A 225,305-nucleotide genomic window follows, 5' to 3' on the forward strand; every position below is an offset into this window, starting at 1 on the left:
GATTGACCCTACGTAATGCACGACGTTGCGCTTCGGTGTAATCGGTTGTGAAGCGCAGAGCGCGTGGTTGATGTGGCATGCCCTCCCTCATGGTGTGCGTACTACGTTATTGTACGTCCGAGTGGAATGGAATATTCCAGTCATTGTCTCAGCGGTTTGCGGGTCGACCGCTCTCTACACAGTGAATACATACTACTATACTGTGTACCACTCCAGTCTATCATCGGTGATGGTGCCAGCGTGTAGGTGGATTTCAAGGCATTTGATGGTTACAAGCCTGTATTTATGTAGAGATGTCCGTTTATTTCATGTAATGATTTGATGTCGATTTTGGGGTGTGCTTTGGAACCTGTCTGAAGAGGAGAATATGGACAATTACCTTGGTTACACTACTGAAACAATGTACAGATACCAGCATTCACGTAGTATTAGACGGAAAACGCCCTACAATGACAGTGACATTGACGAAGACGACTGTATATGCCTGGTAAGTATTTCGCTGCCGCAGGGATGATATATATTCTCTGTGCTGTGAGGGTAACTATCTATTTTATAATGTACGACATGTAACTGTGAAGCTGTGCTGGCATCTTCTCTATGGCTATGTGTTGTATTACGTTCATGCTTTGCGTGTCTGTTCACCAACTCGCAACGTCATTTTGGACGCAGGCGACATCGGATGCATGTAATATATAAAACGTGTACTGCAGTATATCACGTTCGTAAAGCTGGTAGAATGTGTAAATACACGTCATGTCACTGCCGAGACATCATGGCGGTACTCGGTCAACGAAGATAAGGAAAAAAAAAAAAGAAGAAGAGTAAGAAGAAAATACAACACAATTAAATTTCCATTGTACACGCAGATCCGTTTCAGATTTCTGTTCCATGTCCAGCAACACTACCACAATGACATGGTATGGTAATGGAGTCATGAAAGAATGGCCTGGCCCCGGGGAGGGGGGGGGGGGGTGAGAGGGGGTATTCCCCGAACACAATAATTGAAATAATTCACCTTCGGTGGAATACATGCTATTGTATCGAAAATCAATGAAAAGTGTAAGAAAAATAGAATATGTAAAACGCCTATATGAGCTTATATGGCTAATGTGGTATCTCTCGCCTCTAGGCCTCCTGTTCCGTGTACGTGTACGTGTATGTGTGTGTGTACGTGCACACTGTGTACACGTCTGTGCTGTGGAGATGGAAAGGGCGCAGCGCGCGCTTACTGTATATACGCCATGGCAAAATTAACGGAAGTGAATGGAGTGGTGACTGATAGCATGACAATACAGTGTACTGGTATACTCGCACGAAGATAACGAGGAATGTAACTGACAAATACGAGAAAAAGACCTAAATTTGTTCGTAATTTTTTATTCTACTAATCAAAGTATTTGACAACCTATCCGGGGTAATTGGGAGCAGTTCGTGCACCCGCTGCGTATGGTCAAGTGGTTGTGAAAATTGTTACTGGTATAGTAAATGCATTATATCTTTTTTCAGTAACCATGGTGTCGGGGCCAGTAACAGCGTATTGTTATTGTAGGCTATAAATAAACGTACTGTGTGGTAATCGTAGCATGAATCTGTGCATATACAACTGATAGTGATGCCTTTTAAAGTCACATCCATGTTTGCAAAACGGCACAGGCTGAAATTTCATGACAAATGTCGCGTAATAGCGATAACGTTTTATAGTCTGTACGTTATGTTTATATGGTCACTTTTTGCCCTTTCAGGTAATCTTATCTATCTTTTGCTTGATTTTAAAGGGATGGTACAGTATTGGTGGAGATGAGAATTGGACTTCTAACTTTTTTTATACCAAGAAAACACTTATGAAATACTACATAGCTAACAATTTTAAGAGGAATTCAAAGTTTATTTGATGAAAATCGGGTTTGGAAGTGCTGAAACATCCAAAAACAAAGTAAAACAGAGCGATCGTAATAAAGTGTGGGTCCCACACTTATTAAAATCGCTCTATTTTGGATATCTCAGCTACATATTTCAAAACCAATTTTCATCAAATAAACGTTGAATTCCTCATGGAATTACATGGTCTTTCATATTTCATAAGAGGTTTCTCATTATCTCACCAAAAAATGTTAGAAACCTGAAATTAGGTCTCAAACAAAACTATGTGCAATTCCTTTAATCAATCCATGAGACGGGTGACAACGGCTGATACCTGTATTTACATATATGCATGAAAGTACATCGTAATATTTGTATAATGAAGTTATTCCTAGTTCTTCCACTTGCGATTATTTTCCACCCGTGGTCCTGAAAACATTTTTTTTTTCTCTCCCACCAATGGACAGAATGATTGTTTTTTCTTCAGTCACATGAAATCATGTGATGTAAATATTAAAGTAGAAATACACTCCAGAATTTTATCAATTTTCAATAAAGAAGAGAAAAGAAATTTATGCAGAACAGTGCATAAATGATCAAAATCGGAAAAGAAATCATAAAGTTATGACATTCGGAAAGTTCAACATTTTTTGGGAAGCACTTCTTTATCAGTTGTTATGAATATTCAAATCAGAGAGTCGATGATGTCATGCTCTCACAATGTCTTATTTCATTTTACATACAGAAGTGACATAAATCTCATATTTTCAGCTGTATGAAAATAAAACTTGCCTTAAATCCACCCAAGATAAAGAGAGACAAATGTTAACTCTGATATATTTTGGTATTGGAATATGCTCTCTTACTTGTATGAGCTAAAAAATAATCATTTTTCCGAATTTCATATAATTTATGACGTACAAATGTACATGTTGTACATGAAAAATTGTGACGGCATGAAATCATCAACTCGGTCATTTGAATATAATTCCTGAGTGGTTGTTTGAATAATTTCATGTAACACACTTTTTAGATCCGCTTCTGTATTACAGGGGCGGATCTTGTAAATACATATGTATGTACGTGTATACTTCCCCGACTCACTCTACAATTTTTCAAAGTAGGACATGGCAGATTCTTTGGGATTATTTGATAACATGTGAATGCATATTTCTTCCGACACAGTATTTGCTACCCATGTTTTTTTTTTCCAGAATCCTAGTAACAAGGCCACAACAAGAATCCTCTCCATCCGTGCATCTACATTGTACAGGGAAATATAGCATGGACTACTGCAACAACATGAAGGATATTTTTCTTTCCTTTTGGTATAAAAAAAGAAAAAGAATGCTGTTGATCAGCCCCTTCCCGTCTTATCAATACTAACAATGGCGAGATGTCGCCTTAATTTCAGTTACGCATATGATTTATCTTCTTCAACATGAGCTTTTCCTTACTAGTTTTTCTTTCATAATGATAACTGATGTTCATTTGATGGCAGCATTTGATGGCAGTATTAAAAAACAATCATTATTATCATGCCCTCATTATGATTGTGGTTTATTTCAATATTCTCCCCCTGCCCCCCCCCCCCCCCCCCACTCAAACGATGCTCCTGACAATCGTGATAGGTACTTATCGAACACTTGAGTACGTGTACACGGGAACGCTCGCGTTTATAGGCAGTTCAAGCGTTGCGAACATTATATTTCAGACAAAATGTGCAACTTCAAAAGGTCATTAAGAGAACAGAATATTTTCATTCTGCACTCACACAATGAAATCACACACATGTGAGCCTAATCCATAAACAGTGGGATTTTCAGTTCATTTTAGCACATCATAATGGCAGTTATACTGCATAAAACGTCTGCCGTTACGGACATTACTTTTTTGACATAGTATGTAAATGACTTTTTGCACGCCTGTTACATTCATTTAAAATTCTGTGACATTTTAAGCGCAAAGTTAGCCCATTTGCTAGTTAAATTGAATGGGAAAGTAAGGTTTCATTAGAGTAAAGTTAAATTTAGTGACACAGATGACACATGTACCTTCTAGAGCCATATTTATGGCGTTGCGGACATTATATTTTTAAGCGGTACGGACATTACAGATTTGTCCACTTTAATCAAGGGGTAGAGATGGTATGCTTGCATTAATATTTTCTATCCGTTTCACTTGGATGATAATACACATTTGAAAATGTTGCCATAGCCCTTTCATGAGATCTTTGATTTAATTGAGGACTATTTTTTTCAGTATGGACACCTACTTATTTAATTGGTTGATTTTGTTGCACTGTATTTCCTTAAGAATGCACGATATGTCGGTAAAGCGAAAGGTCAAAGTCTGTCATTACTTACTGAGAGAAAGATTGAGAGATATTTGACGATGATGTCGCAAATCCGGTGACATCTACACCTGACAAAGGTCGCTCATAATTTCGTACCGACTTTTCCCTTTTTTCATTAGGGCATGAGGCATTGAAACAAGATGCCTTTGATGCATTTGATATCTTTTCTGTGTTCGTTAGTTAGAATCACATTTTTAAGAACAGAAATGCAAAGCAGATGTAACAGAGACAAATTAATAATAATCTTGTGGTGAATGTCTGTTAGTTTGGAATTCCGAGATCCGTGATCTTCACAATCAAAACCGTTTGGTAATGGTATAGATGGTATTAAAACTGTTATTTATGTGTGTTGAGCTACCCTGACTAATAGAAATACATGTACTTGTGATAGTACTCTTTAGACAGCTTTGATGATTCAGACAGAGATGAGGTGTTACGGTGCTACTCTTCATCGGTATTAGCAGTAACAGGGAGGTGTTCTCTCACTTCCCTGGTAGTAATAACATTATCTAAGATGCTCCGTCAACCAGCCATCTTGCATACAAAAAAAGGGGGAACCCCACACCCTCGGACAGTGCAGAGATATAACACCGCGCTGGTAGAGGACAACTTGCCATATTTTGGGTACTAGTAATACCAAAGTAATTAATAGCCGGTCAAACAGAAGTTTTAATTGCTGGACATGATCATCCCAGGTGCCACTGCATACCAAAATTTCATCAATGAATATGACACAGTGGTCAAGTCAGACAATCGGTTGTCTTGATGATGTTGCCAGTGCATATTTCATACCAAAGGACATGACCTTGCACTGAAACAGGTACTACACTGTAGTTAGTATGTTATTCCCCTCGCTTTCTGAAAGAGGTAAGCCAGGAGCTCTTTTATTATGCTGGATATTCTCATCAATATCGTTATCGTTGTCCTATACTATGGTTGTATCAGTCTCCTTATGCAGCTATGGCGGGACTGGAACTTAAAAAGAAATAAGAAATCATAACTTTGAACAGATTGTCTGATTTTCTCAAACGTCTTTAATAACTTGTTAATATCCAGACATTCACTCAAATGACTAAATCGGGGTATATAGATGGGTATAATGAATCGAAAAAATTGACAAACAAACAAAATAGTATTTGCCATGAGCACATAATTATCATTCTCACTCACATGCCATGTGCTCTTTTTATGCCTCGAAGGGTGCCGGAGGCATTATTATTATTATTTTTTTATTGTTGTCATGATCAACAGTTTCTGGACATGAATTGTAAATGATGGATCTTGCAAGAAGGAGAAGTACTTTGCTTTATACGGACGCCCATAACATAATACCCATAGACCATAGTTACAAATGTACGTATAATTATCATTCCTTCCTTCCTTCTAACAGCAACTTTTTCCTCAACCAAAGAAGAGAATGTATACAGCTGTCCCAAATGTATTGGGGCAATTCCATGGGAATGTGGACATGGCACTAAAATTTCAAGTTTATTATATTGCAAAAGAATTACTCATTATGTATTACCCATATATTGAAGTTGAAGAAACTCAAAGAATTATATCAATCGGTCAAATATTTCCCGAGAAACAGCTACAAATGTTCAAGACAATTTTTAGTCATCCAAATTGCTAAAATGCATGCTTAACTTGATATACATTTTTTAAAGAAAAATTCTGCTAACACTTCAGTTAATTCATTTTAAAGAAGCAAATTGGTTCTACTTCAGTCTCCCATGAGAAAATTTCTATACCACCTTCAAAAATTTTTTATCACCACCTTAAAGTTCAGCCCTTGAGCCATGTAACGCGAGTTACCGAAACAAGAAATATTTTTCATTCTGAAGGAAGCAGTGGAGGTAATTTGTTGGGAATCATAATTTTCTAAATTCATTACACCCTGATACTGTACACAGGATGTTGACTTGAATAAACACTGTCATCACATTAAAAAATGTCAATGAAAAGTGTAACGCGAGTTACCGGTATGTAACGCGAGTTACCGACTGTAAACACAAGTTTCCACCAACGTAAGCAAATTATAACACTTAATTGAGCTATATTATGGTGAAAACAATAAAATCCAGTGTTATACACACTATGCTGGACTGAAACAAAGGAGAGTAGCCTAATAAACTGTGATTGTATAATACTAGCATCAAGGCCACTGATCACATGCCACATTGAGGAGTCTAGCCAGGCTTTCACTGCATGTGTACATGTACTTCTTGCATGTACATCCAGCAGTGAACGAGGTTAACGTAAAATTTATCTTCTGAAATTCCTGCATTAGTATTACAGATTTTTTTTATTACAGAATGCTATGAAGCAGCAAGTGTTGGTTCTAATCCTTATTCGGTGGTCTAGTGAAAATGACGCCTGTCCGGAGATCAGGAGGTTGTGGGTTCGAATCCGGCCTGCTCAAGTATGTGTGCCCATGCTTTTTTATCATGGCTACTAATAAAACACTGATCAATTCAGTTTTTATTATGTTGATGTAGGGCAATTTGTCAATTAGTTGCAATAATAACATCTCAACGAAAGAATTTCATGAATTTGAATAATTACGCAGTATCCGCTGCATGATATAAGGATTAGAACCAACACTTCCTGTCGGGCGGAAGTTCGGTGGTCTAGTTCCGAGATGATGCCCGTTCGGAGATGAGAATACTGCTCGAGTACATGCACGCCCATGACTTTTTTTTTTATCATGGCTACTACTAAAACACTGATCAATTGAGTGCTTAATAAATTTAAGTTGATGTAGGGTAATAAGCCAGTTCGTAATTACACTGTAGCTCATGTACACATTGGTACAAATGACCTTTCTTTTCTCTCAGTTGGTTCGGCACTTCACTCTTTTTCAAAGCGGCAATAATGCATAAAACTTGCCCGACATAACAATTTATGGAATTCATGTTCAAAAAAAGAATGAACTTGCATTTGGATCAGGGGATCAGAATACTCTCATCAGTTTACAATTAGCAAGCATCCATTTCATTGTTTTGTATTGAATGCAGTAACAGCTTATTTCCTTTTATATTGCGAAATACCATTCTTGCTGTCAGGTGGATGTGCTGGCAAGCATCATTTAGATAAGGATCACATGAATAATCATCGCATCACAGATGCTTATATCAGTGAATTTACAAACCAAAATGCCTGTTGGTACAAATGAACTTTTTCTGCTCATGCGCAAAGTGGAATTACGAATTGGTCTATTTGTCAAATAGACCCCGTTTACAGTGCGAGGCTCGGCCGCGGCTCGGCCGCGGCCCAGCCCAGCCCCGCTTCAGTGTAAAAGCTTCAGTGCAAAAGGCCAAATGCGAGGCCAAAATTGGCCTCGCATTTGGCCTCGCTCTGGAGGTGGTCTCGGCCGCGGCCGAGCCGCGGCCGAGCCCGGCCTTTTCTCAGTGTAAACGTAAAGTGGGCCAAATGCGCGGCCGATTTTAGTCTGGCTTCCAAACCCTCTGCCTGTACTATTTTGCTGTTCAGGATATTAACCCCCTCAATGTCGAAAACTAGTATAGTTTAAGGTGGTTTTGCCCTGCAAAGGATTTTTTTTTTCTTCGGCAAAGGCATTTGCCCGAACGGTGACTTCGTCGCCACGGAATTCATTTGGCAAAGGGTCTGAAAACCAGACAATACCAAATTGCATTTGTTTACAAGCAGAGCGCCACTACGACAACATATTGAAAGGTTTGAATCAAAAGCGCGGCCGAGCCCGGCAGTGTAAACGGACAAAATTGCGGGGCCCGGCCTCGCAATTGGGGCTGGTCTCGGCCGCGGCTCGGCCCAGCCCCGCACTGTAAACGGGGTCTCAGTTGCAAAGAAATTAGAGTTTTCAAAAAGACAGGATTTTAATTTTTGAAAGATTGTAGGCTTATTTGTTAACTTGTCGATAGGGTTTGATACTTTTATGTTTTGTTTTTAAAAAATTTCAACATCTTTCATTTTTACACTCTGAAAATTATGTACTTATACACCTAAATCATCTGGGTATATATTGAAACATATTCAGGGTCTCTATGAGGAGTGAAGCTCTCTTTAGTCTTAAACACATTCTTCTCTATCAATTGGGTTGATTAGTAAAATATTTGTTTAACATTTATTCATTTTACTATGTACTAAGCATCTCTCAAAATATTCAACACAAGATTCAGTGCCATCAGAACAGTTGTATGTCATCAATTTGTGTCACCCTGTATTAGTGGACATAATGTAACGCGAGTTACCGTAACGCGAGTTACCGATATAAAGGCTCCCTACATTTTACCAGGTCATTGTTACTCAACTTTGATAGTGTTAATTCATGAGTCCTAACCCACTATCAATTCAAGGTAGGAAAACTTTTATCAGGATTGTCTAGTATGAGGAGACTTTCCAAAAAGAGGCCTTTATAGAATTGACCATGTCCTTTTTGTGTAACGCGAGTTACCAAAATTAAATGATTCAAGAATCCCAACATGTTTGTCCTTTATTTTTCTTTTTGGATTCATTTAGTTGGTGTATGTCTACTTAACCAATGATGAAAAAAGTAACTTGTGGATCCTTCCAATTACAAAGATATTGGCACATTATCCCATAAAATGAATGTACCCATTATTTGTAACGCGAGTTACCGTGGAATTGCCCATTGTCATTTTAGGTGTCAAATGACATTTGTATTGACTTTTGCCCCCATATCCGTCTACAGATCAACCTCTAGCAATACACATATAAGTGAAAGGGTATCCACCCTCGTGAGATGTAATTCTCCCTATCTTCATCGTGACAACTCACAGTCTACATAACTGTATCAACCATTCCATTCTTTATCTCCCCTTCTGATCTTATCAAGAGGAGGTATACGTTAGAGATAATTTCGTTAATTATGTTTAGAAATGTATTTATTATTGATTATTATCAATGATATATGATTTCGATAAACCGGATTTTATGTTGTTGGTATGGTTACACCTCGAGGTCGGAGTCAATATTGTTCTCGGACAATAGCTGTATACATCTCCTCTGTACAGACAGTCAAGAACCATACTTCCTTTCATGCACCATAACCTTTGGCTTTTTGATGCTATCATGAAAGCACAGAAAGATATCATTGTTGCCCTGCGAATAAAGCCCCCATAACAACACTGTCCCTAACAAAAGATTGGCGATCAGCAACATACCCACGCAAGAAAGTAATCAGGTCACGTTTATTTCACACGTGACCATCCATCCACTCGTGTGGTGGAAAGTTCACAGAAATTCTCCATGAGAAGTGTGCGTAATTTGAAACAGGGTGATCAAAAGGATTTCTACTGCAATATTATGCGTGAAAGGCTCACTGCGTGCTGAAACTGGTTTCAAAGTAGACAAGATGGACAGATTAGTTGTTGTGACATTATATTTTTGCTCAAGAGACAATGAAGGATTAGGATTTCTCTGTGCCCTATAGCCCTTCATACCCCTTTCCTACCGTAATTTGGCTAAAGGCCCCCTCACACCTTAGGGAATTGCCTGAAATATGACTTGCTATGGCTGGCGAAAGGCATTTTTTGAAAAATCGTTTTCATTGGTAATTGATAGTAAATCATATTTACCCTTCGTGTTTGGGTTCGTACACCTTCTGAACTAACAGTTGCGATTATTCAAATTTGCACGGGATTTTTGAACATGTTTAAAATTTCCCGACGAATTGAAAAACCGTCTGTCATCTGCTTGAATTTGCATCTCTTATTTAGTCTGCGGTAATCGTTCGTTTATCATTCGTGTGCTATTGTCACGCATAGTCCCTCATCGCGCTTTTGCCAAGGTGGACCTCTCGAAAGAACCCTAAACGAAGCAACACGATGACTAAATATGACTTTCGCATAGAAACGAAGATACTATGACAAACGTATTTTCGCTTGCCATCTTCTATGCGAAGGGAAACCAAGATTGACTTTTACTAAATTTGAATAGCGATGCATACACGAAGGCAAGTCTAAGAGATACTATGACAAACTATGGATTGCGAAGTGATACGAATAAGAGCAAATGACCTGACGAAAAAATTGGCGAATGCTGAGCTGCTCTCTGTGACCAGCCACTCACCACGCTACTCATATATAAAATATAAACATTCTACCCGAAAGTTTCAAAGTTTCTTCAGAAAAATGGAAGATGCAGCCCGCCTCAGAGTCCAGTATTTACTGGCAATGGCTCAGAATGAAGTTATACATCAGCAGCTGAACCTACACCAGTTCATCAGAGGCCGCTTCAGATGGAGACGAGGCTTCAGACGACGTCGTATCTGGAGAAGGACGTGGCTGAACCCTGCCAGAAGAAGGGCTTTTGGAATCTACGACCAGCTGTTTGTTGAGCTCCGAAGAGAGGACCCTTTGACTTTCGAGAAAGACATGAAGAGAAACACTTATAATACTACTATAACACTATAATATAATATTATTATAAGAAATTATTGTAATAAATACATCACAAGTTTTCAATAATTGTTAACCGAATTGTAATATTACCTTGTGCTGGTGCCTGGTTGTGGAGTAGCATCTCCATCGTCATCATCACCGCTGGCATTACTGGCAGCATCCTCTTGATGTTGGCGCAGAGGTGGCGTTGGAGACCGTGCGGGCGTAGGAGACCGTGACTGTGGACTGGCAGACTGTGATTGTGCCTCTGCGGGACTGTCAGGAGGAGGCGGCACTTCAGACTGTGGTTGTGAGCATTCCGAGGTTGTGGATTTCTTCCCGGTTGATGCAGTCTTTCGTGCGTTCCCTCTGCCTTTGCCTCTTCCTTTCATGTTGCGTGGATGATTTCTCTGGCCGCACTGAAATCTGGACGGACCTGGTCGCTTTTATACTCCCCGAGGAGCGCGCACACACATACGAGAACGCCTGATCTATTCTTTCGTCTTCGTTTCCAATCGCACGCCATATCAAACCATTGCTCATTGTTCGTTCGTCTTATCGGGTCATATCAACCCTTCGCTCGCCTTCGGCCGCAATTTACTCAAAGAAGTGAACCGAAAAAATCGTTATCCTTCGCATGTCATATATCCTTCGCTTACCATTCGTCAATCATATTTGACTTTAGTTTATAATCGGATGATTTGAAGGCAATTTTATTTGAAATCGTTGAATTCGAGCGTATTTCGTGCGTTTTTCCCATTTGTCCCCCTTCGTCTCCCTACATTCGCTCATGTATGAGGGGGCTTTAAAGCTGGTATCTCACTGAGCGGCGAACGTTTGCGAACGTAGCGAATTTGAGATTCGCTTCTGCCATTAGCGACAGTTAGCGATGTTTAGCGACAATTAGCATCACTGGAGAGAATGTTTGCGACAGTTTTGCAAATGTTAGCGACAGTTTTGCAAATATTAGCAACTGTTTGCAAATCCCTTGCGACAATTTGCGAATGTTTTGGGACCTGGAAAAGTACCAGGCGATTTTGTATAGTCAGACCCATAAAACGAACGTACAACCTTCCACTGCATTCAGATCTCTTGTGATCACCGTTCAAGATGGATTTCCAGAATATGAAAGTGAATTTTTGCCAAGAAGAGGCTCAACGTGCTGCTAGCCTTGAAGGGCTGCTTTTTCTGGCTGCTGCTATACAGCTATCGTGCAGCTTTAACTCTTTTATGTGCCATGTTCGCACGCTCGACTGTCGACGGCGTGCCAACTTCGCATATTCTGCTCAAACGCACAAAGCCGCCCAAACCGATCGATAAATAGCCAAATGTCACAGTAACATGAAAATGTTCTTTTGATTCCATTCCTGTCACATGTCATGTAGCTTGCATTTTATGTGGTGATTGGCTATCAAATGGTATTCCCAACTCGATTTGCTACTAACTTCTAAGTTTTGGGCACTGTTTTGTGTGCAAATATCATGCCTCTACAGTAATGTATAGCTACTGGTAATTTAAAAGAAAAACGGTCATAGATCTGTCATACAATTTACATCAGAGGAAAGCGTGGCATTTTCTCTAAAAATTTGATGATTACATGACCAGGGTAACGAAAATCAATTGCACGTACATGTACATGGATTTGAAAAGCTGAATGTTTCCCCAGAGTATGACTACATTGCTATCTCAGAATAACGTGGCACACAGGGCGTTTACACCACGGCACATAAAGAGTTAAGAGAAAGAAGATGAAAAACAAGAAAGGAAGAAGAAAAGAAAGACTGGTTGTTGCAGAGGACAGACTTTGGTCAATATGAAAAGCTTTTGCAGCAATTACATGATGGAGATGTCAAGAGCTTCAAGAACTTTCTTAGAGTGGAACCTTGCCTGTTGCAGGAACTTTTATATAGGAACCATTATGGTTACTGTCTTGTTCGCTAGCAGTGGCGAATCAACTAAAGCGACACCGTATAACGACCGTTTGCGAATTCTTACGAGTGTTTTGCGAATGTTTACAACTGTTAGCGAAAATACAAATTCGCAAAGAAATTTTGAACATGTTCAAAATTTCTTTGCGACAAGAAAAACTGCTTGCGACAATAAAAACCGTTTGCGAACTTTCTTGCAACCGTTAATGAACCTTTTGCAACCCTATACGAACCCTGGCGAAATCCCAAATTCGCTACGTTCGCAAACGTTCGCCGCTCAGTGAGAAACCAGCCTAATAGGGATAAGCAATCAGACTATAAAGATTTTCTTCCGTCTTTCCGTCCAAAATGTCAGAGCTAGCTCATCCTGTTTGTATGGATTAATAAAGAACTCTGACAACATTGAAATGCACACAAATGTGTGAACTTGCAAATGTATGTACGTATCAAGTTCAAGTGTTTTGAAACCGTATTTTCATGTTTAGTATATAGGTTTTCCCGGCCAATTTCGCACTTTTTTCAGTCCAATTCCTAATTGCTGCATTCAATTTAGCACAATTTAGCCTAGACGGCATGTTCGGTATTTCAATTTTATAATCTTTTCATTCAAATTCATTTTGGAGCATTCAAAAAACCTTTTACATCATTCGAATCAGCACTTTTTCGGTTCAAATTCGTAAGACAAGCACCATTTCGCAAATCGTTCATTCAAGTTAGCACGATGTAGTCACGTGATCACGTAAACGCTGCGCTCGTTCATTCGAATTCATTCTTGGGCATCCAATTTCGCATTTACTGCAGTCAATTTAGCAGACACGTTTATGCTTTTATTCTGATATCACCTTCGCAACAGTACTTTCAAAATAAGTGTATGTGTTTATAATGTTCGATAGCATTATTTCATTCACAGATACATTGATCTTAAGTTTGTTTTGTCAATAATTGGGAGAAGGCGGTTTCAATTTACATGATTATTTCTTTCATCTGCATGTTTCATTATTTTCATTTGGTGGGTGCTAGATTGCGTTAATAATCATTAGGAATAAATAAAAGTTCTTGGATCAGCTCTAGCCATCAATTTGTCAAAGTTCTTACCCTCAAATGCTTCTATGATTCTTTCCCTGTTTTCTTGAGTGATACGCCTGTATCTAACTCGTGCTGCCATGACGGGACATAAGAAAGTGAAGTGAATCTATGGTACTGGTGCAAGCATGGCAATTATAGTTCTGATAACATGTATGGAAGAAGAGGGGCGTTACAGAACAACAAATTTGAGTTATTTAGGGTCAAAGATACCTTTACTATATACTTAACAGTGTGTGGATGAAACAAAAATTTACATTTAAATACGCATAAATCACGGTTCTCACCTTTTCAAAATAGAAATAACATTACGCCAATTTGAATGAACATGTTTGGAATTTGACTGCCCATACGCGAAATTGAATGACTGAAATACCATTTTCCGCCAGTGCTGGCGAATTTGAATGACTGACGAGCACGTGCCAATTTGAATGCCCGTTTTACGAATTCGAAAGGCACATGCGCGAATTTCATTGACCGAAATGCTAAATTGAACGAACAAGTTGCAATTTTGAATGACAGAATATGCAGTGACGAGGATTTTCGCTAAATTGAATGAACCTTTTATCAAATGGACTGACAAAAGTGCGAAATTGGCCGGCAAAACCTATATTACAATATCATTATGTACATCTATCAATCAGCCTCTATTGCGGTGCCAACGCCCGTACTCTCACTCATGGTACAAAGGAGCATTAGTATCTACGCAATATACCGCCTCAAAATTCGCTCTAATTTTGCGAGACTTTGGTTTTGAACAAAATATTATTGTGATGCATTACCTATGAAATAATTTTGAAGTACCTTCTAATGTGATTTTTATACAAACTATGCACATTGCAAAGAGTCATCCCCAGACTCGGAAAAAAAGGCACGGGACGGTAAAAAGTCGTATGAAACGTCATAATAACACACACACACACACACACACACGCACACACACACCCACACACACACAAATGCACTTACATACAACTTCGGTAAGAGAATGGCACCACCGGTTAACTTTACAAGTCGTCTATAAATGCAAATAAGAATGACAAACTCGAGCATTGGTGTGTACCGTCATGTCGTATGCTTGCCTCGGTGAAATTGCATTTTAGCAGACACAGAAAATTCTAATATTCATGACAGGAAGAACTCCCAATGTTTCAGCACGCACAGTGCTGATGGGTGTATTGTGGTAAAGTGAATAACGCCATGAGTTTTCAAACAGGGTACCCTGATTTTGATACTTGATCGATACTATACATTTTATTTTTTTTCCACCGACTTTCATCTTTCCCAAGATTTAGAAATGAGTATTCGATAATAAACTGTACTGGAGAAAGTAATTCTGGCGAGTGCATTACAACATTTATATACGTGCTGTTAAAATGTTTATGTGTGCGCAAATGGTGTATAATGTACGTCAGGGGTGGTAAAGATGTTGTTTAATTATGACTTCGTATTTCATTCACGTTAGAATGACAGACAACTGTGTATACAAAAAAACTAGGTCCACCATTTAATTTAAAACGAATGTCAGGTTAAAACACGTACATGGGATACAACAAGTATTGAAGTTTACATTACCGCAACACAAAATACATATATACTACATCACACACAAACTGTCAATCAATCAAATATCAATAATATTACTGCGTTACAATAACAGCTGTGATTATCTTTCACAATATCAATACAAAATTTATTACAATAAGTATCCTTTAAAAACCATTAGTATGTCAGCTGAAAAGTAGTGTCACGGAAAATAAAATTTCACGGATGAAATAACCGTTTAGACTTTGTTTTTTAGCAAATTGGGCAAGGTCAGGTAGTCTAATCATTTCTTATCATTGTTTGAAATCGCTAACGATTTATTTGCAACCAACTGTCAAGTCGAAAGTGCATTATTCACAAATGACACATAAAAGCAAGGAGATGACCAGGAAAGTTCTTTGTCTTTGAGTGAGATGACATGTCACCGCCATCTTGAATCTCATTTTTTTTCTCATGACTTACTGATGAGCATGCTCCAAGGCCGGAGCCTTGTCTAACGCACAGATACAGGATTTTTATTGCAGACATTCCCTTTGAAATTAAGCGGTAACAGATGTATATAAAATCTGCATAAGTCTTCCTGTAATCTATTGTAAATTATCGTGTATGAATTTATTCTGATGGTATACTTTTTATGCCTCCGTCCCATTAGGCATTATGTCTTCGAGTTGTCCGTCCGTCCGTCCGTACGTCCGTCCCCATTCGTTTACGAAATAACTTGTGTAAAATTTTACTGGATCAAGCAAATTTCACCAAACTTTGTCCGAGGATGACGTACGATCGGGCAATTACTTGAGTAGTTTTTAAAGTGAAATCGGCCAGAGGTCAAAGGTCAAAGATCAAGGTCAAATCCTAAAATTTATCTGTTTACGCAATAACTCAAGACTGGATGAAGACTGGATGACGTATGATGGGGCAATTTAGTATGTGGTTTTTGAGTGAAATTGGCAAGAGGTCAAGGGTCAAAAGGTCAAGGTCAAATGCAAAAAATTTTACTATTTCCCCCCATATCTATGCAATGCTTGAAGGTATTTTCTTGAAACTTAGTGTAGATATGTACTACTGAATAAAGATTCTCCAGAGAGAGTTTCAGATCATGAGGTTAAAGGTCAAAAGATGAGAGGTTTCACTTTTTGCCATATCTCGCAAATGGTTCAAGGTATCTTCATGGAACTTGGTACAAATGCATGAACTGACTGGCAGGGATTATCTAGGGAATTTAGGGGTCATGGGTGAAAGGTCATGGGTGAAAGGTCAAGTTCAACCCCTCAAAATTTCACAATTTCCCTCATACATATGCAATGTCTGCAGGATTTTTCTTCAAACTTAATAAATACATGTATAACCGAATGGAGATTCTCTAGGAAATTTCCTGCTAGAAGATAAAAGGTCAAATGTTAAGGGTCAAAGGCCAGGCTAACATGCAAAAAAAAAATCTATTTTATACTGGAATTACACTTTTTCTTCATACCTTGAAAATTACTCAATGCATAAACATATAAAAGGGTCAAAAGTCAAGTAAAAATCCTTAAATCCCCAAATACATGTACCTGCACTCTCAAACAATTTTAGCAAACCTAGTTCAAGAAAAATGAACATTCAACACATTTGCGACAAACCTGTCATTTCAGTATTTTGCCAGTTATGTGAAACTGTCATCACACATCGTGAAGACATTGTACTATACACTTATTGAGAGAACCATGCATTATGCGGGAGGCATACCAGTCTCCATAGCGACATTTTCTAGGTGACCATAGATTTTATTAGCAATCCATGTAGATGTACGAATAAATCTGAAGGTTGACAGAAAATGATGTGCGAGATATGTCTAAAACCTCTCAATAAAGTTACTTTAACCTGTTCATCTAACCAATCATAAATAAACATGAGTGATGCATGACATTTGCTTTAAAAGTTTTCGTCTGCCGCAAAGATTGTCACCTCATTTTTTTTAATCTGATAGTGTACTTCAGCCCTTTTCAGTTTTACAGCAGATTTTTTTTTTTCATTCTTGTAAACCCCGTTTTCTTTTTTCCCTTGACAATTTCACCCGTGAAGTTTTCCCCCTGACTTTTTTTCCCGTGACATTTTTTACCCGTGACTTCTTGTTTTGTTTTTTTTTTTAATCCGTGAAATTTCTATTCGTGACATTTCCCCTGTAACATTTTGCTAATACGGACATTTTTATCCTTGACATTTTAACCCCTAACAGTTTTGCCCTTGACGTTTTTACCTGTTGCAAATTTACCCGTGACAATTTTAACGCTGTCATTTTCCCTGTTACCAATTATATTTATGCATTAACAGTATGGCTGGACGCTACGTGATTTTTAAAGGTACTGGGAGCAATGATTTAAAAAATGTTCGAGTCATCATATTTGATGCATATGAGTAGGTAAGTTGTATCACAAAACATCCTACTTATATATTTCGCAATAAAGCCTGAAATATAAGGAGATATCAGTCTTTTTCACGGCTGTAGATCGCTCTTCGTCCGGCGTCCGTCGTCTGTCGTGCGTCGTCTGTCGTGCGTCGTGCGTCGTCTGACGTGCGTCGTCCGGCGTCCGTTGTCTGTCGTCCGTTGTCCGTCGTGCGTCTTGCATAAACTTTTTAAACATTTTCATCTTCTTCTTGAGAACCCTATGATCGATTTTCACCAAACTTGGCAGGTATCATCTCTAGGGGGATAGGATTTCAATTTGTTCAAATGGGCACCATGCCCCACCTAAGAGGCCCAAACCCCCCAAATTAAGGAATCTTATAAAATCTTTTTCTGTAGAACTGGAAGTGATAGAGCTATTGTAAGTTAATAAGGTTTTGTAAGTTGGTGCAATGATGACTGTAGTTTGAAGCTTGTTCATGGCGGAATCAGGGGTACCCCCCTTGGGACCCTGGGGAGGAGGGGAGGGGGGAGGGATGGGGAGAATCGTAATGGGGCCTAAATTATACATTTTCATTTTCTTCTTGAAAACCCCATGATGAATTTTCACCAAACTTGGCAGGTAGCTGCTTCCCTAGGGGGATAGAATCTCAATTCCATGAAAATGGGCGCCATGCCGCACCTGGGGGGGGGGGGGGGGGGCAGGGGGGCCCAACCCACCCCCAGTTAGGAATCTTTAAAGATTAATAATAATCTTTAAAGATTAATAAAATAAATAAAATCTTTAAAGATTCCTAACTGGGGGTGGGTTGGGCCCCCCTGCCCCCCCCCCCACCCCCAGTTAGGAATCTTTAAAGATTTTATTTATTTTATTATTTTTAGTTATTGCCTCTAGAATAACTTACAAATAAGAAGTGATTGAGCTTTTAGTCTTTTTTTCCCCCAAACTGCATAGTCCAACATTCTATCAAGTACAGTGTACTTGCCAGGTATTTTTACCAGTGTGATGGACACCATGCCCCAGCTCTCAAGGCTGCCCCCCCCCCCCCCCCCGCCCCAATTTTCCAATGTTCTCAGGTAAGACTGCAAGAATGCATGGAAGGTGAACTTGCGATACTCAGGTGAGCGCGAGACCCCCCGGGTCTCTTGTTTCTAGAATGACTTTTGTTCACATTTTGTATGTTTAACAATACCTTTTGATGACACTGATGGTTATTTTTACATTGGTTATTTCTATTCCTAACTCACATGTACGAACAATTTTGAAGTAGAGAAGCCGGGTTTTGGTTTCATGCAAATGGTAAATGATGCCTTTAAAGAGTTGTGATTTCTTGTAATGTGCTTCATCGTCTGCATTTTATTTTTACATAATATAGAGGCAAGATAAAGTCTGCATTTTCACGAGTGGGTAAAGTAAGACCCCTTGTTTCTGAGATTGCTCTTCGCGTTTCCAAAGGCTCTTACACTCTTGCATTGAACTCACCCATTGTCTTTTACTCTGTTTTTTTTTTTTTTTTTTTTTTTTGTTAACTCTGCAGACGAACATGACTTCGAGGAGGGCTCAGAAACTCTTTTGCGTGACGTCGGTGCTACTAATCTTCACATTAGTCGTGTACATACCTATGATGGCCTCACGGGTACACACCACTCATGGCTGGTCGCATAAATCATGTGGAACTAAGGTGGAGTGTGAGAGGTAAGAACGCCCAATGTCCATTGTCCTGCGAAGTATAGCGCGAATCCATAGCGACCTCGGATCGCCACTGAATCGCACAAGTTCGCCGCGAGTCAGCCCGATTTCACTGCGATATCATGGCAACTTTCCCTGGGAAATGCCTTGGCCCAATTTCCACGCATGCGTCATGGGAGAGGAATACATTGGTCACTCTTGCTTGTTTATATATCATCATCTGCTTTAGGAATGTTTGCTTTTGTATTGGTTTGTTTGATTGTTTGTTTGTTTGTTTGTTTGTTTGCAAGTCAACAATTTGCATGGAGACAACCTTGCTTCTTCACCTGCCGTCTGCTGAGCATTTCATGAAGCGTTTCGGTTGGATATTTTTTTTTTCTGACAAACTGTAACAACCTACTGAAATCCTTGTATCTGATTGGCTGAGAGCAATGAAGAGACATAGGAGACACTGGGTCCGGCCATGGCTCATCACAATGAGAGCTCTTCGGCAATTACGAGAACTTCATGCCGGAGTTAGCCGAGGAAGCTATCCCTGGTTATACAGTATTTCAAGAAATCACGGCCAAGGTCGGGCCTCCTATCACCAAGCAGCCCACTCACCATTCAACCGGGTGTGCGCGTGCATGAACCTCCTTTCCACACGGCATGGGTGCAATCGGCCATGCAATTTTTTAGATTTTCATCAGAAAACACGGATTCAAACTTGATGTCGTGTGGATAAAAATTTACAGGCTTTGCCAATACAAGATTATTGCACAAAATCTCTTAAAATTCTTCGTTTCAAATTCATCTACACTTTTAAACGTAATTGTGACATAGCTACATGACGATAATGCAAAGCGTCAGCTAAAACGTATCGAAATCTGGGAGAAATTCCAGCCGAGGATAAGTGAGCTACCGATCAATCAATACTAATTCGCAATATATAAAGGGCTGCCATAGAGACTACAAGAGTAACTTCAATCGATTTTTTTTACACAATAATGACGTCATCATATCGAAAAACTTTAAACATGAATTCGATCGACAATTTTATAAACTACAACATACTCAAATTTGGAAACGACTTGGTCAAGGATAAGCGAGATTCAGATATGCTCGAATGAATGTGGAATCTGATTGAGTCATCATTAAATTCGAAAATTAAATTTTTATTTTCATGCAGGAATTTGATACATTTTGATACATTTTGCCCGTGAGCTGACATCTAGGACTCTTAAGTTTTCAGTATTATGTAACAAAATGTGGAGGTCATTGTCCATCGTAACGAGTTACAACGGATTTGAAATTTGCATTTCCCCCACATTTGCACTGTATATTGCGATTGACGCACATACGGGATTTCATCTTTTACAGGCGTCAATTCAAGTCGGATAAATTTTTGAAATTTGGTGAACATACGCTCCCAAATATTCCAAACTGACTCCGTGTAAAATGGTATCTTGCTGAAGATAGGCAACAGTTTTGGTATGTATACACTATTCAGATTGCACAAAATCTCCGTAAATCGAAGCCTAACTTTCGATTCCAACGAATTTTAGACGTAATTCAGACATTCAATGAAATAATGAAATAGTTATTACAAAAGCCGAAATTGTGAGCTACAACACATCGAAATCTGGGAGAATGTATTTATAAGCTAATGCTCAATAAAGTCGTGTCAATTTCGCCAAAAAAAAAAAAAAGGAGTGCCATAGAGATAACATGCAAAATGGTCAAATTTTACAAGGGTATCTTCAGTGGAGTTTTTCACGATGGTGACGTCATCAAATGTTATAATTAGGTAGATAGATAGATAGATAGATAGAATTGATTATCTACAGAATACTAAAATTTTGATACAAATTGGTCAAGGATTAGTGAAATATGCTCGAAAAATTTTGAAATTTAAATCTGATGACGTCGTAATGAAACTTCATATTTTTCATTTCATGTAGGATTTTGCAAACTTTCCATCATTTTGCAAGATTTATAGACCCATTAGCTGACATCTACCATTCACCAGCTTTCAGAATATGTGAAAAAAAAATGTGAGGGTTATCGTCCGTCCTAATGAGCTACAACGGATTTAAAATATGCATATTTTCCGAACATTTGCACTGTATATCGCCATCGACACACGCACGGAATTTCAAATTCGACGGGCCCGTATGACGTCATATCAAGTCTGATAGACTTAATATTTGGTGAAACTGATATTCTCAATGAAATTAGAAATGGATTCCATGCAAAAAAAAAAAATGATAATATGATTTGATTTGATTTATTTTGCATTCGTCACAAAGTATATACAAAATAACAAACAATTTTCCAATACTAATCACATTATATCCAATACACAAAATGAATGAATGTAATCATATTATAATGTACCAATTAATTGTATAGGTGAGTAATACAAAACAAGTGGAAAACCATTATTCAACCATTATTCAATCGAATTAATACATACAAAATACAGGAGACTGTCTTCGTAAGCCGAAGCTTGAGTTTATGGCCGGCTCTGGCAAAACATATGGCTTGTACTTCTTTACAAATCATTTAAAGGACAAGTTTACCTTCATCTAGACATGTGGTTTTTGTGAATGCAGCAATATTAGTGAAACACATCAATCAGAAGTCAAAAGTTATGAATTTTTGAAGTTGCTGCTCAGTCACGGCTGGAAGAGAAGACTACTATATAGCTTGTGATTTCACATGTGTACAAAATATAAAGAAAGTGTAAAGAAAATTCAACATATTTCCACTTTTCTCGCACAAAAAAGAACACTTGACTTCTCTCTTTCATAAAGCAGGGGGAATAATTTACTTCAGTAGCAAGTTGAAAAAATGTGCACTTTATTCAAAAAATAAAGTTTTGTGAAATTCTCTTTTTATTTCCTTATATCGTTGTACGCATGTGACATCATACACTGTGGTAGTCTTCTCATCCAGCAGTGACTGCGCAGGTACTTCAAAAATTCATAACTTTTGAACGGATTTTGCGATTTTCCCCAAACTTTCACTTATGATTTCTACTAATATTGTTGCCTTCCCTCTATCCACATGTATATGAAGGTGGAATTGTCCTTTAATACATTAAATTGTGTAACCGAGTAGGGTTGCTACAAAATGCATCAGTGCAAAGGTGTCTCTTTGTTATTCAATGACAGTTAACTAAGTTAACTGTCATAAGTTAACTAAGTTAACTGTCATTGAATAACAAAGAGACTCGGTAATCACCCTTCATTATACAACGATAATAAATGTCGTTTCATATTTGCCTTGACTGAGAATTGACCAGAAAATATTTTAATATAATTAGGAAGACTACTGCACAAGTCAGGCCCATAATGTCGTATAGATTTGTGTGCTACTTAGAATTCTTGATCTGTAAGATGAAAATATCTGGCATTGCGAGTTGGATATGAATGAATACTGTTATCAAAAGCAAAAAAAAAAAAAAAAAAATCAAAAGATGAAGGAAGTTGTTTATTAATGTATTTAAACATAAGAACTGTGACTTGAAGAGCATTAATATCAGTCACGTTTAGTATTTTCAACTTATAAAGCAATGGATCCGTATTAGCAAAATAAGATGATCCTTTACAAATAAGGACTGCATTTTTGTACTGATAAGATTAACTTTAGTTTTACCACAATTAGCCCAAACAATATTACGATAAAAATATATGGTAATACCACGGTATTATATAATAAAAATATAGTGCTTTAAACTTCAGTTTAGAGATAATTCCGACACCTCTGGATATTGAACTTAAGATATAACGTATGTGAGCATTCCAGCTTAAATTTTGATCAATAATTACTCCAAGAAATTTGGAATGTTGTTTCTGTTCTGTTTACACTCCGGACGCGCAAATGCACACAAAGTGACTTCCGCGCGGACGTTCGCGTTCAAAAATTTTAGGTGCTCAAATGGTCTGAAACGTATGAGAAATGATTTCTAGCTCGATTGGAGCATTTTGAAATTTTCATTCACGCGTACGTGCGCGTCATGGCAAATTTTTACATTGAATATATAAATCATCGCAATATGAAATATGCATCTGCTAATTTTCATTGAAAAATAAGAGCTTTCCAAGAGCACTTTGAGATAGTCCATACACAAAATTAGTATAAAAAGTTCACAAGGATATAAACAAATAATTCTCAGGAAAACAAAGGTGCTCCATGAGCTTTTATGAATCACCTGAATATTGAGGGATAATTTGAATTGCTAAGTTGGTATCCGTGAGCAGCGAAAACGTACGGAAAGATCCGCGTAACGCTCAGCGAAATAGCAATGTTTAGGGGAAATAAGATAATCCCCTCAAAAGATATAGTACGTATTTGTACCTAAAATTTAATCCCATGTGCTGCGCTCTAAATGGGGAAACTGTAAAACAGTTCATGATGCCACATTGGTAGAACAACGAGGAGAAAATGTGAGGGAAACTTGAACGCAAATAGGTGCAGAAACATGTAGGACTTAGGTCTACCCTTACATCAGACAGCGAAGAAAAAACCTATAGCAGTGTGTTAGCTTTCACCCCCATGATCCCAATTACGAGTATAGGAAAGTATGCATGGCCAGTATAAGTCAGTTACGACCGGCAGCAACCAATTGGGAGCTTCAAGCTCCTTGCAGCAACACACTCTGGAAGGATGTTTGCTCGTATTTTATGGTACGAAAATTACCCCGAACATTATTAACATGAACCGATTCGTAAGGCTTAGTCGACAAATAAATGAGGTTAGGAGGGTTCATGGAAGAGATCCCTACAGACATCATCACGCAGCTATAATAATTTAACATTGTAACATCATGCTGATTATACTCACTCGCAAGTACACACATGCGTTCACGGATAATTCCAATCAAAGTTAAAAGTTTTCAAGTATCAGTCGCTCGGTTTCTGAAGTCTAATATTTATCCACAATTTTCCGTGAAACAATGCATTCCTTGGTAGATGCTGCATATAATATTGAAATGAAAATGCTGTATAATAGTGTATGTACAAACTGTATACTGTGTATCAGGATCAAGTGCATATATTGTTTCATTTTACAAATGGTTCAGGACTTAGAAACAGCTAATTTTTAGTTCATTTTCTCATGTAATATGAAACAGAATTTGTTGACAGTGATACCATGGCTAACCGGCAAATTTGCATTTCATAAAGTCACATCGCATTTGTTTTTTATGTAGCTTAGACAATTCAATCCAGCAACCTCTTTTGACTGACGATGATGTGAACAAGGCTTGACATTAGCAATGACCCGACGGCCCGGGGCCGCCAGAAGTAAATGTCGGGCCAAAAAAAAAAAAAAAAAAAAAAAAAGTGTGTGCACTTTGTTTTCACGTGTTTTCTCATCCAGAATAGGGAGAATCACTGGTGGCTCAGTGCTTGATTTAAACAGCACGTACAGTATTTCAGCTAACTATAATAGCGTGACCAGCACTGACGAGGGTTGCAAGATCGCCTCCAGTCTTCAAGGCCAAACTCATTCTAATTTACGGCCAAATCTCATTTAAATATCCAGTATTAATCTAGATGTTTACCCGTGTGCTTTATATATGATAATTTCTTGAAGTTTGTCACGTTATGAGATATTTGAAGCCCCTTTTCGTGCGCGTCAATTTTCACATAATCGTTATGGTTCAAATTATTGTAATATTTATTTGATTATTCAATTTTTATTTTTTCTTTCTTCTTAGACAAGGGACGTTTGAAGCGCTTCATCATACCTGCTAATTTTACATTGTCATGGTTTATTTCATTATTTCAACGCTGAGGAAGAGAGGTTTGCGATAGCACCGTATGAACATGTGGCCAGTCTGTAACGTGAAAGAGCCAGTTTCTGTGCCACATTAAAATAGGCACGAACTTGATGAGACTTTACTGGAGAAGGGGAATGAGTGTATATGTCATATTATAAAGGCACATATTTTGCATACTTCTGATGTATGTTTTCATCATGGTGACAGTAATTTTAGTTTTGTAAAATCCATCCACTCTCTGAAAAGTAGCATGACACCTTCCATTTCCTTATTGTCGTACTTGTGAGGGTAAACTTCAAACAGCTATGTCATCATATCTCCCGTTTTCATGTGGATGAATATTTGATGATTGTTTCCATTTTCCATTTCTTCTGTGCTTCCAGGAAGCGAGAAATGGCAAAGAGAGAGACAGTACGGAAGAAACTGATGCAGCAATATGATGTAAAGAAGTTTGCTGTTAAAGAAAACTCTTCGTCTGATGAGTAAGTTATTTTTTGTGTTTTTTTTTTTTTTTTTGTTTTGACAATGATTCCATTGAAGAAAAAAAAAGTAGAATGTACCAGTATAGAATCCATAATTTGTCACCGTAATTTGTCATTGGCTCACCTGAGCCGAAGGCTCAAGTGAGCATTCTACGTCGTGCGTCGTGTGTAAACTTTTTACATTTTCACCAAACTTGGTAGGTAGCATCCCTACGGGGATAGGATCTCAATTTGTTAAAATGTTCACCCTGCCCCTCCAGGGGCCCAGCCCCCCCCCCCCCCCGAAAAAATTGTATCTTTAAAATTTTCTTCTCTAGAACCAGAAGTGATAGAGCTAAGTTAATACTATAAGTTAGTACATTAATGACAGTATTTAGTTTCGAGTTTGTTCATAGAGAAATCAGGGGTGCCCCTTGAGACTCAGGGGAGGGGGTGGCAGGGGTCCTAATGGGGGCCTAAATTGTACATTTTCATCTTCTTCAAAACCCCATAAGTGATAGAGCTAAGTTAATACAATGAACCAGTACACTTTAGACTGTTGCTTCAAGTTCGTTCATGGCGGAATTAGAGGTGCCCCCTTGGGACCCAAGTTGGGGGGGGGGGGATGGGTCCAAATGGGGTCTTAAATAATTTATTGTACATGTTCATATTCTTCTTGAAAACCCTTTGATGAATTTTCACCAAACTTGGCTAGGGGGTTGAAATCTCAATTCCTTCAACTGGGCACCATGCTCCAATTGACGGGTCCATAGGGGCCCAACCCCCCCCCCCCCCCGAAATTAACGAATATTTATAAATTTTCTTCTCTAGAACCAGAAGTGATAAAGCGTAGTTAATACCATGAGTTAGTACATTGAGGACTGTAGTTCCTCCCTTCCCCCCCCCCCCCCCCCTCTTCGCCGAAGTCGTTGGGGGGGGGGGGGGGGATCCAAATGCGGGCCGATATTGTACATTTTCGTCTTCTTGAAAACAGCATAATGGATTTTCGCCAAACTTGGCAAGTAGCTTTCCTTGGGAGATAGGATTTCAATGTGTTCGAATGGGCACTATACTCCCCTTGGGGGCCCCAGGGGGCCCAAACCTCCTAAATTAAGGAATTTTCAATAATCTTCTTCTCTAGAATCAGAAGTGATAGAGCTTTAAGTCTTTTGTTTTTTTTTTCTAATAATCCAACTACAGTACAGTGTAGGCCTACTTGGCAGGTATTTTTACCAGTGTGATGGAATACGCAAATGGACACCATGTCCCAGTTCTTAAAGCTGCCCTCGCCCCTAGTTTCCAATGTTTTCAGGTAAGAGTCTGCAAGGATGCTTGGAAGGTGAACTTGCAGTACTCTTGTTTACTCTATCAACCGCTTTTCAGAACAGCAGAAACAAAAATAATTCATACGCAATTTAAATTCAGTTAATTTAGATCTCATTCCACTACTGTGCATTATGATCTGTTTTTGACAGAGTTCATCTTTTTACTAAGAAGCTGTGGCACTTTAAAAGAGCGGAAGCGGAAAAGGTCTTCCTTTACCAGAAAGTCCTGTCGGCAGATTGGACTATGAACAAGAAAAATCTCCGAAGAATGAGGTGGGTGGCAAAATTAAGTATTTGGAACTGTCATTTTCCGTCGTGTCACTTGCTCGTCATGTACAACAGAGCAAATATTTGTGAAAGAGCAAATAGTAGACCTAATGCCACATTTTTATGTGGAAATAGTTACAGAATAGAATTATAGCAGTAGAAACAGACGCACCACCTTCAGAGGTTGCACAGGATTGGTCATGATAGCAGTATCGACATCTTGCAGGATGTATTTGTGATTACGAGGCTGTTTCAGTGAGGAACAGAGAGAACTAAATGCCCCAATGGTGTGCATTTTAAAGATCGTCTAGTACTGATCCAGAAGTATTATATCGAATTTGTATCGAATTTATGAGTATAAGTATGAGGCAATGGTAGCCTGATGGCGCACTTGAGGATAACAATTGGGCCCGAATTCACGAAGGTGCTACAAATGAAACCATGGACAAAAACCATGGAGCGCCAAATGTAGCATGGAATATTGCGTTACGAAATTGGTCATTTCGTCGATAATGACCGTTTCGTTAACGAAATTATCATTTCGTGGACGAAATGTTCATTTAGTTACAGAATGTTGTCATTTCGTTACAAAATAATCATTTCATCGACGATATTACTGATTTCGTAACGAAATATTGCATGCGACACTTGGCGCTCCATGGTTTTTGTCCATGGTTTAACCCTATCACAAGGGGCCGGGCTTTTTTGGCTATGCTCAGACCGGTGGGGGTGGGGGGGGGGGGTGGATTCCGCCCCCCCCCCCCCCCCCCCGAGATCTCGGCCATCGGTGGTGCAATCGCGATGAAATTTTGCATGCGTGAGACCCACGTCATAATCTACAAGATTGTGTCATAAGATTTTTTGAAACAATCCATTTCTAATTTTAATTAATTAATTATGCAAATTAAGCTCAAGATCATATTTTAGCCGAATTAAAAGCATTGAGAGTCAAATTTTTGATCTGTATATCTGTTTTAGCATAATCAACAATATTGTACATCACAAAAAGTTCCAAAATTCATTTCAATCTTTATGTATTTTATTGTTTTCAGAATTTCTTATGTATTTCGTTGTTTTTAACTTTTGTTTTTTTCTTTGTTTTTTCATTGGAAATTGTCACTGACCACTTTTCTACCATAATTAGCACAAAATTGATAAATGAAAGTGATTAATTGTAAAAATAATCAGGTTTTTATGACTTTCATGACAGAGCACTGTTTTCCATAGGAAATGTACACAAAATCACAAAATTGTGCCAGTTTTGGGGCGACATTCCGTTACAAAAATGGGCGTGGCGTCGCAAAAGTATGCGCGGACGTTACAAATTTGGTCTCAAAAGTTGCGCGAGACTTGAACAAATAAAGTCAAGAAACCTCGCGACGAGGCCTTCTCGCGTTACAGAATTATAGCGCGAAACGTGGGGGGGGGGGGGGCGGATTCCGCCCCCCGGCCCTTTTAGGGTTAAACGATGGTTTCATTTGTACCACCTTCGTGAATTCGGGCCTTTATGTCCTAATGCAGTGTATCAAAGCTATAAAGCACTAATTTTTAGTATTGATTTTCCTTTCTCAGATATGAATTACATAATCATTCTAAGATTGATGTGGCTGATCTCGTGGTCTCCAAGGAGAACAGTGACGTAAATGCGACCCTGGACTACTATATTTTTTCCAAAGCTTTGAAGAAAGATGACAGCTACTATCATTTTCACATGTACGAAAATCTCTTCGAGAAACTGCCTCCGGTGAGTAGGCCCTGTCGGGTTACCCAAGACTTCTAGCGGGTACTTTACTGTTGTGTTTTTCTTGCCCAGAAAAGGGAAGAACAACTTGCAGCTCACTAACTGCATAAATTTCAGTTATCAGATTGCTGCTAGTCTTCAAGGCCAAACTCTATTTTACCGCCAATTTCGTCCAAACGAATTTCACTACCAAATTTTATGTATTTAAACATTGAAGTAGGTAATTATGTACCCTATGTTAACTTTAATCATTTCATGATAATATTGTGTCATGGAAAAAAAAATCTTGATGCCAGAGTTTCTTATTGGATATGTTAAGCTTTAACTTGATAGCCATATACGTGGCATTTGAAGCCCTTTAAGAGACCCGCCAATATTTAGCACAATTATTATGTGCTATTCTTTACTAAATTAGTTCAGCTTCTTGTGATATGTTTTCTTTTAGTTTCTAGTCACAGTACGTCGAACTTGAAGCCCATTGTTGTACCTGCAATTTTCCACGAAATGATCATGATTCACAATTGTTTCAAAAGTTGTATTAAATTATTCTCTTTGTAATACTTTTCTATAACACCACTGATTTCAGTAATGGTGATAGCAGTGATGGTAATGATAATGATGACAGAAATCCTATACATATATGCATGCTATCGGTGCAAATAATCGATTAACTGTTGATGACAGCAACAAGAAAACATAGTGTTGAAAACATGGTAACATGCCAATAACATTCTTTGAAAGTTGATACCAGATACAGGGCAAAGTTATGTTTTTGTGTGTGTTTTTTTCTCTCAAAACACTTGATGGTCACGATTATGTTCAGAGATGACGTCATTGATGCTAACTTGATTTTCCCCTCCAGAACTAGTAATGTACATGAGCTAGTTCTTGTATTATTTATACATGTATATATATCATATATCATATATATATATATATATATATATATATATATATATATATATATATATTAATAGAATTACTCTCAGTTTTTCATGCTCTGTTAAAGTAACATGAATGACTTATATGATTATCTTATTTGTTTTTACCCTAACATGTACAGACATCTCCATTTAGGAATAAACTCTACAGGAGATGTAGTGTTGTCGGAAATAGTGGCATTCTTTTGAACAGTGACTGCGGCGAGGATATAGACAAATCCGATTTTGTCTTCAGGTGTGTACGATGATCAACACTCATTTATTATGAATCTCCGTTTGTAAAAATAATAACACGTTTTTCATCCCATAGTGATAGACGCACAAAACAGTGCAAAGAGTTGACACAATTCTGAGAAGTCACTTTGATTTCAGTACAACAGCATGGGATGAATATGACGAGGACGACCGTATTCAGTTGAATGACATTACCCAGAAACTCGCAATTGCTCGTTTGGAGAAACTGCTGCACTAAAGCCCTCTTGTATTGAATACCATAGTTGCATGCTTGGTTTCGAGATGTGACGGATACGTCTTCAAACAGTAACTCAAAAAGATCGTTTTGTGTGAAAGTTGCAAATTGATTAATAATTGAGGTAGATAGCAGGTAAATAAAAAGTTATGACCGGTGTAGAATGGAGTACATTGTTCAAAGGCTCGTTCGACAGAAGCACTTTGATAGGATTGACTTGATATCGTCAATCAAGGTTCCAAGCAACAAAAGATTGCTTTACGTTTTACGAATGAAAATGAAAAAGGATATTCAAATATCGGAGCAAATTCATGTTGTAGTGAGAAATATATGTCATACACACATCTTTGTTGTCATGATATCATGGTTTTCTGTTCGGTTTGCGCCTTATATTTCACATATTCTTTGTTTACTTTGTTGCCTTGTTTGGATCCCAATTAACTTTCACAACTGGGTGAATTCTTGAATATTCTGTACATTGCTGAAATTGATGACAAGAAAAATAAACTGTAGGTTGCTTGAAAAACTGAAACGGAAGATGCAAGAGCGGTCAAAGTTGTTCAGTCTGCAGTTACTGCATGATTGTGAGTTACCAACGTATCCTTTGAAGTGTTCATGAATGCAGCCAGCAGTACTGATGCCACGCAGCTAATTCATTCATTCCATTTATTCACAGGTGTAATATAGCGCCGCTGAAACCGTTTGGGAGAGACGCCGGTGTGAAGAGCAACTTAACAACAATGAATCCGAGTATATTCTATAAAAGGTATGTTCCTATTGAAGTAGTGTGAGAAGTTATATAAACAGCGCTAGGCGTCTATTACGCTACGTTAAATCCCTAATTATCTCAAGAACGATGTATATTGAATACCTGAAGTGTAGTCCGATTTAGGATAACAATAATTTGTGCTTTAAAGGGTGTGTACAGTTCTGGTCGAGGTGAGGATTTAGCTTTTAACGTTTTGTGAGATATTCAGAAACCACTCTATGAGATGTCAAAGAGCATGCAGTTCTAAGGGGTATCAAAAGTTTATTCGATGAAAATCGGTTTTGAAATGGCTGAGATATCCAAAAACAAGGTGAAACAAAGAGATCCTAATAAAGTTGTGGCATGTCGCCTTTTATTATTAGCACTTTTTTGGATATCTCAGCCATTTGAAAACCAATTTTCATCAAATAAACGTTGAATCCTTCTTAAAATTACATGCTCTTTCATATTTCATAAGAGGCTTTTCACTATCTCACTTAGGAATGTTCAAAACATGAATCCCCACCTCAACCAGTACTGTACAGTCCCTTTAAATATATAAAGTGCTATAGATGGTATAATGCTGTCTACGGGTTTCACATTCTTTTTTTTTTTACATAAAAATGAAAAAATACGCTATGTATACTAGTACACAGAAATTACACAACTTCAAGCAGTCCGGGTGCCATATCAGATCCTGACGTTGGTAGCAATCATGTCTTTCCCTCTATTCTTACAGCGTCTGATGAGCTCAAGAAGGGTAATTCCAGTGGCTCTGCAATCATCCTAATTAAAGTATGTTAGGCGTTACCGTCAATGTGATCATTGACCTTTTATCTGTCCTGTAAGGGCTAAATCTTTCCACCCAGCTCGGCTCAGAATTTGTTCATTTGTAATTTTATCTAAGATACGTAAGGATTTTTCTTATGAGCCACCTCTCAGCAGCTTGAAGATGATCTTGCATGGTCCTGCTGATTGTCCAGCTTCCAGCTCCAGAAAGTAACACTGAATGGTACTTCAGGAAACGCAGTGTTGTTGCCAATTTGATACTGTGTGATGCGTTGACCTTTTCTATTTCACCGTAATCTGCTTTGTTATTGTAATCACACGACCTATACTTCTACTTATTACGCTTAAAATTAAACTGCAAACAGTTGGAATTTGAGACAGGACACGTAACTGCCAGGTCCATGAATATATTGCTGAATTCTCATGCAGAATGTAAGGGTGCCTGCAGAAAGGATTTTTTTTTTTTTTTCAATTAATGATTCTTCCGTTGAGTCGTTTTGTATTGCAACTGTTCGACAAATTGCCCTATACATCGGCGCAAATAAACATCGATTATTTAATATTTGAGTTATAGCCATGGTAAAAATCCATGGGCAATATACTAGTACTCTGGTGGGATTCGAACCCTCGACCGTCTGATTGCTAGACGGGGCTCATATTCACTAGACTATATGGTCCGAATTCACGAAAGTGGTACAAATGAAACCATGGTTTAAACCATGGACAAAAGCCATGGAGCGCCAAGTGTCGCATGGAATATTTCGTTACGAAATCAGTCATTTCGTCGATGAAATGATTATTTTGTAACGAAATTACAACATTTTGTAACTAAATGAACATTTCGTCCACGAAATAATGATTTCGTTAACGAAATGGTCATTTTGTCTACGAAATAACCAATTTCGTAACGAAATATTCCGTGCGACACTTGGCGCTCCATGATTTTTGTCCATAGTTTAACCCTAATCAGGCTGGGGGGGGGGGGGCGGGAATCCGCCCCCCCCCCCCCTCGACGTTTCGCGCAATATCTTCGCAACGCGATAAGCTCCCGCCGCGATGTTTCATGACTGTTTTCTTTCAAGTATCGCGCAACTTTTGAGACCTAAATTGTTGCGCCCGCGCGTACCGTTTTGACGCGACGCCCGTTCGAAAAAAATTTGTCAACCCCAAAATTGCTCCAAAACGTGATTTTGTGTACAAATCCAATGCAAATTGTGTTTTTTCAATTAATTCACATAAAAATTCATATCTTCACTTAGAATGGCCGAAATTAATTTATTTTAGCATAATAATGCTTCGAAAAATGTCTGTGACAAATTTTGGCCAAAAAACAAACAAAAACAAAAGGTCAAAAAACAAAGAAATACATAAGAAATTCAAAAAACAATAAAATACATAAGAAATTGATTTCGATACAGATTTTTTTTTTATCCTATGTCTCAGAAGAATGATACAAGAAACATTTTAAAAAAGAAATTAGCTTAATTGGAGCATTAATAAGTGATTTAGAGCCCAAAACTGATTTTATGCATAAATTACAATAATTAATTAATATAAAATATAAGAAAAATTTTTCGGAGAAAGCAACCATACATTTTGATAGAATACGTCGCGGGCGTCGCGTGTGCCGATTTTCGGCGCAATCGCGCGTTCCATAGGCGAGATCTGAAGGGGGGGGGGGGGGCGGAATCCGCCCCCCCCAGATATAGCATAGCCAAAAAAGCCCAGCCTGATTAGGGTTAAACCATGGTTTCATTTGTACCACCTTCGTGAATTCGGGCCAAAATGTACAGAGCTTTCTCCCGATAGCTGGTGATGGCAATAAGGAATATACGGTCTGAAATCACCAGAGACCCCGAGCTGTCACCTCTTTGTATGTTACCAATGGTCTCAGTCTCTAGCTGTCTGTCTGCTCTTTTAATGAAAGCTTAACATATTTAGACTTGCTTTGAACTTACAATGCAATTCCACATCGTATTCAAGTTGACTTCTATGAACATAGAAAATAAAACAGAATGAAGGAAGGTTCATCAATATCACACGACATACCAGAGAACTGGTATGAAGTTTGTTAATTTCTATGTTTGAAGCGGTCAGTAATAACTCACAGTCAAATGGGAGGAGATAATTATGTCATTATATTACATGTTCCATCAAACTTAAAGGTCCAGTTTACCTTTGGGAGCAGTGATTTACAACAAATTTCAAGATATCACATTTGATGCATATGTGTAGGTTTTTTGTATCACAAAACATCCCACCATATAAAATTTTCCCAATAAAGCCCAAAATATAAGGAGATATCAGTATTTTTCGTAATAAACCATAACTGTAGACGGTTTAATCTGGAGTAATTTTCATTATAACAATTGTTCACATTTTGTGTATTTAACAATACTCAACATTGATAATATGGATTCAAATTTTTACAGTGGTTGTTTCTATCCCTAACTCACATTTTAGAACTATTATAAAGCGCTAATGCTGGGTTTTTGTTTCATCTGCAAAATGGTCAGTAAATGTTATGCCTTTAATTTTTTCCTACATTTCCTTGTTTGACATGAATTTGTATAGATGTATCTTTTGAAAATTCATGTCTTTTACTAACTCAGCAACGATAAATTTCTTGTGAAAAACATATTCAGGTGCTAACTCATCAAACAAGAACATGATTTTGGTAATAATATTTCTGTGGCAATTTCAGAAGAAGAATCAATGGGAGATTTGTGAGGTGGTGAGATAAATGTTATGAGGATGAACAGGGCATTGATGAAGTAAACGTCATGTTATTTTCTTACCTTTCTCATCAGATTCAGTGAACTGAAAAGTGACGAAGATATTCACCAATTCCTGAGGAACGTCTCAGAGTTTTCCGGTTACTTGTGGCTACCATGCTTCAGCGCAAGCCACATGAACGAAATATGCATCAAAGCCTACAACAACTTCAATATTTCGAGGCCCAAGATCGTGCTTGCGAATCCTGATCACTTCGTAAAAATTTGGAAGTTTTGGATGGCAAGAAATCACACCAAACTGATTTCATCAGGTAACGTAAAATTCCGCCTCGCAAAATTCTTTAAAGTCTCGCACATCTTATGACATCATTTTCGCGAAAATTTGGCACACCATTACAACGCTGCACGACCTTTTACACGTGCTCGTCAGACCGAAAATGACCAAAAATGTTGATTTTGTGTACAAAGTCAATGCAAGTGGAGTTTTCTCACCTTATTGAAAAAGACATGATTATTTTCACTTCCATGGTGTGAAATCAATTCATTATAGCATAATTATACTTTAAAGGTTCTGTGATAAATTTTGCAGAAAAAATAACAAAAAACTAAAGGTAAAAAAAAAAAACCGGAGAAACACATTAGAAATCCATAAAATAATAAATACATAAGGCATTAATTTTGATACCAGATCTCTTTTTCAAGCACATTGTCAGGAAATCACAAAGAATATTTACACCAAAAATCAGGATTCTAGGAGGTTTATTTTCTGATTTAGAGCAAAATGTTTGATTTCACGTATATATATTCGCATTATTAATTGGTATAAAGATGTTAAAGATGAAAATTTCAATTTCTTGGGGTTTTTTTTAGTTTGGTAGATTACGCCACAGAAAACGTATGTACCAATTTTTGTGGCGATTGCGCAATCGACGGCTGAAATCTGGGGGGGGGGGGGGGGGGAGAGAAGGGGGATGATTCAAACCCCCCCCCCCCCCCCCCACACACCAGAACTGATTTAGTGGTCTATGTTAATCAGTGTCTATCTGTGTCTCGTCACGTTTGCCATTTACCAGGAAGTACTTTGAAAGCAATGGAAATATGGAATAGATGCATGTTTGTAGCTATTCCTCGAATCGTTTAACCTTAAAAAAGAGTGGGCTTATTGGAGGTTTTGAGGACTGGGGGGGGGGGGGGGGCGCATGATGGCCCATCCCCAAGATCTCGGCCATGGAATGTCCGATTGTCGCCAAATTCGGCATGCACCTCTTTTATAACGTACCCTACAAGAATGCATAGTTAATTTTTCAAAAATTACCATAATTTTCTAATTAAGGCTTATTTATTATGGAAATATGCTGATGTTGTGATTTTTTTTGTTTATTTTGTGACAATATGGTTGTCTAATGATCCCATGATTTTGAAATGTGTGAAAGGAAGCTGTTAACCCTAAAGGGGCCGGGCTTTTTTGGCTATGCTCAGACCGGGAGGGGGGGGGGATGGATTCCGCCTCCCCCCCCCCCCCCCCCGAGATCTCGGCCATCGGTGGTGCGATCGCGATGAAATTTTGCATGTGTGAGACCCGCGTCATAATCTACAAGACTGTGTCATAAGATTTTTTAAACAATCAATTTCTAATTTTAATTAATTAATTATTCAAATTAAGCTCAAGATCATATTTTAGCCTAATTAAAAGCATTGAGAGTCTAATTTTTGATCTGTAAATCTGTTTTAGCATAATCAACAATTGTACATCACAAAAACTTCCAAAACTCATTTCAATTCTTATGTATTTTATTGTTTTCAGAATTTCTTATGTATTTCTCTGTTTTTCAACTTTTGTTTTTTCTTTGTTTTTTCATTGGAAATTGTCACTGACCACTTTTCTACCATAATTAGCACAAAATTAATCAATGGAAGTGATTAATTGTAAAAATAATCAGGTTTTTATGACTTTCATGACAGATCACTGTTTTCCATAGGAAATGTACACAAAATCACAAAATTGTGCCCGTTTTGGGGCGACATTCCGTTACAAATATGGGCGTGGCTTCGCAAAAGTATGCGCGGACGTTGCAAATTTGGTCTCAAAAGTTGCGCAAGACTTGAACGAAGAAAGTCAAGAAGCCTCGCGATGAGGCCTTCTCGCGTTACAGAATTATAGCGCGAAACGGCGAGGGGGGGGGGGGCGGATTCCGCCCCCCCCCCCCGGCCCTTTTAGGGTTAAACATGACGTATTGTATTTGTAAGAGAACTGATTGTCTTAGGCGAAAAATTAGGTAATTGATTAAACAAAATCAAAATTATATTTCCATTTCCAGATTTTCTATGCTGTTCTTTGTATCATTTTCTTATGTTAATTATTGTCTTTATTTCTTGTGTTTTCTGTTGTTTCATGTTTTCTATATTCAGAACAATTAATTTCAACTTCAGATCAAATTTTAATAGCTGAAAAACAGAATGTGCAAAAACAAAAAACAAAACAGAAGTAACACATTAGAATCTTGCAAAATCCCATTCATTTTACATATTATAAACACATAGAAATACACCATTTATGACTTTTTATTTATAATGTTACGTAACACCATAACCATAATAAAATAGGTATCAAAAGATGCGTGAGACTCTGTTGAAAAAAGTCATGAAGTGTCAGGGTGAGATCTTCTAAATTCTGGAAGTTATCACAAAATTTCTGGAGGCGATTTGGGCATACTGTCCCCAGTCTTTTTAGGGTTAAACCTATATATTGACTAGGTACCAGTAGATGATAGAGCCGGGTGGGGGCGGGGGGGGGGGGGGGTGCTCCCAAGTCCTCCTCCAGATCTTGGCCGTCGACCGCCAATTATACGGTGGATGATAGGTCTTGATTCATTTACTTACATGATTGTTGCCCCTTCTCATCCATAGTGTTACCCTCTCTCATTCTGTGTCTAAGTAGCTACAAATGTATATCAGTTTATCACTAGTACTTTGGTGTTCTCTGTTTCCTTTTGCCTGTGCATATAGTATGTGCACAACTTATCCCCTGTCTCTTTCGTGTCTTTATTCTTAGGTTTCTACATTACCCATGTGGCAATGCAGCTTTGCCAGGAGGTACACCTGTACGGCTTCTGGCCGTTTCCTGTTAGCGTAAGTCGGGATAAACTGAAGGAGCTACCCTGCCACTATTTTAACGATGAACCCTTCACCAAGTCACATAACATGGACGACGAGTTTCGGCTTTTGTTCCAGATGCACGAACACGGGCTACTTCGCATGCACGCCGGACAGTGTACCGCGTCAGATGAACAGTTACATGAAAAAGAAGACACTAGTCAGAACGCAAACCACTTTGACCATGTTCCGCAGACGGGTGGTCGTGGGGTGGAGGAAGGAAGCAGATGATAAGCGGCTATAGTGACTTATGTGTGTAACTATTATGCAATGAGCTACAAGACCAGAACAAATCTTATGACTGACCGGATTATCTTTGAGTTGCTGTCGATAATCGACAGGAAATGTTGAGAAGTCTGTGAAGAAAGGGAGATAATATGTATATTTGATATGTATATATCCGTGCCATCCTGCTAGTTTCATTATTGTATGCCAAGAACGTGTCCTCGAGGATACTTTCAACTGAGCCGTGTTTAATACGCTGCCGCCGCAGCATCACATTTGTGTACACGATACTGGTGACGCTCTCGGCGGATTTCAATCAAATTTAGTATGTAAAAATGTAACTTTTGGTGACAATGTCCTCACTTGTTCCTTCTCTATAGACAAAATTATTTTTGAGAGAATATTTGTGTACGCTCTACCAGCCACACCTGCTGCCTGTAGTGTTCCACATTTTAGGGTCAAAAGTCATATTTTTGTTAGTATCTTGTTTGCGGCCCATGGCTGCGTTTCTCGACGAATTTTGTTCAAATTTGATATGGAAGTGTATTACTTAAAAATTTAGAAATTTGTAACTGTTGGTAGTTGCACCTTCGGTTGTATACACAAAATGGTTGATTTTGAGTGTTTCCTCGTCTGCATTCTCCTGGCCACATTTCGCATCAGATTTTGTTCAAGTTCCGTACAGAGGTGTATCACCGTCAAATCTTGACCTATAATTGGTTTGGTTATGCTCCTGTCAATGTTCTGCCTTTTATTGGGTCAAAGACCACCACCATATTGTATTTATTCTGTCCGCTCTACCATCCATATATGTATATATATATATATATATATATATATATATATATATTTTTTTTTTTTTTTTTTTTTTTTTTTTATGAAGGTGAAGGTGATTTGGTAGTAACCACCTCCAGAGGAATAGAATCTAAATTTCTTCGATGGGCACCATGCCCCCTTCCTTCGGGGCCTCCCAGGATGCCTAAACCCGCCAAAATTAAGGATTCTCTAAAAATTTTCTTCTGTAGAACCAGAAGTGATAGAGCTAAGTTAATGCTATGAGAAAGTACAATGATGATTGTAGTTGCAAGGTCCTGTGAGGGGTGCCAATTGGGGCTGAAATTGTACATTTTCATCTTCTTCTTTAAAACGCATGGTCAAATTTTCACCAAACTTGGCAGGCATTATCATCGCTTCCCACCTGATGGTCCCATGGAGCACCAATGTCCACATGGGGGGGGGGGGGGGGTGGGGGGATTGGGGATGGGCTGAGAGTTCAAGGTGGGGCCTAATTTTCGTGAAAAGGCGTGGTCATATTTTCAACAAACATGACGGGTGTTATTGCTAGATCTGGGGGTTAGGCAGGGACCGATTAGGGGCCAGTTTTTACTTCTTCTTTTTTTTTTTGGAATTGTATAGTCAAATTTTGTAAACACAGTGTACTTGGCAGTTTTTTCGACAGTGTCATACAATATGCACATAGCCGCCATGCCCAATGAATGCCTTAAAGCTGCCCCCCCCCCCCCCCCCGCGGCGAATTTTTTTTTCCCAAACAGGTTTACCTATTACAGTAATATTCTGCCTAATGATAGGTTCAAAGGTATACGGTATCATGAATATGCATGAGCTGGGCTAAGCGGTATGGTATACAGCAAAGAGTATAGCGAAGCTTCTATATTCTTTGGTATACAGCGCTCAGCGTTGTGAATGAATACGTAGCGCATGTAGCGCAGCCCAACCAACATCGGCGGACGAGCGAGCATGCATGCTTTGAGTGTATTGTAGTGTATTTGAGTGTACACACACGTACACGCTACTCTCCTGTACAGCTAGCTGTGTGACGACTAGCGAAATACACGTTGATTCTGTCAGAGTAGATCCATGCTGCAGTCTTTCTCGCGATCTTATATGCTGCATAGAAAGCAGATAGGCCTAGGCTATACACAACGCATCAGACAAGTCGATTGTGAAGCGGTGGAAGGTACAAATGCCGATTTTTACGACTGAACTTCCTATCGACAAAAAGGGCAAGCAAAAGATATCGGAAGTTAGACTCTTCAGCCATGAATGTATGCATGAATGGTGGTAAAGTGGCACCAATTCCAAGGCTATAGCCTTAACATTTTCACACGAACTGCCAGCATGGATCTATTCTGACATAATCAACGTGTATTTTGTTTGTAGTCGTCACACAGCTAACTGTACAGCGTGTACGTGTGTGTACGTGTACACTCAAATACACTACAATACACTGAAAGCATGCATGCTCGCTCGTCCGCCGATGTTGGCTATAGCCTTAACATTTTCACACGAACTGCCAGCATGGATCTACTCTGACAGAACCAACGTGTATTTCGTTTGTAGTCGTCATGTACAGCCATCTGTAAAGTAGAGTAGCGTGTACGTGGGTGTACACTCAAATACACTACAATACACTCAAAGCATGCATGCTCGCTCGTCCTCCGATGTTGGCTGGGCTGCATGCGCTACGTATTCATTCACAACGCTGAGCGCTGTATACCAAAGAGTATAGAAGCTACGCTAAGAGGGCTTACTCCACCGAACTATCTATTAGTTCGGTGGCTTACTCTCGCGATTTCGCGTAGTACGCTCATGGGCGAAAAACTGACGCCATTAGCTGAATGACCGATAGAGGGCGTATTTAACGTGATCATAACCCAGATTTTATAGTAGTGATGTTTGTCTGCCTTTCATTTTCCCCCTTTTTAGGGGGCATACAGGGGAAGAGATGTAATTAGGACTTCGTTTTGTCATACAGAAGTATCATCTTGTCTAACAATGAAATGCAATTGAAGAAATGTCATTTATTTTCCAATATGCAGTCCCACAAAGTTTGAGCTAAAGTAGACCGAGAGAGAAAGAGGTAGACGGCGTTTGTCAGCTCAAATCTTTGAAGGACTACAGATTGAAAAGTAATGACATTAATATCGACAGAAATATACTTCTGCTGATATTTTGAGACCTGAAACACAATTCTACCGCTATGTTTTTTCTTAAAATGAAGAAAATGAAAGGAAGGTGGGGTTTTCTCCATAGGCTCACGTGTTAAGAAGATCGCGGTTTTGTTACTAAAATGGCCGCCGTTGGGCTCCATGAGGGGCGCGCGGGGCTACATGGCGTACTACACCCGTTTGCGTGCGAAATCGCAAGAGTATACCCTCTTAGCGTAGCTTCTATACTCTTCGCTGTATGCCATACCGTTGTAGCCCAGCTCATGAATATTCATGATACCGTATACCTTTGAACCAATCTGGAGGCAGAAAATTAGATTGTACTGTAATAGGTAAACCTGTTTGGGAAAAAAAAATCCCCCCCCCCCCGGCCTCCAGGTTTTGCAATAGGGAGTTTTCGATTGGGTGAACGAGAAGGTTGTGACGCCGAGCGCAAGCGTACGTCAAGGCGTCACGTCTGTACGTTGACCCGCTGCTAAAACACATTTCGATTTCGGGCGTCACGTCTCGTGGCGTGTGCAGGAGGCAACCCGTGCCTTGGGTGCATATACTCTATGCGTAATTTGTGACTTGTTTCTGTACTTGTAATATTTATTTTGTCTTTGACTAGATGATGAATAAGTATCCTGGGATGAATTATGTGGATTTTAAAACATGACGCATGGTAAGACTACAAGGTAAATGTACACTGCACTAGGTCAAGCACCGAGATGTGATTGCGTACAGCATTACGTGTAAATGCATGTGTGGGACTACATTATGCAGTTGAAAAGTGCTTAACAGTGAAAGCGGGCAAATAAAGTAGGTACCAGAGGCTGCAGTTTGTATTTCAGCGCTGCTGCTGTGACGTATGAAGATCATAAGCTTTCATGTAATTAGAATATCAATATTCTCTCGAAAGAAAAAGGAAAACAGGTGAACTAAGCACGGATTTCCCGAGAGTCATCGTGCTCTTTCGCACGATTTTCGTCTATCGCGAGAGGAGTGTGACGTCATAGATAAGGTGGGTTGAGCGCGGCGCGAGTGAAAAGGGTGGACGGTATAACCGGGGTTAACGCGTTCGAAATGTGGGTGATGAGCCGAGGGTCGACACCCGCGCATGCGCAGTACGTGAAAATTGCGTCGACCCACGGTGACGCCTGGCTCAACGTGCAAATCGAAAAGTGCCTAATGTTCTCAGATAGTGACTGCAAGAATGCGGGGAAGGGGAACTAGCGATACTTTGGTATAGCGCAAGACTCTCTGGGTCTCTTGTTGTCAACACTCATATGGACCTGCATCATCATTGTTTCGGGTAATACGTGCTCCCAGCTTTCCTCGTTTTATAGTGTCAAAGGTCATATTTTTAGTGGCACGCCATACAGGTGGCATTTCGTGACGGATATAGCTGAATTTTTGTCTCCGGTTTATGGTGGTTCAAATCAGCTAGGCTCCCTACTGGCAACACTTTTTGACTGTTTTGCTTTTTTTCCCTTTCGTATGCAGGTCCATCATGGAATACTCTTAACACGTATTGTGAAACGACTCGGGGGAGTGGGGGGGGGGGAATACACCTATATTGAGTGGTAAGCAGATTTTGACCCTATAACAGCAACACAGTTCCGTCTACATTATTATGTTGACGTAACTGTGTTGCTATTATAATTTTCATAACTGAAGAAAAGAGAAGAACGATGACAATTTGCTGAAATTGGTTACACTAGGTTTTTCATTTCAAATATAGCCTCGTAGACGTTCACCTGTAAGTCTCAACGCCGATATAACCTTTATCGTCGCCGTCACAAATGACTGTCCAGTTATTGAGAACAAGTGAACATGTATGAGTACCATAAATTTCACGAACTGTGCCAAAGGTTTGGGGCAACTGGATTTATCAAGCCTATGTAGGTGTATCGTGAAAATCCATGTTTTTGGTATCAATGATATCTTTGATTCTGACAGTGACAGCTTTAATCGTCAATCGTTACCCTAAGTAAGAAGCACTTGAAAGAAGCTGGTACTTCATATTCATGTTTTACATTCTAACGTAGTCTGCTCTTCAATTGTTACTGGCAAGCCCTGCCTGTAACTTACTTCCAGAGTTAGCGATTTTGATAAAATAGCTATCTACAAATTGCAGTGTAGTGTGCACATTTTTTTTTTTCAGGTAAAGGACATAGTTCTTATTCTGTATTGTTAAAATTAACTGTTTAACATTTGCTGAATGTAGGTGCTTTGCTCGTGACTATTTATTGCTTGATGAAGTATTGATGAAGTAATGTTGACGTTTCTTAATATAAACCAATATGTATTTTCTTGTATGATGATTTGTAGTAATTCCTTTACTGCCAGGAAGTGGTTTCTACATGACGAATGTCTCTCATTCTGATGGGAACTTTAAGGTAAGGAGCCACCAAAGATCATCGTGCGTTATATTTACATAGTTTTCAACTCCTTTTGGCAAGTATACACTTGTGGAAAAAGTTACCATTTCCTTCTCTACTCTCTAATAACATTTGGACAATATATATGAATTAAAATGTATATTATTCTGGTGCTATGCTTAACGTTACAATTTTAATACGCCCGAAATTATTGTGACATGTAGTCTGGAAGAATTCTATTACTTTTATGATTCAGAGCTGACACCTCAACACAACATATATTTAAGTATACATGATATAGATTTGAGGGATTTTTAGTATGAAAGGGTATAATGTCTTGTCTATAAACGCCACAATATAATGATCTAGAAAGACAAACTCAGTACTTTTATCATTTGTGTTTACTACGTAGATCAAACGACCAGGTAAACGAAAAATTCTTCATAGTGCACCTTGCAGTGACACCATGATGAATTACTTATCTTGAATTCATTTTAGAATTATAACCACTATTATTGTTAATTTTTTTTTGCAATTTTCGTGCTAAGTTGTGCCTACATGATGTAAGTACCATTTTCCCGATACACAAGAAGTCGTTCTGTTTTGATGTGGATAGAGTTGAAGAATTGTTCATTAAACAAATAGTAACGGTAAAAGTTCATTTATGCTTTTACAGAAGATAAATAAAAAAAACAAACAAGGGAAATAAAAGGAAAAAATAGGTATCGATTCGCACCACTCCTACTTTGAGCCGCATGCATTGTATTTCCCAATCTAAGAGTGTAAATGTAAGACCTAAAACATACAAAGAGAAAATCACGTAAACCTGCAAAGATACTCATTCCATCACGTTGGACTTAAGTGTGCAGGGGATCGTGCTGAAGGACATTGTGGATAGTATCTGGAATAGACCTGAATTGTCAAATAGTTAGTTGATGCAATGCCGGTGCTAATTCTTTCTTCTTTGAAGTCTCGATGTATGTTTGTAATAACGATGATAAAAAAGCTATATATACGAAAGGCATGAAACTCGTAACGGGTGCCTTTTGCAATAGTTATACATGTCGATACATGTCGAATTTTGATGTATGTTGTCCCTAATGTTTCATCAGCAAAGCAGGCTTATGACACAGTTTTTGATATCATTACAAGAGTTCTATACATGGAGCATGTTGAGTTAGTTCTATACATGGAGCATGTTGAGTTAATTGTTGAGCAACTCATGACTTTCCGCAAGAAAATGAGTATAGTTGCCGTTCGTAAATGAATTGTGATGCCGTAATACGAATAAGATTAGACAGATAGCAGTAGTTTAATGCTGTTGATTAAAGCCGGGGAAAGCGATGTTAATACAGAAGCAGACTTGGAGTGGCACCAAATTGACACATGACCTAGAGCACCAGGCTAGTAATAAGATGTTCTTTTCAACTCAACACTCAAGGCATCTTCGCCTTGCCTTATACTGTCCCTTATGTGTGTGTTTCGCCTTGACAAGCATCTCAAGTTGTGCGTTGGCAATTACTCTTATCACTATTTTATGTAGACACAAACTAGTTTTCTTCCAGACAACCAGATTGTTTGCTTATTTGTTTGTTATAATTATTCAGTAAGTTTCTTGCCCAACATTGAAGTTACATTGATGAAATCAAGACTATGGATACCAAATAGAGAATGTTGTATATGACGGATGGGATTTCGGGTGTTCTGGAAATTTCCGAAGCCGATTTCATGTTGTAAGATATATTTTCAAAAAAGTACCGTTTTCTTAACCCTAAAAGGGCCGCCCCCCTCGACGTTTTGCGCTATAATTCTGTAACGCGAGAAGGTCTCGTCGCGAGGCTTCTAATTGACTTTGTGTGTTCAAGTCTCGCGCAACTTTTGAGACCAAATTTGCAACGTCCGCGTACACTTTTGCGAAGCCACGCCCATTTTTGTAACGGTAATGTCGCCCCAAAACGGGCACAATTTTGTGATTTTGTGTACATTTCCTATGGAAAACAGTGCTCTGTCATGAAAGTCATAAAAACCTGATTATTTTTACAATTAATCACTTTCATCGATTAATTTTATGCTAATTAATGGTAGAAAAATGCATGGTCAGTGACAATTTCGATTAAAAAACAAAGAAAAAAACAAAAGTTGAAAAACAAAGAAATACATTAGAAATTCTGAAAACGATACAGAATTTGAATGAGTTTTGGAAGTTTTTGAAATGTAGAATTGTTGAATATGCTTAAAACAGATTTACAGATCAAAAATTAGTCTCTCAATACTTTAAATTAGGCTAAAATATGATCTTGAGCTTAATTTGCATAATTGATTAATTGTTTCAAGAAATCTTATGACACAATCTGATGGCCGAGATCTCGGGGGGCGGAATGCCCCCCCCCCCCCCCCCCCCCGGTGTTAGCATAGCCAAAAAAACCCGGCCCTTTTAGGGTTAAGACGGATATGTAAACCATCCGTCATGCATTTTCTTCTATTTAAAAAAAAAAAAAAAATGTATGAATAATTTACAGATAAAAGCAAGTCAATCATTGACATTTTAATAGAATAATTGATGATATCATTGTTGATACATATATGCATATGAACATGTATATATTTATCTATCAATTAACTAATTAATTTATTTAATTATATTTTTGGCCACTGGAATGAAATGAAATATTTAAGACTTAATTAAACAGTTTCTTTTAGTATTTTACAGTCTACGTGTAAACAAAAGGGTAGTTGAGTGCTTACACAATGTTTTTACATTACACAAGTGATATAAAATTGAAAATGTGTTTTACGTAATAATTTCTATCGCTCGAGTCTATAAAAGCCATTGCATGTACGAAATTCTGTCCATTTTCCCGATTCAACACTGTGCTTAATGAGGCTCTTTTTCCGAGCTCTATGAACCGTTTGCAATGAAAATCGGTAGGAGAGACGCTCCCTGAGCTGTGCCTGGTTCAGCGTAACCTGTAATACGTACGTGATAGTGGTTTTGCACTGTGGTGGGACAGCTGCAAACAAAATGATATCGAGGATGTCCTCGGGACATCTAAGAGTATAGTCTTCATGTAAGATCCTGAAACGTCAACATGAGGCATGGAAAGTGCGGTCACGTAATGCTCCAGGGCATCCAATTCCTAAGGCTAAACTTTAAAAACGAGACTCGATGGTCGCCAACAGTTGAATCTGTGCAAAAGAAGCCAGAAAATGGTGACGATTCAACTTCGTCGCTTGTGGATGATACATCATGGGATCAACTTTTTCCGCTTTGAGTGCCACTACCTACAAGAGTACTGAGACAATCCGACTGCAGGACGACAACATTAGACCACACAAGGCCGCTGCTGTAAGGGAATTCCTTGAGGCAGAGCTCGTGGAGCAGTTACAATGGCAATCCTGCTGTGCAGGATTTAGCAAACGTTTTTGAGGGAAGAATGGGATGCTATGCTTATTGTCGCTGTCAACATGCTAGTGGACATCATGCCATGAGTCTGCACTCTTGGTACTTGCCAGGAGTGGACATACCCGCTATAAATGACTATCAGTGTAACATCAATGACTCTACTTTGATGCAAACTGAGCGATGAATCTCCCAAAATCCAATAAATTGACGAAGATTAAAGATAAATTGTGATGACCCTGAATTTACTGTCAATAATATCGTTGCCTTTGTCGTGTTGTGCTTAAAACACCAACATATTTGGGTTTAAAATAACTGCAAATCACTGTGAAATGTGAGTAAGGACAAAGTGATAACTTAAAGTGTTTACATGAACCATAAACGTAATTTGGACATTTCTCCAAGAGTGTAGTTATTCAGTGTGAGAGGGGTTGAGGCTTTTACTTGTATCATACCGAGGAGGCCACACAGAGTGCGACGAAATGATTGCCAGACAGGACCTCGCAGGTTTGAACTCGCCAGACTCTAGTAATTTTCTAGTAACTGTTGTCAGTGGGGCGTTATTTGTGAAATTGGTATATGCATATTATGTATATATATATATATATATATATATATATATATATATATATTATATATATCTATAACAACAGTAGGTCAATATAAAAAAAACTCCGTTAGAGACGTAATTTTGACGAATTTTCGCCCATAGGGCTTTGTCAAGTCAATACATTTGACATTTTATTTTGAAGCATATATAAATCAAAACTAGAGAAGCACTCTGAGAGCGCAGACCTCCGCCAAGCATGTAAATCATTTTCACCACTGATCTTGTTCTTCCATGGATTTCCACCCATACGTACTTATAGCATTGGGTGATTTCAAGTTCGGTGTTAGTGCTAGTGCTAGCCCCCAAATTACAGCGTTAAATCGACTGCCAACACACACCGACGGTCAGATTAACGAGGCGATACTGATCAAAATTATCAATCACCAGCACGAGGTGTTGGAATCACAGCACCGCGAGCTCCGCAGGAATTGCGCGACGAAAAAAGTGATGGCGCGTGATTACAGTCAAATATTAAAAGATGTAGCCAAAACTGCGTACTTTAAGACATGTAGTGAGGAAGACAGAATAAAATGCCACAAATTTCATCCATTCCCCAAAATACAACTATCTTTATTTTGCTCCTAGGCGCAGATTTATATAGCCATGTCTGGAGTGTTCGTGTACGTTACGTGGGCAACCACTGCATTAGCATAGACTTTGCACGTAAAACGTGCATCTATTATGAAAGTGAATATGGGTCTCGCACGGCAACGCGAACACCAGCACCGAACTTGAAATCAAGAAAATGATAATCCCTAGGGGGCTATTGTTAGTCAATGGAGAAAAAGCACGTAAATCGTTAACACAATCGGCGGAACTCGGTTCAGCAGACGACATTCAACACCGCCCAGCACCAGCAACCGGAAATATATACGTCATAATTTTTGAGGTCAACTCCCAACACCGACGTGATTTCAAGTTCGGTTTTATCGCCGGTGCTAGAGCTGAGATAGCACTAGCACTAGCACTAGCACCGAACTTGAAATCACCCATTGTGTGCTGAAAGTTGTCTGATTTCCCCAAACCTTTGTTGCGTCATTACCGTCATAAACTCTCAGCTGCACGGCGCGCCTCACCCCAGCAGAAACTAGAGCACGCACTTTAGTGCGCGCAGACAAACCTCAAATACGCGCAGCCTGAACTCCCAAATTCATCTAATAGTTAGATAGTTGGTGAGATAAGACGTGTCTCTCGGTCGTTCGTATGTTTCTTTCTCTAGAATCATCAATTGTTGTTTTTGTTATATATTTGTCACATTGGTGGATCGCTCGTTCAGCGCTGGACCTGTTTGTGATATTCCTTTGTGCCTCATCATCACCGTTTTGGATTTATTCAAGGATTTTCAGCGTTCGTGTATGGTGTTTCCTCTCGTAAGTTACTCTTGAACTTCATCTCCATCTTCATCAGTAACATAGCAACCAAAACAATCTTGCATAGCGTGGACCGCCTTTGCGCAGCAGGCAGCAAGTAATAACAAATCTGCGTATCATCTAGTATAGTCTGGTTGGATAAGACACCTGTCTCCTAGCAACTCGACTCATATCTCTCTTCCTCTTCTCAGTGCGCAAAGAGCACACTGTCTCCTAGCAACGTGCGCTGCATTATCTCTTCTTCTTCCTGATCTGCGCGCACCACTCAACAAGAGAGAGTCTACGCACCTGTCACCAGGGGAATCCTAGCTCTACCATCCTCCAAAGCCTTCCCTACGCACAACTACGTAACAATAGTTTCAATTGTGACGTCATGGCAAATGGAAACCGGTTTGACCTACTGGATGACGAGGTCTCCATGAGGAGGAAGAATCCACCATCCATGGCTCTTGATGATGCCGTCTCGTACGCCGTGGCTGCTGCTACTGGTATCAAGACGGATTATTCGATGAACGCGGGCAAAGCTCGTCATGATGAGACAGGGAAGTCGGCCAGCTCTCGTCAGCATGACATTGAGGAGGATAAGATATCGATAATCGTAACCAAAGTCCTGGCTGCTATCCAACCAATCATCGTGCAGTCAGTCTCTGCGGCAGTAGCTGCCGCAATGAAGTCCATGATGGACGAGCTCAAGAAGCCGCTAGAGAGTCTACGGCAACTCGAGGTGGAAACCGGTCAGGAAGCAAGAGCCTTAGCAGAGGTTGACCGCCTCGAACAGTATGGCAGGAGGGACAACATCCGGATCTTTGGGCTGGAGGAGATGCGAGGGGAGGATACAACTAGCAAAGTTGTGGAGCTGGCAGCCGATATGGGAGTATCCATATCAGCAAACGACATCAGTGTCAGCCACCGTCTTCCCGTCTCGGGAAGGAAACCGGATGTGCAGAAATCTTCGACGAGGCCTATCATCGTCAAATTCGTCCGTCGGTCTACGAAGCAGGCTCTGATGAAGAAGAAGAAGGAGCTGCGGAAGAAAGAGACCAGGAAGAACGTCTACGTTGAGGAGGACCTCACACCCCTTCGAAACAGGATCGTGCGCGCCCTTCGGGAGGACAAGTCCATCAAAACCGTCTGGACCATCGATGGGAGAATTTTCGCCATCAAGAATGCGAACGGAAAAGAGGAGAAGGTATCCATCGACTCCGCGAAAGACCTGCGGAAAGTGGGCTGGACAGTGGAGAAGATCAAGGACATCACTCGCCACTAGGAATGCGATGGCAACAAAGAAGAAGTGGACTTCTTATCGATAAGTAGCTTAACTGATTCATCATTTCCATCTGATATTCAAATACTAGGTCTAAATGTGTGTGGCTTGCATTCTAAACTTGAATTGGGTATATTGTCAGAAATTATCCGGGATGTTGATATTGCCTGCTTATGCGAAACAAAAACAGATACTGTAGATGAAGAACTTATTCCAACAGGTTTTAAAGTCTTTTGTAAGGAAAATAATGACGGTTCATTTCGTTATGGTGGAGTTCACGGTCTGTGTATTATAGCGAAGTCGAATCTTAATATACAAGTTCTAGGTGATATAATCTCTAAATATGTCCTGTGGACCAAAGTGGAAATTAAACCTGATTGTAATTTTGTTCTTGGTGCTGTTTATATACCACATGAACATTCCAAATATTATGAACCTGACATATTTGAAGATATAGCCCGTGGAATCATAAATATTAAGAGTAAATTAGATTTACCACTGTGTTTAGTTGGGGACTTTAATGCTCGTACTGGAAATCTAGCAGATTATGTCGAAGATGGTGTACATGTGGACAACGCGGAATATTTTCCTCACTTAGAAATAAGTGATTTTATCTCTTCGCTTTCGGTAAGACGTAATAATGATAATTGTGTTAATGTTAATGGAAAGAATCTTATTGATCTATGCAAAGCATTCGATCTGTCTATTTTAAATGGCCGTGTAGGCAGCGATATTCCAGGCAACTTTACTTTTGCAAACTTAAGTACCATTGATTATTGTCTGTTTTCAAGGGATTCTTTTCAGCTTGTTAAAGATTTTGCGGTAGATCCATTTGATGACACAATTTCTGACAAACACCACGCAATACGTGTTATGTTACGTAATCATGTTGAATGTTTGGAAGAGAATAATGATACTGACTGTTTAGAAGATGATAAAGGAATTCCGCTTGAAGACGAAAATTTGTATTCAACTACAAAAACTATAAAGATTATATGGGACAGATCCTTAGCTAATGAGTTTAGAGAAGGTTTGGATGAAAGACTTATAGATTCTATTTCAGACAAGATCGACGCAGTGCAAGATGAGCCTAGTCAAGACACCTTAGATGCGTTGTACGAATCAATTCAAAAAGTTTATGTTGAGGCTGCGTCCAAGGCAAACATGGTGAAAACGTTTGATTCTAAAAAAAGACGCTTTCAACCCTCTAGAACGCGTAATGATAAGCCTTGGTTCAATGACACCTGTAAAGAACTTCGAGCTAAATACCTAAAATTAAAGAAAAAATGTAAATCTCTTAACAGCACTAGTATTTGTGAGCTAGAAAGAGTAAAACGACTGTACAAGAAGACCACGAAGAATGCTCGTGATGTGTATTTTAGGGAGACCCATGAATCTCTGCGTGCTTTAAAGACAAATGACCCAAAGGAATATTGGAAAATACTAAACCCGAAAACGAAAAAGAAAATAAATAATTGCACTATCAGTATTGACGCATTTCAGGCGCACTTTGAAAATTTGAATGATAATGGTCCACCAAATCAGAACAGTATAAGTTTTAGTAGCCTGATTAATCGCAATGTTAATGTTTCAAGTTCGTCAAACGCAGAAATTTTTAACAACCCAATGTCTGGGGAAGAAGTAGTAAAGCATATCAAGCTACTGAAAAATAACAAAAGCTCTGGAAGTGATTTAATAGTGAACGAGTGTTTGAAAAATAGCAGTGGTTCATTGATAGGTGTGTTAACTAAATTGTTTAATGTCATTCTTGATACAGGGATCATACCAACAGAATGGTCAATAGGTCTTATTCGTCCAATCTATAAAAAGAAAGGTTCCATTGATGATCCAGATAATTATCGAGGTATTTCATTATTAAGTTGTGTTGAAAAACTATTTTCTTCCATTATAAATGAAAGACTCAATCAATATCTAAATTCCTTAGATCTTATTGGTGAAGAACAGGCAGGATTTCGAGAGAATTATTCCACAATTGACCATGTATTTGTGCTGCATTCTGTCATAGATTTGTACCTTTCCCAAAAGAAAAGATTATACTGCGCCTTCGTAGATTACAAAAAGGCATTTGATTCAATAGACAGAACATCTTTGTGGTATAAGCTTATACAAAACAACGTCAAGGGGAAAGTGTTCAGAGTAATATATAATATGTACTCCCATCTTAAATCTTGCGTAATAAATAATAATGAGAGGTCTGATTTTTTCAATTGCAATATGGGTGTCAGACAAGGTGAGAATTTATCTCCTCTTCTCTTTGCTATATATTTGAACGATTTTGAGTTGTACATGAGAGAGAGATTCAGTGGTGTTCATTTGTTACCAAAAAATATGAAGGAGCTCATGTTCGACAATGGCATAGACGTTCTTTTAAAACTTTATTCGCTTCTGTATGCAGACGATACGCTGATACTAGCAACAAGCGAAAATGAATTACAGTTGGCTTTAAATGCTCTCAGTGAATACTGTAAGTTATGGTCTCTCCAAGTCAATATCAGTAAAACGAAAGTGGTTATTTTCTCGAGAGGAAAGGTCATGAGATTTAAACCATTTATGTTTAACACAGAAATATTAGAAGTTGTTGATGAGTATACATATTTGGGAGTAGTGTTCAGCTACAGAAATAATTTCAAAAATGCCCAAGATAAACAAATCAGTCAAGCAAAGAGAGCCATGTATAACTTGTTGATAAAATCTAGAAAATTAAGGCTGCCTTTAGATATTCAATTAGACCTTTTTGATAAACTTGTTTTGCCAATTCTTATCTACGGAAGCGAGGTATGGGGTTACGAAAATCTAAAGCAAATTGAAGCCTTCCATACAAATTATTGTAAACAGGTGTTAAGATTAAGAAAAACTACAATGAACTGCATGGCCCTTGGTGAGCTTGGGAGATTTGAAATGTCGCGAACAATAAAGGAAAGAATGGTTAATTTTTGGTTCCGAACTTTAAATGGTAAAGAAGTTAAAATATCGACGATTATGTGCAATATCCTAAAGCTTTTACACCAACATGACGTTTATTCCTCTCCATGGTTACTACACATCCAGAAAATATTAAACGACTTAGGACTGTCGAATGTGTGGCAAGACTATGGACACTTGTCTATTAAGTGGCTGAGGCCAGCAATTAAACTCAGGCTTTGTGATTTGTATACTCAAAACTGGATGAATAAAGTTAACACTAGCACGCAGTGCATCAACTATAGGATTTTTAAGAGCTCCTTATCACTGGATTCTTATTTAACTAAATTGCCATGTTTTTATAGAACTTCACTTGCAAAATTTAGGTGTCTTAACCACCGTTTACCTGTAGTTTCTGGAAGATATAACGGAATTGAAAGACAAAACAGACTGTGTAGCTTTTGTAACCTGGGTCGGATAGGGGATGAATTTCATTATCTATTTGAATGCCCAAAGATGGAGTCATGCAGAAAAAAGTTTGTCAAACCGTATTATAGGATTCGCCCAAATACATTGAAGATGAATCAGTTATTCAATACAGAATGTAATAAGGAACTGCTAAATCTAGCTAAATTTTCGATAGAGATAATGAAGATCCATTTAACATAAAACTTTAGTATTGTTCCCTTTTTGATATCTTAATTCTGTTATTTCATTATTATGTATATATACTGTACAGTTGTGTTTCGTCGGTTTTTTTTTCCTTGTTTGTATATATATTTAATTATTTGGATTGTTTTGTTTTGTTTTTCACTCTTTTTTAAATCAATCTCATATTGTAACAATGTCTTGAATTCGATCCAGATAGCAATTATAAATGATAATGCTAATACCCGGTGTTGCCTAGCAGAAATTTTAATCAATATAATCTAAGATATTTTTTTTTTTTTAAACCCATCTGCATACTTTGATATATTAATTAACCACATACATACTCAGTCAAGATTTTCATTCATGCATACATGCATCTATTCTATTGTTGTTTTTACTGCTGATTGTAAATAATGTAAATAGTTTATCAAACGCATTTCGTTCAAGATTTTCGCCAATTATATCAAATGTATATTATCTACTGTGCTTTGCTGTTGATTTGTAAATAATGTAAATAGTAGTTATAAATTGTATTTTTCTTCGTTTTTGTGTTATTACTCTGTGCTATGATTTGATTTTCCCCAATACTCTATATTTGAGTGACATGGGAAAATAAAAAAACATTGTCATTGTCAAAACATTGTCATTGTCAAACATTGTCATTGTCATTGTCATTGTCATTGTCATTGACCCTACCTGCCAAAATAATAATAATAATAATAATGATAGTAATAATAATAATGATAATAATAATAATAATAATAATAATAATGATACATAGTGAGACTCTTATAAAGCGCACATTTCTACCTAAAAAAGATACTCAAGGCGCTATAGAACAGATCACATAATTATTCTGTCGCGTTACAACAGTATCACAGAAACTAAGACAATAAACCAACAAACAATAGGCCTATATAAGTACACATACTATACATACAGGTATACAATATTGTTAATTTAAATTGAAAATATATGTCTTGAGATTCTTTTTGAAACCATCAATGGAAGATGCTTCTCTAAGAGATGTTGGGAGGCCATTCATAGTAGAGCAGTTAAGCCCTCAAAATCACGTGAATTGTGCAAAATTTGACTAAAGCATGAAACTTTCACCAGTGTTAGTACATACCATAAGATTTATTTTAAGATCGGGAGGTAAGTCTGATTTGACCTCTGATGACCTCCAGAGGTCAATGTACTTTAGATAATAATAATAATAATAGTGGCTACTTGTATAGCGCACAGGTCCACTTTTCAGTGCTCATGGCGCTTCAACAATGAAAAAATATCATATATTTACATGCATATACATATTCAAACATTTCAACAAAGAAAAAAAATGGTAAACAAAAGCAAATATATACCAAATAAAGAATACAACATATATCAATTAAAAATACAATATTAATCCAATATTAATGACATACAGCAATTACAGTCCTCAGTATGAAAGGAACAGATAAGTTTTAAGTTTGGATTTGAATGACTCTGTAGATGACAGTTCCCTTAACTGAAGAGGTAACTGATTCCACAATTTTGGTCCCATAACGGAAAAAGCACGATCACCATACCCATGTTTTACTCTGGGTGTTTGGAGTAAGAATGCATCTGATGATGAACGTAGCCTTCGCGTCGGATTGTATTTTTGAACAGAATTACTTATGTATATTGGGGAAAAAGAATGAACTGAATGATGTACTAATAACAGAATCTTGAAAATAATCCTTTTTTCTACAGGTAACCAATGTAAGGAACGGAGAACTGGTGACATGGAATCAAACTTATTAGTAAAAGTTAACAATCGGGCAGCAGAATTTTGCAACCGTTGAAGTTTTGTGACATCTTTTTTTGAAAGATTACACAACAATGAATTCGAAAAATCCAACCGAGAAGAAATCAAAGCATGAATAAGTATCTCAGCTGCAGATTTAGACAAATATTTCCTTATGAAACTTAAATTACGCAACTGATATCGAACATTCCGCTGAATATGAGTTACATGACTTCGAAATGACATTTCCTGATCAAATATGACACCTAAATTACGGGCTGTTTTCGACGGAGTAATGCAAGTGCTACCGATGTTGACATGACATGACTGATAATCAACTTTGCTTAACATATGCTTTGATCCCAATAACAGAAACTCAGATTTATCATCATTTAGTTTAAGGCCCTTGGATGTAAGCCAAATTTTCAGGTCTTGCAAACATGCTTCGAGTTTTACAATGGCGGATGACAATGAAGACACAGTGGGTTTAAAAGACAAATAAAGTTGTATATCATCCGCATAACAATGATAACTAATACAATGCTTGCGACATACTTCACTAATTGGTTGCATATACAGAGAAAAAAGCAGCGGGCCTCCAACAGAACCTTGAGGTACACCAAACTTTGTCATAGTTTTACAAGAGGTAGAATCACCAATTCTGACATAATGAGATCGATCACATAAGTAGGATATAAACCAATCAAGAACAGTTCCTTTGATGCCCAAATATCTCAATCGTTGAATCAGAATAGCATGGTCGACTGTGTCAAAAGCTGAGCTCATATCAAGCATGATAAGAGCAGTGATGTTACCACTATCTAATTCTCTGAACACAATATCTGATAAGTTGACTAACAGTGTTTCTACACTATGACCAGGCTTGTACGCAGATTGAAATGAATCAAGCAATTCATTATCTTGCAGATACATTGTCAGTTGTGAGAAAACAACCTTTTCGAGCAATTTACTTAAATAAGGTAAATTTGAAATTGGACGGTAATTTTTTAAACACTCCTGATCTAAGCCTGCTTTTTTCAAAGTTGGATGAATAACTGCTTTTTTACACACCTGTGGAACTACACCTAATCTCAGGCTAGCATTTATGATTCTTGTGATAACGGGTGCTAAAACTCTGCCACACTTCTTAACCAAATCTGTTGGGATTGGATCAAGTTCACATGATTTGTAAGGTGAGTTCTTAATAAGCTTTTCTATCTCATTAACAGTGACAGACTGAAACTCACTCAATTCTGACTTGACTTCACATACAATGTCATTTGGCTGTTCACAACGAGTTGGGAAACTCCGTTGGATTGCCACAATTTTATCAATGAAATATTGATTAAAACAATTGGCTAACTCAACCTGATCACCATGAGTGAGGTGTTCTAGCAGAGGAGATCGCTGTTTTCGGTAAAGTAAAGCATTAGCAACTTTGTACAACTTCTTTGTATCTTTCCCACAATCCGTAACCTTTTTTGAATGATATTGTAACTTAGCATCTTTAATCAAGGCATTTACATATCAGAAAATCGATGTTTTTAGACATTTGCGAATGATATATGTGGTTATGTTGCACTAAACATGCATTTATACACAGAGAAATCATTTCCAGATTCAACAGAGCACTGACAGGTTTTTACCTTTGACCTCTGATGACCTCCAGAGGTCAATGAACTTTAAATATCAAAATATCGATGTTTTTAGACATTTGTGAATGATATAGTTATGTGGCTATGATTCACTAAACATGCATCTATACTTCAGGGAAACCGTTTTCTGATTTCACAGAGCATTGACAGGTTTTAACCTTTGACCTCTGATGACCTTTGGAGGTCAATGACCTCAAAATATGATATTGATCTGTGATGTCATTGGTTAATGGTAACCATTGTTAAGATGTACAAAACAAGCATATCTGTCTTACAATGAAATTGTCTTCATATTCTAAAGAGCAGACAGGTTTCTACCTTTGACCTCTGATGACCTTGAGAGGTCAATGACCTCAGAATATCAGAATATTGAAGTATGACATCATTGGTGAAAGGTCAAACATGGTAAAGATGTACAAAACAAGCATATCTGTGTGCAAAGACATCGTCTTCATATTCCAAGGCACACAGACGAGTTTCTGCCTTTGACCTCTCATGATCTCGAGAGGTCAATGACCTCAAAGTATCAGAATAGTTTAGCATCAGTGGCGTAACTACGGGGGGGCATGGGGGGGCACGTGCCCCCCCAATCCGCTGGTAAAAAAAAAAAAAGAAAAAAAGAAAAAAAAGAAGAAACAAAGAAAAAAAAAACCCTACCAAAATGGTAATTCAAGGGTTAGTAAACTGCTTTTGAAATCGATATGAAAGGATGATCAAGAAAAAAGATATTTTTCTAAGATTTCTTTTAATCATATAATTAAAGAGGTATTATAGTGAAACATTGTTCAAAAAGCCCGGAGACGACAAAAGATTGTGATTCAGTGTGATTCCTGGTTGGCATTTTGAATACAAGCAGGATGTGCGCAGTGTACTCAGAACATCGGAATGGCAAAAAGAGTCGCTGCAATGTTGCGCAATGTGATGTTTGATAGGTTGTACACATTTGCTACCAAAGCTTGATCATTGATTTTGCAGTGTTGCTTTACATACTAGTCTATATTAAAATGCCTTGCATTGCCAATAATAAGACTTGACCTTGACTATTTCCTAACTTTTCCATCTATATGAAACACACACACTCCCAAACACAAACAAATTAAGGGATGCTCTATATAAAGTGCAGATTTTGGACATCCTTCTCCCGCTTGGTCACTTCGACGCCCCCTCGCTGGTCATACCTCCCCCAATCATAAACATAAACCGACACCCTAGCTTGACTACAAGTGGCGGATCCAGGGGGCGCACCGGGCGCCCCCTCCCTCCAAAGCGAAAAAATATATATGTAGCTACAAACGACAGTTTTTGGACTGTAAAATGTCAAAATTTTCAAGCTCGCTCGCTTCGCTCGCTCGCATTTAATCGTTATGCAATTCTCCTGATGCTGTTTGCGCCCGGTGCGTCCCCTCCCCTTAATTTCCAAAGCGAAAAAATATAGCTATAACCACAAACGGCAGTTTGGGGACTGTAAAATGTCAAAATTTTCAAGCTCGCTCGCTCGCATTTAATCGTTATGCAATTCTCCTGATGTTGCTGTAAGTAATTGCCAGCAGTTGCGCCCGGTGCGCCCCCTCCCCTTAATTTCCAAAGCGAAAAAAATATAGCTACAAACGGCAGTTTTGGGACTGTAAAATGTCAAAATTTTCAAGCTCGCTCGCTTCGCTCGCTCGCATTTAATCGTTATGCAATTCTCCTGATGTTGCTGTTAGTAATTGCCAGCAGTTGTGCCCGGTGCGCCCAGGCCCTCTCCTTAATTTCCAAAGCGAAAAAATATAGCTACAAACGGCAGTTTGTGGACTGTAAAATGTCAAAATTTTCAAGCTCGCTCGCTTCGCTCGATCGCATTTAATCGTTATGCAATTCTCCTGATGTTGCTGTCAGTAATTGCCAGCAGTTGCGCCCGGTGCGCCCCCTCCCCTTAATTTCCAAAGCGAAAAAATATAGCTACAAACGGCAGTTTGTGGACTGTAAAATGTCAAAATTTTCAAGCTCGCTCGCTTCGCTCGATCGCATTTAATCGTTATGCAATTCTCCTGATGTTGCTGTCAGTAATTGCCAGCAGTTGCGCCCGATGCGCCCCCTCCCCTTAATTTCCAAAGCGAAAAAATATACCTAAAACCGGCAGTTTTGGGAACATAAAATGTCAAAATTTCCAAGCTCGCTCGCTTCGCTCGCTCGCATTTAACCGTTATATGCCATTCTCCTGATATTACTGCCAGTATATTGCCAGCAGTTGCACCCGGTGAGTCCCCCCCCCCCCCCCTGAATTTCCAAAGCGAAAAAATATAGCTACAAACGGCAGTTTGGGGACTGTAAAATGTCAAAATTTTCAAGCTCGCTCGCTTCGCTCGCTCGCATTTAATCGTTATGCCATTCTCGTGATATTACTGCCAGCAGTTGCGCCCGGTGCAACCCCCTTAATTTCCAAAGCAAATATATATATATATATACATACATATATATAGCTACAAACGGCAGTTTGGGGACTGTAAAATGTCAAAATTTTCAAGCTCGCTCGCTCCGCTCGCTCGCATTTAATTGTTACGTTATGCAATTCTGATGTTGCTGCCATGAGGTGCCCCCCCAATGTCTTGACCCACGGTACGCCACTGTTTAGCATCATCAATGGTAAACATGATGATGTTCTAGAGAGCATTCGTAGGCCCTGCTTATTAACGAGCCATTACCGTTCATCTATGAAAATCACACAAGGTCAAATACCTCGAATGAAATGTGAGGATGTTAATATTGATATTGCGATAGTTAATAGTTAATAATTGTTTATAATGTAGGGCTTACAAACCATGAATTTCTGTTGCCAAAAAAAGTGGCTACTCATTCCGCAGAACTTTTCAGGTAATTATCTAAGTCGGGTATGTGCACAGAGCAAGGGGTGTCGATCTGTTTTCACGTGGGGAAGGGAACTTGGAAAATATGTAAAAGCATAAGTTCATGGTGCAAAGGAATGAAGCGGAGGGGGAGGGGGAGGATGTGGGTGGGGGATTGGATTTTTGCAGGTTTAGACCTGAAATCAATGATTCAGTGTAGCTCTTGTTTAATGTGTGCGTCATCACTTATACGGAAGTTGATGGGGTGTGGGCGCATCTCACCTACCCTCCTCCCAAAGACGATTTTTTTTTTTTTTTTTTTTTTTTTTTTTTTTTAAGAATCTGATGCATACGTTTTGGGGAATATTTGGAAAATTATGGATCACCAAGGTGTACCAAGTCTATATGGATGGGAACCCAGCAAGCGCAGCGTTGGCGAGGGTAGGGTATTCCACTCCCATTCGAGAGAGCTCTTGTATTTTGAGAAATGAGATTCAACGACCTGGCACACAGGCACGTTTGAAGGAATACCTCGAAATTTGTATCAAAAAGGTGTAGTAAGTCAGCCATCTATGGAGGGAGACCAATCGACAGAAGGATGTGGGTGGAGGTATCCCCCTCCCACATTATGGAGCTTTTGCATTCTTTTTGTTTGCAATTCAATGATCTCGTGCCACTCTTGGTTGAACTACCATTTTGAAAAAAAAAAAGTCCATACCCAAATGTGCAGCCATAATCAATGCATGGAGGAGAGGTTGATACAGCGAGAGGAGGGTATGAAAGGGGCTGTACCCCAATCCTTCCCATGCGAGGGAGCCTTTGCAGTAAGAATAGAAATGTAAAAAAAAAAAATCTAGTATACACATTTATGATGGAATATTTGGGAAATTATCAGTAAAAGGAGTGTACCAAATCTAAGGGTAGAAACCGAGGAGGGATTGTTAATTGAAAGATACACTACCCCCTCCAACAAGAGGGATTTTCTTTAATATGTCGGAACTGAAGTTAAAGATCTAGTACATACTTTGTGATGATATAGAACAAAAATGGGACAAAAGCACTGAGCGTATATGGAAGGGGACATAACGAAAGATAGTGTGGGGGAGGGGGTATGCAAAGGAGATTCTGCCTTTTAATCTGGTGCATACTATAGCTGAAATGTTCAGTGACAATTCATTTTCTGTCAAAAAAAGTGAAGAAAAAAATCTCCATCTCAGGAAATACTTGGAGGCAAAGTTCTATGTCCCCACCATTCCCCCTCCCATATTTTCTCGGGAGGCGGGGCAAATGCCTCTTGCCCTCCAAAATGAACAATCGTGCATATATAGGAAAGCCTTTTCATCTTTGGAATTCAAATAAGAATATCTCTTAAAAACATTTTTCATAGAATAAGGGAAATTATCATTCCCCAAAGTATGTTATATCTGTGGAAGGAACCAAGCAGGGGGAAGGAGTTTATTGAAAGGAGATATCCCCTCTCACAGAAGGGAGATTTTGCATTTCAGAATTAAATTTTAACAATCCGATGCACACTTAACGTGAAAAAACTTGGGCAGTTTTCTGTCTAAAAAGCAAAAAGCAAAAAACAACAACAAAAACTAACAACAACAAAACATAGTCCACATCTCAGAATTTAATGGGGTGGGGGTCAACTATCCCTGCCACCACCCCACCCCTCCTTCAAACTTATGCCCCGGTATGTGCATGTGTTTTATTCCACTTGTTGAAAAGAAGAGAGAGTCTTAAGAAACAATATTGTTCAGTGGTCGCTATCCCAGTCAAGTAAATTGTTTATCAATAAGGTGATTTCCTTCACCTGTATACCTTAAGATGATGTAGGCCTGGTATTTGCCTTGCACGTTATTACATCTATTTCTTTTTTAGTATTCTCGTTTATATTTTGATGTGAAAGTTGTTTACTTTGCCACGATTTTATTTGTACATAGAAAAAAATAATCCAAGACTGAAAATGAAACTGATACAATATTTAATGATTGACATGATGCACATATTGTGTATTTCTATAGCAATAAAAGTGAGCAATTCAAAAGGCGTGTACTCAATTCACATGAACATTAGCGATGATCCTCTGACCTCTGGAGGATATTGAAAGATATGCATCAAAATGTAAGAATATTGATGTCTAGTCTCATTGGTTTGTAATGGCCAGCTGCTTATGAAATAATTATATAAAAAAAAATGCATTTTGTGTGTGTGTGTGTGTGTGTGTGTGTGTGTGTGTGTGTCCAAAATTGTATGCAGAGTATTCCACACACAGTTCAATTTTGACTTCCATCTAGGACGATGAGCGGTTACTTTTTTCTCAACTACACTGTATAATATCAAAATCTATTGAAAAAACACGGTGGCGGCTGGGTCTAACACATTATCATTCCTTTTCGTTGGAGATCCATGCGGGATGGTCAAAACAAACATAAAAAACAGATATCTCAGACCTAATTGTTATAACAAAGCATCATATCCTCATATACCCAACCCAACCCTCTATGCTCAGACAATGTAAACCACCCCATGGACTTACTTGGAGCTTTAGAATATCCTTTGTCAACAGAGAGAGACATCCAAACCTTTGCAGTGCCGACTAAGATCTGCCATGGAACTGATTGGTATTGGCTCTGCATCATTGACAGCAGATCTCGTTTCCTATTCTCCTTCTTCTTCTTCTTCTTCTTCTTCTTCTTCTTTTTCTTCTTCATTATACTGTGTAATCTTGTAATCTGCCATGGAGCCTTTTCTTAATTGGTTAAAGAAGGTATCCAAAGAGCTATATGAAGCAAAAAACAACAAACAAATGCAAAAACAAAAAGAGAGACATATGTATCTTTAATAACAGAGCTGAATATTGAGTATCTCTCTCCTGAAGTGTTTCAAAGAGATACAAGAGACAGTGGCCGAGAGTAGCCGCCACCTTTTTTGGGAGTAGGCCTACTTTGTGTTCTTGCAAATGATGCCTGACATTTTTGGTCATTGGTCCTTTTTGAAGAATGCAGCAATAGAGCCACAACTTCCTGCGGAGTGGATATTGTGGGGTTCTTGATGCAGAACATCATCGCTGAATTTGCCTGTGCTGTACTTTCTTACAGGGATTGCCATTGTAGTTTTGTTTTGTTTTGCTTTGTTTTGTTTTTCAAGTGTGGCTGTAACACTGCTTGTTTTGCATATGATGGTCATTGCAGCTAAAGAGTGCATATCTTCTCTGGATCATTCCAAACTTCATGATGCTTCACCTGGGTGAATGGATCCCAGATGATGCATGCATATTCCAGGACAGTCCTGAGGGGCATGGAGTAGCAAAACACCTGAACTTTATGATACTCGTATCTTCGTCTGGAGAGAGTCTTTGGTTGAAGTATAACCTTTTTAAGCTGCTGTGGCGATTTGATTCCAGCTGATCCTCCTATTGGAACTCCAAAATATTTTGCACAATCCGCTTTCTCCCTGGTTTGCCATGAATGCTTATCTATTCCCTGGGTAGGTCTCGGATGACAATAGCTAGTTGCAATACACAGGATTGCTTCATGTGGAATGCATGTTGGGCCTCACAGTATGTCGAGGTTTTCAAGATGGTCCATGATGTCGCAGCTGTGGACTGTATACTCCAGGACCATGAGTCATTCATCGCAGTCATACTGTAACAACCCACCAGCTTTACACTGGCCAATACAAGCCCACCAGCTGGAAACTATGCAAATATTGCCCATGAGCTTGACACTTAGGCAAACCAGTCCCATAATGAGTCCGACAAATGGGGGAAAAGATCTATGAGACTTACACTGAATAGATTAAACACTCTGCATATCAGTCTCGTGGGCCTTGTTTTCCTCGTGTGTCGAGATAATGGCCATATTTGCCTATATTTGCTAGTCTACATAACTAACCCAAACATAACAGTTATATCTGAGGTCACTGCCATCACTCAAGAAACTTAGCTTTATTTCTGAAGTAATTGACCTCTCACATTTCAGAGACCTGCTACTATAAACCAATGCTCTGTGGAATATGCATACATACTTTGATCAAAACGTCAATGCGTGATTTGTACATGATTAAGCATTTACGATTACACCAATGAAGCCAAACATCAATACAGGTAAGCCTACACATGTGACCTCAGTGACCTCTCATTGTCCTGAGAGGTCAAAGTTAGATATAATGCACAGGCTAATGACCAATGTTCCATGGAATGACAAGATTCTTCTATTATAGCATAAATGATTGTACATCGGGTATTACAAAGTTGACCATTGACTATACATAGAATATCAATATTCTGATATTTTGAGGTCATTGACCTGTCACCTTCCTCAGAGGTCAAAGGTAGAGACACGTGAGTAATTTCTCTTGCTCTGTGGAATAGGAAAACAATTCAATTGTAATACAAATGAATATAACATCTAAATCATGTTTGTCATCAACCGTCATTGGCCCCATCATAGGTCATCAGAGGTCATCAGAGGTCAAAGGTAGAAATCTGACTCGAAAGGCTCAGTGGAACATTGAGGCAATTCCTCTTACAAAAATTAGTTTTTAGTACATAATTATCGTGTTTCAGTTATGAGTGACGCATTAAAATATCAATTTTCTGACATTTTGAGGTCATTGACCTCTGGAGGTCATCAGAGGTCAAAGATAGAAACCTGTCAGGGCTCTGTGGAATATAAAGACAATTTCACTGTGACAAAAATTAAGTTTTAGTACATCATAACTGTCTTTTATCATTAACCAATGATGCAAAATATCAATTTTCTGACATTTTGAGGTCATTCACCTCTGGAGGTCATCAGAGGTCAAAGGTAGAAACCTGTCAGGGCTCTGTGGAACATAAAGACAATTTCACTGTGACAAAAATTAAGTTTTAGTACATCATTACTGTGTTTGTCATTAACCAATGACGCAAAATATCAATTTTCTTATATTTTGAGGTCATTGACCTCTAGAGGTCATCAGAGGTCAATTCAGACTTACCTCCCGATCTTAAAATTAATCTTATAGCATGTACTAACAATAGTGAAAGTTTCATGCTTTAGTCAAATTTTGCACAATTCATCGGCTTATCTGCTCTACTAATAGTTTTGGGCCCGTATTTGAAAACGCCCGATCCCCCCTATTATGCTTGCTTCGAGGTACCTGTAATTTTAGCGAGTTTGATGAACGGAGATTACGTGGTGGTTGGTGAAGATGAAGAGTATTTTGAAAGTAGACAGGGGCAAATTTGTGCAATGTACGGTAAACAAGAAGAAGAATCTTGAAGTTAATACGTTTTTCTACAGGAAGCCAGTGTAGGGACCGAAGTATTGGGGTAGTATGCACAGTTTTCTTCTTGAAAGTAAGTAGGCACAATTCTGAAGACGCTGCAGTTTACTGAGTTCTTTTTGTGGAAGGCTGCAAAACAGAGAATTGCAGAAATCTAGACGAGACGAAATAAGAGCATGCATCAGTTTTTCTGCTGCTGATCTAGTTAAATATCTCCGAATTGAGCCCAGGTTACGCAAATGAAATCTTACAGATTGGGATACATATGAAATGTGGTCTTTGAATGTCAGATTTGCATCATAAACAACACCAAGATTACGAACTTTGTTCGAAGGCTTGATATTACTATTGCCATACATAACATAACATGTATCAGAATTCACTTTAGACAACACTTTGATCTGTTTGGATCCTATCAGAACAAATTCTGACTTACTGTCATTAAATTTGAGACCATTTCTTTCCATCCATGCCTAAACATCATCAATACATAATTCCAATCGTTTTACAGCTTCATAGAGTGCAGTCCTAGTTGGTGAAAAAGATACAAATATTTGTATATCATCTGCAGAACAGTGATACTGAATGTCGTGTCTTTCAAAAATGTGTCTAATCCTTGAAAGATATAGTGAGAATAGAAGTGGTCCACCTACAGACCCTTGCGGGACACCGCAAGTAAGTGCAGCCTGATCAGAGTTACTGTCATTGATCTTAACATATTGTGAACGGCTGGTAAGGTAAGATTGAAACCACTCTAATGCATAACAAGTCCTGTGACACCAACAGATCTGAGAGTCTGGGTGAGAATGGAATGGTCAACAGTATCAAAAGCTGCCGACACATCAAGTAAAACAACTGCAGTGATATTCCCAGCAGCCATCTGTCTCAAACATTGATCAGTTAGGTCAGTAAGTAATGTCTCTACACTATGATCAGGGCGATACGCTGATTGGTGGCTATCAAGAAAATCATTCTCCTGCAAGTAGTCTCGTAGTCGTGAAAAGGAAACACGTTCCACGAAAGTGTACTTCATAAATTCCCCAAAAATTCTCGGATCACTACCAAAAGTTAATCGTTTGTTACTTGTGTCATTCTCAACCTTTCCTGCAAGTTTCATCCCAATCCGTTCCCTACTTTTTGAGTTATTTTGCACACGGACAAACTAACTAACAAACAAACTAACTAACGAACGAACGAACGAACAAACAAACCAACGGTAACGAAAACATAACCTCCTCCCTTCAATTCAATTCAATTCAATTCAGTCATATTTTTTTTTCCAATCAACGAAAATCAAAACATAATAAAAAGTATACATGTCATAAAATGATATTGTCCAAACGTTTACAAAAGGTTCATGTAGTATACGAAATAAATTATATACAACAACATAATAATGTACAATAATTACGAGGAACAATGCATGTATACTTCGTGAGCGTTCGGAAAATAACTTCAATTATGGAAAATAGCGATCCACTAAAAAGCAAAGCTTGTGGGACGTGGATCGCTAGATAAATAATGAGTAAACAATATATTATTCAAGGTATTTTTTTTCCAGCTATTGTATTAAATATAAATTACTTAAGTCATTTGTAAAAAATATAGTTATTTTGAGATACGCTGGCTTCGGCAATAATAAGAAATAAGAATAGAGTATCAATGCTAATGCCCAGACAGTGTTCATTGAACTGCGTGTACCGGGAAAATATGACAAGGACGACACACTCGTACAGACATTCAGTTATCCACACACATGTAAGACGCGAGACAGTACCGAGAAGAGAGAAGACAATAACAATACAAGTCTACGAAGAACAAAAGACACTTACCTCCCTTGGCGGAGGTAATAAAAGATGCGTTTGAAGTTTGAAGTTTGAAGTTTGAATTTTGAAGTTTTATTTATTACTCAACGACCCTCATGGGGTATGGGAGTACAATGTCAATTGAAAATACACAAAATAGAAAAATTTCAAATAAGAATTAACATATATACATGTATAATACAAATATATACAAGATATCAACATACTTTTCAAATAAAATTTGCATAAAAGTATGTTATAAATAACATACTATACAAATGTGAATCTATCACATGAATTACGAACAATGCAGGCACTGCCTGATGCAAATAATCACGCAAAGGGTATATAAAATAAACTAAATCAAACGAAATAATAAAGTACAGTAACTAACTAAAAAAGGGACATTGTTACCTTACAAAACCTCGGAATGTTTGACAAAGTCTTTTTCTTAATGGAATTGAACAAACTGTGTTAGGATACTTCCTATAATACTTTTCGAGAAATCTTTTACGTTCTGTCTTCAAGAAGGGACATACAAACAAATAATGGAATTCATCACCAATATCATTTTTAGAACAATAAGTACACAAACGTTCAATTCTTGGAATGTCTTTGTAACGCCCAGACACTATTGGAAGCTTCTGATTATAAGGCAACGAAAACGTGTTAAAGATTTCCTATTATTTTCATTAAGACGAATCAGATACTTTTCGAAGCATAATTGCTGCTTAAAATTCCATAAACAGTGCATTGATTGTTTAACTCAATATCACTGTGCCACTCCTGTTGACTCATATCTTTAATTTTTGTATCTATTATTCTTTTGAATGAAGATAAAGATAGATTACTTGCTTGACTCTTCCACACATCAGAAAGGCCTAAGCTATCAAGAGTATTCTTTACTTTGGGAATCCAACCCATCTTATTTTTCCCCTTCAAAAAGGAGAAAAATTCAAAGCTATAAATGATGCTTGATAATTTCGCTGATTTCCCATTTACGAGACGATACCAGAACATTAGCATTCGACTAGTGACAGTTTTTTTTCTAATTTGCAGTGCCCAAGTTCGCCGTAAGTCATACAACTGGGAGTTCTCTTGTTCAGACCAAGCAATTCTTTACAGAACTTCAAATAAAACGTTTCAATTTAAATTACATTTTCAAAATCCCAAACCTCACATCCATATAACAGAATTGGCAATATCAATTGATTAAATAGCTCAAGTTGAATATCAACAGGTAGACAAAGAGATGCGATTTTGCTCTTCATGGAGTACATAGCCACTGATAGCTCTTTGTGCTTGAGTTACTTGTTTATTTATAGCTTTTTTGAAGCTATTGTTATAGTTGAAAGTTGTTCCTAAATACACATACTCATCAATTACACTTAAAGGTTCATTGTCAAAATAAAACTTCGGAATATTTCTAACTTTTCCTTTAGAAAAAATAACAACCTTCGTCTTCGTGGTATTAACAGTAAGATGCCACAATGGGCAATAATCAGAAAGAGCGTTAAGAGCATCTTGAATCATTCGCACTTTCAGCAAGTACAATAGTATCGTCAGCGTACAAAAGAGTGAATAAATTTATATAAACATCCATTTCTTTCTCATAAAAGCAATCGTGAATTGATGTAGAAAGAGAGCTCAGACCATTGTATCTCTCTTGTAAAAAAGATTCAAAATCATTCAAATACAGTGCAAATAAGATTGGAGACAAATTTTCACCTTGCCTTACTCCTACGTTACTCTGAAAAAAGTCTGATTTCTTACCACCATAAGAAATGCAGGATTTAGCGTTGTAGTATATTTTGACTATTACACGCAATAATTTTCCATCAATCCCGTCCTTCAATAATTTAATCCAAAGCGAACTTCGATCAACTTAATCAAAAGCTTTTTTTTTTATAATCCACAAAAGCACAATACAATTTTTTATTTTTTTGTAAATGCCAATCAAAAATATTGCGTGCAATGAAAAAAATGTGATCCACCGTAGAATAAGCTGACCGGAAACCGGCGTGAACTTCACCAAGTAGATCATAAGAGTCAATGAACAAAGTAATGCGTTCATTTAGAATAGCAGTGAATAGCTTACCAACACAACTTAAGAGGGTGATACCCCTGTAGTTATCAGCAGCATCAGATGAGCCTTTACCTTTGAACAAAGGTTCAATCAAGCCTACCACCCAGCTTGAGGGTATAATACCTGTATCAAGCACTACATTTTACAGTTTGGTAACAAGTCTCAAAAGAGATTTAGAACTATAATTCGTTTAGAATGATATCATCCCGTCCAGGGTAGCGCGTCCATAAAAAATGCGCACATACAAAAATAGCGCACAAGGGTGCACATACACAAAATAGCGCACAAGGTAGGACATCATACCCGGCGTTCAGACGATCCCCCTCTTCGCGGGGAGCGCGTAGAGAGATTGTACCTTTTTTACGATCGACCGTCCACACGTGTCTTGATATCCCCCGGTGAACGGGGGACAAATCACGGCTAGGCACCGTATGCGCGTACAAAATGGCATTTTGAGCATGCGCACTTAGGAGAAAAGCAGCTGCATGAGCTGCGCGCTCTGTCCCCCACCAGAATTTGTTGCCGGGCTCGATAAGCTTTCCGGGGGACAGGGGAATGTCCCACCGACCCGAGCGTCCACACGATGAGATTGCCGGGGGATGTCCTGGCAAACGGGAGATTCCCCTCGCAGCGGGGGATCGTCTGAACGCAGGGTAAAAGAAAACTAGGAAGGTAAGGAAAATACAAGAAGCGTACAAAATACGACGTCACAAAGCAAGGAGGCAGAAGATAGCAAATGAGGGAAAGAGAGAGAGGGGGAGAAGGAAACGAAGATAAAAAAGAAGGAAGGATTATTCCCTAACGGGGAAAGAACGGAAAGAAACATTCAGTCCATTGGGTTGAAGGCAACCAAGGCGATGGATTACTTGTTCCTCTCGTAGTTTGCGGACTTCGTCTGTGCCACCATGACAGGTTGTCATTACACCGATCTTCAGGTGATTAATGATGTGCCCGGGCAGGTTGAAGTGCTGGGCCACTGGAAGTCCCGGTGTACTGAGCCGTACCGATCGGAGGTGTGTTACGGCACATTTTGGTAAATCGGCACATTTTGGTAAATTACCAAAATGTGCAAGTTACCAAAATGTGCCGTCACTATGTGTCGGCACATTTTGGTAACTGCACATTTTGGTAATTTACCAAAATGTGCCGATAGTGCACCTATACCTGACGGGATTAACTGTTACCAAAATGTGCGGTTAAAGTGGATTTGCCTGCACATTTTGGACAATCTGCACATTTTGGTAACTGAACTAAAAACCTATGGATGGGCTTGAGATTTATAATACGGTCAAGGAGTTAAGGTGATTATGGTCCTGCTGCAGCAGTAAAGACAGGGAAGACACATTGTAGCTCACCCGAGCTCAAGGCTCGAGTAAGCTATTGCGATTGCTTTTCGTGCGGGTATGCTTTGTCACCTGCGAGCCAGGTGCGTGGGGCTGACAACTCAGTGAAGGAATTTCTCTGAAGGAATGGCAGAAGTACCACAGAATTCCATTAATTTGCCTGCATACGGGGACTGCGAAATACATACGTGGGAGTTGCCTGCGAGGTACTGCCGCTAAGGGCCTCCTACTGGCGTTCTGCGTGTACCTCTGCGGGCAATTCCCACGACTCACCCGGAAAAACTCTTGGTTATGCTGTAAACTTTGCTGCGGGTAAATCGGACCTGCGTGCCAGGGATGTCAAGTTCAAAAAATTGTTATGAGTGAGATTTTCATGATTCGGCATCACTCGGCACTTCAGCTTGAGAATGTGCCAGCGAGCGAGGGTGTGGGAGGGGTTTTTCCCCCCTGTGGCTTCCTACGGTAGGGAGCTCTTTCAATTTGTAGCTCTTAATGGTGCGATCAGGTGCATACTTAAATGACCATTTTTACTTATTTTGAAAGACAAAAGGGAAATGTACCTTCAACTGCAACTATATAATCATTATTATAGGCCCAAGTTGCAGGCTTCGCCCGATGCGTGAGAAAAATGGGTACCATGCGTGAGTTCGTGAGACGACCCCTAAATGCTTGAGTCTCACGCACAATGCGTGAGACTTGGTAGCTCTGGCGTGCGCACCTCCGGGCAAATACAGGCGAGATACGCGCTTAGGTACTGTCAGGTGCGGAACAACTGCGGAGAGCTCCGGGTAGCAAATTTGCTTCCCCGCAAGTCAAACTTCCTCAGATACGGTATGACAAGGCCTTGAGCATGTTCAAAATATGCTCCGAGTGAGTTGCGGGGGCACACCCAAAACACCAGTAGGAGACCCTTACCGGCAGCACCTTGCACACAACTCCAACGCAGGTACTTCGCAGTACCCGTAAGTCGCTCGTAACAGAAAACGGATCGGTTTCAAAGTTTTCACGCAGGTCAAACGGAATACATGCAAGTAGAAGGTAAGTAGCACGTGTCTAGCAAATAAGAGACAAGTGCGAAATTCGTAAACATTCTTGTCCGCCCGCAGGAAAAAAAAATCCCTGCTCGCAACAAGCCCGCGTAGCTTGCCCTGAAAGGTGTGACACGGCCTGCAAGCCTAGCGTGCGACTTGCGAAGAACAATTTTTACTACCCAGAGGTCCCCGCAGATGATCTGCACGTAACATTACCTAGTACGTTTCTCATCCGTAGTGGCAAATCCTTTTTACCCGTAACCATGTTAAAGGCCCAGTCACACCTTTCCGGGCAAGCTACGCGGGCTTGTTGCGTGTGAGGATTTTGGGGGCGGACAAGGATTTGCGCGAGTTGTGCATATGTGTCTTACTTGCTGGATGCGTGCTACTTATGTTCTTCTTGCGGGTATTCTGTGTGACCTGCGTGCCAGGTGCGTGGGGGCTGGCAACTCAGAAATTCATCTGAAGGAATGGCTGAAGTCCAACAGAAATGACAGAATGACTGCGAAGTACCTGCGTGGGAGTTGCCTGCGAGGTGCTGCTAAAATTTGGCTGCGGGTAAATCGTAAGGTAAGGCTGCCGAACTCATTTTTTTTTTTTTTTTTTTTTGGGGGGGGGGGGGACAAAAACCAACTGCACTCAGGGCCTACAATTAGTTTTTATGATGATTGTGGAGGAGCAAAAAGTTACCAAAATGTGCCGTCAATGTCCTGTGCTGTAACAAGATGTTCGGTTGCGCGATCTGGTAACTGCACATTTTGGTAATTTACCAAAATGTGCAATTTACCAAAATGTGCCGTAACAAGATGTTCGGTTAGGCGATCTGCTATTCTCCGTTTCGTCTCTCCTATGTAGATCTTGAGAATGTGATCTACGCGATCACTTGTACAGCCTGCCACAAGGAGGGGGGGGGGGGATGGGGGATGGGGGTGGGCAGAGAAAAATCGCTTCCAATTACGTGTTATATATATATATATATATATATATATATATATATATGTGAGTGTGTGTGTGTGTGTGTGTGTGTGTGTGTACATAGATATATAGCGAAAAAAAAAAGGAAAGTAAACACTTTTCCAAGTTTACATGTCTCAAAAAATATTTGGCTAAAGGTTAATGTATTACATACAACGGCGTAAATCCGTACTGAGGAGTGGGGGGGGGGGATGATCGGCGATAGTCACCATCACCACGATTACAAGCCCATAACTGGACCGGCGCAGCCTTGGGAGGGGTGGGGTGGAGAAGCTTGGTGCCCCCACCCCCCCCCCCCAACACGCACACACACACACACGCACACACACACACACACACACACAGTGGCGTACCATGGGTCAAGACATTAGGGGGGCACCTCGTGGAAAAGTAATTTTGAGGGTGTGTATGCTTATGCGTGCTTGCGTGTGTATGTGTGTGTGCGCGTGTGTGCGTGCGCTGTCAGTCTGCAAACTTAATGGGGACTACAGTACATAACGATATGTCATACATTCCACAGCGCAGTCATTGAGCAACATTTGTAAGTTTTTTAGAATGACGGCGTGAAACAACAAATTATTTGGAACAACATCAGGAGAACTGCATAAAAATTGAATGCGAGCGAGCGTTGAAAATTTTGACATTTCACAGTACAAAAACTGCCGTTTGTAGCTATATTTCTTCGCTTTCGAAAGGGGTTGCGCACCGGGCTCAACTGCTGGTAATTACCGGCAGCAACATCAGGAGATTGGCATAACGATTAAATGCGAGCGATAGAAGCGAGCGAGCTTGAAAATTTTGACATTTTACAGTCCAAAAACTGCCGTTTGTAACTATATTTTTTCGCTTTGGATATTAAGGAGGGGAGGGAAGCATCGGGCGCAACTGCTGGCAATTACTGGCAGCAACATCAGAAGAATGGCATAACGATTAACTGCGAGCGAGGGAAGCGAGCGAGCTTGAAATTTTGACATTTTACAGTCCCAAAACTGCCGTTTGTAGCTCTATTTTTTGCTTTGGAAATTAAGGAGGGCGCAACGAGCGTAACTGCTGCCAGTTACTGGCAGCAACATCAGGAGAATAGCATAACGATTAAATGCGAGCGAGCGAAGCGAACGAGCTTGAAATTTTGACATTCTAAAATCACAAAACTGCCGTTTGTAGCTATACTTATTCGCCTTGGAAATTAAGGGGGGGGGGGGGCGCACCGGACCCAACTACTGGCGATTACTGGCAGCAACATCGGGAGAATAGCATAGCGAGCTTGAAATTTTGACATTTTACAGTCCCAAAACTGCCGTTTGTAGCTATATCTTTTGCTTTGGAAATTAAGGGGGCGCAACGAGCGTAACTGCTGCCAGTTACTGGCAGGAACATCAGGAGAATAGCGTAACGATTAAATGCGAGCGAAGCGAAGCGAACGAGCTTGAAAATTTGGACATTCAAAAACCACAAAACTGCCGTTTGGTATAGCTATACTTATTCGCTTTGGAAAGTGAAGGGGGGCGCACCGGTCCCAACTGCTGGCGATTACTGGCAGCAACATCAGGAGAATAGCATAGCGATTAAATGAGAGCGAGCTTGAAAATTTTGACATTTTACAGTCCCAAAACTGCCGTTTGTAGCTATATTTTTTATCGCTTTGGATATTAAGAGGGGGGGGGGGCGCACCGGGCGCAACTGCTGGCAATTACTGGCATCAACATCAGGAGAATAGCATAACGATTAAATGCGAGCGAGCGAAGCGAGCGATCTTGAAAATTTTGACATTTTACAGTCCCAAAACTACCGTTTGTAGCTTTATTTTTTCGCCTTGGAAATTAAAGGGGGGCGCACCGGGCGCAACTGCTGGCAGTTACTGGCAGCAACATCAGGAGAATGGCATAACGATTAAATGCGAGCGAGCAAAGCGAGCGAGCTTGAAAATTTAGACAATTTAAAGTCCAAAAACTACCGCTTGTAGCTATACATTTTCGCTTTGGAAATTAAGGGGGCGCACCGGGTGCAACTGTGGGCAAAAACTTTCAGCAACATCGGGAGAATAGCACTGCGATTAAATGCGAGCGAGCGAGCTTGGAAATTTTGACATTTTACGGTCCAAAAACACCTTTTGTAGCTATTTTTTCGCTTTGGAAATTAAGAGGGGCGCAACGGGCGCAACTGCTGGCATTTACTGGCAGCAACATCAGGTTTTTTTTGTGTGTTTTTTTTTCTTTTTTTTTTTTGGGGGGGGGACCCTCCGTTGGTATCAATAGATATCTCCACCCACGGAACTTTTGCATTTTTTTCTAAACTGAAGTAACAGACCTGGTGCACACTTTAGATGAAATATTTTAAAATATGTTAATCTAAAGTGTATTAAGTAGAAAGGACTGAACAGGGAGGGTATAGGAGGCATGGGGTAGGCCTAACCCCTCTTACACGAGGGAAATTTTGTATTATTTTGTAGAATCGAAATTCAGCCATCTTTGGATGAAATATTTAGACAGTTTTCTATCAAAAAAGTAAGAACATTTCCACATCTCGGGAGTTACGAGGAGCAAAATGATATGTTTGTCCCCAATACTTTTATGGGGTACCATCCCCCCCCCCCCCCCCATCGACGCCTCTGCATATGAGGGAGCTTTTGTAAGTGAAAGATCTGCTGCATGCTCTTTGATAAAATACTAGGAAATACGTCAATCTCAAAAGTGTTCAAAATCTATCGAAAGGGATCCAGTAGCGGAGCTTTTGCATGCTTATGATTGCAATTCAACGAAATCTGGTGCATAGTTCTGGCGGTATTTGGACAATTTTCCACAAAGAAAGTTCGAGATTTGTCCTTATCTCGGGAATTGCTTGGGGGACAAATGACTTTTCTGCCCCAACACTTCCGCAGGGGTGGGGCAAATGCCTCTTTGCCTCCCCCTCCCCGAGATAGATTCGACGCCCCTGATCATCCCTGGGTATGCCCATAGATGTATCAGAGTCGTCATCGTTTCAGGAATAATTCAGGAAATGGAGGGGGTTCAATTATGGCGGTATGGTTTTAGTTATTGTTTGTTTGTTTGTTTTCGTACATAATTTGCAGATGGTCCCGAGTTGCTCGCGTCATAGCATGTTTACATGTAAGCCTGTGCTATTTGACGTTGTCAACGTCTGGACCATAAAATGTCGATAATACTTTCTTCGCGAGCGAGCGAAGCGAGCGAGCGCTTGAGAAAATTATGTATACATTATCCTACAAGATGGAATACTATTCAGCTCTGTTACCTCTCTGAAGGCGGGCCTTTCGATAAAAATATGTCAATCTTGATAAAAGCACATTTCTGCTTCCTCAATTTTTTCCTCAAATTTCAGGGGGGGATGATTGTACAGGCCATCCCCCCCTCCTCCATTTCAGGGGGGGGGGGATATATCCCCCCCCATCCCCCCCCCCATCCCCCCCGGGATTTACGCCCATGATTACATACCATATGAAAGGTAATTTGATAAACCAGAACCTAGTTCCACTTTACGCATGAGCAGAAAAAAAAGGTCATTTGTACCAAGAGACACGTTGGTTTTTAAATTAAATGAGATAGGCATCTGTCATAATTATAATGATTATCCATGCAATCCTTGTAAATGTTGCTTGCCAGTACATCCACCTCAAGGCTGTGTCACACCTTTCCGGGCAAGCCTTGCGAAGAACAAGTTTTAGTACCCGGAGGTCCCCGCAGATGACCCGCACATGACAGTACTAGCACGTATCTCACCCGTAGTCGCCCGGAGGTGCGCACGCAAATCCTTTTTACCCGCAACCATGTTAGGCCCTGTCACACTTACCTTTCCGGGCAAGCTACGCGGGCTTGTTGCGTGTGGGGATTTTCCAGCATACCGGACATTTTTCTGAGGGCGGACAAGGATTTGGGCGAATTTTGCATGTGTCTAACTTGCTGGACGCGTTCTACTTAAGTTCTACTTGCGCTAATTCTGTGTTGTGTGACCTGCGTGCCAGGCGCGTGAGGGCTTACAACTCAATGAAGAAATTCCTCTGATGGCAGAAATGGCAGACATCCCACAGAATGTCATTATCTTGGTCGCATACGGGGACTGCGAAGTACCTGCGTGGGAGCTGCCTGCGAGGTGCTGCTGCGAGGTGATGCTGATAAAGGCCTCCTACTGGCGTTCTGCGTGGACCTCCGCGGCAATCCCCGCGACTCACGTAGATCAAGTTTTGGTCATGCTCAAAACTTGGCTGCGGGTAAATCGAAATTGCGTGCGCACCTCTGGGCAACTACGGGCGAGATATGCGCTAGGTACTGTCAGGTGCGGACCAACCGCGGAGAGCTCCGGGTAGTAAATTTGTTTTCCCTCAAGTCAACCCGCAAAACTGCCCCAGATACGGTATGACAAGGACTTGGGCATGTTCAAAACTTGTTTCGAGTGACTCTCGGTGGTTTGCCTGCAGAGGTACACGCAGAACACATGTGTTCTCGAAACTTGCAAACACTCTTGGCCGTCCGCAGAAAATTCTCCTGGGTGCTGGAAAATCCCTACTCTCAACAAGCCCGCGTAGCTTGCCCGGAAAGGTGTGACATGGCCTTTACAGCAAGCCTGGTATATTTTGGCAATATGAATAAAATATTTTTTTAATGCATTCAATGCAAAACAATGAAATAGATGCTTGCCGGACGGTTGATTGACGGGCCATTCTTGTCACCAGTCCTGTACCGGCCGCACAGAACCGCTGTTAGACCCCGTTTACAGTGCGAGGCTCGGCCGCGGCCGTGCCCAGCCCCGCTTCAGTGTAAACGCGCAAAAGGCCAAATGCGAGGCCAAAATTGGCCTCGCATTTGGCCTCGCTCTGGAGGTGGTCTCGGCCGCGGCCGAGCCGCGGCCGAGCCTGGCCTTTTCTTGGTGTAAACGCAAACTGGGCCAAATGCGCGGCCAATTGCGCGGCCAATTTTAGTCTGGCTTCCAAACCCTCTGCATGTATCTTTCGCTATTCAGGATATTAATCCCCTCAACGTCGAAAACTAGTATAGTTTAAGGTGGTTTTTGTCCGGCAAAGGATTCTTTCCTTCGGCAAAGGCCTTTGCCCGAACGGCGACTTCGTCGCCACGGAATTCATTTGGCGAAGGGTCTGAAAACCAGACAATACCAAATTGCGTTTGTTTATAAGCAGAGCGCCACCACGACAAAATATTGAAAGGTTTGAATCAAAAGCGCGGCCGAGCCCGGCAGTGTAAACGGACAAAATTGCAGGGCCCGGCCTCGCAATTGAGGCTGGGCTCGGCCGCGGCTCGGCCCAGCCCCGCACTGTAAACGGGGTCTTAGTGAGAGGTTTGTTAGCGCTATCAAGTCACTGACAAATCAGCCACTAACAGCACGGGCAAAATGGCGCTATTAGAGCGCTGTTAGACACGTGCGCTGTTACGGTGCTGTTAGTGGATTTGAGCCATAGAGTTAGGCAAAAACTATGCGATTTGTGCGTAATGATCAATTTAGGCCCTATAGATTGATGCATCTTGTTGATGCAGCGGCAGCACAACGCCCAGTGCATTGCTGTCTTCGTGAGTGACGTGTATTCATATCTTTAAACAGTTCGATATCATCCGTTCATTGTCGCCTTCTTGTGAGCTTGGCCGGCGCCACGTTTTCAAAAATGGGTGGGGGGGGGGGGGGGGAGGGGGAGGGACCCAATTCTGGATTTACATGAGCTAACAAAAACAAAACAAAGCAAAACAAAACAAAAAAAGAACTTCAGCGCTACATCGGGTGCCACTTCTTCAGCTGACGAGCAAGAAATAAATAAATAAATAAATAAATAAATAAATAAATAAATAAATAAATAAGTAATAATAACCCATACGTACTTATAGCATTGTGTGTTGAAAGTCGCCCGATTTCCAAATATAGAAGCCTTTGTTACGTCATAAACCCTCAGCTGCACGGCGCGCCTCGCCCTAGCTTGAAGTTTGAAGTTTGAAGTTTGATTTATTACTCAACGACCCTCATGGGGTATGGGAGTACAATGTCAATTGAAAATACGCAAAATAGAAACATTTCAAATAAGAATTAACATATATACATGTATAATACAAATATATACAAGATATCAACATACTTTTCAAATAAAATTTGCATAAACGTATGTTACAAATAATATACTATACAAATGTAAATCTATCACATGAATTACGAACAATGCAGGCACTGCCTGATGCAAATAATCACGAAAAGGGTATATGAAATTTGATTTCATTTGAATTTATTTTCCGTTAAAAGTCACATTACATAATTATAATCATTGCATAAACAAAATAGTACATAAAATGAGCGGAAGGATAGCCCTACTCAGCTATGTTTGCCATAACACAGCTGTTTTCCAGAGGGGTCCTATAAATAACAATGTTGTGATACACATAATGATAAAGACATGAATAAATAATACATAATAATGAAGAATATCAATAAGTCTTAAATCAAACCCAAAATGAGACTAAGATAAGAATAAAATGGAAACATATACCTCTGAAACCTATCAGTTCAATCAAATACATTGCAACCCCAATTATCCCATCATTATGACTCACCCTCCTCCCCCCCCCCCCGCCCAAAATATCCATGATATCATTATACATATATATATATATATATATATATATATATATATATATATATATATACATATATACACATATATATATATATGTATATATATATACATTAAAGCCATTTTGGTATGTATTGATCAATTTCTTTAAGAAACAAATTATATGAGATTAAACATTTAACATCACGTGGTAAATCATTAAAGTAAGAAGCTCCACGATATGAAAACATTCTTTTACAATAATCAGTGTGAGGCTTTGGTAAGGAGAGATTTCCATAGGAGCGTAAATTGTATGGATGTGAAACAAATTGAAATAAATTTTGCATATATGGTGCGCTGAGATCATTGTAACTTTTATACACCAAAGATATAGAATGTTTAATACGGCGAGATTTCAGGGATTCCCAATTCGAAATTTGATGTAATTCATGATTGCATATATGTTTATAGGGACTTATTCCAAGTATTATTCTACCAGCCCTATTTTGTAATTTCTGCAGTCGATCGGTATATTTCAGGTGGGAGGAATCATACACCTGATATCTGCGTAATCAAACAAAGGGAGAATTATTGTGCGGTAAATCAATTTCAAATTACATTCATTAATATAAACTCGAAAACGACCTAAAAAATTAACCAATTTACCAATTTTTTTTTTACAAAGATATTCAATATGATCATTCCATTTCAATTCTTGGTCTATTATCACCCCTAAGTATTTCACGGCTTCTTTGCATTGAATATGTTTTCCGTTAATATAAACATTTAAATCTTTGCGTTTTGTCAACATTGCACGGGTACCAATCAGTATACTCTCCGTTTTATCAACATTCAAACTAAGTTTGTTCAAACACATCCAATCATAGATGCGTTCCAAGTCTGTATTCAGAAAATAATCTATACAATTAACATCTTTGTGAGAGTAATACAAAATAGTATCATCTGCATAAAGTTGTAGGTCGCAGTGTTGTACCTGCTGAACTATATCGTCTATATAAAGGGTGAACAGTATGTGGTCCAAGGATTGAACCTTGAGGTACGCCGTAATTGACATCAACAAACTCAGACATTTCAGAACAAAAATAAGTACATATTTGACGATTGGTCAAATAACTTTCACACCAGGCAAAACGATTTCCTTGCGCACCAGCACCCACAAGTTTCTTTAATAGAATATTAATGTCAACCGTATCAAATGCTTTTTTCATGTCGATAAGAACTGCTCCTGTGTATTGACCATTGTCAGATGCGTTTAACCAATCGTCGGAAACACGTGCAAGAGCTGTCACAGTTGAGTGCTTTTGCCTAAACCCTGACTGTTTCTCCGAAAGTATATTACTAGATTTTAAAAACTCTGAGAATTGCTTGCCTACAATCTTCTCGTGGATTTTTGAGACAGAAGATAACATTGCAATTGGACGATAATTACAAGGAAATGTTTTATCACCTGCTTTATGCAAAGGAAAATTTTTGCCTGTTTCCAGCGTAATGGAAAATTGCTTTCTGACAGTGACTTATTAAAAAGGTAAGTAAGACAAGGGACGATGACGGGAGCAGAAATTTTTAACAAGTGCACAGAAATTCCATCTACACCAACAGACTTCTTGTTTTCCATGCCCCTGATAAGATCACTAACTTCATTCTCAGAAACAGTTTGAAAAGAGAACTTGGGAGAAGTTTGCCTGGAAGAGTTAGAGGAGTCAACGTGATACGAGGCATGAGACGGAGGGGAAACAGATGGAATATTCGATGCTAGTTCTGACCCAATATTTGCAAAATATTGGTTAAAAACATTGGCTTCTGATCTGTCACCACTAGATTTATCATGTTGAGAAATAAACTAAATCAAACGAAATAATAAGTGCAGTAGGCCTAACTAACTAAAAAATGACATTTTTACCTTACAAAACCTCGAAATGTTTGACAAAGTCCTTTTCTTAGTGGAGTTGAACAATTGATCATATTTAAATGTGTTAAGATACTTCCTATAATACTTTTCGAGAAATCTTTTACGTTCTGTTTTAAAGAAGGGACATACAAACAAATAATGGAATTCATCACCAATATCATTTTTAGAACAATAGGTACACAAACGTTCAATTCTTGGAATGTCTTTGTAACGCTCAGCCACTATTGGAAGCTTATTTGAAGCAGAAACCAGAGCACGCACTTTAGTGCGCGCATGCAAACATCAAATACGCGCAGCCTGAACTCCCAAATTCATTGACCCTACTGCCCAAATGTAAAAAATCCTTCATAAATTCCCCCAAAATAAAATTCTCTGATCACTACCAGAAGTTAATCGTTTGTTACTTGTGTCATTTTCAACCTTTCCTGCAAGTTTCATCCAAATCCGTTGACTACTTTTTGAGTTATTTTGCACACGGACAAACTAACGAACTAACTAACGAACAAACCAAAGGTAACAAAAACATAACCTCCTCCCTTGGAGGAGGTAATAATAATAATAACAATAAAATAGGTCTTCAGCGCATCTCTCTGATTCTACTCTCGTTTTTCTTCTGCTGAAAGGCAAAAAAAAAAAGAAAACAAAAACAAAACAAAACAAAGAAAAACCCCAAAACAAAACAAAACAAAAGAAAGAAAGAAAAAAAAAAGGTCTTCGCGGCAAAAACAAAGGCCTTACCGCGCTCAAAGGTTTCATTCTTTTTTCTTTTTTTTTCTAGCGTCACTTCCGGGGTGACCGGGGGCCCAAAGTGGTGACACCCTATGTCGGCCCTACTCCTATGTAACTATGTAGTCCTACGGGTGCACAAAAGGCCCCCTCTCCTCCCTCCCCCCCCCCCCCCCCGCTTCCAACGGTCCTGCAGAGCTGTATTTGAATTGATCATAATGGTGCAGAATAAAGCGAAGAGAGTTTGATTTGGTTTGGTGTGGTTTGGTTTTATCTACGCATTTCCTTTCTCCAGGTACAATAATAAATGAAAACAAAGTGTTGAACAGAATGTAAAAAAAAAAGGAGAGTATAACATACAAAATAATACAAGACTTTTTCAATATCATAACATCAATTTCTAATAACGTATAAAACAAAGTAACATAAATTATATTGAGGCATACTGTGATGTTCATGTGTGAACAAAGGAGAAATCAATACCCCAGGGTACAGTCATCATAACCGGAGCTTGACGTGGATGAGGCCCTATCTTGTATACGAATATAATACAACACTAATAAACCTACACAAAAAAGCCTCGTAATCTTAACGTTGTATACCAACGACCCCCCCCCCCAAAAAAAAGCTCCAGACTACACTGACGAAGGATTAAATGTTACATGGAGTAGGCCTACTATAGTTTTATAAGTCACAACGCTTGTCAGGAAGCACATATGCAATGATGCACAGATGGTTGGACATTAAGTTTGTTCAAATTAAACTCAGTTGAAGGAAAAGAAACACACAAAACACATATGTGACAAAACATGTCATTTTGTTTCTTTACCAGTTATGTGAAATTGCCATCTTACTTTGTCAAAACGTACTCTAGACCTATAATTGGAAGAACCATGTATAATGGCGGAGGCAACCAGTCGCCATAGCGGCATTTCTACTTACATATTATGTATACAATAGTTGTAATAATAAAGTTCATCATCATTGGCTTAAATGGGTATGTTGCCTATTTCACTATTAAAGGACAAGTCCACCTACAAATGTGGATTGAGTGAATGCAGCAATTGAACGCATTGATATGATCAGTGAATGCTGAAAGTTTGGGGAAAATTAGAAAATCGGTTTAAAAGTTACGAATTTTTGAAATTTTTGAAGTCACTACTGGATGAAAAGACTGCTACAGTGTATGATATGCGTAGAACGATTTATAATGAAAATATAAAGAGAATTTCACGAAAAATTTCACAGCAAAATATAAGTCGCCACTACCCGCCACATTCTTTATTAAGTCTAGGTCGATCTATTTGAAGTACATGTATGTCCACATGGTATAAAAACGGAGACAACTGAAGTTACAGCGCACGCAAGAAATCATTCACTAACATTGTCACTATCGGTGCCCCTGGCACTGTTAGTGAGTTGATAAAATGGGTGCACGTCACGAGACCGACACCAACGAGTCATACAGCCCACAAGTTATACAGCTCACAAGTCATACAGTCCACGAGTCATACAGCTCACAAGTCATACAGCCCACCAGTTATACAGCCCACGAGTTCGACACTGAGTAAATAAAGCCCACGAGTTCGACATCAAGTAAAATAAGCCCAGGAGTTATACAGCCCATGAGACCGACACCGACACTAAGCAAACAAAGCCCACGAGACCGACACTACACTTAAAAGGCCCACAAGACCGACGCTACGCATACAAGGATCACGAGACCGACATTACGCAAAAGAGGTTCACGAGACCGACACTAAGCAAAGAAGGCCCACTTTGCCTACTGTCGGTCTTTTGGGCTTTCTTTGCTTAGTGTCGGTCTCGTGGGCTGTGTTTGCTTAGTGTCGGTCTCATGAGCCTTTTGTGCGTAGTGTCGAACTCATGGGCTGTATGACTCCTGAGCCGTATAACTCGTTGGCTGTATGACTCATGAACCTATTATTGATGTCGGTCTCGTGGACCGTATGACTCGTGGATGTCGGTCTCGTGGGATGACCCCGATAAAACAGCACCACTGTTGTTAGCTTCTGTGCAGCCTCGCGATGTTAGGCTAACAGCGCTGTAAATGAATTTGACTAACAGCACGCCTCTGTGCGGCCAAATCGTTGCTATCAGTGCTGTTAGTGCGCTGTTAGCGCTAACAACGTTTCTGTCATATGTCTGTGCGGCCGCCCCTGGTAGGTCAATAAAAAGGGATACCTTGCGCATGAGTGAACACCTTATTTATGCCTTCGAAGGCACAAAAATAAAAATTGCAAAAATGAACAAGTTGTCATTCATGCATGCTCTTCATAAGTGCTCTTCTGTGTAACGATAAGAACGAAAGACAACTTTAACACAATGAGAAAAACATGAATGAAGATGCAAAAATAAACCTATGATCTCTAAAATAAAAAACCTAAGAAATGTTAAAAATATTGGAGGAAAATGAAGAATCTTCTGTCAAATCCAAATTCATATGAAATGAGAGAAGGAATATAAACAAAAATGGTAGGAATTTGAATTGACTTTGTCAAATTAGGAAAATTGTAAATGATATTTGGTTCTTGAATTTGTCTCATGAATTCTTAAATTGTTAAATTAAAACAATGAAATTAAGATATTCTGTTCATTTAATTATCTTTATGCCCTTAGTCCTGAATTATCATTTGATTTTTGAGTTGACAGGAATTCTCAATTTCCCCCTTTAGTTTCCCACTTTGATTTTGTTTGAGGTTATAAAGAGATAAATAAAATAAAAACTTATTTTTACTGTTTCATTCATGTCTCTCATTGTGTTAAAATGGTCTTTTGTTGTCATCGTTATCTTTAAGGGCATTTCCAAATGAAAGACGACATGTCAATTTTTTACTTTTGCGCCTAGGAGGACAAAAACGGATGTGTTCACTGATGCGTTAAGTTTTTCTTTATATTGACCTATTAGTTTGATAACCAATTTAATTACCCTGAATATGGTATATAATACAAATTATTTTTATCAAACCCTTCTATGAAAAATATGAACTCGAAAAAGTGTGAACTTCCTTTTTCTATTTTGCTGAGTGTACTACATACATAATTATTAGATGTACTTTATGCGAACATAGCGCAAATCTTGCGAAGGTTGTGCGCAGATGACGAGGCTTTGAAGATACTTTTGAGAACAAATTTTCCCGAGATGTTGTGTGTAATCATACCGTCTCCTCTAGTAAGAGGCAAAATACTCTGTCCCTCGGACAGGACATAAAATGGAGGTCCCGCGTGTGAGAGAGTCAAAACTCATGCACGTACGAATTCACGGAGCACGCGAACGATTAGCGAAGGACCCGAATGCCGAAAACTGGCAAATTTCAACATTCGGTGAAGTTTTTTTTTTTTTTTCGGAATGTGTTCCTACAATTGAGCCGAAAACCTTTCTCGGGCAGTTTGAGCATAGTTCTCACGACGAATGTGCGAACGTCATGTGTACCATTGCTAAAGTATGGCCAGTCACATGCACGAAGATCACGCGGTGAACAGCGCAAATTTACCAAGAATGACGGGAAAAATGTTTCTAGGGAAAGTTGAAAGCTGTCTTGAGTTGAAGTCATACAATACTTTGTACAACGGAGCGCCCCGAGATTAAGGGTATCCAAAGGCCTGGTCACACTGCCCAAAAGTCGCGTAAACGCATGAATCCCGAAAGAAATTTGGTTGTGCGTGCTTGTCCGTCGAGAATTTTCGCTGATTTACGCGATGAAAATCACTGATGAATTGCGCAGGGAACTACGAAAAGATCACGCAAAAATCACTAACAAACCACGCACTTTCAGCGCATAGGCACCAACGGCGTAAATCCGTACTGAGGAGTGGGGGGGGGGGGGGATAATCGGCGATAGTCACCATCACCACGATTACAAGCCCATAACTGGACCGGCGCAGCCTTGGGAGGGGTGGGGTGGAGAAGCTTGGTGCCCCCACCCCCCCCCCCCCCCTCAACACGCACACACACACGCATCAACACACACACAGTGGCGTACCATGGGTCAAGACATTAGGGGGGCACCTCGTGGAAAAGTAATTTTGAGGATGTGTGTATGCTTATGCGTGCTTGCGTGTGTATGTGTGTGTGCGCGTGTGTGCGTGCGCTGTCAGTCTGCAAACTTAATGGGGACTACAGCACATAACGATATGTCATACATTCCACAGCGCAGCCATTGAGCAACATTTGTAAGTTTTTTAGAATGACGGCGTGAAACAACAAATTATTTGGAACAACATCAGGAGAATTGCATAAAAATTGAATGCGAGCGAGCGTTGAAAATTTTGACATTTCACAGTACAAAAACTGCCGTTTGTAGCTATATTTTTTCGTTTTCGAAAGGGGTTGCGCACCGGGCTCAACTGCTGGCAATTACCGGCAGCAACATCAGGAGATTGGCATAACGATTAAATGCGAGCGAGCGAAGCGAGCGAACTTGAAATTTTTGACATTTTACAGTCCAAAAACTGCCGTTTGTAACTATATTTTTTCGCTTTGGATATTAAGGAGGGGAGGGAAGCATCGGGCGCAACTGCTGGCAATTACTGGCAGCAACATCAGAAGAATGGCATAACGATTAATTGCGAGCGAGGGGAGCGAGCGAGCTTGAAATTTTGACATTTTACAGTCCCAAACCTGCCGTTTGTAGCTCTATTTTTTGCTTTGGAAATTAAGGGGGGCGCAACGAGCGTAACTGCTGCCAGTTACTGGCAGCAACATCAGGAGAATAGCATAACGATTAACTGCGAGCGAGCGAAGCGAACGAGCTTGAAATTTTGACATTCTAAAACCACAAAACTGCCGTTTGTAGCTATACTTATTCGCCTTGGAAATTAAGGGGGACGCACCGGACCCAACTACTGGCGATTACTGGCAGCAACATCTGGAGAATAGCATAGCGATTGAATGCGAGCGAGCGGAGCGAGCGAGCTTGAAATTTTGACATTTTACAGTCCCAAAACTGCCGTTTGTAGCTGTATCTTTAGCTTCGGAAATTAAGGGGGCGCAACGAGCGTAACTGCTGCCAGTTACTGGCAGGAACATCAGGAGAATAGCATAACGATTAAATGCGAGCGAAGCGAAGCGAACGAGCTTGAAATTTGGACATTCTAAAACCACAAAACTGCCGTTTGGTATAGCTATACTTATTCGCTTTGGAAAGTAAAGGGGGGCGCACCGGTCCCAACTGCTGGCGATTACTGGCAGCAAACATCAGGAGAATAGCATAGCGATTAAATGAGAGCGAGCTTGAAAATTTTGACATTTTACAGTCCCAAAACTGCCGTTTGTAGCTATATTTTTTTCTATCGCTTTGGATATTAAATGGGGGGGGGGGGCGCACCGGGCGCAACGGGGGATCAGGAGAATAGCATAACGATTAAATGCGAGCGAGCGAAGCAAGCGATCTTGAAAATTTTGACATTTTACAGTCGCAAAACTAGAGTATACCGTTTGTAGCTTTATTTTTTCGCCTTGGAAATTAAAGTGGGGCGCACCGGGCGCAACTGCTGGCAGTTACTGGCAGCAACAGAATGGCATAACGATTAAATGCGAGCGAGCAAAGCGAGCGAGCTTGAAAATTTAGACAAAAACTACCCTTTGTAGCTATACATTTTCGCTTTGGAAAGTAAGGGGGCGCACCGGGTGCAACTGTGGGCAAAAACTTTCAGCAACATCGGGAGAATAGCATTGCGATTAAATGCGAGCGAGCGAGCTTGGAAATTTTGACATTTTACGGTCCAAAAACACCTTTTGTAGTTATTTTTTCGCTTTGGAAATTAAGAGGGGCGCAACGGGCGCAACTGCTGGCATTTACTGGCAGCAACATCAGGTTTTTTTTTTTTTGTGTTTTGTGTTTTTTTTTTTTTTTGGGGGGGGACCCTCCGTTGGTATCAATAGATATCTCCACCCACGGAACTTTTGCATTTTTTTTCTAAACTGAAGTAACAGACCTGGTGCACACTTTAGATGAAATATTTTAAAATATGTTAATCTAAAGTGTATTAAGTAGAAAGGACTGAACAGGGAGGGTATAGGAGGCATGGGGTAGGCCTAACCCCTCTTACACGAGGAATGTGTTCCTACAATTGAGCCGAAAACCTTTCTCGGGCAGTTTGAGCATAGTTCTCACGACGAATGTGCGAACGTCATGTGTACCATTGCTAAAGTATGGCCAGTCACATGCACGAAGATCACGCGGTGAACAGCGCAAATTTACCAAGAATGACGGGAAAAATGTTTCTAGGGAAAGTTGAAAGCTGTCTTGAGTTGAAGTCATACAATACTTTGTACAACGGAGCGCCCCGAGATTAAGGGTATCCAAAGGCCTGGTCACACTGCCCAAAAGTCGCGTAAACGCATGAATCCCGAAAGAAATTTGGTTGTGCGTGCTTGTCCGTCGAGAATTTTCGCTGATTTACGCGATGAAAATCACTGATGAATTGCGCAGGGAACTACGAAAAGATCACGCAAAAATCACTAACAAACCACGCACTTTCAGCGCATAGGCACCAACGGCGTAAATCCGTACTGAGGAGTGGGGGGGGGGGGGGGATAATCGGCGATAGTCACCATCACCACGATTACAAGCCCATAACTGGACCGGCGCAGCCTTGGGAGGGGTGGGGTGGAGAAGCTTGGTGCCCCCACCCCCCCCCTCAACACGCACACACACACGCATCAACACACACACAGTGGCGTACCATGGGTCAAGACATTAGGGGGGCACCTCGTGGAAAAGTAATTTTGAGGATGTGTGTATGCTTATGCGTGCTTGCGTGTGTATGTGTGTGTGCGCGTGTGTGCGTGCGCTGTCAGTCTGCAAACTTAATGGGGACTACAGCACATAACGATATGTCATACATTCCACAGCGCAGCCATTGAGCAACATTTGTAAGTTTTTTAGAATGACGGCGTGAAACAACAAATTATTTGGAACAACATCAGGAGAATTGCATAAAAATTGAATGCGAGCGAGCGTTGAAAATTTTGACATTTCACAGTACAAAAACTGCCGTTTGTAGCTATATTTTTTCGTTTTCGAAAGGGGTTGCGCACCGGGCTCAACTGCTGGCAATTACCGGCAGCAACATCAGGAGATTGGCATAACGATTAAATGCGAGCGAGCGAAGCGAGCGAACTTGAAATTTTTGACATTTTACAGTCCAAAAACTGCCGTTTGTAACTATATTTTTTCGCTTTGGATATTAAGGAGGGGAGGGAAGCATCGGGCGCAACTGCTGGCAATTACTGGCAGCAACATCAGAAGAATGGCATAACGATTAATTGCGAGCGAGGGGAGCGAGCGAGCTTGAAATTTTGACATTTTACAGTCCCAAACCTGCCGTTTGTAGCTCTATTTTTTGCTTTGGAAATTAAGGGGGGCGCAACGAGCGTAACTGCTGCCAGTTACTGGCAGCAACATCAGGAGAATAGCATAACGATTAACTGCGAGCGAGCGAAGCGAACGAGCTTGAAATTTTGACATTCTAAAACCACAAAACTGCCGTTTGTAGCTATACTTATTCGCCTTGGAAATTAAGGGGGACGCACCGGACCCAACTACTGGCGATTACTGGCAGCAACATCTGGAGAATAGCATAGCGATTGAATGCGAGCGAGCGGAGCGAGCGAGCTTGAAATTTTGACATTTTACAGTCCCAAAACTGCCGTTTGTAGCTGTATCTTTAGCTTCGGAAATTAAGGGGGCGCAACGAGCGTAACTGCTGCCAGTTACTGGCAGGAACATCAGGAGAATAGCATAACGATTAAATGCGAGCGAAGCGAAGCGAACGAGCTTGAAAATTTGGACATTCTAAAACCACAAAACTGCCGTTTGGTATAGCTATACTTATTCGCTTTGGAAAGTAAAGGGGGGCGCACCGGTCCCAACTGCTGGCGATTACTGGCAGCAAACATCAGGAGAATAGCATAGCGATTAAATGAGAGCGAGCTTGAAAATTTTGACATTTTACAGTCCCAAAACTGCCGTTTGTAGCTATATTTTTTTCTATCGCTTTGGATATTAAATGGGGGGGGGGGGCGCACCGGGCGCAACGGGGGATCAGGAGAATAGCATAACGATTAAATGCGAGCGAGCGAAGCAAGCGATCTTGAAAATTTTGACATTTTACAGTCGCAAAACTAGAGTATACCGTTTGTAGCTTTATTTTTTCGCCTTGGAAATTAAAGTGGGGCGCACCGGGCGCAACTGCTGGCAGTTACTGGCAGCAACATCAGGAGAATGGCATAACGATTAAATGCGAGCGAGCAAAGCGAGCGAGCTTGAAAATTTAGACAAAAACTACCCTTTGTAGCTATACATTTTCGCTTTGGAAAGTAAGGGGGCGCACCGGGTGCAACTGTGGGCAAAAACTTTCAGCAACATCGGGAGAATAGCATTGCGATTAAATGCGAGCGAGCGAGCTTGGAAATTTTGACATTTTACGGTCCAAAAACACCTTTTGTAGTTATTTTTTCGCTTTGGAAATTAAGAGGGGCGCAACGGGCGCAACTGCTGGCATTTACTGGCAGCAACATCAGGTTTTTTTTTTTTTGTGTTTTGTGTTTTTTTTTTTTTTTTGGGGGGGGGGACCCTCCGTTGGTATCAATAGATATCTCCACCCACGGAACTTTTGCATTTTTTTTCTAAACTGAAGTAACAGACCTGGTGCACACTTTAGATGAAATATTTTAAAATATGTTAATCTAAAGTGTATTAAGTAGAAAGGACTGAACAGGGAGGGTATAGGAGGCATGGGGTAGGCCTAACCCCTCTTACACGAGGGAAATTTTGTATTATTTTGTAGAATCGAAATTCAGCCATCTTTGGATGAAATATTTAGACAGTTTTCTATCAAAAAAGTAAGAACATTTCCACATCTCGGGAGTTACGAGGAGCAAAATGATATGTTTGCCCCAATACTTTTATGGGGTACCATCCCCCCCCCCCCCATCGACGCCTCTGCATATGAGGGAGCTTTTGTAAGTGAAAGATCTGCTGCATGCTCTTTGATAAAATACTAGGAAATACGTCAATCTCAAAAGTGTTCAAAATCTATCGAAAGGGATCCAGTAGCGGAGCTTTTGCATGCTTATGATTGCAATTCAACGAAATCTGGTGCATAGTTCTGGCGGTATTTGGACAATTTTCCACAAAGAAAGTTCGAGATTTGTCCTTATCTCGGGAATTGCTTGGGGGACAAATGACTTTTCTGCCCCAACACTTCCGCAGGGGTGGGGCAAATGCCTCTTTGCCTCCCCCTCCCCGAGATAGATTCGACGCCCCTGATCATCCCTGGGTATGCCCATAGATGTATCAGAGTCGTCATCGTTTCAGGAATAATTCAGGAAATGGAGGGGGTTCAATTATGGCGGTATGGTTTTAGTTATTGTTTGTTTGTTTGTTTTCGTACATAATTTGCAGATGGTCCCGAGTTGCTCGCGTCATAGCATGTTTACATGTAAGCCTGTGCTATTTGACGTTGTCAACGTCTGGACCATAAAATGTCGATAATACTTTCTTCGCGAGCGAGCGAAGCGAGCGAGCGCTTGAGAAAATTATGTATACATTATCCTACAAGATTGAATACTATTCAGCTCTGTTACCTCTCTGAAGGCGGGCCTTTCAATAAAAATATGTCAATCTTGATAAAAGCACATTTCTGCTTCCTCCATTTTTTCCTCAAATTTCAGGGGGGATGATTGTACAGGCCACCCCCCCCCCCTCCTCCATTTCAGGGGGGATATATCCCCCCCATCCCCCCCCCCCCCCCCGGATTTACGCCCATGATAGGCACGCAAAGGCCCCAAGATAGGGCGAATTCGTGGTTGTGCGCGACGACTGAGGTCGACGGAAAACCACGTATAATCTGCGCATTATCACTCATGAATTGCGTATGAATTGCGCATGATTTGCGCATGAACGCGATAGCGGCAACATTTTCGCAAACGATCACTGATATTCCACGCATATTTCGCGCATTGTTCAGAGGTTTGAACTTTGCACTATCAACGCAAAACTACTGATCGGAGGTTTTTAACTCTGCACAAGTAATTAAACAGAACCTCTGAGCAGCAATTTTATCGGTGCACGAGAAAAGAAAAACCTCTGATCAGTCGTTCTATCTCTGCAGGCACAGCTCGAAACTTCTGACCAGTAGTTTTATCTCTGCACGCATAGCGCCAACCAAGTCTGCGTAGTTTTTATTTCTGCACGCACAGCTCGAAACCTCTGATCAGTGGTTTGTCTGTCCATGTGCAGTAGTTTCTCTGTTTTGCGTCATAATGATGAGGAGGAACACTTGAAGGTGATTACTGCTATAGGTAGCACTTTCCAAAAATTACTCCAAACCTCTCAGGTCAGACCTGGTTCTATTCCTGCACGATTTCCCCTTTTAGTACACATATTTTCTGTTCTGTTGAGATCGATCCACTTTGAATGATAGCAGCCCCCTCTGTTTTTAAACTACAACTTATTTCTCTCAAATTGAACAACCCTTTCCTGAAAAAGAAAAGTTTTGGGCCGTGATAGTGACTCTTAAGCAAAAATTACATCGTATTGACGTAAGGCTGTGGACAACTTGAAAACACAATTTTCTTTTTATAAAGCTGATATAAGTCCAGGAGGATTGTTGCATATTTTCATCATAAGCTGAACACCTCCGAGGTTTTAGAGCATATCTTAGATTGGAGAAAATTAGATGGAACTTGATAGAATATGGAGAAATTCAGAAAGAAAGTATTAGATGACCACTTTGATCGAGAGAATCTTGTGAGATGCATTGGCAAATTTTAAGAATTAGTATGGTAAATTCAACGATTAAGAGGCTGTTGCAAACTTTGCAACAACAACAACAACAAAACATATTATGGACATCGGAAGAGACAGAAAGTTTCAGAAATGAAAGAAAAAAAAAAGACAAATTAGAGGGATACACTTACCTAATGAGTACCCTGATGAAATTACAATAAGAAAGATTTTACATCACTAAACCACTGAATACGATTTCATGGATTTTATTGTGGACGCATGTGACGTATTGTTTAGTTACTAGTTATTTACTGGAAAGTTGAAGGAACAGCGAATTTGAATGCAAGAACACAATGACGTCACGGAGACAGGGTGTGCATACAGGTATTGGGTCGTATAGTTCTGACCTTACGGTAGTAAAGACAGTAAGCTTTAAGATGATACCAAATGTGACGACTGTTATTCTAATATTACAGAAGAAATATAATAAATCTAATCAATCAAAGTGGAGTTTCCTCATCTTGTATAATAAGCATTGACCGAGCTTCAAGATGACAGTATACCATACATGACGACTAGTATTCTATATTACAGAAATATAGTCAATAATAGTTGAGTTTCCGCATAAACCATTGTTCAACCGTTATCCAATACCAGGCATGACGACTGTTATTTTGATATTACAGAAATGCTATCGATCAAATTCGAGCTTTCTTAAGGAAGCCCTACCATTTGTAAGAATTGTTTAAGCCTTAATATGATACCAAACACGACGACTATTATTCCAGTATTACAGAAATGATTACAATCGATCAAAGTCGAGTTTCCACACAAATGCTGGGTAATGGGTAGAACGGAAAGGCGTATCTGCAGATATCTATGGGTTATACCCAAAGAGATGGCATACTAATAGATCTCTTCGGTTGTAACACATTGTTGTTTCTTTTTGCTGTTGTTGTTTTACTTTTCCACCTGAGAAGGTGGCTGGATAGCACTTATTCAGCTGCACTATCTACTCTTCCATGGCGTCCAGTTTGATATGAGGCGAAATCACTTCACCGGTAACCGTTATGCACCATGCTCTTTTAGATGAATGAATGAAGCGGGAGCATGAACTATATCGTTAAATCTAGTCAACTTGACTTACTGTGTTATGGAGTAGCGACGTTTCACATCCTCTACGGGATGCTTCATCACACCGCCGGACTCCGCAGACCCGTAACAGGGTTGGGGAATTTCGGCATCCCGAAAAGATCTCTGGATATTTTACGTGCATGAGTTGTGACTCTCTCACAAACGGTACCTAAATTTGATGTCTTATCCGAGGGACAGAGTGTACATGATATGAGTATATTTTGTTCATTTATTCATGACGCGCATTGTATCAATGTTATCTTGAGTGACCTAACATGGGTGTCAGCCCGTGCACTAAACAGACAGAGAAGTAAAGTAAGAGACTCAGTGACTGTCATGAACATCATCGCTCTGGGCTTTCGGATTTGTGTTCCAGAAGTTTGATTAACATAATGTACTCAAACTAAATATTCATCATGGCAAGTGTTAAAAGAGAAATATGAATTATTTAGATCGAGATACACATGATAGGTAAATTAGTTCGGTGAAGAGAGTTCGAGGACAAAGGGAGACGAATTTGACACATGCACATTATTATGTGAAGTGAGCAAATACAATGAATAACATGTATGGCAGTTAAACGTAAATTATTGGAAGTACGGTGGGTCTAGGCAATGAATCATGGTGAAGTGGCCCCAAGACAGAGCACACAGAAAGTGATGTATATTAGCTTACTGCAGTCATAAAACTATATGCATGTCTGTTCAAGTGTGTCCCTGCATAATCAGCCTGTAGGCATTTCTAATGCAACCCCATGATAAAAATCCCAAACCATTTCAATGATTATCTCATATCTTTGATAGACACTGCTACATGTAAAGCCTCAAGAAACGTGTGATTCAACCGACATAGCAACGACATGCACTGTACAGTATATTGAACAGCGCCATCTTTTAACAAAACTCGTCTGCTATCTGATCATTCAACACTACGTTGTAGCAATAAACAACTTTCATGGTTGGGATGGTGAATGACACTATAATTAAACAGGACTTTTAATCGCAATAGCTGTGTGAGTTACCAGTAGGCAAACTTCAGTGGAAAGGAAACGAATGCTGGAGGGAGGGCTATCACCAAGCAAAATATAGACACATCAAAACTCGGATTTACATTTTTATCACGTTTCACATCTATTTGTGTGTTTATGTTTGTGATTGCGTGTGTCTATCATCATATAGACATATCCTCGCAATGTCAGGGACTACCATCACATCACTATTATTATCATTACTAGTATTTGTAATTACATAGTCACTAGTGTAATAGATAATCACATTATGATAATGAATACAGGATGATGATAGTCATGTTATGAAAGAGGGGCTGCACAGATACAGTAGCCTTTTGCCTATTATTGCTGTTTGCACATGGCTGGGCTTCATTAGTAAGAGAGGAGAGGAAGTGAGCTGAAAAGGAATATGTTTTCAGAGGTCAAAGTTCTGAGGTGCGCTATGAATTCATCGACCGTTATAAGCGATGCTTTGGTGAACTATAGGGAGCAGTACACGAGTTTGAAAAAATGGGGTATACCTTTAATAGTCCGGTCAATTTGTGGAGATGAACCTGCATGTATCTGCGTTTTTAAAGAACATTAATCTAATTACGCTATTCTGAAACACGGGAATAACAAAGAGAGAAGAAACTACAATAAAAAAAAAATGTGTGCATAAACAGCTGGGGTGTGTAGTCACAAGCAAATATGCCGACTTCGTCTGAAGACGTTACCAAGATTAGATTTCTTAAGATGAAACGATCATCTTAAAACAAGCAGAAGACTAGCAACAAAGAAGCTGAAAAGATATCAGTCGTTCTAAGTAGGCCTACTTTGCTTGTTTACCAAAGCAAAATAAGGCATGCTGCTAGGAGGACTGATGTCACAACTACCAGTATACTACAGGATTATTGATCTATTCGTTCATGATCATTCCAGTCAGTAAATGGAATTGGAGGCTTTATCATAAATATGTCACACGACAGGGCTGAGCCCATCTAAGATACACTAGACTAACTTTACCCTTGCCAGTGGCATATCACAGTGTGTTCATAGGTTGGAGGTGTGAAAGGGTTGATAGTTTTAGTTGAAATTGCTCTTCAGGCTTCCAACTTTATTGTGAGAGAATGAGAAACCTCCTACGAAATATGAAAGAACACGCAACTCTTAGAGGAATCCACAGTTTATTTGATAGAAATTAATTGGTTTTGAAATGACTGAGATACATTGTATCTAAAACAAAGCGATCAGAATCTAATAAGAGGTGGGACCCACCTTTAATTAGGATCGCTTTGTTTCAGCAATGTCAAAACTGATTTTCATCAAATAAACTTTGAATTCCACTTAGAATTGTATGCGTTTTAGTATTTCATAAGTGTTTTTTAATTATCCCACAAAAAGTTAAAAGCTGAATACCCATCTCAATTAACAGTACACCATCCCTTAAACGATAGAGATGTATGATTGTGTAGATATATATTGCCCTAGCACGGACACGTAAAAGAACAGCCAGTGGCTGAAACATGTATCGTACTAAATGAATAATGATATTTAGGAAAAATGACAAATTCTCGCAAAAAACCAATGTGAAACAGGGTCTTTAAAAAAAAGATAAGACATCAGTTTGCAGAAAGAAAGGAATAACGCAATGAGGAGAGCGCCAGTAAATCCTAACCAACCAAGGTTCGGTAATCCAAAACACATAAATTAGTTATACGGAGATGTTCGCTAATCTCACTCATTAGATACCTCCTGTAACCGAGTTTAAATTTTTCTCCACACACAGGGTATATAATATGTGTATGTGAACATCAAACACTGACTTTTGATGTATTTTCTGAGAAATTACATGTTTCGTTTAAGGTTTATTTTGTTAAAGGTTACTTATCATCATCATTAATACTGAAATTAAAAGACGAAGGCAATAGATAAAAATTCATACATTCAAGCGTATGGCACAATGTGCCTGGTTGATATCGTTTACCGACTATTGCTAGTCACCTATAAAGGGTAAGTCACGAAAACGTAAAGTGGGGATATGGACAATGAGGTGGTTACGATGTTGCAACTTTGAAAGATTTATATGTCTCCTTTGGGTTAAAAAGCACAACATGCATGATTGCAGTGGCAGTGAAATTTGCCTACTGGTTAGACTGAACCTTCATAGGCAGCTAGACACGTACCTTCTAAAAACAACATCACCACTACCACCACCACCACCAACAACAACAACAACAACAACAACAACCAGCAGAAAAAAAAAACTGCGCTAAGGCCTCTACCACGGACAGTCTTGGCTGTCGTTTTCCGAAGTGGGATTTCATCTGGAAAAAAAAAAAAGGCTAGTGGAGATTTCAATGATTTTCTAGAGGTACTTATAACTTGACCTAGTCCAAGGCAAAGGTTCAGAAAAATCCGAAAGATTACAAGAACTCTTGCAGAAGGTTCGTCTAATGCAGGTGATTGGAATCAATGGCGCACTTGGGTCAGTTACCATGGTTACTGGCTGCGGTTTACTAACAACCTGACATGTATGACAGCACATGTCTTGCAAAATTTCGCCACAAAGCTTTGCTACGTACTACTAGAAAATGTTTTGAAAATATAATCAAATACCTTCTCTTTGTAATCTAAATAATAGACCCTAGTATATTCTATGCAATTATCAAAACTAAAATGTTCATTTAGGATTTCACGTATGTTATGTAAGGCTGAATACCGAGGAGAGCGTAGATAAATATGAATTTTGTAGGATATTTGGCAACAAAGTATGTCTCTTTGATATTCTGAGAAAAAATATTTTGTGGAACATAGTACAGTTTACGTGGACACTTGCACGTATATTCAAATAACTGAATCATATTCATCACAGTATGATATCATTTGAACTAAACATAGGTATGAAATAACTCTCCTGATCACATATAATGGCGCATGTAGGCATTATGAAGCTTGTTCTGGATTTCTTTAACTAGCATCATTGCAGGGGAGACTAAAATCGTTCGTATCTAGTTAAGTGATTGATATTACATCCCGGCCTGAATAATTCTTAATGGTCTATAAGATAGGACGGACGTACCTCCTGACCTACAGTTCACGCTTCATTTGATGCAAGGCACAAATCAGGCCTGTATCGAATTAGCACATAATGTCCGATACTTCTCTTTCACCAGTCTTGTTTACCTCGTCGCAATGCAGCGGTCCACTCAGATTTTAAAGTCACCAGTCCTTGTTGAGAGACTAGTTCGTTCGGTGAGGATAAAACAATTTGATGTTCGAAGAGCTGGTGATAACCTATCGGGAGAATGACTGCCCTAACTCGTCGTGGGCTTTGCGTCATGTTGGCTGGCCGAAAGGACACGCGAACGGTGTATCTATCAAGATCCGGTGATGCTTGCACCTGACTTGCTGGGAAAATGCACACGAACAGTTCGGAGTATGGATACATGGAAACTGGGTTTATCATATCCTCATCGTTCCGACCGGAAAGCAAAAGTGACGAAATGATGGTGTCAGTGGAAATATTGCTATGACATTAACGGATTCTGTAAGGAAATTCTGAGGTATTATTTGACTATTTTGCAAATTACCTTAGCATTCAAAGCTAGCTTGAGAAATAATCACCTAGAAGTCAAACGTAACGGCATCATCACTACTCTAATTCCCCAAAACCCTGCCCTAGGCTGTGACTGTTCGACAACAACATGGTAAGTACAAAGTAAAAGCAAGATGTGGGGGAAATAAATTTATTTTGGCCTCAAATTTGGCCATCTGATGACGCCAATTGATTTAATTATGTATATATATATATATATATATATATATATATATATATATATATGTGTGTGTGTGTGTGTGTGTGTGTGTGTGTGTGTGCGTGTGTGTGTGTGTGTGTGTGTGCTTCCGGTCTCTGCCTTCGTCAGATCTATAATGTCTAGCAACTACAATACTGAATAAATACCTGTAAGTTTCATGAGTGTTGAGATATAAAGAAATGGTGTGATACATGTAATGTAGGCATAACCCGAATCGTACAGAATCAGAGTGTGCATAATTTATATATATATATATATATATATATATATATATATATATATATATATATATATATATTGCATTATATGTGGGTTACAATGACGTTATTTGGGCAGATGCTGATACACATTATTATTAACAAATGTCAATTTAGAAAAGAACCTATGAGAAAATACAAATAACAACGAATTTACTGGTTCTTGAGCAGCTTGGCCTGCGTGTGTGTTGTATAAAAGTGAGGAGTGGTGTAATTGGTAAGGGAGTATCGGACATAGATATCATGATCAGGGTGTTTCGTTCAATGGGGATCGTAATTGTAATTCACCATACATGCCATAAGCTTGAGATTTCAACAAAATAGAGATTCATCAAAAGGAAATGTTACAAACGTTATAAACAATATCAGTGTTCATTCACATTATTTTGGTATCACATCTATCGGTTAGCTCCCTGGCGTTATGAATTCAGTATATCACTGACGAATGTTTGATTATGATTGATTAATACTTTTTTAAACATAAGTCTTTGACTACGAAAGTACACTTCTGGGCTACATGTGTCTTTTGGGCGCCACTCAGAAATTCTGCCTCACAAGGAGATACCGTAAAGAATTTTTCATTTTTTTTTAAATAAAAGCTCCGTTTGTGGGTAGAATATGTTAGTATTGATTGTCGCATGTCGTATCAAAGCTCAGTTCATTATGATCTGTATCATTTATCAGTCACCAGTATTAAGTTCCTGTTACTGGTACATGATCAATGGAAAGAAAAGTGCATTATGTAGTGAAAAGGGTAGTGGGGAAAGCAATTTTGTCTTTCACGATACATGTACGTTATAGTCCAAGAAGACAAACTTTCTCCTGAAGACTGCAGAGTGGTAACCTGAACCAAATGCTCTGGTCTATTAAATATACGCCGTGCTAGTTCATCAAAAGGGAACTTAAGATATCGACTGGTGAAAATGATACTTTAAACATGATAAATACGTTGAGTAGAGAGGCAACCCTAACTTCAAAGAAAGTCCATAAGCAACACAAGAACAAATAGTAGGAAAATTGATGATTGTGATTCATGTTGGAATAAAACACGCTTTAGAACAGTTTGTTCCATAGGGGCTGTTCATAAGTAAATCATTGAGAGTGTTGCACTGTGAAATAAGCAACGTCAAAGGGTTCTGTATAATATGAAATGTTTATGCAAAGTAGGGCCTTTTCTTTACGGATGATGGTTGTTTTTCCAACGGGTTGTTATTCCGAAATACTAAACTAGCATTTGATACCTAGATGTTCGTTAATTCGAAAATTAAATAGGGTTTGTCGACGCGAACGTTTGTGTCGTTATTCTGAAGGTTCGTCATACCCCCATCTGACTAGACGGCAATCGCGCCACGATTTATGACTTTTTTCACATATCGCCATGGTCGCCATGGTCGCCTTCCTAGTGAGATGGGGGCCTTAGTCCAAAAATGAAATAATGTTCGTAAATCCGAAAAAAAGAAAGGTGTTTACTAATGTACCTTCGGAATTACGAGCCTTGTTTTGTTATCAGATTAACGAACCTTTGGAATAAAGAATCGTTTTCCCTTCATGTTCGTATAAACAAACCTCCGAAATCATTCTTGTAATTCATCTGTCAATTCATTTTCGAAATTATGAAATAACGAACCTTAAGATTACGAATCTTCGGAATAACGAACCTACGGAATAACGAACTTTAACCACTCTTTACATTCACTTTGTTACGAAATATACGCACTCAGATTTAGCGGGGTTTCAAGATGTATAGTCAACCGGCAATGCTTTAGAAATGAAAATACAAACAAATAAATGGAAAAAAAATCACCGCTTCAATTGATTATGCAGGTCCAATTAATTGCGACCATTTACCTAATTCTTGCATGTCTCGTGTGTGTGTGTTTGTTTGTATGTGTGTAAATGTTTATCGAAATCTTGTCCCTTTTCTCCCTATCCTTCTCAACAGCACGTCACATATGACATTTAATATATCATTCATTTTGTCATAAGGGCTGCAACAGAATAAAGCCTTGCATGTGCTGTAGTGTTTCTGTTTGTTTATTATATTGCTCATCTCATCCTACAATGCTAGTCTAGTATAGTACACAAAAGAGCTGCACTCCTTGCTATGATATTTTCATTCATCCATAACCGCGATACAGATACCAGGGGATCAAATCAAATCGAATCAACCGAATGAATGAATGAATCAATTGATGTTTACATGAAAAAGAAATAACACTGCAAGTTTACATAAAATTATTTTCATCTCTTTCTAAGCCAGGTATAGAGGACACAGCCCCACATTGATTAAGGTTTAAAGGGAAGGTGTTATTCTTAAACATGACTATACCCAATGCCTACAAACTATTGAAGCAGTAAGGATACCATCTCATCTTTGTCTCAAACTTCAAATACTGCCCATAACTCCCATGATTTTTGGTTGGCACAAGTGATAGGGTCATACAAAATTAATGTTGGCTATTAGAGTGTGTCATAATATGCTTCTTTGTCTTGTACCGCGGTCTAGCAAAAATGGTCCTGGATTCCCGAATACTGAATTCGTTGCATTTTATCGGCCTGTCGTTTTTTGAAACCTGATATCAAAACCATGCCCAACGTAGTAGCAGTACATGATTCATGCATAGTTCAAAAGGTGTTTTGAAATCAGTGTCTTGATTGATGTTGTTAATAAATTGTTAATGCAGAATGGAATTTCGAGAAGGTACGGAGTGTTTGTTGTCATTGTCCATGTTACCAATATCTGCATTAACGGACAAGTATGTACATCGCAATATCAGTTTCAAATATAACACCTCATATTCTGAAGTAATTGACTTCTTTGCACACATGGCTTTCGACAGACTTTTCATCGCAGATTATTCGACAAAATTTATAGATATGACATAAGGAGTTCCGACACGAAACTCATATTTTTGATGACCTCAATTGATCCCTAAATGCACAACAGTGCCCTGTTGCATAAAAAGATGCAGTAAAGCATAACTTGAACGTAAATCAACTATCAGTCAATCAGATTTTGAGTATTAAGAGACTGAAGTTAGATTCATTAATGATCTCATTAATGATCTCAGCTTTTATGGAATTGCGTCATCAATTTTCTTGATGAGCACAGTAAACATTGTAATTCCCACAATAAAGTCACCAAAACCGATACACAATAATCAATCCCTCGTATGTTGATATTATGTAACGATAGGTTTAATGTTAAGCCAGAGAGACTATAACAAGACTACGTCATGTCTAGGTATTTCTGGGTATGTCAGAGCTTTTAAGTTATAGAATGGAGAATACAAGCCACCGGCGTAGCCAAGGGGGGGGGGGGGGGGGGGAGGGAGTGAAGGGGTGGACCCCCCCCCCCAAAAAAAAAAAATAAAAAAAAAATAAAAATAAGAATGGATCGGGGATTTGAAAGGCGGGGAAAATGGAAAATTGCGTGTATACTTTATGCATGTAAAGCCGCTCCCTTTCAACTTTTTTTTTTTTCAAGTAAGATTTTTGTTCCAATATTTCATTCAAAGTGTGCTCCAGATTGTTGAATTCCAATTATGAAATTGCAAAATCTCTCTAGGTTGGGAGGGGGATACCCACTCCCATCCCCGTGCCCTTTTCCCTATCCTTAGTACACTTTTCAGATTGACACACACACACACACAAAAAGAATAATTCTAAGTCCACAAGACAATTATCACTTAAATGAACACAAAAAAAAAAATCAAAACGAAACATACGAGATATCCCAATTTCAACTTTAAAAAGGCAAAAGCTACCTCGTGTGAGAAGGATTGGGATAGCACTCTCCCACGCCTTCTCCCCCATGCATACTCGTACACTAAGGCTACTGAGCTTTGAACAAAGACATTTTTCCAAATGTGCCACGACCTGTGTGCACCAGATCATTTAACTGCAATCATAAAAATACCAAATCTCTCTCGTAGAGGGGTGTGTAGGCCCAGGGGAAAAGGACTTATCTCTTTCCACATCCTCCTGCTTTGTTTCCTTCCACAGACTTGCTACACTTCTCCGATTGACAAATTTTTAGATATTCTGACATAAGTGTGCGCCAGATCGTTGAATTTCAGTTCTAAAAATGAAAAAAGCTCCCTGGAATATGGGAGAGGTACCTTGCCATCCTTCCAAGCTGCTTGGTCCCTTCTATAGACTTAATACACTTTGGAAAATGACAATTTCCGAATATACACACACACACACACACACACACACACACACACACACACACACACACATATATATATATATATATATATATATATATATATATATATATATATATATATATATATATATATGTACTAGTTATATACTAGTAGTGAGTGTGAAAGGTGTGTTTTCAGTCGTTAAACCCCTGGGCAGTCTCATCTTAGTAGTGTGTAGGTGAGAGAAAGGATGAGACGATAGACGTAGCTTGAATCCTCACAGTTTGATTTTTATTCTCAAGCTTTCGGGCCTTGCCTTTTATCAAGACTGAGGATCAAAGAAATCGGACAAAATAATTATGATGGATACAGAACATGATAAAGATATTGTATACAAAAAATTATTTTCAAAACAATAGTGAAAATAATAACGATAATGATAGGGGCAAAAACAGCAGAAAATAACAAAACTAATAGGAGTGTATGTATATATAGGAGTGTATAGAGAGAGATTGAGATACACACAATCTCTCTCTCTCTCTGTATATATATTGTACATTATATTATATATATATATATATATATATATATATATATATATATATATATATATATACACAGAGAGAGAGGGAGAGAGAGAGATTGTGTGTGTGTGTGTGTGTCTGTATGTGACGTGTATATGCTTCATCTATTTTTCCTGAGTTTGTATTCATATTGCAGTTGAGAAAGTGCGCGTATTGTGTGTATACATTACTGCACCATATCTGTGTGAAGTCTCTCTGCCGTCGTTTGCATGTTACGGGCAATTCAATTGCGGAGCGATGTATCAAGGTTTGCGTAGCCCGTGCAATATTGTGTAGCGATAGTGCGTGTATTAGGAATTCGCAGTTGTGAGTCACTGGTCTCGCGGAGCAAATATCATCCGACCATGAATCTCATTACAGCTCAGTGGCGTAATCGGCTCAGACCTCAATCTACTCTTGTCAAATTTCGTTCACTGTGTCTAAAATGGGAGTTTGTGCCGCTGACACTAGCGATTCATTTTCTGTTTGCATCAGCACCGCTTACCCGTACCTTTCATCGACTAAAATCAATGGTGCGAAGGGTGCCGAGGTCATTGTTAGCAAGCATGTCTCACATCGGTGCCGTTTGCCCTTGTCTTATTTTACCCTTTTTAAAGGTTATTACCAAATGCATAAAGCTAATTTAGCGTCTACAATATTGTTGCTCATCTTTTCCTTAATTTCAGAAATGAATATGCCAGAAATAATGTCATTAAAAAGATACTCGTCCCCGTATTTTGCACGTAATCTTGAAAATCACTACCGTTATCTTCATCACATCTCTCAAACGCCAACGTTTGGCTCTGATTTTATACAAAAGATTCACTATTTTACGGCAAAGCTACTATAAGAAAATGAGCAGCCTCAATCATTCTCAAGTCTACGAGAAAGTTTGCTTTACCATCGCCATAGAACAACGACGCGACATGTCGAAATACTCAATAACATACACTTGAATGAAATTATGTCAAACGTACAGTGTTGGACTTAAAATCTATGAATTTCTTTGTCTTGAAGTCTTGATCGACACATCGCCCTGCGTCTATGTAAATAAGCACCGATGATTCAGTGCGTTAGAGTAACTGTGATTAAAAAAAGAAAAAAAAAATCATGGACATACATACTCGGGTTCGACTCGAACCAATCCGAGTCCAACCAGAGTATGTATGCCCATGATTTTTTTTTTTTTTTTTAAATCAGGCTCCAACTAAAGCACTTAATAATTGGTACTCATTTACATTGATGAAGGGCAACTTGTCCATCGGCAGCAGTATTGGGCTCGTAGGTCTTTACTTTATTGTATTAATTTCCAGTGTGGGTTTAGATCATGTTTCGTCAGAGCAGACAAGCATCATCTTCGTGCTTCCCCCTTAAAAAAAAAGGTTTAAAAAGCGGTCATTTCAGCCCAAGTGGGACAAGGTAGGGTGATATGTAACGGACCCCTCCTCAAGGAAAAGTAAAGATTTTGATTTCACTATCTATCCCACAAAACCCAGAGCAAGACGCAGTCTCTGGTCCTTATGCAAAATCGACGTGGAATAATAGTGACGATGTGTTCCTAAGGGCTGAAGTCAGAATGCTTGATCTGAATGTAGGTTTACAGTATCTCCGATCTTCCGTTATATGAATTGAATAATATTTACAGTCAACGTGTAATAGCACTAAATGTGGAACCATCGTCTCGAGTTATTGGTTGGTATCTGCGCATACATTAATTGTAGCTCTGTGTTAACTCCATCATTGCTTTGATATTACTATGCCATATAAATTATTTTTTTAAGTGTGTGTGTATGTGTGTGTGTGTGTGTGTGTGTGTGTGTGTTTTGGGGGGATAGAGATTCACCCTTACTCCCTATCTGTCTTATTCTCCTAGTACTGTACTGCCACCCAAAGAGGATGACATTGATTATGAAAACCAGCAGTCACCAGGAGTAATGAGATGGCAGTTAGGAGAAAAAAAAAATCCACTGAAACAAAAGGAATCTGCAGGGGAATTGCTTATGAGCATCGGTCGGATATACATGCTTCTATATGACTATGCTGAAGAAGAAAAGAGAAGTGAGCCTACATAGTGTGAACTTGCACTTTGCACTTACATAGAATAACAAAAACTTTTTCAAACTTAAATAAGCAGGACGACAATTTTAGATGAGACATTTTACTGTTATTTTTTTGTCTTCTTTTAAGATTTCAACGTTTTGGAAACAAACGCTGTTGAGGAAATGATTAAAGACAGTGTTTACCATTTGGAGATAAAACAAAAACCTAGCTTTACTACTTCAAAATTGTTCTGAAATGTGATTTAGGGATAGAAACAACCAGTGCACATAGGTATGCATCAAATGCAATAACGTGCTCCCAAAGGTAATCAGTACCTTAAAACCAGTAGCTATTGTTGATATTGGATGAAGAAAAATGACTAGAGAGAGAGGGGGGAAAAGAAAGAGAGAGGAGGAAGAGTGTGAGAGAGGAAAAGGCTAATATAGAGATAGAGGTTGAAAATGGGAGCAAAACAGATATCTGTATAATAAGGTGTTTTTAACTCTTATGATTATTTCCATATTCCATATAGGCTTCACAATCTTAGAACTAAAATAAGTAGTGGAAACCAAGGAGCAGTATTAGCGATATTTGACACATTGTCAAGCATCTTGGAGATTTAAGTCGCAGACTGGTGACACCTATTAGTCCGGGAGCCAGCGGGGGTCAGCCTAGCTGAAAAGGTTACCAATTTTTTATCTATATATCAATTTAGTACATATGCCCCTGACTATGGAAATGCACGTGTGACTGGTTATCGGTGGTGGGTGTGGCCAGGAGGGCCATAAAAAGGACCCTCAAAAATTAGGCTAGCCTAGCTGAAAAAGTAACCTCTTGAAACCTGCGGGACATTGTCAGACATAACCCAAGATTCAATAAAACACCATTGCCAGACGTTTTGGGTGGTGGGGCGTAGTCGCCAGACGCGCAAAAGAGTGGCATGCCAGAATTAGGCTAGCCTAGCTGAAAAAGTAACCCCATGAAAACCACTGGAACTTGTTCGTTACACTTACAGGATAAATGCATGACCATTGCCAGACGTTTTAAGTGGTGGGGGGTAGCCGCCAGACGCCCTCAAAGACCCAACTTTTTCCAGCTAGGCTAGCCTAGCTGAAAAAGTAACCTAATGAAACCCACTGGAACTTGTTCGTTACACTTACAGGATAAATACATGACCATTGCAAGACGTTTTAAGTGGTGGTTCGTAGCCGCCAGACGCCCTTAAAGACCCAACTTTTTCCAGCTAGGCTAGCCTAGCTGAAAAAGTAACCTAATGAAACCCACTGGAACTTGTTCGTTACACTTACAGGATAAATGCATGACCGTTGCCAGACGTTTTAAGTGGTGGGGGGTAGCCGCCAGATGCCCTCAAAGACCCAATTTAACCAGCTAGACTAGCCTAGCTGGAAAAGTTACCTCCTGAAACCCACTGGTAACTTGTTCTTTACACTCAAAGGATAATTGAATGATTGTTGCCAGACATTGTAAGTGGTGGAGGTAGCCGCCAGACGCCCCAAAGACCCAACTCTTACCTCTGCCAATTTTGTTGAAAATCTGTCTCGGATCTTATTAAGGAAATATTAATGGTGGAAGTTCATGCGCAGTTTTGACATGAAGTCTATCTACCATCTTTATGCACAGTATTGCTAAAATTAATAATTTGCACATTTCCCGGCGACGCTTGCACATTTCCCGGCAAAATTGAACTTTTGCACATTTCCCGGCGTCATGTTTGCACATTTCCCGTCGATGAAATTTGCACATTTCCCGGCGAGACATTTGCACATTTCCCGGCGTTTGCACAATTCCCGGCGAGACGTTTGCACATTTTCCCGGTGTTTGCACATTTCCCGGCGTTTGCACATTTCCCGGCTCCACAAGGGTAAGAATGGACTTCAGTATTCGAAGAAAACACGTCGGGAAGATCGCCTGTATTTAACTGATACATGAATGATCCAGGGTATGCATGTGTTGTACGGTGGTACGTGTCTGGCAGGGTTTGGGTCTGATGGTGGGTTTACAAGGGTGGCTTGCTATGTCCACGTGAGTCTGTAAAGGGAAGAATATTGTTTTGTTTTGGGAATACTGGATGACAAAAGCCAACAGTATGATATTATAGACAAGTGAACATCAATTTTTTTCTCTCTCGCTCTCTTTCTCTCTTTTTTCTTATATATATATATATATATATATATATATATATATATATATATATATATATATATATATATATTATATATATAATTGGTTGCTTTTTGTTTATGTCCCAAGCCCTGAAGAAGACCTGTACAAGGGTTGAAAGCTTAGCAGCAATAAAGGGCAATAAGTGAACTGCTGCAACGTCTGCTAGCAGCCCTTCTTCTTCTTCCATCATGACTAGTGTGTATAATACTATGCATGTATATGAATAAACAAATATAACATAAATATATATATATATATATATATGTATATATATGTATATATATATATATATATATATATATATTTATGTATATATATATACATATATGTATATATATATACATATATATATATGTATATATATATATATATATATATATATATATATATATAACATTACGAATGAATGACGGAGTACGTAAGGAGGAGTATCATGCGTTATCGTTGTCTTCACTGCTAAACAAATCTTGTCCTGTTATTTCTCACAATAACCACTTACAACGGAATTTTTCAGAAAATAGTGACTCTTGATGGACATTGTTGTAGAAAAGCTTACGTAGTTGGTTGCCTTGGTGATTCATTCTTCAAGTGTATACGCCAGTCTTGATGTTTTGCTCTCATAGTCAGATCACTAGCTTGTTATAACTGACTACTAAATTTAAAACTCATTTCTCGTTTGTATGCGTGTAATGAGCGTATGCGGGTAACGGGGAACGAGATGGCTTGAAAGTACTCTGAGCATTAGGAAAAACTGAAAAAGAAAACTGAAACACGGTAAAAAAAGACTAGACAAGAAAATGGCCATTCTACCACTTAATGTCACCTTGCGAATAGATTTACTATCTACATAAAACACTACACGAAATTAGCTATACACCTGTACTTCAGTACTCCATGGAGCCGGGTCCGATTATCATGGAATCGTCCTCATACAATGATACACCAAGATACAAGCGAGCAAAGAACATGTGCAGAAATTGACCGGAATTCTCACTACCATGAAAAGCATCCTTTGTTGTATCACTGTGAATTGTCATAGTTGTTGTGTTATTGCTATTATCAACATTTCTCTTCGGCTCCTAGTAAGATAAATTCATTTCCGTAGTAGGAGTATAAGGGAAGATAAGCTACCATCCGTCTTGTGTGCAAAACAAAGAAATAGTATGCGATATTTCTCATGTTTATCCTGCAATTGCAGGATAGCTATTTTAAGCAACACGTAAGTACACACAAACAACGTTCGAAATAATTACAGACTGTAACCTATGCAATTACCTTGAACAAGTCAATGTATTGTCAAAGGATAGTATGTCAAATGACTCGCCTGTCTTTGCGAGGTTCTATTATACTGCGACACATGTCGTCTTTCCTTCAAGCATGTTTTGCTTGAATTTATACATTTGCATTTATCGACATTAAGTAAGGAAGTGTGTGCTACGGGTAGGGATAACGAACCTGCTGAAATATCCTAGTTATTTTGTAGGTTTTATTCAATCAAAACTGTCCACAATTCTACGATGATATCATTTGTGTTGTTGTTTGTTGCACTGCTGTCGCAGCCGTCAGGGTTTTTTTTTTTTTTTTTTAATGCATATCTCTCGTGGTTCTGACAGTGAAAATTTCCATTTTTGTATATTTTGTATATCCATGCTTTTGTACAATTTCATTTTCAATTTCATTTCGACTTATCATCAGAAGTATGATAATGTTTTCCGAGAAGAAGTATATTGCCGTGATCTACTCAGCGAATTACATACCTTCATTTTCTTCGAGGCCAAGAAAACGCAGGGCTGTATTTTCCATACCGTATACAATCTACAGCAAGCAATAAAAGGGATCGATATCATTTCATAAAGTCATTTACTTACTTTAAACATTGTCTCTCTCTCTCTCTCTCTCTCTCTCTTTCTTTCTTCCTCGCCCCCTCCTTCCACCCTCTTTCTTTCTCCCTCTCCCCCAGGGTAATACAAGATTGTGTTCGCTGAAGAGACTCGTGGTCATGACGATATGGATTGGTCTCGGATGCATTGCCATTAGCGTGTTCCGAGCGCCGTCCGACTACGACATGTCTCGAGAGATGACCCGATCTCAACTCTTGCCCCTTCTTCGTGGCGACATCGGTCGACAGATCAATATGCAGCTGGATACCACACCCGATAAATCGACTAAAGAGAAGTGAGCCACTATCTAGGAGTGTTTTTAATGAGAACTGAATCAGAGTTACACGAAACACGAGCCGCAATAATTGTACATGTTGCAAAGTTGCTATTGATGATTTTTAAGGAGCCGATGTCATTTCATAAGTTCATTCATATCTGTCGTCATCATCACTCATATCACCGCATAGTCTTCTTCTCTCTGCTGTATTCATATACACACCCGTTGTCATTAGTTTCAATCAACAACGGAAAATACAGACGTTGATAAAATGCTAGTGAGGGTTGCACTAGACACCAGGATGATACGAATAAGAATAATTCTGAAGGCAGATATATGGGAAAAAAGTCTTAAATACAGCTACTTCTTGTTTGCGAATTCAGTGGTACTGTTGCCACGGCTACCAACTCATGTATACTAATTAACTACCTCCCTTTTCCCTGCTCCATGGGGATTAGGATCACCCATGTTCACCATGTCACCCTACCATTAATGACCGCTTTCAAATTAACGGGAACTCAGATTGAAGTGTCTGCAGCATCTGCGTGAATCTTATCATTACATCTGGTATCAATTCCTATCTATGTCTATCATTTGTAGTAACTAGAGTAACAACATACGAACAACATCATTTTTCATCAGTCATAATGATTCCATTTGATTACTGTTTTATGAATGGGCATCAATGAAGATGCCTATCTTGATTGATGCCCATTTATATATACATAAAAAACATCTTTCTACTGCAAAGTGTGCATTGTTTTTCTAGATACAATGTATATAGTTATCTGTAGGCCCCTATACATATCATGTATTGTATCATATTGCAGGATCTGTACTTTTTTTCATTTTGCTAAATTTTATGAACTGATACATGCATACTTTTATAAAGGCCTACTATTTTTGTTGATGATCGAAATATATTAAATTGAACTGAACTGAAGATCTACGAGCACATGTAAAATGCATTATGATGAAATGCTGCTTTTCCACAGAGAATTAAATAGGCTGCCGGGACTTACGGTTACACTAGGACGATCATCACTGTATTTCTGCTAATGCTCGTACCATGAATTAGTGCCTCTCTCGCGCTCTTTACTTCTCACTCACACTCAAGCGTGGCAAATTAAACCTATGGCGTACGTGCCACAGGCATACTGTGTGTCTAATGGGACGCCATGGTACAGGACAATCTTTTACCACTGAAAAACAAAAGAAATTCCGCGTGAAATTGTCATGGAATACGAGGCCGTGTCGGTTACCATGGTGTATACTGCCTTCGTAGAATACCTGGCAAAAATTGATCGGCAATGAGATTGTAATGACACTGAAAGAATAAAAACCGTCTTTACCTGCATGCGTACTCACATTGGTTAATTGAATAGGCTTGCTCTTTTGACATAGTGTTAAGGAGTGGATTGGTTTAGTAGGGAATGGACAAATGGGATAAGAAATTATATTGTTGAGGTAGAAACCGGGAAAAATACATGACAAGAGAGAGAGAGAGAGAGAGAGAGAGAGAGGCAGAGAGAGAAGGGGGAATTCAAACAATAATAAGTATCTGCTACTCTCCTTTATCTAATCCCTTGTGTGCGTCGATGTATTATATTTAGTGAAAGTGGTAATTGATGTTTTACCTATTTGGAGTTTATTATAATATCCAAAAACAATTGAACAAACTAAAAAAAAAAAAGAAAACTGGGAAGATTTAAGAAATCAAAAAGATGAAAGGTGGAGGAAGAAAAAGAAATGGGAGAAAAGGGGAAGTAAGAAGGGGGGGGGGGGAAAGAAAAACAAGCAAGCTGAGAAATCAGAGCAAGATGGAAAAGTACAAGAAAAAAAAACACACTCATAAACAATACATAGAGGAATGATTCAATTCAATTCAATTCAATTCAATTCAACTCAATTTATTTTCATTTCCATTAAATAAACAGGGAAAATTATATACAATGCATTAACAGAACATATCTGTAATAATTTCAAAAACGTTTAAACAAAACACATGTGATCATGAGTAACAACATAATTGCATTTATATACATATGCAAAGTACGAAGATGGGAATGGAAATGGAGGGTTCCACTAAAAAGCAAAGCTTGTACGATATGGAGAGACCCCCAGAAATACATTAAGAGAACGAATAATGGCTTAATGAAACTACAAACAGATATATGAAACAAAATCAATGAAACCAATGTCAACTGACATAAAATCAAAATTAGGAAGGAAAGAAAAAAGGAAAAAAAGAAAGAAGGAAAACAAAAAGAAAAAATGAAACTACAACACGCGCCATCGTAGATATACAAGCAAACTGGGATGATGTAAGAGTAATGATGAGACGGACCCTGGATTGATATTGCGAAAAATTGGATACATATACCGGTAAGAATATAGAAGAACAGACATCATAAAGAGGAGAGAATAGACACAATGATATACGGTTTAATAATAGTAACATCTGAGGAGGACTTATGTTTGACAGAATATTTTTTCTCTAATAATAGAAAATAATCCATGTGAAATTGATTAATGCATGTAAAAAATGATGACTTGATTGAGATAATGAAGCAAACCTAAATCAGTTGTACATTATAAGATTTCAATAAAAATGATTTTAATTTATTCTTGAATGAATTCAAAGTCCTTGCTGTTATTATATCGTTAGGAAGTGAGTTCCAATATTCAGAGCTTGTTTCTTATCCAAAAAAAAAAAAAAAAGAATACGGATAACGCCATGAATATCACGTGTACTATCTGGGTGAGGAAGTAATACTAATGAATATCACCGTCCTCGATGAATATTTCATTACAATGTTCTGGATTTGTCCTCTTATCAACAGTTTCATTACTTCCTTATGCCATGCATATAGATGCTATTGAACTGTCCTCACGAACATAAAAAAGGATGTTTACGTATGAGTCTCCTGTCTGTTTCAATGGAATTCTAGTATACAGTGCATGTTAGCAATACAACCGTACCAGCCGGAGGCAGTTCTGAGCCAAGACTCTGGAAATCGCCCATTGCTTCACCGAGTAAATGCCTGTGTTCGTGTGTAGTACAATGTGCATTCAAAAACGCGCCGGAGGGAAAATGTTAATGAGGTTGTCTCCTCAAACTCATTTCGTACCTAACGTTGCTAGAGCATGCTTCACGCGTTTGCTAACACAGCAAAAGCAGGAGGAGGCGTTGGCACGATTCGCCTAGCATTGTCCATTCAATTCCGATGTGCGCAGTTGAGGGTGATTCGGAGAAATCTTCAGCTGATATACTCTGCATGAAAATGCAGTTACCCTCATGCCTCCCCTGTCTGTTCATACACCAATGCCCTTCACTATAGTTTATGTCTCATGAGTCGAGAAATGATCTTGCAAAGGGTAGAATAGAGTAAGTAAATGTATATTTTATACAAACATAAACGTCACTGATGAATAATTTTGATGTAGTACAGCACAAACATTATAGGATTTATACCTTTACATGAAATCACATTTCAGCGGCAATCCCCTTCAAAATATAGGCCCTACATAACTTTCTTGAAATAGATGGCTGAGGTATTAAACATGGTGGTTGACACACACTCTGTAACGTTAGGGGTTTCGTTTTCAAAATTCCAGATTCGATAACTCATTATTAAAACGCGGAATGTGTTCAAGTGTTATAATGCCACCCCAGCGTTTTGATAGATGTAGCTCTCTCTCTCACACACACACACAAAAAAAAAATGAAATAAACCAAGAAAGATCAAGACCTCAAACTTTGATATCTAGAAATTGGATTACAACAAGTCATAGAACTACACGTTTTGCCTTAGTAAAGTACCAATAAGCAGATCATAAACACATCATTTTCATTCATATTCACTAATGAATGAAGAATTATGCATTTACAACACTCTATCATTTGGCCTGTTTCAAGGGATCACACACTTCAGAAGAAATGATAGGAACCTTACATCTTTCCCCGACTGTCGGGATAGCATGTGCGTAGGATTCATGTTATTTTTTTTTGTTTTTTGTTTTATACGAAGGACGATGGACGTTGTGTTGGCAAAAAGCCCGAAAGAGGATCACGCCAAAGCTATGGAGGAACCAAAACGTGTCGTGAAAGTAGTCCGAGTAATACGGCGAGTCGTGCAGAAAATCGTGCCCGGCGACCAACTTAGAACTTCATCCAAAGACGTCCTGAAGAATTTTAACGAGGCATCTAAACTTCGTCCTTCGAAGCCAAGTGCAGATAACAGGTATCTATTAGCAAACATGTATTTTGTTTTTCGAGTAGTTTGTATGATAACAAGGCAACAAAATGTGCTTAATAAATAATAGCGTGATGCATTGTCATGATTGAGGAGGACATTACAGTCTGCTCTAGACATGCATTATGCCTAGCCAGAATAAAAACGCTTAATAAATGCATAGAAATGAAACACTTCAGAGCCAATAATGAAGTACTAGTAATGTATGTAAGTCATCCCCAGAAAGCTAGCCAGTCTGGCCTCCCTCTTGGTTTAAATTCCAGACAAGTATGCACACAGGTTTTTGATTGGATCGTGCTAAATTTTGCACCTTTTGGAACCAAAGAAATTGATTTAGCACACTATAGAGCAAAACTAATTTTTATTTGCCTGACTTCTCCATTTTCGCCCACGAATTTCAATACTTTGAAGAGTGTGCTGTATGGGACTACTTAGAATGAATATATTTCTGTCAAAAAGTCCAATTTCATGGAAAATGGACTATTTAGTACCTTTAAGAAAGGAACTCTTCATAAATATGATGATGGATAATGAATGCTTTGAATGAATGATAAAGTATATCATACGTTATCACTAACTCAAGATACGTGTCTCCTGTATTTCCATGGTTTGTGGTATCTTTTATTTCGTGTCGTGTTTATGCATTTCATTTCAATCTGTCATAAAGAAATGGCAAGTCATTCTTTGATGTGCACTGATGTAAGTCATAAGAGACTGTAAATAGAGGGAATTAACGTTCAGACGAATTGATTTCTTTTTTAAAGCCAGGCTCCCACTGTAAAGCCGAGTTGAAGTGGCGAATTGTGGAAGGTAATCTTTAATTTAATTTGAGCAGCATTCGCAATGAGTCGTTAAAAGCCCTTTGTGTGAAACGGGACAACTCTGGCAAAATAAAGAGAGTTTTACCTTTTCCAAGTGAAAGCGAGCTTGGTACGATTTTTCTTTTTCAGAGTGCTCAACCAATGTTTAGATAGTGTTCCGGTATTGTCGTCGCAAATAACATTTTTTTTTTCTCAATGGTGTACGTCTTATAGTTGGTGGAAAAACAAGCTCTCGTTGTTACTTTTCTACATATTTCAAGCGTGTAATGCCCACTTTTCATGATACTAGAACCGATTTCCACACTGTTTTAAAACAGAACCTCTAGATCGGTCCTATTCATAATTTACGTGAAACAGCCGGGTGTTCATGTTCCTGTCCGCACCCTTCTCCTTTCCTCACCCCAGACGGACCCTCTTCCTTGTCACCTCACTCCAAAGCTTGTTTTGTTGTAACTATGACATGAACAAGCATTCCAACTTTCATTGTATACATTCACGCGTACAGAAACACGTACAAACACACTATCCCACACATTTGCAGCTACTATATATTTTTTCCTTTTTTTTCCGCTTCATGTAGACCTAATCAGCTTAAAGGGAGTGTATAGTTTTGGTTGAGACCTAATTTCAGGTTTCTTTTTTTTTATGAGATAATGAGAAACCTTTCATTAATTATGAAAGAGCATGTAATTCCAAGAGGGATTCAACGTTTATTTGATGAAAATCTGTTTTAAAATGGCTGAGATAGCCAAAACAGAGCATTCCTAATAAAGGGCGGGACCCACCTTTTATTAGGATCGCTTTGTTTTATTTTGTTTTTGGATATCTCAGCGATTCCAAAGCCGATTTTCATCTAATAAACTTTGGATTCCTCTTACAATGGCATGTTCTGTACGATTTCATAAGTGGTATCGTGGTATCTCGCAAAAATTTAAAAGCCCAATTCTCATCTTAGTTCAGTTCAGTTCAGTTCAGTTTTTATTTCTGCATTTCAAAATCAATACAAATCCACAAATCAACAAAATACTTACATAGTCATTTACACAGCTAATATTCGTAACGTTTGGATCTTACATACATTTTTTTTTTTAAGAACGAATATCATATATGAAAGGAAGCAATAGGAAATGATAAAAATGAAATGCAGGGGACCATCATCATAAGCTAAGCTTGACGAGGAAGATGGTCCCAGGTAAAGAGATACATAAAGAAAATCTTGCCACTCACTGAGTGGGGGGTAATTGTGCAAAGGGCACAACGAAGAGATACATAAAGAAAATCTTGCCACTCACTGAGTGGGAAGTATTGTGCGAAGGGCGTGCGGTGCAGTGCGGTGTGCATTGTGTTGGGATGAATCTTGGTTTGCACGTTGAGTGTTATTTTGTGTATCAGTGTGATGAGGTGAATGTTACTTCAGTTATGGCCGTGAACTCATTGTTTAGGGTGTTTGTTGACCTGGTGGTATGAATATTTATGTGTCAGAAGTATACTGGATTATGAGGGTGTTTTTTAGGTCTCGTTTGAAAATGTTCAACGACGTACGTTGTTTTAAATTAGGGGGTAAAGAATTCCGAATATCTGGTCCATTGTGCTTTAAAGATTTTTGAGCTAAAATGATTCTGGGGTTTTCGAGATGGTAATCGGACGACTGACGTGTTGGATATGAATGAACGGTGAAATTTGGAGTGAAGAAGCCATCAAAAATTTTTGGAAGACAATTAAATGTATATTTATACATAAAAACAGCAGTTTGAAAGGTGTGAAGATCCTCAATTTTCAATGTTTTTAGTTGACGAAATAGGGGATTGGATGGGGATAAGTAACGGGAATTGGTAATCAAACGTACAGCACGTTTTTGGAGAGTAAGAATTGGATTAATTTTAGTTGAGCCACAGTTTCCCCAAACGATATTGCAGTATGTGATATGTGGTAAGATCAATGCATTGTATAGAATAGTCAGGGAATTTTAAGAAATGAAGTTTTTCAGTCGATATAAAATTCCTACAGTTCTTGAGACAGACGTGTGGATATTATGAATGTGATCGTTCCAAGTTAAACTCGAGTCAATTGTGATTCCTAAAAATTTAGTAGATCTTACTTCAGTTAAAGATAATCCATCAATATTGATATTATATCTTCATCAATACTATACAATACCTTTGATGTTTGTGTATGTTGCTTTGTATTTTATGTTTGTATAGTCTGCGTTGTAGGATTCTGTATTTGAAATATTCTTTATTTCATATCATAGTGCCCCATGTAAGACCACGTTTGTGAACGTGCCACCCTGTCTTTATGATTACGAGCAAATACATAAATAAATAGATAACTAAATAAATAAAGAAATGAATAAAATGCATAAAGAAAGTAGACTCTGCTAGTAGGTGAAACCTACGGTCGGTGAAGGTTATTATTTTCGGTTCAGTATAATGCTTGTCTCTGTGTCTGCTTGTCAGTCTGTCTGTATGTTTGCGTACAAGATAACTTAAGAACGGATGAACGAATTTTCACCAAACTTGCACGGTGTGTTTATAATGAGATAAGAAAGAAACAATAGTTTTTTGGGACCACGAGGTCAAATATCGAAGGTCATAAAAGGTCATCTGAATTATAAAGGACATAAAATGAATCTCCGACAATAACTTCGGAAGGGGTGATCGAATTTTCATCAAACTTGCAGTGTGTGTTCACATTGAAGTATTAAGAGAGAAACAATGAAATTGGGGGCCTTGGGATCAAAGGTCAAAGGCCATAGGGCCATAAAGGACGTGGATTAAGCTTAATCTCTAAATAACTTGAGAACGGATGATCGGATTTTCATAAAATTTTGAGGGTGTGTTTATAATAAAGTACATAAGACAGAAACAATTCAAGTTGGAGGCCATGAGGTCGGAGGTCAAACGGCATAGAGGTCATAAGGAACAGACAAAATAAGCTTCATCTCCAGGAAGTAAAAAACGGACTAGAGATTTTCACCAATTTTGCAGGGTGTGTTTATGATGAAGTAAGAAAGAAAGAGTTTAATTTGGGGTTTATGAGGTCAAAGGTCCACGGTCATGGGGTCATAAAAGACATGAAATAAGTTTAATATCTCAATAACCCAAGAACGGGTGATCAGACTTTCACCAAGTGTATTGTGTATAGATGTCCCTATCCCCTATGGTTGTGTTGAAGACACCGCCTACGAAATGGCGATATGTCAATCACGACTGCTTGGTGGAGTTCTGCTCTCTCAGAGTGCTCTTGTTTTTAATGGTATCCTTTAATAAAAATTCGTTCGATATCAGCGCGAGATTCACAAGAACACCAATAAAGTGAAAATGTATTCCACCCAATAAATGCTGCTTGATCACAAAATTATTCTTACATGTAAAAACAAAGTTTATACAAATTTATTAAAATTTCGCCGTTCAAAGTTCTCAGCTCTACCTCTACCAGGTGGAAACTATATCGAACTTCTCTCTTTCTTACCAGTCAGATAAATGTATCATTTACATCAAAAGAAATGATAATGATAATATATCACATACCATATTGAAGAAAAACATAGAAATAAGGAAAATATATAGGTGCCTTCATGTATGAGAGATAGAGAGAGACGAGGAAACAACATAAAATGAAGAGGGACAAAATTTTGATATGAAGCACAAAGCCTAATCCATTCACAAATAAAAGCAATTCGCCTACGTTTTCAAAATACTCCTAAAATGATCCACTGTCTCAACCTGTTCTGGATGCGTGGGGAATTTGTTTGTTGAACTGTAAACATTTGTCGATATTGTGGGGCTGGATAAAAGAATTCTTGCAGGACGATATTCTGCTCTTAACTGTTGTAGATAGGTAGGGTCAAATTTTTGCAAGCGCATAAACACCATGATTAAAATTTTGCCATCAGTTTGCTGTTCTACCGGCAGCCAATGCCCTTGTTTTAAAACTGGATTTACTTGACCATTGTAAGTCGAGCACGAGTAACCAATATAGCCGCAGAGTTTTGGGGACTTTTGAATTCCATTGTTCGGTAGACCATAAAAAATACCATTACAGAAATCAAGACAAGACATAATGTCAGTATGAACAAATCTTTCTGTTGACTTCTTTAAGAAAGAAATTGACGAATTGTTCCAATCTTGCGCAAAGCAAACGGAGCTGCTTGGCAAATTTCATTCACATGAGTCAAATGCCTATCAAGTCTTATATCGAGGTTCCTGGCCGAGTCAACAGTCTGTATTAGAGTGTTACCGAATGAGATGCCATCAATCCTACGTGATCATCCCACGAGACCGACACCCACGAGTCATACAGCCCACGAGTTCGACGTTGAAAAATTGTCCATGAGTCATACAGCCCATTACTAGGCACCAGGCAAATAAGGCTGTTGAGTTTGAAACTAGGTAAAAACAGCCCACGAGTTCGACATTACAACACGGGGATTAAAGGGAAAATCCTTTTAAATGCAAATGGCAAAGTGAGCATGTCATCCCCTCATAACGTGATCTGATTTGTACATAAGATTTTGAAATTTCCATTTTTTTTTCATTCAAACGCAATTATGCCCGAGGCTCAAATCCTGGTTTATCTAACTGATAACTATTCTGAACTTATTCAACCAGGAATAACATCATGTTTCAGACTTAAATGGCAGATACATCGAATTTTCGTCATTATTTGTACACGATCAAATGGAAAATTGTGAGTTATGACATGTTCAGCTCACTCATTTGCATAATCATATCCAATGTACAAGAAATGTTTTGCAGAAATTAGCAAAACTTCAAAATTTCATAACTTCCATATTTCTTATCCGATTTCAGTCAAATCTTGAATTTGTAAGATTTTACTCTTTCTTATCAGTCTAACTCATTTTGGACTGGATTTCCCCTTTAATGTTTCGGTCTTGTGTTCATCGTTTGCTTAGTGACGAACTCATAGGCTGTATGACTCGCAGGCTGTATGACTCACGGGCTGTATACATGGGCTGTACGATTCGTGGGTGCCGAACTCCTGACGTATACCCCTACACAAAATAACCATACCTGATCGAAATTATTATCTTTAATACAAAAGCTAAACGTACATGGACACACAAAAAATAAGCATAGTGCTACGGCGTATCATATTCCAAAACATGCAGAGAATCAAGGGAAAAGGAAAGATAAGATTGTGGAGATGAAAGATTAAAATAAGAAGGGTCAGCAAGTTCTGAACTTTGGACCAGAAGGTGAAAACAGATCTCAGGTAAGGAATGACAGACAGAGGTAGGAATTAACCTATGAGAGATTGAAAAGAATACAATACCATGTTGACGAGTAGAGACAAATGGAAGAGGAGGTCCATTTGGAAAATACTGCACCCACTCGAAATTACAATTTCCTCTAACACAGCCAAAATACAGCCGAAAACCATCTTGCGGAAGTAGAAACGTCCCAGCTTCAAGTGCTCGCAATGTCATCGTTTGGAGCTGAACAAAACTTGCACCAAGCTCCTAACTATTGGCACTGGCATGACTGGGTGTTACAAAAAACATTTCCCACGTTTGATCCTTAATAGTTCGAATGATATATCAGATAACATTGCCATTGATACGAGTAATACTGAATAGTGTGCAATTTAGTTGGAGTTGATTTGAATATGAAAGCATAAATTAGTCTCATCAAACCCATGATTAATTTTGAAGTTTGGTTCCAAAGTTTGGTCAAATTTCAACCCTCTGTACAAAACCTGAACTTTACGTAGGAACCAGTGGTGTGCTTGTGAGTGTGTGCTTACAATTGCCCTGAACAATGGACATAAATATCACCTTTTCAGAGCTCTTCTGACTACGCTTCTGGTCTCTTGCTCCAAGGCACATGGATGCTTTATTAATAATTCATGATGGATTGCCTTGGCGCTGCTATTCTGAATTCATGGTAAAGGGGAAAATGCATGCACATGAAAAAAGAAGGCCCATGTTTCCATGTGCTTGCATACATTACAGTTCATGATGAAAAACATTATCATTGCTACAGTTGCTTACTCTTTTTTTTGTCTTAAAATTCCCCTCCATTTTTATAAAGATCTCAACAAAATGTTCTTTGACATTCATTAGAAACGGGGGAACAGACAGAGTGAAGAGGAACTATTTTTGTAACGATTATAGTGAATGTGGTCTGAATGTTTGATCGATATGCTTTTTGAATGACACACCAAAAATGTCTTGGGTCAAACCCGTTTTGGACGATAATTATGATAGTATCTGGAAGACTATTGACTTTTCTGCACTCGAACAGTTCAATGACATGAGAGATATAATCATTATGGAAATCGTATGCTCCCGAAAATATATTGAATACTTTGGAATGTACACAGCTTGCAGACTTTTTAAGAGCTTGGAATATTTCTACAGATAAAATTTTAGTTAAAAATTTGGACGATTTTTTTTTTGTGTGTGTGTGTGTGTGCATTTATTTCAGAACACTCTCAGGTTATTTGGTTTAATAGAAACATAAGATCAAAATCCAAAAAATTCTTCTTTTATGATTTTTTGTTGTTGATGAAAGCATCCCAGAAAAATCAATCTATTTTTTTTTTTTTTTTTTACGTGATAGCATAATTTGGGAGAAAACTCATTTGACCAACTTCAAATGTACAATAGATCCTCGCCTACGGGCGTTCTATTTCAAGATTTTTCATAGGACAATTGCTTTCAATGACTTCCTGTTCAAAATTAAAAGAAAAAAAAAATCTCCTCATTGCTCTCTTTTGTAACAAAGACCATGAAACACTTATTAATATATTTTGTGAATGTCCTGGAGTCTTGCCCATTTGGAATGCTATCATTAAGATGATTAATGTGAAAGATAAAGATAAAGATAAAACCTTCTGCAATGTTCTGTTTTTCAGAAAAGTTCTAACTCATATTTTTCTTATATTAAAATACTACATTTATGTTTGCAAATTTCAAGGTAATTCTCCTGTAACTGAAGGTCTCTTGGCTTTTCTGAAATGTAATAAAGAATTAGAATATCTTATCGCCAGGAAAAAAAAAACCCCAGCTCCCTCTGCATAAAAAAAGAAAAGGAGATTTGATATCAGTGTTTAAAATACCTGGTTTTTTATGTTCAATGCTCCTTTGTGTAATCATGTGAATATTTTTTCGTTTGATTGTGTAATTGTGTGTTATATTTGATCAATAGAAAATGAATAAAGATAGCTGTGATAGTGGAATTCCACATGAATAAATTATAAAACACTCAACAATGGCCATTGTCTGGGTGTTAACCACACACTCCCATACACACCTATTAAGCCCTGTGCAAATTTGAAGTTTTGTACAGAGGGTTGAAAATGGAGCAAAATCTGAACCCTAACATCAAAATTAATCTTGAATGTAATGAACGTGATTTATGCTTTAATCTTTAAATTCCTCTAACAATATTGTACACTATTCAGGTATTGCTTATGTCAATGTCAGTGTTATCTGATGTATATCTTTTTTTTTTTAACTATTAAGGATCAAAAGTGGAAAATGTTTTTTGTAACACCTAGTAGAAAGGTCCGTCTTACTCATGCGTAAGTTATCATAATTCTCACCAAACTCCCCACCATTCGAATGACTTAGTCGTATCCCACTCGGCATTATTCGTATTGCACTGTTTTATTTGTACAAATAACGCATTCACCCGGGCGTGTATCGTAGAGCACCTATTGAACGCTCGGACTAAAAGCAATGTTACTCAGCTTTTACAAGTTGACACTCGTAACAAGCTCACCAGTACTCGTGACTACAACACAGCTAAGTGGGATTGCATTAACGTGAAGTTTACAATACGATTTATCAAATATAATGTGTTATGCTTCGTCTTTGTATTACCTTTAGTTATTGGATGGAAATAAAGCACAACTGAATTAGATTTGAACTGAATTGAAAATTTCTCCCTCTTGCATCACTCATAAGGCGTAGTATCGTGACAAAGAAGACATCCAGAGACACAGTTGGAAAGCTTTGCACTGAATCAGACGCAATTGGACTCCTCGCGAACAATCAGCAAGAAGCCGTTGTAAAGCTAAAAGCAGCAATAAGCCTGGGAACAAATTACTTTAAGTAGTACTTCCAATTCTGAGACAAGTAGAATAATACCTATGAGAATGAAATTCGAAATCATGGACAGAACGAAACATGCAATCGAATTGTTCTAGTGGTAGTTGGAATGTGACTTTAAATGGAGTTTCTCCATTTATTCATCAGTAATGCATTTGCTGATATATTGCACGGCTCCTCTTCCAGCGACATGTATAAATGCGTGGGAGTAAAGTAAACGTCGGGATTTCGCGGACCGACTAAAGGAAGCGTTCTTCAAATTGTACTATTTTCAAAACGAAGAAATGTTCTTCATTGTAGCCCATTTTCGTTATTCGTTTTGATGAAATAAGAGTATCACCAGGAAAAAAAAAAGATAGCCGAGAGACAGAAAGGGGAGAGAGAGAGAGAGAGAGAGAGGGGGGGGGGGGAGGGGCTGGAAGAGGGAGGGAGAGAGAGTCGGCAATATTCCTATGTGCCTTGTTTTCAGCTGTCTTCGTGTAACATTAGCATGATTGTCATCTAAGATTCAATGGCCATTTACGTGGCTACAAAGATTGACAGGCGTTTACAGAATTTTGATTATTACATGTATAGAGAAAGGCGGCCACATCAAGCGAGAAGAAAAAACTTGTTTTCCTAGTACCAATACGACATTTCAATGAAAACCTGTGTTGTACATGCGTTGTGCAGGTGCTCTAGAAAAGTAACAGTACACAGAATGACTTTCGAACGGTGTGTGTTAATTAAATGATACAGTAACTTGTTTAGTCTATGTTTTAATTGCATCATTTGTTGCCCCAACATTTTTCATGTTTTAATTTTAGATATGCCTACAGTGCTGATATACGTCTCTGTATGGTAAAACGAATAAACACGAATGCACGATAGATATCATGTGTATATTCGATTGCTTGGCATTGGCTAGTACATACAGGGGAAAAAGGGTAGTCGAAAATATTAAAGACAGACAGAGAGAGAGAGAGAGAGAGAGATAGGGGGAGAGGGAGGGAAAGATAGGGCCCCAGGAATAACAGTACCTGCCTATACTGATGGGGCTATCCTGTTGAAATAAAACTGAATAAATAAATAAATTAATTAATTAATAAATTACTAGATCTTATACCGAGGACATCACGTTCCTTCGAGCGCTTTATTTGTATCATAGCAACAATATATCAGTAATACACCGATGCAACTGAAGCCGGAATTCGTCTGTGTTACATATACGTCGTAGCGACACGTTAGAAATTGTTCAGAGTTAACAAACCGCTATCTGAAAACCAATGAATAATTGCATGACTCGCTGCCAACTTTCATATTCCTAGGCCTGATAATTGAGAGCGATGATATACCAGATCTCTCACTTGATGTAAATCTAAACTGGCATTTCCCCCATCAAGTCCCCATCTCCACAAACGAATCTTCAGCCTCCGCGGGTTTTATGCATAAACGTTGTGATCCTTGATCCGAGTATGACTCCTCTACAACATTGTAATGACATTGTAAAAAATAATTTCATAGCTGAAGAACCTATTTTGTCTTCAATTTCTACAGGAATCTTTCAGTCTCTGAGAAGCTCTGGAGATTCACTAAAATGGAGGCGGAAAAGGTTTACCTCTTCAAGCAATTACTTTCAAAACCATGGACACCAAATAAGGCAGAACTTATGAAATTCAGGTGAGTTTCGATACATCCTCTTCTTCCATAGTGCAGGCTTCATGCTTGAAGATAAACGCACTGTTTTTGTGTGGGTAGGTGTTGGCCACTTCACCGGGTCAGGAAGCATCCTGCTCTTTGCGATGAATGAATGAAGCTGGGCATTTTACGTGCATGAGTTGTGACTCCCATACACAGGACCTCAATGTTATGTCCTATCCGAGGGACAAAGTGATTTGCCTCTTACAAGAGCGGACGGTATGATTTGACACAACATTACTCAGTGAGACTAGGGAATCGATCCCGGGTCCTTTAGATATGAAGACAGACGTGCTATACCGACTGAGCCATATCATCACCACATAATCAGCAACACATAAGTTTCCTTTTCTCTCTTTTTTCCCCCAACATAATATGAGTGATGGTATATTAGTAATTGTTGCACATTTCATCTGCACGATGCCCAGATGTAGTTCACAGTTCCTCTCATATGCGGTAGAGGAAAGTGGACGTCTCCAAATCAATAAGTGACCGATGATTAGATGAAAGCCATGCAACTGAAGAAAGGAGAAAAATGCTCTACTCACAATCTCCTGAAGGAACGACCCTTGATGCCACGAAAAAGTAAAATTTCTATAGCACCATATTACGTAGTAACAAATAATGAAATATATTACATCTGCATGCTCCACCCCGTAAATAGACATCTGTGTCAAAATTTAATGGTATTCTTTGAATAGCCAGGTGCATGACTTTGGACCAGGATTACGCATGTTCAGAAGTGACCAACAAGCTGACCACTAGACTGCGCGTGTTGTGTATTGTCTTGACTGCCCACGATGGAAAATCCCACATTTATGTTCTTCATCCGGGGTCATTCCAAGAAGCCGACATCCATGAGCCAGACACTGAATAAAAGCAGGCCCCGAGCTAGACACGCAGTACACCAGGTTCACAAGCTCAAAACCATAGGCAAATAATATAGGGAAATAAAGCTCACAAGCACGACACCTGGCAAAAAAAAAACAACAACAAAAAACAAAAGGCTCACTAGCTCGACAGGATGAACAGCGCCATCTGTATTATCGACGAATACTTGTACGGCGCTAACAGACTCGAGATTGTTACCATTTCACATTTCTTTTCTCCAATAACATTGTGCTCTTCATGACCCCATCCCCCCCACACACACAAATAACTATTAAAAGCAGGGCTTAAATTTGGATCTTCGACATTGGCATCGTGCTATTTAGGCTTGCCACATTTCCAGCTGAAATATAAGTGGGCAGGACGTCAGGTTCTGTTCCCTTTTTTCTATTGCTTCACTAGTCAACTATCTGCAAACCATCCTACCCGACTGTCAAATATCATCATATAGGAACCTTGTTATTCTAGAAACAATTTGTAATCATCTCAGAAAATATTGAATGTTCTAAATTGACGAAAGCGTTTGATATTGCAACGATGCATCGTTAATTTGATTATGATAACCCCCCCTAAAAACGGTAATATTGCAAAGGAAGAAATAACTGTTAACGTGGATGCATCTTCTTCCCCCCCCCCCCCGAATCATTGCAAATACCTTGATAGACCTTCGTCATTTGCTGTGAATTCATACTGAACCCAAACCTTTACAAGCAATACTACTGCCCCTCCAGATCATGTAAAGCAGGTGTGATCGTCGAAAAGGAATATTTGTGAAACACTTGTATACTTCATTTTGACGATTGTACGTTTTTTTCCAGCAGTTATAGTCATCACTTTTTTTAGTAATATGTTCTGCATGGAGGGAAGGGACGGCTTCGGGGGATAAAGTCTCCCCCCCCCCTCAATAATAAGAATAATGGTCGATGAAGGTATGATTTCTATTTAATGAAGATCTATATAAGTAGCGCAGCAAAAAAAAAAAAAAAATTCAATAAAAAATTCAACTGAGGCAATGTCGAAGAATCTTAATATACCTAGAAGACACAAAATTGTGATAGACATTATATTTCAAACATTAAAGAGATTAGCATGTTGTCAAGTTAGTCAATAGATGTAGAAATATCCCTGCCAATCTGTTTTTCTCAAAACCTATTCATTTAAGAGGTAATTTATTGTAATATTAATTGTATAGAATATATATATATATATATATATATACACATACATACACACATATGTATAAAAACAGATGACATAGTTTCAAATGGAATAACGTGTCATGAAATGGAGTATTTCATTCGATCTTGACTCCTTTTGTGATCATCAGATTTGTGTCAGGCAGATATTGCGTTTGGTGAAAAATGTTATGTAACATATGTCATCCATTGAAGATTGTGTGAATAGCCGCTCTAAAGTGAAGGACAAACTGTGCGCAGGTAGTCAAATTATTCATCATGTGTGTGCGTGTTGTTATGATAACAAAGCCACGGTTGATTGCAAAATGTGAGAGCTAAGAAATCATACTAACCTCTTGTTTATGATTTTCTGTACACATTCATATACATGTACATGGTTTGTAAGCTACAACCCTAAGGGACAATCCTTATGTCCCATCATAAGTGAAAACGTGACACGAGACATGAATGTTGACAAAAATATTTGTTTTATTATATTTGTGGTATTTTTTGTTGTCATTGATGATAGAAAGCTACAAGTGATGTGAACACAATATTATAGTTACAATATTAGAAAATGTGGTTTCAAAAGGTTTAGAATATCTTATGCCGCAATCTCTTTCGCAGATATTTGGTGACTAAAGTTGTATTCAATTTTTACAATATTGTCACACCGATTGTTATAAATTTTATTGTGTTCAGTAACTAATGCCCGTGGTAGCAGTCTTACTTATCTTACCCACCTTCAACAATGTTAACAATTGGCGAGTTTTTGTATCAGGCAAACAAATAGCCAGTATATTCATATATATTTTTAATTTTTTTTCGGGGGGAGGGGGAGTGGGTTGGTGAACTGGCTCATGGACTATAATTGCTCCTACAAGCGACCGAGTGCGCCGTCGACATGGAAAAGTCTGCAGGTTGCAGCGTGCAGGGTTTTAACCTGATTATTTTTATGCTTTATTCCAATGAAATACACGTGATGGACTGATGAAAGTTAACATTCCCACAGACCCAAGGAAGAAAACAAAGTCAAAGATCGTAGATTCTTTCTCCACAAGGAAGAAGAAGCAGACCCTTTAGCTCCTCATAATATGTTAATTTTCAGTTAAAAGTTAAAACATTTTCATAATTCATATCCTTCTCTGTAAAACAAGCGTTCAATCATTACATTTCCTTTGTAAAATCAATCAATATAGCATACATCTACAGTTATTACTGACACCCAGCAAGTCCTAACGAGGTCGTTCCATGGAGGTGAAAGATGTCGCGATGTCTGATTAGTCTGAGGCTGGTATCAGTGCCCATGCAGGAGTTGGAGGAGGAAGAACCAGACATGACGGCCAGCAGGCAAATAGGGAAACAATATCGCAACGTTGGCGCGGAATTTATTGTGCGTTATTTCCTAATGTTGTCCGCGTTGTCGGAGGGTCATTCTAATTGACCTATATTAGTACATTATTTTACCATTGCTGGTGTCATCCTATAAATGTATCCAGGGTGTTCTGCTACAATCAGCATTTCCACACTATTTCGTGCCCTTTCCAAACAGATTCGTAGGACACTCCCAGGAATGTCTGCAGTCAATATGCAGAGATTCCCAGTAATACCCCAGGATACTTTTTTAGTCTCTGATGCGGAAAGAATGCCGAAATGACATGATTTGCTCTCGCACTCTTTGCTACTCTTGTCGGGGATTTAGTCTACGTCTACCCTAAGAAATTATTAAGAAAATGGTAGTGTCGTCTATATTTTGCAAAAAAAAAAAAAATGGTAATGTGATGCATAAATTCCGTTCAAGAAATGAATTCAACTTACTTCATTTTATTTTGTTTTCAAACAAATTTCATTTATAACGTGAAGGTAACACAAATTTGAAAATTCCGCGTATACAGACAACCTTAGACAACAATTCAAGTTACAAAGTGCATCTAAATCAGTCTAAAGTGTGTTATAACCACCCAACACACATGTATTTTGGGGTTTCATCTCCAAGGCACGTGCACACAAACAATATTCCGATCATGATCATTTGAGCCGTCATAAAAGTCAACTCCGAACTTCGTGACCGGCTTCTTGTTTTTGTGTTTGTTTGCGCCTTTTTTTTTTTGGGGGGGGGGGGGTTGGGTGGTGTCGTAAGCACATTTCTTTTTCAAGTGGTGAAAGGTGTCAGTAGTCAGTTCGATTGCGTTTAATTTCGTTTCATTTCTCAATGAAATTGTTATGACAAATCAACAACATTCTCATAAGAATATAGATACGAGTGCTTAAAAAGTACTAAAACGAAATATACACAAAATATATATGTTAGCTACTTTTACCATACTTTTACCCTTATTGTGTGTGTGTTGTTGGTTTTTTTTTTATCCAATGGTTTTATATCTATGCTTGTACCATTTCCAGGTTTAACTGTCTTTTTCTGGTTGCTGCAATATCTTTCAATTCTCGATTCGCTTTACTGTTTTGTGATAGTGTTTATTGTTACTGTTTTTACTGGTGAAACCTCTTCGGCCCTGAATCAGGCTACCCTGTGAATGTTTAAAGAAGACCGAATAAACAAATGATAAACGACGTTGAAACTTTACAACAGTAAGGAGATGAGCAATGAAGATGAAATTCGCGATCTATGATGAGTGGGTTTAATTCTTTGGAGGGAAACGTGGATTGCTCCCCATCCCCTCCCCACAGAAAACAAAAAACCCGATAAATTTGCGTATCATTATGAAGACAGCTAGGAGCCGCTGATTCATATAATCGGGATAATTTTACATTTTTGCCATGCTGAAAAACATATATGCCGCTTTTGTTGTTGTTCATGCATTAATATTTATCAACATTATTTCTTCTTTAACTTTGCATGCATGTTCTGCGTAGACTTGTTCTGTAAATGAAATGATTGTCACGGCCAAGAATTTGTCTGCGCAGTAATTTTTTCTTGAGAACGAAACTCTCACCCGAACGCTATCACCTACGTTCTCCTCCATTTCGTAAATAAAACTATTAAAGCAGAGCGAGTGATACACAGACTTTAAATACCACATATCTAATATATCTATCAGATATGGTTCAGTTGATTCCAAGGTTATTACCCATCCGTCCGTTGTTTTTTCTTCAGTTATATATTCCAGTTGTATTGTATCATTGTTATATTTTTTTATTTTTTTATACGGTGAATAAATAAACAAACAAACCCCCTATATGAGTTGCAATGTCACTACATCAGTTGTAAAATGAACCTCTCTACAAAGTGAGTAACAGCTCAGTAGTCTTCAAATTCAGAAACAGGGTCTAATGAAGCCAGATGGGTCAGAAAATGGCGTCTTGCCAAACAGTGATATATTTAAACACTTCTCTCTTATCTTTCTCTTAATGAAAATAAAATCAAATAATTTCCCCTGTCCTAACTGTTGCGCAGCAGCTAATTGGATGATATGATCTTATATATAGATAACATACGCTTCCAGGAAAATCTTAGGAAAGGATTATGATAATTGATCATAGTATAATCTGTAGCCCTTTAACTGTAGTACACATTTACAGCATACTTGAATATGCATTATACAATGATTTTTGATTGTTTTATAGGGAAGAACTTCTATTTGATCCCAAACGGCGCCCTCAAATGGTGATCGCATCCAAGCATAATACGAAAATCAACGGTGCTTTACGGTTCTACATTACATCCAAGACGCAGTACCATGAGTTTAACAATGGCACGCACTTTCATATGAACGCCACCGTTTATAATACCCTGCCAGATGTAAGTATTACATATCGAAAAGATTTACCCCATTTATTCTCTGTCATTGAAGTTATGGAATGATTTCAAGAGAGATATGGATAAACAGGGAAAGGAAACGACAGAGAAAGCAGACTTGGGAATGTAAGAAAATTACAAATAGAAGAGAGCAAGTTTTGTTGTGTTTGAAGAAGGAAGATGATGTTGATGATGAATTTAAAGAATGAAAACATCCGTGCTGAGCATAAAGGAACAGTAAGAGGAGAGAAGATCACCATGACGAAGAAGAAGAGGACATTTAGGAAAATGAAATGATAGCTGATTAAAATTGATCAATATGACTAGATGACATAGAATTAACGAATAAGATAGAGTCTTGATTGCAAAATGTCCCGATCTCGCAACAATATACACCATGATTGTTGTCCTCCATGACAATCATCATTCTTTTGACGTGTTACTTCTAAAACGTGCCCTGTCGGCAATGAATGAAAATCATCAAGGCAAAAAGTCTCAATTTTTGTATAGCGTTCACCACAATCGTTTATTTCCGTGGCACTCATTATTAAGCTAATAGTGTCATGTGGGAGATACTCCCAAGCTGTAACTCGTCAATCCCCAATCCCAAAATAACCTTTTCAGCACACTTCTCCTGCTCTCTTTCATTTTTTTTTATTTCTTTCATCAAGAGGCTCTATTCATACTTATCAGCCTTTCATAGCATGTATTATTCTCATCTATTTATCTCTCCCTTATAGGCTTCTCCTTTCAGACACAAGCGGTTCCGGAAATGCAGTCTAGTCGGCAACAGTGGCTCCCTTTTAAATAATTCATGTGGCAGGGAGATAGATGATGCTGATTTTGTATTTCGGTAAGATGTCTAATTCCCTGTCTTTGAATCAAGTCCTTTATGACTTTGGTCACATATTTGGCATTTGGTCATATTCTGAAAAGGCCAAAGACCCTTCAAGGTACAAAATGTAGTTTTGTTGAGTCAAGATATGTATCATGATGAATATATCGCTGATCTTATAGAGTCTTATTTCCAGACAGCAGACTTTATTTTAACAATTTCAACGTCATATAATTTCATAAGATTGCTTAATGTTGTGGATGTGATGAATCAGGGAGCCCACCTCCCTGGATGAATTCACTGATAGTATCAAACTCATGGATGTTTCGTTGTCTATGATTTTACAGTGATATCATTTAACGGTAAGGTGATAACGTAATATACCTGACCAAATATAGTAATATAATAGGTCCTCTGTAAGTGAAAAGACAACCTTGCGTTCGGTATCTGTAAGCAGGAGTCATACCTGTCAAGGAAGCAGTTCCACTGTTCAATGTGAACACAGTCCATGCACGTGCGTGTGCAATTATCATCATGTCCAAGTCGTAGAAGAACCTGTCATTCAGACTGTCTCCCTTGAATCTGTTTTGAAATGTCAATCTGAACATAACATGGAGATGCACTTTGATATGTCGAGTTCAAGTTAGCTCGTCTGCAACAGAGTGTCATGTTTGCTCACCGCTGACAATCATGACGAATTGCCATTTAGCGTTATGGTAATCAACATGCCGTGATTGCCTGCGCCAACGTATTTTAGAAGATAGCACTTATTGCATGACATTGAAATAAAATTGTGTCTGTCGTTCCGCAAATTCAGATGTTTACATGTTAAGATGTATTCTGCTGCTGCTCAACAGTTGCTGAAAACTCAGTTCTGAACGTATAGGAATGCCCAGAACAAAGGATGGTTACACTGTACAATGTGTGGTCTCAAATTTAACAAGAGCATACAAAATGTTTATTCTACATCTTTCATCAGTGAGGTTTATTTTACGCATTAAAGCATTGCTAGTCTATATTGCTTATCATGAATCTGCCTCTCCGGACTCAGACAAAAGTATAGAAGTGTTGTGATTTATTTCCCCCTTTTTGGTCATTTGCAGGTGCAACGCGGCTCCTATTAATGCGCACAGTAAAGACGCAGGTACAAAGAGCAACTTTACAACATTTAATCCAAGTATATTTTTGAAGAGGTGAGTTACAGTATTGTACGTCTGAGAGTGCTGAATGAACATTAACCTTTTGTTATGACTTTACGAGTGTACCAATACCCTGAGTATTATGTTTGCTATATTTGTAGAATATACTTGGACATGACCTCTGCAAAATATTACAACTTTTTGTCACTCCGATTTTTATTCACTGGGGTTTAATGTAAATCTTTAAAAATATACAAAAAAAAGAAGACTTGAAATCGACTAGTCGATCACCCGATTCTTTCAATCGAACAATTGCGCTGTCGATAATTTTTTTTTCCAATTATTTACGTCTTAGACGATAGTGATATGCAATGCGTGCCCTATAAGGACATGAAATGTCGATATTATTCGTAAAAACGTAAGCGTGTAGCACCAGTACCGGCGCTTACGGAGCAGAACTTAGACGCGCGGAGCACAAGTGCCAAAGTGTTACATAGATATGATCTGATTTATCAAAATACGTACACTTTCAGGTGCTACAGTATCGCAGGTGAATGATGACCGTTGAGGGTGTGTGTGTGTGTGTGTGTGTGTGTGTGTGCGTGTGTGTGTGTGTGTGTATTCTAGATGTACACAAATTCGATTTTCAGGGTATTGGTACATTTTGATTTTAACTGGTTCGGAATTGCCCTTTGATAAAGCAGGAATCAACCTAATCTGGTAGACATTAACTTAGAATACTAACACATTTTTTTTTTCCGCGAATGTGTTCTGTGCGTGTATGTGTGTGTGTGTGTGTGTGTGTGTGTGTGATGTTGTTGTTGTTGGGCCATATCGCTCCGTTACGCGTTATCCGTGGTTGATTTTATCCGAAATTCAACTATGTTGTCGATTAGAGTTACATATGCGAATAAGATGGCCCCGGTGAAATATAAATAGACCAATCAAAGAGGTGTCAAACACCTCGCTTGGTCCAACAAAACTTAGGGCGTTCTGAGACCGGCTCCTTACAGGCGGGCGTATAGTTGTGGAGATGTCCTGCGGTCGGCTCGGGCAGGCTACGTCTATGTGTAAACGGTACCCGACCTGAGATCGGCTTTCGGGGCTCTGCTGGACTGGTTACATGACATTTTGGAAGGGATCATGTGATCACTCGCAAGCCAAAATGTACATTCATTGTTTTTATATTATACTGTCTAACCTCATACTTGTGTACAAAGAAAACAAAAATCAACAACTAAGAAAAGTGCGTGTGTGATTTCTATGATAATACACGCCGTCAGTGACTTCATTCTTCTGACCCGTTATACCGTATATCCCAAAAAAATTACAACAGGACCCTCCGCAACGATACCATTAAAAATAGTGAATCAATCCAAATACAATAGCAGGGTACGAAACTGTACAGCCCCTTTTACACTTTCACGGATCGCATCACGGATGACCACGGATCGTCGATCCGGGATCATCCGTACTGTTTCCGGCATGACCGTGTTGACTCCGTGAAGTCATCCGGCATTATCCTTGATCATCCGGCATGTCCGCGGAAAAAATTAAGCTTGCTTAATTTTTCATCCCGGACATCACGGACGAAAATCAATACGAACTCTTCCTTGTTGGCACCGTCTACTCCGTGTTGCTTCCGTATTCCTTCCTTGTAGGCACCGGCTATTCCGTGTTGCCTCCGTACTCATTCCGGGACAATCCACGAAGACATCGGGACGTCCGTATTAGCATCGGCTCCATCCGGGATGAAAAATTCGTGTATTTTGTAAATACAAGCTCATAAAGTCCATTAAATTTGCTCACATCTTCCCCCATCAGTACAGCCAGCAACCCCTCATACTCTGTTCGTATAATAGTCTCACGAAAACCTTCAGTGACCCACACACATTTTCTTGACCTTTTTTTTTTGTGTGTATGTTTGTGTATTTTGATTTGTTCTGTTCTGTTCTGCTTTGTTTATGTGATGTTCCCGCAAAATGAGAGTTTGCAACAAAGAGATTTGCCTGACGTCGACAAGCCGAGGCATACGTAGGCTGCTGTAGATTTTCTGATTTGCTTGTTATTAGCTCTGTAGGCATCAAAGGCAAAAGTAAATGTTATCTGTCAACATTTTTGGGATATCCGTGTAAAGACCGCGAAGGGACCCAGTTGCATCCGTGCTCTTACTTGATATGGCCGTGTTAGCTCCGTATCGTTTCCGCTGTGGTCCGCGTTCGTTCCTTGTCCGTCCTTGTAGGCACCGTACTTGTCCTTGTAGCCTCCGTACTTGTCCGTGTAGACATCCAGTTGGCATCGTATTCACACCGGCATTGAGAGGAAAAAAGACATTTTGCATGCCGGAACACCACGGATGACGATCCGTGGTCATCCGTGAAGCAATCCGTGAAAGTGTAAAAGGGGCTTTTAGGGCTTTAGTCATTACCATATCTTACAGAAAACCCCATCCGATTTGCTTCAGTGGTCAAGGAGAAACGAGGATCTTTGTAGAGCATGTCAGGAATCCCTTCCTTCCAAGTTCTGTTCATTGTCAAGGATTGTGTTCACACATTGATATGCAGTTTCAAGAGCATCCAAGTGCTAAACTTGGAAGAAACAGACCCATGGCATGCTTTAAAATGATCCACATTACTATGTGACCACCTGACCAAATTGAACGGGGTTTTCGGCAAAATTTAGGTAAGAGGTAAGATGATATATTCTTAGACCCTGAAATAGCATTCATACAGTTTAATCATTCTGAAAGTTATCAACGTAGAGACTGCCCATGGTATTTCTTTTTTCTTTTAATTTTGGGACATACTGTATTGTGAAACCAGTGTACGTAGCTTACATCGTAATGTTCCTTCAATTTTCATTACCTTTCTGCCCGTACATGTAGTACAAAATATAGAATTATGTTAAACATGGGACATAGTATGTATTCCAGACTCCCTATGTTTACCCTCATATTGCCAACAAATTTTGTGTATAACGTCTGTAGAGAAATCCATTATTGCGAAAAGTCAAGAGAAATACGTAATGTAATCTATTGTCTTCACACCACACCAATGGGCAGGTGGTTGTGGGGCTCATTGGCTGCTAGTCTTTTCTCGACAATCTCATAGTTCTAATATCAATAAAGCTGCGCAATTTGCGAACAATGTCTAATGTTAAAGGCGAGATGTCAGAACATGTTTTTCCTGTAGCAAACCCAATATTGGATGATCTGTCTTAAATATTGGATGATTGACTCCGGTCTACAATGGTCTATACGCTGATTGTTTGATCCAATTATTTCTTTCTTTCAACGCAAACTATATCGTCTTTAATTTGCAAATATGGGCCATGTGTAATGTCTCCTAAACTGGTTTGGTCAATGTCGGAAAAAACGAGAGAGCGACATGGACTACATTTCCCTCACACCTGAAATCTGTAAAGCCACCTACTTTGTTTGAGAGTGCAGGATTCATTTGCATATGGCCGATGATTTGTTCCATATTTTTTTAAGTGTGTTTGGTTAGGCCATTATCCCTGGTTCGTGAAAACTTGTGAAAATTCTAATCAAACCCTCTCAAGAAGCAGTTCATTGTAACGTGGAATGTCGCTCTATTCGCTCAAGTCGATTTTAGCAAGGAGAGGCGTTTTACTTTTAGAGCGTAAAACGTTATACTTCACTCACTTTGTCCCTGTTCGTTCACGCAGGTTTGGTGGCCTTATCAGTGAGCAAAACGTGTCTGAGTTTCTTCGGCAAACGAAAGAGTACTCGGGGTTTTTATGGTTCCCCTGTCTTGGCAGTCATCGTTACACGGACTTGTGTCTGCATGCCTCTTTCCTTTACAACAACACTGAAAACCAGTTCGTTCTTGGTCATCCAAATCATTTCAACGCAATTTGGCAGTTTTGGAAGGACAGGAATTTCACCAAGATAATGTCAACGGGTATGTTCAGTATTAAATATTGTTTTATCGACTTTACTATGAAACCTTTTATTGTTAACACTGATTGTAGTAGAAAGTAAGTGGGTTGTTAAATAGTAATAGGGCTATCCTATTTGACTGTTGGAGAGAATCTCCTTTGTAAAGAAAAAATGAACAGCTCTGTAATTAGATTGAAAATGACTGGATACATAGTCATTGTATTCTTAATCCTGCATTTCATGAATATTTGCAAATAAGAAGTGACATTCGCATTAAATTCAATATGGCAAAATCAAGTGCTTTATGATTCTTCGTGGGACTTGAATTTCAATAACACTTCAGACATGAAATCACCTTCCAAATAGATATAACGTTGCTGTGTGTGATGTCAACGGTCGGGGAAAGTAAAAATGGAAGAAGGAAGGCATAATCACTAAATATGACGTATGACCACCTTTTTTTTCTTTTCCGGGGAAAATTACGCAAACTGTTATCTTGATACTTCGCTTTCTTATTTTCTGTTGTTTTTTTTTTTTGGTGATCCATTAAAGTGAAGAAAAGAAAAAGAAGAATCGGACAAAAATATAGCCGAGTAGAGAGTAATGTTTATGATACAGTAATATGAATCTCTTTTTCCTGGAGCAAAAGTGAGGGTGCAAAATGTAGCATGTCTATCGTGTTTATTATACGTCTCAACCATGTCAACAGTATATAGTGCTATCCGACTTGTCTCTCGTACAGGGCACTTTATAATCAGTTCGTTTGATTAATGTTGATTGAGTTATCTTTATTTTAACAGTATAAGATTGTGTCTGTTTGGATTAGAGCCTGTAGTTTAGCGCTAACCATCACTGCGATACTGTATGTCGGTATGTGTTTTATTTTCCTGTCAACAGGGTTCTACGTCACGAATTTCGCTCTAACGATATGCGACGAGCTTCATCTTTACGGCTTCTGGCCATTCCCGACAGAGATAAATGGCGAAACTATGCGCTCCGTGCCATACCACTATTTTGATGGAGCCACCTTCACCACTTCACATGCAATGGCCGATGAGTTTATGAACTTGTTACAGCTTCATGAGTTGGGAATCCTTCAACTTCACACCCATGAATGTCATAGATGATATACTGACACCGCCTCTTTTTTTTTTTTTTTTTTTTTTTTTTTTTTGCTCTTGCGGATCTCGTTTCGTTTGACCATGGGATTTTATGGATGAAGGTGGCGGTTTTGCGTGGAAGACGGCATCACAGCAGTCTGTAAATAGGACTGTAATACATCGGCACTAACTATGGGAAGGAGGAAGGGGAGGGAGGGTGGGTGGTGAGGGATCTTGTGGGAATATCGTGCACTTACTTTCTGCGCAATTTGTCACAGAAACATGATGGAAAATTACGAGTCTGAATCTGGAAAACAGAATTAACAGTCGATTTAAGAGACAGGACTCGTATGAGTCGTACATTGGGATGCGACTTGGAAACTTTATATTCTTTACTACGAACGTATCGTCTAGATGTGCATAGAAACTTTCAAGTTTGATAAAACAGTTGTCTGACGTCACCAATATTTTCACACTCTATCATTATGCTACGTTGGAATTTTATTGTAGAGGTTCGCTGTCTGCGACGTTCGTTATCCAAGATCGTGAGGGTAAAAAACAACTGAACGTTCTGCTGTGTAGATTTTTTTTTTGTCGTAACCTGCACCTTGACTGTATCTACGATGTATAGAATGCCTTATTGATATGACAGGGTGACAAAGTACTTGATATTTGTACTGTTTTTCATTAGTGCCGAATACGGTCACTATTTCAGTTCAAATCTTGGTTAAAGATTCGACAGAAACAGTTTGTTCTGTAGCCATAGGCCATCAAAATATTTAAGCGAAAAAGAACAGAACCTCTCGTTACGAGTTTGTCTCATGTTATTCTTTTTAAGCAAATAAATCACTAACCAGAATTCCAGTGGGCTACTGAATCCTCTTAGAAGATTTCAGCTGTTATTCGCACTCCTGGGAAACAAAACCCAGTGGAACTATAAGCGCTCACCCGAGTATCGCATAATTATGCCCCTTCAACACATCCTTGCACTCTATTGCTAAGAAAAACTATATGGAGCTACTATAGTTAGAGCTCCATGGAAAAGTAAATGTAAACTTTTTGGAGCTTAGAGGGTGGGGGGGGGGGGGGGGGGCACAGTGCAAGCCCGTAACATGGGGGGGGGGGGGGGGAGGGGGAGATGGGTTAGAGGGGAACCCGCGCTGGCCAGTAGGGTCAGCTGGGGACGGGGGGAGATAAGTAAAAACTTCTTTCAAAAGCTCCAATTGCAACAGAAGAGTAATTTCTTCCCCCCCCCTCAGATCGTCGTTTATAGTTGATATTCGGAGACTCCGAGTGAATGGCTGAGCGTGATGTTCATCCCCCTATTTTTGTTAGACCATAATATTAGATATTCGTACCATCTAATCAATGACAAAACCACTCAACAATTACATAATTTATTTTGTTTTTGTTTTTCACGTTGAATTTGTAGCGAAAGGGTCGTCTTTGTTATTTGTGAAAATGTTTCCACCTTTCACCAAAAGTGTGCACGACATCGTTTAATTCTGTTGAAAAATCCGAAACTGCCCTAGTGACGTACTGTATTCCATTCCCATACCACCCCCTCCCCCCGCCAGGTCGCTGAGCTTAGATATTAATTCTTTTAAACAATGTGACCAGTAAATGAAAAAAAAAATCTCTAAACAAAAGAATTAGTTTGTCTTTTTTATGCAATTTAGATAGATGGCAAACGTATTGTCTTACTATTTCTATTTAAAATTTTCGAATTATTAATTAATTTTTGTTGTAAAAATATACCTCTCATAGACCCGACACCGCTCGGTCGCCTCACTCCCTCAGAAAGGTAAAGTATAACCCCAGATGAAATTTGTTGTTACGAACCTGAGGTGTCCATCTATGTTTTCTAACACACTAGGTATAATAGCCTGCAGAGTTTGTAGAAAATTTTAGCATGCTTTTTGACAAAGAAGGTTAAAATGTGAAAACTGGTTCCAACTTTGGTCCTAGATCCATGAACCACCGAACAGGGCTTTCACGCCGGAACTGAGTAAGTTACGTAGTGTTACGTGCCGACTACGCCGAAATAGGTCACGCACTCTTGAAAAAAAAAAAAATGACGAGAGCAAGCGATAGCAAGAATGAGAAAATGACATAAAAGGACATTTCGGAGGACAATTGCGTAGGCACAGGTGAACAGTACCGTAATTAATTTAATTTAATTTCATTTTATTTCCGCAACTTGTACAACTAGTAAGAAAAGAATGAAGAAAACAGGACAACAGGACAACATGTCAAACATATTCATACAGAATGTGGAAGAAGGAGCAAATGCCATTGACTTGTCAAGGCTTCTCCCATTAAAGGTAGCAATAATAATTAACACCAAGATAAAACAAAACAAAACTTGACAAAACAAAAACTATATATGGATATACTGTATATTAATATATATTAGCGTAAGGGGTCTATTGCAGGAAGACACTATTGCACATACATTCTTCATGTTTTCTCTTGAAAACATAGAAAAACACTGCTTATCATCTGGAAGACAAACGTATTATTGCGAAGGCACGGCGTTAAGTAGCGTAGTGTTGCTGGACTTGTGTATAGCTGCATATATTTGTGTCCTATTTGCCAAAAGTACACGAAATATTAAAAGTGTGCATTTTTTTTTTTTCGCGTACAACGCATACTCCTTCGCGTCGATCGGCGTATTGTTACGTAGGCGCGGCCCGGTGAGGGTAGCGCGTGAGCTCCGCGTAGTCGCTACGCACCAATACGCAACTCTACGCGAGCCCTGTGTGAAAGCCCTTCATTGATGAGAACTATCACATCGGACCTGAGTAGACTTGCACAGTGTTACGGACCCACTACGCCTAAACAGACAGCAATACTCATGAACAAAATTTTGACGGAGCGAGCGATTACAAGAATAAGGAAAAGAAGCGTTATGGTAAATCCTTGGACCCTGTCTCCACGGATTTTTCGTCGAACTGGTATAAGGTAGCATAATAAACTCCGTTAATTTCGTAATTTTGTCATTCAATTTCACGCATTCCACGCTCTCAGCACTGAACCAGCAATTCAAAAATCCGGTCATTCTAATTCACTATTGTAGCAATCAAATGTTCGTGTGCGCCATTGAATAAAAAAAAAAAAGAGAGCATGAATTTAATCTATCAAATTCAATTAAAAAAAAAAAATCTTACATTAAAGTTACCTCGGGGCCGTGTATGTGTATCTTTTTCACTTAGCTTTGAATAAATTGGGCTCCATAATAAAGATTATTCATTTTGACTGATAGTTCTTAAATTTGAACTTCTCGAGCATGACGAAGGTAAAATGGCACTGCAGTCGAACACAGGCACTGTATACAAGAGAGCATGATAAGGGAGGTTGATTGACACCTCCGAGAAAAACAATTTCGACTATATTGAAACTGATGACATGAACAGTGTATTCGTCTTGTTTGTTATTTAGTGATATCGTATTGGTTTACTTTTTCGGGACTCGGTGAGATCATTGTGTGCCAGTTTGTCTTTGACTGATGCTTTGTGTGGTTGGTGTTGGGGTTTTGTCCTCTTATAGTGCATGCGGTGCTAACAAGGAGTATGTTTTGATTGTCGTTCTGCTATTTAGATACAATGCTGATTTGATCTAAACTGTCTTGAAATGAAAAACCAAGAATACATGAACACAGAAAAATGCAGAAGCATTTAACATAATCAAATGCATATAAGCCTGGGTTGTGTATACCTGTTTGTTTGTGTTATAAGAAAGTATCGCCTCTTTCTGCCCCCATCCTCACCCTTTACCCCATTATTCAAAAAATCTATTCTATTTCCTTCATTAAATTGAATGAACGAAGTAGGAAATGATCATCTGAAAATGAAATTGAACGCCTCAAACAAGCATCGCGTTAATTTGAATACACGAACAAGAAATTGAACGCACATGCGTGAATGTGATTTGAAGGAAACGAAAATAAGCTCTCATAAATGAAATTGATAGCTCGGATTCTGAATTTGAATGCACATTCATGAATTGGAATGACAAAAGTATGAAATTGACCTGGAGAACCTACAAATCACGTAGGCATTTACATATACTAGCGCAGTGTTGCGTACTATTGCGTAGTCATGGCGTACAGTAGCGTAGCGTTGCGTAGACCTGCATATTACTACGTATTTTTGCGTCCGGTGCTCTACGCCGAAAGTACGAGAAAAAAAAAATACACGCATCCCGCGTACCCATTTGTGTCGCTCGGCGTATTGTTACGTACGATGGCGGCGTAGGTGCAGGGTAGACTAGCGTAAGCTTGGCGTGGTCAGTAACTCTACGCAAGTCCCGTACTATATAGGGTCCCCCCTGTAAAGCTAATACCCCGGTCACACAGGACTCCACGTCTAAACCACGTACAAAAAGGTATGAAAATCTGGTGGACGTGGTCGTCAGTGGTAATTTTTGGTCAATTTTGGTTTGGCCGTGCTTTTGAAAGGGGTATGTTCCACTGCTGAAGCACTGCCTAAGCATGGCTAACCACGTCCAGCCACGTGTATGTACGCGGAAAAATCCATTTGTCAGTAATAAGCCAAAATCACGCTATTTCCCGTGCAACGCGTAACACGGGTAAGATGACCGTGCTCTGCCCGTGACAGACCGCTAAACTTTCGCGTCTTACCGCGTCTCCCCAAGTTTTAATCACTGCCGGAACACGGATTATCACGTGTGTTTCACGTGTGTTGCACGTCTTTACCACGTGTGCCGCCCGTGGTTGTCCGCGGAAAAAAAAATTTTGAGCAGTTCAAAACCTTTTACCGCGTCCGACGCCGTTCCGATTTTTCCCCGCGTCCTGCCACGTCTATAGATTGACCGTAGCTCGTCTTGAACTCGACATCAACGCGAACAACATCGTCTGCTTCACGGGAGACCACTTTTTGACGTGTTTTGGCCGTGATTAAGCCGTAAAGCGCTGTGTGACCGGGGCTTTAAGTATGCGTTGATTTTCTATGTGGCACTAATCACTCGCATTTCGGTACAGGTTCAAAACTGTTATCACTGTTATTAACTGTAATTCATCTGATATGTCTTGTGATTGATTTTTTTGTTCTGCTTTTATAGTTGGTGCAGAAAAATGAATAGCCTCTTTGTTTTTGTTGATTGTTTGAAGTATACTATAAACAATGTAAAATGTAGTATCCATAAAAATAAAGAATATTTACCTGTAAAAATGTTTAATCTAATCTGCCTTCATGTAGAGTAGGAAATGACTTGACGATGTTTAAAGGTGATTATCAAGCCAGTGAATCTATTATGGGATGACAGCGATTAACAAAGGGGGAATCGTTTGAAAACATGTCATGTATGATATTTTATGAATCACAGAGATAGATATTAAGCAATAACATGAGCTGATCTAATGCAGCATAAACACTAGTGTAGTGTTTGTACACGAGCGTCAATCTATTGGTATAAAATGCTAAAGATAATCGTTTTGCTCCTCACTATAGAGAGGGGATGTAAACGATAACGTCACTTAACAACGTACTATAGTTTCTTTGATTATTTCTTGGCAGAACCCTGGACTTGTTTTGATTGTGATGGGACCCCATTGACCCCCTCCCACTTCCCCGTCCGGCTAAGTGTTCGTGGTGAACAAGTCTATTTAAACGGCAATGCTCCTGCACCCCTCCCCCAGTCCCCAGTCCCCGAGCTTCCGGTTTCGCGGCCTCTACAATAGTATTTGATTTGCCTGGTTGGTTGAATAGTTGTTTGCTGGTTGGTTTGTGATGGTTAGGGCTAGCCTAGTTGGTTATTGAAATGAATGATGTCTGTAACAAAGTCCAAAATAAGCAATTTGTGAGATGAAGGAAATCTTTGTGGTTGCATTGAGCCATGTGAATGTAATGAGTTGTTTGGAACCAATGGCCATCGGTAGTGATAAGTTATATAAGTAACAAAGATAGTCTGATTGCATGAATAAACTGTGTGAATGATAACAGCCATATATGAAGTATTAAGACTATATGGATATGGCAATTACGCGGAAAGCTTAAGAGTCCGTGCTTTACCGACATGTTCAAAATAGAAACATCAATCCTACAGTCATTACATGGAATGTTTCCATTTCAACTATGTTACGACCACAATCACTCTGAGAATGATCGCACAAAAGAAATAATCAACTAATGTTCAGGCGGTTTATTAACAGTGATATTGTGGGTACAGACTCGTAATCGGTTTTCACTTCAGTACAAGAATGATCAATAGAAACAATCACAAATCGGTCATGGAATCACTTACATACATCCAAATCTTAAAGAACAAAGTCCCTACAGTTCCCTGGTAGTGTCCAGATACGATGTTCGATGCACAGATGAATGATCCGCGACGCACCGATGAATGATTCCTCCGACGTAAATCCAGAGGCGCTGGTTGCAATAATCCACGTTTTAAATCCGGGGTAAGGTCCACGATATATGTCCACGGCGAAACGTGCAAAATCCAAACGTTATGACGACCACGTCCAGTTGATGCGTTGAATGATGATTCACTTTATAATGTCCAGCAAGGAATCCAGCCCGTCACAGCTTTGCCGTAATAATGTCGGTTGACACTAAAATATGGAGTCTATCTCCAATGTAGGCAAATTAATTCTCTGCAGGCAAAATGTCTCCCAGGCCTTATCTCCACAAACACAGTTTGTATAGCAGGTCAGCAGGTAACACAGGACTGACTATACCAAGTCGCTTCAGAGCCAGAAGTGACGTAACTCTCAGAGCAGAGGTGTTAGGTACTCTGCCTACCTCAGAATTTCTCCAGCTTATATACTATCCATTCACCCCTTTCTAGTACATTCTGTAATTTTCTCCAACCTGGGGCTACACACGTGAATATTCTAGCAAGTCCAAGTTCCAGGAATCCTGGATGACTTACTGCCTAAGTATGTGCATAACATCATTGCCAAAATTAACTACCAATCACATTGGGCTACAAGGACAGTGCCTCACTCAGCCAAGTATGTAAGCACTTCCTAGAATTTTCTGGAATGGGTTAAATCATTCTAGATTGAGTGAGCTGTAATGTATTTCCTGTCACATGCATACATGTACTGTAGGTACCTTGTATACCACGTGAAAAATTCTCCACTGATCTGGTCAGCCTGTATGTACTATATCTATACATATCATATAGAATGTTCTCCATTAATCTGGTCACCCTGTGTACATACACATTAAAACAACCGTGCATACAGCCTTGATACATGTACATAACTACTTGTGTGTACATTTGTGACAACTATAAAAAACATGATAACGTGCCTTCACTTTGTATGGCATGTACCGAATTTTGCTACCAGCTTTTGGTTGCAAAAATCAGACGATTTTTACAATACACAGGAGCTTTTCACAAAATGCCGAAGTTACGGTTTCAACCGGTATACTGAATTTGAGTTACCGCTATTCCTATAAATTCCTCAATTACAAAATCTGTTCATTTGTAAATTTGTACAATAATACAATAATGAAATAAAAAAGTTCGTACAATATTGTTATAGCTGTAAAGAGCAAATTTGAAGAATTTTGTATCTTACTCCATTCCCTTGAGATACATGCGTATCATTTTGTTACGTGGGAGCACAAGGCCAAGAAAAATCATTAGATTCATCTCATAGGCCTATAAAAAGTTTGTTTGAAATGTGTGCATCTAAAATCAGCAAGAATCCTTAAGGTACTAGAGTATACATATACCTATTAATTATCATGCCATGGCTACGTATGTTAGTTCGGCAATGGACGACTCATATTGATCTGACCATTATCATAATTATATCGAACTTGATCTTCTTTTCGATCATGGAATTATAAAGAAACTATCGACACTTTGCACTGTTACCCAAAGGAGGTTAAAGGCATAATTTACGCGCCGGCAGATAAAACAAAAACATAGCAATAGTGCTTTAAAATAGTTCTAAAATGTGAGTTAGGGATAGAAACAACCACTGTAAAAATTTGAATCCATATCATCGATGTTAAGTATTGTTAAATACCCAAATTGTGAACAATAGATAGAATACTGTTTCCAGACTAAACCGCCTACAGTTACTATTTATTAAGAAAATACTGATATCTCCTTGTATTTTAGGCTTTATTGCGAAAATTTTATATGGTAGGATGCTTTGTGATACAACAGACCTACACATATACATCAAATGTATGATATCTTGACAATTGTTTAAATCACTGCTGGATATGATGTCATGGCAAGCATCTTTTCACGTGTTACAGCGAAACAGATTCATCAATGGATTTCCCTATATAATCCCCTGACAGAGATCGCTAGTTTCGAGGCAATAGTTGCTTCATAATAAGGTAGGCGGCCGAGCTCTCACGGCTATGAGCCACCCTTGCTGAAGAATTTACACCAACATTTTCTACACATGGGAATAAGTGAACACAAGCAAAGAATTACATAAGGTATTCCTTTCAGGCATTGCCGTTTTGTGTGCCTGGTTATTCGAACATTGAAAGGTGAAAGGCTGATGGTCAAAATGGAAATTAAGGGGGAAAAACTTGGTAGAAGCAAATACTCTTGGTATATAGATGCAAATACTCTCTATAATGAGAAAATTATTAGAATTGATATACGAGATCAAGCTCACGGTGGAAGAGTTGGAAGTTTACGAAATAGTTTCAAGGGAAGAGCGCATAGCTGGGAAACACTTGATTCAATCCAATCTATTAGATTAAAATTTTGCATTTATTTTTCCACAAGGAATAATGGCGTACACCTCGGTCTTTCTGTATACAAGAAATGCTGTAGTTGTTTAAAGCAAGTAATGTACGTTGTGCGATAAGAAGAGTATGCAATGCACATTGTAATAAATCATTACAGCGAACGTGTAATGTACGAAAAAATGGAGGGACCTACACCTACTAAAAAGACAATGTTTGTAATAGGTCCCCCCCCCCCCCGGGAAAATCGGTACAGAAATGTGAAATATGGAAAGTTCCTAAGTCCTCTGAAAACAAAGTAATGGAGTATGACAACACGGACAGGAAGAAGAAAAACAATATGGGAAAAGACTGGCGGGACACGACAATAGACAGAAGAAACAATGGAGACATCAACCTGTAGAAGTATATTGAAAAATGTATAGCATTTGAGGGGAAGGAAAATAGAGGAATTGTGGAATTTAATTGAATAAAAACAAAACCATACAAAAACGTTTATGATAGTACTCGGGCGATAGTAGAAATTAATAAAAGTTAATGAGTAGTCGGGAGGTTTTGGCAAGCAAATAACAAAATAGGAATATACACACACTGACTAAATTATCTGAAATCATAAGATTGCAAAAATCAACAAATCTAAATCTCTTTTTACAAGGATATAATGATGGAAGGAGCAATTACGATCTTCATGGATAGAATAATGGAAGGAGGAATTTTGATCTTCGTTCAGGTAGTTCCAAATACATACGTGTTTATGTGAAGCATTTAAGTATAATTAGATGTACTCTAAGAGTTCGTAGGGGAGAAGAGGAACTAACTGAAACGTCATGTGGGATATTTTTGAAAATACTGATGTTCTTTTTTTCAGAGATAGAATAAATATCGACGAAAGTCAGATAGTTTACTTATACATAAGTTATTGTCTCAAATTGATTAAAAACAATTTGTTGGATTTCAGCAGTTTATTAGAAGCAAAAACGTAATTATGTGCAATATTAAACATGTAGAGTCTGATGAGTAATGAGATACTTTGACTTGAGAATTTCAAGATAAAATCACTCACTGAGGGGCGCATGCAGCGCAGCCCCGAAGTAGATTTTACTTTTGGAGGCACCACGGCCCATAATTTTATTCAGTAACTCGAAACTAGGCAGAGTGTATCTGTTCTGTATTTGGGGTCAAACAATTTAAGCAAAGCATGGGGAAAAATGAAGCAACAAGACGTGTGGTGGACGCGATGTTGTGGTGGAATCCTATAATAACCGTACGAAGCAGGGGGTAATGTCTCGACTGCTTTTTGCCATTTCATAGACAATGACAGATTGACCATACGAAGCAGCTCGTGATGTCAGAATTGCTTTGAGACGTTACATTTGAAAAAGTGACCCTACATTCTGTCAGAGTGCACCAGGCTTGGACCTCCTGGGGACCATCCCATCGACTTCACAAAACCTGGCAGTGACAACCGTGGATTGGCTAGGGCAACTTCGAGACGCGGGGTAGCAGCCGTATACTGGTCTAAAGAAGTAGCAGCAGATCTCATGCGAAAGAAGAAGACAAAGTGACAATACGAAGCAGCGCGCGATGCCAGAATTGCTTTGCGATGTAAGAAATGCTTTGTGATGTCACAATTGCTTTTCAAACACAATTTCAAGGTGTGAAACTATAATTTGTCACCCACATTCTAATACAGAAAACCCTACCCGATTTTTTTTTTTTTTCAGTGGTCAAAGATCGAGAAATGAGCAATATCTTTGTAGAGCATGTCAGGAATCCCTTCCCTTCAAGTTCTGTCCATTGTGTTCAAACATTAATATGCAGTTCCAAGAGCATCCAAGTTCTTAACATGGAAGAAACAGACCCATGACATGCTTTACAACGATCCACATTACTCTGTGACCACTTAACCTGAATGGAATGGGGTTTTCTGCAAAATATAGGTAAGATGTTATATTTTTAGACCCTGAAATAGCATTCAGACAGTTTTATCATATTGAAAGTTATCAATGCGGCAATCCGGTTTATTTATTTATTTATTTTTTTGACAAACTGTACAGTAAAAACCTGTCTATAGCGGTCACCCAAGGGAGACGAAAAGTGGGTTTAAGAGTAGCCAATAAAGACAGGTGGCCACAATAGCGAAGTTATCCGACACTTTGTGTGTATGTGTGTGTGTGTGTGTGTGTGTGTGCGTGTGTGTGTGTGTGTGTGTGTGCGTGTGTGTGTGTGTGTGTGTGTTGGGGGCTGCATGGTATGTGCTGTGTATGATTTGTAGGTGCGTACAGTAAGTGACTTGTGTATGCGTTTGCGTATAGCTGTGTGTGTGCGTGTGTGTGTGTGTGTGTGCGTATGTGTGTATCCAAAGAGAGTATGAGTATGCTGGCATCCCCTTTCCGATGTGAGCACGCCCCTCCTGAATTGTACTATGATGATGATGATACATTTTAGAATACCGATAAACGTCAGGCTATATCACCTAAGCCTAAGGAGAAGATAATGTGGGTGAGAGCGGATAAGATGGGCATTTAAACAGTAATTTCAAAGGTTCTATGTTCTTGACCTCAATACACACACTCAAACATATGCGCACACGTATCAACGAACGCATACGACAGCATATTAATTACAACACCATATTTTGTCACTACAAGAATTTTACTCTATTTTCGGAATATCAGAGCCTTATTTTATATTCGGATTAACGAACCTTCATTTTCAGATTAACGAACCTTATTTCATTTTCGGATTAACGAACCTTTGGAATAATGAACCTTATCTTATTTTCGGATCAGCGAATCTTCGGAATAACAAGCCTTATTTCATTTTCGGATTAACGAACCTTAGGAATAACGAACATTACTTTATTTTCGGATCAACGAACCTTCGGAATAACGACCCTTATTTCATTTTCGGATTATCGAACGTTCGGAATTACGAACCGTATTAAATTTTCGGATTAACGAACCTTATTTCGTTTTCGGATTAACGAACCTTGGAATAACAAACCTTATTTCATTTTCGGATTAACGAACCTTCGAAATAACGAATCTTATTTCATTTTCGGATTAACGAACCTTCGGAATAACGAACCTTCGGATTAACTAGCCTTCGGAATAACGAACCTTCGGAATAACGAGCTGTAACCCTGTATACATCACAGCGCAGTAGAGTATATTTATATAGTAGCTGCGCTAAACAGATTTGTCTAATTATTATTATTATCATTATTATTATTATTATTATTATTATTATCATTATTATTCTTATTATCACTATTATTATCTAAATGCATCTATTATACCAGTAGTTTTTCTAAACGTGATCACATTTGCATAACTGTTTGTATTGTTCATCTGCTTTACTTTCCATGAAAGACAGCTCAGCGAATGATCACTGTCTTACCCCACGTCATGTATACCTCAAGAGATCACCCTCTCGGGTTGAATACCCAACATACATATGATCTATGAGAGATCGTGAATCAGGAGATACACGCGTTCATTCGTACACAGAAAGAACGTTGCAGCTTGAATTACGTCTGTACCAGTTCAATTCAGTTCAGTTCGATTTTATTTCTGTATATTTTCAAGGAAAATGTGAAAATGACAAAACGTGTGTCTGACAACAGAGTAGAAAAAAATACTTCATTCGTAGTATGATAATCACAATCTTTAAAGTGTAAACATACGACAATGAGATCACATGAATCGACGATGGATACACTTGTTTCCTGGTAAAGAGGAAGAAAAGAAAATACAGGAATGAATAAATGAATAATTTAAAGGGGAAATCAACTTAATAAACCAAGACTTAAAAGAAAAACCCTGTTTCATCTCTTCTAATATGCATGGTATTTTGAAATAAGATATTTCTTAAAAATCAATTTGCAATGGTCAACTTAAATCTCCGAAGGATGAATACTCTCATCAAGCTTATTTTAATTTATAGCAAAATTTATTATATGAATACTATTATCACAAAGTATAGCTTTCATCTAATCAGAATTCTTGATTAAATCCATGACATTTGAATGTGCGCAATAGTTATTTCATATTACATACACTTGGAGTTTTACTTTCATATTCATGATATTGTTCACCATAAAACGACATACGCCTCATGATACATTTGCGACATTCCCAGGCTACAAACTGCTCTGTAATACTGTAACATCGTTGTAGCAGCTTCTCTGCGATACCATTACATGAAATATGAACCCATTTCTTACAATGAGTACATTTCAAACTTTTTTTATTTGCCTTTACATACCTATTAAATAAACCACATAAAAGAATCTTCACCCATCAATTCAAACAAATTACAACACACCTAGATTGAGAGTTAGAAAAAATAATCAATCAGTTTATAAGTTAAAATAACAGAAAGTGCCGCCAATTGTAATTATGACATCATGCACCCTCATTTATCTTCAGTTGTGACATAATTTTTGTAACATATTTGCGCGTCCTGGAGAAAGGTCAGGTGCTTCCTTTCACTTTTCCAAACAATGGTTGCATAGACTCTGCCGTCTTGAGACCACGCAACAGAGACGTTTTTGGAATGTTGCGCGTTTTGAGGATTTTGTAGTTTGATGCTGTAAGATCCTCTGCAAGAGAGATTCCTGACTATTTGAGTTTACGCCTAGCTTTCATGACGACTTGTCGTGCACGGTACGTGGCAAATTTGACAATGATAGGCCGATGGTACAGCTTGCTGTCCGCCTTGGAAGAAGACGAGGCTTCACTCACGCGCGATGACGATGACGACGTCGATGTTGTTGGATCTTACGAGTGCAGTCGTTGACGCTCTGCTTGTTTGTGGGCATGCGATCGCTCTGAGGTTCGATGGGGTCCTGTTCTATGACTTCTGTTAATGACATTGATGTCGATTTCGATACCGAGCTTTTCTTTGGCGAGCCTGAGAATAATATTGTTGGTATTCTCACTGCTATCATGCTTTCCGGGATTCCGAATACCCTCAAGCAGCTTCTTCTCGAATTTTGTTCCCATTCTTTCACCTTGTTTTCCAGTGATTACATGTGATTTATTCCTATGACAAAATAAGAATTTACCTTGTGGGTGGCGGATAAAAGCTTGCAGCGGTGTCTGTCTGTGCTGAACGGGTCTGTTTGTGTATGTCTGTTTGCGTGTAGGTGCGTATCATATTGTTGCGCATGTGCACTATTATGGTCTAGTGGTTTAAATTATCAGAGTATGGTGGTTAGGGGTCAACATTAATGCCATTCAGTTGTAAAGTTTTAATGTGGCTATCCAGTAAGATTCGCGGGTTGGAATTACGGGGCGGGTTTTCTTTTTAATCGATTCGATAGCAGTGATATGAAAGCAGTTTAGGTTGTGTTTTGGGAGGTTGAAATGCTTCTTTTTTTGTATGGGAGGGGTTCGGATGTATGTTGAATGTCCGTATTTCTGAGCGAGTGTTGTCGAGTCTTGTAGAGAGAGTTGATTTGAGCATTTTGCGAGCGCGTCATGACGACCTGTATGTTTAGCGTAGTGCAAGACAATCAGACGGGACTTGAACTTTATGGCCCGAATTTAAAAAGGTGTTACAATTGAAATCATGGTTTAAACCATGGACAATTTGTATATGGAGCACCAAGTGTCGCATGGCCTATTTCGTTACGAAATCGGTCATCTCGTAACGAAATGACAGCATTTCGTCGACGACGAAATGACTGATTTCGTAACGAAATCTCAATCAAATCAGTATATATTGATATATTCATTTTATCCTAATTCTATTTGTTTGCTTTGTATAATTATTGTATTTATGTCAAATGGAAAATAAACTTTGATTTGAATTTTAAGTTGACTCTTGCTGCTTTGATATGGAGCTGCAACACATTTGTGTTGTATCAATCGGCTTCATGCTTTGATGGACAGCACAATAATGGCACAGAATGCAGATGATAGGTGGAAAGTCGGCATTTTTAACGCAAATATGATTGTGTATGCTCCGGATAATTCTGATACGGCTTCCAGATATAAAACAAAACTACGCATATCTGTACCAACGCGTCTCATATAGCTTATACATTGCTCTTTTCCATCCTCTTAAGTGTGAATGAGAGCTTTGTATTTCAGCAGTGGGGACATACATTGTGTGAATCACTAAATCAAACAATCGGTGGGGTTTACGGTATTCATTCACGGAGATGGAACGTTGTGTGAACGCTTGCAGTTTCTATTTTAAGACCAGTGGGGTCTTGGGAAGTCAATCTTGGAGATGGAATATCGTCCTATCGCGTTACAGTCATGTCGCTTCATCAGGTATATGTGAAGTGGATCTTCACCAATGCCCCGTACAAAAGTTGGTATTAAACTCCCATCTACACATCCCCCTTTACAAGTTCCGCACTCACCACTCACACTACAGATACCATCGGATCATGGTACAACAAGGACACGCAAAACCGTATACATGTATTAAGCACACACCTCTCCATTAATTTTTGCTTTTGACTCATTCACCTTCATATACATTACATTGTATATACAATATACATATTTGGAAAAGTACCTCCCCAAAAAAAAAGACCCCCCCCCACGAAAATCTTACGAAAACCCGAAATTCTTGAATATCACAACTAAGGATTCCTGTATCATAAAGAAGTTAATGCAAGTGAAACCATGCAGTTTTGTTGAGGATATCATTTATGCGTTTTTATTTCACACTGCATACTCAGAGGAAGAAAGGCCAGCTACGACACACTTTACTGACGTGTATACTAGAGTATCATAATTCAAGCAACGCGATGTATTATCTAATTCTAATAATCACGGTGATTTTTATTTTTTATTTTCGATATGCGTCAAAAGTTGTTTACTGTAGAGTCAAGATCATTAATATCGGCATGCGCAATACATGGTAAAATCAAATTAGTTTACAATTAACAAAATTTTTGGAATGAAATGTTTGTGAACATGGAGTAAATGTCCGTGAGATATAATGTTTTATTTTCTTAAGGAATCTATACGTAATTATTTTGACATTAAATGACTATTGCAGCATATGCGCTAGAGAAATTATTAGAGGTTAAAGCATTTTACCGAAGCTGTATGATGCACTGAATAGAAAAACAAATATACACTGTTGGTCAAAAAGGTGGAATAATTTTGTATTTAATAAAAGTCGACCGTTTTGTTTGCATTTATAGGCTGTCTGTAAACAAGCTGGTTTGCTATTGATTACGTGATGTTACCCCATTATTCAGGTGATATTTGAACATGAGGAATGTGTTATTACGTAACAAAGATACCTTGTGCAGACTATAAAGCCCTGTGCAGTTGAAATATTGCCCTTTTTGCTGATTTTGCACCGTGTAAAGATTTTTTTTTTTTTTTTAAAGTTCCCTGTACTGTTTGCATTAAAAATCGGTACAGAGTTCCCCTAGACTACGCCTGGTCCAATGCTGACGGCAATGCGCGAGAGAGTGAAAGCGCTTAGGCAGGAGGGCTACAAGCAGACTCGTATAGTAGAAATCCTAGGGATTTCACAGGATGCAGTCTCTAAAATCCTTAAGCATGATCGTGAGAGAGGAAATGTGCGGCCACGGAAATCACGTCCCAGACTGACAACAAGTAGAGATGATCGCCAACTGCTGAATCTTAGCCGCACAAACCGGAAGTTACTCGCGAGTCGTCTTCAACGCTTGTGGAGGAGACACCATGGAATCAACGTCTCAAGATCAACAGTCAATCTCAGATTGATACAACATGGCTACCGAGCACGATGATTGGTTAGATGTCCACGCCTGACGGTTCGCCACAGGGTAGCTCGTCTCCTTTGGGCCAGGCAGCACAGGACGCTTCAATTGGGACATTGGCAACACGTTATCTCCTTTGACGAGAGCCGGTTCATCCTCGACCGTAGAGATGGGAGACAGCGAGTTCGTCGGTTAGCTGGGGAAAGCCTTCGGGATGACTGTGTCCACGAGACAACCCAAGGTGGAGGAGGCCCAGTGATGGTCTGGGCCGGAATCCATTACGGAGGAAAAACGCCACTTGTGGTGCCGGATGGCACCACTAGTGGCGTTTACTTATCCAGTGAACGCCGCTGTCTACTTGGAGATGTTGGAGTTCCACTGCCTTCCATATGCAAGACATGTGTATGGGTTCAATTTCCGACTGCAGGATGATAACGCTAGACCGCACAGGGCAGCTGTAGTTAGATCCTAGTTACCTGTAGTAGTTAATCCTAGAGGTAGAGGGGGTTGAGCAGTTGCTTTGGCCAAATATTGTTCGCCAGATATGAACCCCATAGAACATGCATGGGATGCCCTAGGCCGAGCCATATGCATCAACGGCAGAGAGGTCATTCCTCAAAATCTGCAGGAGTTGGCAGCTGCGTTGAGGCAGGAGTTGGCAGCTGCATTGATTCGTGCTAGGGGTGGATATATACCCGGGGTGGACATACCCGATATTAGTGAAATCTTAAGAACAATGACTTAAATATGATGTGAATTTGTCAATGGAATCACACAAAAAAGGTCATCTGGAAAATTGAATGACGTTTAAAACAAATATTCTGTTGATAAAGTTTCATTTGTAATGTTATCAAAGTTGTTTCATGCCCATAGTTTATAATGATTTAGACATATACTTTTAAAAATCAATGTGAAAATATTTAAGCGGAATGATGGCAAAGATAAGTGATTGTCAATAGTCATATACATCAAACATATTATTTTCCAATCACATTGTGATAGATATGCCGTTAAAATTTGAGAGAAAAAAAGTATTCCACCTTTATGACCAACAGTGTATTTGCAGTGTAATGGGAGTAGAGAGAGGATTACAATATTGTTTCGTTTTATGAGCGAAATCTAAAATGATAGCATAGAGGAAGAATACCATTATAGAAATACTGTAGTAGGAATATTCCCACTTTCTTATTCTTGCAGGAAACTGAGTAGTTTATAAAGCAATTAAAGACTCTGAAATATTCACAATAATGAACTATAAATAATAAACCACCGGGCAGGGAATTACAATTCAACTTATCGCCTCGAAAACTAGCAAATTAAGTGACTGAATTTTTAGAAACTTAACCAGCTGAGAGGAAATACGCGATGAATTAGCGATTTGACTAAAACTGTGGAGACGTCAGACCGACTGGCAAACGTTCAAAGAGTAGCCTTCAGTGTGCAGAGACGTTACGATGAATGCCACTGAGTAGTGCTCACTGTCGATGTTTCTGCCGCAAACCTGTACGCAGAAACAACGACACATTTTCATTAGTCTTAACATTACAGCCTACCACCTTCCTATCAGGAAACAATGATTCTACCAAACTATTTCATCTATCTGTAGCAGCAAACGCAACAGTCAAAACAGCAAAACATGGTACTAAGTTTCTCTGGACAAAACTGTAATTTGAAACATCACCTTCCTGCGTGTTCAACTCAAAAAGACTACAATAAAGAGTTATTATGGTTTAGCCTTTCACCTGAGTAATCATGTTGCCATAGGAATAGCCATAGACAATAAACTTACTCATACTGATGGTGTTTCTTGTATCATGTTCCTAAAACACTAATTTCAATTATTTTTTTTTTCATCCTCCCACTACGTTGATTTTTTTTTTCAAAACCTTGTACTTAAATTATGGTGTCTTGGCAGAGTCACACTCATTCAACATATTTTGATAGGATTCTTCTCCTTCGGAAAAAAAAAAGCTCTGCAAATACTCTGTCATACTTCTTGGAGATCTCATACAGATGTTTTATTTTCTGAAAATAACATACTGAAAATTTCTGATTTATTCCGTCATTACCTGGGCCAATTATGTAGAAACTAGAATATCAAACCTCACCTCCTATTTTTTCCAACTTATCCTCCCCCAAGAAAATAAAGATAGAGAGAGAGTAAAAACAACAACAAATCAATTCATAAGTAGCCAACCCGCCACACGATCGAATTTCCCTTGCCGTTAACAAGAACCATTCTCACTTGTTCTATTTTTTACCTCTGCTGGCCCTATCATGGAGTTCCTTAATTTGATGACATTATGAAATTTGCACCAAGTATATTCATATAGACTGAAATCGTTTCTGTCAAGTATCTATACCGGGTCTTCAGGGAATCATTATCAGCCTCAAAAGTTTCAATCATCTCAACCTTTTCACTTTACTACTTTGTTGTAGTCAATTCGTCCAACGCAATTCTGATGCCATCCAGTGCATCCTCTTAAGCATTGCGATGATAAAGGTTGTGAAGAGTTGGTTGCGTGATCGTGTTGTTACAATCCCATGAGGCAACTGGAGGGGGCAAGCTGACATTTTTCATCTGCTGATTCAAGTTGCCAACTAGTATTTTTACAATTTTTGACAGCTGACGTATATCTGTTTCGGGTTGCCTACCATTACAGGCCTTTAACTAGGATTTTTATGGGAGGGTTCAGAATAAGAAAAAAATGGACCTTTTAGTTCAAGTTTATGTTCCACATTGAGGGCGCAAAAATATTTCTGGTGCCACTTCCGTGTTTAATCACCTGACAAGTAACGAGAGGAAAAAAAAAGGGCTTCCGTGCAATTTTTTTCGTTACTCGTGCCATTTCCGGGTTTCATTGGCTGACAAAAATAACAAAAAGAAAAGAAAACAAAAAGACTTCCCAAAGGAATTTTCCCCCATTTCTCCAGCCACTTCCAGGTTTCATCGGCTGACAGGCAAAAAAAAAAAAAAAAAAAAAAAAAAAAAAAGAAAAGAAAAAAGGCTTCGTTTATCTGATACTATATTCGCCTCACAAAGATGGTTTAACAAAAATGAAAGGGGGCGGGCTTTTTTTGTTGTTGTTTATTGATTTAACTTTTTTTTTGCCGCTGGCAAACGGGGGAGGGGGTAAAGACCGAACCCCCCCCCCCCCCCCCCGCCATAGTTACGGGCCTGCATTATTATGTCGTTCGGTGCAGCGCGCATAAGTGCGATGACACCCCATATCCTATGAAGATTAAAGTCATCTCAGCCGTTTCAGCTGATAACTTATTGCACCAGGCGTCAACATTGAGTCCACACGAAAACCGTAGCACCTTCCCAAATCCAGTGCGTTATCCTTTACACTTACGAAAATTACTATCCGCAAGTAACTTTTCCTTGCAACGACACTTTGTAATTGCTACTATGTGATTCAGTGAAAAGCAGTAATAAAGTGTCGGCCTACATAGGTCCTCGGGCGCTTTAACAGATGATGGAAGATGACAAGAAATAGGTGTCATAAATATGATAGCTGTGGGATATGCTTATTTCGGTTTTAGGATAATTCAGTTGAGAACGAGCAAAGCGAAATTTACAGGGAGACATTATTATTCTCTCTTGCGTGCACCGCGGTAATGATATCAAGATGGAGTTGCAGGGTAAATAGTATCTTATTTATAAGTGCTAGACCCCCCACCTCCTTTTTGCATGCACACATTGTAGACATATAATGGAATGTAATGACGACAAATCTGTCGAATAAGATCTGCTCTTTTTCATACTGTTCAGGGGTTTGCAAGTTCGCATATAATCGTGTATGTGTTTAAAAAAACGGACGAATTTTAGACAATTTAGAGGGAGTGAAGAAAAGTGTAAAAAATCTTCGCTATTTCACCAAATGTGGTCATTACTGTGCATGATTTGCCCCTATACGACGAAATAAGACTAAAAGAAACTATCTAGATACGAAAGAATTTCCTGTCTCTCCCAGAAAGAGAAATCCATCTTTTCTCCTGTTTCTTTTCTCTTTTTATATGTCATGATTATTACAACGTAGCATCAAGTTCATACCTGTTTATTATGAATTCTTTTTATTGATTTCATAATTAAAAACGCACAATTTCACATAACATTATGGATATTATGTGTTGTGTTGTGTTCTTCCACATTTGGAAGTTTTACAATTTGTGATCCCTCAAGTTAAATATCCAAATAGATGATATTAATTTTTTTTTTTTTTTTGGGGGGGGTATTTCGCTGTTTTGCTGTGATTGCGTAAGTAGCTCTTGTTACGTTTAAGACAGTTCAAAACAAATCTATTTTGTGTTTGTGTGTGTGTGTGTGTATTGCGTGTGTAACTGTGCTCGGAGTCTGTGGTAAGGTAGCGGTAGAGCATGACTCCACTTTGCTATCTGTCAGCTAATGAACAATTTATTTTCTCTGTGAAGTAAACAACAGAATAAAATTAGAAATGGAGCTCTCATTTTTTATTTATGATCGTGAAACAAGTAAAAATTCTTGGATTTTTAAACACAAAACTGGTGCATGCGCAACACACACACACACACACTCAAACGTATTTTTCTATTCAACACTTTATAGAGGGGACCTGTCAAGTGTCAAAGCCAACGCTAGAAAGGAAAGTTGACAACACTAAATCTTACTTAGTCTGATCCCGAGCTAGAGCTACCAGATTCCTTGTCAGCACTCGGGGTACCCGATGGGTCGACAACGTTGATCTTCCAAGCATCCAGATTTAGGCCAGGTATCTGGGTGGTGTCGGAACAACTCACGCGATGGTTTGAGAATTTTGGCAACTTCAACCCATCAGCTGTAGGAAAATCCACTTCCATGCTATACTGTGCCCATGGCTTCTCGTTGCTGCAGGAAAGCATGAAAACAAAGTAGCGTTCATTATCAAAATGGGTTTTGATATTTAACTCCATCAGGTATATTCTAGGACACACACATACGCACACACATACACACACAAAAACAAACAGATATAGATATTATGTTGTTATCATGAGGGTATGTAAGTGAGACATATAATGAGGGCAATCAGATCTTAGTAGTCAGTCCGTATGTAACGTGTTTGGTTTGAAACTACTAGTATTATGTACACATGCTTCAATTCGTGAATATTCTCTTATTTTATCGTTATTTTATCTTATACACAGCATGTACAGTAATCTACCGTGTACTCAATACCATTCGTAATTTTCTTATGTTCTTTAGAAGAAAAGAACTTAGAAATGCCTTGTTTAGAATTAAATGACATTACATCACAACCCGTAAGTGAAATATCAATAATCATTACCCTCAAACTTTACCGGTGAAAAGAAAACACACATACACACACACACACGCACGCACACACACACACACAAACAAAATAGGGCTTTATCGCTCGTTCGAATGCCCTTCATCAAGAGTGGTATGAAATTAACACCTCTGTCACTGCATCGGAACAAATGCTATATTTTTTAAACAAAACCATAACAGGTGACAGCAGGTATTCAGTTTTGTTATGCTTTTGTTTTGCTTTTTTTGTGTGTCTGGTGGCCGTTGGGGTCACTAAAATCTTTAAATCTGAAATTTGGGTTGCCTAAAAAAAGTAATGTATTGGCCCCCAACAAACAACATTACAATCCAATTTTGCATCTTACTTGCCCGATGGCCACTACAGGATAACCATTCTGAAAATTGGGCGCGACATTAACTTTAAGTGGCTCCATTGCGGGGAACCCAGGGTAAAGTGGACCAAAAAGTTTGTTTTTGTTGTTGTTGTTTATATCATCTTAGGACGTACCACGGTTTTGCTTTTCAAATGATCAGTTAAATCAAATAATTTGAACTTTGGAATGTGCTACTCGAATTTGATTTTATTGCCCGCACCTTCGAGGCACAGTGAAATACGGTGGTTGTTTTTCATGTTAAAACCATATACTCCTGCTAAATTGCTGCACTACGGCATTGTACATTCGTGCACAGTTTTTTGCACGTCCTGTTTTCTATAAATACCAATTCCTCAAATTATACAGTTTCTAGTCCTGCATGATTTCTACGTGTTGTGATTTTCCACTTAAGAAATCTTTCATCATTTAAGAATGCTTTCAGGAGCGGTCAGACTGGCAAAAGATCGAGACGTTTATGATCGCGATCTTTAAGATCTCTAAGTTTTGGCAGTCTGATCGCGTCTACTACACCCTGTGACGTGGGACAATTTCCGCTACCCCTGATCAGTCACTGATGTCATGTTTTAAGAAAGCTTAGTTCCATCCGTCACTAATACGGCTTTCAAGATAACTGAAATAAGCAAGTTAATTCATGATTGATTAATGATTGGTTTAGATGTATGAAAAACAGACATTTTGTATAAAAACACAAATACGATGACTTACTTGCGCAATTCCAATGACAAATGATGCAGCCTCCCTATTAGAGGGTTCTTGTACATGAACTTTAGAACTTTAATGGGAGTGTATTGCTTTACCCAGGGTTCCTCGTTGCCCTGGGTTCCCCTTTATGTGTGTACATTATACATATATTTGCATTCCTTATGAGGTACATCCACACATTGACACAGTTATCACAAGGTATAGAAAATAAAACAATTACTCAAACTTCGTCTCGTGTGGATCTGCCATCATGAAAGCATAGGGTTGAATACTAAGCTCTTCAGGGTTGTCAAGGGTGTTGCATAGAACTCGTGACATTGTCATGGATTTGATTGCCTTCAGTTGTTCTGAAACAGAAAATGAAATGGATTAAGATACGGTTTAATAAATGATTGATAAATGTAGTAGGTTCATACTTATCTACAAAGCAACATTATTTACATTCGGAGTGGAGGTGACAAATACACTTACAAAGAAACACACAGCCAGGGGGCAGTTCTAACAAACACTGTTCAACGAATGCATCGGAGGTTTTTTTTTTTCTTTCTTTATTTTCTTTTTTTCTTTTTAAAGAAGTGCAAAACAATGAGAAACTTAGTTCAGTTCTATTTTTGAATGATTATCAACATCTTAAACATCAGCATGGGTATTTGGCACGGTCGATTGTACTTCGTGAAGGAGACGGTTTTACATAATATATGAATTACAGAAATATATCATCATCAGCATCTGAAGTTTCTATTTAAAAAATAGTGAGGCAGTCCTCACGAATATGAAAAAAAAAATTGTACTAGTTGTTGGTAATTCTAATGAACTACTTTGACCCAAAACAAACTTTAAAATCACGAAACAAGCGCGTATATTTCGACTGAAAAATTGTGTATCCGTAGTGGTGAATATGCTCATGAAGGAGTGTTGGCGGAAGATCAGACGTCACAGAGGCCCATCCGTAAAAACACCGTGTTCTGCTCATTACGCGTACGCTGTTACGGCACATTTTGGTAAATTGCACATTTTGGTAAATCTACCAAAATGTGCAGGACATTTTTTTTTTTAATGATAGAATTTATTGATATCTCGAAGCAACACAATCATACAGAGGATGGATGAAATACATAATTATTACTTCAACACAATATAAAGCCATTTCTTTGGTACAGACAAATTAAACACTTATCTGTATTCAAGTAACTCCTAACTAGCAAAAATACAATAAAGGGATATACTGTAATTATAATGTTTTTTTACATAAACTCCTTATAACTGCTATATTATTATCCGATGGATATCATGCCGAAAACTATAGTATCTTTATTTCTATCATGCGTGCAAGAGTACACAGTATTGCAGACAAATGGCTGTACCCAACCAACAGTGGTTTGCCAGGGTCCTACGCAAGCAGCAGATTATGACCAGCCCGACTCCGTAGTGGACACAAAAATATGTTTTCATTAAAATAATTATTCATAATTATTCAATAAGTGAAATCTTGCTTTAGTGTAAGAATGAATGACAAAAGTATTAAACTTTGTCCACTTTACTCGAAATGACCAACCATGGACCCGGGCCGCCTTCACATTCATACACTCAATTCCATTTCGAAAAATAAGACAAAAATAGCTCTTGGCAGTCCGAAAGCCCGCCCAGGCCCACCCGACATAGTTACGACGAGTGCAAACACGCCAAATAAGTACCGCATGACCATTACAATATACAGGCTGATAAAGGGAAATTCGTCAATAGTAATACGCCCCATAGGAAGAAACATTTAAAAAATTAGCCAACCACATATACCCGCCGTCTTCACGCCCAGGCAGGCCTCCAGCAAGCCATCAGGTCGCCAAGGATATACCCTGCCCGACAAGCAAGCATAAATCGTAAAAGAAAAAAACTACAGTTGCATATAGACCCGCTTAAAAATTTCATGCATACCATTCCAACAAAAGGTGCCGGCGGTAACCCCCCAAAACCCTCCTATGTCCGCCCGATGTAGCAAAAACTAATGCATGCAAGGCGGAATCTAAGGTTTGAATTTTCATTTTATGAAACAAAATTATTTTTTATCATTTTACTGACGGGAAAAACATCCATAAATATATTTGAGTACATTAATAAAGGGTCAGTTATCTATAGACTGAAAAATAAATGTTTCTGCCCGACATAACAACGTCCAATGCACGCGAAGTGGACTCCATAAATTAAAATGTGCAGGACATTGACGGCACATTTTGGTAACTTTCTGCTCCTCCACAATCATCACAAAAACAAATTGTAAGTGCAGTTGGTTTTTGCCCCCACCGAATGAGTTCGATAGCCTAAAGGTCGTGTCACACCTTTCCGGGCAGGCTACGCGGGCTTGTTGCAAGTTTTTCCAGAAGGCAGGAAACTTATCTCGCCCGTAGCTGCCCGGAGCTGTGCACGCAAGTCCGATTTACCCGCAGCCAAGTTTTGAGCAGCACCTTGCAGGCAACTCCCACGCAGGTACTTCGCAGTCCCCGTATGCGGCCAGCGCGGCCAAGATAATGATATTTTGTCATTTCTGTTGGACTTCTGCCATTCCTTCAGATGAATTTCTGAGTTGTCAGCCCCCACGCGCCTGGCACTCAGGTCACACAGAATACTCGCAAGAAGAACATAGGTAGAACGCATCCAGCAAGTAAGACACATGCACAACTCGCCCAATCCTTGTCCGCCTTCAGAAATTGTCCGGTACGCTGGAAAATCCTCACACGCAACAAGCCCGCGTAGCTTGCCCGGAAAGGTGTGACAAGGCCTAAACATGGTTACGGGTAAAAAGGATTTGCGTGCGCACCTCCGGGCGACTACGGGTGAGATACGTGCGAGGTACTGTTATGTGCAGGTCATCTGCGGGGACCTCAGATGATGGTAGTAAAAAATGTTCTTCTCAAGTCGCATGCAAGGCCTGTAAGGCCGTGTCACACCTTTTGCAAGTAAGGATTTTCCAGCACGCAGAAAAATTTTCTGCGGGCGGACAAGAATGTTTGCGAGTTTCGCGCTTGTGTCTTACCTGCTAGACGCATGCTACTTACCTTCAACTTGCGTGTATTCCGTGTGACCTGCGTGAGAGCTTTGAAACCGATCCGTTTTCTGTTTCGAGCGACTTACGGGTACTTTGAAGTACCTGCGTTGGAGTTGCCTGCAAGATGCTGCCGGTAAGGGTCTCCTACTGGTGTTCTGCGTGTACCCCCGCGACTCACTCGGAACATATTTTTAGCATATTCAAGGCCTTGTCATACCGTACTTGGGAAAGTTTTGCGAGTTGAGTTGCAGGGTAGCAAATTTGCTACCCGGAGCTCTCCGCAGTCGGTCCGCACCTGACAGTACCTAGCTCGTATCTGGCCCGTATTTGCAAAGGAGGTGCGCACGCAAGTCCGATTTGCCCGCAGCCAAGTTTAGAGCATGACCAAAACTTTTTCCGGGTGAGTCACGGGGATTGCCCGCAGAGGTACACGCAGAACGCCGGAATAAGCCCCTTAGAGGCAGCTCCTCGCAGGCAACTTCCACGCAGTTACTTCGCAGTCTCCGTATGCGGCCAAATTTATGACATTCTGTGGGACTTCTGTCATTCCTTAAGAGAAATACCTTCACTGAGTTGTCAGCCCCCACGCACCTGGAACGCAGGTCACACAGCATACCCGCAAGTAGAGCTTAAGTATAGAACGCGTCCAGCAAGTAAGACAAATGCAAAACTCGTAACATAGTGACGGCACATTTTGGTAACTTGCACATTTTGGTAATTTACCAAAATGTGCCGATTAACCAAAATGTGCCGTAACATAGGCTCACTAGGTAGTAACCCCGGATTGGTGAAAAGGCGATGGAAATTTGACATTTGTTTTCGTGCTGTGGGTACGCCAGTGTGTACTATATATATTCGTACGGTAATGAGGCCCCGTTAGCTTTCGTGCTTCCAATCTGCCGCTGTGTCAAGCAGTATGCTGTTCGAATCACAGGGAAAATTGTCCAACATTTTTTTTTTCCATCTCAGATAAAAATCAATCAATCAAACAAACAAACAAAAAAGAGGATCGTGAAAGGTGCGCTGTTTGATTGATAAATCTCGGTACAACCAAGCTGAACATAAAAACTTACTAACATTCTCAATGCTTGTATGCGGTATACATAAGTTCCATGATACACATATCCTATTAAACAGCAGTTACGTTCATACGCTGTTCCCTAACTTTAAGTTCAGGTCGAAAAACGTTACTCTCTATGGTTAGCTTGTAGTTTAGCGCCGTGTGGATGCACTCGAAAGTTTGCAATCTTAAAGTTTAGTCGATGAATAGAACAACAAGAGATCTTAATAGGGTTTACGCACTGTCCCCGAGCCACGCTCCATCTGAACACAATAATCAACGAACTTGTGAGTTAGCGTGAACCTCGCGTGTGAACCCGCGTCGTGAATGCATGAGTGGAGGCACTCATAGACAGTTAAGTTTTCGCCCTAAACTCAAGTTTGGCAACTGCATGTGAACATAACTATACTCTCTCTGTCATTGTTGTTTTGCAATATTTTTGAACTATTTGGACATGGAAATAAAAACTGAAATAAAATGAAACATTTTAATGACAGATTTAAAGTACACAATATTTAGAAAGAGGATGAGTAGATTGAATGGCCGCTTGGAATAATATCTCACTTAAAAGTTGGTCATAGCAACAACATTGTAGTGAGGAAGATGTCAGGAAAATCCTCAAAAAGGTGTAGTTCAGTTACATGTATAGTCGGGTTTGTGTAAGTGTAATGACTTATCGGGTCTGTAACCATCGCCTGACTCCGTTGGTAAGACGATAATAACCTTTCCCTACAAACAAGTTAAACAGGGATAATCTCCAATTTCTAGAAGGGCAATGCAAAACATGAAACTTTTTACACATAGCCTTAATTATGTAGCCTGGATCCGGTACCATCATGGCTCGTAAAGGCTTGCATTGACGACCTTCTGCCTAACATAGTGGATCCCTTAGTACATATTATCAATTCATCGCTTACAACTGGCCATGTGCCAAATAGCATGAAAATTGCGAAAGTAATTCCTATTTTCAAGAAAGGGGAGAAGGATGATGTCAACAATTATAGACCTATATCTTTATTATCTTCTATCTCCAAGATTCTTGAAAAAATAGTTTACATCCGGACAGTACGTTTTCTTAAAACCTGTGACATATTTTCAAATGTTCAATTTGGATTCAGGGAAAACCACAGCACAACACACGCATTACTCGCCCTCATCGACAAAGTCACACACGCACTTGACACATTTTCACACACGATAGGTATCTTCTTGGACTTCTCCAAGGCCTTTGACACGATTAACCATGGAATACTTCTCGCAAAATTATCCCATTATGGCATACGTGGAAAGGCCTTGGAGTGGTTCACGAGTTACCTATCAAATAGATCCCAATTTGTACATGTCAATGGTTTTGATTCTCAAAATAAAACGATAACATGTGGTGTCCCACAAGGGAGCTTACTAGGCCCGTTGTTATTCATTATTTATATCAATGATTTTCATAGATCCTCGGAGAAACTATCATTCATATTATTCGCGGATGACTCTAACCTTTTCTTTTCCCATCCCGACCCAAATATCTTAGCAAGAACAGTAAACGAAGAACTGAAAAAGGTTATACAATGGATATACGCAAATAAATTGTCACTTAATATTCAAAAAACAAAATTTATGCTTTTTAGTAACTCTTTAGATAGCCTCCCGGGCAATATATCATTTGATACTACTCCCCTAGAAGAAGTTTCTACTTTTAAATTTCTTGGTGTTTGCGTTGATAACAAGCTTTCATGGAGGAATCATATTGATAGCATATGTAAAACTATTTCACGAAACATTGGCGTAATGAACAGATTAAAATATTATCTTCCTTCATGTGCATTATTAACTCTTTACTCTAGTTTGATACTACCGTATCTAAACTACGGGATTCTTGCTTGGGGTAATACATATCAGATATTACTTGATAAAATTTTTTTATTGCAAAAGAAAGCACTCAGAACTGTTTTTAACCTAACTACACGAGAACATACAGATCCTTTGTTTTTTTACCATAAAATACTAAAAATAAAAGATTTGTATGTGTTTCAACTTGGTCAGTTCATGTTTAATTATAACAGCAACTTTTTACCCAAAATATTTCACGACTCTTTTCATCGAAACAGTCATGTACATAACTATCCTACGCGACGATCCAACGAATTCCATCTTCCATTCATGAGAACCGTACATGCCCAAAATACATTTCTGTATACCGGACCCAGACTTTGGAATAATCTAGATAATAGCTTAAAAGACTCACCCTCATTCCTCACATTTAAATACAAATTCAGAAAACATTTGTTATCTACTTATAATTCTAGATAATCTGAATTAATTGTTTTAATTTATGCTTGAGGTTTCACCTGTCCTGATGTCGCAGCACTTGGCGTGTTCTGTATGCAGACCTCTCTTCTCTCTTTATTCTTCTTTCCTCTTCCTTCCTGTCTTTGTTCCTCGTAGACTTGTATTGTCACCGTCTTCTCTCTTCTCGGTACTGTCTCGCGTCGTATATGTGTGTGGGTAACTGAATGTCTGTACGAGTGTGTCGTCCTTCTTATATTTTCCCGGTACACCAGTTCAGTGAACACCGTCTGGGCATTAGCATTGATACTTATTTCCTATTATTGTCGAAGCCAGCGTATAGCTATATTTTTACAAACGACTTAAGTAATCTATATTTAATATGAATGCTGTAAGAAAATAATAAAACAAACTTGAATAATATATTGCTTACTCATCAATTATCTAGGGATCCACGTCCTACAAGCTTAGCTTTTTTGTGGATCGCTATTTTCCAAAATTGAAGTTATTTTCTGAAAGCTCGCGAAGTATACATGTATACGCATCGTTCCTTCTGATTATTGTACATATGTTGATGCATATAATTTATTTCGTATATTACATGAACCTTTTGTAAAAGTGTAGACAATATCATTTTATGATATGTATACTTTGCATTACGTTTTGATTTTCTTTGATTGGAAATAAACTACGATTGAACTTGACTTGAACTTAATAAATGTTTCAAATCGACATAATGCAAAAAAAAAAAAAAAACACTACATAACACTACATCATCAATTAACCTCTCCCTTACGTCTGGTGAAGTTCCTGTATTATCACACCCCTACTGAACTCTTGACAGGTACGACTTTAAGAATTATAGACCCATTGCCAACCTTCCTTTTTCTTGCCAAGGTATTGGGAAGGTTCGTTTCTATACAGCTAAGGTCCCATACGGAGTCCAGCGACTTATTCCCAGTAAACCAGTCAGCATATCGACCGGCACCATCACTCAACTGAGACAGCCTTGGTAGAGGTTGCCAATGACCTTCTATAAATATACTTGCAGTTGAAAATGGACTTGAAGCCTGTCTAGTCCCGTTATATCTTCCATCTGCTTTTTGATTGCGTGGACCACAACGACTCTCTTCAATCGCCTCGGAACCTGCTCCTGCATAAAGGGATCCGTGCTTGAGAGGATAAAGTCCTATCCAACTGGTCGTCTTCAGAGAGTTACAGTGAGAGGATAACTGTCACAATCCTTCCCTCTCCGTTGGAGGTAGCACAGGGGTCAGTTTTAAGCCCCCTGCTCTTAACCCTCTACACTGGCCCTCTTTGTTACGTAATCAATTCACATCATGTTCAATTCAATTCAAGTTCAAGTTCATGCTGTACAGCACGCCATGTACCCGGATGATACCCAACTCTAACCCTTTATGAGAGCTGATGTCAGGGACAAAAGTGATGCCATTAGTAGACTAACAGATTGCTTACGTGATGTTAACACTTGGTCCTCAGCCTACAACCTGAAGCTCAATAAAGCGAAGACTGAAATGTTGCATATATCTTCTAGATTCAGGCAGCGGTTGGACGATGTTCCTCCCCTGGACCTATCTGGGGTATGTGTGCAGAAGTCAGAGTGTGTCCCGAGATCTTGGTATAACCTTCTATAAGCACGGGCCTCTCCCTTGCCCAGACTATACGCAAAAAGTGCAGGACAGCTTCTTGGGGAATAGCTTCATACCTACAGAACCTAATCTCCCTCCGATCCTCATCAACCTTCTTCTGCATCTCGACGTCTGCGCTCCCATGCCACTGCCCATCTTCAACTGTTGCCCTGGGGGGGGGGGGGTTTCATCAACGTTTGTCGGCGCTGACAACTCGAATCACCATAGTAACAGTCAGTGACCAGAGCATCTCAGCCAATCAAAACCAAGGATTTCGCTGAAATTAGTCAGCGCCGACAGTTGTCGGCGCTGACAAGCGTTGATGAAACACCCCCCAGAACTCGCACCAAGACACCCTTCAGAGAACCCTCATTCGCGGTTATTGCACCCAAGCTTTGGAATGATCTCACCCATTCATACACGACAAGCCTCATCATCTTAAAACTCACCTTTTTCCACATTGATTCTTTTTTTTTTAATGTACTGAGAGTAACCCAATTATTGTTAGTGTTTATTTACTGGTACATACTCATGTACGTCATGCAGTGTTCTTACTTGTGTTTTGACTTGTTTGTTATCTCTGTTTTTTTTTCATTTTTCCTTTCATGTTTTCCCTTCACGCTTAAAAACATTATATTAAGGGCATTACAAAGGTAATGTATTACTATTATCATTATCATAAAGAAAAATGAATGGTTAAGGTATTGGTTACGTTGAAATCGTAATAAAAGCCATGACCGTGCAAAGTATAATTATATTAATGCTATTTATACATGCAATTTTTATGTTCAGGAGTCGCCGCCATTGGAGCCTGGCCTGAAGATTGGCCATTGGGCGTCGCTTCTTGGCGACGTGGAACAGCTACAGGTCCCTTGCCTAAGACTTCCAGATGGCACACAATAACATATCCCAGTTCGTGCCGGAAGCCTGCACAGCCATCTACGAAGAATATAAGGAGGAGATGTTTTACCAGGCCCTCCACACCGGACGAGTGGAAAGCAGTCGCCAGCCAGTTCAGACCGCGATGGAACTTTTACCACTGGTGTGGGGCGATCGACGGGAAACACATCGCCATCAAGAAGCCCAATAGTGGATCGCTCTATTACAATTACATGCATAAGGGAGTCTTTTCTGTGGTACAACTGACAGTCGTGGATGCTAACTATTCGATTTTGTGGTGCAAGGAGGGGTCACGATGGGTCAACGGCTCCTCTTCAGATCCAGCCGTGTTTAACCGGTCCACTCTCCGCGGGGAACTAGAGCTCCACGGTATTGGATTCCCAGCACCGTATCCACCTCCAGACTTTCTGTACTTCCTCTGCGAAAGTGGTTCATTAAGCCATACAGTCGCCGTACCATAGACCCACAAAGAGATAGTGATAAACTACCGGACCTCTTGAGCCCATCGTGTTGTGGAGAACGGTTTTGGGATATTGGCTCACCGGTGGTGGTGCCTACTCACCACCCTGCAGTTGGAGCCTGGCAAGGTGATTCGCGTCGTATTGGGCTGCCTCGCCCTTCACAATTGGCTGCGAAAGCGCCGGTCCGGACTACAGGACCTTAATGTTGACCGCGAGGATGAGGAAGGCAACGTGGTCCCTGGGGTTTGGAGGGATGATGTGCAGATGACCGAGTCCGACCAGATGGTCGGCCAACGGGCCTCAAGGGAAGGGAAAACCCTGAGAAACTATTTGGCTGATTATTACAGTCCCCACTCGGCCGCCTACCATGGAAAGATCGGGTCGTTTAAACACATGAACTCACGATACTCCTGATTTAAAGGAGAAGCAAACACCGAAACACATGTTAATGGAGCAAATGCAGCAATATCAGTAGAATACATCAGTGAAAATTTGAGGAAAATCGGACAATCTGTTCAAAAGTTATGAGTTTTTAAAGTTTTGGTGACGAGATCGCTAGATCAGTCCACTACTACAGATCACAGCATCACTGTGCACTACGATTTTGAGAAAATATAAAGAAAATTCAACATTACATTCACTCTACTAGCATACGAAAAGGGCACTGCCTTTACCTCTTTAGAAATCAGGGGTAAAATTACTTTTTTTTTCAAAAGCACAACCGATGATCATGATTATGTAATTGTAAATTATTCGTGTACTCTTTTTCATGCTTGTTCTTTTTCGTTAATTGTACAGTGCTTAGAAACATTTTCGTCTTAGGAGCTATATAAATTTTGCATATCATTATAATTTTACTCTTGACATATGTCAGTAACCAGCAACAAGTCCAGGGATGTGTTCTTTTCATACGAAATCATATTTTGTGGAATTTTCTCCATATCTTCTTTATTTCGTAGAGCACAGCAATGTTATGAACTGTTATTATTATTAGAATGGTTTATTAGGTAAAATTTGCAGAATCGTAGCCCGAAGGCTAAAATACATTGCAATGACAACCAGATACATTACATCCACATTACTCTTCTCATCCAGCGGACTCGTCACTCAAATTTCCAAAAATCATAACTTTTGAACGGATTGTCCTATTTTCCTCAAACCTTCACGGATGTGTTCTACTAATATTGCTGCATTCAGTCAAGTCACATGCATCCGCTTGGGTTTCATTCCCCTTGAATTTTATGAAGTCTGGAGGCATTCTATGAATTCTACAGATACTCCTGATTTCAATGAACTCTGGGGACATGGTTTTCATTTTCTGCATTCATGTGTGCATAAACATGTAGAAGTTTATGGGGTCAAATATATCATAATATGTTTTTTTGTTCGTTTTTCAACCGTCAACCTTAATATTATTTACCAGAATGGTTCCGGGCTCACTTCTTACTTTCAAAGCCCCTCCCCCCCCCCCTTTCCCCAAGATTGTATAAGGTCAGCAAAAGTTATTGTGACTAATGCAAAGGTGTGGGGACCACTACAAGAAGAGAGAGTCGTAAACCTGTCAAAAATATTGGGGTGTGTGTGGGGGCTTTGTGGGCGCCCAAGGGGTTCGGTGTCCATTTGTATTTTCTATCACACTGGCGATAATACCCGCCAAGTTTGCAGATAATTTGACCATGCATTTTCAAAAGAAGCTCAAAATGTGAAAACTGCCCCCAAAGTCATCGGTCAAGACCCCATCAGTAGATTTGTCATAAACAAACTTAGGTATTTTGTTAAGAGCATTTCTGGCTTCATATGTATTTTCCCCCAAAGATTCTCTATTCCCGAGTTCATGGGGTTCCCATGGGTGGCGGATAAACCTTATTCTATCACCCTATGGCGATGATGCATGTCAACTTTGTTGACAAGTTTTACCACGTGTTTTTAAAAACACGATAAAAATGTGGAAAAATTGGACCCCATACCCTCATCCACCCCATCCCAACAGGGGCACAACTGGCTCTGACATGATCAAACTTAAAAAGGCACCAATAAACGAACGAACATATATAGCTTTTTGTTGCTGTTCAATTCCTGGTTTTATAAACAGATGGTTTCTTCTTTTTTTTTTTTCAAAGATTCCCTAATTCGGTCCACTACCATGGCAAAAATGACTACCAAATAATGCCTGGTGACAAATTTGACAATAGTGTTTAGGAGAGGAATATGAAATGTGAAAAGGGAGCCCACTTTGGTCCCTCCACAGGGCTTCCATGAGGACACTGTGGGATCTGCCATGCACAAAACAAACTTGAAACGAAGTTATCAATCCAATACCCATAGCACTAAATCTATCACGTCTGTTTTTTATGCATATATATATATATATATATATATATATATATATATATATATGTATTTACGTCGATGTAGGGCAAATTTTGTCAATCAGTTGCAATGAAAACATCTCGACGGATGAATTTCATGAATTTGAATAATAAAGCAGTACCCGCTGCATGCTATAAGGATTAGAACTAACACTTGCTGTCGGGCGAAAGCTCTGTGGTCTTATAGTGGAGATGACGCATGTCCGGTGATCAGGAGGTCGTAGGTTCGAATCCTGCTCGAGTATGTACGCCCATGATTTTTTATCATGGCTACTACTTAAATTCAATTCAGTGCTTATTTACGTCAATGTAGGGCAATTCGTCAATCAGTTGCAATGGAAACATCTCGACGGAAGAATTTCACGAATTTGAATAATAATAATAATAACAATATATATATATATATATATATATATATATATATATATATATATATATATATATATATATATATATATATATATATATATATAATATATATATATATGTACATATAAAATTATGTACACATACACATACACATATTTCTTAATTTGGGGGGTTTGTCTCCCGCCCTGAGCCCCAAGTGGAACATGGTACCCATTTAAATAATCTATTGAAACCCTGCTGCCTTAGTGATGTCAGCTGTCAAGTTTGATGATAATCTATCATGGGCTTTTCAAGAATGAGCTGAAAATGTCCAACTTTCACTCACGACACAAGACGGACGCCGGAAGATGAATTATAGCACTAGCTCACTTGAGCCTTTGGCTCGTTGAGGCAAGCTAATGAGGACGACTATAATAATGGTAGACATTACATTCTTTTGTATATGATCGGAAAAATATGTAAAGGTCATTTACCTTCTGTGAATCCGGCTGGGCTGGCATTTTCATACCAGAAACGGTCGCCGAGGCGAAACCTTCTGAACTGCTCGCCAATGAGACAGGCCAGAGTGTGACCAACCCGTCCACCAGGTACATGTTCCTCTGACATAAAGCCGACAAATGGATCTACGTCACGGAATCCGTCTTTCCTGTAGGATCAAAATGTATTGACACACTGTTGGTTATAAAGACGGATATATATATTTTCGATTTGATTCCACATTTTCTTTTGGTATTTGACAGTCTCAAGGTAAACAAAAGTGTAGTTGAGGAGTTACATAACGTTTCCCCATGACACAGGTGATATCGTAAACGTTGAAAATATATGTACATGTATTGCGTATTAACTGCTTATGTTTGAGACTATACTCAAACCATCGCATGTGAGATTATGTGCCTTTCCTTGATTCAATGTTACTTTTAAACGCGATAGAATATCCGACCAGGGAAATTTCCAGAACAGTGTAGTATTTTGAAGAGGTAGGACCATAGCGGAAAGAGAGAAATGTTAAGCAGTTCATATGGAACATGCAAGTACTGGAGGCCGCAAACAGCAGGCTGGACGTAGACTGATATAATAGTAGTTGCCCGTATGGACAGAATAAGCAAAGGAATCTGCAGCACATCAGTGGACAGGGTGTAGTTCTAGAAAAGGATAGCACATTGGGAAAAGAGCGGTTTCGAGCTTAGTAGTGAGCACCGTTGATTTTGACTTCAAAGTATCAATCTCATCATTCAAATGATATTCAACAAGATGTAAAGGACAGCGTACGGAAACAAAAAGAAATAGGAATATCAATCAATGGCCATTCATGCTGAAATGCGTTTTTTTTTTCTCATTTCGCAGGATGTTTGGATGCATGAAAATGACTCGGAAAATTTGACAATGCAAAGTATGGACTTACATATTACACGCTGGATATCATGAAGCATTTTCCTGTTCTACTCTTACACATTAAAGATACAATACATACCTATGTCTCTCTCTCTCTCTCCTTTTCTCTCTTTATGTATCATAGGGCCTATATATAACATAATTATGTATATATAATCATTTATCTATTCATTTATCTATAATGTATACATATACTGATATTCAGATCTGCATTGTGATATACTTGCCCGTATAATTTGATGAGTTTATCGACAATACTTTTATCAGAAAACAGCTTCGCCAAGTCTTCCCAAGAAGTGATTATTTCGTTCGGTGAGCAAAGCTCGCGGTACACAGCGTACTGCTGAAGACCATGCTCACGAGCTCGCTGGATGTTGATCGCAAGGAGGTCAAGCCCGAATCTAGAATGTAATATGTGATAACTTTTGCATTTGTCGGAAGTTCATTAAGAAATGTGTAAAACTGCGTCAAAAGAAGACGTTACACTACAAAGGATACATTAAATGTAAAAGAAATTTTCTTCACACCTGGGGCCCGTTGCATAAAAGTTACTATTATGGTAACTTTGCCATCCAACGGTAACTTCCACGGAATTCTTGATTTTGATTGGCTGTAGAGTATTGTTGCCATGGTAGTTACCATGGGATGGCAAAGTTACCATAATTGTAACTTTTATGCAACAGGCCCTTGGAATCCACCTTATACATTAATAATCCAATGACATAAATAACAAGTCATTATGAGTAATCGTAAGCAGTCAGCAACATTAGAAAGAAAATCAAAAGGGTGAACGTGCAAAACATATCTTTAAATCCAATTTCATGACGTGATCTGGTTGATGAGAGAGTTATAAGTGGAGTATGTTTTAGTTTCAATTTCAGTAAGTTTTATTTCCCCACTTGTACACAACAGAAAATAAGGATAACAATATCAAACATATTATTCACAAGTCGTGAAAATACAAACAAGATTTCATATTACAAGAACATAATCATGTGAAATAATACATGAATTTCATTACAGACCTTTGCGTGCACAGGTGGAGGAGACCGTTATCAATAAGCAAATCGCTTGACTTGGACAACGGACTCAATGTATAGGCAGGGCTCCACACTAACTTTTATTTTTCGTGGCCCGATCGGGCCACCAAAATCATTGATTTTTATTTTTTGGTGGCCCGAAAGTAAAATCTGGTGGCCCGGAAAAAAAAAAATCAAGAAAAACATAAGAAAAACTAAATCGGTCCTACTAAACATAGAAAAATGAATGTTAAATGTTACTGAAGTAATACAGGTTATACCTATGTCTAAAATAAATGAATAGAAAATTCATTTATCTTACCGTTATTCTGAGTTTTAAGATTTAGCATATAGGCTTATAGATTATCATAAAAGTTGATGCCTATATTAGGTGTTCAAAACTTACATTTGAAATGAGAAAGTGGGAGCATTTGCAGACATTTGTAAACATCCGACATTTGTTTCAGCATTGTAAAGAGCCGAAAGTTACTGTTATTCATTTCTGATTGTAACAGCAATCATCCAATATCTACTAGTATTTTAGCATCTTACGAAGCCGAATGTTACCGTTAATCCTTTTCAAATGTAAAAGCAAACACCCAATATTCATTTTAGCATTTTACGGAGCTGAATGTTATCCTTATCAATTTCCGAACGTGAAAGCAAACACCCGCTATTTATTTTAGCATCTAACTTAGCCGATTGATACCATTAATCATTTCCAAATGTAAAAGCAAAAATCTGTTATTTATTTTATCATCGTATGGAGTAGAATATTACCGTTATTCATTTCCAAATTTGAAAGCAAACATCCGACATTTATTTTATTATCGTACGGAGCCGAATGTTACTGCTGTCCACTTCCGAAAGAGAAATGAATCATCTGACAATTATTTTAGCATAGTACGGAGCCGAATGTTACTGTTTTTCATTTTTGAAAGTTAAGGCAGACATCAGACATTTATTTTACCATCAAACGGAGCTGAATGTTACTGTTCTTCACTGCGAAATGTAATAGGAAATATCAGACATTTATCTTAGCATCGTATGGAGCAGAATATCACTATTCACTTCCGGACGTAAAAGCAATCATCTGACATTTATTTTAGCATCTTCCGGAGCCGAATGTAATTGCTATTTACTTTCGAAAGTAAAAGCAAACATCCGACATTATTTAATCAACGTACGGAGTTGAATATTATTGTTTTTCATTTCCGAACGTCAAAGGAATCGTTTGACATTTACTTTAGCATCTTCCGCAGCTAGATGTTATTGCAATTTACTTTCGAACGTAAAAGCAAACATCCGGCATTTATTTTATCATCGTATGGCTTGAATATCATTATTATTCATTTCAAAATCAAATATCAGACATTAAGTTTAGCACCGTACGGAGCTGAATCTTACCGTTATTCATTTCCAAAATTAAAAGCAAACATCCGACATTTATTTCAGTATCATACGGAGTCGGAGACCGTTATTCATTACCAAAAGTAGAGGCAAACATCCGACTTTCTTTGATGGCCCGATGGGGCCACCAAAATCTTCATTTCTGAAATTTTGGTGGCCCAACGTGCGTCATTGGTGGCCCCGGGCCACCGTTAGTGTCAAGCCCTGGTATAGGCTATGTATAGGCTATAGGCCTATACATACCTATGCTATACATAGCCTACGTATAAGCTATGTATAGGCCTACGGCGTTCTGTTTTGTGGCCTATGGTCATGGTACCAGTGCCGACAAACGCTCTAGTAGAATACTCTTCCCAGGTTAACCCTTTCTGAGCCATTGACTTTGGACAGTGAATACAACGCTACAGGGCTTTCTGTACCAACTGGTACTCAAATCACACAAGACGAGTAAGAAACCTTCCAGTACCTAAAAATGTAGGCCAACATTCTACTGAACAAGAGCGTAAGCAGTAAAATTTGTGAAACTCGCTAACAATTCATTTTGCTTTAAACAACTCCTCACTTACCCATCATACCAGGGGGGTGTTAGAGAAGGATTGGAATCTCTATTTAATTTGTGCAAATCCATGCGTAGGTTCTATAGCATGACAAGTGGATGCTTAGCATTCCACTGGTGTTGATGTTTCATGTCCAAGCCGTTCTTCCAAAATAGTTTTGATATTAAGAACAAATAAGATGTTCTTGATTTTAACAAGTTGTATTCAATATGAAATGTTGATTTGATGAAATCTGTGTAGAAATTTTTGGGTACTGTCATGTTACAGAACAAATCCTTTCAGTTTTCCTTCAAATCTTTACGTAATCAATATCCAAGGACTGAAAAAAAGGACTATAAGTATAGTACAAAAAGTTAGCATTCAACCATCTTCCCAACATTCCGATCAGCAGAAACCATTGAAACATTTAAAAAGCATCTGAAGATATATATGTTCGCATCTTGCTTTGGTTGATTTGTTGAATTGCTTACCGGATATATATATATATATATATATATATATATATATGTATATATTTCTTTCTCTTCCTTACTGTTCTTCAACTTTATAATATTATGTAAAATATTCTCTTTATCTGTCCATCTGCGCCTCAGAATAGGCCACTAGATCGACGGCGCATTACAAATGCTGTACTTATTATATTCATATATTATATATATATATGGATATAACTACTCACCCGGATTCTCTTTCAAAGAACAAATTTCCTGTGATAGCGTTTGCAAAATGGCGGTCGACCTTATTCAATCTCTGAGCAATGTTACCAAGCAGCAGTCCATTCACGCCATTCTATAGTCCGAAAATAAAAACAAAACAAAACAAAACTTAGTATAAAGACTCTTCATCTAAATTTTTCGTCTGATTTTTTTTCATTTGATTTATTAATTTATTTTCATTATCATTATTATTGCTTTTTTGCTTCGAGAACAGGAGAAAGCCATCGAGGATATTCAATTTCCTTTTGAATTTAACAGGGTTTTTTGTTTCAATATGAAATGTTTCATAAAATCTGTAAATAGTCATCATGAGGGTTCTTAAAGTAATTTATTTATTGATTCATCTTCTTTAATAGAAAGACTAAGATAGCCTTGGACTATTGCGGACCAAAGGGGAGGAAGAAGGCGATGACGGTCATAATGATGACGTTTATTAGGAAGATCGTCCCAGAATGCTAGGACATCGAAACGGGGGTCCGATATTAATAGCCGGTGATGGTACTGATTGTGCCTCTGCAGTCGGAGCCCCGGCAGGAGCCAGACCTGCAACAAGATGGAGTTCAGGCTCAGAGAGATGCCATCTTTGGGACCAATCTTCCAAGAACCTCATCGACAAAGTGGAAATGGTCCAGAAAAGAGCGAGATCCACTTTGAATCGCTACCATAACACCTCAAGTGTCGCCAAAATGCTGCAAGAACTTGATTGGACCACTCTGGAACAGCGCAGAGAAAACGACAGGCTAATCATGATGTACAAAATACACAATAATCTTACACATCTTTCGGCACAGGACTATTGTATCAAACAGGTTACTCAGTTGACGAGAGCCACGCAACCACATTCCTATCAGATACCACAGGGCCTACTCGAGAACTGAATCGCATCGGCATTCGTTCTTTCCAAGAACGGTAAGGAGCTGGAATTCCCAGTCGTCGAAAATTGTTGCACCGCCATCTGTGGGATCATTCCGTAACCGATTAACGGTTGATGACAGTGGCTAGTCATTTTCTCCAAATTTGTTATGCGCTTGTAAATATCTGTAAATAAACTGTTTAATGTAAATAACACAGTCTGCAAGAATGTTCAGCCTATTGAAGGAGGCAGACTTAACCAGAAGAAGAAAAAGAAGAAGAAGAAGAAGAAGAAGAAGAAGAGATAACGGAGGAGATATGAAATTTGACCGAAAAAGTAAAAAAAAAAATGGTGACATTATTGTCTACACAAAACTGGGTTTTACTGTGGTGGGTTACTGTTGGTCACAAAAGTGAATTATTGAACGACGAAATCGCAGGGTACATAATAATTATCAGAAACATCACATCGGAAGTTCCTTCGTCGTTAGTGACTACACTCTTAAAAACTTTTACCCAACACTGGGCAACATACTGTCCACACAACTATTGGTTAAAATCTGCCCAACTGATGTTGGGTAATGAGTTTGCTATGTGGTAGGGCAAATTAAATTGCCCACCAGCTGTTGACCAATCAGACTTTACCCAACTTTGCAATTTCCCAACCGTTGGTTATATTTTGAGTTGGGTAATCATTTGCCCAACCAGTTTTACCCAATTAGACATTACCCAACTTCCATTTGTCCAACTGTTTTAATAGTAAGTTGAATTTTGGTTAATCAAAAATTTTGTGTCGAATTATTTGATGTATGGGTGTTTACCAGAACATGTGTATGTCAAGACATTACATTGTTCATATCTAACCATAATCTAATCATAATCCTACAGCTAGTCGTATACTTACAAGTACATCTAGGCTTAGCCTACATCCTAGACCTAGTTATAGTACCAGGGATATCTCATTCACATATATAGGGCCATTTGGTTACCATGTAGATTACACCTTTATCATGAAAATATGAAAATACCTCATAAAAGGTACAAGTTGAAATTGTGAATATCACGGCAGTAATATTCAATAAATTTCTAATACATTTCAGAGTTTAGTGAAATCATAAAAAAAATATTAAATTTAACAATATTTTATTATTTTCACGAAGCGAATTTGAATAGCTTATGAATATTCATGAGCAAAACATATCAACTGGTATCAACTGGTATCAAAATTTCAATGTTTTAGTTACTGGGTTTTAATCTGGAATGGAGTCGTAACAAAGTTCAGTCAGGTATATGGGTTTTAAATTGTGTCATCTAACTATTTGCACACAAACCGATACACACACGCACGTACACACACACACACAAAAAAAAAACACACAAAATACAAACTAGCAATATTGTAGGAGTATCTTGTAGTTTGCTCACACAGACAGATACTCCCACAATGTTGATTTTTTAACCCCTCCGGTGTTGACGGAATAAAGGGAAACGTAAGAAAATTATGTCAAAATACGTCAACAATGTAGCTCTTGCTTATATATATTATATTAATCATAATATATATATATATATATATATATATATATATAAAGACAATAGCGTGTTTGTATGTGTGTATGTGTGTTGTCCACCCTCCCATTCCTAAAACGGAGAACACCCAATAGTAGGCCCGTAATTCTTGGTACCCTCTACAAAATCGTAAGGTTCAGCCATCCTTCCATACGTAGGCATATACCACACACACACACACCGCCACATACATACACACATACATGCGTACACGCACAGACTTTTTTTACTTGTCCATGAAAATTTACCAACTTAGAAAGGAACATAACAAAATTACCCAAGTACTGGTAAGAAATACCCAGGCTTAATGTGCAAAATAATGTTGGTGAATTATATAAGGCGAATTTCTACTCAAGTATCAGTTGCCAAACAAAACTTACCCAACACGCAAAGGGAATGCATCACTTACACAACAGCGGGGCAAAAAAGTACCCAACTCTCCATTATCAATTCTGTTGGTAAATATTCGCCCAATATTTAAGTAAAAATAATTGCCCAATGTTAGTTTGATCACCTAAAAGCTCAGTTGGGCGATAATTGCTCATAATGATGATTTTTTCTTTTTTTACCAACCAACAATTACCCAACTAAATTTACCCAATATTTTAAGTGTGTAGCTTGAGCTCCATGAACGGATTTTTATGCTTCATCAAATATTTCTGCGAAAAGCACCTTCAATATTCTTTAAAAAACAACCTCAAAACCCACCTTTTTGATTTAAATTGACAATTGTGTACATGTATGTATATATGCGTATATTGTTTGTTTATTCTTATATCTTCTTGATACTCTGTTGTAACTAATATGCTGTTCCATAGCGCTATGAGTATCTTTTAGGTAGAAAGAGTGTTTTACCAGAGACTCTCTGTTATTAGTATTATTATAACGTACTTGCGGCTCAGTAGTTGCATTATGTTTCCCTTTTCGTTAAGCTTTGTAAAATATTTGTTTTTAAAGTTTAATAATTATACATAATCACTATCTGCTCATCTAAGGATTCCAGGTGAATGTCCCGATTAATGTCTTATAGAAACATATAAATTCTCCAAACGAAACGCTCTTCATGTTTGTATTCTTTGTTTCGTGCCCTTTGTTAAAATCGCGTATTCGTATTAACACGGAATTCCATGACAACAATGAGACAATCTAATCGACATTTTCACGACATTTGCTAATTTTGATGTTTAACAGCTTACCTTTGCGTGGTCATACACAGGTAAAGCGTTGAAGAAAGCAAGATGCAATGGGAGGGGTTCCAGCTGAGAGTTGTCATTGGCACGCCTCTCTAACAATGATGGAATCTTTGATTCGGAAAATACAAGAAAAAAACAAACACATCATGAAGAGTAGATAACCAAAGAAACACCAGGCATCAAGGCAACTTCTACTAGAATGCGAAATAACGACTATGCTGAGCATTGTTCAGTTGCTACTATTTATACAAAGGCAAAGGAACTGTGTAAGTACTAACGACGTTGAAGAAGTTGTATGATAAGTGACATCCGTCGGTGAGTAGCTTTCATGAACATACGAATCGAATACCGTAACACAATAGTTTTCTTCGAGATAGTGTATTAGGCAGTCATACTTAATGTGAAATGATACTCTGTGCTAAAATCTTTGATAAATCGAACAAAATCAAACATACAATACATTCTTTTTATTAATATCAGATATGAGGTAAGAAAATTGAGCTTCACGGCTTCTTGTATTTTCACGCAAACAGCGACATTGTTAGCGACAACCGCATATTACGGAGAAGAAAAGTTTCTGAAATAACATGCACCATAACATGCACCATATAGGATCCTATTCAAATTGATGGAAGACATTGAAGCACAAACATGTCATTTTCCTGTTATCCAAGTGCGTGTGTTTGTTCATTAATGTTATCTTATAACGACAAATAAATGAATGGAGATCATTGTTACGATGAAGACAATAGATGTTGCATGATGTAAGCTGAGTATATAGTAGCAGCTTTCGACCTCAGGTCTTTCACAGCTTTATTGTCTGTATGAATACAAACATGGAATAGAAGTCTTAAGCATAACAAACAATGGCTTTTCATCACATAATGAACATAAGGAATTGAGTGTGATTTCAGCATGAGCTAACGACTTCAGGACATATTTGGCCACATATTTGGCAAAGAGCGAAAGAGAGGAAAAGAGAGAGAGAGAGAGAGAGAACACAGCAAAGGATATATAGCCGTAGGTGAGAGTTGGCGTTGCCTTGTCTATGTGATTAATGGGATCTTTCTACGCTTTTGTCCAAACTTATAGGGGCTTTGATTGAGGTTTATTATGCATAATCCTGATTTAATTCTTTCAGCTCAATTCAACAAGTAAGGTGAGGGAGATGAAGAAGTTCCATCCATTCCCATGCCCATAGTATAGTATAAAATTTTTAGGGCTTTTTATTGATAGTGATTTATCTTGGAAATCCCACGTTAGTTATTTAAGTAATATTCTTTCTAAAAATACGGGTGTTCTTAATAGACTTAAGAGTGTTTTTCCAAGTCAAATTCTGCTTAATCTTTATTCTACTTTGATTACTCCGTACCTTAATTATGGTATTCTTGTGTGGGGGAATGCAACTAGAAATCTTCTTGATATACTGTTCCGTATTCAAAAACGTGCCATCAGAAACATCAACCATGTCGGATATTAATTGTCCCACACGAATGATTTATTTTTGAAAAATAAAATACTGAAAATATCAGATCTGTTCAGTTACAACGTCGGCATATTTATATATGTACAAATTTTCTGCCAACGAGTTACCGGATGTTTTTACTCGCATGTTCAGGAAAAACTATTTGATTCATAGTTATCCTACCCGCCAAAGTGACGCATTTCACCTTCCACGTAATCGAGCAATTTTCGCTAAAAAAAACGATAATGTATACGGGCCCTACATACTGGGATGACCTCTCCCCCGAAATAACAAGCTGCTCGTCTTTATATTCCTTTAAACGTAAATTAAAAGAGTTTTTATTGAGTGCATATTTTGCAGACACTGAATAGTCGTAATGTCTTATGTAATACTGTGGTATGTTATTGTCCAATCAAACATTTTGTCAACACGTTACAGATTCCATTTAGGGTCTTGCCATCAGGCTCTCTGAATTCATCATTAGCAATTCCACATTCTACTTCGTTTCCCTCTCTTCCTCTTTCCCTCTACCCCTCTCTAACTTTCTATGCAGAGCTTGACGGCAGGCACCAAATGGCTTAATAGCTGTACATGTTACTTTTTGTGTCTTACTGATCATATCCTGGTGACAGTTTTAATGCAACAATAGTTTATAGTATATATACCAACGTAGGCTTTATAGTAATGATGGCTCGGTCACAGTAAGTTCATATTAATGTATAGTTTGTTTGTTTTTCTTCTTCTTCTTTTTTATTACATAAAATTTGGCAACCTTACATCATCATTCTGGTCTTATCTTCTATCCGTCCGTTTCTCTTTCACAAACACTGATTACTCGTGGCTTACAGCCAAACAAGCTAGCTTTCATGTAGGTCCCGTCATACTTCTCTTTGATCAACCCCATTTCGATTTCGATTTTGACCAGTTATCATTACATGTAATTACTGTGTTATCACCATGTATATTGTTTGCTTTCTGCACATTGTTCACAAGGTAAAAGAACTTGTCTGGTTTCTGTTGTAATGTTCATAAATGAGAAGTATGAAATAAATGAATTGAATTGAATAATCAGTGCATAATTATATAGTTTGTTTTAGATGTTTAACTAGCATTACTATGATAATGTATGCCATTGCATATGGTATAAGGTTGGCCTAATAACTGAGCTGGAACTTAACAGATGCATTTCCACGTGTACATATGATTTGTCCTGCCGCCAATGTTCAACTTTTCCGTAAAAGACAGATTACTCCAGTACCTGACTATGTCCCAAGCGGAAGGCGGCGGCGGCAAACACGTTAGGGATAGTGGCATCAAGTTCTGGGTCGTATGCTGGTACTGGAACGCCAATGGGCTTTATCTCCAACTGCTTCAAGTGGGCCACTGCGGGCCCCAGGAGAGCAGGGAGATACTCGTTGTAGACAATATGCTGCCAGATCCCTACTGCAATTCTGCAACATGTTGAAATCGGGATTTTAGAGTTCATTGCATGAAATGTCTCAATTGTTTTGAATTGTGGAGAAACATTAGGTCATATTTCATCTTATCCATATATTTCTACACATTTAAAATCTACATGCTTTGATACCTATTAACATCGAAAAAGCATAAAGACCGTAATCAAAGTTGTCAGCCAAAGAATTATGACAATTAATAAGGTTCAATCTCGAGCCAAAACCAGTCACCTAAATAATACTATATTGGTAGAGTAGGCAGTTTCAATGGCCTCACAGTACAACGAGAAATATAATCAATATATAGACGATCAAAATGAATTTACGTCCCTGACATTTTAAAGATATTTTATTTTGTTTCAATATTGCTTTTTTTTTTTTGCCGAATGCAGGAGGTAATCATAATTATTATATTCACACAGTGCACCTTGACGTGGACAGACACTTAGGCGTACATGCTCAGGAGCATAAGTTAACAATTTTGATTTGTAAACTGCTTTCCAAAGGTCTACCTGTGACCTAAATTCAATTAGAAAAATAAAAACAATATAATATACAGTCAAACCTGCCTTAGCGGCCATCTGCTCATAGCGGCCACTGAAAATACCCCGTACAAAATTGCTGCATTATACTGTAGACTCTAGCGGTCACCTGCCTATCGCGGCCAGCGGCTACTCATTTTGTATCTCGTGGTGAATATCTAGCTGGATATAGCGGCCTCAAAAATTTAGCTGGGTCATTAATCAACTACATTTTTATGAATACTTGGCTTTTACGTTAATTGCGTGAATTCTACCGCGTCCTATCTCAGTTACGACCACAGGCATGAATGACAACTTACAGCTCTTCGCCGTGAAAAGCCCCGCCGTTCTACCACTTACTTGAATATCTAGGCTTCAGTAATGCCGTCCTGAATAGATACTACAAAGGCAAAGACTCCTAAAAGGCTCCTAATAACAACTTAGAATTATACCAAAATGCCGACTAATTAGTGATTTAAATCCCTTTGAATATCCCTATGAGGACATAGGGATACTTGTCTGGGTATTGTTTGTTACCTCAGCTCCGCAAATTTTTGACCCCGTCGAACTCGCTCGTGAACCCCATTCATGCAAAACCTTTACGAATCATTTCCTCAGGCTCGAAATGCTATTCAAAAATTCGAGTTGTAGTGTTGTAGACCACCACTGTGGTCTAGCGCCCCCTGTTGTTGAAATGTATGCGAACACCAGAAATGGCAGAATAAACAGCCAGAAGTGAAACGTCAGATTCGCCGTGATATTTCTCTTTATTGGGTCGTCCAAGTTGGCAGTCCGTAGATTTGTAAGCCTCTAATACGAATCACACAACTCTACAATGGCGACGAGGAGTCTGTAATGTGCTTACGAGCCCATGTTTTCTGCAGATTGGCGGGCCCCAACGAATGCTTCTGTAACGTGATAGCAATGCAGTAATTCATCCCTGTAGTCCCATGCATTGTCATCAATGGTGTCAACAAGTGTATGACGTCGTCACAGTGAGCTGAGTGAGTACCAGTAATCGTAGCCTTCGTTTGTCTTTGAATACACAATCAGAATGAGTGCATTACCAGTTTCCCACCATTTCTAGATACTGATAACAACCCTGGCCGTCAGTGGACCAAGTGGCTAAGTCGCTTTGAACGGCTGGTGGCATTAGACATCTCCTCAGCCAAACAAAAGAGAGCACTCTTGCTCACTATGCTGGACCGAAAGTTGACGAAATTTTTGATACCCTCCAAAACGTTGGTGACGATGATGATTATGACATGGTGGTCGATGCCTTAAACAAGTACTTTCAGCCAAAATCCAATTCAATGTATGAGGTGTACATCTTCCGTCAGGGAAAGCAAGAACAAACCGAGTCCCTAGATCAGTATGTTACTCGCCTTCGCCAACTCGCAAAGAATTGCAAGTTTACAGACACTGATAGGGAAATAATGGCTCAGGTCATCACTCACTGCCAGTCTCCGAAGCTCAGACGGCAAGCCCTCAGCAAGGGGGACGATCTCACACTGACCAAATTGTTGGATATTGGGCGGGCTTTGGAAGCCAGTGAGGTACAGGCCAGAGTTTTCGAATCACCTGACACCACTCACAATGCTGTCAATGCTACGAGAGGTCGCAGTTCAGTGGAATAGGGGCCGCAGACCCCCAGGGGCGAATAAGTCATCCCATTCAGAAGTTACAGACGGGACGGCCAGAAGCAACATGTCCATAACCAAAACGCCACACGTCCTCAAACGACACCAAAGCCTTCTTGGACATGCTATTACTGTGGAGGCCTATACCTCCATCAAACGTCCTGCCCAGCAGCAGGAAAGCAGTGCAAGGCGTGCAAGAAAATGGGCCATTTCGCCAAAGTATGCCGTTCCTCATCACGGAGAGGGAAAATCAACAATGTAAAGGATGGTGATGATGCGACTGGAACCAGTGCCAATCAACTAGATGATGAATATTCATTCACCATTTGAGACAAAATCTATAGTGCTCAGAACGGACACAAGCACTTGCCCACTACACAGCTGATGGTTGGTGACAAAGGAATGGAGGCGATCATCGATTCTGGGGCAACAGTAAATATCATGGACGCACCCACATTCCATGACCTGAAAACCACGCACAAGTTCAAACTGCATAAGGCCCATTCACACACTTTTCCATATGGATCAGATGAGCCCATTCCAGTCATTGGTGTTGTAAATGTGCCTCTCCAGACGAAACAACACACACGCTGTGACGCACAATTTTTCGTTGTGAAGTCAAACACAGGCAATTTGCTGAGTTTTGAGACTGCATCCATGCTCAGATTGATCACCATCAACAAGGTATCTACCACTCTGACTGACGAGATCTTCACGAATTATGCAACTCTGTTCCAGGGCACAGGAAAGGTGAAGGGCAAACAAATCAAGCTGCATATCAATCAAGAGGTGAAACCAAAGCAACAGAAGCATCGCCGTATCCCGTTCCACGCAAGAAAGGATGTGGAGAAGGAACTAGAGAGATTAGAGAAAGAGGACATAATCGAGAAAATCGATGGACCTACCGCTTGATCAGCCCCATTGTTGTAGTACCGAAATCTGACGGACAGGTACGCATTTGTATTGACATGAGAGAAGCCAATCGTGCATAGAACGAGAGAGACACCCAATGCCCACGCTGGATGAACTCAGAGAGGACATGAATGGTGCAACAGTCTTCAGCACTCCAGATCTCACAGCAGGCTACCACCAGTTTGAGTTACGCGAAAGCAGCAGATACATCACAACATTCAGCACTCATGTTGGCCTCAGGAGATACAAGGGACTAATGTTTGGGGTCAATTCAGCTAGTGAAATTTTCCAGGCTGCAGTGGCTGAACTCCTGAGAGGACTAGATGGTGTGAAAAATGTGTCAGACGACATAATCATCTACGGGAAAAATCAGGCTGAACATGATTCCCGACTGAAAGCAGTGCTAGATCGACTCAACTCTCACAATGTCAGACTCAAGAGAGATAAGTGTCAATTCTCACAACCCTCTGTGACATTCTATGGTCATGTCTTCAGCAGGCAAGGATTGAGCCCAGACCCAAGGAAAATCGAGGCCATAATCAATGCTGACGCCCCTCAGAATGCCAAAGAGATGAAGTCACTACTAGGCCTGGCATCCTACATGTCCAGATTCATCCCGGACTATGCTGCACTTACAGCACCCCTCCGAGCGTTGACTCGTCAGGATGTACAGTGGACTTGGGGAGAGCCGGAAATCAGAGCATTCGAGAAACTGAAAGAGGTACTGACAAACGCACAGACAATGTCATACTTTGATCCAACCAAACCCACAGTACTACTGGTGGATGCGAGCCCCAAAGGCCTAGGTGCGATGCTCTGCCAAAACAACCAACCAATTTCGTATGCGAGTAGATCCTTGACAGACACCGAGACCAGATACTCCCAAACGGAGAGAGAGATGCTTGCTGTTGTTTGGGCAGTGGAACGATTCCACCTCTACTTGTACGGTGCTCAATTCCAGGTCATCACAGACCATAAACCTCTGCATAGGATCTTTGAGAAGCAAACCCCTATGTCTGCCAGAATCGAACGGTGGAGACTGAGACTGATGCCATATAACTGCAAATTGCTGTACAGACCTGGCAGAGATGAGGAAAACCCAGTCGACTATTTGAGCAGACACCCAGACAAAGTAGAAGTACACTCACCAGACAGAGATAGCCAGTACCTGAACTATGTCTGCAGCCATGCAGTACCCAAAGCAATGACATTGGCTGAAGTGACGCAAGCCACATTGGAAGATGAGAATCTCCAACTTTTGATGACAGCCATCGAGACACAGGGACACAAACATTGGAACAGGCCAGAACTGATGCCATTCCAGTCAAGCAGAGAGCAATTTTCGGTGCATGAAGGCGTGATCCTCGGGGGAAACAGACTAGTATTCCCAACAAAATTGGTCAACAAGGCCCATGCCTCACACCAAGGAATAGTGAAAACATGGCGCCTCCTCAGAGAAAAGGTTTGGTTCCCAAGGCTGGATCAGATGGTGGAAGAGAAGGTGAGGTCATGCATACCTTGCCAAGCTGCCGTATCAGATGGAGCTGAGAGACCGGAACCCCTCAGAACCTCCCAGATGGACCATGGCAAGAAGTGTCGGCTGATTTTCTCAGTCCACCACCATCAGATGAATACCTGCTAGTTGTAATCGACGAGTACAGCAGATACCAGGAATTTTAAATAGTTTCTTCGACATCACAACCCTTCCTGCCCTCGACGCAATATTTGCTCGACAAGGTGTGCCGGTTACCGTCAAAAGTGACAATGGACCTCCATTCAGTGGCCATGAGTTCAGCGCATTTGCCGATCGCCTGGGGTCCAACCATAATAATGAAGGTGACTCCATACTGGCCTAGAGCTATTGTAGCTGTTGAACGGTTTAACAGAGCCCTTGTGAAAGTCATCAGAACAGCTCACACTGAGAGACGAAGCTGGAAACAGCAACTCTTCAAGTTTCTCAGAGCTTATCGAGCCAGTTCAATTCTCAACTACGAGATGTGAGCACGACGATCCAGTAGATGACGTCGACTGCCAGTTCAATCCTACGACCATGAACTTTGAGCGGTTGCAGTATTAAGTTTTGTAGGTTTTAGACCTTTTGGTTGTACTTGTTTGTTTGTTTTTTCAAAAAAAAAATAAGGAAAATTAGGTGAACTAAAGAGTTTGAACATTCAGGAAAATTGAATGGAAATTATATGAAAGTTCATGCTGGACTTTGAATACGATTGCATGATACGAACTTTGGACTCCACATTCTGCGGTCATTTACGCTATACTGATCCGGTTGCAAATATCCTGCTCTGTATACCACAATATTGAACTCTGAACATTGAACTCTAAATTCTGAACTCTTTTTCTGTGAACACAACAATCTGTTTTATTCATCAGATTGTTATATATTTTTTATGCTCTCAAGACATGGCGCTTATACTGGACAATTACTGGACTGTGAAGTTTTTGGAATGAGAAGTTCACTCTTATGCTGTCAAGTGTTTCAAGCATTTAGGTGTTTTAAGAGTTACAGTGTTTTAAGTGTTTTAAGTGTTTCAAGCCAAAACTTCTGGAATTCTAGAGTCATCTGAAAAGAAACTTTTGAAAAAAACAACAAAAATTATTTGGAAACCATATTTCTGATAATGTGCATTACAGACACAGCACATATTTCATACGCTTCTGAAAGAATGGTTTTGCACAAGTTTTAGTAAAAAAAAAAATATAGGATGTTTGGAGTTAAAACAAAAAAAAAAATAAGAGAAGGGTGATGTAGTGTTGTAGACCACCACTGTGGTCTAGCGTCCCTGTTGTTGAAATGTATGTGAACACCAGAAATGGCAGAATAAACAGCCAGAAGTGAAACGTCGGATTCGCCGTGATATTTCTCTTTATTGGGTCGTCCAAGCTGGTAGTCCGTAGATTTGTCAGCCTCTAATACGAATCACACAACTCTACACGAGTGAAAAGCTGCTCATGCAATTTTTTTTTTTTTTTTTTTAGAACAACATTCTGCATTTTATGCCATTATACTACGTGCAAATGTTGGAATTCAAAATAGCAACCGACCTGTCTATAGTGGCCCCTTTTTGTCGTTTCCCTTGGGTGGCCGCTATACAGACAGGTTTTACTGTATACTCATACATCCCTGCCTTGTTACTGGAGCATAATATAACAGACCGGGAAATCATTATTCCGAGAGAGATTTCGACACGCTCAAGTAGGCATTAAATGTTAACATGTGGCATTGGGAATTGTCATCACTTAAAGCACATAAGGAAGTCCCTGAAATGATTATGAAGTCGAAGTGTGACAAAACGATAATTGATACACGAATCTGCTACTACTGAAAAAATATTCCCTAATGATAATGATAAACTGCCATCTACTCAAATTGCCCAGGTGAGGACAGCATGCGTAACAATATGTTACAATCCCTACATAGTGCTACTACTGATAATGATGATATTTAATGATGCTACTGATACTGACAGTAAAAACATCGATTGTAATTTGGTAATCAACTTCTGTTTAGAGGTTTTTAATGAACATAATACTTTTAGAATTATATTCTAATATCTGCACCAACATGAATCTGGATCATAAAAGTCGAGCTGATTTACTTTCGAATTTTAAAGTGTTGTTTGACTCAAAATCATTGTTTTTTAGTTTTTATTTGTTAAGTTTATTTAAAAACTTTGTGTATTCAGTGAGACAATTTTCTTTATTAGCACTTCCTTCCAGGGGCGGATCCAGGAATTCCGTAAAGGGCGGCTCCTTTACATAATTAGGGGGGGGGGGGGCGCATACCCCCCACATTTCTCTAGAAATTTTCTTTTGTTTTTAACACAAAATAAAGAGAGGGCGCGCGATCGGTGCGTCCCCGCGTGGATCCGCGATTGTCTTCTGTGTGTAACAACGGCACAAAGTTCCTGTATACCCCCATCCTGCAGCCTCCACACGGTCAAACATGCAAATAGAGAAACAGGATACCCCCCCCCCAAAAAAAAAAAAAAAAAAAAAAAGGAGAGAGAGAGAGAGAAATACATACTTTCGCGACTCATTGTAAATCTTCTCTTCTGTCCAAGCATGACCATTGAGTTTTTCCAACTGGTCGGCTATGTCGTTGTGAAAACGGACAAAGATTGTGTGCAGGGCCGTGAGCACAGGCTGCTCAGCTGCGCGCTCGTCGCCTCCCAAGCCGCAGTCAAACAACCCGTCTATCTTGTCGACGCACATCGTGTTATGCGTGTCATGTGGCAGTTGCGGCTTCAACACAGGGCCATTGTAAGCGACATTTGTAGACGGATCAAACGTACGCAGTTTCGCCGAATCTAGAGTGAGATATCACATCACAAGTCAGTTACAACTTACAACACCTACATTTAAATGACAGGATATCTGTTGTGACTATATTTATTTTTTTTTTTACCTATCGTCCAGCAATATTCATGTTTTATTAACATTTCTCACACGAAGATGCATGCGTTGGTTTTATTCCATTCATGAGTTTCGTCGGAGCTTGTCAGATCCCGAAAGGATATCACATCGTTTTAGTCAGCAACAGCAGGGTTTCGAATAGAGACGATGTAGGTATAAGCTATACGAGGATATAAATACTTTCTCAAATAAAGCAAACTCTTATGATTGCTCCTCCTTGAAAATGGAACTTTTCTTGACAATGCATCAAAATAATGTATTTGTAAGAATGCCCAGCTTGGGCAATTATGTTAGTTATGCAGTTATTTCCTTAGAAAGATATGGTTTAAGGTCACGAAAAAGTAACCCTTTCTTTTACCCGTCCCGCCCTATGTCTGTTTAAATCAACACAAAATCAGGGAAATCACCAGTAAAATTAAGCGCTGTAGGGTTGTAGCTCATTGATAACAGAAATCACAGAATGATGATGCACTGAGGTATTGTATAACTTCGGTCAATCAAAGACAAATGTACAGGTTTTCTATACACTGTATGTGTGTGTGTGCGTGTGTGTGTGTGTGTGTGTGTGTGTAAGTATTAATGGACTGTGAAGGTGTCAAATCAACTATCTGAGATAGATATCACATCATTGCGGTCGCATTTCCAAAAGATACGGAGAATTCTAAGAGGTGACTCAGTATATTAGGCAGATAATTATCACGAATGCCACGTTTTGAAAAGACTAGGGTTACACGACCTATACACGGGAAAGAGTGTGTTAATGATAATGTGCATTTCTATAGTAAATAAAAATCTTGCCAAATTTAGGCAATTTCCTCATCATTTTCGTTTGTCTATGTTTCATGAACCAGGCCGGAAGAATCCGAGCTTAAAGGGTGTGTACAGTTCTGGTCGAGGTGAGGATTTAGCTTTTAACATTTTGCGAGATATTCAGAAACCACTCTATGAAATGTCAAAGAGCATGCAATTCCAAGGGGTATCAAAAGTTTATTTGATGAAAATTGGTTTTGAAATGGCTGAGATATCCAAAAACAAGGTGAAACAAAGAGATCCTAATAAAAGGCGTGGCCTGTAGTCTTTTTTTATTATCACTATTTTGGATATCTCAGCCATTTGAAAACCAATTTTCATCAAATAAACGTTGAATCCTTCTTAAAATTACATGCTCTTTCATATTTATAAAAGGTTTCTCATTATCTTATATAGGAATGTTCAAAACATGAATCCCCACCTCAACCAGTACCGTACAGCCCCTTTAAAGGAAATAAGTATTCTTATTAAGGGCATTATCATTACTATGTGGATATCCATGACTGTGATGAAAATTTCCTGAACTGAATAAACGTATTATTGGTAGAAAAATGAAATGTCGAAAGCAGCCGAACAGAATGGAGTTTTTTATTTTTTTTTATTTTTTTTTTAATATTGCAACGTACAGTTGTACATACTTTAACACTATACCCATCATGCCCACAGATATTTATGGACAACAAAAATCAACTCTTTACTGTTCAACTATAGAACTTGTAATCACGTCGAATTGACAAATAATTCAAGAAATGCGTTTTCGCAAGGAAATGCGGTCATACGGCATGTTTACGACACACTTACGTATTCTATACGTATTCGTGTTCATTGTCACAACACTACTTGCAGTATTTTTTCTTTTCTTTTCAGGTTTCGAAGACTTCAACTTTCGAATATCTTAATATCGTACCTCACTTATAATGATCATTCAAGATTCTGATACTCGGGTGTTTCAGAGCAAAGAAGTATTTAGAGAAACACCAGAATCTAAAGAATAAACAAACAAAAACAGAAAACAACAGGAAGCCTGAGAAATGAAGGCGGGTTTAGTTGCTGGCGACGTTTGTTATCTCGAAGGTAGGTTAATCTAATCTAATCTAATCTAATCTAATCTAATCTAATCTAATCTTATTCCTCTTTGAAAAGACTGGCCGTGGATTGTAGCAGTACGGTCAGAGGAGGAGGAGATGGTTGGGGCCGTGATATGAACAGATTAATAGTACGCGTAGTCTGTATTGTGACCACTGCTCTTAGGCACTTGATGCGCATGCGTAAGCTAAGCGATTGACATCATGCAAAAACTACGCGGGAAGAATGCTCATTTTATGCGCAGGGTTAGGCCTATACTCGGCCCAGCCCTGCACTGTACACGGGATCTAGGAGAGTTGGCTTGTACCTACAGCCGACATTTGTCAACTTCCACTGAATTTTACAAATGGAGAATGGACAAAACTGTGAGCTATCTAGAGTCTACACAAAATAAACCACAAGACACAGACACACCCACACAGACACACAAACACAAACACACACACACACACACACACAATAATTAGCAATTAGTAAGGATGCAAGCCAAATTTTGAATTCGGAAAGCTGTCAATCCTAAAAGTGTACTAAGGTTTTTAAAGAGAAACTAAGCGGGGAAAAGGATTATTGAAAGAAGATATCCCCTCCCACCAGTCGGAAGTTTTGTTTGTGTAACTGAAGTGACAGACATTGAGATTGAGACTTAAGATGAAGCATTTGGAAATCTGTCACTCTAAAAGTGTACTAAGTTTATAGGAAAAGGACCGAATGGGGGAAGGTGTGGGAGGGGTGTTGAACCCACCAATGTAAAAACGCCCACAAATATGAAAATACATCGCCCACAAATGTAGAAAATCGCCTACAAATGTATAAGAACTGGACATGAGAGAGAGATTTTGCATTTTCAGAATTTAAATCCAGCAATCTGGTGCACACTCTGGAAATGTTGGGACAGTTTTCTATCAAAAAAAGCTTCAATTCTTTATTTCGGGAATTATTGGGAAATAAAGGACGCTGATATGTTCGGCCCTCCCCCTCCCGTCCTCCAGTATCGGGGAGGATCTGTCAGTGTAAAAGTGTAAATTTGAAGGCCAAATTATCTATAAAAAAGGCAAGAAAATTTTCGTTTCTGGGGAACGGGGGGGGGGGGGGAGGGAGGGTAGTCGTGGCAAAACGATGTGCTTGCCCATTGATGGGGGGACTACCCCCTGCCTCCAGGATCGACGCCCCTATGGAGAGGGTTACTCTCTCCAACATGAGGAAGTGACAGACCTGGTGTACACTTTAGACGAAACATTTGGAAATTTGTCAATGACCGAACGGAGAGGGTATGGGAGGGGGTATGTCTATCCCCCTCTCACGCGAGGGGGATTTCGTATTTTCAGAATTGAAATTCAGTCATCCTTTGGTGAAATATAAAGACATTTTGCTATCAAAAAGGCAAGAAAATTTCCACATCTAGGGAATTGTGAGGGTGAGCAAAACGATATGTTTGCCCCCAATATTTTTACGGGAAACCCCCCCCCCCCCCCCCTATCGACGCCTCTGCATATGAGGGAACTTTTATAAATGAAAGATCTGCTGCACATTCTTTGATAAAATATTTGGAAATTGAATTATTATTTTGCAACGAAATGACAACATTTTGTAACTAAATAAACATTTCGTCCACGTTATGGTAATTTCGTTAACGAAACGGTCATTTTGTCGACGAAATGACCAATTTCGTAACGAAATATTCCGTGCGACTCTTGGCGGTCCATGTTTTTTGTCCATAGTTTAAACCATGGTTTTTGTCCATAGTTTAAACCATGGTTTCATTTGTACCACCTTCGTGAATTCGGGCCAAAGTGGCCAAAGTAGCATTATTTCATTGCAGTATCCAAACGAAAGTGAGGGAAAGTTGAATTTATAAAAGGAAAAGAAGAGTAGAGGCAAATTTCATATAAATGAATTGCAATGTGATTCCTGCTACTCACAGGTGCATTCATTGAGCTTCGTACGAAGTTCCCTTGCGTGCTTGTACGTTGATCCGTAGATCTGAGACCCATCCAAGTATGAGGTAATGTCATTGACATGCTCACGGCAACCTTCTGTAGAGTCTCGGTCAGCTAACCACCCGGGGACTCCCAGGGAGCGAGGCACTTCCATACATAGATCGTGGCCTTGGTAGAACGGATCATCCTGGGCGATTTTGATGGGGGAGCACGTAAACGAAGGCGAGTCGGAGGAACAGTTGTCGCAGGATTCTGATTGGAGATGAAGCAAGGTGTAGGTAAATTTTACTGAGTGATGAATATGCCACTCTTGCACGATATCCATCTTGGCGAATTTTGTGATAGTCGTCAAGAAATTGATTTGAAAGCTTGAAATGACTTTTCGTACAGGGACGAGCACAAGGAGGCATGAACAACAACGTCAACGACGACAACAACAACCACCTAACCCAAAACAAAACAAAACAAACACGAAGTTTATTTGTAATTTACGCTCAAAACCTGTGGTCTTAACTGTATATGGCGAAAATGCAACTAAGTGCCATGAGAGCAGTAATGAAGCTCATGGATAATTAATGGCATTCTTTGTTTCGTACATCGTATAGTTTCTTTCTTGTTAAATGCCAATATCAATTTCAAAATCTTCAGAGACGCATTCTTGATTCCACCACTGGATGACAGAGAAGTTATGAAGGAGGCTTTCACGATGCTTCTGCCACTTTACAATAAACAAGAATCTCAGGTGTCTACTCCCCGAGTATCGCAAGTTTGCCGCCCACGTATAGCCCGGCAGTCCAGAGGGTTTTGATTAGAAGAACGAGGTATCACTGAGTATAGTGGTGCTTATCAGGCCCACCATTACAGAGGTTTGGTGGGACATTTACAACAGAAATTTTGTCTGGCGTGGGTTTTTCCTTATACTCTGAATGTGGGATGACCATATAAATCTCAGAGTGGTTACAAGTAGTACCTTCTATATATTTATTGAGGCCAAATCTGGAAGCCCTTTAAGAGCGTCTGGCGGGCGATAGGCAGTAGAATTATATGGTCAATTTTCAATTTAATGTCAACTGAATTGAATTGAATTAAACCGAATTGCATTAAGCCTAATTCTAAAATAATGGTCCTCTGGGCCGACTGGCGGGCATTTTGCAGCAGAAATTTTGTCTGGCTGGGGCCATTCAGTACTCTCTAGAGTGAATTTGATAATTTGGCACCGGTTTCAAATGGTATACCTGCTATATTTGATTAAGGCGCATTTTGGAGCCTCTTAGTTTGCAGGCACAAACCCTTTGCGCCAAGACTTCTACATGCACAACTGGCACTGTACTGTCCCTTCGGCTACGGTGCAAGTGGTGCATCATAGTCTTGGCGCAGACTCCTTTACGATCAACGCCTGCAAAGTAGGGCCCCTTTAGGAGCGTCTGGTGGGCCCTTTGCAGCAGAGATTTTGTCCGGCAGGGGCCATGCGGTATACTCAGTGGGGTGGTCTCTTAAGTTTCCACTAGGTTGATAGATGTGGTACCTAGAATGTTTTATCTAAGGCCTTTTTGGGCCACTTAAGAGGGCCCTAGGGCCTACATGCAGCAGAAGCGACACGGCAGACGTCCATACTTGCGGATGGTAGATCCCCCTCTGTAACCCCACCACTCAAATATTGGTACATATATACAGTCAAACCTGTCATTAGCGGCCACCCGAGGGAGACGAAAAAAGTGGCCGCTATAGACAAGTCATCCAACTTTGTTGTATTGCCTACATGTACATGTATCATCGTTGTATACATCTATAAGTACTTACATGTATTTCATGTGTTTCATGCATTGAACAATGCCGGTGTTTATGAAATTATTGCACATCAGCATGTTTCCAGTCGTGAAGAAAGCTTAAAACTGATACAGTATTACTAAATGAGTGATAATTGCAGCGATGGCGAATAATGCTGGCGATCACTAAACGTTGCCCATGAATGACTGGCACGGCTACAAAGTAGAAAAACACGCTGAATTATCGGCTCTTTGGCCGCTACAGACAGGTTAAAATCTATATCCGCGGGAAACAACATTTGTGGCTGTTGGCCGTGTTAGACAGGAGGCCGCTATATACAGGGTCTTTATCAGGGTTTTTATCTCGGGGGGATTTTTCAGTGACCGCTATTTATAGACAGGTGGCCGCTAAGGTAAGTTTGACTGTACCTCGTTCGTCTATCCATAGTCTAATCAAAACCCTTTGGGCTGCCGGGCTATTCTTTCATGGCACTATAACGTCAGAAGGGCAACATGATAATTATAAATAAGCACACATACAGATGTGAAAACGGGGTGGGGGTGTGGGGGGGGGAGGGGGTGGCGGCATAGTGTCTATTTGCTATTAGTATCTTATCACATTAGAGTAATCTATGCATGCCAAATTTGTCGAAAGTTTGACTATGCATTTTCAAGGAGAAGATAATAATGCGAAAAATGATCCACAACTATAATTCCTGTCTCACGGGGGCACCTCTGGATCTGTCAAAAAACAAAAAACAAACAAACAAACAAAACAAACAAAAAAAAACGTCAATGTAAGCAATTTGTCAGAAAGTTGCAGTAGAGTCTATTTGTGTTCTATTTTATCACATAGCGAAATTTCGGGGCAAATTTGACCATGCATTTCCAAGAAAAAGATGAAAATCCAAAACTTGACTCACACTCTGGTTCCCGGGTCCAAACAGGGTTTGAACCAGATCTGATACGAACAAACTTAAAAATGCATTCACAAACGAGATTGCTTACAGTATATACGTTAGATCTGTCACTTTTGGTTAAAAAAAAAGAAAAGTAGGCATAGTAATAATATGAAGATTTAGCAACAAAGATTTCCCTAACTCACCGTTGAAGAGCGGCACAAGTGCAACATCATGATCAATGAACTGGCCCATGATAGCGAGTAGCATGGTGCCACTTGGATCCGGATCTGGTCCTTGAAAGTCGTTCTCGACGGCTCTGAACTCCACTGAGACTTCGCGTGGATTCGGGAGGCCCGCGACTGGCTTATACACGTCTGAAATGGATGTGAAAACATTGTTTGAAGCAGAAATGACATAATTAAGGTCTTCAGATATAGAACATTGCGGTGAAAGGCTGGGTTCACATAGGAGTATACTATTCGGGTATACGGTGCACGTTTTCAAGGGCACGCGAATAGCTGGAATCGAACGATAGGATTTCCTAATAGAGTCCATGGGCCGAGACCCGAAAAATGGGTTATTGGTACCACCTGAGGTGGCAAGTTTTAGTTGTGCATTTTGAAATGGCCCATATCTAAGGATTATATTTTGCTATGATAGCATTTCCAGAGTAGTAGCTTAGTCGGTTTATAGTGACCTCGTCTACAGCCACTCTGTCTATTTTCCAATTGGTCTACTGGCAAATCGTCTATTACCGATTCGTCTAATACCCATTTGGTCTACAACTTGTTTTGTCTAGTACACATATTGTCTAATAGTCACTTTGCCCACTACCCGTACTGTCTAATACCCAACTCGTCAAAGGAGCATTCGTTTACTGAGCAATTGATCTAATTAGTAGCCAAGTCGTCTATACTCACAATGTCTACTTGTCATGTCGTCTAATATCCATTTCGCCTACTGCCACTTTGTCTACTCCCACCTCGTCTACAAGTCATCTCGTCTACATTCACTTTGTCTAGTTATCATATCGTCCAACCCTTAGTTCGTCTATACCCAACATGGTCTATACCCATCTGGTCTACACCCAACTCGTCTACACCCAACTCGTCTACTCGCAACTGGTCTACACCCAACTGGTCTATACCCAACTGGTCTACTCCCAACTGGTCTACTCCCATCTGGTCTACTCCCATCTGGTCTACTCCCAATTCTTCTACTCCCAACTGGTCTACTCCCCAACTCGTCTACTCCCAACTCGTCTACACCCAATATTGGTCTACTCCCAACTGGTATACTCTCAACAATTTACCCAAACTGATCATTCCCAACTGGTCATGCTAATAATGAATATACCACGTTGCCTAGTGTCCAGTCCGTCTCACTGTCACGAACTATTCATAACCCTGCCCTGGTACAAAAATAAATAATAGTCTATTCTTTAAAGTTGTTAATTATTCCGCACATGCTGAATATGAAGACATATTAATGGTGAGACACGACTATCCAGTCAACACCCTGGCCGTAAAAATAACTAAACTAGACTTGGAATTTGTCAAGACTGACAAATTAGGTGATCCGATTTTTTTTTTTAATCAATGATTCGAGTCCTGATCGCAATAGGCATGACCATATAGGTTTCATCTGTGTTTAGAGATATTGGCCGTGTGATATTTGGATTCTCATTTAGAAAAGAGAGTCAGGTTTGCCATCTTTGGTACCAAATTCGGTATACACTATAACGAAGATACAGAATGAAGTATATTTGACCATTGACCCAACTTTGCACAGCCAAGATGGCATCTGAGCAAAAAGTGGTTATTTTGTGAAATGATTCTTGTAACATGGTCTTTGCGTGTGCAAAATATGGGAAAGATAGGACATGTATTCACCAAGATACAGGTTGAAACATTTATGACCTTTGACCCTAATTTACATACCCAAGATGGTGTCTGATCAAGTAGTTGTTATTTTATGAAATAATGTACGTGACATGAACTAAACATGTGCAAAATATGGGGGTGATAGGGGCCGTTTTTCTTGAGTTATTGCAAGGAAAGTTGCAGAGAGAAAGAAAACGAATTGTCAGTCATACGAAACAGAATTACATTTCGACCGCCCACCCCGTCCACCCCCGTCCATGCATGCAGCGATCTTGGCGGGATCCCGAATAAGGAATTATCTAGTAATATTTCATCGCGTTTGGTACACAAGTAAAGGTACAACGATCCGAGCGATGTGTGCGTGTAGTTGGATTGACACCGGATGCACGCGTATAATTACACATCCAGCACCACAACACAGCAAGTTTTTCACACTGTGACATTATTCTTTATATAAAAAGTCATAATTAGAACAAAAAAATTTAAACCAAATGGGGCACCAAGAGTGTTCAACCTATTTCAATGGGAAAGGAAACTAGATAAAGTAGACTTAAGTAAGGAATTTGGAGTAGACAAAAAAACAACAACAAGAACTACATAACAAGTAGACCAGTTGGGAGTAGACCAGTTGGGTGTAGACGAGTTGGGAGTAGACCAGTTGGGAGCAGACCAGTTGGGAGTAGACCAGTTGGGTGTAGACGAGTTGGGTGTAGACCAGTTGGGAGTAGACCAGTTGGGAGTAGACCAGTTGGGCGTAGACCAGTTGGGCGTAGACCAGTTGGGAGTAGACTAACTGTTTATTAGACTAATTGAGTATTAGACAAGGTGGATGTAGACCAATTGGCTATTAGACAAAATGGGCTGTAGACTATTTCATTCATAGACCTAATGATTAATAGACGAAATGGTCAATAGACATAATGGGTATTAGACGAAATGTGACTTAGACAAATTAGAGATTAGATTAAATGGTTAGTAGACGAAATTGCAATTAGACTAATTGGCATTTAGACAAAATGGTTCGTAGACGAGTTGGTAGTAGACGAAGCGAGTTTAGACGAGATGGCATTAGACTAGGTGAACAGTGGACAATGTGGTTGTAGACGAGGTGCCAGTTTACCGCTTAGTCATAGATTTCAGCCATTAACCCGACCAACACCAAATAGTTTTTGACGCTCTGTGACACAAAACAGGCAGAGTGTACCTTTTGATAATTTCAAGATTTTTCAATATATTCAGCATATGATGCTCTAAAAAATGACACCATCAAAATTTCACCAAAACGCCGGATGGGGTGCACTCAGTCAAAATGCTCTAAAAACAAAGAAAAAAAAAATCAAATTAATATTCAACTACTTTGTTCTAAATCATGTATTGGGCATGTGAAGTAAAACAGAATCAAATTGTGCTGTTATTTCAAATCTATAAAGACAAAAGAACAATTCTAAGCCTTAGTTTGACAAATTTAGTGCATTTAAAGGGCCAAATCTTGCAAGAAAGTTGTGTTTACCACATAAGAAATAAAGACAAAGTTAAAGAGGGCGCTATAACCGTTTTGATAATTAATGAATATTTCCTTAAAGGGATTGTATAGTTTTGGTTGAGACCTAATTTCAGGTTTCTAACATTTTTTGGTGAGATAATGAGAAACCTCTTATGAAATATGAAAGAGCATGTAATTCCATGAGGAATTCAACGTTTATTTGATGAAAATTGGTTTTGAAATGGCTGAGATATCCAAAACAGATTGATTCTAATGAAGTGTGGGACCCACACTTTTTTACGATCGCTTTGTTTTACTTTGTTTTTGGATGTTTCAGTCATACCAAACCCGATTTTCTTTAAATAAACTTTGAATTCCTCTTAGAATGGTATGCTCTGTACTATGTCATAAGTGTTTTCTTGGTATCTCGCTAAAAGTTAAAAGCCCAATTTTCATCTTCACCAATACTGTATAGGCCATCCCTTTAAGATAAGCTGACCTTTGTTGTGGTTCTGACTGTACATAATTCGCTGTATTGCTTTGAAGCAGATTAGCAGGCGCTATCACATTGTTATGGAGACGCTGCTATAAAATAGCATTATTTAAGACAAATATTACCTCGGAAAATGTAAAAACAAAATGCAATGAAAAACAAAACGTATCTAATCATATTTCATATGAAGAAATTATATCGAGCCATGCTAGAGACTTTTCCCAAACATACATCTTTGGGAAAGCACTAAAATTATTCACAACTTGATTTTGTATGCTGGTTGCAGTGATAACCAGAATGGGTCAACACAAATATATCATAATTATTTTGTTTTAAATTTGGAGATCATCGGATAAGAACCTGATCAGCAACGGATGTATGATATAAAAAGGGAGATGTTCGTCTCACCTTCCTAGGGAGCCCCTCACTTTTGGGCTTTTCAAGATCAACATATTAATATCAACATAATCCGACCCTAATAGCGGCATTCACATATAAATACAAATCTTACCACACAAATCCACACGACATGCTGGCCCATATATTTTGACTAAACTTCCACTTGAGTTACGTAACGCCAAGTCTATTTATTCATTTAAAAAAGCAGTAAAGAGAATGATGATCTCACAGTACCAGTGATACGCTATATGTAGAAACCACTAACAACTCATTCTTTGTTCATTGTTGTATCTATCATGTTTATTTCTGAGTCTTTGCGGATGCACCTGCAGTATACTGTCCTCCTCTATCTTAGTCATCTGTTAGTGTGATTCATTCATTCTCTGTTGTTCATTGTGCATTTTATATTGAGCAAATCACGGTTCTCTATAATAACGTCATGCCCTAAAAGGGCACATAGAATGTTATGCTTCCACTGGCGTAGCCAGGGGGGGGGGGGCGATCGCCCCCCCCCCCTAAGATTTGGACCGGGGATTTGGGAGGCGGAAAAAAAAATGCGTGTATACTGTATATGCATGCACATGAAGCGGGTCTCCTTTGCAACCTTTCATCAAATAAGATATTTTTTGAATATTTCACTCAAAGTGTGCACCAGATCGTTGAATTTCAATTCAAAATATGCAAAATCTCTCGTGCTTGGGAGGGGGATACCCCCTCCCAAACCCTCCCCCTCTGTGCCCCTTTCCCTAGCTTAGTACACTTTTTAGATTTACAAAAAATTATGAATAATTCTGAGTGCACAAGACTTATCACTTACATTCCGAAAACTCAAGGTTCCTGTCATGTATAAGGGGAATTTCTCCCTGCTCCCCGCCCCCCCCCCCCTTGCACCATGCATAGAAGTATAGACTGTGGCTATACCCAGATCGTTTTATTTCAATTCTAAAAACGCAAAAGCTCCGCGAGCGGGAGGAGGAATCCCCCTTCCTCTATATACCTCACTAGACTTTATACATACACACAGATGGTGCACATTCGGAATAAGAGCTAAATTCCGTGATTTTGTCACTTCGATGAAAAAGTATTGCAACCAAAAATTTGCAACAGATCGCTGAATTTCAGGTCTGAAAACGCAAAATCACCTTCGTGTGGGAGGGGATATGCCCCTATCTACACCCTCGTGTGCATACTTTTTCTGTTTGACTGCTGAACAGACGGTATTCATGATATTCAGTGTAAGAATATTGATATAAGAAGATAATTTAAATGATACCATTTTATAGGCAAATTGTTCAATAATAATATACACTAATTTATACTGCAACTTTAAACAAGTGGGACTGTTTCATTACGTTAAAACACGCAAAAACATGCATCAAATTGCACCATTTGCAACATCAAAATTCTCACCGTGGGAGGGGGTACACCCCCTCCCCTCCCCCCTCGCTCTCTCCGCTCTCTCGGGTTCAGTCGCGTTCATGATATTCAGTGAAAAAGAAGTAACACAAAAAGCGTATTCAAATGATAGCATTTTATAGGCATATTGTTCAATGATAATCTACATCAAAATATACTGCAACCTTAAACAAGTGGGACTGTTTCACGTCGATATAACGCGCAAAAACATGCATCAAATTGCACCATTTGCAACATCGAAATGCAAAAAGTTCTCACCGTGGGAGGGGGAACACCCCCTCCCCTCCCCCCTCGCTCGCTCTGCTCGCTCGGGTTCAGTCGCGTTCATGATATTCAGTGAAAAGAATTGATACAAGAAGTGTATTCAAAGTATACCATTATATAGGCAAATAATCTACATCAAAATATCCCTTATGGAAAGAACACAGTTTTACCACACTATGTAACACAGTGTGCAACACAGTGTCGAACACAGTGTGGAACACAATGTGTAACACAGTGTCGAACACATGTGTTTAATATGTGTTTAATATGTGATTTTGGGACGTGTGGTAACACTGTGTATTTACCACAGTGTGAAACACAGCGTCACCACACTGTGCAACATAGCGTTACCACATGGTCAAAAACACATATTAAATACACTGTGAATCAAACCACAGTCTCACACACTGTGACCACAGGGTTATAACCACACAGTCCTTTACACTTGTGGTAGTCACCACATAATCCACCACACTGTGGTATTAACCACATAGTCTACCACACTGTGGTAGTCACCACATAGTCCACCACAGTACAACGTGGTAGTCACCACATAGTCATCAAGTGTATCAAATACCACATAGTCATCAGGTGTATCAATATTTGTAATGCATGAAGGCACGGTTACTGACTAGATAACACTGTTACTGAATATGAAATAACCTTTTCATAACAAAATTTATGACATTGGGTATAACATAACATTATTAGACAATAGTTCAAAAGAAATCCCTTCACAAATACTTCGAATTACGAAGTATTTTATGAATTTTCTAAAATTTAGGTTGCTTTTAATGAATATTCATGAGCTATGCAAAATCTGTACCACAGAAATACCACAGTGTTACCACAGGAATACCATAGGAATACTACTGCTGTTTCCTGCAATATTTTGAAACAGTACCCAACAAAATTGTAAGTTATTCAGCAGCTGCAGCAGCTACCTACTGTGTAAATTTGAGGAAAGTTAATTTCATCAAGTTTTAGTTATTCAAAATAAAAAAATGTAGTGTTTTTTCCTAAACATCTTGTATGTGGATATTATTGTGTTAAATCAATAATCTGAAATCCCACTGTGTAACAACATTATGGCCACAGGAGTACACATATTTCAATGTATACCACACTGTGTGTTCAGTATGCCAAGTATGTGGAGATGATGTAGGTGAATGATCTGAAACCCACAAAGTGACAACACCGAGCACAGGGTTTACACATAATTCAATATATACCACACTGTGGTAAGCACAAGTCACAGTGTCCGGTATACCAAGTCTGGATTATGTGGTAAATGAATGATCAGAAATCCCACAGTGTGACACTATCAACACAGGGTTTAGGCACCTACACATAGATCAAAATATACCACACTGTGTCAAACATGATTCACAGTGTTCAGTATGTCATCTATGTGGGGATTATGTGGTAAACCACTTAAACTGAAATACCAGACTGTGGTAGCATTATGAACACAGGGTTTACACATAGTTCGATACATACCACACTGTGGTGTATGTGTCCCACTCTGTGTTCAGTACGCCAATAATGTGGTAAACCATGTGATGTCAAATTCCACACCATGACAACGCTGTGACCACATGGTTAGCACATTGTTTACACATAGTCAACTATGTGAACACACTGTCGTAACACTATACCACACTGTGGTATATGTGTGCCACTCTGTGTTCGGTATGCCAATTATGTGGTACACTATGTGATCTCAAATACCACACTGTGACAACACTGTGACCACATACTTAACACATTGTTTACACATAGTCCACTATGTGAACACACTGTGTAACACTGTGTAACACTGTGTTTGTTCCATAAGGGATACTGCAACCTTAAACAAGTGGGACTGTTTCAACTCGTTAAAACACGCAAAAACATGCATCAAATTGCACCATTTGCAACATCAAAATGCAAAAAGTTCTCACCGTGGGAGGGGGACACCCCCTCCCACACCCTCCCCTCCCCCTTCACTCGCTCCACTCGCTCGGGTTCAGTCGCGTTCATGATATTCAGTGAAAAGAATTAATACAAGAAGTGTATTTAACGTATACCATTTTATAGGCAAATTGTTCAATAATAATCTACACTAAAATATACTGCTACCTTAAACAAGTGGGACTGTTTCACGTCGATAAACGCGCAAAAACATGCATCTAATCGCACCATTTGAAACATCAAAATGCAAAAAGTTCTTACCGTGGGAGGGGGACACCCCCTCCCACACCTTCCCCTCCCCCCTCGCTCGCTCCGCTCGCTCGGGTTCAGTCGCGTTCATGATATTCAGTGAAAAGAGTTAATACAAGAAGTGTATTTAACTTATAGCATTTTATAGGCAAATTGTTCAATAATAATCTACATCAAAATAAACTGCTACCTTAAACAAGTGGGACTGTTTCACGTCGATATAACGCGCAAAAACATGCATCAAATTGCACCATTTGCAACATCAAAATGCAAAAAGTTCTCACCGTGGGAGGGGGACACCCCCTCCCACACCCTCCCCTCCCCCTTCACTCGCTCCACTCGCTCGGGTTCAGTCGCGTTCATGATATTCAGTGAAAAGAATTAATACGAGAAGTGTATTTAACGTATACCATTTTATAGGCAAATTGTTCAATAATAATCTACACTAAAATATACTGCTACCTTAAACAAGTGGGACTGTTTCACGTCGATAAAACGCGCAAAAACATGCATCTAATTGCACCATTTGAAACATCAAAATGCAAAAAGTTCTTACCGTGGGAGGGGGACACCCCCTCCCACACCTTCCCCTCCCCCCTCGCTCGCTCCGCTCGCTCGGGTTCAGTCGCGTTCATGATATTCAGTGAAAAGAGTTAATACAAGAAGTGTATTTAACTTATAGCATTTTACAGGCAAATTGTTCAATAATAATCTACATCAAAATAAACTGCTACCTTAAACAAGTGGGACTGTTTCACGTCGATATAACGCGCAAAAACAGGCATCAAATTGCACCATTTACAACATCAAAATGCAAAAAGTTCTTACCGAGGGAGGGGGGACACCCCCCTCCCACACCCTCCCCCCCCCCCCCCTCGCTCGCTCCGCTCGCTCGGGCTCGGTCGCTTCGCTCCCTCGCAGACTAACCGCCCCCCTTAAGATGAAATCCTGGCTACGCCGTTGTATGCTTCGTAGATGATTGTTTTTTTTTTCTCTCCTCTCTTCTCTTTCTCTCTCTCTCTCTCCCTCTCTCTCATTCAATGTGACTTTAGTGTATCTTTTACATGACAAAAGCGACACAGTCATATATGAATACATCACTGTAACTTTAAGTATAAGCAATCGTGCTGTATGCAAACTAGAAATGTCCATGGCCGCGCAATGCGATTGTATCCCCCGGCACTACATAATTGCAGCAACTTTTGCTTCATCTTCACGTTTGAGCGAGGAACAAAGATCCCCTCCCCTTCTTAAAACATAAAGTTGAATATTGTGAAGACTATCTTCACAAGCCTTTTTTTTTCAGCAGATCTATCTTTTTAAGTCACTATTTTCATTTACAATATTATGATATCAATCTTGGTGTTGTTTTTGATGCAAATCTGACATTCAAAGACAACATTTCATATGTATCCCAATCTGTAAGATTTCATTTGCGTAACCTGAGCTCAATTCGGAGATATTTAACTAGATCAGCAGCAGAAAAACTGATGCATTCTCTTATTCATCTCGTCTAAATTTCTGCAATTCTCTGCTTTGCAACCCTCCGCAAAAAAAGAACTCAGTAAACTGCAGCGTTTTCAGAATTGTGTCGCTAGATTACTTACTTTCACGAAGAAAACTGTGCATACTACCCCAATACTTCGGTCCCTACACTGGATCCCTGTAGAAAAACGTATTAACTTCAAGATTCTTCTTCTTGTGTACCGTACATTGCACAAATTTGCCCCTGTCTACTTTCAAACTACTCTTCATCTTCACCAACCACCACGAAATCTCCGTTCATCAAACTCGCTCAAATTACAGGTAACTCGAATCAAGCAGGGGGATCGTGCTTTTTCATACATGGGCCCAAAACTTTGGAATAGTCTGCCAAAATCTCTTCGACAAGCGTCTTCTATTGATGGTTTTAAAAAGAACCTCAAGACCTACCTTTTTAATTCAAATTGACTATTGTTAACCTGTATGTATATCTGTGTACGTATATTATTTGTTTGTTTATTGTTCTTATTATCTTTTGTGATACTGTTATAACGTGATATGTACTCTGTTGTTCTATGGCGCCATGAGTATCTTTTTAGGTAGAACGAGCGCTTTATAAGAGTCTGTCTATCATTATTTATTATTATTATTTATTATTATAAATCATTGTAGCGTACCGGTACATTGTATTTGCATTATCTTTCGTTGTTGGATGGAAATAAAGCGACATTGGCGTGGCATTCGCGTTTTCACCGGAAAATCCATTGAAAAAATATCAAAATACGGCAAAATGCACGAGGAATTGCTTTTTTTTTAAATAAAGGGATATACACTGTATCATAGCCTTTGGATATTCCCTTCGCTGTCTTGAATAAAGACTAAGCGCATTGCGTCAACAGGAGAACACCTGTGGACATCATAACCTTCGGATATTCCCTTCGCTACCTTGAATAAAGACTAAGCAACGCGTTAACAACGCAGAAGACGGGACCCTTCTTTCTATAGCGATTAGTCTCCATTCAGAAGTTTAGGGATATAAAAAGGAGACCAAATTGGTAAAAAGTACATTTATTATGACTAAGCTACTCATTTGGAAATGCTATCTTACTGAACTTACTGAAGGGCCGCATCCGTCTTGGTAGTGTACCAATGTAGTGCGGCTAGGGTGAGGAGGGCTATTCGCCCTTAGTAACCCATTGATAGTCTTAATTCTGTTTTGAAGCTGTTTATTGACGTTGCGTGAACTGCTGCTGGGGGGAGATTGTTCCAGTCTTGAATTACCCTTTGACTGAACGTGTATTTCCTGGCGTCAACTCTCATGTGTTGCTTCTGGATTTTGAGTTGGTGTCCTCTTGTGCTCTGATGTGTTGTTAGTTGGAAGATCTCTGTTGGGTTGATTCTATCGATCATAGCTTGATGAGCATATCTATGCCCGACAAACAAAATGACACCAAAAAGGTTTTGCCACCTCAGGTGGTACCAATATCTGGCCTGGCCCATGGACTAATACCGGGTCACATTAGAGGGCACTATTCGAAAATGCCGTATAGCTGCGTATAGTGTAGTATATAGTGGGAATTGTGCTTGTTCGATTTTCGTGCAGCGTGTACCATCTCTCGTTTATGAAATGATGACAATCTTTGGTCTGGGTTTGCTCTTTAGCATAAATAAGCATGACTGATATTCTGATCAGTGTTGTGTATCATGGTCAAATTTAATGTTATTAAACAAATTAAGAATAATCAGTATTGATTTATCCTAGCGAAATGACCCCCAGTGGAGTTGGGTCATTTTTTTTTTTTATTCATATACTCAATTTATAGCTTTCTTGTAACAAAAACGGTACGTTCCAATGTAATCTCAGTTTAGAAACTGTTAATAAGATTGCTGGGATGGTTGTGTAGGAGGAAGAAATCCTCCCTGCATGGGACAGGGAGTTGATGGTGCGGGTGATGGTGTACTGGGTCGACTTGACGGCGGAAACACGCGTGCTAACTTATGTGACCCGCCATGCCCGAATAGCGTACAGCGAATAGCGAATAGCGAATAACGAATACCGTATACCGTATACTTCTCTGTGAACCCAGCCCTGTAAGAGAAGAAGAAACAAGAGTCTCTCCTTTGTAGGGTTACCTACCCATGTTCCGTGCGGCCGGGAAGTTATTTTTCGAGCATGTATTTTATTGCGGGTGTTAATGAACTGTTTTGAAAAAACGACAGCATTTCTGTTTAAATAGGTATCACTCGTAATCACAACAAACCAAGCGAGCAGCATGACCAAGCGTCAACCTTTTGGCAGCAATAGTATTTAAATTGTTTCATACAGCCTAGTTGTGAGGTATTTCATTCACCTGCTATTCTCCCATTCAGTTTGATATTAGGCAGGAATTTGCTCAGTTGTTGCTAGGTAGGCCAAGCCTCCGCATTCTTTTTTTGCTGCAGGGCAACTTTTGTGAACAAAGCATGTACAAAATCTGAATGAAATATTACAAAACCAGTGTATTGTTAGAGCCAATTAAATGCCTACTGTGCGACCTGACCCTTCGAGCTGGAGCGAGTGGAGCGACTCGCACAGTGGACAAAGCTTGTACCAGATCGCAGCAGCTCCCAATCAAGTCGTGAGCGACAGTGAGCGGCCCCAGCTCGGTCTAGATCTCAAGCCGAGCAAGCTCGCAAACATTCAAGCCTACAGGTCTGCTCGTCCTTCCAAAAGGGTAGAAAACTCGTAGAATTTGTGGAAAAGTCGAGTTTTAAATACAAGTAAAATGAAGTCCAGTTATAGGTTTTTGATAACAACGTTTAAAATCTTACAGGTATAATATAACAGTTCAAAATTCAAATTTGACCAAAATCGAAAAAAATGGAAAATTGTGACATTGTGAAGTTTCACTTATTTCTGCAGACCAGGGCCCTGTTTCATAAAGCTGTTCGTAAAGTTACGAACAACTTACGAGCGACTGGTGATCATTTCTTGTGCTGAATTATTGAAATTCTAATTAGTATAGCACATCAGAACTGATCACCAGTCGCTCGTAAGTTGTTCGTAACTTTACGAACAGCTTTATGAAACAGGCCCTCGTATAGCTGATATTTATATGCAAATTATATAGTGATGATATCATAACCTCTCAAGTTTTCAATGCTTGTGTACAAAAGTACTGACAAACATTCAATGTTTCTGTTATCAAAGTGTGAAATATGATATCATTCCTCGTTGAATAACTTGAATAATGATCAGTTAGACATTTTATCGGGAATTAAGACTCAGGCGAAATTGCATTTACATGATAGCTAGAAATGTTAATCTATGTACAAGCTATGTGCCAAATCGTAAAAAAAAATAATAATAAAAACAAAAAAGGAATCATAACTTAACCATTTTCATATTCGTATCGACTGTTCACGAACTGTTTCCAGAAAGATTAACGAAAGGGTTACGCCATTTCCTGACCCACTTCATCTGACACACTCTTTCTGACACACTTTTTTTGCCATTCATTTTGTACACGGGGCAGTTTTCATGAGACGGCCTCTGTTATTGGCAACTGTGCTAATGAATATTCATCAGCCTTGCGATAATTTTTTCATAATGAGTCACTCGGTCTGATTCTGTGTCTGTGATTGGCTTTTAGCTATTGACTTACGCGTGATATCGATCTCCTCAAGGGGGTCCATGACGATATCTGATTACCAGTGTGCGTGTGTGTGTTGAATTGCGTTTTAGTGCCAGTGAGTGTGGCATAACTTCTGCAGGTTTCCTGTCCATTTCTCTCTCTTTTTCTCTCTTTTGCTTTCGTATCATCTTATCTCTGTTATTCTTAGAGTACAATCGTACTACCACAAGTGTTTTCCCCCATTTTTTGAAGTGATTATCTCGTTTGCAACAATTTAGAGGTGAGTTTTTGTTCGAGTGTTTGTTGAGTTTTTTGATTGAACACGATGTAGATTATCTACGTGTGTGCGAGAACATTCATGGTACCCACTCGTTTGTTTCCGTGTGCATTTTTACCGTACAGTGTCTTCATCGTTCGTCTTCCAAGCAGCGAGTTTTCACCCTAGTTTTCCTCAACGTAGTTTTTTACCTCAATTTTTTTTTTTTTTTTTGCGGTGCAAGATGTTCAGTGTATTTTTTCTACGGTAAAATGCCATCGTTGATGATCTCCGTGTATTCATTACTAGTTTTCCATCTCCGTTTCATTTTGTGTACAACCAGGGAGGTACCTCCCTGGTACAACTAACATTGATCTAAAGTCTAACCAGGGAGGTGAGACCTCCCTGGTCTAACGTAGTTAGCTACAAAGTCTGCGATGTCTGTATGCTGATGTGTTTTTGTGAGCTGGGAGTGACTATGGTGGGAATGATATTCAGGGTTTTGCTGTGGTTGAGATGATAGTGATGATGATCATAATGATTCTGGTGATGATATACGTACCCTTTTGATGATGCAATTTATTTCGTGTGACCATGACGTTGATCATTGATGATGGCGAGAACGACACGAGTAGCCTAGCCTAGGCCAAGGACGAAAGTGACACTGTCCACGGGGGCTGTTGCTCGCTCATGCACAGGAGTGGTCTAGACCTAGAGACCTGCATTTAATCAGTTTTTTTTTTAACCTTTTGGTTGTTCACTTGGGTTAGTGCTCCAAAAATTCGTTTCTCTAAAGAAACTCAACCAAAAGCTTGACAATAAGGTTGCCTGAGGGCTATTCTTTAGTAAATATTAGATCTAAATGGCGATGCTAATTTAGTTTTCATTTTAAGAACTCGATTATATCCCATTTTCTTTGCTCATTTTTCAAATGATAAATTATTTAGAACTGTAAATTTACTTAAATTCTGATGTACTGCATTCACCATTGTAAAAATCAATAAAAAAGAGCCCGCTGAGCAGGTGTTTCATTCTATCCTTTTCATTTCCTTCCTATCGTGTTGGTTTCCTTCCTGTCACTTCCTTCTTTGACCCTGGACGGAAGAAAAAAAAAATCCCATCTTGCCATGTAAAGACAGAACACATACCATCATGAAATATTATGACATTAGAATAGTTTTAAAAGATTATGTAAGTCATCAAAATTCTTGTGTGTGAAAATAGATAATAAATAAAAGGTGATTTCTTACAAAGCAGTTCTTTCAAATGTCCAACAGCCTCAGAACAGCTTCGATCTTGAAGCTAGTGAAATCTCAAAACTATCGTGGCAACAAGTGATATTGATAGGAAATTCTGACAAAAACTGTCACAACATTTGATGTTTAAATTTGTCTAGTTTTATTGGATTAGGTCATGAAACTATAAATGCCACCGATAAAATCACAATCGCTCTCAATTTGAACAGAGGCAGTAGGGTAGGAATGACTCAGCAAACAGCTGATTATTTATGCGTCGTATCCATGGGCAACTGCGGGGTAACTGGAAGAAGACGCACGAAGTTTAGACTTGAGTCAAGAACTATTATTTATTATCATTTTTTATTTTTAACATTTTTTTTTCTTTGGATTTCAAAAAAAAGGTCAAAATATTTCATATTACGCTTCTTAAATGTATTATGAATATAAATATGAAGAATTTTTATCGTGATTTCATGAAGAATTAGAATTATTATGAATATATAAATACTAGACGGGCTGAACAATGAAGTCTAATTTTGCCCCAAGAATTTGCAGCCCACCGTACGTGCTGGTGGTGCATTCCTAGCGTTCTTGCCGCACTCTCCCAGCCACGTGCAAGCATGCATGCAACAGCAGTCACCAACAACAGTCACATAGAGTACATGTTTAGCTACTTCACCGATCTCACTCCTGCTCTTGCAAAGAAAACCTTTACAAGTGTAGAAAATTCTCTCGAAACTAAGCCAGACATGAATTTGGAACATACATTACAGTGTCAAGACCTTTTCAGTGGACTTTGTTTTCGCTATTTGTCTGTTTAGCTCTCGAATGTACGACTTCTTACGTCCGATTTGTTTTTTACCTCACCACGTGGTACTGTTTTTTCAGCCCCATGCTTCCTCCATATGCACACAAGTCATGTTGTAAACACACACAAGCCACCGGCACCGCGATCGAAGTTTGAGCGATAGCGATAACATGTGTGGAGCAGACATGCGGATTTCAGCACAGATGAGTAGTTGAACGTATCACGATTGTAAAACAAATATTTTTCTATGTCTCTGCCAATTTGAATTAGGTTATCTAATCATAGATGGATTACGATTTTATTCTAAAATAGATTAGCTATGGCAAGAATTTGCTTACATGAGAGTTATTTGATAACATTGCAAAATAAAACCCCCGTCATTGAATGGAATGTTCCAGAGCTATCTCGGGGGGGGGGGGGGGGGGGGGGTTGGGAGAATGAATACCCTTCGCGTGTAGATCGCGCCGTAGGGAAGATCGCGCCCAAGTTCACTGCCGACTTACTAGGCAGGCACGAAGATTACTAGTACACAGAGGCCCGTACGTGGATGGGTTAAGCAGCTGAAAAAAAAAAAAGGTACTGGAAGCCCACGTAGTAGCAAGGCCTACACGTGGATGAGGTTAGAAATTGCCGCGCGCCTCCAGCTCACCAGCTCCTGGCCGCCTCTTATTGGCCGGCCTTGAGCGCGACGTTCGACAAGCCATACCATAGTCTTGAATATTCATTAGCACAGTAGCCAATAACAGACGCCGTCTCATGAAAACTGCCCCGTGTACAAAGTGAATGGCAAAAAAAGTGTGTCAGAAAGAGTGTGTCAGATAAAGTGGGTCAGGAAATGGCGTAACCCTTAACGAAACTACAAAATGCCATAATTAACTTCTTTATTTTCATCCAATTTTGGTCAAATTTTCAATGTTTTACTAGAAAATAATTCCTTCCTTAAGACTCTCAGCTGCAATCTCCCACTGGTGCCCCCTCTCTATATTTTGTCAAAACAACAGAACTAAAAAGAAGAAAATGAAAATGGGGGGGGGGGGGTTGGTCTCGCCAGCCTTTGATTTTGTAAAGGCGCCTCCCCTTTACGGAATTCCTGGATCCGCCCCTGTGACGCGTTATGACATTTGCAGTAAATTTGGAAATTTTGACATTTGTCATCGACGTGTTAGTACATTTTGTGGTTATAATCCGATTTTGACATTGTCGTCGATGTGTTGTGACATTTGCAGTAAATATGGAAATGTTGACATTTGTGGTTAATCCGATTTTGACATTTGTCCCCGACGTGTTATGACATTAGTGGTCATTATAACATTTGTCGTCGACGTGCTATGACATTAGCGGTTGTTATGACATTTGTCGTCGGCGTATTATGACATCAGTGGTTGTTATGACATTGTTGTCGTCGACGTGTTATGACATTAGTGGTTGTTATGACATTGTTGTCGTCGACGTGTTATGACATTAGTGGTTGTTTTGACATTATTGGTCGATTTTGACATTAGTGGGCTCTACAGGCCTCCAAGCTGGACCTAATCTGGTAGGATCTTTGGTTATTGGTTGACCTGCAGTGCAAAAAGAAAGCAGCGGTAAGTTGGCTCAGTCGGTAGCGCGTCTTCCTCATGTTCACGCGGCCCGAGTTCGAACCCGAGTCTGAACTGAGCTATGATGTGTGTAAGCATACCGCCCCCTCTAGCAAGAGGCAAAACACTCTGTCCCTCGGATAGGACATAGAATGGAGGTCCCGTGTATGAGAGAGTGACAACTCATGCACGTAAAAGATCCAGCTTCATTCATTCATCGCGAAGAGCAGGGTGTTTAACCCGGTGAAGTGATCCCACCTCACATCCAACTGGACCCCATGGAAGACCAGCTTATCGTAGCTGAATATGGGCTATCCAGCCATCTTCTCAGATGGAAAGTGAACAAACAAAGCCTCGGAAGAAAAAAAAAAAAAGAAGCTTTTCAGAGTTGATAAACATGTAAAAAAAAAACATATATCCCACCCCCCCCCCAAAAAAAAAAAAAAAAAAAAAAAACAAAAACAAAACTAGAGAAGCACTCTGAGAGCGCAGATTTCCGCCAAGCAGCTCGTTCATTTTTTGCCACTGATTCTGTCCGCCTGTCCGGAGATCAGGAGGTCGTAGGTTAGAATTGCTCGAGTATGTAGGAGAGTTGATCGTATCACCGGACGTTTTTTTTTTTTTTTCGTGGCTCTGAATTTCGTACTCAGAGGACGAAATTTCGGCCAAAAATATCACGAGTTATTCACAAAGTCCTGAAAATTACAAATTCGGCAAAATTATGACAATTATTTACTCCGATTTTCGGAAAATAAACTTCAAATATACCCTCTCCAAAAAAAGTTGTCTTTTTGCGCGGTGTAAAATCGCATTGTAATTCCGAACACGATTTTCGTAATGGAATAATCGAGGTTTTTCGCACCTTTTGTTAGTGCCAGAATCACAATTCATCCCACGAATCACCGTACACATTCTTACCGAGCGGACGATAAAGAAAAAATCGGCAAATGACGCTCAAATTTCGTATTTTACGGTAAAATGTCTATCTTGAACATTTCGAACAGTTCACGCAATAAAACCTTGTAAGAAATCGACTTCTATTTTACGTGCTTTGTCTATGGGAGCTGCATGCGCGAGTGACGAGTTGCGGTCCCCTTCCTTAGCGCACAACTATTCCGCATCGTTCGCGTTTGAGGACGATAGCTGCAAATTTCTGATATTGATCAGTGAACTTTTGGTTCTATTGGAATCTTCAGCATTTTTCCTGTATAATGTGAGTGGGATTTCATAGAATTTCAGTCACAAAATGTGATTCAAACATGCATAAATATTAACTATGACGAGATGCGGGTCACTCAACTATAAATTTGAGGTAAAATGTGAATTTCTTCATGCTTTGACATTTTTTATGTCGCGTTTTTTTTTTTTTTGCGATTTCGGTGCACACAAAGTTCTGCGAGGTTAATCTACGAAGTCTCGCGCGTACAGAATGTCATTAGTACGCAAAAATGTGCGTGTTCGGAATTACCATGCTGTCCGGTAAGATACCTTACCTGTATATACGCCCATGATTTTTATTATGGCTACTACTCGAAACACTGATCAATTCAGTGCTCACTTACGTTGATGTAGGGCAATTTGTCATTTAGTTGCAGTATACCGGTTTATTTTATTTTATTTTCATTGATTGATTGATTTATTTTATTTTATTTATTTATTTATTTATTTATTTTTGCGTCTGAACATCCTGTATAACTCGATAACGAACCAGCATTCCATTATGTCCATTATGCGTCTGAACGTATGGCGACTATAGAACGGTAGACTGGGCGGGGCTTAACCTGAGCCAGCCCGACAAGGCTCTGGGTGATCCTATTCCTCTCACTCGCGGCGACGTCTAGGCAGACCCGTCTGTAAGGAGTTTTGTTTTTTGTTTTTTGTTTTTTGTTTTTGTTTTGTTTTGTTTTTTTTTTTTTTTTTTTTTTTGTTAACGTTATCGCTCTCCTCCGGACGCAGATACAGACCGAACTTTCGATCAAGGCGACGTCATGACCATAACAACATGCGCAGTGGGAAACTGCGCATCTAGACGACGTTTTCCAGAACGACCGAGATTAGCGTCTGAACGGTCTGTCGGCTATACGATGATTTTCTATACGTCGTTTCTTGATCGAGTTTTGGTGTGAACTGGCTTTCTTCTGAACAAGGGGTGTATGTCGTGATCTAACAGTAGCGCGCCGCACGCCCGCCAAAGCAAAATCAAAAGGTTTGACTGGACCGGGGAGATGTTATCACCTCCCTGACTGGACTAAAGCAATGTTTTTAATGTGTGAGAAAAAGACTATTAAATACCAAACAAACTATTAAATACCAAACAAATAAACAAAAGACAAACTTACTCAAACTAGTATTAAATGTGAGAAGTTTAGTTTCTGAAACATGTTTTGGAAGATGTTTTTGTCTTTTCTAAATATAACACAATGACTTGAACAAATAATGTAATACACATTATGCACTGGCTAAGTTTCGCTTTTTCGGCTTTCAATAGTTTATGTTTATACATTAATTTTGTATTGCAATGATTTGTTGTAATTGTATCTGCAAAAATGCGTGATATTGGAAATAAAATGTGAGTTCAATGTCATAAAAAGTTAAAGGGATTCGTACTGTCTGCATAGCTGTTGTTGGCAAGCCGTCTCAAGGGCCAACTGCTTTTCCCCCACTCCGGGTTGGCCTTGTTGTTACATGCACCATCTATACGGCGATACAATTCGTTATCTTCTGTGTCACAGACACCTTCGGCGACGTGGAATTCCTCGAAGATCTCTTGCTGCACTTCTGGCGGCACCCTGTTTAATACATTCGAACATAAACGGGACATTTTGTTACAATAATAGGCAGTGAATAGAAGATTTTTTTTTTCATTTTCACTAGAGTAAATGAGTAGGAAAATTTTCTTGAAATTGTTTTTCTAAAGGGAGAATAAAAAGTATCTTTCAATATCAAAGTCATATGAACTTCGACTAATAATGAATTGCTTATTCGCAGGTGATTTGGTACAACTTTATTTGATCAGGAAATATCACACATAATTTACATGATCAACATTTGAATATTGTGTAAAAGGCATGGGGAAATTTTCTTGAATATCTATGTATTATCTTTGTATTTATCTATTTTTTCAACTGGCTCTGACGCAAAAGCTAATACATGCTTATTTCAATGGCTAAAATTTTGCGCATCGATATGGTTTCTCGTGGAAAACATCTGCAGATAAATGGCACAGCTTACTTTAAACCAGCAATTTTCTCTTGTTCCAGGAGTAATTCAAAAGCTTGCAAAGCCTTTGTTTCGTCATTCGTTGAATGTCCAAACCGTGCAAGAAGGTCTCGGGCGGTAGGGCCTCCTGTAATTAAAAAGCAAGCATTTTGCATCGTTGGTATCATCATTACCATAACTGCTGTTGTCATGACCAGCAACATATCAGCATACAATGTGCAAGTTTTGCTAAAATTGGTGTTATAATGAATGTTGAAAATATCACTATATAGTCACAGATCTAATATACCACGTTCATTCTTTCATTTTAATCCGTTGAGTGTCTAATATTAATGACTTCTAGTAATGTCTTTCTCTCTATTATGAAACTTAACAAGAAAATGTTAGATATGAACAAACGCAAATTCATCTTACCTGTATTTTATAAGTGATAACCTAGGTAGGCGTAGTGATCTTGCTTCAATCAAGCATTATTGGAACATTTAATAGTCCGTAAGAAAATTAATACAACTCAATTATTTGGGATGAAAGGAGTAATCTATTCATCGGTATATTTGCTAACCGCAGCAGGAAGTTTTCACTTAAGAAAATATCATCACGGCAAAATTAAAAGACATAGCTGATATTTTAACCTCCACTTGATTTTATGGATTATTAAGGCAATAACCATATTTTTCCATAGACACAGAAGAAGTGGATAATAATCTTAATTATGACAGAAGATAGGTACAGTAGAAATAACAGTACAATTCAATTCATACTATAATATAATACTGCTTGCCAAATCTGCTTCCAACTTCTCAAGGCAAGAGATAAGGTGTTGCGTCAAGAACTGCACACTTCGTCTATTCATATACAGTAGGCATACTTTATTTTATTCCTAACTTGCCACTGAATGATACTGTATCTTGTCATATTTCACCAACTTCAATAAAATTTGCAAATCCTCAGGGTAGGCGTAGGTGTCTACGTAAGAGATGACTTACACACACACACACACACACACACACACATATATATATATATATATATATATATATATATATATATATGTACTATCGTTCATTTACTTTTTGCGTCAGGATCTGTGGCTCCTACTGTCACAACTGCTTGTTGTCCCTCTGGTGCCTCGGTTATGGTAGAATCTGATACCTCTTTCTCCTTAGGGGTCGCTGCAGTGGGAACCTTGGTAAGCTTCTGTGAAGCCTTCGTCGTGGGGGCATTTGAAGCTTCCGATGGTAGAGCAGTTGTATTTCCCTCAGCAAATGCTGCCCATAACGTAAGCATAAGGCAACACCTAAGAAGAAAGACGCCCATTATTTTCTTTTCTGGCATTCTGAAACAGCGATAAAATATCGCTTATAATCATTATGTGATCTGAACATGGAGTAACATCGATTGAAAACGCATTCTGTACCATTAGTTTTCATTGTAGATATGCAACTCAGAATAGGAAATGCTATCCTTAAAATAGCATGTTTGTTTGTTTTTATTGTTCAATATTCCACGTTTAAACAAATAAACCATAAACATAACAGGAAATGCATGGATGAATTGTTAGATACAGCCTTTAAGACAATTTAACATGTGAAATATGAGGAATCTACATAAAAGCATTGCTTGTATATCATGTATATGGTGTAGATCCCCGGATGCTGATATAAGATAAATTCTTATTTGATATTTACGATTGAAAGGAATGACAATTCATGAATGAGGGAAATATAAACGTCGAAGAATATAAAGAAGAAAAAGAGAAGAAAAAGAAAACAATGTCCGCGGCACAAAACTGCAAAGAGTTGCGTGATTACCCGAGGCAGGCACAAGTCAGATACAGTGAACAATGACAGAAATACAAAGTATGCATAAAAGAAAGTCCAAGAGATAGAAAAAAAAAATCTCGAGCGAGGCACATGTTAGATACACTGACAGAATTATGAAGTATGAACAAGGAATATCCAGGAGGATTGAAAAAAAAAAACTAGCTACTTGAAGTGGAAATTCAGAATAACCATAAGTTTGTGCTGAAAAACATTAACACACTGAGATTGGATTATTTCTCTATCCAAATCATTCCAGAATTTAGGTCCTGTAATACTTTCTTTTTTTTATAGAGCAGATACAGTCCGTACAGGAGAAAGATGCAAAGAATCTTTTTGTCTCGTAGGGTAAGAATGGACTTCAGTATTCATCGAAGAAAACACTTCGGGGAGACCACATGACTTTAGCTGGTACATAAATGCTCCAATATTTAAATACTACAAATCCTGGATCTTGCGTGTTCTACTGGAAAAAAATAAAGCATTAGTGTGTTCCAGAAATTTTACCAAGTTAATTATCCGTATGACTCTTTTCTGTACCAATAATAAAGAATTAAGTCTTGTTGTACAGCAGTTTCCCCATGCCAGGATTCCATGCCTATCCAAACTGTTCCTAGAATGGTCTGCGATTCATTGTAACAAATAAGCAGGCAACCAATGAGGAGATCGTAATGGATAAATATTTCGTCTACCAGCAAGCTCCTTTCCCTCTTCCTTTGTTTATGATCTATTTCCAAAGTCAACCATTTCTTTTGTTGTTATGTTCTTTCCTCTGTTCTTATTTTCTATCTTAGTTGTCTTCCTGTTGTCTGCGACATCAAGATATCAAATGACAGATCATCTTATTTCTATTGATCATGATCAAACTCAAAATATTATTCCATTAAAATCAGACACATACATAGCAAAGTTAGCCAGCCTAATACAGTGTGACAGTATTTACAAGAAACGCAATTTTGCTTCGGGGGACCTCCAGGAGAGCATGACGTTTATGTGTAGGGCCTATATTATCCTGTCACACCGGCAGTAGTCCTACCTTCAAGTTTATAGAATATATAACGTTCCGTCTTCAAAAGAAAGATAAAAATGCAAAAACTGACCCCATATTTGGCCCTGGCCTCGGTTGCTATGATTATATATCATGTTTGCAAATAATTTGATTGGTGTAAGAAAAAAACAAATCATGAAACAATACGGCATTTAGTTTTCTTGCAAATAATCACCATATCTTTTGACTCTTTTTGAATGACAGTTTCCAAATATTCCACCAAAAGTGTGTACGAGATCGTTAAAACAACGTACTATTTTGAAAATGCAAAAGCTCTCTCGCCTGGGAGGCGACTATCCCCTCAAACTCCCTCCCTCTCTTTTGTGTCCTTCCAAATATTGGACACGTATACTTACCATGCTTGCATCCCCATAAAAACATTTCTGCGTACGGCCATGAATGCGACTTATGTCTCCCGCACCCCTTCACATTCATTACTGTACCAGAAATCAAGTGATCAACCTGAAGGAGGTGGTTGACATCTTTACTAACACAAATTCACGAAGGATGGCGCTGAACTATAGCTTAGAGCAACTCTATACAGGCACGAAGAAAATCAGAGACTTTTTTTTTCTATGACTGAGAGTGAAAGACGTCGAACCAAACTACATGACTATGTATCACAGGTAAAGAAACATTTTGTTGAGCTATTTGCTTTATAATCGTCATGGCATTAGAATTTTACCGAAAGGCGTTCTGAACAAAATGTGAGTGATTTCATAATCAAGGTTGATAGCGGGAGAAAGGGTTGGCAAAGAAGAACGATCAACAATGTTTTGGCTATTAAGAACGTTATGGCATAATTATTGTATGGCTCGTTTTCATCTCCATACGAAAGGAGAAATACTTTAACAAGACAATGAACTGACAATGCAAAGAGAGAGAGAGAGACTATATGGGTATCTCTTATACAATCCACTTACCCAAAGAGAAATCTGGTCTTCTCCATCTTGCGTGATTGCCTCAGTTGTAAGATCTGCGTTATCAAACACGAATGATTAATTTGCACCTGCATGAACTGATTCGACAAACTTCGACCTCCTTACATAATAAAGGGACCCACGAAGGTCATGTTTCAATGGACAGTTAAATGACATCTGGTACTTGATAATAAAAACTGGCTGGAAGGAAAACTGTGATATATCAATTAATATTTTAAAACAGTTGTGTGCAAACAGAGTCATGTGAAATACCGATCAATTCTTACAATCATGAATTTGGTGTCATCCTACTTGCAAATAGGTTACCAAGGACATGGAAGCGTCAACATCACACCATATTCTCTGTCGCGACATCAGTACTTCATTGTCGCATCGTGGGAAGGTTGTTCGGATCGATTGTTTCCTTTCATCCCTTTCTCATAATTATGTACACCTTCTTTTTTTAGCATTTGTTTATATTTATACTAAAACAATAATTGTCTATCAGCTTGAGTTCATTTTTAGAGGAACCCACTTTCGGTAAATGTGAACGCCAGCAGGAGGCCCTTAGCGGCAGCATCTCGCAGGCAATTCCCACGCAGGTACTTCGCAGTCCCCGTATGCAGCCAAGATATAATGCCATTCTGTGGGACTTCTGCCATTCCTCAGAAGAATTCCTTCACTAAGTTGTCAGACCCCACGCGCCTGGCACACAGGTCATACAGTATACCCGCAAGTAGAATTTAAGTAGAACGCGTCCAGCAAGTAAGACGCATGCACTGACTCGCCAAAATCCTTGTCAGCCATCAGAAATTGTCCAGTATGCTGGGAAATTCCTGCACCCAACAAGCCCGCGTAATTGCCCGAAATGGTGTGACAGGGCCTAAACATGGTTGCGGGTAAAAAGATTCGCGTGCGCACCTCCGGGCGACTACGGTTGAGATACGTGCTAGGTACTGTCATGTGCGGGTCATCTGCGGGGACCTCCGGTTAGTAAAAATTGTTCTTTGCAAGTCGCACGCAAGGCTTGCCCAGAAAGGTGTGACACGGCCTTGAAGTACGCAATATGCATTAAACCGGGGTGTGTAATGAGACGATCGGCTTTAATAAAAATAAGTAAACGGATATTCCAATCTTAACCTTAAGCCTGAATCTATAGTATTCTCTAGCGGGGTTCCCACTATCACGATTGGCGGTCTTAATCGTGAAGCAATCGTGGTGATCTTATTAGATTGTATAAGATTGTATCAGATCTTGAGGTCAATCTTGGCAATCGCGTTAATCGTAGAAAATTTTTGGACGGTTCAAAAATTTTCTACGATTAACATGATTAATTTTTGATCATGATCATCGCATCAAATTGTCTTGGATCGTATCAAAACGCAGCAAATCTTATCTTATCGTGCTTCTTAATCTTGTTAATCGGATCGACTTTTTTCACTTTCCTTCTGCTTATTTATCTATTTATTTATTTATTTATTTTTTGCACATTTGCCCTTATTTTACTCGCAAATCGTATATATTTTGTCTTCCGCGAGGTTGAATAAGGGAGGGGTCGCACAATGACATATAAAATAACAACACCACTGCAACATTCACCAGAAGCAGAATGTTTCACATACCCCACAAATCAACTTTTGTGAATTTTGAAAAGTGACCATTGTCGTGGATGTAAGGTCACTCGTGTATGACTATAAAGATCACTGTCAATATTTTTTTTTTTCACATAGAAGTTAGTCAAGAAGTGTAGCAATACCCATGCGAAATAATTTTACTTAAGACTTTTTTTGTTTGTTAAATAGTGACATTGATTTAGGGGAGTTACCTTTCTGTTGTGTGTGTATGTTGGTTTTGTTAAACACTGTCAAATAAAACAATAAATCAAGCCAAACCAACCAAACTTTGAATAACCCATGAGATAACGACATTTTGAAATAAAAATGCATGTATATGATACATACTACGCGAATATGAAATCAAACACACAAGCAATGCTATCAGTTCGGTGAACTTTCTTTTATTGAGCATATACAAAATTTAAATAACACATATTTTGTTAGCAGTCAAAGAGATCCCATCCTCTTTTTTAGCTTCAATTTCATATTTTCTTCAGTATATTAAAGGAATGTGAAAACATTTGTCTTGATTTTTTTTTCCTCTGGGGAAGATGGGCAATGATCTGATCTTGTGTATTCGTTTTTGGTTTTTTTTTTTTTGTTTTTTTTTTTTTGGTGGGGGTAGGAGAAGGGTGAGCACGTCGATTTAATAATCTATTGATTTCTTTAGGTTAAATTAGAGGAGGGACTATCTGAGGTTGTGGCTGGCCTAGGTGATGCTTTCTCTCTGATGATAACGTAATCGTCATTCGCAATACTGCAAAGGCACGTTGCCATCATGCTCAACCTGCCAACCCTTGCCATCATCAATGGTTGTGGATGATAGGCCTAATCACTCTGTAGAAGTTAAGGAAACAATGAAATCCATCGTCAGCCGGACTATAATATTCCCATTCGGGTCCAACGCACCTTAAACAGTTGTTAAATGGGATGGCTAGTAACTGATCAGTGGGAATCAGTGGGAATGCTGGGGGATGATTGCTCAAATCCTTGTGGGATTCATTTAAGAGTACATTATATATCTATTGTTAAATTGTGAAAATTATTTGCTTCAGAATGGTCTCATATTCAAGTAATGTAACGTCACTGTACAGGCGTGCTAACCTGGAAACATTGAACTGCACATAACTTGAATGTGAGACCATTCTGAAGCAAATGATTTTCACACTAATTCACACTGATCAGTTACTAGCTATCCCCTAAATGAGGGCCGCTTTTGATCCCGATCGTGAAAGATATCGTATCTTATCTCAACAGCCCACATTGGTTCGCGGTATTCGTATTGGAACATATCAGAACGAAGCTGCACCCACCAAATCGGGGATCCCGATTGTAATGATCGTGGTAGATCGGAACCAATGGACTCAATCGGGACAATCCTGTCGGATCGTATTTGAACGGGAGACCAGATCGTGACAGATCGTATATCTTGAAATAGACCAATCGTAACCATATTGCATCCAAGCTAACCAACACGTATTAACTCGCATGACCTCGTATCCAAACGTGAAATTTCAGACTTCCACGATCAGTTACGAATGTCTAATCGGCTAATCGGGTGCTGTTCGTTATTCCGATGGTTTGCTATTCCGAAGGTTCGTTATTCCGAAGGGTCGTTAATCCAAAGCACAAATTCCCTATACCTAGAGGTTCGTTAATCCGAAAATGAAAAAAGGTACGTTATTCCGAACATTTGTGGCGTTATTCCTTATGTTCGTTATTCCGGAGATTTGTTAATCCGAAAATGAAATTCGGAAAAAAGAACCTTCGGAATAACGAATCTCCGAACTAAAGAGCCTTCGGAATAACGAACCTTCGGAATAACGAGCTGTAATCGTCTAATCTTGGCGTTCGTAATAGATCGTACGATAGTGGGAACCCCGCTTAAGATAATTCACTACTCCTCACGATAAACTAGGACAGGTAGGCCTTCCTCTATTCGTAA

The 225,305-nt window shown here is 39.1% G+C and overlaps 3 protein-coding genes across 3 annotated transcripts; 2 read left to right on the forward strand and 1 right to left on the reverse strand.

Moving 5' to 3' along the window:
* Positions 1 to 266: 266 nt before the first annotated feature.
* On the forward strand, positions 267 to 38,637 carry LOC140236987 (alpha-N-acetylneuraminate alpha-2,8-sialyltransferase ST8SIA3-like). Its single transcript, XM_072316936.1, has 9 exons — positions 267 to 487; positions 19,077 to 19,234; positions 25,379 to 25,477; positions 26,932 to 27,054; positions 28,621 to 28,792; positions 29,853 to 29,965; positions 30,876 to 30,965; positions 34,547 to 34,782; positions 37,524 to 38,637. The coding sequence occupies exons 1-9, from the start codon at positions 368 to 370 to the stop codon at positions 37,853 to 37,855; spliced, it is 1,443 nt and encodes a 480-aa protein (XP_072173037.1). The 5' UTR covers positions 267 to 367; the 3' UTR covers positions 37,856 to 38,637.
* A 70,581-nt stretch (positions 38,638 to 109,218) lies between these two features.
* LOC140236472 (alpha-N-acetylneuraminide alpha-2,8-sialyltransferase-like) lies at positions 109,219 to 137,089 on the forward strand (the record flags this gene model as incomplete). The annotated part of the gene is made up of 8 exons (XM_072316397.1): positions 109,219 to 109,445; positions 113,459 to 113,671; positions 124,118 to 124,240; positions 129,907 to 130,081; positions 130,819 to 130,931; positions 132,017 to 132,106; positions 135,740 to 135,975; positions 136,851 to 137,089. Coding segments are annotated over 8 exons (1,407 nt in total), but the record flags the coding sequence as incomplete, so codon positions are not given.
* Positions 137,090 to 154,758: 17,669 nt separating this feature from the next.
* LOC140236756 (lactoperoxidase-like) lies at positions 154,759 to 221,797 on the reverse strand. The gene is made up of 15 exons (XM_072316684.1): positions 221,748 to 221,797; positions 219,027 to 219,253; positions 217,969 to 218,083; positions 217,345 to 217,526; positions 197,823 to 197,993; positions 194,934 to 195,203; positions 190,730 to 191,012; positions 183,419 to 183,611; positions 180,699 to 180,803; positions 177,045 to 177,154; positions 173,607 to 173,780; positions 172,461 to 172,633; positions 160,080 to 160,206; positions 158,123 to 158,339; positions 154,759 to 154,973 (listed from the first exon to the last, which is right to left on the reverse strand). The coding sequence occupies exons 1-14, from the start codon at positions 221,771 to 221,773 to the stop codon at positions 158,123 to 158,125; spliced, it is 2,373 nt and encodes a 790-aa protein (XP_072172785.1). The 5' UTR covers positions 221,774 to 221,797; the 3' UTR covers positions 154,759 to 154,973.
* Positions 221,798 to 225,305: the final 3,508 nt, after the last annotated feature.

Source organism: Diadema setosum, chromosome 13 (genome assembly GCF_964275005.1).
Source record: "Diadema setosum chromosome 13, eeDiaSeto1, whole genome shotgun sequence".
In the NCBI taxonomy this organism is placed as follows: domain Eukaryota; kingdom Metazoa; phylum Echinodermata; class Echinoidea; order Diadematoida; family Diadematidae; genus Diadema; species Diadema setosum.

What these genes read in the sequence shown, in the direction of transcription:
- LOC140236987 (XM_072316936.1), top strand. Translation starts at nt 368, where the DNA reads ATGGACAATTACCTTGGTTACACTACTGAAACAATGTACAGATACCAG. An exon ending in ACTAAGGTGGAGTGTGAGAG is followed by an intron (nt 19,235 to 25,378) that starts GTAAGAACGCCC and finishes CTGTGCTTCCAG; the next exon opens with GAAGCGAGAAATGGCAAAGA. An exon ending in GAAAACTCTTCGTCTGATGA is followed by an intron (nt 25,478 to 26,931) that starts GTAAGTTATTTT and finishes TGTTTTTGACAG; the next exon opens with AGTTCATCTTTTTACTAAGA.
- LOC140236756 (XM_072316684.1), bottom strand. Translation starts at nt 221,773, where the DNA reads ATGGAGAAGACCAGATTTCTCTTTGG. An exon ending in AAGACCAGATTTCTCTTTGG is followed by an intron (nt 219,254 to 221,747) that starts GTAAGTGGATTG and finishes CTTTCTTCTTAG; the next exon opens with GTGTTGCCTTATGCTTACGT. An exon ending in TTCTTTGAAAGAGAATCCGG is followed by an intron (nt 173,781 to 177,044) that starts GTGAGTAGTTAT and finishes ATTACATTCTAG; the next exon opens with ATTCGGGCTTGACCTCCTTG.